Source organism: Sorex fumeus, unplaced genomic scaffold (assembly GCF_029834395.1).
Source record: "Sorex fumeus unplaced genomic scaffold, SorFum_2.1 ptg000019l, whole genome shotgun sequence".
NCBI classification, from domain to species: Eukaryota; Metazoa; Chordata; class Mammalia; order Eulipotyphla; family Soricidae; genus Sorex; species Sorex fumeus.
Genome location: NW_026606076.1, coordinates 41123507 through 41402326, shown reverse-complemented (window position 1 = coordinate 41402326; position 278820 = coordinate 41123507). Strand labels below are relative to the sequence as shown.

Here is a 278820-nt window from a genome sequence, read left to right as displayed (position 1 = left end):
ATTCCCTGGGACAAGCAGAAGCTCTTCCCCTTTCAGATCCTTTAAAAAAAAAAAAAGGTGGGTGGGTGAGCATTTTTTAATTTTGCTTCAACAGTGTGGGCCATTAAAAATGGGAGACTTGGGGCTGGAGAGATAGCACAGCAGGTAGGGCGTTTGCATTGCACGTGGCCGACCCGGGTTCGATTCCCAGCATCCCATATGGTCCCCTGAGCACCACCAGGAGTAACTCCTGAGTGCAGAGCCAGGAGTAACCCCTGAGCGTTGCTGGTGTGAGCCAAAAAGCAAAAAAAAAAAAAAAAAAAAAAAAAAAAAGAGACTTGGGGCTGGAGCCATAGCACAGCAGGGAGGGCACTCGGTTTACATGTAGCAGACCCGGGTTCGAGCCCTGGCATCCTGTAAGGGTCCCCTGCAGGGCCTGTTGTAAATCCTGAGCATTGCAGGGTCTGACCCAAAAAGAAAAAAAAAAGAGAGATTTCAGGTCAGAGCAATAGTCCAACAGGAAGGGCATTTGCCTTGCATGTACCTGACCCAGATTCAATTGCTGGCATCTCACAGGATCTCCCAAGTCCCACCGGGAGTGATCCCTGGGGACAGAGACAGGAGAAAGCCTTTAGTACAGCTTGGTCTAGCCCCCAAACAATACAACAACAACAAAAAATTGGGCCAGAGCGACAGAGGTGGGAAGGTGCTTGCTTTGCATGCGACTGGCCTGGGTTTGATCCCTGGCGCCTCCCATAAGGTTTCCCCCAAGCACCACCAGGAGTGATTCCCAAGTAGTGTACCCCCTGAGCATCAGCAGGTGTGGCCCAGACACAAAAAAACAAAAACACAATCTCTATGTCTGGCACCTGGAGTGGGGGATCCTTCCACGCCCACCCCCACTGGCCACGGTCGCTTCCTTGGGAAAGACGAGAGGAGGGGAAGCAGATACTCCTGTCCTCGGCTCCTACACCCAGACACGACACTAAAAAAAAATAAGTGCAGGGCTTGGTTAGAGCAATAGCACAGCCGGGAGGAGGCTTGTCTTGCCTGCAGCCGACCTAGGTTCAATCCCCAGTACCCCACAGAGTCCCCTAAGCACCGCCAGGAGTGATTCCTGGGTGCAGAGCCAGGAGTAACCCTTGGGTATTACTGGATATGGCCCCAGAACTGACAAAACAATTGAAAAAAAATAAATAATTAAATAAAAGAATAAGGGCAGACAGATGACTTGTCAACAAGGCTGGAAAACACTCAAGAATTCTGGAGGTGAGGCTGGAGCGATAGTACAGCAGGTAGGGCATTTGCCTTGCATGCGACCAACCCGGGTTTGATTTCCTGCATCCCATATGGTCCTCTGAGTACTGCCAGGACTAATTCCTGAGTACAAAGCCAGTAGTAACCCCTGTGCATCGCCAGGTGTGATCCCACCAAAAAAAATAATTCTGGGGGTGTCAGTCATGTAACCCTTGAGAAGTTCCAGGGAGAGAGGGGGCTTTAGAGAGAAGGACCAGAGCTGTCGGTGTAAGGAAGCTGAGAGGGAGAAAGAGAGAGAGACAGAGAGAGAGAGAGAGAGAGAGAGAGAGAGAAATCTCAAGACAGGTAGGCGAAGGCCATTTCAGCCAGTGGGGCAGATGGTCAAGAGCAAAGCAAGGGAAGGCATTCTACAGAAGATTCCAGGCTGTCCCACAGCAGGAGGATGGACAGAAGGCAAGGCCAGGAGCATCCCATGGAAAAACTGCTCAAGGCCATTCACTGTCAAGGACACTGGGTTGGGCTTTGGCTCTGAGAAGACTCAATACAATAACGAGCGTGACTGGGGACACAATTCTAACAAAGGCCTCTGTCTGGAAAAGAAAAATTCTCCAGGGGCTCAAGAGATAGAACAGTGGGCGAGATGCTTGCCTCGCACACAGCTGTGCCATATTCAGCACCCCAGAGGGTCCCCCTAGCCCCGCCAGGAGCGATCCCTAAATGTGGGGCCAGGTGTGGTCCACGCAGACACCCAGTAGCCCTGCAGTGGCAGGCAAATGTCCCCACGCAGGGGCAAAACCGTTCATACAAAGGTTGTTTTTTTTTAAGAGGGGTCCCAACACAAGCTGGGAAGGCTGTGGAGGGCGAGGGGGTCGAATGGGAAGGCTGCTGGGCGTGAAGGTCAAAGATAAGCCGTGGCACACACGGGAAGTCGGCTTGGACCACCCGGCCTGCTTCTCTGGTCTGGTCTGGGCAGGGAAGGGAAAATTCTTCCACCTCTGTGGCTCAAAACGCAACAGACAATGCACACCTGACACAGCCAGCAACGCACTCAGAGTGACACAGGATAGGAATTCGATTCCCGGGGATGTTAGCAGAAGGGAAGATGAGAGGATGGGGGCGGGGTGCTGGACGAGGGGGTGACGCCTGGGATGAGAAAGTCCAGATACTAGGGGCCCCTCATCCCGCTCATCTCCCTGACCAAGGGTGGGTGCTGAACTGTATCTCTATGGGCTGTGGATTTCCGTTTCTGGCCCCTGAAATCTCTCGACCTAGAGTCCCAGCAGTTAAGCAACCTGTGATACCTTTGGAGGTTTCCCCCACACACGCAGCGAAAATCCCAGAGTTGGGCGTCATTGGCTGGTTGGGGTCACGTGACCTTCCTTCCTCCACCAATCATAGTAGACAGAGACGGGGGGCCTGCTCTGATTGGCTCAACTCTTTGTCACATGCCCTCTAGGCAAACAGTTCTAACCAATAGGAGGCCCCCCAAAAGAAAGGCCGTTAGGAGGCAGAACGATAGCACAGCTGGGAGGGCGCTTGCTTGCCTTGCAAGCTGGCTGATTGGGTTCGATTCCCGGTACCCCATAGGGTCCCCCGAGTCTGCCAGGAGAGACTCCTGAGTTGAGTCCAGAGTCAGGAGGGTGTGACCCCAAAAATAATAAAAATAGGGAAATGGATGCTCAGGATGCAAGCCTCCCCCAAAGGAAAGTTGAGTATCAGGAATGGAACCAAGGAATGGAAGGCGAGCGCCCGACCGGCTGTACCATATTTCTGCGCCCCTCCCCTCCCCCCACGAAGCTGATTTTCCTTCCATCACAGCCAGCAAGTTACTCAGAATGCCCAGCCCGCATCCACGCATTTGGCATTCACATCACTGTCCCTGCTCCCCAACATTCCGGGAGGAGAGATGAATAAAACAGGGGGATGTGCCTGGTCTCAGAGGGATATGCCTGACCTTTGGTACATTCGAAATAACAAGCAACAGAAACGATTCATTCCTGCCCTTCTGCTTCCTCGGGCCCTGGCCAGCCCCGGCTGCTGGGGATGATGAAGACCCAGACTTTCCCCTACGGGGTTCAGAAAGCCAGAAGCATCTATTTTAGGCATAATTCTCAGATCATTAGCAAAGTCAGACTTGCTCCTACTTCCTCCACCCTACCTCACCCTCCGCCCCCCCAAAAAAAGAATAAGGGAAAGAAAAAAGACAACACAATATCCACTCCATTGCCTATTTTTCCTTCCTGGCACTTGGGTGCTTTTCATTTGCTGGTAGACAACTAAGCACACCGCCCGAGCAGATCCCGCGCTGCCGAAGGCTTTCCAATTCTCCCTTTCCCTTCTGAGTCAGTTTGGTCCTCACTGATAGGAAGGTCTAATTGTTGTTGGATTGATGAGTGTTCCCGTGTTGGGCATGCGACCAACTTCTTGGGAGCTCTGAGAACGTACACTGATTCCTTTTCCATTCAAAGTGAGGTGCACGGGAGGGCGGCAGGGGGTGTCCTGACAGACACGAGGGTCTGGTGGCATGTGGAGATCTTTCTTTGCCAAGTGTGGACATCAAACCTGGTGAGCGTGAGGGTCGAGGATGGAGGGACTGGAAAAAGATTTTTGAGCTTTCAGTGAAGGAGAAATAGCTCCGATGGCGAAAAAGAATGAATGAGTCGGGCCAGGGAGAGGACTGAGAGGTGATCGTGCTTTGTAGAAAGGACCTGCAGATTTGATACCTGGCACTTGGGGGACACCTAATGCCAATGGTTTCCCTATGCTCCTCTGGCCAGTGATGACACCCCCCACCCCCACCAAGCACTATGTGGAGAGGTGTGGTCCTCTCTCCATCAAAATTACAAACTGGGGATCGGGGCGATGGTACAGCAGGTAGGGCATTTGCCTTGCATGTGTCGGATTCAATCCCAAGCACATCATTAGGGTCCCTCAAGCCCACCAGCAGTGACCTCTGAGCACAGAGTCCAAAGTAAGCCCTGAGCATAGCTGGGTGTGGCCCCTCCCCGCCAAAAAAATTAAAAATAGAATTGGGGGGGAAGGGGGTGGGTAGATAGTACAGGAGTTAAGACACTCGTCTTGCACAAGGCCAGGCCCCAGTTTGATCCCTGGCACTGCATCTTGTCCCCCTGAGTACTGCCAAGAGTGATCCCTGAGCACAGTGTACACACATTGCCCATCCCCCCGCCAAAAAAATAGTTACTTATTATAATAAGCACTGTTGTAAACCCCAGGGCCACAATAAAAGTAGTTTTAAAAACAAAGAAGAAGCCATTTAAGGTAGTGAGCTCCCTGTCCCCGGAGGCATGTAAGCAGAAAACTGGACTGAAGGATCCCAAGCCTCTTGCAACCAAGAGATTTCTGGCCCATGGCTGAGTCTTCCCGCTGTCCTGAGGGAAGTCCTATCCCTCTAAGAGCCTGGGGGACCAAGCTAAACCTCCTTCCTCTGCTAAACGCCTCAGCATTCACACCTGCGTCTGCATGCTTGGCTGTGTCTGTCCCAGGCACCTCCGGAAGCTCCCTGGGGGTGGGGTAGGGGGGGTGAGGAGGAGGAACAGGTAAAGCAGGTGTGAGGCACCGTTTGTTCCTTGAGACGAGGATGATCAGTCACAGGATGCCTCCTCCATCTGACAGGTGGAGTCTAGACTAGGTCTGAGGAAGGAGGCATCCACCCACCTGAGGGAGGGAGGGTCTCACTGCATCAGCTCCCTGGCTCCTGATAGGCACCCGATCCACTGGCTTTGGGGTTTTATATTTTGTTTACTGGACCACATCTGGCAATGCTCAGGGCTGACTCCTGGCTCTGTGCTCAGGGATCACCCCTGGTGGGGCTCCAGGGACCCTATGGGGTGCCGGGGATTGAATCCAGGTTGCCTGCTTGCAGGCATACACCTCACCCACAGTACTATCGCTCCGGCTCCTGTGTTATTTCTTTAATTTTACTTTTTATTAAAGTGCTGTCATTTATAAGGTCACTCGTGATTGATTTGTATTAATTTTTTTTCGACGAACTACAAAACAATCTGTTGGATTTTCTTTTAAAAAAATTTGGGGGGGGGGGCTGGAGCAACAGCACAGCGGGTAGGGCGTTTGCCTTGCACGTGGCCGACCCGGGTTCGATTCCCGGCATCCCATAGGGTCCCCCAAGCACCACCAGGAGTGATTCCTGAGTGCAGAGCTAGGAGGAACCCCTGAGCATCGGCTGGGTGTGACCCAAAAAGCAAAAAAAGAATTGGGGGGTGGGGACACCAGAGTGATAGTACAGCAGGGAGGACGCTTGCCTTGCACGCGGCTGACCCAGGTTCAATCCCCGGCATCCCATAGGGTCCCCTGAGCACCTCCAGGAGTGACTCCTGAGTGCAGAGCCAGGAGCAGCCTCTGAGCATTGTCAGGTGTGACCCAAAAAGCCAAAGAAAATACTTTTTTTCTTGGATTAGCAGGAAAACTTTTCTAGGAAATTGTACTCCCGCCCATCTTTGCTCATTTATGCACATTTAGTTCAGAGGTTTCTTTGAAATTTACTGCCGACATGCTTTTTAGAAATTGTTCTAGTAGTGTTCTGAAAAAAAAAAAACTTTAAGAAATAGACTTTGTCTTAAAGTTATTGACCACCCACAAAAAATTCAAATATCTCCATCACCAGGTTTAGGAGACAGATTAATTTCAGTGTTAACTACTCCCAGATTGCAAATCTTGGTTTGTGGATAAAGAAAGTTTTGGCCAGAAAGAAGGGCCACTGGAGACCAGACAGATAGTAAGGGGGGAGGATGCTCGCCTTGCACAAGGCCAACCCGGGCTTGGTCCCTGGCATCCCAGAGGGTCCCCTAAGCACCGCCAGGACAACCCCTAAATATCATCAGGTGTGATTCCTCGCCCCGCCCCACCCCACCCCCCAAAAAGAAAAGAAAGACAGGTCACAGAGCTTACACACCTTTCGCTTATAAACATTCAACTACCTCTGGCTTATCAGTTGTATTTTCTTTAAGTAAAAAGAGAGCGACAAGCACAAAACTATGACACATATGTGGATGATAATGTTCCAGTTAGTTTCTCGAGCCTGGAACGGCCCCAAAGAAGAAGTCACTAAGTGTTGGGACGTAATTGAATCAGCTCTTAACACAGGAAAGGAGCAAAACAAACCACACGCCCACCATCCCTCCCTCCTTCCTTCCTTCCTTCTCCTCCCTCCCTCCTTTCCCTTCCTCCTTCTTTCCCTCTTTCTCTCTCTCTCTCACTTTCTCTCTAAGTAATTATAGCATCAAAACTCTGCAACAACCTTAGTAGCGAATTTTATCAAGCAGATAAGCCCTGGTACAGATTCGAAACAAAACCTTACCCATAACAAGGCAGCACAGTTTCCCAGCTCACTGCCACGGTTGGCACGGGCTTTCTCGGCCAACCGAAAAAGCCTGTCAGGATAACCAGCACACGGCAATACTGCCCGTGAGCACAGAGACAGAAAAACACTCACCAGAGCACAGCAAACTGGTCGCCAACAGCAGCTGAGCTCTGTCCTCACGTACCTGAGGCCAGAGCTGGGCCTGCAACCAAAATGAAAGATTGGTTTTAAGAATCAGGGGCCAGAGCAATAGTACAGACTGATAAGAATCAGGGAGGGGGCTGGAGTGATAGTCCAGCGGGGAGGGCATTTGCCTTGCACACGGGCAACCCAGATTCGATCCCTGGCATCCCATAGGGTCCCCTGAGTACCGCCAGGAGTAATTAATTCCTGAGTGCAGAGCATCACCAAGTATGACCCTAAAAGCCAAAAAAAAAAAAAAGAATGAGGGGAGGGCACTTGCCTTGCATGCAGCCAACCTGGGTTCGATCCCCGGCATGTGGTTCCCCAAGCATCACCTGGGAATAATTCCTGAGTGCAGAGCCAGCAGTAACCCCCGAGCATTGCCGGGTGTGGCCCAAGCTACCCTCCACCCCAAAATAAAAAGGCTGAAGAGACAGCACAGTAGGTAGGGTGTTTGCCTTGCATGCAGCTGACCCAGGTTCGATCACAGCATCCCGAAGGGTACCCTGAGCATCAGTAGGAGTGATTCTTGGGTGCAGAGCAGGAGGAAGTTCTGAACATCACCAGGTATAAATGACCCAAAAGAACCAGAAAGGGGCTAGAGTGATAGCTCAGCGGGTAGGGTGTTTGCTTGCATGTGGCTAGCCTGGATTCGATTCCCAGCATCCCATAGGGTCCTCCGAGCACCACCAGGAGAAATTCCTGAGTGCATGAGCCAGGAGTAACCCCTGGGCATCACTGGGTGTAACCCAAAAAAGCCCCCCCCCAATAAAGAACCAGAAAGAATTAAATTATTTACTCAGGCTGAGTTTAGTTTACAAAAATTCCAAGTAGGGGCCAGAGTGATAAGGGAGGGCACTTGCCTTGCACACCGCCAACCCAGATTTCATTTCCAGCAACCCTTAGGGTCCCCTGAGTCCACTAGGAATGATCCCTGAGCACTGTTGGGTATGCTCTCTTCCCCAAAAAAGTCTCCAAGTAGGGGCCAGAAAGACAGTACACAGGCTGGGCATGTGTGCCTGGCATGGTGGGGTCCCAAATTCAATCCCCAGCCCCGTATGGGCCCTGTGCCCAGACTGCGGTGACCCTGGTGGGATCCCCCACATCTCCTGGGCCCCAGCAAATGCTGCATTGCTTGAACCCAGCGTTGACACATGCGACCAGTTAACGAAGTATCAGTGGGAGAGACCCCCAGGCCCTGAGCGTGTCTGCCCGGGAGCTCCCACCCTCTAAATACAACGAGTCATAGGAGAGAGAGAGAGAGAGAGAGAGAGAGAGAGAACAAAGATGGTAGAGCACTTGCTTGTACATGGCAGACTCGGGTTCGATCCCCGGCATCCCATAGGGCCCCCCAAGGCCTGCCAGGAGTGATCCCTGAGCACAGAGCCAGGAGTTAGTCCTGAGTATTGCTGTGTGCACAAAACAAAAAACTCTTAAGTTAAAAAGTCTCATTTGCGGGGCTGGAGCGATAGCACAGCAGGTAGGGCGTTTGCTTTGCATGAGGCTGACCCAGATTTGATTCCCACCATCCCATAGGGTCCTCCGGGTACCACCAGGAGAAATTCCTGAGTGCAGAGCCAGGAGTAACCCCTGTGCATCGCTGGGTGTAACCCAAAAAAGCAAAAAAAAAAAAGTCTCATTTGCTGGGGCCAGAGTTTGTCTTGCATGTGGCCCACCAGATTTGATTCCCAGTATCCCATAGGGTCCCCCGAGCCCCGCCAAGAGTGATCGCTGAACACAGAGTCAGGAGTTATCCCTGAGCACCGCCCAAGACCCCAAAGAAATAAACAAGAGAAATATAAGTAAGAGGGAACGGAGTAACACCCTATTTGCCTTGCATGTGGCAGACCCTGGTTCGATTCCTGGCATCCCACCGGGTCCCCCAAGCACTGTGAGGAGTAATTCCTGAGCAGCTCTGGATGTGCCCCCACCATCCCTCACTAATAATAATGATAATTATAATAATAATAAGCAAAGCAAAAATAATAAAACAACTCCAGGAGACCTGAGCATGCAGGAGGTCAGGAACGGTGGCAAAGGGGTGAAAAGGGTCTGTAGCATCACACTCCTGCCCCCATGTTCCCTCTAGGAGGGCCCACTGCCGCCTCCTCAGGCAGATAATACAGAGCCGAGAGATGGGGCCAGAGTGCTAGCACAGCAGGGAGGGCGCTTGTCTTGCTCGTGGCCAACCCGGGTTCGATTCCCAGTACCCCACAGGGTCCCCCGAGCACCGTCAGGCGTGATCCCTGAGCACAGAGGCAGGAGGAAGCCCTGAGCATCACCAGATATGGCCCATAAACTAGCCAACAAAAGCCAACGGAGGTTGCGGGAGGAGTCTGAATTGGCCAAGGTCAGAGCGCGGTGGGAAGGGGCTGGTGCCCTCCAGCCATGCCTTCCAGGGCCAACTCGCAGCGGGCACAGGACCCAATTACCGCACTGGAGCTAGCGCAGGGCACAGACGGCTGATGGCGTGATGCTCCGGGTGCCCGGGCCCGCCTCCCGCCCTGCTCTCCACCTGGGGCCTCGGCCATCTGCTCTGGGTCTTTGGAGGGGCGGCCCAGGAGGGGTGGCGACTTGCATTTAAATACTAATAATCCGGAACATTTGTCTGGCAAGGCTTTGGCGCAGTAATTGCTGAGGACGCGGCTCCAGGCTCCCGAGACGACTGTGCTCTTCACGTCCCCCGCCCCCCGCCCCAGGCGGATGGACGCAACCCAGACCGGGCAGCCAGGAAGGGTGGACGTGGGGATGGACTGGACCCGAGCCTGGTCTGTCTCCCCCAACTCAGCGGGAAGACGAAATTCCTCCCAGGCCGGTGGCTGTGCCGTCTGCAGAGGCCCAAGCAGGCTGAAGGCTGCTGGTCCCTGGCTCTCTCTGGCAAGTGCTTCGTCACGGACGGGCCCTGGATCTCCCAGCCTCAGGGGCCGTCTCTGGGCAAGGGGGATCACGGGTCTACAGGGTTAGATCAGTCCGACATCCACACTGAGGGCGTGCCAGGTGTCAGCTTCGGGGAAGAAGGTTCAAGGGAGCCCCCCTGGAACCGCATAGATGAGGTTCTTTCTCTCTCAGTACTCAGTTCGAGTAGGGAAGCAGCTAACAGGATGGAAACAGGCAGAGCTAGGGGTACAGAGCTGGGAGAGCGGCAAAGGCGGGTGTTCTGCACGTGGCCGACCCCAGTTCAATCCCCTACATGGCATAAGGTCCCCCAAGCCCCACCAGGAGCGACCTCTGGGCACAGGCGAGTGTGGTATGAAAGCCAAATATATATATATATATATATATATATATATATTTTGCTTTTTTTTGGGTCACACCCGGCAATGCACAGCAGTTACTCCTGGCTCTGCACTCAGGAGTTACTCCTGGCGGTGCTCAGGGGACCATATGGGATGCTGGGAATCGCACCCGGGTTGGCTGCATGCAAGGCAAACATCCTACCCGCTGTGCTATCTCTCCAGCCCCCACCAAGACTATTTTAAAAAGTAAGTACCTGATAGTTTGAGAGAAAGAAGAAAGGAAGAAAGGAAGAATGGAAGGAAGAAAGAAAAGAGAAAGGAAGGAAGGAAGGAAGGAAGGAAGGAAGGGAGAGAGAAAGAAAGAAAGAAAAAGAAAGAGAGAAAGAAAGAAAGAAAGAAAGAAAGAAAGAAAAAGAGAGAGAGAGAGAAAGAAAGAAAGAAAGAAAGAAAGAAAGAAAGAAAGAAAGAAAGAAAGGAAAGAAAGAAAGAGAGAGATGGAGAGAGGGGGAAGAAGGGTGGGAGAGAGAAAGGGAGAGAAGGAGGAAGAGGAGAAGAAAGAGGGGGCTGGAATGATAGACAGCAGGGAGGGCAGTTGTCTTGCATGCAGCTGACCCAGGTCTGATCCCCGGAATCCCACATGGTCCCCTGAGTACCACCAGGAGTAATTCCTAGGCACAGAGCCAGGAGCAACCCCTGAGCACCACCTGGTGCGGCTCCCAAGTCAAAATAGAAAAAAAAAATACACAAAGCAGCAAAGATACACTTCCGTCCCCTGCTGATATGTGGAAGGCCACACGTGTGTCTGGTCATACATCTGTCACGGGCTCATCCCAGTGGGTAGGGTGCTCGCTAAAGCCCCACCCAGTGTATTATCCCTGGGGCCCAACAAGAGAATCTTTATCCAAATTTGCTTAGAAAGAGAGGAAATAGGTGCTCAGAGAACACGCGTTTCTCCAGAGGGGAGACAGGCAAGCAAAGCAACAGAGAGACAAGCCAGAGACACGCGTGTTCAGGGAGAGCAAACCTGGGTTCCACCATTCTGTTTTTATTATTTACTTCTGTTTCCTGGTGCTCAGGGGACCCTGTGGGATTCCAGGGATTGAACCTGGGTCAGCTGGTATTATCTCTCCAGCCCCATGAGACTCTGCTATTTTAGAGATGGAATAAATTGTTTTTGTTTTGTTCTGTTTGCTTTTGGGGGAGCCACACCCAGTGGTACTCAGAGATTGCTCCCAGCTCCGCATTCAGGAGTTACGCCTGGCTGTGCTTGGGGGACCCTATGGGATGCTGGGCATCAAACCTGGGTTGGCCACTAGCAAGGCAAACGCTCTACCTGTGGCACAATCTTTCCGCTCCTAAGACATCGCTCTTTTTTTTTTTTTTTTTTTTTGCTTTTTGGGTCACACCCGGCGATGCTCAGGGGTTACTCCTGGCTCATGCACTCAGGAATTGCCCCTGGCGGTGCTCAGGGGACCATATGGGGTGCTGGGAATTGAACCTGTGTCGGTCATGTTGGCTGCATGCAAGGCAAACGCCCTACCCGCTGTGCTATTGCTCCAGCCCCGACATCGCTCTTTTTAAGGAGATACTCTGGAGTTAGAAGCCGAGCATTATTTCAATTCTGACTCATCACTCTGTCAGGAGTGAGACTAAGGTGGGAAATGGGAGTTTACATCTGACCAGGGAAAATCAGACCACACACACAAAAAAACTCATTACACAGTGCCTAGCTCTCATTGTACGCACTTTAAAAAAAAAGTAATAAAATAGATAAATAAATAAATTCAATTTCAAGTTTTCCCACAACCCTGTGGAGCTGAGTTGAAATACTCAACTTCACCAACAGGTGGCGCCTACCCAAGCGAGCCCTAAAATGTGTGTCACTAACAAACACTGGCTTATCCAACCAATAGCGTCAGGAACTGTGTGTATCCCATTCATGGGGAAAGAGGACACAGCATCCCCCCACCAACACCTCCCTTGAAAAGCTTCCTATTTGTCCCACAAGGGGGGAATGTCAGTCAGCACATTCCAAGTTGCCCTCCCAAACCCCCCAGGGGACCACCAGCCATGGTGTGTGTGATTGCCAAAGTCCTACTTTGTCTGAGAGTCGAAGCCAGAGAAAAAGACAAGAACAAACAGAGCAAGGGGTCTGCCAGGCAGTGGCATCAAGCAAACACCCCCAGCCCCCAGGTGTGTGGCGGAGAAAGAGGGAGCGTTTGATAAGGCCTTATTGTGCTTTTTGAATTTGGGGGGCCACACCCAGTGATGCTCAGCACTTACTCCTGACTCGGCGCTCAGGGGTCACTCCTGGCAGGGGCTTTGGGGGGGTCCTATGGGGTGCAGGGGATTGAGCCTGGGTCAGCTGCATGCAAGGCAAGTGCCCTGCCCGCTGTTCTATCTCTCCAGCCCTCATCAGACCTTTTTGCCGCCACATTGGGCTCTATGAACCTCCTCAGTGCTTGGCACATGGCGGGGGGGGGGGGAGGGGGGAAGGGGCGGGTGTCATTTCCAGCCACCAGTGCTGACCGACAGTAGAAAACGGGGGCATGGGGAAAATGGGTCACACGCCCTCCCCCCCCTCCCCTTCCCACCACCAGCCATTTTCCCTATCTGTCTTGATGAAGCCGAGATGAGAATTTGCAATCCAGGCAGTGCCCAGGTCAGAAACGTTGTTTGCAGGAGAGGAAGGGGATGGCATTGCATTTCCGGGCACGGATGACGGAGCGGTCGGTCCGCGCCACTGCTGGAATACTGAGTGAGTCCAGAGGCAGAGACCATCTCCAGGTTCACAGATCGTGGGGTCCAACTGGACTCCCAAGGTCGCGAGCTTCTCCTCCAATCCCCCGCCCCCACCTCTCCCAGTTGCCATAACAAACACGCGACCCTGTGCCCCATCTCCGGTGCGTCCCTCTCTTGCTGTTTCACCGTGTACCACTGTGTACCACCGCATCCCAGACACCCATTCAGCGACCACGGCGCTTGCCGGGGTGGGGGCCACTTTCCTGGGTCTGTCCAACCGTCTGGGTGGTACCAACAAGTTCTACCCCTCTTGCAAGGTCTGTCCTCCACCTCCGATGATGCGGGGGCCCACCCGTTTCTCAGAGGAGGAAACGGAAGCCAGGAAGATCCGGGCGGGCAGAGAGGGACGGAGGAGCATGAGAGAGGCGGGTTGATGGGCACTATCTGTGACTGGAACCCAGAGTCACGCTTCCAAACAGCTAATGGCCCAGGAGCTGAGGGAGGCTGGAGTCCGGCTCTCTACTAGAGAGACGAGCTGGCGGATCCCTGAGTCACCTGGCTTAGCAAGGGGTCAGCCAGCTGGCGACAGGGAGGGTCAGCCGGGCAGACAGCAGCCGCCAGCCCAAGCCCGGCGGGCGGCCTGGCTCAGCCGGGCAAGGTCAGCTGGACCCAGCCCCGAGCACTGAGCCTCCTCCAGGTTCTCCCTGCCTTCTCAGTCTGGGAGGAACCTGGCCACGTTCGGTGGCATCCCTAAGCCGTACATCTCTGTCTGACCTTCTCTCACAGTCTGACGGGGCTTCGAAACAGCAGCAGGGAAGGCGCCCGAGCTGTCAGGTCAAGTTCCCAGGAGCTTGCATGGAGCTCTCTCTCTCTCTCTCTCTCTCTCTCTCTCTCTCTCTCTCTCCGCCCCCCCCCCGCATCTCTCTCCCTCTCCTTCACTCTCCTCTCTCTTTCCTCTCTCCTCTCTCCTTGGCAAAGTATGATAGAATAGTGCAGGACGGGGGGTGAGGAGGTGCGGACACACGGACACACACACACACACACACACACACACACACACACACCTGCACGCAGGTGCCACTGGGGTGTGTGCATGCGACCTTCCTGCCAAGCCCACTCCCTACCTCCTCGTTTTGTTGTCATTAAGGTATTCCGATATAGGAAGCGCAAGTGAGCAAGGGATCTATAGCACCCCCCGGCAACACACACACACACACACACACACACACACACACACACACACACACACACACACTGTCCCCTGAAGGGCCCAGCAAACAGGGAGGAAGGAAGTTATTATAAACATGTTACCCATCAGGACGGAGTTAAACCAGGGGCACGAGGCTAGCTCTGTAGGGTGAAAGTTTGGCCGGCTCCGGGCAGGTTTACTGGATATTTTTGTCGTTTGTTCTGTTTTTTTTTTTGGGGGGGGCACACCCGGCAATGCTTAGGGGTCCCTCCTGGCCATAATCCAGGGACCCTTTGGGATGCCGGGAAGGAACCCAGAACTGTCTTGTGCCAGGCAAGTGCCCTACTGGCTGTACTATTGCACTGGCTCCTGTTTGTTCGGTTTTGGGGGCCACACCCGGCAGTGCTCAGGGCTCTGTGCTCAGGGATCACTCCTGGCGGGGCTCAGAGGGGCTGAGGCAGTGCCAGGGATGGCACCATCAGCAGCCAAGTGCAAGGCATGGGTCTCAACCCCCATAAGCTATCTCCAGCCACTTTCCCGGTGTCTGGGAAGCCCTGGCACGGCCCGTCACCCCAGTTTACCCCCACCCATGACGACACCCCCCAGCACAAAAGGCCAGCAGCATGTCTGGGTCGAGGCAGAGCTGGGCCCAGGCCTCCCTGGTGCCCCCTGCTGGCCGTTCCAAGTTCTCCATCTGAAATGCCTGGCTGGGGTCCTGAATCCTTCCGGGCAGCCTGGCTGGTTTGCTATCGAATTTCAGATGCACCTGGCAGATTCATTTCTGCAGCCTGAGCCCCCCAAATTCTCTCACTTCTCCCCACCCCCCAACAGCCCAGGGTAGTTGGGCCCATAGGTGGATCTCTTTAGATCCACCTCATCTAGAACCCAAGGAGCTGAAGAGGGGGTGGGGGGTGTCTTTCTGTTCTGAGATGAATTGATGGGGTGGTGGGTCCCAGGCTGGAGTGAAGGCACAGCAGAGAGGGCGTTTGCCGTGCATGCAGCCGACGTGGGTTCGATCCCTGGGACCCCGTAAGCCCTCACCCCAAGGCCTCTCCATGCCGAGCCCTGCCAGCAGTGAACCCTGGGTGCAGAGTCAGGAGTATGCCTGTAGGTCTGAGAAGTGCTGGATATGTCCCCTTGACTAAAAAACAAGGTGGGGGGGCTGGAGCGATAGCACAGCGGGGAGGGCGTTTGCCTTGCAAGTGGCTGACCCAGGTTCGATTCCCGGCATCCCAAAGGGTCCCCGTGAGCATTGCCAGAAGTCATTCCTGAGTGCAGAGCCAGGAGTAACCCCTGTGCATCGCCAGGTGTGACCCAAAAAGAAAAAAAAAAGATAAATAAATAAATACATTTTAATAAGTGGGGGGGATTAAGGAGCTGACCCCGGAACATGGAAACAAGAGAGTGGGCTCGGTTGTGGGGTGAGGGGGAGGCGTCTGGGGGCGCGGTGAGGAGTCGGCCTCATCCCAGGCGCGGCGAGGGCTCTGGGAAGATTCCGCACAGGGGGGAGATGTGATGTGAGGTATTTTAGGAAGATGCCTCTGGGAACGCGGCACAGGTTGGGCCGGAGGAGCGGCGCGTGTGGAGGAGTGTGAGCGACATTCGTGCCTAGAAAACGCTCGCAAAGGAGGCTCCCGGCCCCCAGGGAGACAGGAGCGGGAGGGGCCCCCTTCTGCCAGGTCTCCGGTGGGGATGATGATCGGGGGGCCCTCAGAATGTGTCCCCTACAGCAGACTGGGTGGAGCTGTGTTGCCCCCCCTTGCAGCTATAACTGGCTCGATTGGCTCTGGCTTTTATTTATTTTTGTTTCGGGGGGAGGCACACCGGCAGTGCTCAGGGCTTTTACTTTTGGCTCTGTGCTCAGGGATCATTCCTGGCAGTGCCCAGGGACCCTATGGGGTGCTGGGGATCAAGCCCAGGTCGGTCACAAGCGAGGAAAGTGCTTTACTTGCTGTGCTCTCACTCCAGCCCCACGGCCCTAGATTTTCTTTCTTTCTTTCTTTCTTTCTTTCTTTTTTTCTTTCTTTCTTTCCTTTTAGCTTTCTTAGGTCACACCCAAAATGCACAGAGGTTACTCCTGGCTCTGCACTCAGGAATTACTCCTGGTGGTGCGAGGGGACCCTCTGGGATGCTGGGAATCGAACCTGGGTTGGCCACATGCAAGGCAAACGCCCTACCCACTGTACTATTGCTCCGGCCCCGGAAGGAGGCTTCTAGCACATACAAAGGCCAAAGCGTGTAGAGGGTCCTAGAGTCTGGAAAAGGCTTGCCCCGGGAGCTGTCCATAGCTTCGGTGGTGCTGAACTCCCCTAGGGCTGAACACTGTCCGCCGATCCCTCGTGCTGAAACTCAGCGCTGAGCCCAGCCAGCCCCTGGAGCCTCAGTTTCCTTCCCTGTAAACCGGGCAGCCAAGCGCCCATCAGGACCAGGGCTCGTCCCTGAACCCCAGACGGCCTGCGACAGCCACGCACTCACTTACCACTCACCCACCCAGCAGGTCCTGCCCTGGGGGACACCAACTGAGACAGGCGGTTCCATGCCTGGGTCCTACAGGGCTGGGGGTCCCCCCTCAACACACATGCTGCTTGATGCTCTCCGGATTCCAGCAGTGCTCAGTGGGTCATACGATGCCAGGGAATTGAACTCGGGGCCTGGTCCGTGCCCCAGAAACTCTCTCCTCCGGCCCCATATATATATGGGCTGGAGCAATAGCAGAGCGGAGCAGGTTGGGCATTTTCCTTGCATGCAGCCAACCCAGGTTCGATTCCCAGTATCCTATATGGCCCCCTGAGCACCGCCAGCAGTAATTCCTAAGTGCATAAACCAGGGGTAACCCCTGTGGAAAGCTGGGTGTGACCCAAAAAGAAAAAAAAAATATATATATATACTTTCCCCTTTTAGAATCCCAAAAGATACGACAACATGTCTATGTCACACGCCACATAATCGAATGTCAGCCAGATGTGGGGCCAGGAAGCAGCATGTAGGATGGTGGGGCTGGGGGGGTGGGTGTGGGAGGGGGGTGCAGGTAGAGGGGGTCTTTACTGTGGGCGCCCTCTTCTGGTGGGGGGTGGAGGGGCAGGTCTTGCGGGAAAGGCGGCCCCGGAGGTCCGGAAGGCAGAGGAGCCGCATCCGCAGGGTGAGTGGGCGGCAGACAGGCAGCGACAGCGGAGCAGGTGGGGGGCGGGGCAGCGGCGGCAGCTCGCCGGGGCTGGAAGTTTCCAGCGGCTCAGGGACAGAGAGGGGCGCCCGGGCCAGACGGGGCGGGGAAGGGCCGTGATGTGGCGCTTCTCCCTGGGCCGCCCCCGAGCGAGCGTATCAGTTCTGCAGACGCCCAGTCCCCGGCTCGCACACCTGCTCCAAGCACCTGAAGGGGAACTAAGTCCCTGCAGGAAAAGCTGGTCGGCGCCGGCCCGGGCCCGAGGCCAGCGAGGGAGGCCGCCAGGTGCCCGCGACTTAGAGCATCTCGGATCTGAGCGGCCAGAGAAGCTCTGAGGGGGTTCCACGTCCCTGCCCCGGAGGGGGGGCTGGAATGAAAACTGAAAACAGGGCCAAAGCCCAGAGCTTGGAGGACTGGGGAGACCCGAGGATGACCCGCCAAGGTGGACACCTCGGCTGACCAGAGCTTGGGTTTTTCCCTCCTTTGGGCCACACCCGGCAATGCTGAAGGTTGATTCCTGCCTCTGCGTTCAGGGGTCACTCCTAGCGGGGCGAGGGGTGGGGACCCTATGGGATGCTGGGGATCAAACGAACCCTGGTCAGCTGTGTACAAGGCAAGTGTCCTCCCCCCCCCCCCACATTCACTCTGGTTCCTGACCAGAGCTTTGAAGTTACCCAGGAGAAGGCAGAAGTGTCCCCTCGGGTGCTGAGCAGACCCCCGATTCGAGGTGTCCTGGGCGGGCAGGTGGCCGAGCCCCACTGCAGACACTACCCTGTTTTCTCGCTGTCCTGAAGCCACGCTGTCAGGGCTGATGGCAGTATAGCGGGGAGGGCGCTGGCCTTGCACGGGGTCGACCCAGGTTCGATTCCCAGCATCCCATAGGGAGTGCAGAGCCAGGTGTAACCCCGGAGCACTGACCAGTGAGGCCCAAAAACTGAAGAAAAAAAAAAGATGTGCTTTCAAGGGTGGGGAGATAGCTCAAAAGGCAGAGCACTGAGTCAGGAGTAGCCCCCCCACACACACAAGACCCCCAAGCATGAGTGTGGCCTCAAAATCAAACAAACAAGAAAGACGTCCTTTCAAGAAACCTCAGAGGGGTCAGAGCCGATAGCACAGCAGGGAGGGCATTTGCCTTGCATGCAGCCAAGCCAGGTTCGATCCCCAGCATCCCGCAGGGTCCCCCCCGCCAACCCCCCCCCCGAGCACTGCCAGGAGTGATTCCTGAGTGCAGAGCCGGGAATCTCCCTGATCTACCCCACCTCCCCCCCAAAAAATATCACAAAAAGCAAAAAGCAACCGCACCGAGACCCCAGAGGCTCTCACTCCTGCAGAACACGGAGTCAAGGCTTTGGAGTCGGGGGGCTGGGAGATACCCAATGCCAACTATAAGACAAGCAGTTGTGCCCACATCCCTAAGACGCAGGGACCAACGCTGCCCACCGGGGTGACAAATGTGCTGGAGGGTCACAGAACAGCCCCAGGAGGAGCGACGGCATCTCAGGCAAGAGCTCGGACACAGCAGAGGAGTCGCTTTGGGCCAAGAGAGGAGGCGCTGCCGGAAGTTCATGCCCCGGACCCAGCCTCGGTTTTCCCACCTGAAAAACGGGTACAAGATCTGTCCCAGCAACCCACCCACCAGGACTGCCACATCTCCAAGGATCACAGAGGAAAGGCCAGAGAAACTCCCTCCTTGTCCGCTCACCGGGTCCTGGGGCTGACACAGAGAAGCCTCAGAGCAGGCTGGGGTTCTGGGAGGGAGGGTTTGAGCACTGCAGGCAGGAAGCCAAGGTTTGATCCCCGGCAGGGCAAGATCCCTCCCTCCTGGGCCTGAGAGATAGAAACAGCGGCGAGGCTGTTTGCCTTGCATGTGGGAGACCCAGGTTCAATCCCCAACATCTCATAGCTCACCCATCCACCCCTGAGCACCGCCAGGAGTGATCCCTAAGTTCAGGGCGAGGAGTATCCCTGAGCACAGCTGGGTGTGACTCAAAAATCAAACAAACAATTTAAAAATATTACTTCCCTCCCACTTGTACTAAGAACCCCCCAAAAAGGGGAGGAAGCAAAAGACAAGGGGCCAAGACAAGAGATAAGAGTACAGTTGGGGGGCTGGAGTGATAGCACAGTGGGGAGGGTGTTTGCCTTGCACGCGGCCGACCTGGGTTCAATCCCTGGCATCCCATAGGGTCCCCCGAGCACAGCCTGGAGTAATTCCTGAGTGCAGAGCCAGGAGTCAGCCCTGAGCATCGCTGGGTGTGACCCCCCCCAAAAAAAAAAGAGTACAGTCAGTAGAGCACTCGCCTTGCACGAAGACAGGCAAGCCAGGTTCAAACCCCAGTATCCAATAGGACGGTCTCCTGAGCACCACGAGGAGTGACCCCTGAGCAGCACAGGGTATGCACCCCCCCAAAAAAAAACTGAAAAAAAAGAGAAAAAAAGAAAAGCAAAAGCCTCCATCTGGCCCCTGGCATCCGAGTCCCTGGGAGAGGAAGTTCTCTCTGGAATCAGGCCGGCTCCCCTGGGCTGGGGGGGGAAGGGGGGACTGGGGGGGGGGGGGCGCTTCCTTCCAGATGTGTGCATCTGCCAGCCCCACTCTGGGTCTGGCAAGGGAACGCAAATCCGTGGGCCGCGCAGGAAGACGCAGATGTATTTTGACACGGGCTGCCACAGCCTTGGCAGCATCCGGAGTCAAAATAAGCCCTTCTCCTGGGCAGCCCCTGGGACGGGCTATTTCTGCTCCGTGTTCCTTCCTCCCCACCCCCACCCCCCACCCCAGCCCCCACCGCCAGGGGGCTGAGCTGCAGCCACTCGGGCTAAAAGCAGCTGCGGCTGCCTGAACTCACACCAAGGGCCCCTCCGTGGCGGGGCCCTGAGCCCACAGCCTCGTGTGAACCCCCGGGGTCTTCTTGTGTGTGCAGGGCTCCACATCACCTCGAGCCCAGAGTGCGCCGGGGTCCTGCTGGCCCCAGGGACATACCCGACTACCCTCCCATCCCCCCCTTTTTTTTTTTGGTGAGGTGGGGCACACCCGGAGGTGCTCAGGGATCAAACCCAGATCAGTCCCAGAGAGGCAAGCGCCCTCCGGGCTGTACTATCTCTTCATCCCCATGAACTCCACATCCGGGTGTTTGCACAGCCCCCGCCCTGTGGCCCTGGCATGGGAGGGCCATATGCGGCGCCAGGACAGAATCTGGTTTGGCCAGAAGCAGCTGACTGCAAGGCAGTCAATTATTCCTATAATTCCTCTCCAGACCCGTGAACCCCAAAACTCCAACCCCCACCCCCCATACACACACCCGGTGAATCTTTTCTTGTTGGTTTTTGTTCAGGGGCCACACCCGGTGATGCTCAGGGCTGACTCCTGGCTCTGCACTCAGGAATTACTCCTGGCGGTGCTCAGGGGACCCTACGGGGTACAAGGGATCGAACTCAGGTCAGCCACGTGCAAGGCAAGCGCCCTACCCCACTGTACAGTCGCTTCAGCCCTTCTCAGAATCTTTGGAAAATGCCCTTTCCGGGAAGGTCCCTTTCTCCGCAACCACGTGTATTTCTGCCCACATCACAACTAGTTCAGATATAATTACCACCACCCTCCTTTTTTGGGGGTGGGGTGTGGAATAATAAATGGGGGTCTCCCAAACAGTGCTCAAGAGATCTAGGGTTTGATCCCTGGCACTGCGTAGGATCCCCCAAGCACCACCAGGAGTGATCCCTGAGCACAGAGCAAGGAGAAAGCCCTGAGCACCGCTGAGCGTGGCCCAAACTTCCCCCAAAGGTAATAAAAAAACGAGAAAGAGGGGAATCTCTGGGCCAGGGAGGAGACTGAAAGGACTCCCCGATAGACGGGAACGGAAAGGGCTGTGTGGTCAGGAGTGATTCTTCTGAGCACCAAGAGTGATCCCGGACCCTCTGGCAGAGCCAGGAGTAAGCCCCGAGCAGGACCCAGCGTGCCTCCGCCGCACCCCCCACCAAAAATACAAAAACTAGAAAGAAAGAAAGCAAAAAGCTGACAGGGCTAGAGCAAATGCCTTGTGTATGCAGCACTGGGCTTGCAAAACCTTCCCCTCCAAAAGAGAGATGTCAGAGAGCCTGATCAACCCCGCAAACGTCCAAATATCGAACCCCCAAACAAACGGGCAGGGAACTGGACAACTAAGATGAAGGAAGGAAGGAAAAGAGAGGAAAATTTTCGTCATTTTTTTTTTTTTTTTGGCTTTTGGGTCATACCCAGCGATGCACAGGGGTTACTCCTGGCTCATGCACTCAGGAATTACTCCTGGTGATGCTCGGGGGACCCTATGGGATGCTGGGAATCGAACCCGGGTGAGCCGCGTGCAAGGCAAACGCCCTCCCCACTGTGCTATCGCTCCAGCCCCACTTTTTTTTTTAAAGGGCGGTGGGGGACACCAGGTGCTTAAGACTTACTCCTGGCTCTGCACTGAAAGATCCTTCCTGGCGGTACTCGGGGGTCCCTATAGGGTGCCAGGGATCAAAAGCAGGTCTGCCGTGGGCAAGGAGATGCCCCTCCCCGCTGTACCATTGCCCCACCACTATAAGCAGGCTCTCTCTCTCTCTCTCTCTCTCTCTCTCTCTCTCTCTCTCTCTTTGTGAGCCCCAAGCCTCCCTGTCTTTGTACCCTGTGGACATGAGTCCTTGAGCCCTGTGGTTCCAGAGTAGAGGACACGGTTCAGAGAGGGTTCGCTACCTGCCCAGGGCAGCCCAGCTAGGGTGGGCGGGCGGCGGGCGTGCGCGGGGAGCTCCCAGCATGCTCCGCTCCACTGGGAGCCGAGCCGGGGAATCTCGGAGCCCCGCAGGCAGGGCTCAGCGAAGCGAGCAGGTTTCCAAGGAGAGGGAGGGGAGGTGTTGGGAACATTTATTTACAGGAGGACGTGTGGGCTGTGCCTGAGAGGGGGAGCGGCCGAGGTGAGCAGGGAGTGGGGGCCGCGGGGTCCCCTGCACAGCGGGGACGAGGGCACCAGCCTCTCTGGGAGATAGAGGCGAGGTAGCAGCACAGCTTCGGGGGTGGGGGGCAGAGGGGCGCTGGAGAGATCACACGTGGGGGGGGGGTAAGGCGCTTGCTGGTTCCGATGGCTAGCACCTCAAAGTGCTCCACGAGCCCCGCCAAGAGTGATCCCTGAGCACCGCGGGGTGTGGCCTCCCCCCAAACAAACAAACAAACTGGCGTCAGGATACAGCTCCAGAACCTGGGGTGTCAGCCTGGCATGCATAGGACCCCAAGTTTTTATCCTCAGCACCACATGCCCCTCCCCCCCACACACACCACTGTTGGGGTGGCCCAGCCTCAGGGAGGCCCAACCAGTACCCCATGGCCAGGCCAGAGCACTGACTCAGTTGGACGGTTCAGCCAAGTATCAGGGAGTAGTCCTGGGCACCCACCCTCCTCTAATGCTTGGGAGTCCCCCCAAAAAAATAAATAGGAAAAAAGTGGGTGCCAGTGAGATAAGGCAGTGGGCAGGGGGCTTGCCTTGCACTTGGCTGCCCGGGGTCTAATGACCAGAACAAAAGCAATCAATCCCTCAAGGCCCACCAGGGGTGATCCCTGAGCGCCACTGGGGCCGTGACCCCAAAACAATCAAGAGAAAACGGCACAGGGAGTGGGCGACAGTACAGTGGGGAGGGCGCACTGCCAGAGCTCCATCTGTGAGACCCCAAGTTGAATCAATCCATCAAAACGAACCGAAACAGGGGCTGGAGCGAGAGTACGGGGCGGGGGCATTGCCAGGTGTGAACTCTTCCCCAGTCCCACCTCCCCTCACCCCACCCCCCAAAAAAATGAGTCAAGAGATCTCTGTATGGCCAACATGGAGAAGACTGGCTGGTCCATCGCATGGGATTCAGAAGGCGGCTGGAGGTTTGACTATTAGGGCACCGGCAAAGAGCTCAAATGAAAACAAGCAGGGGTGAGAGTGTAGGCAGCCGCCTCGGCCTTTGATGGAGGGAGACCCGGGAGCGGGGGAAATTGCCGCGTCCAAATTGTCTCTTGTAAGCCGGGGGCACCAAAGGCTCTCGCTCTGGCAGGCGAAGGTTCCAACTCTGGCTGACAAACGAGATGCAGACAAATCACCAGGAACAGGATGGCACCCGCCCAGGGATGCTGATGGCACTCAAGGGTGAAATTGCAGCGCCGTGGGCCAAAAATATGTGCACTTTTGAGGGGATGTGGGTCTAGGAACTGAGATCTGTAGGAACTGAGCGGCAGCACTGGCGAAGGCTTGTGCCCGGACCCAGTGCCGAGAGCCTTGGCTCAAACGTTAAACCAACAAGGCAGTGGACACACGCTCGCTTAGATCCGGGGCCAGGATTAGCAGTTGCCTTGAAATGTGAGAATAGTAAACAGAGATCCTTCCTGGGGCAGGGTCCCGTGGGTGGACAAGTTTTCTGAAGCAGAGGACACACAGTCCCCAGATGACGGGGAGCACGGGGCTCCCTCCCCGCCACGGAGGCAAAAACCTCATCCAAAGCAGCATTAAGCAGAGAGGTGGCAATTACTGGTCGCATAATGGAAAAGTACATGAGCAGATGAGGGCTGGAAGGCACATCGGGATCTGGGCTCGCCAATACTGTCATCGAGAATTTGTCTTCGGCTTGGCTCAGTCTGGTTCTGGGTTGGCTCTCCCTGGCTGATGCCAAGTTGCAGGCTGGTGGTTCTTCGTCCAGTGCTGCAAACCCTCAACCCCCTTCAAAGTAGCGAGCCTCTTTGGGGGGAAGCTAAAGATCTCAGGACTAATTTTCATTGGCTTAGGCTGCATTCCTTGCCTGGCGCGAGCCAATCAGGGGGGCCAAGGGAAAATGCCGCTCCTGCCCTCAATTGGCTGGCTGGGACGCAGTGCCCACCCTCTCGGAGATGGGGCGGGGCAGCTGGCCCTTCCCAGGCCATAAAACCCCAGAATGGGGGCAGCTAGGGATGCCACAGAGGCATAAACTTGCATACCTCCCCATAAAATAAAGGGGAGTTGGACTGACAGGCCAGTGCTTGTTGACATGATCTGCAAGAAAGTGGTCCAGGCGCTCCGGGCCCTCAGGAGTGGGAGGAGTTGGGAGCACAGATAAACAGAGCAGGTTGGGACCGATTAAGGAACAGGAGCAGGTGTCCTGAGGCGGGTGGTGGCGGAGCTGGGAGGGCTGTGGGGGCGCAGGTCTGCACAAAGGCGGCAGAAGTCAGATTGGGGGAGCGGAGGGGGGGGAGAGGCGCCTTCTGTGGGTCTGGACAGGAAGCCCCAGGCAAGAGTGAGTCAGCCAAAAGGGTTTGAAGCTTGGGAGTGACAGACGCTGGATGAGGCTTCTACCTCTTAATGGAAACAGATAAAGCTCAACGGAGAGGCATAGGGATGATCAAAGGGCGCCAGGGGGTAGGGTGGGGTGGTGGTGGGAGGGAACGGAAGAGGAAGGACTGGGGAGATGAAGGCCAGGGGGACCCCTGATCAAAGTCAGGCAGCTGAGCACCGTTCTGCCCCCCCACCAAGCCCACATATGTGTATGTGTGTGTGTATATGTGTGTGTGTGTGTGTGTGGCATGCGCACTACACCCCAGAGCAGAGAAAGTTGTTTTTTCGGGTTCAATCCCTGGCATCCCATAGAGTCCCTTGAGCACCACCAGGACTGATCCTAGTACACAGCGCCAGGAATAACCCCTGAGCACTGTCGGGGATGGCCCAAAAATTGGAGGGAAAAAAAAAGCGGGTACGGGCAGAGTTCCAAATGGTGGTGATAAAAGTACCACCCACCCCACCCCAACCTGACCCATCAATAGACTGAGGCCACAAGGTAGGAATCCCCTACCCCCATCCCCACCCCCCACCCTGTCTGGAGCATTATCACCTCCAAAATGACCAACCCCTGTGTGCTGGGGGTGGGGGAGGGCACAGCTGGCCCTAGGAGACAACATTGGGGGTGTCTTTCCTCTGACTTAGCCCAGCATCAAGAAGACAACCAACACCCCTGCCCCTCCCCCACATAAGCGAAGGTTCAGTGCCCAGCCCCAGAGAAGAGGGGTGGAGCCCTCATCTGCCAGTCTTTCTCCAACTCCAAAATAGCTCAGAAGCCAGGAGGGAGTCAGACCAGAAATCCCACTTTAAGACCCACAGCTGCTTCGACGGGTGGCGGCAACCGGTCCTCTTGGTAGCACCGAGAAAATCCGGGTTCCGCCCGGCGGCCCAGGAGGGATTTCGTGAGGCTTTAGCTGAGCCGGGATGCTCAAAGGCAGAGCTGGCCCAGTGAATCGAGTGGACACGGGGCAAACAGCAAGGTCAAAGGCCCGGTGGGGCGCAGGGGTCTGCCGTGGAACTGGAAGTGGGGGGTGTGGGTAGGGCGCGGAGGTGGGCCCCCCGGAACGGCTTTGTCTCTTAATGGAAAGGCTCTGGAAAAGATGTTGGTTCGGGTTTGGATCCTTTGGGGGTGCAAACAAAAGAAAAACCCCGTTAAGCGGCTTTAGCCCGAAACAAAAGAGAAGGCGGGATTACTGGCTCCTAAAACAGACGGGGTCCTAGCGAAGAAAATTGGATCTGAGGTACCCACAGTGCCATCAGGCTGGGGGGTCGGGGCTCTCTCCTTCTCCGGGTTCCTCAGAGCCGGGTTCAATTCCCCGCATCCCATAGGGTCCCCCAACACCGCCAGGAGTGATCCCTGGGTGCAGAAAAAGTAAAACCCTGCAGGTCCCATTCTGGGAATCCCCTACATGGAACCCCTTAGAAGCCGCGCCGGCACCGCTAAATTCAACTTGAAACCCCGCCCCCTACCCCAGGGGTCAGGACACGTGACTGGCCTGGGCGCTGATTTGCTGGGTGCCGGTCAGGTGATCTGCCCCACCCTGAAATCCACAAGAGGCGGTTCGGGGGTTCTGAGTCGCCACCCCATGAGGGTGGCTTGGGTGCAAGTTGGCAAAAGAAGCTAAAGGGGCACGATGGGTTCGAACTGGTATTTCTGACTCCACGATTCTCCGGCAGGTCTGAGTTGATTGGGGAGGCGAGAACAGGGCCAGTGCCATGATCTGAAATCAGCCGGTGTTCTGGGCTTTCAGCTCCATCCTTCAAAGCCTAGCCTCTGGGGCCCTGACTGTTAAATACTTCTCTCTTGTTTCTGTCTGGGGCCACATCTGGGCGGTGCGTAAGGGCTTACTCCTAGCTCTGCACTCAGGCAATACTCCGGGTAGTGCCCAGGGGACCTTGTAGGGTCCCCTGCAGGCAAGGCAAGTATCCTACCCCCTTATACCATCGCTCCAGCTCCAACAGTTCCCATTGTTGATCCAGCCCCATAAAGAGAACCAGATCCTCTAGGAGGCTCTATCAGAGTTGAGGAGCAGGGTCCCTGAAGCTGGGCTCGCTTCTCCTCCCGGGTGAGCCCCCACCGGGAGCTGTGCTGCTCTGAGTCTGAACATTCCCTCTCTGCATTTAAAGTGGAGGTGATGACATTTAAGGTAACGGGGGAGGCGCTGGTGGGGATTATATCAGATCAAGATTATGAATCACCTACCACAGCGAGAAGCTCAGTAAATGAAAATTCCTTCCTCTTTAGCCCGTTCAGCCTCAAACTCCGACTCCCCTCCCTCCCCAGCCCTCTCTAACCCCTTGTTTGTTTGCCAAATAAGGTGGTTTGATTGTAATTTGCTTTTCTGCCAGAGAGAAACCACTGGAGGTTGGGGAGCAAAGACAGCCATTTTTAGATTTGGGGGTGGTAAACGTCTCTTGTTCTTAGACCTGAAATCCAGCCCACCCGCCAGCTCCCCCAACTTTGGTGTTTCGTGTGTGCATACACACACACACACACACACACACACACACACACCGCCCAAGGCTCTATGTGCTGAAGAGGTAAGGGGAAACCCAAAGGAGCAGTGTAGATATAGAAGAAACAACACCTTCCCCACCCACTCCAATTTTCTCTTTTCTATTTTGATCTCTCTCATTCCAACTTGACAGTACTGCAGGTAGGGCAACTTGCTTTGCACACAACTGACCTGGGTTCAATCCATGACACCCCATCTGGTCCCTAGAACCCTCCAGGAGTGATTCCTGAGGGCAGAGCCAGCAGTAAGCCCTGATGAAGTCGGATATGAGCCCAACTCCCCCCCTCCCCCCAAAAAATAGAACCGAACTGACCAACCTCTGGGAACTGTTCTGTCAAAGAAGGCCTAGAGGAGTTTTGTAGGATGGTCACACTGCCCCCCAGTCTCCAAAATTTAAGAAGAAAACCCCCATGGCTTGGGGCTCAGAGGAAACATGTCCTTGCTTCGGAAGCTTTTCTGCCTTATTTGATTCTGTTTGGGGGGCCACACCGGCAGTGTTGTGGGTGGGAAAGGGGGGTACACTGTGCAATGTGCGGGGGGGGGGAATGGAATGCTGGGCTCCCACATGCAAAGCCAGTACTCCAGCCCAAGGCACCAATCTCCAGAGCCCAGCAAGTTTTTCTTTGTTTTTTTTTGGGTCACCCCCAGCGATGCTCAGGGGTTACTCCTGGCTCTGCACTCAGGAATTACTTCTGGCGGTACTTGGGGGACCATATGGGATGCTGGGGATTGAACCCAGGTCGGCCGGGTTTGCAAGGCAAATGCCCTACCCTGCTGTGCTATCGCTCCCGCTCCGGGCCCCCAAGCCCGGTATGGTTTGATCTGTGCCGCCTTCATGATCCTGGACCCTTGCCACGCTTCTCCCATTTCACCCTTGAGGGAAACTGAGTCTCTGCACGACATCATGAGGATGTGGAAGAGGTGGGGGATGGGAGGGCTGCTGAGACTGAATCCACATCCTGTTGTGGCCATCTGACAGGACGCTTTCTTTGGGGGAAGTCGCCCCTCCCCCCAAATGAAAGCACCCCACCCCACCACTTTTCCTGGCGCCAGGCTCCCGATGCCATCTGGTGGACCAGCTGTGTGGACTGGAGTCACCTCCTCGGCGCCGCCTCTTCTCGAGGACCCCACGGAGCCTGTTGTATCACTGTCGCCGGTTTGCCAGACTCTCCCCTACCTCCGTTTGGGGTGTTTGCCATCCGTCTCCCCTGGGATACGACCCAGTGCAAGGTGGGGGCACTGACTGGTGGTGGCCTTATCCTTCGGCGAAGTAGCTACTCGCACGGAGCATGGTGGGATACAGGGAAACCCCAAAATCTCGCACAGCTTCCTCCGCCCGGCAAAGCACGGGGGGGGGGGAGGGGGCCCTCTGACCCCAGATTGATCAACCAATCAATGAGGGAAAGAGCCACGCCCATTTGGAAGGTAGCCACGCCCATGGATGGCAACCACGCCCACGGAGGGTAACCACACCCTCTGGGTAGCCACGCCCCCGTGGCAGATAACCACGCCCATTGATGATAACCATGCCCCTGTGGAGGGCAACCCCGCCCCTGTGGCTGATAGCCACACCCTATGGAGGATAGCCACGCCCCTACAGAGGGTCGTCACTTTGTACCCTGCTCTAGCACATGGAACCCAAAGATGACAGGCAGAATGGAGAGGTTGGATAGGAGAGAAGGATTCAGGGAGAAAGAAGGGTGGGAGGAGGTGGGAGGAACCATCTTGTCACGCTGGTAGTCTTTTCAGAAGCAGGGAGCTGCAGGCTGAGGGGGACAGAGTCCTTACCCGTGGGTTCAGGGACTGGAGCTACAGAAGCATGAAGAAGACGCTTGCCCTGCATGAGGCTGACTCAGGTTCAATCCCCAGCACCCCTGAGCTGGGCAGCTAAGAACCAGGCATTCAGCCTGAACACCGCTGGGTGTGGCCCATAGCAAACAAAAAGTCTGACCCCAGAGCTGAGGCTCACATAAGCACTCCCAGCGACAGTGCGGCACTGGACCGAGTTCATTCCTCTTTCTGAGCCTGCGTTTCCCCGTCTGTAAATGGACATCCCTGGCCTAGGTGACTGGACAGGCATCTCTCCAGTCTCTGGTCTGGAGGGTTAAGGTTTGTTTGTTTTCTGGGAGGTGTGAGGTTCTATCCTCAGGCACATGTTCACTCTAGCGCTAAGCCGCCACCCCTTTGATGACTTTGGGTTATTGTGTCTGTCTGGAAATCACACTGCGCAGTTGGTGCTAAGGGATCATTCCTGGAGCTGTTTGGGGGGGACTCACGATGTGGGGGGCAGACTCCAGGGCTCCTGCATGCAAAGCCTGGGCTCCAACCTTGGAGTTCTCTCCGCACACCCACCTGCCCACTCTTTTTGTGAGTTTGGGCAGAGAGGCACACCCAGCTGGGCTCAAGGGCTTACTCCTGGCTTTGTGCTCAGGGATCATTCCGGGTAGTGATCAGGGAGCCCTATGGGATACCGGGGATTAAACCTAGGTCAGTGGCATGAAAGGCAAGTGCCTTATCATTATACTATCCTCCCCAACACACGTTTTTTAATTGCACATTTATTGCACATTTCATTTCCTCCCTTACCCCAAATACACAGGCATGCGCGCGCGCGCGCACACACACACACACACACACACACACACACACACACACACACCCCACGTGCATGCACACACACAGGCATTCATCAATCTCCAAAACAGCCTTCTGCTGCGCCTAGCCTGCCTGTCTCTCTCTGTCTCTCTCTGTCTCTCTCTCTTTCATTTCCTCGACCCAAAGCTCTGTGCGCTTATTAACCTCTGTTGTCCATGCACCCGCCTGAGATAAGCCAGCTTTAGTAAAACAGCAATAATGTTCCCCGAGATTCATTTTTATCAGAGAGCAAGATCTGGCTTGCGGGCAGGGGGGGCTCTGTCTGGTCCTGAGCGGGAACGAGTCTCCGCTCCACGGAAGCAGGGGGCCCAGCCCGGCCAGCTGCCAGGCACCCCAATGTAAAGAGCATTTCTTTCTTTTCCAATGGGGGGGAGGAGCATGAGGGGCAGAGTAAGGGGGGGGGGGAGACAGAAGTATGCAGACAAAGATCAGGGAAGAAAGCAAACTTCCTCCCAGCACAGAGACAGAAAACCGCCCTTCACAAGCCCGCCCTCCTCTTGTCACCATTTTAAATGTTAAGATACTGAGAATTTCAGACTCAAAAGTTGAGAAGTGAATGTGGGGTAACTGCGTGGGGGGGGGCAGAGGGAGGGGGCTAAGTTTCTAGGAATGTTCAAAGGTTTTCGAATGCCCGGGTCAGGTTTGTTTTTTTTTTCTGCCGAGACGGACGTCTCCAAGATCATGGGGGATTCTTAGATTCTGGGACATTGGGGGGCTGAGGATCCATCCAAATCTCCCAGCTCCGGGGCCAGAGTGACGGTACAGTGCAGGAGGCGTCTGTCCTGCATGCTGCCAACCTGGGTTTGATCCCTGACATCCCATACGGTACCCCGAGCTCGTCAGGAGTGATCACTGAGCACAGAGCCTGGAGTAACCGCTGAGCATCGCCGGGTGTGGCCTCAAAACAAAACAAAAAAAGAAATCTCAGACAGAGCTCTCAGCTGGGGAGATGTTGGTTGTCACCGCAGAAGTTCCATGTTTATACCCACCACCACCACCACCACACCATCGCATGGCTCTGAGTGGGAGGCGCCCCTTCTTGGACTGGCATTCCAGGTCCTGTGAGTCTAACTGTGCTCCTAAAATGGTCTTCGGCTTCCCCGCAGAACATTCTAGAACTCTGCTCTTCCGCGCCCGGGTGCTTTAGGGGGAGGTTCCCCAGGTGGAAGGGCCACCGGTTTAGTAAGCTGGAACAGGCACACAGCAGAGTCTGAGAGACAGTTTGGGGAGGTCAGCTTAGGAGCCTTGCGTGGAGACTACGGCGGTGCTGACCAAGTTGCCAGTCTGCGCCACCGTGTCTATTCCCCGGGGCACCGCCAGGGGTCACTCCTGAGCACCCCTGCGCCCCCAGCCATCCCTGAGGGCAGAGCCAGGGCTAAGCCCCAAGCACCACTGGGAACCGAACCCCAAACCAGAAGTAAGGAAGCAGGGGCTGGAGTGATAGTACAGTGGGAAGGGCGTTTGCCTTGAATGCGCCCGGGTTCAATCGGCATATGGTGCCCTGAGCACTGAACGCAGAGCCTCCTTGAGCATTGAGAGATTCCTTGAGCATCGCAGGGTGTGACCTCCCCCAAACAAACAAACAAACAAACAAAAATTAGCAGCCAACTCAATCTTGGGAAGCTCAGAGGCTTGAAACCATGTGTGTGTGGGGGGGGGGGGGTCCGAGCCAACACAGGCACAAAGGGGGCTGCCACCCCAAAACTGCCTCCCGGAGTGGCCAGGAGAGGGGTAGGGAGAGTGGCAAACTGGTGCACAGACAGGAAAATGGAAGGTTTGGGGAGAGGAGAGACGAGCGGGGATACCCTGGGGCACGGTGTGTGGGCAGACAGAGGGCTGTGCTGACGTTCTAATGAGGGCCTGGAACTGGGGGGTGGGGGGGGAGCAGGGAGGGGAAATGCACAAGGGAACAAGAGGGCGGTGACAGAGGCGCCTGGCGGGGCTGGCAGGCAGAGTCGGGATGGGGCGCGGGGCTCACCAGGGCCCCCCGAGCTGTGTCATCCGATGAATCAGGGTTCAGCTGGGGCAACGAGGCAGGCATGGGGACGCAGAGGTCCTGTCACCTTGGCAGTGGGAGAGGAAGGGACAGGGAGGGGCAGGCGTTCCCTTGGGGGTCTGTCCTGCCCGTGTGCCCATTCCGCACACAGGGTCACCACACGGCTCCCAATGGTGGTCACAGCCCTCCGTGTTCTCTCCCGCTGATAGAGAACCCCAGAAATAGACCATCACCAGGACCATGGTACAGAATCTCTGAAACCGGGGTGGGGGGTAGGCGGGGGCGGGGGAGAGAGAGAAACACACACACACACACACACACACACACACACACACACACACACGGGAGAGTCCAGGCACCCGTCCCATGCACTCATGTGCCTCAGTCACAGGTGCAAGCCCCCTCCAGGCACAAGCTGCGTTCACTGGCCCCCGCAGCCCGTGAGCCTGGCCAGGCCTCCCCCTGGCACCGTGCACCCCCCCCCCCCCCGTGGTGGGGAGGAGCCCATAGGGGCCCCTGTGCGCTGCACGCAGAGCTCGGCCAGGGTTCCCCGCCTTCCAGACCACGCTGCCACTCAGCGAAGACCAGTTCCAGGCCCTGCCCACCAGGGTCACAGGCCTGAGCAAGGCCTGAGCAGAGGGGCAGGGCGAGTTCCTTGCACGCATGCCCGACCCCCGTTTCATTCTCTGCACCCCACAGGGTCCCCCGAGACCCCGCCTGAGTGATCCCTGAGTGTGGAGCCAAGAGCCAGCTCTGAGTATTGCGGGGTGTACTGTCCTCCCCCGGAAAGAAATCACTAAGAAACGTGTCTGTGGGGTCATCGCTCAAGAAGCTGGAATGAGCGCTTAGCTTTCTGGAGGCTCCAGTTTGATTCCAGGCACTGCTGTGTGTAATCCCTACACACACACACACACACACACACACACACACACACACACACACGCATGCACACACGCACACACAGCATGCTACAAATGAAGTAAATAGATTTTGGGGAGTCTGGGGTTGTAAGGTCTTCCATCCCTCCAAGCCCCTTTGAATCCCCCGCAGCACAGAGAGAGTTCCACGAGCACGGCCAAGGGTCACCCCTGAGGACAGAAACAGCCCCTGCACTGAGGGGTGTGGCCCCAGAGGGGCAGGGCAGGGGCCCCGGGGTGGGAGGAGGGGGACAGCAAATGCTGCTGGGTAGGAGTGATAACACAGCGGGGAGGGCATTTACTTAGTATACGGCCAAGCTGGGTTCGATCCCTGGCATCCCATATTGTCCCCTAAGCCAGGAGTGATCCCCGAGCATAGAGCCAGGAGTAAGCCCTGAGCACAGCTGGGTGTGGCCCCCAAACCAAGGCCGCCCACCCCAAAGAAAAGAAAAAAAAGAAATGCTTGTAGTATTTGCATGAGTTTGCCGCCCCTGCCACCAGGACCCCCAGGAAGCACATGCAGGCTGGCCAGGTGGTCGGGAAGCCTGTGTCGCCCTGCCCCGTCTCCCCCTCCCCATCTCCCCCTGCCCCGTCTGCCTCTCCCTCTCCTTCCCCAGGAAGCCTGGATGGCTTCAGCACCATGACGGACCCCTCATCACTCAACAGGAGGAAGCCGCCGCAACATAATTGAGCTGTCCTTTGCGTCCCCAGACATGATTCATAGAGCAGCTCGTGTGGGATTTTTATAGACTCGCCAGAGCCCGGGTTCAAAGGGGGCTTCGGCTGGTCCTGGCCGTCCAGCTGCTCGACTTCCGGAGACGGGAAACTGGCCAGGCCAAGCGGTTCAACGCTGGCGGCCACTGGACAGCGCCAACCCCCCTTAGGGTGGCGGGTCTTGATTCCTTTCAAGTTTAGTTTTTTTTTGGGGGGAGGGGGGCCACCACATCTGGCATTAGTGCTCAGGGCCTTCTCCTGGTCTGTGCTCAGGGATCACTCCTGGCTTGGAGGACCCTAAGGGTTGTCATCACTCAGGCTTCTCTTCATGCTTCTGTCTGCGTCCCGCAAATTCCCCTGATCCCACTCCCCACCCCCCACCCCATCCCCCTTTGCCCGGTGTTGCCTTCATTCATTCTCCCTTCAGCTCCTTTAAAGAGTAACGAGGGGTCCGGAGTTATAGCATAGTGGAGAGGGTGTTTGCCTTGCATGCAGCTGGCCCGGGTTTAATCTATGGAACCCCATTGGGTCCCCCAAGTCCTGCCAGGCGTGATCTCTGAGCACAGAGCCAAGAATCAGCCCTGAGCATGCCCAGGTGTGGCCTAAGGAATAGGAAAAATTATAAAGAGTAGTTAGTCACTTCTCTTGCACGGACTCTGTAGCCACCCACCAATCATTTCTTGGCCCGGCACCATGGAGAATGGCCAAGTCTTCCAAGGCGAACCTCTCCCATGCTCTCTCCTTCCGATGGAGTGCCCTCAACCCTCCATCTTCCGTTGCCTGTGCTGGGGCCCTTCTCCCTGCCCTTCGGACCACATTCAAGCCGATCTACACCCTCCTCATCCTACAAACACACACACACACACACACACACACACCTGGCAACTCAGTCCCGGGGCTTCTGGAGACTGGATTGGATTCTGCAGCCCAGCTTGGTCAACGTCCACATCCCAGGCAATGCCGGCTGTGGAAAAAAATCAACTGTACCGAGCATGTTGCCAGCCGGGTGCCATTCACGGCACCGTGGTTGTAGAAGAAGCCCCAGCAGAAAGGAGGAAGAAGGAGACAGAGGAGATGGCCTTTCCCTGGGTCTTAGGATGACGGGACAATGGCCCTTTCATCTTCCAGCCCAGAAACACACCCTCCCCCCCACCACCGCCCCCACTGGGCAGAAGGGGCCAGGCTGAGTCGTTCTAATCAAACCCCCCTGACCCCCCCCTCGCGCCCCACCCCCACTGCGAGCATCCCGGTTGGGAAAGGGAAGAAAAGTGCCAAAGGAAGAGTCAGTGAGGGCTCCCGTGTAGGCAGGAAGGGGCTTCCTCACCCGAGCCCCCAGTCCAGAGATGGGCTTCCCCAAGCAACTCCAGTCAGGAGGGTGTGGCCGCCCATGGCCTTCGAGGACTCCCACCCCGAGTCAGAGGCCTCAGCTGCGGAGCTACATGGAAAAGTCTCCCCCCGCCCCCAACACACGCATCACTGCCTCCTTGGAGCAAAACCGCTCTTTTCTCTCCCAGCTCCCGGCCTGGGGAAACCCCCACAGCTCTCCCTGGCAGCTCCCAGACCGGGGAGGAGACCAACCCCATCCAGAAGCTGCAGTCCTCTCCCTCTCCATCCTGGCTGAGCCGGGCACGCCCGCGCCACCAGGCCACGGAGCTGCCCATTGTCGCTGGGGCAAGGCCTCTTTCCTCCGAAGTCTTTTGGGCTGGAGGGAAGAAGGCCTTCTGCTTTTTTGTTTGTTTGTTTTTGCTTTTTGGGTCACACTCGGTGATGCACAAGGGTTACTCCTGGCTCTGCACTCAGGAATCACCCCTGGCCGTGCTCAGGGGCCCCTCTGGGATGCTGGGACTCGAACCCGGGTCAGCTATGTGCAAGGCAAATGCCCTGCCCGCTGTGTTACTGCTCCAGCCCCAGGAGAAGGCCTTCTGGAACCCAAAGGTGGGTGGGATTTGGGGTGGGGGCACAGCCGGCGGTGCTCAGGGCTTCCTCCTGGCTCTGCACTCAGGGATTTACTCCCAGCGAGGTTCAGGGGACCCTGTGGGATGACGGGAATCGAACCAGGGCCAGCCCCTGCCCGCTGGGCTATCACTCCAGTTCCTGGAACCCAAAGGTGGCAGGCAGAATGGAGAGGATGGTGAGGAGAGAAGGATGGAGGGAGGAAGGAGGATGGGACGAGGAGGAGGAGGAGGAGGAGGAGGAGGAGGAGGAAGAAAGGCTGGGGGTGGGAGCAGACAGGCCCCCAGTGGGGCTCCCCTTTCTCACCTCCCTGTCCCGAGAAGGAAATGTCTTTCCAGAATCAAGTTGGCTGATTTTCATAAGAGCTGGAGGGAGCTGGGGGACTATCCATGTCTCTCCCAATTATGGTGTGTGTGTGTGGGGGGGGCTCTGTACTGCAGTCGGGAGATTTCCCAGGGAGAGGCTCGAGGCTGCAGGGGCTGCCGGTCCAGTTCCTGTCACTGAAGAGCTCCCCAAAGGCAAGGACCTAAAGAAAGGAGAACTCGCCCTGGGCTGGGAGTGGGGAGGAACAGGGGTGCAGGGGGACAGGGAAGAGAACCAAGACCCACTGAGTGCAGAGGGAATTCTCAAAAGGAGACTTTTGCGGTGCTCAGGGCTGACTCCTGGCTCTGTGCTCAGGGATCACTCCTGGCGGGGCTTGGGGAACCCAGCGGGATGCCGGGGATCGTAAGGTCCTCCCCTCTGTCCTGTCTCTCCAGCCCCCAGAAGGGGCTCTTCTGAACTGGTGAGCTTTGAACCTTGTGGTGGGAGTGGGGAGGGGGTGGTTAAAGCTGTCAAGGACCCCTCCCCCCAATCTTCTCCCTACCTTGCCCAGCACTGCCCCGCCCTACCCTGCCCTGTCCTGCCCAGGGGCACTTCTGCAGAAGCTGCAATGTTGGGTTCTTACGAGCTGCAAAATGCAGCTGGGAGAAAGGGCTGGAGGGGTGGGAGAGAGAAAAGAAAGGGAGGAGAAGGAGAATTAGGGAGAAGAGACAGGGGGAAGGAGGCTGGGGAGAGGCGGGCAGGGGAGAAGGGAAAGGGAGGAAGGGGGAGAGGTGGGCAGGAGGGGAAGGAGGAAGAGAGAATGGGGGGAGAGAGAGAGAGAGAGAGAGAGAGAGAGAGAGAGAGAGAGAGAGAGAGAGAGAGAGAGAGAGATTTGAATTTCCCATCTGGAAGGGGAGCAGGAGCGCGTCAGGGCCTGGCAGAGGGGCGGGATTGGAGGGCGCCTCCCGCACAGCCGGGGCCCCAGCTCGCCCCGCGGAGTTGCACGCGGCGCTGGCGGCAGCAGCGAGCTCAGAGCCCGGGAGCCGCCTCGCCAGCCGCGCGGAGCCTGCAGCGGGCCGGACCCGGAGCGCCAGGTCGGTGCTGGCCGCGGGCCGGGAGGGCGGGGCCGAGCCGCGGGCAACAGGGTCCCGGCTCCGGCCCTGAGGACGCGGGGCGGTCCCGGGAAGCCGGGGGGGCATGGCTGGAGCTTGTGGGGAGGGGGTTGTGGGGTGCAGGGGACGGGGGGTGGTGCAGTGCCCCAGCCCGGGCCGGGCGGGCGGGCGCGCTCGCCGTGGTGTTGAAAGGACAGCTCCCCGCTGGGTGGGGGGAACAGTCGCGCGCGCCGGAGCGGGGGTTGGGGGGGCGCCGCGCCGGCCCGGGGGTCCCCCTCTCCCCTCTCCGGCCCCGGCCAGGAGCCCGAGACAAGCCCAGCTTCCCCGGCGCAGGACGGGGGGGCCCCCCGCGGAGGACGGGCGGCGGGAGACTCAAGTCAATCCAGAGAACAACTTGCAGCTCGCAGGGGGCAGAGGGCGGCCAGGGGGCAGAGGGCGGCCGGGCTGAGCTGGGGGTGGGGGCGGGGGTGAGGGGCGCTCCTGGCGTGGAGTGGGTAGGAGAGAGCCGCCCCCGAGGAGGGGTACAGTTTGTGCTCCCCGAGTGGTTCCGCGGGAGGCGGCGAGAGGAGGAGGAGGAGGAGGGCCGACAGACCCAAGGTGGAGGGGAGAACCCCAAATGTCGACTGTTGGGGTGCGCGCGGGCAACGGGACAATCTGTTCTCACAGAGCCCCGGTGAACCGTGCCCGTCTCCCGGACCCCCCTCCCCCAGCAAAGTTTGAGATCGGGGCTCAGGTTGGAGGGATGCGTGTTGGGGGTGGGGGGAGCTTTGGGAGGGACCAGGCTGGGAAGTCCAGGGCCGCGCTGACGGGGGGTGCAGTGGGCACCGGGGGCCAAGGGCGCCTGCTCTGCTGAAAGGGGAAGTGAGAAGCCCCCTCCTTGTCTTTCCCGTTTTTCTGCGGTTCTGCAAACCGGGTTCCCTTCCCTATCCCCAACAGCTCTGGCCCTTCATCTCCCCTCCCAAGCCCTCCCTTCCAGGGGGTGGGAGGTGAGGGGCAGGGACCCAAAGCCATGAGCAAAAATGAAAAAGAAAGAAAGAAAAAGAAAGAGCAAGTGGATGATCAGGAGTTGGGGAGGTGAGGGGAGTAGGAGAAGAAGAAAAAAGAAAAAGCCGGAGTGGGAGTCAGAAGGGGAAAAAGAAAAAAAAACACACAAGGACAAATACTGCAGGTGCCCGAATTGGCCTGTCAGATGGCGGCCCGGCCCGGAAACCTCCCTGGGGTTCAGACAACCAAGCCGGAGAAGACGCTTCCTCGGTAGCTTTCAGGCTAGGAAGGGGTTGAGGGAAGGGAGGGGGCCCCAAAAATGCACAATGGGGTCCCCGGCTCGCTGGACGCACAGTAAACGGGCGCAGCAACAACGCCCTTCCCCCGTCCTATCTCGGTCCCCCTCCCATGTCCCAGCCCCTCCCCCCTCCCCTGGACCCCCGTCACCTCCAACATCAAGACCACCAACCCCAACCCCATCCTTCCTGCCCAGGGACACACATCAAGGCTTCCCGCAGCAGCGCGAGGAGCGCCCCCTGGTGGTCCGGCCGTGTCCCTCCAGGGTCCGCAAAGCTGCAGGACCTCCGCGCACCTACCGGCAGAGCGGGCCAAAGGGCCCGCACACATCTCACACTCACATACACACACACGCGCGCGCGCGCGCGCACACATACACGCACACACACGCACACGCATACACCAGCACGCGCGCACACGCACACGCGCTCGCGCAGCCTCACTCCCGGCCCGGCGAGGCGTGCCGGAGCACACTTTGGACGGCTCCCCTCTCCCGTCCCCGGCGGGCGGACGCCCCGGCAACATGCAAATGCCGCAGGGACCCGGGGAGAGCACACACGCCGGGCTCAGAGAAAAAAATGAGTCCGAGGGGCCTCCGCAGCGTCCAGAGAGACCCTGAGGGGACGCAGTTGGCCAGAGAACAGGCACTGCGGGCCCAGAACAGGGCTACGGGAAGAAGGGGGAGGGGGAGGGGGGCCTGGAGACTCAAACGCACCGCGTTTCCCGGGAGAAATTTCCCCGGTACGATTAATGCTAGAACAGAGCCTTTGACAACCAAAGGCGGAACAGACACCCGCTCTGCGACCAGAGCTTCAGCTCAGCTCAGCAAGGACCACCGCCAATGAGCCTCAAACGCCCAGTCCTTACCAAACCTTGGGATGCGCACTTCGAGAGCTCATTCATTTATTTATTTATTTATTTATTTATGTGGGTTTTTTTTTTCTTTTTATTTTGGGGACTACACGCAGCAGGGCTCAGGGCTAACTCCTAGCTCTGTGCTCAGGGAACACTCCTGGCGGGGCTGGAGGGGACTCTATGGGATGCCGAGGATTGAACTGCAACCCTCCCCGCTGCTCTGTTGCTCTGGGCCCCTTTGCGGTTGTGTTTGGGGGTGGTCTGCTGTCAGTCAGCAGGGATCAGGGAGACCCTGCAAGTCCGGGGATGGAATCTAGGATCTGGGGTCTAGCAGATGTGCATGCCAGCCCTTGGAGGCATCTCTGCCCAGTCCTGCAGGAGCTTAATGGAATATCCACCACATCCCCCTGGGCGGCGCCGTGCCATGCCTCTGTTTCCCGGATGAGGCCCAAATTGGGAAAAAAAAAAAAAAATGAAGTCACAGGCTGAGTCCCCCCCACCTCGAACCCAAACCCACAGTGGTGCTGCGGCTCCAACCCAGCCCCAGGTGCAGGGTTGTGCTGGGGGGGCACGAAGGTCGTCTGGAGGACTCGTGTGTTGAACAAGGCCGTGGGGAGCTGTTCCAGGCTCTGTACACGGTAGCAAATCGTCTCTTTGGGAGATTAACCAGACAGCGGCCACGTGGAGGAGGGAGGTGCGGGTGCGGGTGCGGGTGCGGGTGTGGGTGTGGGTGCGGGCAGGGGTGCGGTGCGGGGAGCCAGGGGGATGCACCAACTCAGCACCTCACGGCCTTCAGCAGCTGCAGGAGAAGAGGCACCGGGAGGGGGGAGGGAGGTGATGTCTGCCCCCCAGCTTCTCCCTCAATACCCCCCTCCCCAAACTTGCAGGAGTACTGTCTCCGAGGACAGCTCCCTCTAGGGACAGCGACCAGGGACCGGAGGGGGAGGTGCGGGGAGGGGGGAACATTCTAGATTTTTAGGCAGGAATGGAAGGAGGGGTGGGTGAGGCGGCTGCACGCTGTGGAGGTTTCCACGCAGGGAGCCTGGTGGAGGGGGAGGGGGTCGGGGGGGGTGTGGGGAAGATGGAGCTTTCAGTGCCGGGAGATGGAGGGTGGGGGATGCAGGTTCGATCCCTGGTACCTTCAAAATGACTAAATCTTGATTTTGGGGGTGGGGCACAGCCGGTTGTGCTCAGGGGGTCCTCTTGGCTCTGCACTCAGGGATCACTCCTTGGAGGAGTGCGGGGGACCCTATGGGTGGTGTCGGGGGTCGAATCCGGGTGGGTCGCGTGCAAGGCCAGCACCTTACCTGTTGTACTCTCGCTCCCCCCAAAATGACTGCGTTTGAGATTAATCATGAGGCAGTTTGGGGGCAGAGAATTAAAGTGTGTCCATCTGGGTGGGGACAGCGAGACAGTGTACTATGCCACGGGGTGGGAGGTGGTCAATGTGACCCCAACGTGGGTGGAGAAAGGAAGGGACTGAAGCAAAGGGGAAGGGAAAAGATTGCTCAGATGGGCACGAAGAGCCAGGGCAGAGACAGACAGAGACACAGAGACAGAGAGATGACCCGTGGTTGAAGCAGCTTGGGGCTGGGTACAAGCACAAGAGAGCTGTGTTACAGAATTCAGGAGAAGATTCCAGAAAGGGGGGATCCTGGGGGGGCTGATGTGGAGGTGTCATGCTGCAGTGCAGTAAAAACATCCTGAGCTGAGCAGAGAGGGATCTCAGCTCTCCCAGGAAGCCCAAGGACTGGAGAGTTAGTGAGGAGTAGAAGGGATGGGAACCAAGTATATGTGCGCGTGCATGCGTGTGTGTGTGTGTGTGTGTGTGTGTGTGTGTGTGTGTGTGTGTGGTCTCCTGGGGAAAGAACTGAGGAGGGAGAAGCTCAGAAAGGGGAGGACAGGTGTGAGGAAGGGGGTTCAGGGGTGGAGCAGGAGGTGCTGCAGAATGGGCCCGTGGCAGGAAGGAGGGGAAGACATGGGGGGGGTGCTGCTCTAGGAGCCCACACTAGCTGGCATCAGTCACAGCCCCCCACAGTCTGAGCACCCTGCAGAGGCCATCTCTCATTCATCCGACTGCTCGCACGCCCAAGACTGGGCTGGGGTGGGTATGGGGGGGGGTTGGTCAGTACCACCTAGCTCCCCAATGTCCCTCCTCCTTTCAGGTCAGTTCCCAGAGCTCCACAGTCTTCCTCTGCACCCCAGGAAGGAACGGAGGTGTCACCGGGTTAAAGGGAAGGCCAAGAACACAGGGGATGCCTCAAGACCTGAGTTAAGAGGTTCTGGTGACCCAGAAATCACTGATCTGTGCATGAGCAACGGGACGACAGGGAGGGTGCCTGTCGTACATATGCCTGACCCAAGTTCAATACCCAGCACCCCACAGGGTTCCCGGAACCCCACCAGGAGTGATCCCTGAGTGCAGAGCCAGGAGGAAGCCCTGAGCACCACTGGACATGGTCCAAAATCAAAAACCTTTGGAAGGAAGGAAGGAAGGAAGGAAGGAAGGAAGGAAGGAAGGAAGGGCCTAAAGAGATAGTATAGCAGAAGTCACTTTTCCTTGCATGAGATCAACCCAGGTCTGATCCCTGGCACCACCGTAAGGTTCTTTGATCTCTGCTGGGCCGGCAGGAATAATCCCTGAGCGCAGAGCCAGGAGTAAGCCCTAAATACCACCCAAACAGACAGATGTTCTGGTGGGAGAGCTGGCACGTGGGGCTGGAGTGGCCTTTCAGGACATCTGAAAGGGGTGTGTGTGTGTGTGTGTGTGTGTGTGTGTGTGTGTGTGTGTAAAGGGAGCAAGAGGAAAGGTGGACTATTTCCTTTTTTTAGCAGGGGGAGTGGGTGGGAGATACCTCCTTAGCAGTTCTCAGGAGTCCTGGAAGCCACTTCTGGCCCACTGAGCTGACAGGTTCAATGTTAGGACACAGGAGGGGCGGGGGGGGGGGGGGGGGAGAGAGAGAGAGAGAGAGAGAATTGTGTGTGTGTGTGTGTGTATGGGTGGGGTTCCAGCCACACCCAACAGTGCTGAGGGCGGGGGGGGGGGGGGTAGGGAACCATGCAGTGCTGGGGATCAAACTCAGGGCCTGATGTGCTCTGGACCTTTGAGAATCTCCCACGTAGGTCCCTGAGTATTTCTTTTGGCTTATTCATTGCTTCTTTACACACACACACACACACACACACACACACACACACACACACACTTTTATTCCCAGTTCAAAACCTGCCTCCTCTCCACACCACTGCAGAACACAATCTGGAGAACCCCATTTTGTTTTTCTGGTCAGCAGTGCCTTAGCACACTGCCTGGGATACAGTGGGGTGGGTGGGTTTCCAATTCATGTCAGAACGGGGCATAGGGGGCAGGGGGGGTGGCACAGGGTATTCCTGAAGCCCAGCTAAGATGTATTCAGTGACGGGCCAAACACTAGTCAGCAGGGAGGGCACTTGCTTTGCACTTTGCTTTGAACCCAGGTTCAATCCCTGGCATCCAGTAGGGTCTCCCAAGTACCGCCAGGAGTAATTAATTCCTGAGTGAAGAGCTGGGAGAAATCCCTTACCACTGCCGGATGTGGCCCAAAAAGAGGAGAAAAAGTCCACAAAAACCATGTGTTCAGTATCATGGGCTGAAGGACATAGCCTCTCGGAAGAACGTGTGTCCCCCCAGAAAGGTCAGAGGAGGGGATGAAGTGATAGCACAGAGGTTAGGGCATTTGCCTTGCATGTGGCCAACCCGGGTTCGATTCCCAGCATCCCATAGGGTTCCCCGTGCACTGCCAGGAGTAACTCTTGAGTGCAGAACCCAGAGTAACCCCTGAGCATCGCTGGGTGTGACCCAAAAAGCAAAAAAAAAAAAAAAAAAAAAAAAAAAGTCAGAGGAGTCGGGGTCTGAGTTCTGCTCCGGTTTTTGGTTTTGGGGCCACAGCCAGCGGCGCTCAAGACTGACTCTTGGCTCTGCTCTCAGGGATCACTCCTGGTGTTCTCAGGGGATCCTCTAGGATGCCGAGGATCGAACCCGGGTTGGCCACGTGCAAAGCAAGTGCCCTGTCCACTGTACTACCTCTCTGGCCCCTGGGGTCTGAGTTCTGGGAAGCAAGTTGCCGTTGGAAGGAAACAGTATTGGTGGAGACAGTGACGGGGAGATGGAAGAAGTGAGTTAAGGGAGCAGGACGGTTCTGAGGATCCTGTGGGGTGGAGATCATTCAAAGCTGCAGAAACCCTGGGAGGTTGGGGGGCTGTGGTGGGGACACACACACAAAGGAACAAAGAAGCCTCAGGTGCCAGGGGGAAGGGGAAGGAGGCTGAAGGGCCAGTCGAGGTGCCCGGGGACCAAACTGTATGGTAGGGAGCCAGTTCCCTCCCACGGCCCCCTGGCAGTTACTGGGGCCACCAGGAAACAAAGGGGGACGACTCAGGACCCTGTTCTTTTACTTGGGGAGGGGGGCAGACCCCGGTGCTCAGGAATTACTCCTCGTGGTATGTGGAGGATCCTAGGGGATGCTAAGGCTCAAACCACGGTGGGCCATGTGCAAGCGCCCTCCCTGCTGGGCTATCGCTCTGGCCCCCGGGGGTCCATTCTGAAAATCAGCAGCTTTATTACACTTCCTGTCCTGGCCCAAGGGCAACCATTTCCCTCCATGCTCGGGGTCCCAGGAGGGGTTCTGGAGGGGCTGGGGAAGGGAGCTGTCTTCCTATTTAATTAGAGTGGGGACCCTCATCCCCCTCCCACCCCACTCCATGGCCTGAACATCCTGTCCCTTTGGGGCACCTACTTCCTAAACGAACCGAACCGTGATAGTCGACGTCAGTAAAGGTCGTCAGTGACACCAGCTCGACCTGACTATGTGCCGAGGTCACCTTCCCCATATGCGGGTTGTGCCACGGAATAAATGCCAGCAGCCTTCCCAGGGCGTCACAGGCACTAAATTTTAAGAGTCAGGATTTCAGCCCGAGTGTGTCTAATGCTAAAGTCGCTGGGGAGGCATTTCTCCCGGCCCTGCTTCTTCCCTCTCGCAAACAACTGATCGACTGCCCTGTAAGTGTTCAAGGAAACTGTGAGGCAAGCACCTTGCCCCCGTCCTACGTCTTTGGTCCCACAAAGAGCACTTGGGCTGCCCAGAGAGAATGAGACAGAGAGAATATGAGAGAGAGACAGAGAGAATATGAGAGAGAGAGAGAGAGAGAGAGAGAGAGAGAGAGAGAGAGAGAGAGACTGGAGCGACTGGAGCGATAGCACAGCGGGTAGGGAGTTTGCCTTGCACACGGCTGACCCAGGTTCGATTCCCAGCATCTCATATGGTCCCCTGAGCACTACCAGGAGTAATTCCTGAGTGCATGAGCCAGGAGTAATCCCTGTGCATCGCTGGGTGTGACCCAAAACGCAAAAAAAATAAACAAAAACAGAGAGAGAGAGAGAGAGAGAGAGAGAGAGAGAACAGCAAGAAAGTTGCCTGATCTGCCTGTGGCTGACCTGGGTTGATCTCTGGCGTCCCACACCCCCCACTCCCACCCCAGCACCCCCAGGAGTAATCGCTGAGCACAGAATCAAGAGTCAGCCCTGAGTGTCACCAGGTTTGGCCCCCCAAACAAATAAACCAGCCCAAATCCCCAGACGCCCATGAACATTTCCACTTTTATCGACTCCATATATTGACGTGGCCGTGAAGGCTGTATCTGGAGAACATCTCGGGAGGCCAAAGGAGAAATACAATAAAAGTAGGAGGAGGGGGGAGGCATTGTAAAAAAGAGGAGAGCTGGTGATTTAGGGAGCGGGAAAGGAGAGTTAGTTGACAGCCTGCAGGGCCTCGAGGTGGGGACGTGAAAGATCCCAGCCGAGAATGATGGCGCCAACCTCGGCCCTGACTGCAATGGGAAATCAATAGGAAGCTATAAAAGGCGCAACTTACATGCACGCCACATTGAAAGGGCTCATCTCTCCATGTGGCGCATTTCATAAGTCTGGGTCTGTTTATGCCATGGGTCTGCTCGCTAACCCCCTATCCACAGGCACCGGGGGTGGGGGGGTTCAGCTGGCACTCCCAGGGGCTGGGGCACTGTCCTCTCAGCTGCAAGAAGGTAAAGACGGGAGCCAACCTCCCAGCCAGTAACACAGTGGGGAGGGAGCTTGCCTTGCACACAGCCAACCCAGGTTCAAAACCCCATAGCATAGTGTCCTGAGCCCCACCAGGAGTGATCCCTGAGCACCACTGGGTGTGGGTATGGGTGTGGGTGTGACCGACCCCCCAAAAAAAGAGGTGAAGGCCTCAAGGCCCCATGGCAGTGGGTTATTGGTCTAGCCCTTGGATTACCGTGGGCTTAATTCTCACCTCCACCCCACCTGCACCCCTTGACTCCAACTTTCTGCTTCTTTGGAACATTCCAGGTATCTATTCTGGTCAAGGTAGGGGTTCAGGCCTTCTCTCTCTCTCTCTCTCTCTCTCTCTCTCTCTCTCTCTCTCTCTCTCTCTCCTCTCTCCCTCCCTCCCCCCGCCCTCTATCTCCCTTCCTCTGTCTCTCTCTCTCTCTGTCTCTCTCTCTCTCTCTCTCTCAGCTTTCTGCGGTCACACCCAGCGATGCTCAGGGCTTACTCCTGGCTCTACACTCAGGAAGTATTCCAGACGGTGCTCGGGGGACCCTATGAAATGCCAGGGATTGAACTTAGCTTGGCTGCATGCAAGGCAAACACCCTACCCGCTGTACTATTACTTCAGCCCCCTAGCCTCTCTTCTTCTCTTCCTCCCAGACGAGGATTTACTTTCTTTTACTTTCTCTACTCATTTTTGGTTTGGGGGAAGGCACAGTAACAATGCTGGTAGGGCGCTGTGTACCTGGGATCGGCCCCTGACCTGCATCTCTCGCGCCTGAGATGAGACATTTTGTTTGGTTTTGGTTTTAGGGGGCGGGCTGGGGCTCTGCACCCAGTGATGCTCAGTGGGCAAGTCCTTAGCTCTGTGCTCAGAAGAGCCTCTAGCAGTGGCCCAAGGTATTTCAACCAGGATGGCAGCCACTGCTGCCACCTGCAAGGCAAGCAGGGTTTTGGTCACAACTCGGTGGTGTTCAGGGTTTACTCCTGGTTCTGCACTCAGGAATCACTCCTGGAGGTGCTCGGGGGACCCTATGGGGTACTGGGGATCAAACCCGGGTCAGCCACCTGCAAGGCAAGCGCCCTGGATGCCACAGTATCACTTGAGCCCTCGATGAGCATTTTTCTATCGGCATTTGATCTCCACCTGCCAGCACAGAGGTGGCTGACACGGTACAGCAGGGGCCAGAGGGGGTCTGGGCCTCAGCAGCTGCCATCACCCCCACCCCCCATCTGAATCCTGCCCCCTCCTCTGTTCAGATTGCCACGTGACCCTGAAGCCAGCTTTCCCGGAGCACTGCACGCCAATCCAGCTGCCAGTGAGGCCACACTGTTAACAGAGCCGGAATCATGGACTTCGTTATGAAGCAGGCCCTGGGAGGTGAGAGTCCAGCTGGACCCAAGGCCCCGCCCACCACGCAGGCCCTGCCCACAATGCAATAAATCCGTGCACCACGCATTGAACTCTGCCCTGCATACCCTGGGACCTTCTCGCGAGAAGGTCCGTCAGCAAATCCGAGACCCTGCACACACAAGACTCCACCCATCACACGCTATGCTCTGCCCACTACACAAAACCCCGCCCACCACACAAAGCCCCGCCCACCACACACGAGCCCCCACCCATCACACTATACTCCGCCCACTACACAAAGCCCCGCCCACCACCCACTGGACCCCACCCACGACGCATTAGACTCCGCCCGCTATGCAAGGCTCCGCCCAGCACACCCTTGTCTCCGCCCCTGGGGCAGCAAGGAGGCGGGGCCAGGGCTTTGATCCCGCCCACCCCTCCCTTCACCTCCATAGGGGCCACCAAGGACATGGGAAAGATGCTGGGGGGCGAGGAGGAGAAGGACCCTGATGCGCAGAAGAAGGAGGAGGAGCGGCAGGAGGCACTGCGGCAGCAGGAGGAGGAGCGCAAGGCCAAGCACGCACGCATGGAGGCCGAGCGCGAGAAGGTCCGGCAGCAAATCCGAGACAAGGTGAGACCACCACGACCACGCCCCCCACCTCCCCAAAGGGCGTCGCGGGTTGCAGGGCCTACTTTGCAAGCAGGAGGTTCTCGTTACTGGATATTTATTTATTTGGGGGGATTTTTTTTGGGGGGGAGCTACATCCAGGGGCACGCAGGGCTTACTCCTCGCTCTGCACTCCGGGATCACTCCTGGCAGTGCTCGGGCGCCGTAAGGGGTGCAGGTGATCAAACTTGGGTCGCCCTGTGCCAGGCAAGTGCCCTGCACCCGCTGTACATTGGCTCTCCCCCCTTGTACCCCCAACCCCCCCCACCAGACATAGTCCCCAGACACCAAACACCAGCCCTTCCCAAACCAAACAATATGGAGACCCCCCCCAATGGGGCCCTCCCAATGCAAAGAGCTAAGACCGGTGGCTACTAATCCAGGCCCTGAGGCTCCCCTGAATCCCAGCACACCCCCTTGGGCTCACACCCTCTCCGAGCCTCAATTTCGTCAGAAAAATGGGTGTCACCAGACAAGAACTGGGAATTAATTCAGCGAATGCACCTGGTCGCCCCCCCCCCCCACGCTGGCTGCTCTAGCTCCCGAGACATCCCACCCCAAAGCCTAGGGACCCCTCAGCTGGAAGAGAGCTGGGAAAGCACCCCAGTGCCCTGAGCGCTTGGCACTGCCCCCCATCACTCCCAGTGAAGTTCCCACTGCTGTCCAATGCCACTGTGGTCCCTCCAGGGTGACCCGTCCAGGTTCCTTGATGTTTAAGTCCGGGCTTGTCACAAATTGGGCTCCATGGGGCCGGTGCGACGGTACAGCCAGTAGGCAGGGGGGACACTGGCCTCGCAAACGGTCTTACCCAGGTTTGATCCCCAGCATCCCATAGCACTGCCAAGAGTGATCCCTGAGTGGAGAGCCAGGAGTTAGCCCTCAGCATGGCTGGGGATGCCCACCCCCCCAAAAAAAAATAATAAAATGGGCTTCAAACTTAGTGCCGTAGTGTATGTTCTCAGAGGGTAGTGAGAGGGATCTGGAAGGGGCAGAGAAGTGAACCCGAGCAAGCATTCTTTACATGCTCAGAGTTCTCCCCTAGTGGGGGCTTTGGAGACCCCAGGGGATGTCGGGCGTCGAACCCGGGGTGGCCACATGCAAGGCAAGTGCCCTCCCCACTGGGCTATCGTTCCGTCTCCAGAAGGCTAAACTCTCACGGAGTCTTTGACTGCAAGCAGGGTCCCTTCCAAAGAAGGGAGCTTGGTGGGCCCTGCCCCCTGCCCCCCCCATGACAGTGACCCCCTTCTCTTTCCGTCCCCCACCCCCAGTATGGGCTGAAGAAGAAGGAGGAAAAGGAGGCGGAGGAGAAGGCGGCCCTGGAGCAGCCTTGCGAGGGAAGCTTGACCCGGCCCAAGAAGGCCATCCCGGCGGGCTGCGGGGACGAGGAGGAGGAGGAGGACGAGAGCATCCTGGACACGGTCCTCAAGTACCTGCCCGGCCCGCTGCAGGACATGTTCAAGAAGTAATGCGCCGCCAGGCCCCAGCCCTGCGCCACTTCATTATTTTTTGGGGGGGGCGGGGGGAGGGGTGTTTCTTTTCTTTCTTTCTTCAGTTCTGTCTCAACTCTGAAGGGGGGAAACATCAGTTGGCCTCTGCCCCCCCCCACCAACCCCTTCCCAGGGGCTCCTCCTCCTCAGCACCCCTTCCCCTGCATTCCCGGGGTCTGCAGCCCCCACCTCTTTCCCAAGCAGCCCGAAGAAGGGAAGTTTGCTTTTCCCCCAGCAGGGGTGCTGGTGGTGTGGATGGGGGGGGAGAAGCCGGTGCCCCCCCGGCACTGACAACCCCCCTCCCCACTCCAAGAAGCCGAAGCTGTAAGATGACGTGGTGACCCCCATACATTCCTTCATGCACCCCACTGCCAGGAGGGACCGCTGTCCCCAGCCAGCCAAAGCGATGGCACATTCCAGCCCTGCCCAGCATGCTGACCTCTGGCCTCGCCCCCAGGTCAGGGCGGGGTGCTGGTGGCCTGGCTCCCCGTGAGTCAGGGAAGGCCTGGCCTGGATTCTGGGCAGGAGGCTGGGGGGATCTCCTTCTCCCCTCCCCGTCTGGCACCCAGCCCTGAACCCGCACCCCACCCCCGCCCACCAAAGAGGCATAACTCCTGCCAAGCCAGTCCCTCCAAATGGATCCTCTTTGGACTTTATTTGGGGAAGGTGGGTGGGGGGCCCAGGGGAGGGCAGCCCCGAGTCTCCCTCCACCTCCCTCCCAACTTAGGCCCAGGGGCCCCACTGCCAGGCTAGGCCCTGCTTGCCCAGCCAAGGGGCTTCCCGAGCCAACCCCCCCGTCCCCCCAAGAAACTTGGAGCCATTGGGCAGCGAAGGCCTGTGCCATGGGACCCTCCCTCCATCGGCACAGCCAAACTGCCCCCATCCCCCCCACCCCCGTTCCTTCTTCCTGCCCTGTCCATGTGCTTCCAAGGCCCCGCGGTCCCAGGGGGACCCTTCCTGGCCACAGCCCCAAGCCTTTGGGGGAAGAAGCCAATTCCCATTGGACAGAGGGCATCCGTCTACTCATCGCACTGGCCAAGAACAAACTCTCCTCTGGGATGTGTGTGTGCGTGTGTGTGTGTGTGGGGGGGGTGTTCCTCTGACCCCCAGATTGTCAAGGCCTCCTGCTCAGATGGTGTGTGGGGTTGGGAGTGGGGAGGAGTGTGGCGGAGCCCAGAGCAGATGTGTGGCACAGACTGTGGTGGCAGCAAGCGTGGGGCCAGAGAAGAGCGTTGGTGAGGAAATACGTGCCACAGGATGGATCCCGTCCTGGGAAAGTGTGCGCGTTTGTGTGTGTGTGTGTGTGTGCGCGCGCGCATGCACGCGTTTGTGTGTGTGTGTGTAAGCATAATTCTGTCCTGGAGTGCGTGGGTGTGTGCATGCGTGCATGAGGGTGTGTCTGTGAGCCTAAACCTGTCCTGAGATTAGTCGCATGTGTGTTAGCCGTCGTCATCCTCGTTTGAGACTGTGTGTGTGTTTAGTCAACATAATTCTGTCCTGAGGTTGTATTTGTGTGTGTGTGTGCGTGTGTGTATTGGTCATGTAATCCTGTCTTGAGGTTTAACATGAGGCTGAGTGTACGTGTGCACACGTGTCTCTGTGTGTGTCAGTTATCACCCCCCAGCTGAGCCTGCACGTGTGGACCCCCCATGGCCCTGTGCTGGGGACTGTGGATCAGACTGTGAGGTCAGGCAGCCTTCCAGGCTTGCCGGTGGGGGTCTGCCGGCTGGAGGGGGGAGCCTGCTGCTGGAAGGGGTTTCTGTGGGGTCTGTCTGAGTGGACGGGGGTGCGGCTCACTGGCGGGGGTCTGTCTGCCAGACTGAAGGCTGAGTCCGAGGTATGTGATGTGTGACACCATGTCATCGGGGGCAGGGCTTGTCCATGTCGGCCTGTCTGTGTGAGTGTGTTCGGGTCCACCTGCGGGTCAGGAGCAAAGTGTGTGCCCAGGAGAAGCTTCGGGCGGCACCGTGTGTGTGTGTGTGTGTGTGTGTGTGTCTGTGTGTCCGTGTCTGTGTCTGTGTGTGGGTATGTGTGCACATGCGCACATGCAGTGGCCCTGCGTGTGAGAAAGAACATGGGTGAGATGCCCCTGTGGGCCCAGGACACTGGGCGGCCAGTTTGCCGCATCCCCCAGGAGACCTTGTCCTTGGCCTCACGTCCTCCCCGCCCGTGGGGGGTTCCTGCCTGAGGCCCACGAGACCCCCTGGGCCAGACCCAGGCAGTGCCCCAAGAAGCCATGCTGGGCCCGCACCCGGGCCTGCCCCCAAACACAGGGGCCAGGGGAGGGGGCGACTTGCCTGTCCCTGGCACCCCTGCCCCAGAGCCCCCCTCTCAACCCCACCCCCCGTGTGCATTCTGCAGGTTTTTTCCATGTTAGTGGATTTATGCTTTTATTTCAGAGACAGACGCGTGTCTTCTCTGTCCGTTTCCAATAGTTAAAGCCATATCAGTTAGACTGCAATACTTTCCAGACGAGACAAACAACCCACGTGTGTAGGGAACCAGAAAAAGTTCCTGGTCTGTCCCTTCTCCGGCACCCGGGCCCGCAGCGGCCCCCGTGCCCCGAACCTCCCCTTCCCCCCTGCGCTGCCCCCTCCCCAGTGCCCCCATGTTCTGCCCCCCTAGGGGACCCGTGTCTGTGATGGGGGGCCACGCACACCCCCCACCCCCGCTGTCTGCTTGTCTGTGTCTATTACCCCGGGTAGGATGGTCGTTCTCGGGAGCCCTGGGGTGTCACATCCGAGAAAGGCGGGGCCCGGTCCAGGGACCCCAGACCCTGCGGGAGCTCCCCACCACCCGCACCGAGGTCCAAGCATTCAGAACCCCCTTGGCCTGGGGCTCGTGGACCCCAGAGCTGATGCTGGGGTGGAGAGTGCCCGAGGGGCAGTGGGAGCTTCTGGCGCATTAGATCTCCCCAGTAGGCCTGAGGGGCTCTGGACCCTCAGAAGGCATTCCTGATACTCTCTGAGCACTCCCGCCCCTGTGACAGGGGCAGACCCCGATGCCTCCAGCATCCGGCTGGCACCCTAGCAGCAGGCCTGGAGGTCTTCCTGGAGGAGGCAGCGGGGCCAGGATGTCAGCGGGGAACACACCTGGCCCATCCCTCTTGGGTCAGGGAGGATATAAGAACTGTCACTCCTGACTGTGGAGAGACTCAGCGTGGGAGCGTGTGTGCGCCACGGACGTGGAGAGGGACAGGAGGCACCGGGGGCGGGAAGCCTGTGGGCCCACTGGCTGGGAGGGGGCTGAGCGGCAAACTCCGTGCCTGGGGCTACAGCGTCCCACAAGGAAGTCTTGTTACAGGGCCGCTGAGGAAAGGAGACTGGGGTGGGGATAGACACACGTGCGTATCACCACCACCCCCGAGCGCCTGGGCCTGGCCTGGGGGTCGTCCCGCCTCCCCGCCACACCCTGAAGCTGGCCGGGTGGGCCCAACCAAGCTAGGGTGGTGGGCGTCTCTCCTGCACACAGTGGGGACCCAGCTTCTCCGGGCTGAGGGTGCCAGAGAGAAGTGAGTGAACCCACGTCCAGGGGAGGAAGCGCCAGTCGGGGGTCAGAATCCCACCCAGCTGCCCCGGAGCTGGACCACACGGCCACCCGCCCCCACCCAACACGCCCCCCCAGCCTGGAGCCCTGGGGGTAGGACCGGACACACCCTCACCTCCAGAACCCTGGCACCCCGTGACTGGGGGCCGCTGTCCACTCCTCCTGCCAACCGGCTGGGTCACCCTCTTCCGGGGCAGACTGACGGGATGTGGGGGACAGGTCCCTCCCTCTCCCCCGCTCTTGGTGCCCCCCCCACTCCTGGCAGGGAGGTGAGGGGCGCCCTCGGGACAGCCCCTCGGCAGTGGCGGAGGACGACCATCCCGCTCCCCCGGACCCCTGTGCTGTGTTCCGTGTGTCCCACTGCTTCCTTTACATGTGTCAGTGCCTGGGGGGAGGGGAGGGACCCCCTCCACGCCCCCCCGAACCTGACCAAAAGCCATGGCTGTCGCTCCCCCACTCTGTATGACACAGATGCTAAAGACGTACCAAACCATGACAACAAAGAAAAGGCCGTGTACAGCAGCGCGCAGGTGTCTCGCCTCTTCTGTCCCCCGAAAACCCGCCGCCCTGGGTGGGGGGTCCCGGGGGAGGGCGCGCCTCACAGGGACCCAGCTCTCCCGAACCCGACCCCCTTCCTGATGGTCCTCGCTTCTGGCTTTATGATCATGGCTTCTGCGCTATTGAAATGCCCTGGGAATTTCCTGGGCGGGAAGGTCACTGAATCTGCCCTCCAAGGTCAGCTATGCAGACCCCCTTCCCTCTTTGCAAGAGATTCGAGCCTGGGGGTTGGAGTCATAGTACAGCGGGGAGGACGTTTGCCTAGCATGCGGCCGACTCGGGTTCGATTCCCAGTATCCCATAGGTCCCCCAAGCACCGCAAGGAGTAATTCCTGAGTGCAGAGCCAGGAGTGACCCCTGAGCATCACTGGGTGTGACCCAAATAGTCAAAAAAAAAAAAAACAGATTCAAGCCTGGTGGCCACACCCAGGCCCACTAGGGGCCTCTCTGCACCTAGGGTCTCTGTTTTTGGGGTTCCCCGCTGCAGGGTAGAGACACCGAGAGCAGAGACCCCGCAGGCTGCTCCAGGCACCGGCCCTCAGCCCTTCTCCGGCATGGAGGAGGACGCAGAACCGAGCTGAATGTCCCCATCGCCTCCAGACGCTGCCTCTTCTCCCTGCCTGGCTGGGTGCCTTCTGGTGCCACATTCTGGTCCGCCAGCTCTCCTGCCCTTCACACCCCATCCCTGCGGACTCATCTCAAATGACATGAACAGGGCTGGAGCGATAGCACAGCGAGTAGGGTGTTTGCCTTGCATGCAGCAGACCTGGGTTCGACTCCCAGCATCCCATACGGTTCCCTAAGCACCGCCAGGAGTAATTCCTGAGTGCAAAGCCAGGAGTAACCACTGAACATCATCGGGTGTGACCCAAAAAGCAAAAAAAAAAAAAAAAAAAAAAAAAAAAAAGACATGAACTTCCATCAGCCCCCAGTCCGCAGTTAGCTTCCCTCACTGGCTCTGGGATTCCATCCACACTCGGGGTGTGTGTGTGTGTGTGTGTGTGTGTGTGTGTGTGTGTAGGGGGAGGGAGGGTGCACATCCCAAGCTACCAGCTCAGCCCCGCATACATATAAGCCTGTGGGCTGAGCACCCCAGGGCCCCCGCAGGGACCCCACCGGCTTGTGCTTCTTGTGCTTGTGCGTGGAATGAATGAAGGTGCCCTTTGCCTGGTCTCCGCCGATCCCCCACGATCCAGCCCAGAGCACCGTGAAGCCGCCCCAGCTCCCTACCGGCAGAGCCTGCAATTTCCCTCCAGCTCCACAGAGCAGTGATCCGGAACAAGCCACTTAACCCCCAGCCCAGGCTCGCAGCCCACTAGGATAATCCTCGCCGCCCTGACCTCAACCGCACCCGCCAGGTGCAAATGGGATCTGGACAGACCCTCTCAGCCCGCCGCGGCCTACCTCCTCGCTCAAGGCCGGGCACGTGGCCACTAGCCCTGTAGTCTACCGCCGCACAAGGCTCCAGGGATTTGGAAGGTCAAGGCCAGTTGAGGTCCCAGCTCCTCAACATCTCTCCCACTCATCCGTGGGGGTCCCAGGATTAAGTGGGGGGTCCCAGCCACCCAGGCCTATTCCTCATCCATGTGGCGAGCACTGCCCACTACTGCCCCCTTCCCAAGAGTCTCTGCACCCAGACAGGGTGGAGGAGGAGGGGGCAATTTGTTCTGGTTCGGAGGCCCACAGCCGGCTGAGCTCAAGTCAGGGATCACTCTTTTTGTTTTTTGTTTTGTTTTTTTCTTTTTGTGTCACACCTGGCGGTGCTCAGGGGTTACTCCCGGCTTTGCACTCAGGAATTACTCCTGGTGGTGCTCAGGGGACCATATGGGATGCTGGAATTGAACCCTGGTCGATTGCATGCAAGGCAAACACTCTACCCGCTGTACTATTGCTCCAGCCCCCAGGGACCACTCCTGGAGGTGCTCTGGGGAATTATACATGGAGCCGGGGATCGAACCCTGGTTGGCAGTGTGTAAGGCAAACGACTTTCTGCTGTATTATTGCTCTGGCACCACATACCTTTCGTATGTTTGTTTTTGTTTGGGGGGTGTACATCCACCGGTGCTCAGAGCTTACCCCAGGCTCTGCACTCAGGGAGTACCCCTGTTGGTCTTGAGGAACTCTACTGGATGCCAGGATGGAACCTGGTCGGCCCCATGCAACGCCAGCACCTACCTGTTGTACTCTAGTGCCAGCCCCCGCAGTCCACCTTATTGAAGCAAACTAATGGCATAACAGGTTGCTACCGCCCCCCTGGATGGTCCCAGGGCCTCCCCAGAAGGGGTGGAAACATGAGGTTGAATCAGGAACCCCATGTCCACCCAGGTGAGCTCCTTCCCCCAGGTCTGGGCCGGCAGGCAGGAGAGAGGTTTGGAGGAGAGAACCAGTAAAGTTTGGGGTGTCTGGGGCGGCCAATCCAGGTGCTGTCGGCTCTCCTCAAGGGATAGAGACAAACGTGCACTCCAGAAGGCCCGTTCACATGGAGGGGTGGTGGCGGTAGGCTCCCCCCCCCCCCCAGAGGAAGCATGGTTTTGATAGGCTCATCCACCACACGGATCAAAGCACAAGGAACCCCAGAATCCGGGAGGGGAAGAGAATTAAGGTTCAATCTCGCTCGGGAGACCTTCCCGGATCGCCTTGGGGAGAGGGCTCTGGCTGTGTGGGGGCGCTCATTACTGCCCAGCAGGTCTGTGTGTGTGCGTGTGTGTGCATGCGTGCGTAAGGAGCCCCTTTTTCACTTCTGCTGTGCCAGCTGCCCCGCCAGGAGGCAGGGGTTAATGAAGCAGCTCAGCGAGCCCCAGTAATTGACTGCAAACCCGGCTTCCAGACCACTCACTTAGCACCGGTAATTAATTGGGGCTTTGCCAGGCTGATCTAAGAGAGGCGTCGATCCCCCTGAGGAGAGTGCTCTCTCAGCGGGATCCTCCCTCTGGCGGCGGGAGCAGGCTGGGGAGGGAGGGGCGGGGATGCAGGCGGTGCTCCTCAGCTCCAGCCCAGAGCCCAGGGCCGAAACAGGCTGGGCCCTGAGTGGGGAATTTGGCGGGGAGGGTGCTGCTGGCCTTGCACGCAGCCAAACCAGGTTCGATCCCTGGCACCCCAGAGGGTGCCCTGAGCCCTGCAAGGAGTGATCCCTGAGTGTGGGGCTGGGAGTCTGCCAGAGCTCAAAGGCAGGAGTGAGCCCTGAGCACCGCTGGGTGTGGCCCAGGTTAGATGCTCAGCACCCCACAAGCTACCCCAAGCCCCTTCAGGAGTGAGCCCTGAGCACTTTTAGGTTGGCTCAAACCCCACACACACGCCCCCCCACCCCCCAAAAAAATACACAGCCCTTGGACTGGAGCGGTAGCACAGCGGGGAGGGCATCTGCCTTGGCACACAGCTGTCCCGGGTTCAATCCCCGACATCCCACAGGGTCCCCCCAGAGCACCGCCACGTGTGATTCCGGAGCACAGAGGCAGGAGCAAGTCCAGAACACTGCTGGGTGTGGCCCCCAAACCCCAAATGCAAACAACACATCCTCACATCTGCAGCCTGTCTGGTGCCAGTTGGACCTTGGCAGGCCCCTGGATACATGGAACATCTGTTTTCCTCTGGTTTTATTGAAGAATATAGTGGGGGGGGGGGGCCGCAGGAAGGTAGAGAAAGCCGCTTGCCCTGCCCCCAGCTCATCCTGCATCCATCCCTGGTGTGACCCACCCACCCGGAGTGACCCCTGAGCTCGGAGCCAGGTGTTAAGCCCTGAGCACCACCGGGGGTACCAAACAATAGGAACAGTGGAAAGAGCCCAGTCGGGTCTATGAAGAATGTACAAAATATGCCTTCAAAATGCCTACGAAATATACCAGTGGCGGACATGATGGGAAACGACTCTGGAGAGTTGCGAGCTTGGAGCAGTTCACTTGTCCAGAGAAGGCAAAATGGTATGTGGGGGCGAGGCTGGAGAAATAGCACAGCGGGGAGGGCATTTGCCTTGCACACGGCCGACCCGGGTTCGATTCCCAGCATCCCATATGGTCACCTGAGCACCGCCAGGGGTAATTCCTGAGCGCAGAGCCAGGAGGAACCCCTGTGCATCGCCAGGTGTGACCCAAAAAGCCAAAAAAAAAAAAAAAAGGTATGTGGGTAACAGGGAGTCTGCAAACAGCCAGTGAGGGTGGAGAGGTGGTGAGAAAGGACCCCACATCCACTGCTGCTGGCGGGGTGGGGGTGGGGGGGTCCTCTAGTTCAGACTCTGGGGAGGGCAATATGGACATCACTCAGGAAATAGGAATAGAGGGGCCCAAGCGATAGGATAGCAGGGAGGGTGTTTGCCTTGCACGCGGCTGACCCAGGTTCGATCCCCGGCATCCCACAGGGTCCCTCAAGCACCGCCAGGAATAATTCCTGAGTGCAGAGCCAGGAATAATGCCTGAGCATCGCTGACTCTGCTCCCGCAAAAAAAAAAAAAAAGAAAAGAAAGGAAAGGAATAGAACTTCCACAAAACCCAGAAATATGTCTAGTGGCACCTGTCCTCCAACACAGAAACATTCCTTGGAAAGAACAGAGGTCCGCTTACGTTCATTCCGTACTTAGTACAAATGACAACGTATGAAAACAATCCCATGCCCAGTGACAGGTCAGTGGATGGAGAAGTTACATGATCTAGGGGCCAGAGAGACAGGACGGCGGCGAGGGCGTTTGCCTTGCTTGCCTTGTACGCGGCTGGCCCGGGGTTCCACCCCTCACATCCCAGAGGGTCCCCCGACCCCCGCCAGGAGTGATTGCTGAGCGCAGAGCCCAGAGTAACCCCTGATCATCATTTAGGTGTGGCCCCCAAACTGAAATGAAACAAGAAAGACAAGAGAATGGCTTCTTTCCACTCGACAGTTGTTCTGGTCCTGCACTGTCCAAGGTCAACTGGGTTCTGAGTGTGAGACACTCACACAGCCCCGCTCCCTCTGGGCGGGTCTCCCACGGGCAGGGACATGGCAGGGTCCCCGGGAAGGGCATCTTGGGGGCCACCTCCCTCCCGCAAATACCCTTTGGCCTTGAAGCAGAGTTGTTAGCCCTGTGCCTCAGCCAACACGCCCGTCCGTCCTGAACTGCCAGAAGCCTGCTCTGCGGGGAGGGATGCGGATGCGGGGGCTCTCTGTGGCCAAACACCCCCTCTCTGGGGCTGAAGCTGACAAGGGGGCGGCAACTGAGCGTGCAGACAAGCCCAGCACCGGGGAGTGAGCAGCAGGAGGGCCCATCTGGACGTTCCCGGGGGCCGGAGAGAGTCCGGCGGAGGGAGCGAGCATTGTGGGGAAGAGTCTTGCTCCAGAGAGGGGGACGGGGCGCGTCTTGGCTGATTTCGGTTTCCCGGCCATACAGTTCCTGAGCAGTGCTGTGTGTGGCTCAAAACCAAAAACAAAATAAATTTTAAAAAAATATATAGGGGCTGGAGCAATAGCACAGCGGGAAGGGCGTTTGCCTTGCACGCGGCCGACCCAGGTTCGATTCCCAGCATCCCAGAGGATCCCCCGAGCACCACCAGGAGTGATTCCTGAGTGCAGAGCCAGGTGTAACCTCTGTGCATCGGCTGGTTGTGACCCAAAAAGCAAAATATATATACATATACATATATATATATAAAAGTGGGGGACAGTCTGATAGTACAGCGGGGAAGGCATTTGCCTCGCACGCAACTGACCCGGGTTCGATCCCTGGCACCCCATAAGGGTCCTCTTGAGCACCACCAGAAGTAATTCCTGAGTGCAGAGACAGGTGGTAACCCTTGAGCTGAGCATTGCTGGGTGTGACCGAAAAAGCAAAAAAAAAAGTTTCCTCGGTCCTCCACCATGACCAGGCGGGCATTGGGCAGCCACCCTGGTCCTTTCTGGGGACAACCCCACCTCGTGAGAAGAGGCCGGGAGGGCTGAATTCTGCAGAAAATGCAAATGAGACATCAGAAACCAAGATACTCTCAACTTGGCCAGAGCAATATAATCCAGTGGGGAGGGCATTTGCCTAGCAATGTGGCTGACCACCGCTCGATCCCCCGGCATCCCATGTGGTCCCCGAGCACCTCTAGGAGTGATCTCTAAGTGCAGAGCCAGGAATAATCCCTGGGAATTGCTAGATGTGAGCATACTCCACCCCCCCCAAAAAAAAAAGACACTCTCAACTTGTCCACTGGGGTGCTTTGTGCTGGCTTCTGCCCCAGATCCTCAATTCCTGGGCCTGGTTCATCTCTGCATCCCTGTCCACTTCCCCTCGACCCGAGATACTCAGAAAGCCGCTCAACCTGCTCCCAACCCACCCTCTTCCCCCTACACCGGGAGCTTTTGCTTAGTGTCCCCAGGAGAGAAGGGGCAGAAGGTCAAATATCCCTTCCCTAGGAGCCCATCCCCCGGTCAGGCCCCAAATGAAAGCTACCAGCTTTCTAGGGGGACATCCTGAATGGGGGGAGCCGAGCCCCCTGTAAGTGGCTGCCTCTCTGCAGATCCAGAAATATCTCCCAGACACCTGACTGAGTGATCAAAGCAAAGGCAGAAGCTTTCATCAGAGCGGGAGTTAAAAGCCTGTTGTCTTCAAGTCTGTTTGCATCTGCATAAAAGGAACTGGAAGGACACCCAGACTGGAGTACAGGGGAGGGTGGAGACAGGTGTGGGACGCCAACGCCTGCCTTCCCTCCTGTTTTCCATTTATTGATTTGCCAGCCCAAAGGCTTGTATTCTCTTCTCAAAATAAACAAACAGGCTGGCTGGCTTTTTCAAGCCCAGATTCTCTCTCTTATTATTTCTTTTTTTTTGGGGGGGGAGGGGGGTCACACCTGGCAATGCACAGGGGTAACTACTGGCTCTGCACTCCTGGCGGTGCGCAGGGGACCATATGGGATGCCGGGGATTGAACCCGGGTCGGCTGCATGCAAGGCAAACGACCTACATGCTGTGTTCCAGCCCCCGATTCTCCCTTGAATTGGTCTCTTGCTGTCCTCCACTTTTTCCACCCCGGAGGAATCCATGTTCTCTCTTGGACGCATACTGCATTCTTCCTCTCCCCTCACATCCTAGTAAATTCATTTTTCTTTCTCGTTTATTATTTTTTTTTTAACACTCCTGGCTTTGTGCTCAGGGATCACCCTTAGCAGGCTCATGGTGCTGGGGGGGAGAAGGGAACTGAACTCGGAACACGCAAGGCAAGTACTCAACCCACTATGCTATCATTCTGGCCCATATGTAAATTTTTTTCAATAAAAACTTTTTTTTCCCCCCATGCGGGTAGGGACATACACTGGGGTGCTCAGGGCTTACTCCGGGCTCTGTGTTCAGGAGTCACTCCTGGTGGTGCTCAGAGGACCACATGGGATGCCGGGGGTTGAACCCCATCTGCCACGTGCAAAGCAAGGGCCTTACCCAGTATGCTATCTCTATTGCCCCACAACATGTGATTCTGCTTCACTATAAATAAAATAAATATACAGGAAGTCAGAATGGTAGTACAGCAGGGAGGGTGTTTGCCTTCCATGCAGTCCACCTGGATTCAATCCTCGGCATCCCATATGGCCCCCTGGGCACCGCCAGGAGTGACTCCTGAGTGCAGAGCTAGGAGTGAGCCCTGAGCATTGCTGGGTGTGACCCAAAAAGCTTATATACACACACATACACAGGAGCCGAGGTGCAGGAGTTGAGGGTGGGGGTGAGTGGATGGCAAGGCACAAAGGCCCAGAATCGGCCCAAAAGATAGTTCAGGGGTGTATAACGCATACATGCCTTATGCTTGCCAACTGGGCCAATCACCAGCACCCAGAAGGTCCCCCAAGGCTCCCAGGAGTGATCCCTGAGTATGGAACCCAGAGTAAGTCCTGAGCACTGCAAGGTGTGGCCCCCAACCTTAACTGAGACCCTCCCCAGAAACTCTGCACCTTCACCCAGCTAGTCACCCCCACATGCTGGGGGAGGAGATGTGTGGGGGGTGGGGAGCAGGGATTTCCAACAGCCAGTCACAGTAAGGTAACAGTGACCTTCCCAGAATCAAAGATCACCCTGTCCCAGCGCGGGAGACACCCTGTCACCACCCAGTCCCAGGGCTGGTGGCCCACCTGGACAGGAAATCCCCAGGCTGCATTCTGTGCCCAGCACAGCAGGCCCACTGGACTCGGGCCCCTTCTCCCCTTTCTCCCCGCCCAGGACAATTTAAAAGCCCCCTTAGTCCCTCCCAGGGCGCAGCTCTACCCCAGCCTCACCCGATGTTTGAGGTTCGAGAGCCCACCCGGGAGCGCACCCCCAAAATAAATTCCTATTTCCCTTCCCTTTATACGTCTCTGTCTCTCGGTCTGAGCTGTACGGATGGGGCTCCCAAATTTATCACCTCTTAATTTGACTCTTACCCTCTAACTCCCCCGCTGACCAGAGACAGGGTGCTGTGGGGGGGGGGGGTGAGGGAGGCCAGCAGTCCAGGTCCAGCCTGAGTGTTCCCCTGACTCACCAGCAGCACCCCCATCCCCAGCCAGGCAGCCCATTATCATTCAAGAAACCGGAGCTAATTAGCAGAGCTGAGGATGCCACGGGCCCTCCCAGCAAGGGGGACTGGGGCAGCGGGCTGGAACACCTCCTTCTGACAAATAGCTTTTGTTTACCCAAGGCTGGCGAGATGTGCCGCTAATCACCCCCCAAAGAACAGATGAAGGCCCCCAGTGGAGGGACTCCGTGCCCGCCAGCACAGCAGCAGTGGGGGACCCGGTGGGGGACGGGGTCTGTGCCCAGGCCCACAGCCCTAGGGGCCACCCAGAGGCACGGAGGCCCATCTGTCTTCCTGGGGCTCTTCCTGCCCCCCACTGCCGAGTGCCCCCACCGCAGGCCCTCTCCTGGGTGGAGGTGGGGCTGCCACCCTGCTTTAAACCCGGAATGGAGCTCCCATGGCACCTCACTGCCCTCCCCTCTGTGCTCGGTGCCCACAGGGACACTCCCAATCCTCTACTACGCTTCGGGCATCCCCTGCTTTAGTGCCCTTGGGCTCCCCAAGGTCATTGGGGCCAGAGTTAGAGTATGGGGGGGAGAGGGCGCTTCCCTTGCACAGGGTTGATCCCTGGCACCCCATGGGGTGCCCCAGCACTGCCAGGAGTAATTCGTAAGCAGAGTCAGGAGTAACCTCTGAGCACCATTGGGTGTGCCCCTCCCACCCTTCACCCCCGCACCAAAAAAAGAACAAACAAGATGAAGGCCACGAGTTGATCTTGGCAACACCACACTGACTTCCTCACTGCTAGCCTCTCCACGCGGCCTCAGCCAGGAGCAAATCACGGATAACTTCTGCATCAGAGAGGAGTGGGGGACGTTCCGCTAGGACTCTGGCACCTGTATGGGGGTGAGGGTCCCCCTCGTGTCAGCTCCTGCAGGTCCCGCAGCCTCTCAACAGATTATCCAAGACCAGGTTCACATACACGGGCACACACATACCCTTGGACCCCCTGGGATGTGGGCACGCGTGTGCACACACCGACAGACATCCATATGCACAAACATCCATGCTCGTTCATACATGCACACAGACTCAAGCAAGCCCACCTGTTCATATATGCACACAGGTCCATCCATGTGTGCTCACACACACACACACACACACATCCATCCATTCACATGCACGTACACAAACATGCATACCTGTTCATATATGTACACAAGCACACATGCCGACACATTCACAAGCTCAATCGTTCTTCCATGCCCACGAGACCATGCATACACGCAAACATTCACAAACACATGCACACAGATTCCAAGCACACACGTCTGCAAGTCGCCTGCACACGTGCGTGCGCACACACACACACACACACACACACACACACTCAGGTATCATCTCTCCTGAGTTCACTGCAATCATTTTTGGTGCCCGGGTCAGAAGCATGAGATGCCTTATGGGCATTTGCTCTGGTATCCAAAAGGCCCCGCCCAGTCACATCCCCATCACCCCCAATGGGAACCTTGGGTGCTCCGCTCCCCACAGCCACTGACAGGAGGACCTTTAACTGAGACCCAGTGGGCAAGGAAGGCGCCTGCTTGCTCTGGTTCAAATCCTGGCACCTGCCAAGAGCCCCCGAGCCAGGAATGACCCCTGAGCACCGCTGGGTTTGGCTCCAGACCCCAAAATCAAATAATAATAATAATAATAATAATAATAATAATAATAATAATCAAATAATAGCAGTTCCAAATCAAGCAACAGAAAGGTTGGGATGCCAAGCGCACCATCAGCACAGGGACTAGAAGGGCAGGAATCAGGGCTGCTAGGGCTGGGGAGAGTGCAGCTCCTAGCTAGGGTGAGGGCTGTGCAGAACAGAGGGAGCTTGGCGTTCACGCAGCTGACCCGGGTTCGATCCCCAGCACCCCATGCGACCCACCAGCCCCACCAAGAGGACTCCCCGAGCACCATTGGTGTGATCATGGGTGACAGGACAGCAGGGAGGGTACTTGCCATGCACACGGCTGAGCAGGGTTCGATCCCCGACACCCCATAGGGTCCCCAGAGCAACACCGGGAGTGATCCCTGGGCGCAGAGCCAGGAATCAGCCCTGAGCATCATGGGGCCTGGGGGGGTGGGTGGGAGGGGGGAGACACAAAAAGTAAATAAATAAAATAATAGAAGTTCACAACGGGAATGGGAATAAACTAATAAACGAACAAACAAATGGAATAAAAGCAGCCCCGCCCTGGTATTCGGGGAGACTCAGCTGAAATTTCCCAGAGGCGCATTTGTCAGATGAGGGCTGGCTGGCCCCTAAAGGTAAAAACGGGGCAGCTTCCGGGATGGAGAATGCAGTTGGGATCTGCGCCCGCACGCCCTGCCCCACACACACCTTTTGCCTTGGCCCAGCCCGGCTTCGGATTCGAGCCAGGCAGACACCACGGGCACCGGCCCTGAATCAGCGCATTTGTCTCTAATATTTTTTTTTATATTAATGTCATTCAGCACTAATGAGTCAGGCCCACTGGGTCCCAGCTGGAGTCCTGGGTGTCTGCTGATTAATAGGTACAGAAGAGCAGGAGGAGGAGGGAGCAGGGGTGGGGCGGGGCGGGGCGGGGTGGGGTGGGGAGCCCTCGGCCTATGCTGCTAGCCATCTGCCCGGGCCTTAAGCCTTCAGCTGCTTGGGGGGCAGAACCCCAAGCACCCCATCCCGACCCTGCCCCTCCTCAGCCACTTCCTGCCCCCAGCAGTTCAGGAGTGAGACATGGGGACCCAGGTCTGGGCAGCTGCGGGGGTGGGGGAACAGAGAATGGAAGGTCCTTCTGGCCCTGCCCACATTGGCTGGGATGAGCCATCAACAGCCTTCCGTGCCTCAGTTTCCTCATCCACCAAATGGGAACGGAACAGCAAGGTTGAGCTGTGTTTCCCAAAAGGTGGGGGGAAGCCACAAAGGAGCTCCTTTCCTTCCTTCCTTCCTTCCTTCCTTCCTTCCTTCCTTCCTTCCTCCCTCCCTCCCTCCCTCCCTCCCTCCCTCCCTATCACACCCAGTGATGCTCAGGGATCACTCCTGGTGGGGCTCCCGGGGAACCCTCTCGGGGGTCAGGGTTTGCCGCCTGCAGGACAAACGCCTGCCCTGCCCACAGCTGGTTCCCTTAAGGAAGGTCGATAAGGGACAGAACGACAGTTCAGCAGGGAAGGCCCTTGCTGGTTCGACCCCGGGCATCCCACAGGGTACCCCAAGCCCCACTAGGAGTGGATCCCTGAGTGCAGAGCCAGGAGTAAGCCCCTAGTACTTACCAGCGTGACCCCCAAAAAACTAAATAAATAAATAAATAAAAACAAGAGGTAGCGGCGAGAGAGGCAATGACTGTCCCTGGGTCCCTGGGGCAGGGGCACGGGCAGGGGCAGGAGTGGCATTTTTATGGGAGTTTCTTCCAGGGGGTGTGTGTGGAGCCGCCCTTGGGGGGCTGGAGAGAGAACCTGGGGCCTCAGCGTATCTGCCCTCACCCAGGAGGGTAGAGTTTAGCCCCAGACTTGCCGCAGGGCTGTGCTGGGAGGCACCCCGCCCCCTTGCTCCGCACCTGGCACCCCCCTCCCGGCTCCCGCCCAGGCCCTGAGCTGAGCAAACAAGCTGGCAGGCGTCCGCCCCGCCCGCCCATCCGACTGGCAGGTGGGTAAACAGGGCCGCCTGTGCCTCCCGCCTGCCTGCCCCTGCCCAGGGACAAATATTTGCCTAGAGATTTGCCATCTTATGGGTGTCTGGGCGGCCGCCAGGCGGGGTCTGGCTTCGGAGGGCCAGCCCGGCCTGACGCCTGCACCCTGGGGTTCTACCCAGGGCACAACCACCTCCCCTCCCCTCTATCAGGGCCTCTTCTCCCTCCTCCTCTCCCCGCACCATGTGCGCCAGCACTGCATAGGGTCTGGGGGAGCTGGGTGCTGGGAGGCCACAGGCAGAGAGACCCCTCGTAGGACACGCTAACCCCTCCTCTACCTGGCCACTGGGTAAGCACAGACAGTAGCCCGGGCCTTCCCCCTCCTCCCCACCTCCTTCCTGCCTCCTCCCCTCTTCCTCCTTCCCCCTCACCCTCCCTCTTTCCCTCCCTGCAGATTCTTCTCTTTAATTTTTTTTGGGGGGAGAGCACCCCCAAGGATGCTCAGGGCTGACTCCTGGCTCTGCGCTCCGGAATCACTCCTGATGGCGTTCAAGGGACCCTATGGGACGCCGGGGATCAAACCTGGGTACCCATCCGTGCACAAGGCAAACGCGCGACACACCCCCCCAGCCCCACAAGCTCCGTTTTAGTGTCAACACAGACACAGCACACAGCCTGTCCCCTGTGGCCCCAGGGAATTCAAGACGGTCCCCACCTCAGGCTGGGTCTACTGATGCTCCCCTCCCCAACCAAAAAAGAGAGAGAGAGAGAGAAATCACGGGCTCAGCCAGAGACACAAGCATTTGTGACTTAGTCGCTCACCTACCCCAGTTGACCCGAGAGAACACTCTGGAAAGAAACAGTCCAAGATGGCCAAGTACGGGGCTCTGCAGACAGGAGCCCAGCACGTCCCGGAACAAGAATGGGGGCGACCCTCATGCCAGGAGGAGCCACCCCAGCCCTGAGAAACAAACCCCCAACGGCCAAATAGAAGTCGCATGAACGAACAACTGCAAGGCCACACAAGGCTCCTCCCACTGTCTTGAGAACATGTTGGAAAAAATCTTTTGCGGTCGGGAGGGAACTCAGGGACCTTGGTGGAGCGTAGTGGGCCATCAGTGAGGGGACTGACTTTGGAACATTGCACGCCTGCAACTCCGTCACAAAATATCTTTCTAACTTTGTCATTCACAGTGATTCCACTCAAAACGAACTAATTTAAGAAGAAAAGCTTTTGCAATCATGTGTTAGGCAAGTCGCATCATGAAGGACAACTCAGAGATGGAAGAAAACGCTCATCAAATGGGAAGTCAGCAAAATTAAGAATTTCCTGCGGCTAGAGTGATAGTACAGTGGGGAGGACGTTTGCCTTATACGCAGCCAACTTGGGTTCGATCCCCAGCACCCCATATGGTACCCCAAACACCGCCAGGAGTAATTCCTGAGTGCAGAGCCAGGAGTAACCCTTGAACATCATCGGGTGTGACCCAAAAAGCCAAAAGAAAAAACATCTCGAAAGAAAAAGAGACAGTCCAGCGGGAAGGGTGTTTGCCTTGCGTGCAGCTGACCCGGGTTCCATCCCCAGCATCCCACAGGATCCCCCAAGCCCCACCAGGCGTGATCCCTCAGCGCAGAACCAGGAGTCAGTCCTGAGCACTGTCGGGTGTGGTTCCAAAAAAAGTCCACTGTGAGGGAAAAAAAAGCAAACTAGTGGGTTACGGTGAGTGGAGAGGGAGGGATTGGGGATGGGGGTTGTGATTGCTCAAGTGTTCCAGGGCTGCTTTGGAGGTGCCAGAAATATCTGAGGGGGGGACCGTGGGTGCCGGTTTTGCAACTATTGGAACAGGCTAAAAAATGGCTGAGCTGAACACTTTGCCGGAGTGGCCTGATAGCATACCATCTATAATTCATCACCGCCGCTACCCAAAGACATAAAATAAACCCTTCGAACGCTGTACCAAATCAACCCCCGCCCCCCGCTAAAAAAAAAAAAAAAGAAAGAAAAAAATAGTCCAAGTAAAAAAGTGAACAGACACTTCACTAAGGAGATGAGACAGACGGTCAGCCGGTGCGGGGAAAGATGCTCAGTGTAATGAGGCATGAGGAAATGCAAATGAACCCCCATACTATACTCCCATCTGAATGGCCTTTCCAAAAAACAATAAAAAATGACAACACCCAGCGCCCAAGAAAAAGATCCCCCTCTGAAAAAGAAATAACTCGGGCCAGAACCATAGTACAATAAAGATAAGAATTTCTTGGGGCCACAGCAGCAGTATGTATGGCATAGAGGACGCGTTTTTGTCCTTTCTTGTTTTGTTTCTTAATACATAGGATGTTTTCGCCTTGCACGAGGCCAAGCTCGCACACGTGGTGTCCAGAGTCAGGAATGATCCCTGAGCACAGAAGTCAGAAGTCCTGAGAACACAGCTAGTGGGATGACCCTCCTCAGAACCCCAAAAGATGTTAAGGAAAGGAGGGAGAAAAAATGTTTAAGGGGCTCTGAACAATAAACACTGCAAGAGCTTAGAAACGCTGCTTAAAAAAAAGAAAGGTTGGGGGCTGGAGCAATAGCACAGCGGGTAGGGCGTTTGCCTTGCATGCAGCCGACCTAGGTTCAATTCCCAGCATCCCATATGGTCCCCCGAGCACCGCCAGGAGTAATTCCTGAGTGCAGAGCCAGGAGTAACCCCTGTGCATCACCAGGTGTGACCCAAAAATAAAAAAAAAAAAAAGAAAGAAAGGCTGAGTTTGAACTTCCGGCCTCCCCCCTGCGCCCGGGGTGGCCACAAGCATTTCTAGGCCACTTTGCAGCCAGGTGTGTGTGCGTGAGTACCACGAGAAAGGGGTGCCACCTGGGGCGAACACCACTAAACTTCTGTACAAGCCCCACTGCCAGGAACAGATCCCACCTGCCCACCCCACCCCCCCAAAAAAAAACACCTTAGTTTGTCAACCTATTGCAGAGCGCCCCCGGGCGGGCGTGGGTGGAAGCACAGCAACTAGACAAAGACCAGCCTCAGTGAGCACCCCAGTCTGGGGGGCAGGGGGCAGGAGGGCAGCGGAAGGGAAGCCTCGGACAGCCTGAACACAACAACATGGACACCAGGTAGAGGTGCAGGGCAGAGGGTCGCAGAAAGACGCCCTTTCAGGCAGGATTCAATAGAACAGGCCTCTAGACTACAGGGTTTGGCTTCAGAGCCGGTGGCTGAGGCCGCCGGCCGCCTGCCGCCTGCCCATTCTGGAAGCACTGATTTCTGAGGCTCTGTTGCCCAGAGAAATAGCACAGACGTGGCCTGGTGGGTGGCTGGAGGGGGGTGGGGTTGGGGGTGGGGTGGAATGGGGAAGCACTTGCTTTGCATTGCAGGAGACTTGGGTCCTGTCCCCAGCACCACAGGGAACTGAATTCAACTGCATGGAAAACTTGCAAACGCAGGTAATGAAGGAAGTCAAGGCACTACCAGGGTTGGACCCTGGTTCCAACCCCCACCCCCATCCTGCACAACTGGCCGTGTTGGGGAGGGGGGGCCGGGGGTAACCCTGTGAGACGGTGGGGACTGAACCCGGGTCAGCTGTGTGTAAGGCAAGTGACCCCCTCCCGCTGCTGCACTGTCTCATTCCCAGATGCCAACATTTTTTTTTCTTTTTGGGTCACACCCAGCCGATGCTCAGGGGTTACTCCTGGTTTGGCACTCAGGAATTATTCTTGGCAGTGCTCAGGGGACCCTATGGGATGCTGGGGATCGAACCCGGGTCGGCTGTGTGCAAGGCAAACGCCCTCCCCACTGTGCTATCACTCCGGTCCCAGATGCCAACATTTAAAAGCTGAGGGGTCAGGGACTGGGAGCACAGCAAAGCGGGGAGGGCGCTGGCCTTGTACGCTGCCAACCCAAATCTGATCCCCGGCACCCCAAAGGGTCCCCGGAGCACTGCCAGGAGTGATCCTGGAGCACAGTCAGAAGTCAGCCCTGAGCACCACTGGGTGTAGCCCCCAAAAACAATCAAACAAATGCAATTGCAATTGTTCAACAAGGGTTTTTATAGTCAAGGCTTTCTTTTAGCCCCGCCCCCACCACACCCACAGGCCCTTGGCCTTGCTCTCCCAAAGGTCAAAGGTCGTGTGCCCTCCAGGAAACCTAGTCATCATCGTCCCCCCCCCCACCCCCCCCCCCCCCCCCCCGCCTCCCCCTCCACACATCCCAACTGGGCCTTGTCCAGCCAGAATCTGCAGAACTAGGCAGTTGGCTCCTAGACCGCCTTGTACTACACAGGCAGGGCTCTTGTCCCTTTGTCCCTTGCATGCGGCTGACCCGGGTTCGATCCTCGGCATCCCCACCTCCAGCACCGCCAAGAGTGATCCCTGAGAACCGCTGTGTGTGACTCCAAAAAAAAAAAAAAAAAAGAAAAATGTTGAACGTTGCATGCCGTTAACTCCCGTTTCATCCGTGATACCACACAGGTCCCCAAGCCCACAGAGCCAGGGGGAAGCCCTGAGCACCACCAGGTGTAGCGTAAAAAACCAAACTAAACCCCAGACTGCAATGAAGGAATCCTAGAGCAATCATTCAGTCACAAAATAGAGAGCTAATCACACGGTCTAGAATGATATCATTTTTAATTTTTTTTATTTTTAGTTTTATTTATTTATTTTTTGCTTTTTGGGTCACACCTGGTGATGCACAGGGGTTACTCCTGGCTCATGCACTCAGGAATTACTCCTGGCGGTGCTCAGGGGACCATATGGGATGCTGGGAATCGAACCTGGGTCAGCCGTGTGCAAGGCAAACGCCCTACCCGCTGTACTATCGCTCCAGCCCAAGAATGATATCATTTTTTTAAAAATTTCATACCAAGGGGCTGGAGCAATTAGTCGGAACGATAATACAGAGGGTAAGGAGTTTGTCTCACAGGCAGCCGATCTGGGTTCAATTCCTGGTATCCCATATGGTCCCCCCAGCCCACCAGGAGTAATTCCTGAGTGCTGAGCCAGAAGTAACCCCTGAGCACCACTGGGTTCGATTGGAAAAGTCAAAAAGGAAAAAAAAAAAGTTCAATTAGGGGGCAGAGAGATTTTCCAGTGGAGAGGGCTCTTGCCTTGTACAAGGCCCACTGGGGTTTGATCCCAGGCACGCCATAGGGTCCCCCGAGCCCTGCCAGGAATGATCCCTGAGCACAGAAACAGGAGGAAGCCCTGAGCATCACCAGATATGGCCCTAAAACTTAAAATAAAAGTCTAAAGGAAAAGCAGAACAATCAAGTCACCTACGAAAGAGTTAAAGCCTGGACCAGTTTGGAATAATCAATTTTCATTTCTAACTTCTTTGGAGAAAATTTAATTTATTCAACAACAACAAAAAAAAAAGGAGAGGAAGGAGGGAAGAAAGGACAGATGGGAGATAGAACGGCAAGAGCAAAATGCTGGCCTCGAAGGTAAACACGTTGATGATCTAAACACTCCCCGGCCAAAGTACAGCGATTACTAGGCTCCGGGGGTAGTCGAACAGCAGGACGGGTCTTCAAGCTGTCAGGAAATAAACCAGTTTTGCTGGTGAAGGCACCAGCCGTTCAAAGAGAGAGAGAGAGAACAGCAAGGAAAGTGCTGGTCTTGCACACAGGGGACCCAGGTTCAATTCCTGGCAGAGCCCCCAGGAGTGATACTGAGCACAGAACCAGGAGTAAGCCCTGAGCACCACCAGGAGAGGACCAACACCCCCCACCAAAAAAATTAAAAAAAGGATGATAAAAGCAGGGGGGTAACTAACACAGGTCAAATACTGCCAGGCATGGTTGCATCGGCAGGACACAAGAATTTCAAGGTAAGGACTTTGCAACAGAGGGGACTGAAGGAATAGCATAGCAGTAAAGCACTTGCCTAGAACCCACTGGGAGGAATTCCTGAGCACAGAGCCGGAAGGAAGTGCTGAGCGCGTCGGCTGTGCCTCTCCCCCCAAAAAAATGAGAACTTGGGGAAGAAACTGCTCATTTTATAATCAAGGGGTCAACTGTCACTGTCACTGTCCTCCCGCTGTTCATCGATTTGCTCGAGCGGGCCCAATAACATTGTGAGGCCTGTTGTTACTGTGTTCGGCATATCGAATACGTCACGGGTAGCTTGCCGGGCAGAATCGAAGGCAGAGGAATCGGCTGAGTCGGCAGCGTTCAAAGCAAACACCCAACCCACTGGCTGTCCTAAACACTTCCTTAGCTAACATCAGACTTTAAAACATCACCAGAGAGGCCTGGAGTGATAGATAGCACAGCGGGTAGGGTGTTTGCCTTGTACATGACCAACCCAGGTTTGATTCCCAGCATCCCATATGGTCCCCCGGGGCACCGCCAATAGTAATTCCTGAGTGCAAAGCCAGGAGTATCCCCTCTGCATCGCCGGGTGTGACCCAAAAAGTAAAAAAAAAAAAATCATAATTTTGCAGGAAAAACAGATAGAAAATGTGAGTCAGAAATTACATTAGCCCCACAAAAAGTAAAGGAACAACTTGAAAATCATCAAGATGAGGCTGGAAAGATAAGACCTGGCCCTATTCCCGGCACCCAATAGTATTCCCCCAACCTCTCCAGGAGTGATCCCTGAGCTCCGAGTCTGGGAAAGCCCCAGGGCAGTGCCAGGTGGGACTCCAAACTGCCAATCTCCACCCAACCCCCAGAGAAATGAATGGATCCAGAGCGGAGACTTGAACCACACCGTCGACCAACTTAAACCTGCTGATGGCCCCAGCACCTTCCCCGCCAGCCCTCCAAACAGCAGAACACAGAACATTTCAGAAGAGGACCCTTTGGGGTCACAATATGAACCTCAACAGAAAGGACGCAAGTCATCAAAAGTGCATTTTTCTGGGGCTGGAGGGACAGCACAGCAGGCAGGGCGTTTGCCTTGCACGCGACCAACCTGGGTCCGATCTCCACCATCCCAGATGGTCCCCCGAGCACCACCAGGAGTCATTCCTGAGTGGAAAGCCAGGAGTAACCCCTGAGCATAGCTGAGTGTGACCCAAAAATCAAAAAGCAAAAAAAAAAAAAAAAAAGGTGCATTTTTCTTCTTTTTTTTTTTGCTTTTTAGGTCACACCCAGCGATGCTCAGGGGTTACTCATGCACTCAGGAATTGCTCCTGGCAGTGCTCGGGGGACCATATGGGATGCTGGGAATCGAACCTGTGTTGGTCATGTTGGCTGTGTGAAAGGCAAATGCCCTACTCGCTGTGCTATCGCTCCAGCCCCCAAAAGTGCATTTTTCTGAGCAAATTAGAACGAAATCAAGTAACAAAAACACCCTGAATTTGTAAGTCTACAACTGTACCTCATGATGTCTCACTAATAAAAATATTAAAAAAAAACCCACCCTGAGATCAAACACACACACACACACACACACATTCACTCTCTCTCTCTCTCTCTCTCTCTCTCTCTCTCTCTCTCTCTCTCTCACATATTTAGAAACTAGGAGACATGAGAAATAGTACTACAAAAATTGGTGGGGGAGGTCACACCCAGTGGTGCTCAGGTCTCACTCGTAGCTATGGGCCAGGAATGACTCCTGGCAGTGGTGAGGGGATCCTATGGGGATCAAACCCTCAAACCCGGGTCAGCTCAGAACTTGCCCAGCCCACTGTACTATCGCTCCAGCACCACCAAAAAAAAAAATTAAATTAAAGAAACAACAAAAACTATCCTAAGGGGTGCATAATACAGTGGGTGAGCACTTGCTGACATGAGTTCGATCCCTGGCATGCCATTTGGCCCTCTGAGTCTGGCCAGCAATGATCCCTGAGCCAGGAATAAGCCCTGAGTACTGCCAGGTGTGGAACCAAAAAAAGAAATGGAAAAAAAATTTTTAAAATCTATAATAAAAGTAATTCAAGTCAAATAAGCAAAAATAAAGGAATGAAAAATCAATGGGCCACAAAAATAGGGGGGAGCGATAGAAAAAAATCAATAAAAGAAAAAGCTGTTTGAAACCATCGATAAAGACTGTTCATTTCGAGCCAGATGGATTGGGGTGGGTGGAGGGGAGAAGAGAAAAACATTATCAAAATAGATCAGGGACGAGAAGAGAAAAACTATATACAAGAAGGCTTCTAAGCACAGATTTGTTGTTTCATTCCGGGGCCACACCCGGCAGTGCTCAGGGTTTATTCCCCGCTCTGTGCTCTGGGGTCCCTCCTAGTGGGGCTGGGGGGAGCATACGGGAGGGATGAAACCAGGACTGACCGTGTACAAGAAAAGTGCCTTCGTCCCTTTTCTATCTTTCCAGCCCCACACAGATTTTTTAAGGATTAACACCATATCCTGGCTGGTGGAGCAGACGCTTTGTAAGCATGTGGCCTTGGGGTGAGCACCCCGGGACCACCCTTCAAAATTAGGATAAATTGGGGCTGGAGCAATAGCACAGCGGGTAGGGCGTTTGCCTTGCACTCGGCCAACCCGGGTTCGATTCCCAGCATCCCATATGGTTCCCTGAGCACCGCCAGGAGTAATACCTGAGTGCAGAGCCAAGAGTAACCCCTGAGCATTGCCGGGTGTGACCCAAAAAAGCAAAAAAAAAAAAAAATTAGGATAAAGAGAGGCCAGCGCGATAGTATAGTGTGGAAGGCACGTTGCTGACGGGGGTTCGATCCCGGCATCCTGCAGAGTCCCCTGAGCACAACTGGGAGTGATCCCTGAGTGCAGAGCCAGGAATAAACCCTGAGCACCGCCAGGTGTTCCCCCCCCAAAAAAAATAAATAAATAAAAGGAAAGGAAAAAGAGTAGTCAGAGCAAGAATGTTAGGGGGGATGGCATTTGTCTTATGGTGGCAATGTAGGCCACTTCTCAGATTCGACCCCTACACCAGATCGTCCCCAAGCACCACCAACAGTGACCCCTGATGGTGGAAAATGGGCACTGGTGGAGGGATGCGTGTTTGATCATTTTACAACTGAAACCCAATCACAGAAATTTGGGGGCTGGAGTAATAGCACAGTGGGCAGGGCGTTTGCCTTGCACGCGGCTGACCCGGGTTCGATTCTCAGCATCCCATAGGGTCCCCTGAGCACCGCCAGGGGTAATTCCTGAGTGCAGAGCCAGGAGGAACCCCTGTGCATTGCCGGGTGTGACCCAAAAAGAAAAAAAAAGAAATTTGTAAATCTACAACTGTACCTCATGGTGCTTCACCAACAAAAATTAAAAAAAAAAATGTAAATGATGGAGAATGAGCACTGATGGAGGGATGAGTACTGGATCATTGTATAACTGAAACCCAAGCACAAAAATTTGTAAGTCTACAACTGTACTTCATGGTGTTTCACTAATAAAATTTAAAAAAAAACCAAACACAAGTGAGGGGCTAGAGCAATAAATAGCACAGCAAGTAGAGACTTGCACATGGCCGACCCTGGTTCTATTCCCAGAAACTCATATGGTTCCCTGAGCATCGCCAGGAGTAATTCCTGAGTGCATGAGCCAGGAGTAACCCCTGTACAATGCTGGGTGTGACCCAAAAAGCAAAAAAAATTTTAAAAAAATGCAAGTGAGGGGACAGAGCAATAGTACAGCGAATAGGGTAAAAAAAAAAAAAGAGTGACCCTTGAGCACAGAACAAGGTATTTTTTTTCCCCTCCTGGGAAAAAACACAGAGGAAACTCTAAGAGAACAAAATCAGGGGGCCGGAGCAATAGTACAACAGGGAGGGCACTTGCCTTTCACGCAGTCAACAAAGGTTCAGTCACCCGCACCCTCAAAGATTCCTGAGCACTGCCAGGAATGATCCCCGAGCACTGCTGGTGCAATCCACCCAATGACCACTACCCCCCGGTCCCCCAAAAGAAACAAAAAATCGTCAGAAACCTTTTATAAAAATCAGGCAAATAAATACCACAATTGACAGGGAAATGCAGAGGAGCTAAGTCACATACAGCAGCAGACAGGAGCCCAGAGCCTCGGCCCGGGCAAGAGAATCACTCTGGAATTCGGTTCATCCAGATGGGGAGCTGGCGGCCTTGAGAAGCCCCAGCAATGGATGCTACGGAAACGAGCGACAGGAACGCGACTCACACGGGGATGGATTTTTGGGGGGAAAGGTGCGAAGGCAGGAGAAGGAAGCTGAACAAATGCTGCCCAACCACTCTCTCCGTGACAAACAAGCGAGCGCGATGCGGCCCTTGTTACCGTCTATAAAAAAAATTCCACTCCAAGGAGCCAGAGAGCCATAACACAGTGGGGAGGGCACTTCACGCGGGGGAGCCACCCCGGGTTCGATCCATCCCATTGGGTCCCCCGAGCACCGTCAGGGTGATCCCAGAGTGCAGAGCCAGGAGTCAGCCCTGAGTATCACTGGGTGTGGTTCAAAGAACCAAAAAAAAAAAATTTTTTTTTTTAATTTACTATTTGGTGGGTTATTTATTTATTTATTTTTTGGAATGGAGGCATAGGGCTCACTCCTGGCGGTGATGTTCGGGGGACCCTATGGGATGCGGGAGATCAAAGATCAAATTCAGGTCTGCCCTGTGCAAGGTCAAAGGCCCAGCCCACTATAGTCTCTCTCCAACTCCGCCCCCAAATTTAAATAATAAATCAGGTGCTCAGGGCACACCTGAAGGTTGCTTATCCCTCAGGTCTGGCCCTCTGAGGGTGCCCCCCACCCCCTCACAGCTGCAGCCACGGGGCCACGGTCCCCTCCCCCAGTTCGTGGGCTGGAATCTGGGCTAGCCTGCATCCCCCTCCCGCCCCACAGACATCTGTGCGGCCTACCGGGGCCAGCTGTCTCCCTAACACCTCATCTGCTCAAGGCTTCGCTCTGGAACCCCCCCCTTTCCCTAGGAGGAGCGGGAGGCAGAGATCAGCCCACTAGACAGGAGGTGGGGGGGGCGGGAAGTTTGCACAGAGGAGGCTGGAACTTGGCCCCTTTCTCCTGGGGTGCCCTGCCATGAGCAGCCAAGGCTCTCTTCTTCCTGCCCACCCCCCCACCCCCAAAGGTGCACCTGTCCCGGCCTGCCTGCACCCCCCTCTCCCCATCTCCCCTAGCCTCCTTCCTCAATGGCCCTGAAGGTGGGTGAAGTTCAAGACCCCTCCCACCTGGAACCAGAGCTCAGGCAAAAATGGGTGGAGGGAGGGTGCAGGAATCTGGAGGCAGACCCCCCGAGTCTGGGGGCGCCGGTGGTGGTGCTGGGGAATGCAGGTGGGTGCAGGAGCAGAAGCACCGGCGATGCCCTCACTGGCCCGCAAACCCTGAGCGCCGCTAGGTGTGGTTCAAAGACTCTGAAACCCGCTCTGAAGCCTTTTTCATTCCAGCTCCCAACCTCGGCCGGCTGCAAAAGTGACTTTTATTTATTTATTCATTCATTCATTCATTCATTTTGCTTTCTGGGTCACACCCGGCGATGCTCAGGGATTACTCCTGGCTCTGCACTCAGAAATCACTCCTGGCACTGCTGGGGACCCTATGGGACGCCGGGGATGGAACCCGAGTTGCCTGCGAGCAAGGCAAACACACCCACCCCGCTGAACTACCACTCTGGCCCCAGCAAAAGTGTACAACTCTGGGCGTGATCTCCAGAACTTCCACATGTGGCCTTGGTGGCCCTAAGCTGCTGGACCCAAGCAGGGTGTCTGGTGGTCTAGGTGGTTTGCTAGAGTGGGGGCTTTCCTGAGCCTCCTAAACACTGCTTGGGAGGTGCGGAGGGGACAGGGGGCCAATGTCCCCACACCCCACCATCTCTGTGTCTGCAGCTCTGGGCGTGAACAGCACGTCACGCCCCATGGTCACCCCAGCCCCCTGCTCCTAAGATCCAGATTCTGCAGCTGACCGTCCCCTTGCCCTCCAGGCCCCCAAGCCTGCCCCTCCTTTTTTTTTTTTTTTTGATGGAGGGCATGGCAAGGCTCAGGGCTTACTGCAGGGGATTCTTTGCTTCTGGCTTTTTGGGGGGGGAGGGGGTACATCTTTTGGTTCTTTTTGTTTTGTTTTGAGGTTCACACCCAGTCAATACTCAGGTTTACTCCTGGCTCTGCACTCAGAAATTAGTCCTCGGGCTGGAGTGATAGCACAGCGGGTAGGGCGTTTGCCTTGCATGCGGCTGACCCGAGTTCAATTCCCAGTATCCCATATGGTCCCCCGAGCAACGCCAGGTGTAATTCTTGAGTGCATGAGCCAGGAGTAGTCCCTGTGAATTGCCGGGTGTGACCCAAAAACCAAAAAAAAAAAAGAAATTAGTTCTGGCAGTGCTCTGGAGACACTATGGGGTGTCAGGGATCGAACCCGGGTCAGCAACGTGCAAGGCCAGCACCCTACCTGCTGTCCTAGAACTCCAGTCCCTGTTTTGTTTTTTGGGTTTTTTTTTGGGAGGGGGAGGGTGGTCACACCCGGAGGTGCTTAGAGGGCTAATGAGTCCTGCCTGGCTTTACGCCCGCTCAGGGCTCACTCCTGGCCTGAGCTAGGCCTCAGGGGGACCGCATGGGGTGTTGGGGATCAAACCTGGGTCAGCCACATGCAAGGAAAGCACCTTATCCACTGTCCTTATCACTGTCCTATCTGTCTGCCTGTTTCCTCCACGTGTAAGAGGGGAGAATCAACACCCCAGCCTCCAGCTGCACCCAAGGCTTAGAGACCCAGGGAGGTGGCCTGGTCTCAGGCAGGCCTGACCCCACGCGACACTCCCAGCTTGAGTCCCACCGGTGACGTCCTGCAAACCAAACACGCCACCATCCGCCGCGCCGTGCCACACACGCCTCGGCTGCGTTCCCAAGCGAGGAAAGCGGCTGGCTTATTTTTAGAAGGATTAAAATAGGAGGCAGCCGACTTAGGTACGACGCACCGTGTCTGCATCCAATTGGGGATGAATAGGCATTCACGGAGAGGGGGAGAAAAAAAAGGGGGGCAAGGGGTGGGCGGGGAAGGCAGGAAAATATCCCCAGAGTGAGGAGGAGAAGAATCCATCCCAAACGCAAGCAGAAGCGTTGGGATATTAGGACGAGCAAGGAGGAGGGGAAGTCATAATATATTTAAGAAACGGCAGGGTAATATTAAATATTCAAACTCAATATAGCTTTCAGTTCCCCACATTATTAAAAAAAAAAGAATGAAATTATGATCAGGGGAGAGAGCTACTTCGAATCCCGAGTTTTCAGGACGAAAATGACAATGGCTGAAATGAAAAGTATTTGGGGCAGGGATGAACAGCAGATGAGTCACTGCAGAAGAAAACAAATATGAACTTAAAGACACAGCCCGAGGAACGTCCACAGGGAACTACAGAGCGAGCACGGAGAAAAGAAGGGAAGAAAACCAGGAGGTGGAGTGATAGCGCAGCAGGGAGGGTGCTCGCCTCACACACGGCCAACCCAAATTCAATCCTCCGCATCCCCTAGGGTCCCCCCAGCCAGCCGGGAGCAATCCTGGAGCACGGACCCTTGAGTCGCGTGTGAGCATCATTGGGTATGACCTTCCCAAACAAACAACAAAAGGAAAACCAAACACTATTGAAAAAAAAAATTCAATTTGGGGGCCAGAGAGAGAGGACAGTGGGGAGGGCGCTTGCTGTCACCCAGCTACCCAGGTTCCGTTCCCAGCACCCCGTGAGGTCCCCCAGCCCCACCAAGAGTGATCCCTGAGCGCAGAGTTAGGAGTCAGCCCTGAGCACCGCTGGGTCTGGCCCTCAGACAGAACACACATAAAATTTCGTTTTGTAAATGTCAACGAGCTATAAGCACAGAAAGTGTGGTCGGAGGGAAGCGCAGGCCGAGTTCCCCTGAGGAGAGGGGGCAGGCAGAGGCAATATTTGAGAAGCTGCCTAACGAATGTTTCTATAAACACAAGAACTATAAACCCCCAGATTCGAGCAATATAGAAAACTGCAAGAAAAAGATCCAAGAAGGAAAAAAAAAAAAAACTAAAACAGAAAACTAGGACGCAGCGTATGGAAACTGCTCAAAACCAGTCCTCAGAGGGGCCAGAGAGAGAGGATGGCGGGGAGGGGCATGGCCCTGAACACGGGTGACCAGGAGTGACCCTTGAGTACAGAGCTAGGACGCAGCCTATGGAAACTGCTAAAAAAACAATCCTCATAGCGGGAAACGGTCACTCTGGACAAGAACTGAGCGATAAAAGGAAGAAAAAGGGACAAACATAATCACCTTTCAGTATCTGTATTACAAACCAGAATGCCCAAGTGTGTGTGTGTGTGAGAGAGAGAGAGAGAGAGAGAGAGAGAGAGAGAGAGAGAGAGAGAGAGAAGTGCCTGCCACAGAGGTAGGCTGGGGGGCGGTTGATGGGGGTCGGGAGGGAAACTGAGGACACCGAGGGTAGGAAATGTGTGACGGGACAGGTGTTGGAACACTGTATGACTAAAACCCAATCATGAACAACTTTGTAACTGTGTATCTCATGGTGATTCAATTAAAAAATATTTTTTAATTAAAAAAAATGTCTTAGAGGGGCCAGAGGGAGAGGACAGAGGGAGGGTGCTGGCCCTGCACATGGATGACCCGGGATTGATCCCCATTGATCCCCAGCACTGTACAGGGCCCCCACCTCCAAGAGTGATCCTTGAGCACAGCACCAGGAGTCAGCCCTGAGCACTACAGGGTGCCCCCAACCCCCCCCAAAAAAAAATTAAAAGAAGCCGCCACTGAAAACCCTTCACCTGGCTCTCGGCAATGCTGGTGACTTCTGCCACCCGTGTGATGTCACTCTGGTCCTGCTCTCCTGCCCCTGGCCACACGCAGCTCAGCAGAAACAGCCTGGGAGACAGGCGGGAGAGTGTCCAATGTCCCCACTCCGCCCCCTGCACCGTGTCCGTGGCTCCAGGTATTAGCAGCTGCACCCAGAGACACCTATGTCCACCCCAGTCCCCTGCTCCTTCAACCGACTGTCACCTCCCGCTCCTCTCCCAGAGGTCCCCAAGGATGCTTCTCTTCCTGCCTGACCCTTCTCCCCTCCTGAGACCTTTGTCCTTTGCAAGGGGTGGGCCTCACTCGGCTCTGCACTTGGGAATTCCTCCTAGCGGTGCTCAGGGGACTCTAGGGGATGCCAGGGATCGAACCCGGGTCGGCCGCATGCAAGGCCTCCCCTTTGGACTATCTCCCCGGCCCCAATTTCTGTGATTTCTGAGGCCTTTTCTTTGCCAGCTCCCTGTCGTTCCCTGGCTGGAAAGTGCTCGAACCTTCCAGCAGGCCTTGCGAGTAGGAGGCGTGCCCTGGCACCAGTGTCTGTTGACTTGACAGCTTGTCCCAGGGGGCCTGAACTGTCCCCAGACTTCTGCCAGCCCTGCAGGAGCGGAGGGGGCACTGCTGATGCAAAGCTGTCTGGCGGGCGAGCTGCCAGGCTGCTGGTGGGCATGAAAGACAGCTGATGGGAGTGCCCAAGGGGGAACAAAGAGAAACCAGGAAACGCACCCCCCCTGCTCCCCCAAACCAACCAGGCTTCACAGAGCCTGCCAGGGCCCTGGGCCACGGGCCAAATGTTCCCCAGGCCCGAAAGGAAATTGATCTGTCCAGTTCCTCCTGCTGAGAACTAAATTGGGGTCCGCTGAAGACAACTGTTTGGTTTTTCTTTGTTGGGGGTCATACCCGGCAATGCTCAGAGGTACTTCCTGGCTCTGAGCTCAGGGATCGTGGTGTTTTTTTATTTTTTTTGGGGGGGAGGGGTGCTCAGGGGACCATATGGAGTACTGAGGATTGAACCAAAGTCAGCGAGGTGCCAGGGCAAATGCCCTGCCTGCTGTATTATCTCTCTGGTCCCATTATTGGACTGGAGTTCTGTGGCTGTTGTAGTTTAGGGATTTGGGGGCCACACCCAGCAGTGCTCAAGGCTAACTCCTGGCTCTGAGCTCAGGGATCACTCAGGGGACGCTTTGGGGTGCCAGGAAAGAAATCTGGGTTGACTAGTGTGCAAAGCAAATGCTCCATCCTGCAGTAACTTGGGGCCCCTATTTTTTTAAAATGGCCACTCCCTCCAGAGCTCAGGCTTACTCCTGACTCTGAGCTCAGGGGTCACTCCTGGTGGGGCTTGGGAGACCCTTTGGGGTGCCAGGATTGAACACGGATCCTCTGCAGGCAAGGCCAGCAGTGTCCTGCCCCAAGAAACAACAGGACAGAGGGGAGGGCGCTTGCCTTGTACGTAGCCAACCTGGATTCGGTCTCCGGCATCCCCTAGGGTCCCCTGAGCCCCACCAGGAGTGATTCCCGAAGGAAGAGCCAGGAGTCAGCCCTGAGCATCACCAGGTGTGGCCACCTACTCCCAACTCCCCCCCCAAAAAATAATTAGCAGGTGCTAGGGTGAAAGGGGCTCCTCCCTGCCCTTCCCACATCCTGTGACCTTGGCGATCCACTGCCTGGACTCTGAACAGCCCAGCCAGCACAGTCTGACAGTGCCCCCCGCCCCCAGCATCCCCGACAGCCCAGTTTTCAACCAAAACGGAGCGCCTGGAATTTCCTGGGTTTCTCCGGAGGCTGATGGGAGAGGGTTGGGGTACAGGGGCACGGTCAGGACCACGACTGGCCAGGCTCTACCAGGGGGTGAGTGTGGGGGTATTGGTGGGGGATCAGCCAAGGGGGCTGTGAGACAAGCAGGACCTCAGAGGTGCCCTCCGAGGCAAAGTGTTCTCCCCAGATGCCAGCCGAGTGCCGGATCAAGGCTGGGTGCTGGTGGGTGCAAAGCCCCAATGATGCTGGAGATCAGGAAGAAAAAACGCTTCCCAGGGGCACCACCTGCCCCAGGTGGCCTTGCCTCTACTGCCCCCTCGTGGCCACACAGGGTACTGCTGGAGGTGGATGTTGGTGGGACAGAGGCCAGGAGCAGCAGTCTTTCACAGGCTTTTTTTCTTTTTTTTTTCTTTTTTTGGGAGGGTCACACCCAGCAATGCTCAGGGGTTGTACTCTATACTCTGGCTCTGTACTCAGGAATTACTCCTGGTGGCGGTCGGAGGACCCTATGGGATACTGGGAATCAAACCTGGGTCGGCCACATGCAAGGCAAACGCCCTACCTGCTATGCTACAGCTCCAGCCCCTTTCACAGACTTTCTGGTCCTGGTATGTTGGATAACATTGGGTTGTCCTTGCTCCTCCCCAGGGAGCTTAGGTTTACTGAGTTACTACCACAACAGTGCTCCTGAGGCAAACCCAATTCCATAAGCACGAATAATCCTATATTGCTTTTCTCTTTCCTTTATGTCACTTGCATAGTTCAGCAATGTCCTTTTGGCATAGACACAGCAAGACAGTTCATGCTATGCTTTGTAACGTCATTCCCCGGTCCTTCGTCCATCCATTGCTATTGCCATCCAAAATAATATTTACAGGGGCTGGAGAGAGAGCACAGCAGGTAGGGCGTTTGCCTTGCATGCGGCCGACCCGGATTTGATTCCCAGCATCCCATATGGTCCCCTGAGCACCACCAGGGGTTATTCCTGAGTGCAGAGTAACCCCTGTGCATCGCCGGGTGTGACCCCCCCAAAAAAAAAATATTTACTCCTGGGCATCCATATTTACTTAAGCCCCAGTTGCCCTTAGTTCATAGCACTCCAGAAGCAGGGTCCTGATGAAGGGGCTGAATGGACCCAGGACAAGCTGTAAGCTACCCTGGCATCGAAAGGAGACAAGCTAAACACCGTAAGTATAATAAGTTAAGAGCATGGTCATGGGACAAACTCTGTCATGCCCCAAAAAGAAGTAACTGAATAAGGACCCTGCTGCGGTTAGGAAAGATTAATCTGGCCTGCGGACTGAAGTCTGGGATATATAGCGAGATGTCCCCAGGAAGAGTCAACCTTTAAGCTTAATTTATATCTTACTGTGCTCATACAAAATGACCAGAAATACTATAAGAAGTAAACTTACTATGACTGTTTAAATGGATTACTAGCTGAGGAAAGGAGAAAGCAATACACCCTGGATGGAATCCCACCCTTGAGCGGATCTCCTAGTAATCTAGAGTGCTGGACCCTCAACTGAGATTTTGTTCTTGAGTTAATCCCCTAGAACTTCCCCTGAAGGAGTGGCTTTATTTCTGTTTGTTGTTATGAGATGTTCAACCCCACGATTTCCATATAACTATGCTGTAAGGGGGAGGGGGGAACTAGGAGAAAGAGAAGGACTAGACGAGAATCAGAATGGAACAAGGACTATGAGACAAGGATGAGGGAACTATGATGACTGGGACTATGACCAAAATTACGACTACAACTGTGTTGTAAGGAGAGAGATCGGACTACACTGGGGAGGAGAGAAAAATACACTGTCTATCAATAAGCTAGACCCGGGGCTGGAGCAATAGCACAGCGGGTAGGGTGTTTGCCTTGCACGCGGCCAACCCGGGCTCGATTCCCAGCGTCCCATATGGTCCCCTGAGCACCGCCAGGGATGATTCCTGAGTGCAGAGCCAGGAGTAACCCCTGTGCATCGCCAGGTGTGACCCAAAAAGCAAAAAAAATAAATAAAATAAATAAGCTAGACCCTGGGGCTGGAGCAATAGCCCAGCGGGTAGGGCATTTGCCTTGCACGCAGCTGACCCGGGTTCGATCCCCAGCATCCCATATGGTCCCCTGAGCACCACCAGGGGTAATTCCTGAGTGCAGAGCCAGGAGTAACTCCTGTGCATCGCCAGGTGTGACCCAAAAAGCAAAAGAAAAAAAAAAAAGCCGGGCCCTATCTTTTCATTTCCCGGTCCTTCGTCCATCCATTGCTATCATCCAGCCTGGGGAGGCAGCTCTCGGCCACCAGAACGCTCGCCCACGTGAGTCCCACGTGCGCCCCTGTCCTTTCTTTGGAAATTCCCACTGGTGTACCTGCAGCCTGCAAGCTCGGACCCCTCCCTCTCTTCTGCCCACACTCTGGGTCCATCTACAAGAATGCAAAAAATGCAAAGCCAAAAACCACCAGTATTTGGGGGCAGGGTGGGGATGGAGGGCTAGAGATAAGTTCCAGGATTGTTAAAAGCCGGGGTTTGATTCCCAGCACTGCATAGGGTACCCCACTTCCTCTGGGGTCCACCACGAATGAGCACTAAATGCAGAGCCAGAAGTAGGCCCTGCGCACCTCTCGGTGTGCGCCCAAACAAGAGAGAGAGAGAGACAGAGCTAGGAGAGAGAAGGAAAGGAAAGGAAAAGAAACAAAACTGTGGTCTCCTAAACATTTTTTGGGGGGATTGGGGGGAAGAAATGGTCATGGTCCTCCCGTTGTTCACCGATTTGCTCGAGCGGGCCCAGTAACATCTCCATCATGAGACTTGCTGTTACTGTGTTTGGCATATCGAATACGTCACGGGGAGCTTGCCAGGCTCTGCCGTGCGGGAGTGATCCTCTCGGTAGCTTGCCGGGCTCTCCGAGAGGGGCGGAGGAATCGAACTCGGGTCGGCCATGTTGGCTGCGTGCAAGGCAAACGCCCTACCCCTGTGCTATCACTCCAGCCGGGGTGCCTGTGTCGACCCATCCCTTCCGGCTTCCGGGCGTGTGGCCACACCCCCGTCTGAGCCCACCTATCCTGGGTGAGGCACAAAAAAAAAAAATCAGAAAGAAGGTAAGATTTCCAGAGTGGGCACTGGGTGATTTTTATGTCTCCCCAAACACGAGCTCAAAGGGGATGGAGCGACAGGACAGCAGGGAGGGTATTTGCCTTGCACGCAGCCAACCAGGTTCAATCCCCGCATCCCTAAGGGTTACTGAGCACCGCCAGGAGTCAGCCCTGAGCACAGAGTCAGGAGTCAGCCCTAAGCACTGCCAGGTGTGCCCCCTGCCAAAAGAAAAGAAAGAAAGAAAAAGGAATGGGGGAAGAAATAAAAAACAAACTATAAATAGGCCAGAGCGACAGTACAATGGGCAGAGTGCTTGCTTGGCATGTGGCCAACAACAGTTCAATAACCCGCACCCCATAGGATCCCCCAAGTCCCACCAGAAATGATCCCTGAGCACCGTCAGGAGTGGCCCAAAACCCAAAAAATAAATAGGACAAGACAGTGCAAGCCCTTTGCGTGTGCACGACCATACCCTCTTCAATCCCTGGCACCACACAGGGCACTACCAGGAGTGATCCCTGGAACAGAGCCTGAGCACTACCTGGCACCACCCTGAGCACTACCAGGAGTGATCCCTGGAACAGAGCCAAGAATATGGGGGGGAGGGAAGGAGAGAGGGGGGTAGGGAGGGGGAGAGAGAAAGGGAGAGGGGGAGAGTGAGAGAGAGAATAAAGCAGAGGGGCGGGGGGCTACACAGCACTAGGGTGTTTGCCTTGCACTCGGTCACCCTGGGTCCAGTCCACAGCATCCCACAATGTCCCCGAGCCCCGACTGCGGTGATCTCTGAGCACAGAGCCAGGAGTCAGCCCTGAGCATGGCTGGATGTTGAAAACAACAAAGCAGAAGAAACAGAGGAAGGAAAAGCCCAAGCAGGCCAAGGGGGCCTCCAGCAGCCTGGAAGCGCTGTCCAGCGCCAGGGTGGGAGACGCAGCCCACCCCAGAGCACCATGTCTGTCCCGGTGCCCCAGGGGGGCCCATGGCAGGAGGACCCCTTCTCTCTGACCCTCCTCCCCTCCCTGGACGGCCATACCAGGGCTCCTGGGGTCTCCCAGGGCACCCAAGGCATGATCACATTCCTGCTTTTCTGGCGCTGCTGGCGGACCTGCATCCTGGGAGCATAGACAAGGACCAAGGTGGAAAGGGGGTGAGTCGCCCCACTATTCTCGGGGCTCCAAGATAGCCCCAGGAAAGCGTGGCTGTGTGCCCAGGCCCAGGGACTGTGGACACCATCTGCCGGCGGCACCAATTGGAACCCACATGCACGTGGATGGAAGTTTCCAGACCTGGGTCCCTTGGTCCCTGTGCTGTGCTCGAGAATTGTCAGGAATGAGAGAGGGTCCAGGATCTCCAAATCCCACCCTATTCCCATCTTTTTCTGCAGGGTCATATGGTTTGACATCACGTTATTTTTGTTTTGGGGGCCATCCAGCAGTGCTGGATGGGGTGGCGGGGACGGGTCACTGGTCCTCGGCACAGAGCTATGCCTCCGGCCCGGGGTTCTCCCTCTCAATGTTGCTGAGACATCCCTGCTCCTAACTCTGGGCTGGGAACTTCGTGTGGTCTCCTGCATTCCCGAGGTCTGGGTTTCAGGATGTTCCTTGGGGTTTTCTCTGCCCGTGTGTGGGCACAGTGCCCTCCTGTGTGTGAGGACAGGCGTCCGGGCACTGGAACCACAGCCAGCCTGAAGGCCTCTTGCCTGTCACCTTGATGACATCCCTGAGCTGCTGACCACCTTCAAAAACCACACCTGGGGGGATTTTTTGAGTGTTTGGGACCACTCCCAGCAGTGCTCAGGGTTGACTCCTAGTTCTGTGCTGAGGGATCACTCCTGGTCCGGCTTGGGTGATGGGGATCAAACCCGGGTCAGCCACGCGCATGACAAGCACCCTACCCAATGTACTATCCTATTCTCTAGCCCATCCTTCAGGGGTCTTTTTTTCTTTTATTTTGTGGGGAGACTCCAAACTGGTGTCTTTTTGAGTCACACCTGGCAATGCTCAGGGATTACTCCTGGTGGTGCTCAGGGGACCCATGGGATGCCAGGGACTGAACCCAGGTCAGCCTCATGCAAGGCAAATGCCCTCCCCGCTGGACTATAGCTCCGGGCCCCTTTAGGGTTTTTGATAGGAAGCTGAGCCACAATCAACCCCACCACCAAGTACAGCCGTTATCCTCAGGAATGCCACCATTAAGAGGAGAAAAAAAGAAAAAGTCTATTTTATTAAAGGCTCAATTCTCAAAACATTCATTTGTGCATTGAAAACAGAAAAAAGAAATTGCTTCCTTCCCCGCGGTGCCCAGCCCGGCCTCCTCCTCCACACTGGGCAGGAATAGACCTCCAAGTCCATCCAAAGGGCATGCAGCAGAAACGACGGGGGGCTCCAGGGAGCCCTGAGAATGTGGGGGCTGAGGGGGGGCCACCACTGCCCCAGGTGCGACTGTAGCAAATACTCATGGATAAAGACTCGAGGGCCCACCACAAGACCGGGCGGGACGAGTCCGGGCAGGCAGATCCTGCGAGAAGAGGGGCCCCCTCAGGAGTCATTGGGGAGCCCGAAGAGCTTGACCGTGCCTGCTTCCCGACTACTGTCGTATTTGCCATCTTTGTCATCACAGGCAAAAGCCAGCAGGGGCCTTTTGGGGTGCCAGGCCACAGTGAAGGTCGGGGACTCACACTGCACCTCCCAGAGCTTGTCGCCTACGGAAAGCAACACAGAGAGTGGGTCAGGACACGCTCCATGGGCACCGGCCACCCACACACACGCACTCCCTGCCAGGGGAGAGGGGCCACGCCAGAAAGCAAGAGGGAAGGACCTGGCGCCCTAAATCCGGCGTGGGCCGGCCCGGTGTGGAAGCTGCCCCCCAGGAAGCAGCAGGAACAGGAAGCCCCTTCCCCAAGGCTCCTTCCATCTTGCTATGGAACCCACAACAAAAACACCCCTCCCCCAGTCTGTGACCCCTGCCCCTCCCCCCAAAAAAGTCCTGCCTTCTTCCTTGCTGGCATAAAGCAGGGTCTGGCTGGTAATGAGTCCTATGGTCTGACTGAACTGTCACTGCTTTTGGTTTTGGATTCTTTCCGGTTTGGGGATCACACTTGGTATTGCTCAGGGCTCACTCCTGGCCCTGCGCTCAGGGCTCACCCCTGGTTCTACACTAAAGGGTCACTCATGGCTAAGGCTCAGGGCCTGCCTCTCTTGGGTGCCGGGTATCGAACCCAGGTCGGCCGTAGGTAAAGCAAGTTGCCTGACCCACTGTCCAATCTCTCCAGCCCCTTGTTCCAGAACTGATGGATGTAGGAAATTGACATGGAGAGGTATGGGGCCAAGGGGGCCAGCAGAAAGGCTGGAGTACCCACTGCACCTGCAGGGGTCATGAGTCCTGTCGCTGGCACCAAGTGTGGCGCCAAAACAAAACAAAAAGCAAATAAACCTAATCAGAGGGCTGGAGCCATAGGAAGATGGGAAGGTGCTCACCATGCACGTAGCTCAACCCAGGTTTGATCCCTGGCACCCCATAGGCTCCCCCGAGCCCTGCCAGGAGAAATCCCTGAGCACAGAGCCAGGAGTCAGCCATGAGCACAGCAGATGTAGCTCCAAAAATTAAAACAGGGCCGGAACAATAGTACAGCAGGGAGGGCATTTGCCTTGCATGCGGCCAACCTGGGTTCACTCCCTGGCATCCCAAATGGTCCCCCCCAGCACCGCCAGGAGTAATTCCTGAGTGCAGAGCCAGGAATAACTCCTGAGCATCGTCGCTGGGTGTGACCCAAAAGGCAAAAAAGAAAAAAAAAATTAAAACAGACTGGGTTTAAGAGTGACACTCCAAGCCTGGAGCTTCCTTTCCTTCTCCTTTCCACACTTCCAAAATACCAGCATCCACCAGCCACTGAAATGCAGAACATCTTCCTCCAACATCTTCCCCCAGGGCTGCCCTCACTGCTTCTCTTTCCTGACCCAGGATCTTAATAAACAAGCCCGTGCATAGAAGACAAATTCATCTGTGAAATTGTAGGTGCAGAGGCGGTGGGGGGGGGGGGGGGGGGGGAGAGAGGGGACCTAGGCACAAGGGAGGGGCCAGCCCAAGACACAAAGGTGAAAGATTCCTATTAAGGCAGTCAGGTTGGGATCCAGAGGAATAGCACACAGGGGACAGAGCGCTGGCCTGGCCAGTGTCTGGTCCCGAGTCTGAATCCCTGACATCGCATGTGCACCCCGTCCCATCGAAGCGGCTATTTGTGCCGGGGCAGCTCTACAGTGTCATCCTTATGGCTACCAGGACTTTCTGGCCATAGCTCTGTGCAGTGGCAGTATCACAGCTAATGCGGTTTATCTGGGGCGCAATTACTGCTAATTGAAAACTTTTCCCAAGGACTTTCAGCTCAGTCAGGCACTACCAGAAAAGGAGGTGCAACCCCACCTGCCCCCAGCAAGCACTGCAAATGAAGAGGGGATGCAAGCCACAGCCAGGAAGGGCAACCCACACCCCCGAGCCCCACAAGAGCATCACAGCTGCCCACTGAGAAAGACTCCAGGAGAGCACCCCAGAGAGAGCCAGGAGCGTGAGCACCCCAACCCTCCTTTGCCCCCATGAGCCCCCCGAGCTGGGCGCGTGCAGGGCTGGGAAGGGGAGGGCTGGCAGAGAGCGCCCCTTTACCTGTCTCCACTTCAGCTATGTCAATGAAGTGGTCTTCGGACGCGGACGCCAGCATTTTCCCATCGTGGCTAAAGCTAAGGGTCCTCACAGGCCAATCTAGCCTGCGACAGAGGGGGGCAAAGGAGATATCAGGGCAGCCCCGGCGGCCAGGCGGGCCCTGGGGGGTGACGGCGGCACAGGGCTGCAGGCTGACCTGGAGAAGCAGCGCACACACACCAGCTCGTCCACGTCCCAGAGGCTGACCAGCGCGTCCGCGCTGCCCGTGGCAAAGTACTTGCCCATGGGGTCGAACTTGATGCAGATGCAGTTGGAAGGGTGGGCGTTGATGGACTGCACCGGCTTCAGCTCTGGGTAGCTGAGAAATGAGAGAGACACAGAGAGAGAGCGTGCAAATGCACGGTCAGGTGCTGGGGAGACAGAGCCAGTGTGCAGACTCAGGAAAAAGAAACTTTCCGGGTGTTTCAGAGTGACAAGATAGTGGGGAGAACTCTTACACTCCACCAACCTGGGTTCGATCCTCAGCATCCCATAGGGCCCCCTAAGCACCACCAGGAGTGATTCCTGAGTGCAGAACCAGGAGGAAGTCGTGAGCATCGCTGAATATAACCCCCCCCCCCCCAAGCCGAAGAGAAATATCCTCCAGTATACACTGAAAGAACACAGCCCACAATGAGAGTGAGAACTGAGACACCCTTCCTTCCACCCCCACCCCCACCCCATCAGACTGCCAGAAAAGAAACTGACAGTGATATGGACTTCACAGGGAACAATTGTAGGGACAGGAGAGAGGACATCGGACACGGCTTGCCTCCCTCAAGCCCGACCCCTGGCACCCCAAAGAGTCCCCAACACCCATCTGGAATGACCCTCAATACAGATCCAGGAGGAAGCCCTGAGCACCGCCGTGTGTGGCCCCAAACCACATCCCTCATGCCCCTCCAAAAAGGCAATAAAGTCAGGAATCTAGAAATCAAAGGTTTCTGCAGTCAGGACAACTATCCAACGTCTAGAACGCCCCAAATCAGGGGCCGGGGAGACAGTACAGCAGGAAGGGTACATACTTTGCATGTCGCTGACACAGGTTCGATCCCCCGCATCCCATAGGATCCACCCCAAGCCCCACCAAGAGTGATTCCTGGATCCAGAACCAGGAGGAAGCCCTGAACATCGCCAGGTATGCCCCAAAAAACAACGAACAGGGGAAAGCATTCCAATCATTAGCAGAGACACAGACGGTTAATGAGCATGTGCATTATGCCAAGTAGGAATGAGGCAGGAATTTTCTGGCCACCAACAGAGGAGAGACTTACAGGCACAAGGTTAGTGATGAGCTTATTAGGCAGAGGGACAGGCAGCCCCCGCTATCAGCTGCGTCCTGACAACAAACAGCACCAACGCAGGTGTGCACGGGACTGGTGCCACCACGCCCCCCCACCTCACCTGCATCTACTCTGGAGACAGTCTGTGCTCATCTTGGCTTCTGCACAAAAGCACTGCCCTCAGCCCTCTGTCACTCAGACCAGGAGATGCTTGGAGGGGTGGGGCGGCGAGGGCGAGGTGGGCACAACCTCACACACCTCAAGAATGACGACCTCTACGTCCTCAGCATAGTGGGAGCTTATTATTATTGTTGTTGTTATTGTTATTATTATATTTTTTTTCCCGGTGAAAGAACAAGGAATGTCAAACAAACGATTACCTGTCTTGGGTTCACACACAGTGACGGACGGTAAAAGCACAAAGTGGCAGATTCCGGCGTCTGGGTCACCTGGGCCCACCCAAAGCAGCAGTCCATTTCCAGGGCATCCATGCTCAGCAGACCCGATTCACCAAGGGTCCCCCACCTGAGCCAGGTGTCCCACACAGGTTCCCCAACTTGTATAATCCCCCCTATCATCTTGTCATCCACGGCAAGCTGCTTCCTCCAGTCTCCAAAACTTAGCCAGCCTCAGCAACGCCTTCCCTTGGCCTGCCCCCAGCAAATTCCCGGCCTTCTCCACATAGAAAAACCCAATCCACCCAATGCTCAGCCAGAAAGACACAAAAGAATTCAGTCGGGGTCCGAAGTGATAGCACGGGGGCCGGGGGAGCCATTTGCCCTGCACTGCAACTGATCCCCGGCATCCCACTGGGTCCTCTGAGACCTGCCAGGAGTGATTCCTGAGCACAGGGTCAGGAGTAACCCCTGAGCATCGCCAGGTGTGATCCAAAAACCAAAAGGAAAAAAGCAAAACAAGAATCCAGAGTACGTGTACACACACACACACACACACACACACACACACACACACCCCACCACCACCACCCTCCCCCACATAGGGTTCAAGAGGAAAGAAGTCAAGAAGCCACATGCTGACTGGGCCCTGGTGAAGGGCATTACTGAAGCAGGGGGGAGACGAACAAGCACGTCAGACACCACAGAACAAGCACCGCGTCTGCAGGATGTGCGTTAGGGAAACCTCTGAGGTTGGGCTGGGATGGAACAGATGGGGAAGGAGGGGAAGAAACACCCCACCGGCGCGAGAGGGAATCTGACAGAAGTCGGGACAGTGCCAGGTGGCCACTCAAAGGGGCTCCAAGGAGCGAGCGAGCTCCCTGGGCATGTCCATCTGCTTGGCAAGTGAAACTTCCTCGGGACAGACTCATTTCATCAGCACCATCAAGGCATCCCCCGCGGCGGCCCTCACCTGAGGATGTTGATGCAGCCGTTGCCGTTGGTCAGGAAGAACATGTTATTGTCATTGTTCCATGAGATCTCGTTGACCTCGAACTTGAACTGCTCCTCGGCCTTGGACCGGTGGGTCTTGGCGTCAATGAAAGTCACCACGTCGTCCTTGTTGCCCACGGCAATGGTCTGCCCATCGGGGCTCCAGCAAATGTTAATGTTCTCCCCTGTGGAACCCGGACAGAAACGACCTGTCACGTCGGGCCGGCGGAAGTTGGCACTGCTGACCCGGAGGTACGAAAGCTGACCTCAGAGTGCAAGCCCCCAGAGGGCAGCCCTCAGTGGAAGTGACTGATGCAGCTTGGTCACAGGGGAGGGGTCCCCCTCTGGAGTGCTTCACCCCGAGTCCTACCAGGCCCCCTGGGTTATCGTCATTTTCTAGCTGAGCCAACAGCATAGAGATGAAGCAAGCATCCGAGGGCTAAAGGCACCCCAGGATTCAAACACAGACTGGACTCTGAGTCCACTCGACATGGATTTTTCCCAAAGTTCAGACACTCACCCATCATGCACTATCACCATTTTTCTTTTTTTGTCTTTTTGAAAGGTCACACCTGGCGATGATCAGGGGTTACTCCTAGCTCTGCACTCGGGAATTATTCCTGGCAGTGCTCAGGGGACCCTATGGGATACTGGGGTCAAACCTGCGTCAGCCACTTGCAAGACAAATGCCCTCCCCTATTTACTATCGCTCTGACCCCAAGATCAGTCCTTCAAGCTATTAGCAGTTTCCCAGCCTCTCAGAGACTGGGAAAGAGACTTTCTTAATATTCCCACCAGGGGTTACTGCCTTGGCCCAAGCCTCTGCACCTAACCATTAAATCCCCAGAGGGACAGGGAGTGGGGGGGGAGGGGGAAGGACAACCATATATGGTGCCACATTACACCTAAACCCCATTCTCTCTCCCCGCCCTAAGACATGATTTTCTCTTTCTTTCTTTCTTTTTCTTTCTTTCACCTAAACCCTGTTCTCTCTCCCTGCCCTAAGACATGATGACATGATTTTCCTTCTTTCTCTCTTTCTTTTTTTCTTTCTCCTAAACCCCATTCTCTCTCCCTGCCCTAAAACATGATTTTCTTTCTTTCTTTCTTTCTTTCCTTTCTTATACCTAAACTCCGTTCTCTCCCCGCCCTAAGACATGATTTATTTTCTTTCTTCCTTCCTTCCTTCTTTTTTTTTATTGTTGTTTTGGGGGCATGCTCAGGGCTGACTCCTTGCTCTGAGCTCATGGCAGGCTCAGGGGACCCTATGGGGAGCCAGGGATGGAACACGGGTCAGCTGTGTGCAAGGCAAGGGCCTGCCCCGGTGGACTCTCGCTCAGCCCCCCTAGACTCGATTTTCTTCTGCCTCAGTCTGTCCCTACACAGATACATGCACTGCGGAAGCTGAGGATGGTCGGAAGTCAGCGCAGGATCAGCCTCCGCCGACAGCGGCTGGAAGGACCCAGGAACCCATGTCCCCGTGGCATCACCTTTGGTGTTCACCGTGGCGATGCACTTGGTGGTCCTCACGTCCCAGATGCGGATGGTCTTGTCCCCAGAGGCGGTGACAAAGAGGTCGGGATTGCTTGGGTGCCAACACAGCTGGTCCACGCTGTCTCCATGGCCCCTGTAATTGTTCTCTTTGACCTGCAGGATCAGAATTTGACCCCCAGGTCGTTTCACACGCCTCAGGACTAACTTCTCTGTGTGGTTTGGGGGCCACAGCTGGTAGGTGCTCGGGGCTTTGCCCCTGGGCATGCTCTAGGGGACCTGACACCTCACTGCTGTGCTACTGCTCTGGGCACACACACACACCCTCTCCAGGTCCACACACACGCCTCCTCACACACACATGCCTCCCCTCACACGTACACACACACCTCCCCAAACATACACCCTCACACACACACACACATACCCTCTCACAGACACACACGCCCCCTCTCACCACATACACACGCACACCACGCGCGCGCGCCCCCTCCCCAGGCTCCCGGCCGGCCGCCCCCGCGCGCACCAGCCGGTCCTTCTCCAGCACGAAGACGCTGGCCGTCTTGTCGAAGGAGCCCGACGCCAGGCGGCGGCCGTCGCAGCTCCAGGCCACCGAGTGCACCTTGGCGCTGTGCGCCGGGAACTCGCGCGTCTTGCTGTGCCCGCGGAACAGCTCCTGCATGCCCAGCACGTAGCGCGTCGGGCCGCTGTTGACGGAGCACCACGGAGCGAGGGAGCCCGGCCCGCCCGGGCCCATCGCCGAGGGCCCCATGGCCGCCGCGGGCGCTGCCATGGAAAGCTGTCGCGCGCGCTCGCGCGCCGGCGCCCCGCGCATGCGCCCGGATGCGCGCGCCGCTCCGCGCAGGCGCACGCGATGGGGGTGGAGGGGGAAAGGCCGAGCCAGGAAAGAACTACAAGTCCCGGCATGCCCCGCGCTCGCGCCATTGCCGTTTGAAATAAACGTTCTCTGTGGCTGATGTTGAAGTCAACCGAGACCTTATTTCCCCGCTCGCAGGGTTACTTACTAGTTGGCAGTGTATCCCCATTGAAAAGAAAGAAACCGAGACTCTCCTTTTTAAAAATAGTTTAAATTTATTTTTTTTGGAGACTATCCTTTTAAACCTCAGTTTCCCCTGTTAGGCCGGAAGGAGAGTACTGTGGTTCCATGTTTGTTCCCCTGCACACCGTATTGTCAATCTGTAGCATTGCCAGAGGTGATCCCTTAGTATTGCCAGTGTGACCCCCATACACAGTCTCGGTCACGGTCCTCCCGTTGTTCATCGATTTGCTCGAGCGGGCCCAGTAACGTCTCCATTGGAGACTTTGTTGTTACTGTGTTTGGCATATCGAATACCTCACGGGTAGCTTGCCAGGCTCTGCCCTACAGGCGAGATACTCTCTCGGTAGCTTGCCGGGCTCTCCGAGAGGGGCGAGGGAATCGAACTCGGGTCGGCCATATTGGCTGCGTGTAAGGCAAACGCCCTACCCGCTGTGCTATTGACCCCCCATACACACAATAAATAAATAATACTGTCAAACACTGTCCTCCTGTTGTTCATCGATTTTGCTTGAGCGGGCCCAGTAACATCTCCATTTTGAGACTTCTTGTTACTGTGTTTGGCATATCAAATACATCACAGGTAGCTTGCCAGGCTTTGCCCTGCGGGCGGGATACTCTCGGTAGCTTGCCGGGCTCTCCGAGAGGGGCGGAAGAATCAAACCTGGCTCGGCAGGGCTGGCTGCGCGCCCGCTGTGCTTTCGCTCCAGCCCAAACAAATAATAATAAAAAATAAATAGGGAACCAAAGAGACCAGCAGGTAGGACGTTTGCCTTGCACGCAGCCGACCTGGGGGCTCCATCTCCAACATCCCACAGGGTCCCCAGAGCCCTGCCAGGGTTGATCCCTGAGCACAGAGCCAGGAATAAGCCTTGAGCAAAGCCAGGTGTGGCCCCAAAACCAAAAAAAGTTTTACTTTGAAGGGCTTGGGGCCATACCAGCGGGGCTCAGGCCTCACTCCTGGCTCTTAGCTCGGGGAGTGCTTCTAGTAGAGCTAGGAGGACCATATTCGATGTCTGGGATAGAGCCGGGGTCAGCTGCGGGCAAGGCAAAAATGCTCTATCCTCCTTATTATCACCCCTGCCCCCAAGTTTTTCCTTTTAAAAGTGCTATTTTAGGACCCTGGGTTCGTTCCTCAGCACTGAAAAAAATAAAGAGAAGAAATAAATCCGAGCGAGGGGAAGGAAGAGTTGTTGAGAGTCTGTAATGAACAAATAAACAGGGTTTTGTGGTTCGGATTTTGGAGCATACCTTCAGGTGGGGAAGAGAAAACGGAAGCATCTGAGCGCCCAACCCCTAAATTCTTCAAATGCTACTACGACTTTTGGTTGGAAGAGGTTTGGACCACACAAGGTTATCCTTGGCTCTATGCTCAGGAGTGACTCTGGCATACTCCAGGTACTATGTGCTCAGGACTTACTCCTGGCAATGCTTGGGAAACATTTGCAGTGCCAGGGATAGAACCAGGTCGGCTGCCTGCCCTGAGCACCTTCGGGTTTAAAAACAAAACACAAAGGATGAACATCAATGGATGAAGGCAGAGGTGGAAAGTGGAAAGGGAGATAAACTGGAGAGATGGATGATTGGGTGGGCGGAAGGATAGAGGGATGGGTGGAGAGGTGAGAGGATGGATGGGTGGGTAGATGAATGGATGGGTGGATGGATGGATGGGTGGGTAGGTGGAGGGATGGATGGATGGATGGATGGATGGATGGATGGATGGATGGATAGATGAATGGTTGGATGGGTAAGGTAGTTGGGTGTATGAATGGGTGGGGTGGGTGGGTGGATGGAGTGAGTGATGGTGGGAAATATGATGGGAGGAATAAATGAGTGGGTGGATGGACAGATGGATAGATGGATGGGTGGGTGGATGGATAAGTAGAGGGAGTGAAGAAAGGAGGGGTGGGTGGATGAGTGGATGGATGGATGAAGTAGTGAAGGGATGAATGGATGGATGGATGGATGGATGGATGAGTAGATGGGTGGATAGAGAGAGGGATGGGTAAATAGGAGGGTGGAGGGAGGATGGAGGAAGGGGTGGATAAATGGGTATATGGACGATCACGATCACGATCATCCTGTTGTTCGTCAATTGCCTCGTGCAGGCCCCAGTAACGCCTCCTTCGTCCTAGCCCTGAGATTTTAAAAAGTGCCATATACAAGGCTCTTTCAGGGTTAGGAGAATGAGCCCCATCATTGTTACTGGTATTTGGCATATTGGGTATGTCACAGGGAGTTTGCCAGACTCTGCTGTGTAGGCAGGTTACATTCGGTAGCCTGCCAGGTTGTCCAAAGTAAAAATGAGATAATGAGATGTTGTGTGGCCACAAATGCTGTCACGCGCTTCCGGGAACTGGGTTTTATAGTCTCTGGGTCTTGGCCGTTGATGGGATTACATGGTGCCAGGGGGTCATTGGTGGGTGTGACCCCTGCCTACTGGAAGATGGAAGATCTGGGTGGAGGATGCTCAGCCCCGATCCGAGCAGGCTTGGAGGTCTCAGCCCCAGGACCCGCAAGCCTTTGTGCCTCTGCTGGTACCTTCATGTGTGTGGGTATATGGACAAATAGGTCAAAACTTCATAGCCTCTCAAGGGCAGGTTCTTATTTTCTCTGTCCCCAAAGAACTGCACCTGGGGAGAAAGAAGATGCTTAATACAATACACATCTTACTGTATTATTCTTGGTTTTTTTTTTCTTTTTGGGTCACACCCGGCAATGCACAGGGGTCACTCCTGGCTCTGCACTCAGGAATTACCCCTGGCAGTGCTCAGGGGACGATATGGGATGCTGGGAATTGAACCCGCGTCGTGCAAGGCAAACGCCCTACCCGCTGAGCTATCGCTCCAGCCCCAATTATTCTTGGTGTTTGGGGCCACACCCGGTGGTGCTCAGGGTTTACTCCTGACTCTGCGCTCAGAGATCACTCTTGGCAGGGCTCGGGGACCCTAGGGGTTGCCGGGGATTGAACTGGGGTCAGCTGCATGCAAGGCAAGCACTCTCCCCACCGTACTACTGCTCCAGCCCCCACATTTTATTTTTGAAACACTGAGCTATTGTGGAAAGTGTTCTGCTGGCGGTCGTTTTTCTGTTTGAGACCTCATCTGGCCATGCTCAGGGGCTACTGGGCTCTGTCGCCATGCTCAGGGAACTCTAAGGTGCTGAGACTGAATCCACAGGACCTCTTGGGGGCTCAGCCCGTGCCAGCTCTGCAGCCCAGTGCGCAACTGCTTTGGCTGAAGAACGACAATTCGTGATCTCTGGCGCTATCTGCATCCCTTCTCTCTCAACAACAGCTTCCTCACACGTTGTCCCCTCAGGCTTCTGCCATCCCGTGATTTCTGAGACCTGTGATTTCCGAGGCTCTTTCTTCACCAGTTCCCAGATGCTCCCAGGCTGCAAAGTGCTCAGATCTCCCAGCAGGCCCTGGGAGCAGAGTGGGGGGAAGGAGGCGTCCTGGAGCCAGCGTCTGTTGACTGACAATTTGTCCCTGGGGTCGAACTGCCCTCAGATTTCTGCCAGCCCTGCAGGAGAGGAGGGGGCACTGCTGATGCAAAACTGTCTGGCGGGCGGGCTGCCAGGCTGCTGGTGGGAATGAAAGACAGCTGATGGGAGCGCCTGAGGGGGAACAAAGAGAAATCAGGAAAAGCACCCCCTGCCCCCCTACTCCCTACAAACCCACCAGGCTTCAGGGAGCCTGCCAGGGCGCTGGCGGCTGGCCAAATTGCTCCCTCCCTTTGCCCAGAAGGAAAGTGGTCTGTCTTCAAAGCACGTGCTCTGTCGCGCCTGAGTCCCACCGGCTCTCCCCGAGGGACCCTGCAAATCCTGCAGAGATTGCTGCATCCTATCTGCGCCTCATGCCCGCCCTGTCGCTCCTTCCAGCACCCTTGGGCGGGAGACCGTGAACCCAGGCACCCTCCAGCCCCACCCCTGGGCGGTGAGAGCCTGTGAGCGTGCCCCCTGCCGGCAGCGGGCGATAGACTTTGCCATGGATTCAAAGGGACCTTAAGTGTCCCTGGCTTGTTTTGGGTTTTTTTTTCTTTTGAGGGGGTGACTGGGGTGGCGGGAGCAGGGGAGTGGGGAGGCTATGGGATGCCGGGATCGAACCCGGGTCAGCCACTCTACCCACGGTACTATTTTGCTCAGGTCCCAGTCCCTCACGCTTGTGGTAGGATGGGGGACACTGAGACCGACAGTGACAGGCCAGTGAGTGCCCCTGGCAGGCTGCAGAGACAGCCTTGACCGGAACTGGCAGGAATGACCTTGCCCACAAGCGGTTTTTTTTTTTAAATTAGTTTTGTTTTGGGGCGGCTGGAGAAATAGCACAGCAGGTAGGGCGTTTGCATTGCACGTGGCCGACCCAGGTTCGATTCCCAGCATCCCATAGGGTCCCCTGAACACTGCCAGGAGTAACTCCTGAGTGCAGAGCCAGGAGGAACCCCTGAGCATCGCTGGGTGTGACCCAAAAAGCAAAATAATTAATAATAATAATAATTAGTTTTGTTTTGGGGCCACTCCCAGTGGTGCTCAGGGCTGACTCCTGGCTCTGCACTCAGGAATCACTCCTGGCAGTGCTGAGGGACCCTACTGAGGCAGGCAGATAGCAGATAGATATGAAAGGGCCCAAGGCAATGGAATTCCTGGAAGATAATAAAACCAACAGCACTGAAGCTGCAAAAGGCCCACCCATAGCCCTGCAGCTGCAGAAAAACTCACCAGTGCTCACAGGACTTAAGGCCGAATAAGACATTCCTGGTTCCAGTAACAGACCCAGACCAGGCTGGACCCCCTCAAGAGAAGATGCTCCAGCAGGAACGAAAGCCAGGAAAGTAATTTCAAAGAAGACCATTAATCACTCTTCCCCTTGGCAACCGCCCTAGCAAAGGACCATTACCTAGGTAGAAGCCCCGCGTGAGGCAGGTTGGAAAAACTTATAAAAGCCACCTGTGGGGGGGAGGCTAGAGTGATAGCACAGAGGAGAGGGCGTTTACCTTGCCAACCCGGGTTTGATTCCCAGCATCCTGTAGGGTGCCCTGAGCACCGCTAGGAGTGAGTCCTGAGTGCAGAGCCAGGAGTAACCCCTGTGCATCGCTGGGTGTGACCCAAAAAGAAAAAAAAAAGTGCCCTTGAACAAAGGAAGGGCACCGCATATGCTGCCTGAGCCCATGTGCTGCTTGCACACACGTGCGCATATGTCACCTGCCTCTCTCCTCTAGAGATGTATACTGGGTCTCCCTCTGTCTCTGGAGAAGACTGCGTTCTTCTTTGAGCATGTTACTCTCTCTCCCTTCGCTCTCCTTTCTTCCCTTCCCTAAAAGCCTCCAAATAAAATGTTTCTCTTTCACTGCTGGTCTTCTCCTGAAATTTCTTTCCGTGACCCAGGACAAGTGTAATCGTCCGATTCAGGTTGTTAGTTAGGCATTCGAATGAATCAATGCTCATGGCCAAGTTTGTGTTGACAAGGACACCGACGCCTCCAACAGCTCTTTTGTCTCATGTTCTGAGGAACAGTTCCTCTCCAGTGTCAAAAATGGCAGTGATGCATTAACATACGCCTCAGAGACCTGGGCCCTACGAAAACAGGATGAGAACGCTATTCGGGTCTCCCAAAGAGAAATCAAAAGAGCTATGCTTGGAGTATCACGCTTCACTCAAATGAGAGAAAGAATCTGGAGTTCCGAGCTCCATCGATGGTCAAAAATCAGGGACGCTGTCTTGTTCGCCAAGGTGTCGAAAATCAGATGAGCTGAACACGTAATGAGATTTAGAGACGAACGCTGGACTAGAGCCGTTACCGACTGGATTCCACGGGACGTTAAAAGACCGTGTGGCCGCCCACCTACAAAATGGTCAGACTTCTTCGTCAAGACCCTGAACAATTGGTTTGAGGCTCTCTGTGTTCCTAGAATGAACAGACGCCATTGGGCTACACTAGCACGCGACAGGAACGGATGGAGACGTTACTGGCGCCCGCCCGAGCAACTCGACAATTAACGGGAAGTCAAATGATCAAGTGACACAGGACAAAGACCTGAAATCCCCGGGTGAGGTCTGGGACTGACTGTCCTTCCCTGCAAAGAGCAATTCCTCGCTCCAGCCTGATCCACAGCTCCCCGGGTGATGTGTTGGTGGGGATTGACTCCTGTGCCAAGAAGACCAAGGGACATCAGGTGTGGCTTGAAGGCCCCCTGGTGGGGCTGGCGGGGGGGGGGTGGAGGGGGAAGGAGGGACTCTGGCCTGTGCCGTGCAGGGGCTCATCACAGACTTTATCAATCCAGCCTTCCCTGACGGTCCTGGGGTAGCAGAGGCAGATTGGGGAAAAAGTGACCGTCTCTCTCCTCCCCACCTCACAATCATGGGGGCCCAATGACTTCACTATGGGATACCAAGGATCGAACCCGAGTCGGCTGTGTGCAAAGCAAGAGTCTCTCGAACCCGAGTCGGCTGTGTGCAAAGCAAGAGTCTCTCGAACCCGAGTCGGCTGTGTGCAAAGCAAGAGTCTCTCGAACCCGAGTCGGCTGTGTGCAAAGCAAGAGTCTCTCGAACCCGAGTCGGCTGTGTGCAAAGCAAGAGTCTCACCTGCTGTACTTATGCTCTGGCACTCACACTGTGCATTTTGCCTAAAACATCCATGCTGTTGCCGGCTAGCACAGTGGACAGAGCACATGTCACTTAAAACCTCCCTTCTTGGGGCTGGAGTGTTAGCACAGGGGGTTGGGCATTTGCTTTGCACATGGCCAACCCAGGTTCGATTCCCAGCATCCCATAGGGTCCCCTGAGCACTGCCAGGAGTCATTCCTGAGTGCAGAACCAGGAGTTAAACCCTGTGCATCGCCGGATGTGATAAAAAAAAAAACCTCCCCTCTTCCTTCCTATTGGCAACAGACCCCTTGACTTTGCTTTGGGAGCCCACACCCACCCCAGGCCACCAGCAGCCAAGGGATTGCTTTGGGTTTTTTTGTTTGTTTGTTTGTTTTAGGGAGAGGGAGGTTGGTTGGGGCATACCCAGCAGTGCTCAGGGCTGACTCCTGGCTCTGCACGCAGGCGCTTACTCAAGTGACCCTCCTGTGTCAGGGATCAAACCCAGGTCAGCGGGGTACAAGGATTACCCACTGTTCTATATCTCCAGTCCCCAATAAGACCATTTTCTAAGCCGGTGATGGAGGTCAGGGTAAAGCATTTGCCTTGCACGTGTGAGGTCCTGGATTCCCAGGACTGCCAAAACAAAACAAAATTAAAAAACAATTTAATATATATATCTTCAATGTTGACACCAGAATTTTCTCATCAAGCCTAAAATGGAGTCTCTATCGTCACTCACCAACAGAACCTAAAGTGTAATAACAAATAAGAAGCTGTATGAGGGGCCAGAGCGATAGTACAGCAGGGAGGGCGTTCGCCTTGCACATGGCCAACCCTGGCTTCAATCCCCGGCATCCCATATGGTCCCCCAAGCACCACCAGTAATGATTCCTGACTGCAGAGCTAGGAGTAATCCCTGAGCATCGCCGGACGTGACCCAAAAAAGAGCTGTATGTAATGAGAATTATGAAACGGTAATAAGAACTAAGAATGTAACGGGAACTGGGAAACTAAAACTGACCCCTAGGTTCAACAAGAGAAGGGAGGGAGAAGCATTCCTTTTATGACCCCAATTAACCGAGTTAAAGGCCCACCGGCCCACCAGATTTATGGGAGCACACTGGGCCCACCAGATTGATGGGGGCGTAGGGGAGACGGCACGTGAAGGCTGCACGAATAGGCAGGATAAACTGACACTGTTTTCCTTTCGGGCACCTGAAGGCCGTACCATGTGGGAACCATGCACTGATTGTTTTTCTTTTGCTCTGTCTCCCCTCTTCTCTGTAAGAATGTATGTAGACTGCAGCCCACCTTTATGTTGTGTTTTTTATTTTTGCTTTTTGGGTCACACCCAGCGATGCTCAGGGGTTCCTCCTGGCTCTGCACTCGGGAATGATTCCTAGCGGTGCTTGGGGGACCATATGGGATGCCGGGGCTCGAACTCAGGTCAGCTGTGTGCAAGGCAAACGCCTTACCCACTGTGCTATTGCTGCGGCACCAGCCCACCTTTAGAGGATAAAAGAGAGACTATCTCAGTGAACGGGGCTCCAAGTTTCTTTCTCTTCTGACTTGGAATCCTCAGCGCTGAGGGTCTAATAAACTCACTCTCTCTTTTTTTTTTTTTTTGCTTTTTGGGGTCACACCAAAGGTCAGACCTGAACACCTGAAGAACCTGCCGTCAATACTCATCAATACACTGGCTCGGCTCTTCACTCGCTACCTGTCTGAATGCAAGGTTCCGTCCCAATGGAAAACCAGCAGGACCGTACTACTGTTCAAGAAGGGAGACATCCATGACATTGGCAACTATCGCCCGATCTGCCTATTGTCTGTCATCTACAAGTTGTTCACTCGAGTCATCCTGAATAGGATTGGCAGAACATTAGATGAAGGACAACCATGCGAGCAAGCCGGGTTCCGCAAAGGATTCAGCACCATCGACCATATCCACACGATAACCAAGCTCATTGAGGTTTCTCGGGAGTTCAAGATGCCGCTCTGCTTAACGTTCATTGATTTAAAGAAGGCCTTTGATTCTGTTGAGACGGAAGCGGTCATTGAAGCCCTAGTCAATCAGGACATTCAAGCCCAATACATCAGGATCCTCCGTGAGCTCTATTGCGGATTCACTACCAGGATCTCACCATTCTACAAAGAAGTGATCGTTGATGTCAAGAGAGGGGTGCGGCAGGGTGATACCATTTCACCGAAACTCTTCAGTGCCACCCTCGAGAACATCATGCGACGACTGGAATGGGAAGGAATGGGAGTGAAGATAGATGGTCGGCAATTACACCACCTCCGCTTTGCTGATGACATTGTTTTAATAACACCAAACATCAGCCAAGCGGCACAAATGCTGGCCGACTTTGACCGTGAGTGTGGAAAGGTAGGACTACAGCTGAATCTTACGAAGACAATGTTTATGAGAAACAGCCTTGTTCCTGACGCCCCATTCGCTCTCAATGGAACGACCATCTCCGAATGCAACAGCTATGTGTACCTAGGTCGAGAGGTCAACATGACAAATGACCTGGCACCCGAGCTGCGCAGGAGGAAGAGAGCGGCTTGGAACGCCTTCAAGAACGTCGAAGAAATAGCTAAGAGGACGAAGAACCTCCGGCTCCGGGCACATCTCTTTGATTCCACTGTTCTTCCTGCATTAACATATGCCTCAGAGACCTGGGCCCTACGCAAACAAGATGAGAACGCTATTCAGGTCTCCCAAAGAAGAATAGAAAGAGCTATGCTTGGAATATCACGTTTCACTCAAATGAGAGAAAGAATCCGGAATTCTGACATCCGTCGACGATCAAGGATCAGGGACGCTGTCTCATTTGCCAAGGTGTCGAAAATCAGATGGGCTGGTCACGTAATGAGATTTAAAGACGACCGTTGGACTAGAGCTGTTACTGATTGGATTCCACGGGATGTCAAAAGACCGCGTGGCCGCCCACCTACCAGATGGTCAGACTTCTTCGTCAAGATCATGAACGATCGGTTTGAGGCCCTTCATGTTCCCGGAGCGAACAGATGCCATTGGGCTACACTAGCACGCGACAGGGACAAATGGAGACGTTACTGGCGCCCGCTCGAGCAAATCGACGACTAACGGGAAGTTAAGTGATTAAGTGATTAAGTGGGGTCACACCCAGTGATGCTCAGGGGTTCCTCCTGGCTCTGCACTCAGGAATTATTCCTGGCGGTGCTTGGGGGACCATATGGAAAGCCGGGAATTGAACTGGGGTCCGCCGCGGGCAAGGCAAACGCCTTACCCGCTGTACTATGGCTCTGGCCCCTAAACTCACTCTCTTCTCTCCTGAGCAGCCTCTCTCTCTGCTCATTCATGGCTCGTGCCAGCACAACAGAACCAGGGAGGGATCCAATGAGAAAGTGCAGTTTGCTAAATAGAAAAAGGAAGAAGGCCGGAGAGAGGGCCGGAGTGACAGTACAGTGAGTAGGACTCAGCCCACCCGGTTTGATCCTGGCATTCCATGCGGTCTCCCAAGCAGGAGTGATTCCTGAGGCGGAGCCAAGGGGAACTCCTGAGCATCGCCAGGTGTGACCCCCCAAGACAGAAGGGTTGGAGAGGCGGCCTCAGAGTGGAGCACTTGCCCCGTCTGTGTGAAGTCCTGGGTTCGCTCCCTTACACCACCCAATTAAGGGAAGTAAGAAGACAGGAGGGATTGAACCTGGGTTGGCCACATACAAGGTAAGTTGTATGTGAGCAACCCAGGTTCAATCCCCGGCATCCCCCACTGGGTCCCCAGTCCCCAGTTCATGTGATTCATGAACACAGAACATGAACACATGAACATGAACACATGAACACAGTCCCCAGTTCATGTGATTCATGAACACAGAGCCAGAAGTAAGCCATGAGAATTGCAAGGTGTGGCCTCCTTCTCAAAGAGAAGAAGGAGAAGGAGAAGGAGAAGGAGAAGGAGAAGAAGGAGGAGGAAGAGGAGAAGAAAAAGAAGAAGAAGAAGAAGAAGAAGAAGAAGAAGAAGAAGAAGAAGAGGAAGAAGAGGAGGAGGAGGAGGAGGAGGAGGAGGAAGAGGAAGAGGAGGAGGGAAAGAAGGAGGGGGAGGAGGAGGCAGCAGCAGTGATTCCCTCCAGATAAAGCCAATCTAAGGATCCAATAAGGGAAGCGCAGAGACAGCTGCTTATGGGGAAAGCACAGCACCATGTCAACTCATCCACATCACTTGATCACCTGACTTCTCGTTAATCGTCGATTTGCTCGAGCGGGCGCCAGTAATGTCTCCATTTGTCCCTGTCGCATGCTAGTGTAGCCCAATGGCGTCTGTTCGCTCTAGGAACATGAAGAGCCTCAAACCGATCGTTCATGGTCTTGATGAAGAAGTCTGACCATCTGGTAGGTGGGCGGCCATGCGGTCTTTTGACATCCCGTGGAATCTAGTCGGTAACAGCTCTAGTCCAGCGGTCGTCTTTAAATCTCATTACGTGACCAGCCCATCTGGTCACGTAATGACCGCTATTCGAGTCTCCCTCATCCACATCTCAACACTTTACTGACGCATACACGCTTCTGGTAGCAGGATCCTTCCAGGGCCAAGGGGACGGTGCCAAGAGCTGCCACAGGGTGCCATCCACCCCACCTCACTGATGGGCATAGCATTGGAATGAGGGGCTTTGATGGACTGTGCCAGTGTCAGCTCTGGGTAGCTGAGAAACAAAATAAATGGTGCCTTGTATGCAGCCCACCCAGGCTGGTTCCCAACATGGCATAGGGTCCCTTGAGTCCCACCAGGAATGACCCCTGAGCATAGAGCCAGGGGTATGGCGTAAGCACTGCTGGGTAGCACTGTAGCACTGTCCTCCCATTGTTCATAGATTTACTCGAACGGGCTCCAGTAACGTCTCCATTGTGAGACTTGTTACTGTGTTTGGCATATTAAATACGTCACGGGGAGCTTGCCAGTCTTTGCCGTGCAGGTGGGATACTCTCGGTAGCTTGCTGGGCTCTCTGAGAGGGACAGAGGAATCAAACCCGGGTCGGCCGCGTGCAAGGCAAATGCCCTACCCGCTGTGCTATAAAATCAAAATCAAGGAGGGGGGGGCGGAGAGAGAGAGAGAGAGAGAGAGAGAGAGAGAGAGAGAGAGAGCACTCGGCTGGAAAGGAGGCAAGGTGCTTGCCTTGCAGATGGTTGCATATGGCCGACTGGTCCCAGTTTAATCACTGGTGCTGCATAGGGTTCCCTGACTGAGGCCAGGAGTGATCCCTGAGCACTGGCAGGTGTGGCCCCAAGCTCTCCATCCTTCCACACAACAAGGGAGAGGAGAAGAGAGGAGAGATCAGGAGAGGAGGGGAGAGGAGTCGAGAGGAGAGAGGAGGGGAGGGGAGAAGAGAGGAGAGGAGAGGAGAGGAGAGGAGAGGAGAGGAGAGGAGAGGAGAGGAGAGGAGAGGAGAGGAGAGGAGAGGAGAGGAGAGGAGGGAGGAGGGGAGGTAAGAGAGGGAGAGAGGAGGGGAAGGGAGGGGTGAAAAGAGAAGAGGGGAGGACAGGAGAGGAGGGGTCCAGAGCCAGAGAGAAATGGCAGGAAAGGAGAGGAGAGGGGAAGGGAGGGAAGGGGAGGGGTGGGGAGGGGCGGGAAGGGGTGGAAAAAGAAGGGGAGATCATTGGAGGGGAGGGGAGGGGTGGGGAGAGGAGAGAATTGGAGGGGAGGGGAGGGACGCATTCCAGAGAGAGAGAGAGAGAGAGAGAGGGAGAGAGAGAGGGAGAGAGGACAGAGTAGAGGCGCTTGCCTGCAGATGACCGACCTGATTTGATGCCCAGCACCAAATACCAGAAGCCCCATACATTGCTGGACATGGGCCTAAAATTCTCTCCCCTCTTCCTCAAAAAAAAAAAAAAAAAACTAATGGGAAAGAAAGAAAGGAAAGCATTCCAACAAATAGATCTAGGAGAAACCGCAGAATGACATTATCGCCACTCTGCAGCCCAAATTCATGCGCGGCACAGCACAGCGACAGCTGCAGGCCTTCCACGTGGGAAAGAGTTGGGCAGGCCCCAGCACGCCACCAAGGAGGGGTTGCCAACGGGATTAAAACGCCATCTCTCACGGGGTCTCCAGATCCAGCTGCCCACGCACAGGAAGTGGGGGTCAGGGAGGGGGGATGGGGAAAGCCGATTTCACTAGAAGAATATAAATACCAGAATTTGTGTTGGGCGCTGGAACTGGGGTTCATCAGATAATGACTTGTGGGTTCCAACCACACCTCCACCCTGCACCACACAGCACACACACACACACACACACACACACACACACACACACACTCATGTTTACGAAAATTCTTTAGGGAACTGGAGTGATAGTAGAGTGGGCAGGGTGCTTGCCTTGCGTGCAGCCAACTCGAGTTTGAGTTTGATCCCCCGAGCACTGCCAGGAGTGATCCCTGAGTGCAGAATCAGGAGTAACCCCTGAGCATCACCGGGTGTGACCCCAAAACAAAAGCAGGAAAAAAAACCTGAAAACAATTTTTTTTTTTACTTTTTTGTGTTGCCCCCAGCGATGTTCAGGGGTTACTCCTGACTCTGCACTCAGGAACTACTCCTGGCGGTGCTCAGGGGCCATATGGGATGCTGTGAATCGAACCCGGATCAGCCGCATGTAAGGCAAATGTCCTACCCACTGTACTACCACTCTGGCCCACAAACAACTTCTTTTCCCCTCTTCCCTCTGAGAGTTACTTAAAGTCCTTTCATGACGAAGGGGTAATTAAGAGAATAAATAGGTTTCCTGAACTCTGTAACCTGTTCTGGTCAATTCAACAGTCCCCCAGGTGGGATGTAGGAACCCTGACCTGGAGCCCGTCGATCAGAAGCTGAAAAAGGATCTGGGCTCGTCACTGGTGTCGGGAGTGGAGGATAAGCTGGGGTGATGGAGGCTTTGACTAGCCACCACCTCTGGGCAAGACAATGTCAGAATGAAATTCACAGCAGGGAAATTGCTCTGATAGGGACACGCGTGCGCGCACGCGCGCGCACACACATACAGATGCACACACGCATCCATACAGACCCGTCCGAATCTGGTGGCATTCGCCATGCCTAATTCAATGTTGTTTCCCTGAGAAACCCGTGGAGATAGGAGCCGAGTTGACAGCACAGCAGAGAGGGCATTTGCCTTGCATGCAACCGACCCTGGTTCGATCCCCGGTGCCCCATAGGGTCCCTTGAGCACTGCCAGAAATGATTCCCTCATGCATAGTCAGAGGTAATTCCTGAGCACCACAAGATGTGACCCCAAAACCAAACCAAAAGCAAAAATGAATACAGGGCAGGAAGGAGATTCAATAAGCAGGTGGGAGGCCCAACTACGGTCCCCAGCACTGCCTGGTTCCCGGAGTACTGCTGGTGAGAACCCTCAAGCACTGGGCCAGAAGAAGCCCCCAGATGTTTTGCTGAGACAGGTGTGAGGGAGGGAGGGAGGGAAAGAGGGAGAGAGGAAGGGAAAAAAAGGAAGAAAGGAGAAAGAAAAAGAATGAGAGAAAGAAAGAAAGAAAGAAAGAAAAGAGAAAAAGAAAGGGAGAAAGAAAGAAAGAAAGAAAGAAAGAAAGAAAGAAAGAGAAAAAAGTAAGGGGGGCTGGAACGAGAGTACAGCAGGTAGGGTGTTTTGCCTTGCATGCAGCTGATCTGGGTTCGATTTCCAGTATCCCCTATGGTCCCCTGAGCACTGCCAGGAGTAATTCCTGAGTGCAGAACCCGGAGTAACCCCTGTGCATTGTGGGTGTGACCCAAAAAGTAAGTAAAAGTAAAAGTTAAGGCCCTCCCTTTGTTCATCGATTTGCTCGAGCGGGCCCAGTAAAGTCTCCATTGGAGATTTTGTTGTTACTGTGTTTGGCATATCGAATACTTCACGGGGAGCTTGCCAGGCTCTGCTGTTCTGGCGAGATACTCTTGGTAGCTTGCCGGGCTCTCCGAGAGGGGCGGAGGAATCGAACTCAGGTCGGCCATGTTGGCTGTGTGCAAGGCAAACGCCGTGCCGCTGTGCTATCGCTCTAGTCCAAAAAGTAAAAAATAAATAAAAAAGAAGGAAGGAAGGAAGGAAAGAAAGGAAGAAAGGAGAAAGAGAAAGAATGAGAGAAAGGGAGAAAGAAACAAAGAAACAAAAAAATGAAACAAAGAAACAAAGAAACAAAGAAAAAGAGGCGCAAGCAAGAATTACATTGAATGCTCAGAACACAGTCTGTTTCACTGCTATTCATCTGCTGATCAACACCTGGGTTATTCACCCCCTTGGGCTAATGGTCCTTACTGCTGCCTTTCAACCTGGGTCACGAGACTTTTCAGGAGCCGAGACCGTGGTCTTGATGGCCAGCACCAGTCAGAGCCGAGCCGGATCCTCTGGTAATTCGAGGTCCAATTTTTTTTAGAACTGCCGAAGCAGCTGCAACCTTTCCCTTTCTCACCAGCCAGTTCCTGGAGCTCCGATTTCCCCACATCCCTGCCCCAGCTGGAGCTCTGCCATCTTCTCCAAATTACCCCCGAATGGACGTGAAATCACATCTCACTGTGGCTTCCATGTCATAATGTCACATAGGATTCCCAAACACTCGCTCCCCGCTCCATATGTGTCTTTATTGTTTGTTTGGGGCCACACCCAGCGATGCTCAGGGATGACTCCTGGCTCTGCACTCAGGAATCACTCCTGCTGGTGCTCAGGGGACCCTATGGGATGCCGGGGATCAAATCCAGTCAGCCGTGTGCAGCCTCCTTCCCTCCCCGGCCCATATACATCCATCTTGAGTTAAAACTGAATTTTTTTCCCCCAAGAAAGGAAGGGATTCAGATTTCTTTTTTTTTTTGGGGGGGGGGGGGTCACACCCGGCAATGCACTCCTGGCTTTGCATTCAGGAATTACTCCTGGTGGTGCTCGGGGGAACCATATGGGATGCTGGGAATCGAACCCAGATTGCCTGCATGCAAGGCAAATGCCCTACCCGCTGTACTATCGCTCCAGCCCTGGGATTCAAATTTCTTTTCTTCCAATTGGAGGGATTTCATGGACAAAGCTCAGCAATGTGAAGTCAGAGGCTGGAAGGCAGAATAAACTTAAGCACTTTCTTTCTTTTTGTCTTGTTTTGTTCTTGGACAACACCCTAAGATGCTCAGGGCTTCTGGCTTCTGGCTCTGTGCTCAGGGATCACTCGTGGCAGGGCTCAAGGGTCTCTATGGGGTGCTGGGGATCGAACCCTGGTCAGTTGTATGCAAAGCAAGTATCCAGTATCCGCCTGTTGTGCTATCACTCCAGATCCCTCTTTTCCCTCCGTTGTACTTTTTTTTTTTTCCCCTCGTGGTTTCCAGCAGGCTCTAGGCAGACACAGGAACCATCTGACATAGAAATGACTTCATTCCTCTCTCAGGTTTCCAAGGGATTAACAAATGTTTTCAGAGAAAAAAAAATTTCCTTGAAGATCAATGACCTTAAGAAATCCACATTCACAGGGGCAGAAAGATAAATAGTACAGCCGGTAAGGCACTTGCCTTGCACACTGCCCACCTGGGTTCAACTCCTGCACCCCATAGGGTTCCCTGAACCCTGCCAGCAGCGATTCCTGAGCACAGAGCCAGGAATAAGGTCTGAGCATCGCCGGGTATGACTGGGAGATAGTACGGGGTTAAGGCGCTCGCCTTGAATGCGACGATTTCAGGTTCAATCCCAACCCCCACATAGGGTTCCCTGAGAACCCCAGGAGTGATCTCTGTGAATCACGGGATATAGCCTAACCCTCACCTCTCCCTGCCAAAATAAATAAATGTAGCACTGTAGCACTGTCCTCCCATTGTTCATCGATTTGCTCGAGCGGGCTCCAGTAACATCTCCATTGTGAGACTTGTTGTTACTGTTTTTGATATATCAAATATGCCATGGGGAGCTTGCCAGGCTCTGCCGTGTGGGCGGGATACACTTGGTAGCTTGCCAGGCTCTCCGAGAGCGCTGGTAGAGAGAAACAGAGAAATCGAACCCAGTTCGGCCGCATGCATGGCAAACGCCCTACCGGCTGTGCTAACACACCAGCCCAAAATAAATAAATAAAAGAGATAATAGTACTGGAGAGATAGCACTGTCAATAAATTACTTGCCTTGTAGGTGGCAACCCAGGTTCAATCCCCAGCACAACATCTCGTCCCCAGAGCACAGCCAGGAGTAATCCCTGAGCACAGAGCCCTGAGAACAGCTGGGTGTGGCCCCAAAGCCCCCAAATAAAACAAATCCATAAAAGACCTTCCTTGGGAAGTTTTGGGGCAAACCGTGACTTTCAGGCTAGACTGTAGATGGGCAAGGAAACGTGTGTGATGTGACTTACAGGTTTCTAGAAAAAAATACCAGGTGATGTTCCTCAAGCCAGGATGTGCCATCCGCAGTCCAAGGTACTTGTCACTGACCTCGGTGCCCTTATGTTCTGTACCCTGGGCCCCTGTGTTTCCTGAGCTTCAAGGAGGACGGCTAATGGGAGAGACGGAGACATTGGCAATTAGACATTGAAAATCATATCGCTGTTTGGATGCTTAAAAGCCACTTAATTTCCATTACGGCAGTGCAGATTGTACAATGTGATCAAGTCCTAAATGCAAGCTGGAGAGATGGTGCAGGGGATAAGGTTCTCTGTCTCGCACGCAGTTCCGTCTCTGGTACCCTATTAGGTCTCCTGATCACTGCCAGGGGTCACTCCTGATCATGGAGCATGGAATAGCCCCTGAGCACCACCAGGGGCTCTCAACTCTCTCCCCCAGAAGTGAATGAGTCTGATTTAATGGGAAAATCCTAAGTCACGGGCTGGAGCGATAGCACAACGGCTAGGGCGTTTGCCTTGTACGAGGCCAACCCAGGTTCGATTCCTCTGCCCCTCTCCGAGAGCCCGGTGTGCTACCAAGAGTATCTCGCCCACACGGCAAAGCCTTGCATGCTCCCTGTGACATAATCGATATGCCAAAAACAGTAACAACAAGTCTCACATTGGAGACGTTACTGGTGCTCGAGCAAATCCATGAACTATGGGAGGACAGTGCTACAGTGCTACCCTAAGTCATAATACTCAAGATAAATGAAGTTGGGGCTATAGAGCGGGACCTCACGGTTATGGAACCAAAGTGTGATTTTTTTTTTTTTTTTAGTTTCGGGGAGGAATCACACCCAGAGGAGCTCAAGGGTTACTCCTGGCTCTGCACTCAGGGATCACTCCTGCCAGAGCTTAGGGGGACCCTATGGGATGCTGAGAATTGAACCTGGGTTGGCTGTGTGCAAGGCAAACGTCATCCCTGCTACACTATTACTCCAGTCCCTCTGACTAAATCCTGCCCCAGAACTCTCTCTAGAGAGCACTAAGATTTCTAGAAAGTGGTAATGGTGATTCAGGATAGAAGGGAGGATGCAATTGTTTGGTACTTATTTCGAACAAGACCAGAATTCTCACACTGATTACCTGTTTCTCATGATTGATTCATGTGGTGTATCTGGCTTTCCTTAAAGGACTCCCATAGGCTAGCATGTGTGTGTCATCTATAACCCCACATGTCAGCGACAAACAGGCCAAGCTTTCAGTGCCATGCCCCAAAACAATTGGTTGAGTGAGGCTTAAGGACCTTTGAAAAGTTCAAAGCAGGGGCTGAAGTGATGGCACAGCGGATAGGGCGTCTGCCTTGCATGCGGCCGACCTGGGTTCAATTCCCAGCATCTCATATGGTCCTCTGAGCATATGGGATGCTGGGAATGGAACCAAAAAAAAAAAGCACAAAGCAAAATGAAACAATGTAAAGTCTGGCTTAATTTAATTTAATACAGGCAGGTGCAGTGGGGGGAGTAGAAGTGGTACTTAGGGTTCATTATAAATCATAATCTCCGGAGCTAGAGCAATAGCACAGCGGGGAGGGCATTTGTCTTGCACGCGGCCTAAATAAATAAATAAATAAAATTATAATCTCTCTCTCTCTCTTTCTCTCTCTAGTTTTTGGGCCACACTAGCTGTAATCAGGGCTTACTACTGGCTCTGTGCTCAGGAATCACTATGGCAGTACTTCTTCTGGGGAGCCAGAAATCGAGCCATAGTACAGTGGGGAGAGGGCACTTGCCTTGCATGTGGTAGAGCTGGGTTCAATCTCCAGCATGCCAGGGCTGGAGCAGTCATACATCGGGTAGGGCGTCTGCCTTGCATGCAGTCGCCCCGGGTTCAATCCACGGCATCCCATACGGTCCCTCAAGCACTGCCAGGAGTAATTCTTGAGTGTAGAGCCAGGGGTAACCCCTGAGCATCTCTGGGAGTGGCCAAAAAAAGGAAAAAAGAAAACAATCTCCAGCATCCCATATGGTCCCCCAAGTACCATCAGGAGTAATTCCTGACTCCAGAGTAACCCCTGAGCATTACTGAGGGAGGCCCAAAACAAACAGAAAAACACCCAGGTCAAGGTCAGCTGAATGTAAAGTAAGAGCCTTATCTGCTTCACTATCCCTCTGGCCCCTTTGCTCTTTTTTTTTTTTTCCCACGAGAAACTCAAGTTAAAACTTGGCCCAAGAGATAGCACAGTGGGGTAGGGCACATGCCTTGCTCACAGCTGATCTGAATTCGATCAATACTGTACAGGGGCTGCACTGTACAGGGTTGCCCAAGCCCTGCCAGGAGTGATCCCTGAGCGGTAGGAATAAGCCCTGAGCACTACTGGTATGGCCCTCCAAAGGAAAAAAAAGTGTCAAAGTAATAATAGCACTATAGTACTATCCTCCCATTGTTCATTGATTTGCTCAAGCAAATTGCTCACAATAACATCTCCATTGTGAGACTTGTTGTTACTGTTTTTGGCATATCAAATATGTCACGGGTAGCTTGCCATGCTTTGCCGTGCGGGTGGGATACTCTCGGTAGCTTGCCGGGCTCGCCGAGAGGGATGGAGGAATTGAACCTGGGTCGGCTGTGTGCAAGGCAAATGCCCTACCCGCTGCGCTATAAGTATTATTATTATTAAAAGAAACTTACTTCTCGGTTTGGGATATGGTACAGTGATATTCAGTGCATATTTAGCATTCCTGAGACCAGGTTCAATTCCAGGTACCACACAGTCCCTCAGTGTTGCTGGCTGTGGCCCTGGCGTCTTCAAGTACCACCAGGACAGTCTGTAATTCCTAGCACCTCAGGGCCTAAGAAGCACCACAATTTCAGATTTTTGAATCCAAATGGTCATACCACCCCAACTCCCCCCAAAAGAAACATCAGCCCCATCTTCTTTAACCAAGCTTTATCAACAGGGCCAATGGGTTTTCTGAAAACTTCTTGGGAGGGACTGTAGCGATAGCACAGCGGGTAGAGCATTTGCCTTGCACGTGGCCAACCCGGGTTCGATTCCCAGCATCCCATATGGTTCCCCAAGTACTGCCAGGAGTCCTGAGTGCAGAGCCAGGAGTAACCCCTGTGCATCGCCAGGTATGACTCAAAAAGAAAAAAAATAAGAAAAAAGAAAACTGCTTGGGAGTTCTCCCTAAACCTACAATCCTTTTTGTTGTTGTTTTGGGGTCCATAGCTGGCTGTATTCAGGGTTTACACCAGGGATCAATCCTGGTATGGCTCTAGGGGTCTGGTGGGTTGCAGGGGATCAAAACTGGTTTGGTCATATGCAAAGCAAGCAGCTTACACTGCTTTATTCAGTCCCCAAAATGTTATCTAGAGTTATCTTGATTTTATTTAATGTTTTTCAGACCATAGCACTGGTGCTCAGGCCTTAATTCTGGCTCCAAAATCAGGGATCACTCCTGGCGGGGCCCAGAGGTTCACATAAGAAGGTGGAGATCAAACCCAGGTCGGCAGCATGCAAGGCAAGCGCTCCTCCTTCTCACTATCATTCTGGCCCTTCTTGGTTTTATTTATTTTACTTTGGTTTCTGGCCCACACCTGGAGATGCTCAGGGGCTACTCCTGGCTTTGCTCTCAGGAATCACTCCAGGCGGTGCTTGGGTGATGGTGCGGGAGTCCCCTTAGGATGGGATCCCGGTTAGCCCTGAGCAAGGCAAGATTTCATCAATCTAGCTTTCAACATCATGCCTTCCAACTAACTTCCTCCTGCTCACTTCTCTACTAGCAGGTCTGGACTCATTTGACCATTTGCGCTGTTGCAGGGCCCCTTGGTACCTCGACTTTGCCTTCCTTCCCATTGGCATCCCTCCGACCTTCCACGAGAGGGGTGGGGGGGGGTGAGGTCCAGACTGACCCCCGGAGGCAGAGGCAGGAGTGGGACGCTCGGATCCTAAGTGGCACAGACTGCTAGTGATCCTGACATGTACGCACTCGAGGAATGCATACAACTCGGCATCATTATACCCAAACCCAGAAATGCCACGTTCAGGATTGCACCCCCCAGAAGCACTTGCACATCTCCCTCCGGCCCGGTTGAGGACCCTGTCAGTCCAAAACCAAGTCCCCCGCCCTGCAGACCCCTCCCGGAGACAAGTAGTTGAGTCCCCCTGCTGCGCTCACCCACCCTTCCCCGCGACCCCTCATTCAGGTTCACACCTCACTTCCCACCGACTGAGGAAGGTTGGGAACAGCCTGGAAGACCTCTTAACCCTCGCAGGGCCGCCTGCAGCACGGACCCCCCCACCCCCTCAACCCCAAGTAACTGTCCCCCGTTTTTCCTTTCCGCAGAGAGGCGACACCGAGCAGCCACCCCCACCAGGCGCCGCGCGACCCGGGTCGCGTGCCCTACGGCGCGGGGCGTGGAGCAGCGGGAGCCGCCAGGAGGCGTGGCCTGCGGCGCGAAGGGGCGGGTCCGGGGCGGGGCAAGGCAGAACCTGGGCCGCGAGGGGCGGGCTCTGCGCTCGGAGGGGCGTGGCTTGGGAGGGAAGGGGCGGGTCCGGGGCGGGGCAAGGCGGAACCTGGGCCGCGAGGGGCGGGCTCCGCGCTCGGAGGGGCGTGGCTTGGGCGGGAAGGGGCGGGGCCGGCGGGGTGATGGCCCCGGTTGTCGCTGCCGCCGCCGCTGCCGCCGCCTCAGCCGCCTCAGCCGCCTCAGCCGCCGCCTCAGCTGCCGGAACCGAAGTCGCCGCCGCCGCCGCCCCCCCCGGTCGCCGGCTGCCCGCGTGCTGACCCGGCCGGGGTGCGCGGCCATGGAGGACTTCATCGTGATCTCGGACGACAGCGGCTCCGAGAGCCCCGGGGGGCCCCGCTCGGGCAGGGCGCGGAGGCTCCGCCGGGCCCTGGCCCGGACCCCCGGCGCGCTGCCCCGCCGGACCGTGGTGAGTGGCCGGCGGGGATCCGGGGGTCGGCGGGGGCTCCCGGGGCTGCCCCCACCCCCCCTCAGCCTTCCCGCCTCGTCGCCTCGTCGCCGGCCCCTCCCGGGACCAAGAGCAGCGGCCGAGGGTCGGGTCGGGCCGGGCCGGGCGGGCGGGGGGGGGGCCGGGCCGCAGTCCATGTGCTCGGCCAGCGCGGCCGTCCGGCCCAGCCCGGGCCCCGGCGGGGCTGGGGGCTGAGGGGGTGGGGGGCGATGGGGGGGCCCGAGGTAACCCGAGCGCGGGCAGGCGGCGCCCAGACGGTGGCCGCGCTCCAGGACCCCCCGCGGCCGAGCGGGCCACCCCCCTCCGGTCCCCCAAGGGGCGCGGGGGGCTGCCGGCTCCCCCCTACCAGCCCCCACGCCGGCAGCGGGCGGGAAAGGCGTGCATCGCGCGCGACTCCCTAGCTCCCTCCAGCCCCTCCGGCCTTTGTCCTTTTGGGGGGTTCGGGGACCCCACCCCCGTTTCCTGAATATCTCGTCCCTAAGGACGCCCCCACCCCTCATTCCCCCGGCCTCCTCGGTGGGCTCCTCAGGGAACCCACATCCCCACCCCACCCCCCAAAAAATAAAAATGAAAAAAAAGACCGTCCTAGAAGGTGACAGCGCCCACCAGGGACTGTCTAGGAGGACTCCCAGGGGAGGTGGACAGGCTTGTCCTCAGAAGACTCTAGAAGGTCTCCGCCGCCTCCCTTCGCGGCGGCTCTGCAGCAAATCCCGCCCCCCTCCCCCCAGAAATGATAGGAAGGATCCCATCCTGGGGAGGGAACAGTGCATCCTGCCCCCTCGAGGCAGACCCAGTACCCCCACAGGTGCATACTCCCCCGGGACCACGCTGACACCTCCAATCCCCTTCCCAGCCTCTCGGCTGTTCCCCCACCTCTCAATGAGCCCCCTGGGGCCGCGAGGAGGTTTTTCCCAGGTAGAGAGCTAGAGAAGGTGGCATGCAAAACCAAAAGGAATGCGGCTGAGTTGTCCCAGTTCAAAAGGGGATAACCCAGGGCATCTACCCCAAGTTCATCTCAGGCGGGAATTTATTTTATTTTTTTCAATTTCCGGGGCCACACGCGCTCAGGGCTGACTCCTGGCTCGGTGCTCAGGGGTCCTCTCCTGGCAGGGCTTGGGGACCATATGGGATGCAGGGAATTGATCCCAGGTCCACTGCACGCAAGGCAGGAGTACTATTATCACTGCCCGCTGTACTATTATCACTTCATCCCTCCTGGTCCCGAGATTTCAGATGAGATCGATAGAGGAGAGATTTACAGGGGACTTGGTGACCACATAGATGCCGTGTGCAGGGAGTTAAAACAGTGGGCTAGAGAAATGACACAGGGGTGAGGTGCTTGCCTTGCATGTGGTGGACCCAGGTTCTGGAGTCAGAACAATAGTACAGTGGGAAGGGCGCTTGCCTTTCATGCATCAGGCCCAGGTTCAGTCCCCAACTTCCCATCTGGGCCCCTCAGCCCCACAGGAGTGACCCCTGAGCACAGAACCAGGAGTAAGCCCTGACCACCAATGAGTATGGCCTCAACCCCCTACCCCTGCACACATTTTTTCTTTCAAATAAATTCGTAATAAGTATGGGCTGGACAGTGTTTGGGTTGAGTTATGAGAGAGAACATGTTGGCCTGGGGGTTTGCCCAGTGACCCACCCAGTACTACAGTAGGATCCCACTCAGGGTGGAGCAATGCCCAGTTCAGTTTGGCACTTGAAAACGTGGAACACTGGAGAAAAGGCAGGACTGGAGCAACTTGGTGATCAGCAAGAAAGGTGCTTTGAGGGGCTGGAGTCGTAGTACAGAGGGGGGAATGTCTGCCCTGCAGACAGCTGATCCGGTTTGATCCCTGGCATCCCAGAGGGTCCCCCACTCATCACTAGGAATAATCCTTTCTGAGCAGAGTAACCCTGAGCATTACCGGGTGTGGCCCCCAAACCAAAAACAACAACAAAAAGTGGATCTTGGGTCTTTTGAGTTGAAGCTAAAAGAAGAATAAGAAGTTCCATGGAGGGGCTAGAGCGATAGCTCAGCAGGTAGGGCGTTTGCCTTGCATGCGGCCGACCTGGGTTTGATTCCCACATCCCATATGGTCCTTTGAGCACCGCCAGGAGTAATTCCTGAGTGCATGAGCCAGGAGTAACCCCTGAGCATCACCGGTTGTGACCCAAAAAGAAAAAAAAAAGAAGTTCCAGGGAGCACATTTAACTCTTTTACTCCAGCTTTGCAAAAAGCTCCAGCTGGATCTCCTTTGATTCTTCTGGCAAATCAGACAGGCTTGGTTCTAAAGCTAAAGGAGCTTGGTCCTGCTTTTTCTGCATACCTTGAGGTCTGCGAGCCATATACGGCTGGGTGTGGCTCGAAGACAGAAGAGAGATAGGGAAAGGGAAAGAAATGAGAAGGGAGAGGAGAGGGAAGTGAGAAAAGGAGAGAGGAAAAGAGAGAAAAGAAAGGAAGAGGGAGAGACGAGAGAAAACAGAGAGAGAAAGAATATCAGTACATAGCTCGAAGGCCACTAGAAGGCATTTTTGTTTCATTGTGTTTGAGCCACACCTGGACCATTCCTGGCTGTGCTTGGCGGGACCCGATTGGGTGCCAGGGATCGAACCTCCTTCAGCTGCAAGCAAAGCAAGTGCCGCATCTGCTGTGCTATCTCTTCATCCAGTATGATTATTATTTGGGGTGGAGGGCGGGGGAGGCAGTTATCTACCCAGCAATGCTCAGGGATTACGCTTGGGAACCATATGGGATGCCGAGGATCGAATCCGGGTTGGCTGCGTGCAAGGCAAATGCCCTATCCAGTACTGTCGCCCGGGCCCCCAGTACGAACATGTCAAAGTCTTGTCTGTCTGCTCCTTCAGGTATAAATGTGTATGTGTAACTCATACGTACCCATGTGCCCCGATAAGAGACTGTTCTCAGGTTCGTTTCTGTTTGAGGTGGGGTTTGGGCTCTCCCTGGTTGTTTCTTGGAGACAGGCTGTGCTATGCTTGCTCTGGAGTCAGCTGCATGAAAGGCAAGTGCTTTAGTTCCTGTAACCGCCTCTCCAGCCTCCACCTGCATACTTGGGTGGGGAAGGGCAACACCTGGCAGTGCTCAGGCTCCTGGCTCTGTGCTCAGCGGACTTAATCCTGGGGGGCTTAGCAGACAATGTGGGGTGCCAGGGATGGAACCCAAGTCAGCCGTGTGCATAGAAAGTACCCTACCTGCTGTACTGCCTCCTGCCCCATTACATGTTTTCTTCATTTCCCCCCGCAGCTTCCTTTTCTTTTAATACACTTTTTTTGGGGGGAGGGAGGCACACCTAGCATTGTACTTGGGGCTGGCTCATCTCTGGCCCTGCACTCAGGGATCACTTCTGGTGGGGCTTAGTGGACCACCTTGGGGTGCTAGAGATTGAACTCAGATTGGCCACGTGCAAGGCAAGTCCCTACCCTCTGTACTATTGCTCCAGTTCCAAGATTAAATTTATTTATTCTTTATCCTGTTTTTCTTTAAATGTTCTCTATTATAAACCCTGTGAGGAATTTCTTCGTAAGCAATCTTTCTAACTTTGCTCATTTGTTTGTTTAAAATAAATTCCTCTTAGAAGTTATGCTCACTTGAAGGGTTACTGCCAAATCTCCTAAGATACAAACCAATTTTCTTGTCACCACATTCCTTCTCTACTACCTAAATGTTGCCCATTTATTCAGGAAATATTTACTGAATATTACATTACAACACACATCTCTCTTTTTTTTTTTTTCCTTTTTGGGTCCCACCCGGAGATGCACAGGGGTTACTTCTGGCTCTGCACTCAGGTAACAGAGTTAAGTAACACAGTAACTCTGTTACTCCTGGCGGTGCTCAGGACACCATATGGGATGCTGGGAATCGAACCAGGGTCGGCTGTGTGCAACACAAATGCCCTCTCCGCTGTGCTATCGCTCCAGCCCCACTACACACATCTCAAACATACCATACATATTGTTTCCAGCTACCACCAGAAAATGGATATTACGGTCCTGGAGAGAGGACAGCAGGAGAGATGGGGTGCTGGGGATCAAACCTGGGTCAGCCACGTGCAAGGCAAACGCCCTCCCCACTATACTATCACTCTGGCCCCACCAGACACTTTTTTTTTTTTTGGTACTTTGCAATGTTGGGATTGAACCCAGGGCCTTTGCATGCAGGATCAGTACTTGTCCACAGAGCTCGATCCTACCCTTGGTACAGGCCTCAAACAGGCCCTGAGAGGGTTTTTTTTTGGGGGGGGGGTTGTTATTTGAACATACATACGCAGTGATGCTCAGGGGATATTTCTGGCTCTACGCTCAAGAATTACTCCTGGTGGTGCTGAGGTGACCCTATGGGATGCTGGGAATCGAACCCATGTTGGCCGCGTGCAAGGCAAACGCCCTACCCGCTGTGCTATTGCTTCAGCCCAGCCCTCAGACTATTACGGTGAATAAAAATACACCCCTGCTTGGTGGAAATGTCTTTTTGCTCAGGGAGAGATCTCAACCAGGAGTGACTGAGCGAATCAGTCCAATGTCAGTTACTGGGAAGAATTTTAGGAGGAAATCAAAGGTGATTTTCTCTGTGGAGGTGACGGGCTGAATCTCGGGGGGGGGGGGGGGGCGCTGGTTGTCTTGTTTCTGATCCTTTGCGCACTGTGATTCATTCTTTCAATACAAAACTTGCTCTGAGGCCGTGGACAAGTGAACAATGGAATTATGTTCTAGTGTGGTGAGATCAGCAAAATCCTTAGCAGTGGATAAGCCAACAGAAAAATGGGATATTTGCTTGGGCTGGGAACATTTGATTGTGTCTTCACCTAAGGCCACTCTGAAGAGTTCCTCTTCCTTCTGAGACTGCAGTGACAGTCCAGATTAGTTTGAGAAACTTTAGAGCAGTGTTTGCACCATACTATTACTCCTACCCTGAAGGACTCCCCCCCCACCTTTTTTTTTTTTTTTTTTGCTTTTTTGGTTTACACCTGGTGATGCTCAGGATTACTACTGCTCTGCATTCAGAAATTACTCCTGATGGTGCTCAGGGGACCCTATGGGATGCCTGGGGATGCAAGACAAACTCCCTCCTTTCTGTACTACGGCTCTAGACCCTGAAGAGCTTTTTTTTTTTTTCTTTTTGGGTTACACCCGCGATGCACAGGGGTTACTCCTGGCTTTGCACTCAGGAATTCCTCTTGGCCATGCTCGGGGGACCATATGGGATGCTGGGAATCAAACCTGGGCCTGCCACATGCACAAACGCCCTACCCACTGTACTATCACTCCTGCTCCCTGAAGGGCTTTTTTAGAAGAATGATTTGATTGTTTGGAGTTGGGGGGTTGTTTGTTTTTTTGGGTTACACCCGGCCATGCTCAGGGATCACTCCTGGTGGTGCTTGGGGGACCCTATGGGGTGCGGCGGATTGAACCCAGGTCAGCCACACGAAAGGCAGTTGCCCTCCCCGCTGTACTGCCCCTGTCCTGAGAATGATTTGATTGGACACAGGTTTGATTGGTCTGTTTGTTTGTTTGTTTTAGAGGGGGTGCCCCCAAACAGTGCTGGGGGACTGGAGTTTTCTGCCTTGATCTGTGATCATCTTGCCCTCCTCCAACAGGACTTCATCGACCTAACGCGAGAGGCCAGACCCAGGCCAAAGGACCGCAACGGACTCTGTGTCATCGACCTGACCAGGACTGAGGACGAACCCGGGCCCATTGCCACGCTCGACCTGACAGGAGAGGCTGTCACATCATCCCCCAAGGAGCCAGCCAGCCAGCAGCCCTGCCCCGGCCTCGCCGACAAGGAAGGGACCGCAGAGGGGCGGGCGGACAGGAGCTCGCGGCCTGCGGCTCGGAGAATCATTAACAGCGAGCCGGTGGACTTGGACCTTTTGGAAGAAGCCACATCGGAAGGTCCCCCAGGCCGGCCAGCCATGGGTGGGCATGCGGTGCATCCCACGGAGGCTAACTGCAGCGCCTCCGCCTCCCAAGGCGACCTCGGCCGTGTGCCCCACTTCACGCTCGCGCCCAGCGTCCTGCCCCTCTCCCCCACGAGCAATACCGGGCACGGCAGTCATCAGCGGGCACCCTTGCCATACCCACTGCAAGATGTGCCTTGCCCCCCGCCAGCCCTGCCGTGCCCACTGCACGCTGTGGCATGCCCGCGGCAGAACCTCTGCCCACCGCGCGCCTCCTCCTGCCCGCCGCGGGCCTTATCCTGCCCCTCCCAAACCGTGCAGTGCCCACTCCAGGCCGCACCTCACCGGCCTCTCGAAGTGCCATGCCCCTTTCAAGACATGCCATGTCTTCGGAAGGTGCCGGCCCCTTATCCCGGGCCACCCAGTGGGCCGACCCGACCCGGCCCCCTTCCAGACACCTCCTGGTACCCACCACGCTCTGCCAGCCCACCTCAGGACCCTGTCTGTCCCCGTCAGAACTCTTTGGTCCTCCCTCCAGAGATGGCAAGCCCCCCGCACACCTTAGCCCATCCCCCCGACAGGCCCCCGCAGCCAGATGCGCCTTTCTCTCTGGGCGACATACCACCGTCCCCAGGACGAGCATCCTATTCACTCAGAGACAGTTCCCTGTCACCAGCAGCCATGCCACCCTCGCCAAGAGATTCCCCACTGTCACCGGGGAGTGTGCCCCTGTCGCCGCGGGGCATGCCCTACTCTCCAGGAGACACGCCCCCGACCCCTGGAGAGGTGCCACCGACACCCGGAGACACGCCATCCTCACTGGGAGCCTCACCTCCTTTTCCCGCAGCCTCGTTCGACTCTCCCGCCAGCGACCTCCAGCACCTGGACATGCCGATGGACGTTGCCACCCCCTCGCCCTTCAGCTGCCCTTCCAGCTCCACCACGTCACCCCTGTCAGACATATCCCTAGAAAAGGTGCCCTGGCTGTCGGTGCCGGAAACACCCATCCGCAAAGACAGGTCCTGGTCAGAGCCGGGGACCCCTGTGTCCGCCCAGGTTCCGGCGCCAGTACCCCAGGGAGGCTTATACAACCGGCCGTGCCTGCACAGACTCAAATACTTTCTGCGCCCCCCCGTGCACCATCTCTTCTTCCAGACGCTTATCCCGGACAATGACAACAGAGAGGTGAGTTGGACACCCCCCTCCCAAGAGGAAATGACCATGGGAGGCATTGAACATTCTAGAAGGAGCTAGGCGAATGCAGAACAATATAGCAGTATAGATAGCAGTTAAGGTTTTTACACATTTGATCCCTGGCACGCCATATGGTCCCCTAAGTTCCTCCCTGAGTGATCCCTGAACACAGAGCCAGGAGTAAGCCCTGAGCACCGGCAGGTGTGCCCCCAAAACCCAAACAAAACATTTTTTTCTTGTTCAACAAAACGAAATATTTCGCCTAACTTAGAATCTCTCTCTTTGGTCCAGAGAGATAGGACAGTGTGTAAGACACTTGCCTTGCATGCAGTCACCCCGAGTTTGATCTCTGGGACCCCACAGTGTCCCTGATCTCCACCAGGGGTGAGTTCAGAGCCAGGAATCAGTCCTGAGCACAACCGGGTATAACTCAAAACAGAAAAGGCTTAAATAAAAATGATGAATCTGGGGCTGGAACGATAGCATAGCGGGCAGGGCGTTTGCCTTGCATGTGGCCGATCCAGGTTTGATCCCCAGCATCCCATGTGGTCCCCTGAGTACCGCCAGGTGTGATCCCCCCAAAAAAGAAGAAAAAATGATGAATCTTAGGGCTGGAGCAATAGTATAGCAGCTATTGCCCTGAATGTGGCTGGCCTCAGTGCTGGCCTCAGCATCCCAGAGGGTCCCCTGAGCACTGCCAGGTGTGAACCCTCCCATCCTCCCAAAGAAAAAGAATCTTGGGACCAGAGAGATAGATAGCACAGGGTTAAGGCATTTGCCTTTCTTGAGATCAGCCTCAGTTTGATCCTGAGCACTGCATATGACCCCTAGGAACCGCCAAGAGTGCTTCCCAATCCAGGAGTAAGCCTTAAACACTGTCAGTTTTAACCTCCCCAAAAAATGAATAGATCAAAATTTAAAAATTGAAACAGGGGCTGGAGCAATAGCACAGCGGGTAGGGCATTTGCCTTGCATGCGGCTGATCCGGGTTCAATTCCCAGCATCCTATATAGTCCCCTAAGCACCGCCAGGAGTAATTCCTGAGTGCAGAGCCAGGAGTAACCCCTGTGCATCGCCGGGTGTGACCCAAAAAGCAAAAAAAGAGAAAACAAACAAAAAAGTTAAAACAATGCCCTTTAGATAACAAATATGACTCAGTGAGCACATAATTTGCATATATGCAAGACCCTGAGTTCAATCCCTGAGACCTCGTGGCCTCCTTGGGTGGCGTAAGGGTGACCCCATATATATGTTTCTTTTGGAGGAGGGGACTCACCAGGCAGTGTTCAGGACTTACTCGTGGCTTTGTGCTCAGGGATCACTCTTTGGAGGGCTCAGGGGACCCTAGGGGGTGCTGGGAATAAAACCAGGGCCAACCACATGTAAGGTGAGCGCTCTACCCACTGTGCTATCACCCTCTTTGGGGGGGTCTTGCTCCATGTCCAGGAGTGCTCCAGGCTTATTCCTGGCAGGTTCAGGGGACCATACGTGCTGTCAGGGATCGAACCCGGGTTGGCTACAGGCAAGGTAGGCGTCCTCCCTGCTGCACTGTTGCTCTGCCCTGCCCTCCAGAACTGACTCTTGGTGCCAGAGAAATAGCTCAAAAGGCTGGAGCGCATGCGTGGCTGTCAAAGACCCTGTATTTCATAAGGCCCTGGAGGGTCCCCTGAGCACCACCAGGCGGCGCCCCCAGGTAATCAACAGGAAGCAGACCCCTAAGTAAACCTCACCCCCAAAGTTGAATCTTTCAAGTGCCTGGAAAACATGGCTCTCACTCCCAGTTCCTGAGCCTCTCCTTTCTTATTTGGTTTTGGGGCCACCTCCAGCTGTGCTCAGGCTTACTTCTGAGTCTGCTCAGGATCCTGGTGGAGGACAGGGCACCATATGGGGTGCCAGGGATCGAGCAGGGGCCCACTGCGTGCACGACGGGCACCGTCCCCACTGTCCTATCTCTTGGTTGGCAGGAACCCCCTCCTGACAGCTTTGGTGTTTGGGGGATCCCTTTGGGGGGGCATGTCATACCCAGAGATGCTCAGAGGTATGAGCACCAGCTCTGCACTCAGGAATTAACCCCTGTTGGTGCTTGGGGGACCCTTTGGGATGTTGGGGATTGAACCCGGGTCGGCCACGTGCCAGGCAAGTGCCCTCCTCGCTGTCCTATTGCTCTAGCCCATGATGGCTTCCCTTTTTTTTTCTCTCCCCAGAGCAAAGGTCACAAACTAGAACCCATCCCTCATCGCAGGCTCCGCATGGTCGCCAACACCATCGAGGAGAACTTCCCCCTGGGAACCGTGCAGTTTCTGATGGACTTCGTGTCACCCCAGCACTACCCACCCCGGGAGATCGTGGCACACATCATCCAGAAAATCTTGCTCAGCGGCTCCGAGACCTTGGACGTGCTGAAGGAGGCCTACATGCTGCTCATGAAGATTCAACAGTAGGGGCCTGTCCCTCGGGGGGACCTGCCCAGGGGCCCTGCTGTCTGTCCCCTAAACTTTCTTCAGCTCTCCTTTAGAGAGGCCGGCCCAGTAGACAGGCAAGTGATGGAAAGTTCCCCCCTCCAAACCAGCTTCCGCAGATATTCAGAGAGAGGGCAGGAAGCACAAGGGAACCCCGGGGTTCACACCCAGCACCACATGGTTTCCGAACACTGTGGAGTGCAGCCCCCCAAACTTCCATCCTCAAAATCATGATAATAATCACCTGTTTTTGACAGCAGGTAAGAAAGCATTTCATGGAAGGGCTGGATAGTCCGGTGGGGAGGGCATTTGCCTTGCACGCAGCTGACCTGGGTTCGATCCCTGGCATCCTATAGGTTCTCCCAAGCCTGCCAGGAGTGATACTTAGCATCACTGGGTGTGGCCCCAAACAAAAATAACTATGAGTTACTGAAATCAGAAAGCGAGGACAGCAGCCCAACCATCCCTGGAACCTCATGGTCCCCCTGAACCAACATGGACAGTAGCCCATGAGCACTGCCGGGCATGGCCCAGAAACAGAAAAAATATATAAAAGGAGACTGCTGTTTGTTTGTTTGTTTGGGGGCCCGGCTGTTCTCAGGGGTTACTCCTGACTCTGCACGCAGGGATCATTCCTGGTGGGGCTCAGGGGATCCTATGGGAAGCCGGGGATTGAACCCAGGTGGGTTGCGTGCAAGGCAAGTGCCCTCCCCACTGTCCTAGAGGCTTGTTTCTCTTCTGTTCCTCTCTCCTTCCCCTGCATGCTTCAGAATTCTCAGTTCCTGGCCTTGCATTTCAGACTCCATCCAGCCAATGCCAAGACCGTGGAGTGGGACTGGAAGCTGCTCGCCTACGTCATGGAGGAAGAGGTAACGCCACGCTTCAGAGCTGAGGGGTGCCTCTTTTCTTCGTCCTGGAAAGCTCAGAGCAGTTTGCAGTAGAAACGAAAGGGGGTGCAAATGGGGCTGTCTCACTTTGGCTGTTATTTGTCCCAGGACATGGCCAGACCCCACCAGAAACTTCCTCTTAAAGCCTGAGCAGTAGCACAGTGGACAGGGCGCTTGCCTTGCACACGGCCAATCGGTGTTCGATCCTCATCATCCCATAGGATGCTCCAAGCCCCGCCAGGAGTTATCCCCAAGTGCAGAGCCCCAGAGTCACCCCATGACCCAAAAAGCCAAAAAAAATAAAATAAATCCGGTAAATAAGTAAATAAACCTGGGTCAGCCACGTGCAGGGCCTGTCGCTCTCCCCGCTGTCCTATCTTCTTTCTAGCTGCAACTTGTAGAAGAGGCCAGACCAGCCTCTTCCTTCCTTGGGGCCTCTAGGCACAGCCACTTGGGCTGTGAGGATGGGGCATCCCCTTGCAATGTGTGAACCCCCACCCCGGTCCCCGGAGATTCTTCCCTGACAGAAGTGCAAAGAGGAATGACCTCTGCCTTCTCCCCACAGGGCCAGACTCTTCCCGGCCGCGTGCTCTTCCTGCGCTACGTCGTGCAGACCCTGGAGGATGACTTCCAGCAGACCCTGCGGCGCCAGCGGCAGCACCTGCAGCAGTCCATCGCCAGCACAGTGCTCTCCTGCGACAAGCAACCCCAGAACATTAGGTGAGCAGCGCCCCGCGCTCCACGGGGCTCCATGCGGGGATCCCCATTCAAGGGACGTGCAGGTCCAGGAGCCGGGCTTCAAAGACGGGAGTGTAGCCGTGGCAGGCAGGGGTCCCAGGTCTTATCCTTGGTCCCCTGAGAGCCACCGGGAACGACCTATTCAAATGATACTAAATATGGCCCCAAAGTAAAACAGCAAAATAGGGGCTGGAGCGATAGTCCAGCGGGTAGGGCATTTGCCTTGCACATGGCCAACCTGGGTTCGATTCCCAGCATCCCATAGGGTCCCCCAAGCACCGCCAGGAGTGGTTCCTGAGTGCAGAGTCAGGAGTAATTACCCTGAGCATTGCTGGGTGTGACCCAAAAAGCAAAAGCAAAACAAATAAAAAAACAGTAAATAAAAGGGGACAAAGAGAGACAGTAAGGCAGGGAGGGTGCTTGCCTTGCATGCTGCTGACCTAAGTTTAATCCCCGGTATCTCAGAACATCCCCAACCCCCGCCACGAGTGATCCCCAAGTGCAAAGCCAGGAGAAAGCCCTGAGCAATGCCAGGTCCACACCAAACCAAAAACCAAACCAAAACCAACAAAATGAACGGGATCCCCAAGGCTCCTTCTCTACCCTCAAATCTGAATCTCGGATGTGGATACTCAGCTTTCTGGAAGACGTACCTCTCTTTCTCTCCCCTTGCATGTCCTTAAAGAAATTCATTTCAATGAGACTATTTTTCATGAGGCACTAGGCAGACAGTAGAGCAGGTAGGGCGCTTGCTTTGCAGATGGCCGGCCCGGGTTTGATCGCCAACATCCCCACAGGGTCCCCTGAGCCCCTCCAGAGTGATCCCCAAGCACCGCCAGGTGTGGCCAGAAACCAAAACCCAAACCAACTAAAAAAGCCATCAAGAAAAATTGGGAGTTCAGGGTCAGGGTTAGGGAATGCCAACCTTGCATAGGGGTGTAGCCCTGGGATCGATTCCAGCACTACAGGGAAAGAGAAAGATGGGGTTGGAGTAAGAATCCAGTGGGGAGGTATGCGCCTTGCATGCAGCAGACCCTGGTTTGATCCGCCGGGAGTAATTTCTGAGTACAGAGGTAGGAGTGAACCCTGAGCATTGCTGGGTGTGTCCTCAAAACATTAATAAGTAAATAAATAAGAAACAGGAGCGAGAGAGGCAGGGGGTGGGGGATGGGTGGCCGGGAACCAGAAGTACTACCATATCTTCTCTGTTTTGTCTGTTCCAGGGACGTCATCAAGTGGCTGGTGAGAGCAGTCACGGAAGGTGGGTCGGAGGAGCAGATCTCGGGCGGGAGCAGCACCCCCAAGGCCGGCGGCCACTCTCCTCCCCAGCCTCCCGTGGCCAAGCACACCAGCCAGCTGTAAGGCGTCGCCCAGGGCTGTAGAGATGGGATGAGGGACACCCACACACACACACTGCACCGAGAGCACCTCTCTCTGTCTCTTTCTCTTTCTCTCTCTCTCTCGCTCTCTGTCTCTGTCTCTCACACACACACACACACACACACACACACACACACACACATACACGAGCCCTTGAAACAGAGGCAGACGGTTGTTAGATGCGTCCTTTGAAAGCTGCGTTTCTAATCCCGAAGGTAGGACGGGAGGGCTGGAGTGTCGGTCTAATGGGGAGGGCATATGCCTGGAACTAGGCCCTCCGGGTACCATCCCCGGCACCCCAGAAGAGTCCCCCTAGCCATGCCAGGCATGATCCCTGAGCACAGAGCCAGGTGTGAACCGGGTGTGGCCTAAAAATAAACAAATAGATAGGGCCCAGGTGGTAGTACAGCAGGGAGGCCTTTGCCTTGTATGCGGCCAACCCGGGTTCAATCCCAGGTATCCTATAGGGTCCCCTAGCACCACCAGAATTGATTCTTGGTACAGAGCCAGGAGTAACTAACCCTAACCACCGCCAAGTGTGATCCAAGGCGCAAAATCAGTAAATCAGTTTTGCAGCTGCACCCCCAGGTTCTAGGAGGGTCCAATAATATGATCTGGCGGAAGGGACTCAGGTAGGTGAATCCTGTCTCGGCTTGCCCAGTCCACAGGCTTGAGGAATCCCAGGTGGCGCTTCCCATGGGCCTTGAGCCCTGTCCGTCTCCGTACGCACCGCCAGGGGGCGCCGGGCCTCTGCGGTTCACTGGCCTCCGCTCTGCCCTCAGGCTTGTGTGCCAGCTGCAGCGGATGCTGTCCATCGCGGTGGAGGTGGACCGGACGCCCACCTGCAGCTCCAACAAAATCGCCGAGATGATGTTCGGCTTCGTGCTGGACATTCCTGAGAGGCGCCAGAGGTGGGCCTGCCTTGCGTCTCTGGGGGCGGGATTGAGAGAGAGAAAAGGCTCCGGAAGAGAGAAACTGGAGAGCAGTCAAGAAGGGGAGTGGGGGGCTGGAGCCATAGCACAGCGGGGAGGGCGTTGGCCTTGCACGCAGCCGATCCAGGTTCGATTCCCAGCATCCCATAGGGTCCCCTGAGCACCGCCAGAAGTAATTCCTGAGTGCAGAGCCAGGAGGAACCCCTGTGCAGTGCCAGGTGTGACCCAAAAAGAAAAAAAATGTCCTGGGGTTCGACCCCCAGCACTGCAAAAAAAAGGGGGAGGGTTGGCGGGGCGAGAGCTATGGTACAGCCGGGAGGGCGTTTGCCTTGCACGCAGCCGACCCAGGTTCCATCCCCGGCATCCCATATGGTTCCTTGAGCACCTCCAGGAGTAATTTCTGAGTGTAGAGCCAGGAGTAACCCCTGATTGTCGTCAGGTGTGACCCAAAAAGTAAAAAAAAAGGGGGGGGAAGGAAGGGTTGTGGGGCTGGAGCAACAGTACAGCAGGTGGGATGCTCGTCTTGCACCCAGGTGACCCAAGTTTGATCCTGGGACTCTCATAGGGTCCCCCAAGGCCCACCAGGATTGATCCCTGAGCACAGGCCCAGGAGTCACCAAAAACCAAAAAGTGAGGGGGGGTGGGAGAGAGAGGGAAAGAGAAAGGGAGGGAGAGAGGGAGGGAGAGGGAGGGAGAGATGGCCGTTGGAAGAGAGTGCGTGCTGACAACCCCCTCTCCGTCTTCCTCCCCCTGTGCAGGGAGATGTTCTTCACCACCATGGAGAGCCACCTTCTCCGCTGCAAAGTCTTAGAGATCATCTTCTTGCACAGCTGCGAGACGCCCACCCGCCTGCCGCTGTCTCTGGCCCAGGCGCTCTATTTCCTCAACAACTCCACGTCACTGCTCAAGTGCCAGGTGTGGGCCAGCCCTGCGCCCCGTCCTCCTCCTGCCCTCCTCCGCCAGGAGCCAGAACGGTCTGGGGGACTGGAGAGATGGGACTGCAGATAAGGCACTTGCCTTGTACGCAGCCCACCCTAGTTTGATCCCCGGCATCACCTAGGATTCTCCCTCCCCACCCCACCCCCACCAAGTACCACCAGGAGTCAGCCCGGAGCACCACCAGGTTGGGCCCAAACCCAAATAGAATGATTAAAATGGAGTTCAGGGGTTTATTCTACAACCTAGGTTGTAGATAATGGAGCATAGCGGGAAGGGTATTGGCCTCGCACATGGCCAGCCTGGGTTCAACTCCCCGCACCCTGCGTCTCCCCAGAGCCCAGCAGGAGAGATCTGACTGTAGAGCTGGCTTAAGGCCTGAGCACTCCGCCAGTCATGGCCCCAAAAGAGAAGAAAAGAAGGAAGATAGATCTGTTCTCATCATAAGAAAATTTTTACCTGTGAAGTGAGAGGGATAGATCACCAGTTTTGCATGTAGGACCTTTACCCTGCGTCCCCCAGCACTGCACATGGTCCTGTGAGCAACAAACTGGGGGTAACGCCTGTGCACTGCTAAGTGGTGGGCCAACATCTTAGCAGCAAAATGTATAGGGGCAGAGAGGGACTATAGTAGGGAGGGCGCTGGCCTTGCACACAGCCAGCCCTGGTTCAATCCCCGGTACCCCATCAAAGTGTTCTTTGAGCTCAGAGCCAGGAGTAACCCCTGAGCACCGCTGGGTGTGGCCCTCACCCCTCTGGCCCCAAAGAAACCCGAGCCTCTCCCGAAAGGGACCTCTCTGACCGGCTGCTTTCTGGTCTTTGCAGTCAGATAAGACACAGTGGCAGACTTGGGACGAGCTAGTTGAGCATCTCCAGTTTCTTCTCTCCAGTTACCAGCATGTGTTAAGAGGTAAGGAGTGTTTGCTTACAGATGAGCGGGGGAGATTGGAGACGGGTAGAAGTGAGTTTGGGAATTAGTGGGTGAGTTCCTGGCTTTTATCCCTGGCACTACCAAAAAAATTTTTTTTCCAAAAAAATTTTAAATCCACCAATCAGGGGCCATTAGTGATAGGCCCACAGACAGGGCATTTGCCTTGCACGTGGCCGATCCAGGTTCGGTCCCCAGCATCCCATAGGCTCCCCAGAGCACCACCAGGAGTAATTCCTGAGTGCAGAGCCAGGAGTAACTCCGAGCATCACCAGGCATGACCCAAAGAGCCAAAAAAATAAAATAAAAATCTATCAATCAGATGGGTAGGAGGAGATGTACCGATTTATAGGTTCTATTCAGCTGTTTTCCAACTATCTTCCTGGGTACAAGGGATGACCTAGCTTGAAATTTCACTCCGAAAGAGAAGAATGCCCATGTTTTCATCACTTGGGATCACACAGCAAGACTCACAGCTGTCGCATGCAGGGGAAAGAGAAACCAGAAGAATAGGACATAGGCCAGAGCCATAGTACAGTGGGGAGGGCACTTGCCTCGCACACAGCCAAACTGGGTGCATTCCCGGCATCCCATATCATCCCTTGAGCTTGCCAGGAGTGAGCTCTGAGCACAGAGCCAGGAGTAAGACCCAAGTGCTGCTGGGTGTGTGGTCCACAAACAAAAAATGAACCTCTAAGAATATTATTAGGACAATTGCTGCTATAGAGATAGATAACAGATAATAGATATTATATATTAAGTGAAAGAACAGTGTGTAAGGCACTTGCCTTGCATGGTGCCAACCCGGATTCAGTGTTCAGTATCCCTTAATGGTCCCCTGAGCTCCACCAGGAGTAATTTCTGAGTGCAGAGGCAGGAGTAAGCCCTGAGCACTGCTAGTATGGCCCAGAAACAAAAATATGTTTGTGTATGCGTGTATTAATTGGAGGCACCAGAGAGACAGCATGGGGGTTAGAGTGCTTGCCTTGCATGCAGCCAACCTGGGTTTGATCTTTAGTACAACCTGTGGTCTCCAAAGCACTGCCAGGAGTGATCCCTGAATTCAAAGCCAGGAAAATCCCTGAGCACTGTGGGGTATAGCCCCCAAACCAAAAATAAAAATAATAGTAATGGATATAATGGCTAGGAAAGAGATCACGTGCATGATGGGGTCCTGATTTAATCCCCAGCCCCACATAGTCCCCCGAGCACCACTGAGTATGGCCCCCGCAGAAACTCTCCATCAGGTGTGGCCTGAAAGCAACACCAGGAAATGATTGGTCCCGCAGGTAAGGTGGAGCATGCAGTGGAGCCGGGTTCCATCCCCAGCAGTCCCCGTCATGCCCTGAGCATGTGTCACCCTCTGAGCATCACCAGGAGTGATCCCTGAATGCAGAGAGGCCCTGAGCATCGCCACCGGGTGTGGCCCAGAAGTCCAAAACAGAAAAAAGAAAATCTCCATGTAAATCCAAAAAGCCTGCCACTTAGTCCCACATGAGGCAGTGGGCTTTTGTCTGTTTTTCCTTTTTTATTTTGTTTTGGAGCTACACCCAGCAATGCTTGGAAGTTACTCCTGGCAGTGCTCAGGGGACCTTATGGGATGCCAGGGATTGAACCCGGGTTGACTGCGTACCAGGCAAGCGCCCTCCCAGCTGTCTTATCACTGCGGCCCTTGTTGCTCCTTTTTTTTTTCTTTTTTGGTCACACCCAGCAATGCTCAGGGGTTACTCCTGGCTCATGCACTCAGGAATTACTCTTGTGGTGCTCAAGGGACCCTATGGGATGCTGGGAATCGAACCCAGATCGGCTGTGTGCAAGGCAGACGCCCTACCCACTGTGCTATCGCTCCAGCTCCGTTGCTCCTTTTTATAGAACGCGAATGTTTCTATGTCATGTGGCCCTCCCAGTGCCAAGGGCCAGGAGCATGTAGTGCTCGGAGCTCACTCCGGTCAGTGAAACCTTTGTGGGCCTGCTGATTGTGCCAGGTGTGGGGACTGTCCTCTGTCCTGGCCTCTTGGGCCTGGTCTCACTGAGGGCCTGGTCATAGCCACGCACAAGTGACGGAGGGCTGGCACACTTGGTGGCACCCTCGAGGAAAGGTACACGGCATTCTGAGAACAACCCCCAGAGGCAAATTCTCTTAGTGTACTTGTGTACTTAACCTCCCTGAGGTTTGCGCAACTGTTGATCTTGGAGACCTACCTGAAAGTTTAATATTAAAGCAGTTAGCTTTTGCTCAAGGTCCCCCCGTCCGCTTGGACACGGGACCTGCTTTCGCTGCAGAATATTCTTCTCTTGGGGGCAGGGGAGTTGTGGGGTGTTGAGGGGCCACACCTGGAGGTGCTCAGGACTTTACTCCTGGCTCTGTGCTCAGCGAACACACCTGCTGGGGCGTGAATTTCTACAGTGCTGGGATCCAGTTGGGCACAAAGCAAGGAGGCGTTCGCCGATGGCCTCCTTCTCCGGCTAGACAGCTGAGTGGGGACCCGTCGGCTTTGTCGTACCTGCCAGAAAGCAACCCATCCCCCCCACCTCCATGGGGTATCCATGGATCTGAGGACATGGGTGAAGGCAGTTTGAGGTCAGCCTGAGGTGTCCAGCTGCAAGAATTTGTTGGGGTAGGGAGAAGGCTGGGGAGCCCAGGACTGTCCCTTGTTTTAGAGGAACCTCAACAAACAAGCAGGCTAGCTGTCATGATGGGCGCTTCTACAGCCTGAGATCCCTGGGCAGGGGTAGCCTGCCCAGGGATAGCCCCATTGCACACCCAGGAGCACAAAAGCTGATGGAGAAAAAGATGGGGCTAAGAAATCAGCCTTCCAGGGGCCGGAGCGATAGGACAGCCGGGAGGGCGCTGGCCTTGCACACGACTGACCCGGGTTTGATTCCCCGGCATCCCAGAAGATCCCCCGAGCACTGCCAGGGGTCAGTCCTGAGCATTGCCGGGTGCGGCCCCCAAAACAAAACTAAACAAAACCATAAAAGAGAGCAAAGGCTGCGAGATCTTTTCTAAATGCATGCAGGCAACAGAGCTTCCCCGAAGGCCTGACCCTCTTGGCGGGCTGCGCAAACTTGAATAAACCAGCCCCATGCTGATGGATGGTCGCTACATCTAGGGGAAGGGAAGGACCCTAACCGGGAGACATAGAAGTAGCAGCAGCAAGTGAAAACAGGGGAAGCTGAGGCCAGAGATGGAGTACAGTGGGGGAGGTGCTTGCTTCACGTGTGTCTGACCTGGGTTCAATGCCTGGCACCCATGTGGTCCCCAAAACCCATCAGGAGTGATCCCCGAGCTCAGAGCCAGGAGTAAGCCCTGAGCAACACCATGTATGGTCCCAAAACAAAAACTAAACAAACGAGAAAGGATGCTCTGGGTCCAAAGTGATGACACAGCGGGTCAGCCACTTGCCTGGCACACAACCAACCCGGGCTCTATCCCTGGCACCCCATATGCTCCCCACTGAGAACCACCAGGAGTGATACCCGAGTGCAGAGCCTGGAGTCGGCCCTGTGCATGGCTGAGTATGTCCCCCCACCCTCCCAAACAGCAACAAGTAGATGGAAGAGGGGAGCTAGACAGATAGTCTGAGAGACTGAACATGTATTTTGCATGCTGGAGGCCTGGGTTTGACCCCTGGCATGCCCTGTCCCCTGTTTGCACGGGCCTCCCGGCGGAAGCAAAGGCTTGGATGAAATGCAGATTTCTTGCGTCAATCAGGCAAAGGAAGACGATGAGATTTTCCAAAAGAGGAAACAGAACAGCCTGGGGCCTTGCAGCACGACTGGTCCCAACAGTTTCAGGTCATTGAGCCAACAAACTGGGATTCGGGGCCACAGAGAGAGAGCCTCGAGGAGGGAAAAAGCAGGATGATGGGCCCAAATGATATTACAGCAGACTGGGCGTTTGCCTGCCACGTGGCGATCCGGGTTCAACCCCCGGCACCCCATAGCATGGAGCACCACCAGGAGTGAATCCTGAGATCCTGAGTGCAGAGCCAGGAAGAACTCCTTGAACATCACAGGGTGTGACCCAAAAAGCCAAAAGAGGGGGAAAAAAGGAAAGAAATAAACAGGAGAGGCTGGAGCAATAGTACAGCAGGTAGGGCGTTTGCCTTGCATGCGGCCAACCCAGGTTCAATTTCCATCATCCCACAGGGTCCCCTGAACACCGCCAGGACTAATTCGTGAGTGCATGAGCCAGGATTAATCCCTATGTGTCGCTGGGTGTGACCCCCCCCCCAAAAAAAAAAGACAGAAGAAGCAGGATATGAAGAAGGTCTTCGTTGCCAGGCTAATGAACTTCAGCTGCATTCTGTTGTTTGGTTTGGGGGCCATGCCCAGCTGTGTTGAGGGCTTTCCCCTGGCTCTGTGCCTAGGAATCTCTCAGCCGACTTGGGGTATCATAAGGGATGCTGGGAAGTGAACCTGGGTTGGCCGCACACAAGGCAAGTGCCCTCCCCACTGTGCTCTCTCTGGCCCCTCCACGGCATGGAAAGGCAGAGGGACACGCCAGCCAGGTGGTTCTGGCTGAGGCGACTCTGCCTGTGGCTGGCAGCAAAAGGGCAGAGGAGCAAGGCCGGGAGGGGTCTCAGCGACACAGCCCCGGGGAAGATGGTGGCCGATGCTTGAGATGGGCTCAAGGAAGGATGACCTACCCTGCCGTGGAGCCCAGAGGAGAGGAGGACCTCCAGGGAAGACCAGGAGCTCCCTGCAACAGTGAGGCCGTAGAGCAGCAAAAGAGAGGACGAGGGATGGGTCCGAGTTAACCACAGTGTCGATCTTGGCACGAAGAAAACTTGTCTGGGGCCAGAGTGATAGGACAGTGGGGAGGGAACTTGCCTGGGTTCGATTCCAGCATCCCATAGGGTCCCCCCCAAGCATTGCAGGAGTAATTCCTGAGTGCAAAGCCAGGACTGACCCCTGAGCATCGCGGGGTGTGGACGCCGCCCCCCCACCCCCCAAAAAGTAAACCTTCAGTCTGAACCAGGCATCAAGCCAGACCTTTTACATAAACCACCGCACATAGTGACCCCAACAACCTTTGACGTCAAAAGACGCCTCCCACTGAAGCAGAAAATCCAAATGGACCCAGTGGCCGAAGTCCACTGGCCAAGAACCTCCCGCTTCTCCCCGCCTTCCCCAGACTGAACTTCCCGGACACCTCCACCTTTTTGAGTTTTCTGTTATTTTCATCAACTCTGAAGCCCCATCCCAAGCCTTCTCAAGTCACACATGATTCAGTCCCCCTTGCCCTATTCTCAAAATCATTTATATATATATATATTTTTTTTTGCTTTTTGGGTCACACCCAGCAATGCTCAGGGGTTACTCCTGGCTTTGCATTCAAGAATTACTCCTGGCAGTGCTTGGGGTGCCATATGGGATACTGGGGATCGAACTTGGGGTCAGCTGCGTGCAAAGGAAATGCCCTACCTGTTGTGCTGTCACTCCAGCCCCCATTTTTATATATTTCAGAGCAGGACGTGTTCTGGGTTTGTTTTATTGTGAGGGCTACCCTCTGTGGTGCTTAACGATCACTCCTGGCTATGCTTGGGACCCTATAGGGTGCCGGGGATCGAACCCAGATAGGTTATGTTCAAGGCAAGCACCTTCCCCGCTGTCCTATTGCTCCGATCCCCAACTGAGCAGTCCTGATTCTATTTATTTCAGCCGACTAAGGCTGTTTACCTGGGTACCGATACTTATGCTCTCCAGAAACTCATCTTTCCTTTGGGGGGTTGGGGGGAGCACACCCAGTGATGCTCAGGGCTTGTTCCTGGCTCTGCACTCAGGAATCACTCCTGGCAGGGCTTGGGGGACCCTATCGGGTGCTGGGAATTGAACCCGGCTCAGCTGCATGCAAGGCCAGCGCCCTCCCCGCTGTGCTCTCCTTTAGCCCTACACACTTATCCTCTATCACTTGATGCCACCATGTCCCTGTCACGTCCTCTCCAGACCGGCTGTTTTTCAGAGCCAGGACACAGTCAAACATTACCCTGAACTCGCTCGTCCTGCCCTTCCGTCTCCTTGGGTTGGGGCCAGCCTCCTGCCTTGCTCTTTCATAACACAGAGCAGGGCGGCTCTTCTCCACAGTCCCCTAAGTGGGCTGTTGAATCTTTTTAAATGTTTTTCTTCTCTTTTTTTTTACTTTTTGGGTCACACCTGGAGATGTACAGGGGTTACTCCTGGCTCTGCGCTCAGGAATTATTCCTAGCAGTGATCAGGGGACCATATAGGATGTCGGGGATCAAACCTCGGTTGACCCTGTGCAAGGCAAGCACCCTCCCAGTTGGGCTTTTACTCTGGCCCCCTAGATGGATGTTTTTTGGTTTTTTTTTGGGGGGGGGGTCATACCCAGCAATGCACAGAAGTTACTTGGCTCATGCACTAAGGGATTACTCCTGGCAGTGCTTGGGGGACCTATGGGATGCTGGGAATCGAACCCTGGTCAGCGGCATGCAAGGCAAACGCCCTACCCACTGTGCTATCGTTCCAGCCCCAAGGGGCTTTTTGTCCCGGGATGGCCCGGGTGGGATTCTCTGGGCAAGAACTCGGACTAGCAGTGACATGAGTGCGGCCATTACTGAAGCTATTGACCTCGCAGAGCAACAGTACAGTGGGGAGGGCATTTGCCTCGCACACCGCCCACCCAACTCGGATTCGACCCCTGCCGTCCCAGGTACTCCCAGGTACCACGGGAAGTGATTCCTGAGTGTAGAGACAGGAATAACCCCTGAGCCTCGTCAGGTGTAGCCCCCTCCCACCCAAAAAAATAAAATAAAAAAAGACCCTGTCTGTGAGGTGTCTCCCTTCCAATGGTTATTAGTAACTAAGAGTGAGGGCATGTGGTGCCACAGACCGCATATTCCGTCTTGCACTCAGTGGCCAGGCCTCAGTTTGGGGATTGGTTTAACTTTGGTTTAGGGGCCACAGGTGGTATGGCCACAGCTGGTGGCACCAAGGAACATATTTTCAGCTTACTCCCAGCCGTCCTTGGGGGACCAGGAATTGAAACCAGGCCTCCTTCACATAGAGAAATGCGCAGCTGATTGAGTTCTCTCTCCGGGGCACCAGTCTTTAGTTTTTGGGCCACACGAGGGCTAGCTACTCCCTGTGTCATCTCTGGGGTCAGTCTTCGGTGATTTGGGGAGCCCCAGCAGTGCCAGGGATAGGGAACTCTGGGCTCATGCATAGTAATGCACTCCATTTCCCCCGAGGCATCTCCTTGCCACCCCCCCCCCCCACAAAGGCTGAAATGGTTCATATCTGAATTCTTAGTAGAATAAAGAATGATTCCTTTCTATATTTTTCCCACTTAGGGGGCCACACCCAGCTTGCTCAGGGCTGACTCCTGGTTCTGTGCTCAGGGTCACTCCTGCCAGGGCTTGGGGGACCCCATGGGGTGTCAGGGATCAAACCGGGTCGGCTACGTGCAAGGCCCAGTGCCCTCCCCATTGGATGAAAGCTCTGGTCCGACTACTTTCCTCTTTTTTTTTTTTTTTTTTTCAGTTTAGTTTTTGGATCATACCCAGCAATGCTCAGGGCTCACTCCTGACTCTGCTCAGGAATCCTGTGCTCAGGAATCACTCCTGGTGGTCCTTGGGGGACCATATGGGATGCTAGGGATCGAACCCACGAACCCAGGTCAGCTGTATGCAAGTCAAACGCCCTCCCCACTATGCTATTGCTCTTCCCTACCCCCCCAACCCCCACTTCTTTCTATTTGAAGGATGGTTCCTTCCCTTCTCCCTCGCTTCTGTATTTTTCCCTATGAGCTTGGGACACTCTTTTATTTATTTATTTATTTATTGCTTTTTGGATCATACCCCGCAATGCTCAGGGGTTACTCCTGGCTCTGCACTCAATCAGGAATTACTCCTGGCAGTGCTTGGGGGACCATGTGGGATGCTGGGAATCGAACCTGGATCGGCTGTGTGCAAGGCCAACGCCCTACCCGCTATACTATCGCTCCGGCCCCCGAGCTTGGGACACTTTCAAACCAAATTGTTGGGGCAGGGACCTGGTTTAAAGGGCTGGAGCACAGGATTTGTCTGTGGGAGTATTCAATTCAATCCCTGGCACATGTTCCCTGAACACTGCCGGGAGTGGCCCTGAGCACCCCTAGGTATGCCCTCCCCCATATACAAAAAGAAATGGAAAAGGGGCCAGAGAGATAGCATAGTGGGTAAGGCATTTGCCCTGCCCATGGCAAGACGCGGCTTTAATTCCTGGTACCCCAGATGGTCTCCTGAGCATCACTTGGAGGGAGTAAAGCTCTGAGCACTGCCAGGCACGGCCCCCAAAGCCATCAAAATAATCAAGAAATAAATAGGGGGCCGGAGAGATAGTGCAGCAGGCGGGGCGCCTGCCTTGCCTGTGACCGACCTGGGTTCGATCCCCAGCATCCCATAGTGTCCCCCCAGCAGCACCAGGAGTGATTCCTGAGACAGAGCCAGGTGCGACTCTCCCATACCATGGGGTGTGACCCCAAAATGGAAAAAAGAAAAGCGAATAGGCCATACCATGCGGAACAGTTCAACTGACGTCCCACCCCTGCTTTTGCAGAGCACCTGCGGAGCTCCGTGATCGACCGCAAGGACTTGATTATTAAGAGGGTGAAGCCCAAGCCGCAGCAAGGCGACGACATCACCGTGCTGGATGTGGAGAAGCAGATCGGCGCGTTCCGCCGGCGCCTGGTCCAGATCCTGGGCGAGCCCCTCGCGCCCCAGCTGCAGGACAAGGTCCACCTGCTGAAACTCCTGCTGTTCTACGCCGCCGACCTGAACCCGGACCCTGAGCCCGCAGCCCCCCGCACCCGTGGTGGCCTCCACACCACAGACGCCTCCTGAGTTCCTTCCAGCCCCACCGCCCCAAAGTTCGGATGCTTTGGAAAAAAGCAGCTCTGATGGGACCAAAGCGAGCGTACTCATCTGCAGCTTCCTACAGTAAAGACCTTTTGTTCTCTTTTTCTTTTCTTTCTTTTTTTATAATCCTATCCTAGTCTCTTCCGGAACATGTCTTAAAGACACCAGGTGTATATATATTTTTTATTAAATTATTTATCAATGCTTTTTTTTTTTTTGGAGGGGGGAACACTATGCACACTCTTTACCATTGCCATCCAGATGTAAAAAAAAAATAATTAAAAAGCCATCAACGTCACTGCAAAAGCGTCCAAGCTGCCTCAGAAAGATGGGGAGCACTGGATCTCCCTCATGGGGAGCAAAAGGGGGGGGGCCAGAGCGATAGCACAGCGGGTAGGGCATTTGCCTTGCACGCGGCTGACCCGGGTTCGATCCCCAGCATCCCATATGGTCCCCCAAGCACCGCCAGGAGTAATTCCTGAGTGCAGAGCCAGGAATAACCCCTGAGCATCGTTGGGTGTGACCCAAAAAGCAAAAAAAACAAAAACAAAAACAAAAAAAAGGCAAAGCCGCAGTATTTACAAATACCCATGGGCCCTGCGGCAAGCTTCTGACTCTCCTCTTATTTGGGGTTCAGGGACCACATCTCCGTGGTGCTGAGAGATCACTCCTGGCAATGCTTGGGGGACCCTATGGGATGCCAGGCACCTAACTCACATTGGCTGGATGCAAGGCAAATGCCCTCCCCGCTGGACTATCCCTCCCTCCGGCCCCACCAACCTGGAATTTTCACAGGAAGATTCCCAGCCAAACCAAACCAAACCAGACACAACCAGACCAGATTTTTTTTTTTGCTTTTTGGGTCACACGCGGCGATGCACAGGGGTTCCTCCTGGCTCTGCACTCAGGAATTACTCCTAGTGGATCAAAACCAGGTCGACCACGTGCAAGGCATATGCTCTACCCACTACACTATTGCTCCAGCCCCATGGACACACCAGACCAAACACCGTCTTTGAGAAAGTCATAAGGAACTTTATTGTGGCAACTGGAGCACGAAGCTCCCAGAATAATACAAATAAGTTAGTGGTTGTGATCACTCTCGACTTGGGGCTCTCCATGTTTAGTGACGCTGAGCCCCTCAGCCCTTCTGTCTGACAGAAGACAGCAGGAATGCGACAGGGGTGGTAGACGGAGCGAACCCGAGCCCCCCCAGGAAACCCCTCGGGGCTACGGCCGTCCTTCCCCGGACACACAGCCATGAGGGAGGGAAGAGGTAGGCCAAGACTCCAAGAGAAAAACGGTGCAGATCTCCCTCCCAAACAGAAAACAGGGTGCAGAAATAAGATCTTCAGGCCTGGGAATCGGGAGCCAGTGAGGACGGTTCTAGCCCCCTTCTCTAAGGGGGCCAAAATAATCCACAAATCACCGGACACGTTTCTCTCTCCGGCGCTCGGAGCCAGCCGGGGTTCGGGAAATAAAGTGCAGCAGGAGATGGAAGACTCAAGTGTTTGGATCGGGCTGTATCTCTCCACCAGCAATAGGGGTGCCTGCAGGCCCGGCGGTCCCCAATCTCACACACCTTCAGGGTCCCGGCCTGCTCCTGCCCCTCCCTACATGGAGGCGGAAATGGGGGTCCTGCAATTATCACCGATTTAGGTGGTGCCCCAAGCTGAATGATGCAAAAGAAGGTAGTGAGGGTGCCAACCCCCGGGCCCCAGCAACTGTTATCAACGCCCCCCACCAACTCTGCCTCTACTGGAGTCCAAAACGGCTTCTTCACCGCATCTCCAAAAACCAAAGGGTCTCCAGGTCTTGCCTCCATGCGGGGGTGGGGGGGGGTGTTCGAGACTGTCCGGTGGCCAGAGCTGAGGTGGAACTGGCAATACGGGCACAAGTCAACCCTCCCTGCCCAGCCTCAGGAATCCCTGGCTTAGAGAGCTCTAGAAGCCAGTGGGTGTGAACACATTCAAGTCCCGGGGTTTGATATTGTGGCTCCGTGCCCGTTGCTTCTTTGCTTCTGTGCCCGGGAGGTCCAGCTTGGGTGGCTTCAAGGTGGAGGTGTCTCCGGCCATGAAGGTAGCCGGGCCCTGGATCAGCTCCATGGGTGATGCCTTCTGACCTCCTTGGTAAGGCTGAGTGGTAAAAGCTCCCGCTGAAGGGAATCAGAGAACAGATGATTTCCCCAGTGAGGGGCAGCTCATGAGAGAAGGGCCAAATCCCATCTGCACTTCCTTTTTGTATTTTTTTTTGTTGGAGATGCCAGGGGTCCGACCCAGGACACCTCAAGCCTGCCAGGCCCATGCCTGACCACTGAGCCACCTTCCTGGCCCCCCGCCCACTTTCTTGATGGCACCACCACTCACCCGATTCGGACCTCTGGAGGGTTCTGGGTGCAAAGAGGCTCCATTTATCCTTCTCCCCACTTCCGCCATCCTGGGGGCTCGGATTGGGGCCTGGTAAAGCCGGGGAGACCCCGGAAGCAAACCAGCCTCTGGAAGGGGGAGAGAAAAACCGGATTCCAGTCCACCCTCTGCCTCTCTGCCTGGAGGTATCTCGGCCAAAGCCCAGCAACGAACCACCGGCTCCCCCCCTTTCCAGGAATCCTCGGGCTGAACCCCGACGTGGGCCGCGGCCCTAGCGACTTGCAGAGCTGCCGTTAGGGCTCACCTGGACTTGGGCCGCGGGGAAGAGGTGGGGGTGCTACTCGGCGTGGACTGGGCCGAGCCCGACTTCTCCTCGCTGCTGCTCTCTCCACTCTGAAGCTTCAGTTTCTGTGCAGATGGGGATGGGGGGGTGGTGGGAGATGAGGAGAACGGATGCTAGGGCCCAGGGGTCAGGCTCACAGGCCTGGGGAGGTAGGGGGGCAACCCCACGTGGGACCGCAGCCCCCGCCGCCGCTGCCACACCTTGGATCAAGCCCCTCTACAGCTTGCCCAATGGTCTGCGTGCATTCACTCGCCATCATCCCGTCTGCAGTCCCCAAAAAAACTTTTCCTCGAAGACATAGGGAGGAACTTGCCCACAATGACACCAAGCGGAGGAATCTGGATTCAACCCTTGGGCCTCCTGGCCTTTGTGGCTGCCTACGGGCCCTGCTGTTCCCGCCTCTCTCGTGCCATTCCAGTCTCTGAATACTGCACCTCTCAGGTGCTGTTCCAGCCTTTCTTGTGCTGTTCCACCCTCTAACATGCTGCAGCTCTCAGGTGCTATTCCAGCCTCTCATGCTGTTCCAGTCTCTAACTGCTGCACTTCTCATGTGCTGTTCCAGCCTCTCATGCTGTACCAGCCCATCCTGTCCATTCCTCAGAGCAACACCACGGCCGCCCTGCACCTCTGCCCCAGCTGCCCAATGTTGGGGACCCTAGGGTCCAAACAGACACACCACATGTGCCTTTTCTCATACCTCCCAGAAGTCGGTGGGTGTCAGCCGACCTGTCCCCCAGGCTCACATCCTGATCATGTGACCACCCAAAGTTGGGAGTTAGTTCCTAGTTCCTGCTGCGAATTTTCCTCTTTTTTTTTTGTGGTTTTTGGGTCATACCCAGCGGTGCTTGGGGATCACTTCTGGTGGGGCTTGGGGGACCCTCTGGGGTGCCCAGGATAAAACCAGGTTGGCCACCTGCAGGGCAAGCATCCTCCCACTATGCCGTGTCTCTGAGCCCTGGAAACTTCCTGAAGCATCTGTCAGATCAGAGAGCTTCAGCTGGCCCCAGCCCCACCCAGAGGTTCTGGAGCACTGTTTTCTAAACGAACTCTGGGCCAACCAGCACGTGTGTGTGTGTGTGTGGGGGGGTGCTTAGCAGATGATGAGTCCACAGTGAATCCATACCCAGGTCACTCATGCCTGTGACCTGCGCTTTGTCTGAAATTACGTGCAGGGCTGGACAGACAGACCACAAGGAAAGCCCTCGCCTTGTGACAGGGCCCAGTTGGTCCCCAGGTTCAATTCCCAGCTCCATACTGGGTCCCCTAAACACCACCAGGAGTGCTCCCTGAGCACAGAGCCAGGAGCAAGCCCTGAGCAGTACCAGATATGGCCCCAAACCCTCCACCATCAGCCCCCCCCAAAAAAAATGGGGGAAGGCACTTGACCTAGCAAGTAGCAGACCAGAGTTTGATCCCCAAGCCTTGCCACGAATGATCCTGGGGCACAGAGCCAGGAGGAAGCGCTGAGCTCTGCGGGGTGTGTGGTCCCCAAAACCAAAACACCAAACAAGATTTGGGCTGGAGATAGCCAGGTTAGAGTCCCAGCACCATGTAGGGTTCCCCCAAGTTCTGCCAAGAGTGATCCCTAAGCACAGAGCCAGGAGTGATCCATAAGCACTGCCGAGGGGGTGCCCCCCCCAAACCAAATAGAAGCTGGAGTGATGGTTCAGTGGGGAGGGCGCTTGCCTTGAAGGTGGCCAACCCTGGCTCCTTCCCCGGCAGTCCCTGAGCACTACCCAGAGTAATTCCTGGGCACAGAACCAGGACTAACCCCTGAGCACTTCCGGGTGCAGCCATAAATAAATAAATCAACGATGCATTAATTCAAATGAAAGAGGTATGAGGCGGGACTCTCAGTAATAATGCACATCGCATCAGTGAGAGCAGGGTTCAATGCTCAGCGCCACACACACACACACACACACACACACACCCCACAATCAGGGGCTGGAGACAGGGTTCACAGACAAGATCAGGCCCCAGGTTAGATCCTGGCTGCCATAGGGCCCCTCAGCACCACTGTGGGGTGCTTCCCTGAGAAACGAGGAAGAGAAAAATCAAAACTGGTGGTCGGAGACGTACTACGATGGACTACAACGTACAACAACAAACCGTGTGGAAGGCACGTGCCTTGCACGTGGTCACCCGGATTTGTTCCTGGGCACCCCAGACTGTTTTCCGAGCCCCACCTGGAGTGACCCTTGAGCACTGAGTTCAGCGGGGAGGGCACTTGCCTTGAGCGCCGAGCCAGGAGTCACCCCTGAGCACCGCAGGTGTGGCCCGGAACCAAAGCCCGAAGCCCAGCCCAATTCCCGTACGAGCCTGGCTTACCCGCAGCGCCTCGGCCATGCGCAGGTACTTGGTCTCCTCGGTGGTGAGGCCTTTGTGTGGCGTGTACCCGGCTTCCCGCAGGCCCGCCTGCTGCTCGAACCGCTGGATGTTCTCCTGCGTCTGCTCTGGGGACGGGGTGGAGGAGGGAGGAAGTGTCAAGTCCCTCCCCACTGTCACCCCCACTCAAGAAGAATGCAGCCTGGGCTGGTGATAGTTCAGCGGGGAGGGCGTTTGCCTTGCATGTGCCGGACCCAGGTGCAATCCCCGACATCCCATAGGGTCCCCCGAGCACTGCCAGGAGTAACTCCTGAGTGCAGAGCCAGGAGTGACCCCTGTGCATCGTCGGGTGTGACCCAAAAAGAAAAAAAAAACACTCAATAAACAAATAAACAATAAGCAAATACATAAATAAGGAGCTTGCGCGTGGAGTTATGTGCCTGGATGAAATGTCACGGAAGTGTGGCCACCAAGCCACTGGCCAGGCACAGGAGCTTGGCTGCAGCATCTCTGACTTCCGGGGCTGCCCCTCACGATCGCTGCTGCAGGGCCGCTGACGGGGACTGTCCCTCAGACTCTGGGAGGACCACTAGAACGCGCAGGTGCAGCACACTCCAGAGCAAGTCACCTTGTTCCGGGTGACAACGCCCCAACCAGGGACTGGAGCCAACAGGCCCGCGGGGAGGGTGCTACTGGTTCAATCCCCGGCACCCCATAGAGTCCTCTCTGAGTCCCAGCGGGAGTGATCCCTGAGCGCAGAGCCAGGAGTCAAGGGCCCAAGTAAAAGCACAGCAGGGAGGGCGTTTGCCTTGCACACAACCAACCTAGGTTCGATCCCTGGCACCCCACAGGGTCCCTGAGCACCGCCAGGAGTGATCCCTGCGTGCAGAGCCAGGAGCCAGCCCTGAGCACCGCCGGGTGTGACCCCGAAACAAATAAGTACATAAATAAAAGACACTGGTGCTGGGGCTAGAGTGATAGCACAGCAAATAGGGCGTCTGCCTTGCACATGGCCGACCCGAGTTCGATTCCCAGCATCCAATAGGGTCCCCCGAGCACCGCCAGGAGTGATCCCCTGAGTGCAGAGCCAGGAGTCAGCCCTGAACATCACTGGGTCTGACCCCCCCCCCAAAAAAAAAACACTGGTGGGACGTGGTAATGGGAATTGAGAGTGACTGTGAGCTGGTTTTGGGGTGTGTGCTAGGTGCAGTCAAGCCAAGCTCCAAGGGGTGTGTCTGCAGGAAGCCCCCCTCCCACCCGGCCTGACCCTCCTTCTTGGGGCTTACTTGTGATCAGAGAGTTCATGATGACGTGCGTGGCCTTGGCTTTCACCACAGGCGCCGGATCAGGACCATCGGTGGCTGAAGACACGGTGATGGTGGGGGACGAGACCCTGGTGCCGCCCACCTCCACCTGTGCGAGAGGAAAGGAGGCGCTGGGCGGGGAGGGGCACCCCCACAACCAAGCTGCTGCCTTCAGGGAGGAACTAAAAGCCCTTTGGGGAGAGATGGTCCCACAGACAGGTAGGGCACACACCATCCGGGCTCAATCTCTGGCACCACAGAGGGTCACAAAAGCAGGGCCAGGAGTAACCCCTGAGCACTGGGCTAGAAGTCACTCCTGAGCACTGGGCCAGGAGGCAGCCATGAGCACTGAGCCAGGAATCAGCCGTGAGCACTGGGCCAGGAGTCAGCCCTGAGCACGGAGCCAAGAATCAGCCCTTAGCATGGAGCCAGGAGTCAGCCCTGAGCACTGAACCAGGAGTCAGCCCTGAGCATCGCTGGGTGTGACCCAAAAACTAAAAAAATAAAAATAAAACTGCAGAGGGTGGGGGTGGAAAGATAGCACAGCTGGAAGGCACTTGCGGGGCAGACACCTGACCACAGAGGGTCCCCTAAGCAATGACAGGGGAAAGGTGGCTGTGGTCCCCAAATCAGATAAAATAATAAGGAAAAGAGGGCTGCAGAGATGGTCCAGCAGGCTGGGTGCCTTGCCTTGCACGCGGCTGACGGGAATTAAACCCTGGCGAGGAAGAGGAAGCAGGAAGAGGAAGAGGAACAAATGAAGAAAAGAGGAAGAAGGGGAAAAGGAAGGGGGATGAGTAAAGGAGGAAGAGGAAGAACGGGAGGAAGAAGAAGCAGGGGGAAGAGAAAGAGAAGGATAAAGGAATGAAAGGAGAAGAAAAAGGACGGAGGGAGGAGAAGGAAGATGGAAGAAGAAAGGAAAGAGGAGAAGAAAAAGGAAGGAGGGTTAATGCAGAAGGAAAAGGAAGAAGAGAACAAAGGAAGGAGCAGTAGAAGAAGGAGAAAGAAGGAGGAGGAAGAAAGAAGAAAAAGAAGGGGAACTAATAGAAGAGAACAAAGGAAAAGGGAAGGAACGAGAAGGAAGGAAGAAGGAAGAAAGGAAAAGCAGGAAACAGGAAGGAGAAAAGAGGAAGCAAGAATGGAGCAATAGCAGAGCAGGTAGGGCGTCTGCGTTGCACGCGGTCGACCCGGGTTCGATTCCCGGCATCCCATAGGGTCCCCCAGGCACTGCCAGGAGTAATTTCTGAGTGCAAAGCCAGAAGTAACCCCTGTGCATTGCCAAGTGTGACCCAAAAAGCAAAAAAAAAAAGAGGAAGCAAGAAGTAGAAAGGAGAAAAGTCTCACAGTGATTCAATAAAACAGCAAAATAAAATATATCAACAGATTTATGACTTATCACTAATATCTTCAGAAAGATATTAGAAAATAAATGTCTATAAAAGTATAAGAGAGGGGCTGGAGCGATAGCACAGCAGGGAGGGCATTTGCCTTGCACACGGCCAACCCGGGTACGATCCCCAGCATCCCAGAGGGTCCCCCGAGCACTGCCAGGAGTAATTCCTGAGTGCAGAGCCAGGAGTGAGCCCTGAGCATCGCTGAGTGTGACCCAAAAAGCCAATCAATAAATAAATAAATGGAGGGGCCAGAGCAATAGCACAGCGGGTAGGGCGTTTGCCTTGCATGTGGCCAACCCAGGTTCGATTCCCAGCATCCCATATAGTCCCCGGAGCACCTCCAGGAGCAACTCCTGAGTGCAGAGCCAGGAGGAACCCCTGAGCATCGCTGAGTGTGACCCAAAAAAGAAAAATAAATAAATAAATAGACTTCTTTAATAAATAAATAAATGGAAAAATAAATAAATAAAAGTATAAGAATAAAAGGAAGAAGGAAAAAGAGAAACCAATCAAGAAGAGGAGGAAGAATGAAGAGGAAAGGAAGGAGGAAGAGGGAAGGAAGGAAGGAGGAAGACGGAGGAAGAAGCAGGAAGCAGGAAGAGGCATGCGCGGCCGGCCGGCTACCTGGTAGTGGTCGCGCTCCTGCCGCTGGGGAACCGTGGGCTTCCAGGGCAGCTTGCCCATGTCGGCTGGCGGCGGCGGCATGGGGTTCTCGAGGGCGTCGTCATAGCTGAAGGCCCTGCGGTGCATCCCGATGGGCAGGGACATGGTGTCTAGAGGCACGGGGCCCGCGGGCTGGGGACAGAGACAGAGCCGGGTGAGGCCAGGAAGCCCCGCCAACTCGCCCCAACTCAACAGACTGTTGGTGTTTCTGGCTTGAGGTGGCAGGGACCAAACCTGGCGGCGCTCAGGGCGGCCCCCAGTAGAGCGGGGCATGGGGGTTGGGCATGTGAGGCCATGGCTAGGAACCCAGGGCTCCCCCGTGCAAGGAATGTGAAACCCAGGGCCCGAGTGACAGTCTGGGGAAGGGTACTTGTCACCCAGTCCCCCGAGCACTATCAGAAGTGAGTGCTGAGCACAGAGCCAGGAGTCAGCCCTGAGTATCACTGGGCATGGCCCCAATAAACAAACCAAAAAAAAGGAATGAGAAATTCTCCATGCCGGCCCCTGACCTACTTTGTAGGACCAAGAAAACCCAAAATCAACTGAAACTGGTCAGAGATAGAGCTCAGAGCTTTAAAAGTACCCCTTCAGGGGCTGGAGCGATAGCACAGCGGGTAGGGCGTTTGCCTTGCATGCGGCCAACCCAGGTTCGATTCCCAGCATCCCATATGGTCCCCTGAGCACCACCAGGAGTGATTCCTGAGTGCATGAGCCAAGAGGAACCCCTGTGCATCGTCAGGTACCAAAGTACCTCTTCAGTGGGCTGGGGAGGGCTGGCCTTGCAGGTGGTGGAATCAGTTTCGATCCCAGCACCCATCGAGCCCCTGTGCCCCGCCAGGACTGACCCCTGAGCAAGACGTCACCAATACAACTCCTGCAAGGCCGGAATGTCAGTACAGCAGGAGGGTGCTTGCCTTACATGCGGCTGACCCTGGTTCAATCCCCGGCATGCCACAGGGTCCCCCAAGCATCACCGGGAGTGATCTCTGAGCACAGACCCAGGAGTCAGCACTGAGTATTGCCAGCTTTGTTCCCAAAACCAAAACCAGGGCTGGAGAGATAGTCCAGCGGGGACGGCGTTTGTCTTGTAAGCAGCCGACCCAGGTTGGATTCCCAGCATCCCCTATGGTCCTCTGAGCACTGCCAGGAGTAATTCCTGAGTGCAGAGTGTGATCCAAAAGCCAAATAAATAAATCTAAAAAAAAAAAAAAATCAAAAACACCCGAAACCAAAAGGAAAAAGAAAAACCCCTCATGCCTCCCAGATGGCTGTCTGGGTTCTACCCTCACCACCACACAGTCCCCCCAAGCAGTGCCAGGGACAGCCTGAGAGTCACCCCACACCCATCCCAAGTACCACAGGCCCTAAGCCAGCGCCAAAGCTGCAAATCCGCGCACTGGCCCATCCAGCCCCAGAAACCAAGATCCACCAGGATCCTGCACCCCACGTGGGCCCCAGAGACGCAGTAAACAAAGCACAGCTCAGGAGGAACACCCGATCTCCAGGCCTGCCTGGTCCTTAGGAAGACACAGGGGTGGGGCCAGGGGCCGTGGGGACTTGCCGGGGCACCCGAGGCACGTTTCTGGGGGGTATGTGGGGAGAGGATGGCCACACCCGGCGGTGCTCGGGGCTGACTCCTGGCTTGACACCAGGGAATAACTTCTAGTGGTGCTTGGAATAACCCTATGGGAGGCCTGTGATTGAACCCGGGTCCGACGCATGCAAGGCAAGTGTCCCCCCTCCCTGTCCTTCCTCTCTGAACCCCCACCGAGGCACTTCTTTACTTTTTGGCTTTTGGGGGCCACACCCGGCGATGTTCAGGGGTTTATGCCTGGCTCTGCACTCAGGAATCACCCCTGGGGGAGCTCCAGGGACCTTATGGGATGCCAGGGATCGAACCCGGGTCGGCCGCGTGCAAGGCAAAAACGCCCTCCCAGCTGTGCTATCACTCCAGCCCAGCCTGTAGGAAATGAGGGAACTAGGCACCCCACTCCCCATAGCTGAGGGGATGGTCCAGACAGGAAGGGGACACCTGGGGACCTGCCATCCCCCCTCCCCCACTTCCCCTGGCATGGGATGCCTCCCCCCACGGGTTAGAGAAAGCATTTAAGACATCAGAGCCCATGGGGCTGGAGCAATAGCACAGTGGGGAGGGCATTTGCCTTGCAAGCAGCTGATGCAGGTTCGATTCCCAGCATCCCATATGGTCCCCCGAGCACCGCCAGGAGCAATTCCTGAGTGCAGAGCCAGGAGGAACCCCTGTGCATCGCCGGCTGTGACCAAAAAGAAAGAAAAGAAAAAAAAGACATTGGAGCCCCGGTGGCCTGGCTCATTTCGGGGGCCCGGGGGCAGCAGCGACCACACGCAGCCCTGCCACCCGCTGGGGCCAGCTGGCTCAGGCCAGGGAATGAGCCGCCAGTGACGCAAGCACCCCGCTCTGAAGGGCACCCTCGGAGCTCCCCCACTGGCCAAGTCGAGTTGTTTATTTGCTTGGCTAATCCCTGCCCAGGAGAGCCAGAGTCCCCGGCCTGGGGTGACATTCTCCCGGGGCTAAAATTATCCTATCACACGCCTGCCCCAGTGGAAAGGTCCAGAGACGCCAAGCCACTTGGCTCCCCACGCCCAGGCTGGCTTCCGTCCTGAACTTGAGGCTCCGGGGCTCAGCGGGGAGCAGAGCCGCTGCTGGGGGGGCGGGGGACGCTACTGCCATGGGCAGGTGCAGGGGGGTGACCTTGGGAATGTGCTGAAAACACAGTTTATCTCAAGCCCAGCAAACACACAGGGGCTGGCGAGAGAGGGCGAGGGGGAAGGCCCTGACCCCCGGCGACACACTGGGTCCCCTGAGCACCATCTACAGGTTGCCCAAAAACAAAACCAAAAAGGGGACTGGAGCGATAGTCCAGCGGGGCGGGCGTCTGCTTTGCCCAGGGCTGGTCTCCCATAGGGTCCCCCGAGCCCCGCCACGAGGAGTTCCTGAGAGCAGAGCCAGGAGTCAGTCCTGAGCATCTCAGGGTATGGCCCCAAACTAGACCCAAACAGGACAAACAGGGATGCCCCTAGCGATAAAAACAGATGCCAAGCAGGGGAGGGCATTTGCCTTGCACGCGGCCAACCTGGGTTCGATCTCCGGCATCCCATCGGGTCCCCTGAGCACTACCAGGAGTGATTCCTGAGTGCAGAGCTAGGAGTCACCCCTGAGCGTTGCTGGGTGTGACCCAAAAAGGAAAAAAAAAGAAGGAAGGGAGGGTAGGAAAGAAGGAAGGAAGGAAGGGAGGGAGGGAGGGAGGGAGGGAGGAAGGGAGGGAGGGAGGGAGGGAGGGAAGAAGGATAGGAGAAAGGAAAGAGAGGAAAGGGGGAAGGGAAGGAAGAAGGGGAAGGAAGGGAGGGAGGATGGGAGAGAAGAAAGAGAAGGGAAGAAGGATGGAAGGAAGGAAGGAAGGAAGAAAGGAAGGAAGGAAGGAGGGAAGGAGGGAGGGAGGGAGAGAAGGAGGGAGGGAAGGAAGAAAGGAGGGAGAGAGGGAAGGAGGGAGGGAAGGAAGGAAAGAAGGAAGGAAAGAAGGAAGGAAGGAAGGAAGGAAGGAAGGAAGGAAGGAAGGAAGGAAGGAGAGAGGCGGGCAGGGGCAGATTCGGGCCCCTGGGGGAAGCACACCCTTCTGGTACGGCTATCCGAGCCCCTTTCCATCTCAAGTCCCAAGGCCGAGCCAACCCACAGAGCCCGAGGCTGCAAGGAACCCCAGACTCGCAGATGTCACCTCGGGGCCTCCGTCGTCGGGCCAAGGCGTGCTGGCTTCCCCGCACACACATCTCACATGAGGGACCAGCCAGCCCACACCTGGGCTGCACCGTGCGGGCCTCTGGGGACCAGCCTGGAACACGCAGTTCCCTGGACAGAAAACTTCCCGTACGGCAGAATTCCCCCCCCCACCCCCTACGCCCTCAGCCAACTGTTCCCTGGCTGGCCAAAGCACCCCAGAATGAATGAACCCCACTGACTGGTCCGGGGCACATGGGGGTGCAATCCCACAAGGAGAGGGCTCGCGGCAGGGGGGTAGGGGTAGGGGCATTCCTCCCAATCCTTTGCTTGGGAGAACAATTTGAACGTTTTGGGGGGGTACGTTTTGGTTTCCTTTTCTTTTTGGGGGGAGGAGTCACACACCCTGCCATGTTCAGGGGTTACTCCTGGCCTCTGCTTGGGGGACTCTGTGGGATGCTGGGGATCAAACCTGGGCCGGCTGTGTGCAAGGCAAATGCCCTCCCCACTCGCTCCCGCACTCTCTGGCTCCCCACCCCCCACCTCACCCCCTCCCACACACACCCCTCCCCCGCCTTTCTCACCATCAGGTGCTCAGGCTCTGCACTCAGGGATCACTCCTGGCGGTCTCTATGAGGTGGGGGACCCTATGAGGTGATGGGGATGGAACCCGGCTGGCCACGTGCAAGGCAAGCGCCCGACCCACTGCTGGAATATCTCTCCGGCTTCATCTTTAATTCTTGCTCTCTCTCTCTCTCTCTCTCTCTGTTTTTTAGGTCACACCTGGTGATGCTCAGGCGTTCCTCCTGGCTCTGCACTCAGGAATGACTCCCGACGGTGCTGGGGGGACCCTATGGGATGCTGGGGATTGAACCTGGGTCTGCCGCGTGCAAGGCAAACGCCCTCCCCACTGTCCTATCACTCCGGACCCTTGCTTTCTCTTTTGTTCTTGTTTTGTAGCTTCACCTGGCAGTGCTCAGGGGTGAATCCTGGATTAGTGCCCAGGGATCAAACCCAGGACAGTCAGCACCTTAACCCCTGTACTCCCTCTAAGCTCAAATTTGCGCAAAAGGGCGTTTTCTAAATAATAATAAAGGCAGCTAGTATTGACCAGAAAATTAAGTATCCTATAAACAGATGAAAAATTTTTTCCTGGGGGCCTGAGCAATAGTACAGCATCCCACAGGGTCCCTTGAACACCACCAGGAGTAATTCCTGGCTAGGAGTAATTCCTGAATGCAGAGCCAGGTACTCCTGACCCCTAACCATCACCAGGTATGACCCAAATAGCAAAAAAAAAAAAAAAAAACCCTGCAGGTAGGAAAAGGGGTCATCAATAAGAGCATGGGGGGCAAACCCGCTAGCTGTGGTGAGCGGCAACCCGGGTGATACTTAGGGAGACCCTCTACAGTGCCAGAGTAGAATCAGGGCTGACCACAGGTCAGGCAAGTGTCTTAACCCCTCTCCAATCTCTCTGGGCCAAGAGACTATTTAAAATGATCCGAATCTGGGGCTGGAGCAATAGCACAGCAGGTAGGGCGTTTGCCTTGCAAGTGGCCGACCCAAGTTCAATTCCCAGCATCCCATAGGGTCCCCCGAGCACCGCCAGGAGTAATTTCTGAGTGCATGAGCCAGGAGTAACCCCTGTGCATCGCCGGGTGTGACCCAAAAATAAATAAATAAATTAAATAAAATGATCCGAATCTATTGGAAGTGGTTCTGGTTGAGATCCTCACAGTCAGGGCAAAAGCTGATTATAGCCAAGAAGAGAATTTCACTCAGGGCCTGGGGCAATGGTGAAGTGAGAAGGTGCTTGCCCGACACGCACCAGGAGCGATCCCTGAGCACCACGGGATGTGGCCCCAAAAACCAGACAGGGAAAAAAAGGGAAAGAGAAGGGAAGGGAAAAGGAAAGGAGGAAGAGGGAAGGGAGGGGAAAAGACGGGAGGAGAGGGGAGAAGAGGAAAGGAAAGGGGGGCCTGGAGCGGGGAGGGCACTTGCTTTGCACATTGGGGTTCGATCCCCAACATCCCATATGGTTCCCCAAACCCCCGCCAGGAGTAATGGAGTAATTCCTGCGTGCAGAGCCAGGAGTCAGCCCTGAGGACTGACAGGTGTGACCCAGGCTGTGGGCCCCACCCCAGAGTAAAACAACAAAGGGCTTTTGCTGACAGAGAAAACAAGCAAACTACCCCCCCCCCCCAACAGACAAAGACACACACACACACACACCCAACACAAAGATAAAGGCCAAGGTCTCCCCCAGTTGGGCTGGAGAGCTAGCACAGTGGGTAGGGCATTTGCCTTGTACGCAGCCAACTTGGGTTCGATTCCCTGCATCTCATATGGTCCCCCGAGCACCACCAGGGGTAATTCCTGAGTGCAGAGCCAGGAGTAACCCCTGTGCATCGCCCGGTGTGACCCAAAAAGCAAAAACAAAACAAGGTCTCCCCCAGTGGTGCTGACCTTCGACCTGAGAGGTGGGGGCTGACTTAGCAGCAGGAGAGACGAGGATTCTGGTCCCGACAGAGCTTAAGAGGCGCAGATCCAGCTGCTGTCAAGTCACAAGGGCCTCTGGCGGGGGATCCATCCCAGAGCTTTAAAGGCAACAACAAATAACCAAGGATCTTAGTTCGGCTTGTTTTTCACAGAGGGGTCCACAGTGCTTAAGGGCAGTTCCTGCCTCTCTGTGGAGGGGGTTGGGAGTCACTCCTGGAAAGGGGACAGCCTCCCCCTGCCCACCGCCCACCAACATCCCTGCTGAACCCCCGGCATTTACTGTGGGGATTTTTTTGTAGTTTTATTTATTTACTTATTTTTTTTTTTTGGAGGGTAGTAGCCACACTCGGCAGGGCTCAAGGCTTACTCTTGGCTCTGCACCCAAAGTAAGGTGGGACTTGGGGGTCCGATCGGGGCCCCCTGTGTGCAAGGAAAGTGCCCATCTCTCCAGCTTCTTTCCAAACCTCTCAAGTGTGCCCACCTGGGGTCCTCAAAAGTTACCAGACAGACCATGCAAAAGGCACCCCCCACGGATTCGTTAAGCTGGGGTTCAGGACACAATGGCTACTCAATACCTCTATTGCAAACTACAACACCCTAAAGGAAAGAGAGAGCAAAAGGGAATGCCCTGCCACAGAGGAGGGGTAGGGGGGATGGGGCGGGGGGGGGGGGGGGGGATGGGAGGGCTACTGGGATCATTGGTGGTGGAGAATGGGCACTGGTGGAGGGATGGGTACTCGATCATTGTATAATTGAAACCCAAGCATGAAAGTTTGTAAGTCTACAACTGTACCTCACGGCGTTTCACAAAAAAAAAAAAGTTAGGGTTCAGGGTCCAAATGAGCCGACCCACAATCAGGGGTGACACTTGCCTTGCAAGTAGTTCTATTCCCAGCACCCCACAGTCCGCCAAGACTGCCAGGAGTGATCCCTGAGCACAGAGCCCGGAGGAAGTCCTGGGCACTGCCAGGTGTGGCGCAAAAAAAAAAGTCAAAATAAAAATAAAATGGGATTCAAGAGCCAAAGATAAGAAGACAGCGGGGATGGCGCTTGCCGTGCATACAGCCGACCCAAGTTCAGTCTCTGGCATCCCATAGGATCCTCTGAGCCCACAAAGATTGACCTGGGAGCACAAAGTCAGGAGTAAGCCCCATGCAACGCCATGTGTGGACGCAAAAACAAAACAAAACAAAACAAAAAACAAGAGGCTGGAGAGATCATCCAGTGGGTAGGGTGTTTGCAGACCCGGGTTCCAAGCCCAGCACCCCAAAGTGTCCTCCAAGCCCAGCCAGGAGTGATCCCTGAGTGCAGAGCCAGGAGTCAGCCCTGAGCACAGCTGGGTGTCGCCCCCTCCCCAAACCAAAAGACTAAAACAAGGGCTGCAAGCCATTCCACAGCAGCATTTGCATGCAGCTGACCTGAGTTCTATCCCTGGCTAGGTTGTAACTGCTGAGTGCAGAGCCAGGAGGAACCCGTGAGCTTCGCCGGGTCTGACCCAAAAAAGACAAACGGAAGGGCGGGGAAGGGAGGGGGGGTGCATTCAAGCCAAACATCAGGCACAAAACAAAATCAGGAGCTAGGTCTACCCCAAGGTCACAGGTCGGGAAGGAGACCCGTTTCTCAGCCCCGTTTTTCCAAGGGTGCTCACGACGCAAAAGCCCCGGGGACACCACGTTCTCTGCCTGTCCACTTACGGGGGCTTGCACCCGCAGCCGTCATCCTTAAAGGGGGGACCCAGAGAGTCCGTAGTTCCTTCCAGGAGACCCAAAGTCCCGCCACTCTCTGCCACCCAAATGCAAGGGGAAGACGAAGGGGTCGGGGGGCTGCAAAGGAGGTTGCAAAGGGGGTTCCCCCAAACACAGGGCAAGCGGACGCAGAGAAGAGGGGGTCGGAGCACGGGGAGAAAGCGAGATATGGCGGGCGAGAAGTCCCCCCCAGGATTCGGGGGTGCTCCAGCAGGCGGGGCGAGCCCAGGAGGCGGAGAGGGGGCGGCGCGGGGGTCCCGGGGTCTCGGTGGCAGGAGCGAGGGGGTAGACCGAAGGCCCAGCCCACCTCGGCCGCCGCCACGGAGCCGGCTGCAGCACAAACCTTGGCACCCCAGGCGCTCCGCGCTCCACCGAGGCTCCCGAGTCGCGGCAGCGGCGTGCAAGCCCAGGAAGCAGCAGAGCCCCAGACGCCGGCAGGGAGCTCGGCGGCCCGCGGCCCGCAGCGCGCCCGCAGATAAAGGCTTCCCAGCTCACGCGGCTTCCCGCGAGACTTGGAGGGGGCGGAGCTTGCGAGGCATGCTGGGAGTTGTAGTTCGTAACCTGCAAAGCCTGGCTGGGAATGAATGCAGCTCTCCTTCAAGGGGGCTGAGCTCAGGAGCCTGAGTGATAGTACACGGGCAGGGCGTTTGCCTTGCACGCAGCTGACTCGAGTTCGATCCCCAGCAGTAGCCCATATGAGTCACGTGTGGCAGTGCTCACGGTTGACTCCTGGCTCTGTGCTCAGGGATCACACTTGGCGGGATTTCGGAGAGGGACCGTATGGGGTACCAGGAATGGCACCTCTGTAGGCCGCGTGCAACGCAACTGCCCTCCCCGCTTGGGTTACCACTCCAGCCCTGAAAGCAACTCCCTGAACACGGAACCCGGGGTGGCTCCCAGGCACCACCAGATGTGACCCCAAAACTGAGCAATTGGGAAGGTAGCTTAGAGGGCTTGCGTGTATGCTTTGCATGTTGGAGACCCAGGTTTTTTTGTTTTGATTTTGCCATCCCGGCTGCACTCAGGGATCACTCCTGACAGGCTTGGAGGTCCATCTGGGATGCTGGGAATCGAACCTGATTTTCCCACGTTGCAAGTCAAGTGCTCTCCCTGCTGTACTATCGTTCTAGCCCCAAAATTTACTTTTTGGTTTGGGTGCCACTCCCAGTGATGCTTAGGACTTTCTCCTAGCTCTACGCCCAGGAATCATCACTCCTGGCCAGGCGTGGACTGCCATATAGGGTATTGGGAATCGAACCTGGGTCAGCTGCCTGCAAGGCAAGTAAGTGCCCTACCTGCTGTATTATCTCTCCAGCTCCCCAGGTTTCATCCATAGCACCTTGTGGTCCCACCCTAAGTACACCATGAGCAATGCATAGGAGATTCCCTGAGCACTGTCAGGCAGGTGCGGCCCCCACAAAATAATTAACCAGGTTTCTGGGGGCCTGATGTGATAGTACAGCAGGTAGGGCATTTACCTTGCATGTGCCGACCCGGGTTCGATCCCTGGCATCCCATATGTTCCCTGAGCACCTCCAGGAGTAATTCCTGAGTGCAGAGCCAGGAGTAACCCCTGAGCATTGCCGGGTGTGACCCAAAAAGGAAAAAGTAAATAAATAAATTAGCCAGATCATTCCATGCCTTCTTACCCAAATCGTCCCATCCCTTCCGTCGAGAGAAGCAAACTGCATTTCTGCACACCTGCTCTTCACTAAACACTCACAAATTTTCACTCCTTGAATTCCCTAGACAAACCTGCTAATATTCACACCAAGGAAGCAGAGAAGATCTTGGACACCGGGAAGGTCTGCCATGCAAACAGGGGCTTGGGGCCATCTCCACTGTCCCTCAACCAATGCCTCTGGCATTTCTCCACTTAAAGTTATCGTCAGACCTGAGGATTGAACTCATTTCCCAGGAAGAAAGAATAAGGAGAAAAGCGACCTCTAGTGGTAATATGGAAAGATGCCACTGAAGAAATTCAGGCTATGGTTGAGCTGTCAAACCAGACGGACAGCCTTAGCAGCGTGGCAAAGGCAGAGGAGAGGAACCCAATGTCACGAAGCTAGTCTGGGATCGTTTTAACAGGAAGTGCGCTCAGGCTCCGGGAAGGTGGAGAGGTGTTTTTTTTTTTGCTTTTTTTTTTGAGGGGGTTCACACCCGGTGGTGCACAGGGGTTACTCCTGGCTCTGCACTCAGGAGTTACTCCTGGCGGTGCTCAGGGGACCCTATGGGTTGCTGGGAATTGAACCCGAGTTGGCCGCGTGCAAGGCAAACGCCCTACCTACTGTTCTATCTCTCCAGCCCCAAGGTGGAGAGTCTTAAGGATCAGAAGCACCTAGCCAGAGATTCTGGGCATCTTGCCAGGTGGGAGGGGAGGGGAGACACTCAGTGATGCTCAGGGATGATCAGGACCTTACCCAGAACTGACGGGAGGGCCAGGAGGTACCAGGGATGAAGCTAGAACTTCCCAAATGCAGGGCAAATTATTCTATCCTTTGAGCTGGTATAGTGGGCACTAGATCAACTAGGTAATCTAAAATGCATCTAGGCTAGAGTGATAGTACAGCAAGTAGGGCGCTTGCCTTGCATTTGGTCAACCCAGGTTCAATCTTTGCCACCCCTGATGGTCCCCCGAATACTTTTATTCATAAAGTATTCATAACGCCCGCCTGTCCTTCGCCAACTACAAGACCAAGATGACTGCCCTCCGACGTCCTGATGGATCCATCACATCCTCCAGAACGGCAATGGAGAAGATTATCCATGACTTCTACTCAAATCTCTTCGATAGCCATGTCCACTTGCCGACATACCAAATTCCACAGGATGGATATGTCGTTCCCAACGTTCTCCCTTCCGAAATCCGACACGCCATTTCGTCGGTAAAGAAACAAATAGCACCCAGCCCAGGCAAGGTCAGACCTGAACACCTGAAGAACCTGCCGTCAGTACTCATCAATACACTGGCTCGGCTCTTCACTCGCTACCTGTCTGAATGCAAGGTTCCGTCCCAATGGAAAACCAGCAGGACCGTACTACTGTTCAAGAAGGGAGACATCCATGACATTGGCAACTATCGCCCGATCTGCCTATTGTCTGTCATCTACAAGTTGTTCACTCGCGTCATCCTAAATAGGATTGGCAGAACACTAGATGAAGGACAACCATGCGAGCAAGCCGGGTTCCGCAAAGGATTCAGCACCATCGACCATATCCACACAATAACCAAGCTCATTGAGGTTTCTCAGGAGTTCAAGATGCCGCTCTGTTTAACGTTCATTGATTTAAAGAAGGCCTTTGATTCTGTTGAGACAGAAGCGGTCATTGAAGCCCTAGCCAATCAGGGCATTCAAGCCCAATACATCAGGATCCTCCGTGAGCTGTATTGCGGATTCACTACCAGGATCTCACCATTCTACAAAGAAGTGATCGTTGATGTCAAGAGAGGGGTGCGGCAGGGTGATACCATTTCACCGAAACTCTTCAGTGCCACCCTCGAGAACATCATGCGACGACTAGAATGGGAAGGAATGGGAGTGAAGATAGATGGTCGGCAACTACACCACCTCCGCTTTGCTGATGACATTGTTTTAATAACACCAAACATCAGCCAAGCGGCACAAATGCTGGCCGACTTTGACCGTGAGTGTGGAAAGGTAGGACTACAGCTGAATCTTACGAAGACAATGTTTATGAGAAACAGCCTCGTTCCTGACGCCCCATTCGCTCTCAATGGAACGACCATCTCCGAATGCAACAGCTATGTGTACCTAGGTCGAGAGGTCAACATGACAAATGACCTGGCACCCGAGCTGCGCAGGAGGAAGAGAGCGGCTTGGAATGCCTTCAAGAACGTCGAAGAAATAGCTAAGAGGATGAAGAACCTCCGGCTCTGGGCACATCTCTTTGATTCCACTATTCTTCCTACATTAACATATGCCTCAGAGACCTGGGCCCTATGCAAACAAGATGAGAACGCTATTCAGGTCTCCCAAAGAAGAATAGAAAGAGCTATGCTTGGAATATCACGTTTCACTCAAATGAGAGAAAGAATCCGGAGTTCTGACATCCGTCGACGATCAAGAATCAGGGACGCTGTCTCATTTGCCAAGGTGTCGAAAATCAGATGGGCTGGTCACATAATGAGATTTAAAGATGACCGCTGGACTAGAGCTGTTACCGACTGGATTCCACGAGATGTCAAAAGACCGCGTGGCCGCCCACCTACCAGATGGTCAGACTTCTTTGTCAAGATCATGAACCATCAGTTTGAGGCCCTTCATGTTCCTGGAGCGAACAGATGCCATTGGGCTACACTAGCACGCGACAGGGACAAATGGAGACGTTACTGGTGCCCGCTCGAGCAAATCGACGACTAACGGGAAGTTAAGTGATTAAGTGATGGTCCCCCGAGCCCACCAGGATTGTCACTTGAGCACAGAGCCAGGAATAAGCCCCGAGTTCCACTATGTCCCAAAGTTAAAGTAAAGCAAATAGAGTTAATCTAATCCAATTACTTTTCTATTTTGATTTTTGGGGCTCAGGGATCACTCCTGGCAAGCTCAGGGGACCCCAGTTGGCCATGTGCAAGGTAAACTGCCTACCCACTATACTATCCTCTGACCTCTAATCCCATCTTTTTCTTTACTTTTTAAAAAATTTTTGTTTGTTCGGGGGCTGAAGAGATAGCACAGCGGGTAGGGCGTTTGCTTTGCATGCGGCCAACCCAGGTTCGATTCCCAGCATCCCATAGGGTCCCCTGAGCACCGCCAGGAGTAACTCCTGAGTGCAGAGCCAGGAGTAACCCCTGTGCATCGCCAGGTGTGAACCTAAAAACAAAACAAAAAAGTTTTGTTCTTGGACCACACCCAGCGATGCTCAGGGGTTACTCCTGGCTCTTTGCTCAGGGATCACTCCTGGCAGGGGACCATATGGGATGCCGCTGATGATCAAATGCAGGTCGGCAGCGTGCAAGGCAAATGCCCTCCCCGCTGTACGGTCACTCTGGTCCCTAATCCGATCGTTTTCATCTCACCCTACCAAAAAGTTATCCAGAACAAGAGAAAATCCATTTTCGCGTTACCAGAGTCGAGTCCCTCATCCTGGGGTTCGAGATCTTTTGTTACTGCACTGTTACTGCAGTGCTCAGGGGTTACTCCTGGCCATGCTGGGGGGACCCGATGGGGTGCCGGTGCCGGGCACCGAACCTGGGTTAGGGGCATGCAAGGCAATTATCCTGCCCACTGTACTATGGTCCGATCCCTGGCCGAACCGTTTTAGGAGGGCACCGGGAGAAAAGACGCGTGCTCCACCGAGAGCCCCGGCAGACGCACCCCCTCGCGGCTTGCCGCCCCCCACACGGGAGGAGCCGGAGGTCCCCGCGCCCACTCCCCGCGCCCTGTCGCGACAGCGGCGAGGCATTGTGGGGCTTGTAGTGCGCGGCCGTGGTCGGGTGGGTGGGCGCGGCAGTCGGCGCAGCGGGGCCATCTTCGGCGGCCGGGTTGGGCCAGCGCTGTCCGGCCCCGCGCCCGGCGCCCCGCTCCGATGGCACCGCGGCCCCTCGGCCCCTTGGTGCTGGCGCTGGGCGGCGCCGCGGCCGTGCTGGGCTCGGTGCTCTTCGTCCTCTGGAAGGTCTATTGCGGCCGAGGACGGGAGCGCCGCTGCGACAGCGCCGAGGCCTGGTGGGGCGCCGAGCCCGGCCGCCTCCCCGAGTGGGACGAGTGGGACGTGAGTGCGGGGCAAAGCGGGCTGTGCAGCGACCCCCTCCACGGGGGGAGGGGGCGCCCCGGGAGCTCCGAGGACAGCGGGCTCTGCAGCGGGGGTGGGGCACCGAGCGGCCGCTGCAAGCACGCACGCATGGGCCGGCGCGGGTGGGCGCGCCTAGCGGACATGCGGAGTCCCGGCGCCGAGTGGGCATTTGTCCGTGGGGGGGTAGCGGCAGCCCAGTTGAGACGCGATCGGACTCGCCCGGGCAAGGGGCGTGGCAAGGGGGCGTGTTTGTGGGCGTGGATTTATAGGGCGTGGTTTCGTGGGTGTGGTTTGATTGGGCGTGACCCATGGGGGTGTGGTTTGATTGGGCGTCACTTCATAAGGGGCGTGGTTTTGACTGGGCGTGACTTGTAGGCGTGGCTTGTCTGGGCGTGACTCTATGGGTGTGGCCTTACTTGTGGGCGTGGCTTTATATATGGGCGTGGTTAGCGCTTGCGCAGTGCACGCGGGGGCCGGCGCGTGGTGAGAGGTCCTGGCGCTAGCGACCTCGTTCTCTCCAGGGGTAGCCACAGTGGGGGGAGAGGGACCCTGGGGCGACGCCGCGGACTGGCTTATGAGTCACGCGAGGTCACACAGGCGAAGGCAGAGGACGGCATGGCAAAGGGTCAGGACTCCCCAGATCGCGCTTGGGTCCTGGTCCCCCACACCGGACCCCCCCTCCCGGCCCTGCAGGGGTGGATCGAGGGCGGTGATGTTGGGGCTGCGGGGCGCGCTCCGGGAGGGGGCCGGCTGCAGCCAGCCTCCCCTGTGCCCCGCAGCCCGAGGACGAGGAGGATGAGGAGCCGGCGCTGGAGGAACTGGAGCAACGCGAGGTGCTGGTGCTGGGGCTGGACGGTTCGGGCAAGACCACGTTCCTGCGCGTGCTGGCCGGGAAACCCCCGCTGGAAGGCCACGTCCCCACCTGGGGTTTCAACTCCGTGCGGCTGCCCACCAAGGACTTCGAGGTGGACCTGCTAGAGAGTGAGCAGAACCGAACCCTCCTCCCCGAAACACACACACACACACACACACACACACACACACACACACACACACACACACCACGAGTCCCCTGCACGCATGCGGATTGGAGCTAAACAGGATTCATCTAGTTTGGGTTTGGTTTGATTTGGGGGCGGGGAGGCACACTCTGCAGTGCTCAGGGCTTACTCCAGGTTCTGTGCATAGGAATCACTCCTGGTAGTGCTCGGGGGACCATACAGGATGCCGGGGAAGACAGCATCCAAGGCATGCAAGGCAAGAACGCCCTCCCCAACATTCTGTAGCTCTTGTCCTTCAGGTCTTTGAGCAATTCCCACGCCAGTCTGGGAGGCTAGAGGCAAATCCAGCCTAGAAGCTCCTTCCTGAGCCCGGATCTCTAACTCAGACCCCTGTCCCTCATCCTGCAGGTTTATCAATGGTCGCCTCGCCAACTGCTAAAGTTGTCCCCATACTGAGCAGTTGCTTGCGTGGGGTTTCTTGATAAACTCCTCCTGACGATTTCATAAAGCTAGAAGCAGTATTCTGTACAAGAGAGAGTCCAACAGCCCACACTTTGCTTAATCCTATCTAAATTCCCAGGGAGTTTCTTGCTTTTCAGCTTTTCAACAAACTTTTCTATCTGTTTTTCTTTTGTTTGTTTTGTTTAGGAGCCACACTCGGCTGTGCAGGGTGAGGCAAGGGGGTGGGGGGGAGTAGCCTTATGGGGTGCTGGAGATAGAACTCAGGTCTGCCATGTACAAGGCAAACGCCCGACCTGCTGTACTATCACACTAGTTCAAACTTTTCTGTCTTAAGAAAAAAAAAAAAATCCAGCAAGTTACCGTATTTCACTGTGTAATCGCGCAGTTCTATACCCAATATGTTGTTTTGTTTTTCTCTCCCCAAAATGGTAGGGAGGGTGACAATTTTGGGGAGATTGTAACAGGGTTATAGGGCTGGAGAGACAGTAAATGGTCTAAGACTCTGGCATTGCACGTTTCTGACCTGGGTTCAATCCCCAGTTCCACATATAGTCATTTCAAACACCGCCAGGAGTGATCCCCGAGCACCAAGCTAGGAAGAAACCTTGAACACAGCTGGGTGTGGGCCAAAAACTGGAAAAAAATTTAATACAGATGAGAAGGTCAGAAGCCAAGCGTTGAACTGAAAAAAAGAAAACACAGGGCACAGATTACGCACTGGGCAACAATGACACGGTGAAATACGGTAAATCATTGATCGCTTTGCTTCGGTTTGCCCGCGGTGGCCCAGGTGTCCCCCTAAGCTGCTGTGTGACACTTTCTGCCTTGTTCTCTATCCTCTGCATCTTTGCTTATACTTTTGCATCCTTCTGGAAAGCCCTTCTTTACTGAAAAGGATAGTCTCTCTATAAACACCCCCCCCCCCCCCCCCGCGCCTTTTTTTTCATCACAGCAGGTAGGGCATTTGCCTTGCATGCCCCAGACCCGGCTGACCCGAGTTCAATACTTCTGCTTCTCTTGCAGAGCCCGGCAAGCTACCGAGAGTGTCTCACGGGCACAGCAAAGCCTGGCAAGCTACCTGTGACATATTCGGTATGCCAAACACAGTAACAAGTCTCACAATGGAGACGTTACTGGGCCTGCTGGAGTAAATCGGTGAACAACGCGAGGACAGTTGTTGTTGTAAATAGTTTTTGGGCTACACCTGAGGATGCTCAGGGCTCCCTCCTGGCTCAGGAATCACTTCTGGTGGTATTGGGGGATGGTGGTGGGACGCTATAGGATGCTGGGGATTGAGCAGTCTGGCTCATGAAGGGCAAGCACCCTCCCTGCTGTGCTCTCTCTCCGGTCTCCCCACTACCACCCGTGAGCCTTTCTCTACCCACCCCTCTTGCTCCCGCCCCTCACCAGGCTAGGTTCTGAGGACCCTCTGCTGTATTGGGGACTGTCACTCGGCCCACAGACTGGCCTGTGTCAATGCTGGCACCCATGTACGTAGGCTCTGGGAGGACTTTCTGAGCCCGTGATCGAAAGATCTGGTCCCAGGTTCTCAGGGATCCCTGGAGAGGTCTTAAGGATCCGGGTGAGAGGTCGGTCCTGGGATTCAAACCACAAAGCCTCAGGGAGGTCAATGGAAGTCAAAGGCTTAATGCCAGGGAGACGGCTCAGAGGGCAGAAGTAAATTATTTATTCATTTTTTTGCTTTTTTGGGTCACACCCAGTGATGCTCAGGGGTCACTCGTGGCTCTGCACTCAGGAATTACTCCTGGCAGTGCTTGGGGGACCATATGGGATGCCGAGGATTGAACCCAGGTCGGCCGCATGCAAGGCAAACACCCTACCCACTGTGCTATCGCTCCGGCCCCAGAAGTGCATGTCTTTGCAGCCTGGAGCCCCGGGTTCGATCCCCAGCCCACTAGTTTCCCTCAGCACTGCTAGGAGAAATTCCAGAGTCAGGAGCTGCTCAAAGCACTGCTGGGTATTTGCGCTGCCTCACCCTCTTCCCCCCCAAAAAAAAGTTAATTTTTTTTTAAACCCTAGTGCCCAGTTAAACGCTCACTGGTGAGTCAGACTGGGGCTCTCACTCTTGACCCCCCTGGGGACCCAGCTTCTCTAGTCTCAGGGATTGCTTCATACCAGCTAACCCTGGTGACATCTGTCCTTCCCTGTGGCAAATGTTTAGCGGTTGCCTAGGATCTGGTCTTTCAACAGACTTTCCTCGGGCCCCTGTCTTGCCAGGGACACGGAGGTCAAAGAGGGTTGCCGAGGGTGAGTGGAGGGCGCTGGGGGTCCGAGCAGCCCCAGTCCAGGCTTTTTAGCACAGGAGCAACACCCAGCTTGGGGGACTTCGGTGCTGAAGTCTGGCCCTGCTGCAGGATGGGACAGACACAGATCAAAGGCTCATCTGTTACAGGACCAGAAGGATGCTGGCCCTTGCAGGTGGCCCTGAGCCCCTGGTGTCGAAGATGCTTCTGCTTTCCTGCCAGCTTTGATTTTTGTTTCTTTTTTGGGTCACACACGGCAATGCACAGATGTTACTCCTGGCTCCTGCACTCAGAAATTACCCCTGGCGGTACTCAGGGGACCATATGGGATGCTGGGAATCGAACCCAGGTTGGCCACGCGCAAGGCAAATGCCCTACCCACTGTGCTATTACTCCAGGCCCTCCCTGCCAGCTTTGATCTCCCCACCACAGCCTCCCCCACCCCGCAGTGGTCTCCCACAAAGCCTGGCAGACAGACCCACCAGGAAAGGGCCCTTTACTCTTTTCTTTTGTGCTGGGGTGGGGAAGGGGGCGGTCTCAGGGCTGACTCCTGGCTGTGGGCTCAGGCATCACTCCTGGCAGTGTTCAGGGCACCCTGTGGGATGTTGGGGATCAAACCCAGGTTGGCCGTGTGCAAGGCAAGTGCCTTTTCTGCTGTCCTATCACTCTAGCCCCAAAGATTTCTTCTCTTTTTTTCTTTTCCTTTTTGGGTCACACCCAGCTCAGGTTCCTCCTGGCTCTGCACTCAGGAATTACTCCTGGCGCGGTGCTTGGGGGACCCTATGGGATGCTGGGGATCGAACCTGGGTTGGCCTCATGCAAGGCAAATGCCCTACCCACTGTACTATCGCTCCAGCCCCAAAGACTTCTTTTTTTTTTTCCTTTTTTTTGAGGGGGGTTTACTCCTGGCTCTGCACTTAGGGATCACTCCTGGCGGGTTCAGGGGACCCTATGGGATGCCAGGGATCGAGCTCCAGCAGGTTGCTTTCAAGGCAAGTGCCTTCCCCGTTGTCCTATTGCTCTGCCCATCCCCCCCCACACTCTTTATGTGTCTTTCCTGCTTTTTGGGCCACACCTGGTGGTGCTGGAGGCTTCCTCCTGGCTCGGCTCAGGGATGAATCCTGGCGCTGCCAGGAATCCCACCTGGGTTGGCTGCAAGGGAGACAACTGCCCTGTTGGCTGTTCTCTCTCTCTCTGACCCCTCAGTCTGGGATTTCCCTTTCATTCGGCCATGGGTTGATGGATCCCCCCAGGGGGTCCTGGTTAGCAGGGGCGGTGTGGGGGGAAGTGGGGGTCCTGCCTGCCTGGCTCGCCTCTGCATCCCCAGCACCCAGCTCAGCGCTTGGCACCTTGTAAGCACTCAGTGAGTACTTGGTGAGTGCCTGCTACGTGCCAAGCATTGTGCTGAGGGCAGAGGTCAGCGGCTCTCTCTCTGAAAGAACACTGAGGTCGAACCCGAGATGCTGGCATTTGGGGTGTTCCGCGGGGCACTGCAAAACCCAGGTTTTTTGGGGGAGGTAGGTAGGGTGGTCTGTGCCATTCCAAGGAGGGTACGTGACTGAAGGGACAGTGAGTCCCTGGCAGGTCCCCTGGCTTCTGGCTGTATCTCATTTTGTCTCCAGAAAGCAATCCAGGAGGAGGCTTAACTGAGCACCTACTACACCCCAGGAAGAGGCTTAACTAAGCACCTCCTACACCCGAATCCTGTAAAATGCTTTGTTTGCTACTACATGGTGCTGAAGGTGCTACTCCCAGCTCTGTACGCACTTTTTTTTTTCTTTGCTGCGGGGAGGGGGGGAACGGGGGTGTTGGCCCATTCTCCGCAGTGCTCAGGGGTGATGCCTGATTCTGCACTCAGGAATCACTCCTGGCAGGGATCAGGACCATATGGGATGCATTGCAAGGCAAGTGCCCTCCCCAGTATACTATCGTCCGGTCCATCTGTGCTCACTTCTGGGGTCAGAGAGGAACCGGGCTCATTTGCACACAAGGCAAGTGCCCTTCCCCCTTCCCCCATCCTCTGTCTCTTGACTCCTGTGAAAGGTTGTTTTTTTTTGGGGGGGGAAGGGGTTGGAGCTTAGAGGAACCCCACAGGACACTAGAATTGAACCTAAGCCCTATGGGAGAAAGACAAAGGGCTCTTTCCCCTCAGGACTCTTGCCCAGTCCCTCCAACTGCCCCCCACCACTGTGAAATGTTTCTGTCACCTAGTTCCTGCATTATTGTTTTTGATGTTGTGGTGTCGGTGATCGAACCCAGAGCCTCATCTTTGCAAGGCAAGTCCTCAGGCCCTGCCGACCAGCGCGGCCCCACCACCAAGTGCCCGGCCCCGCCCACGAACGATGACCACGCCCACCCGCGATGTGACCACGCCCACTTGGGCTCTGGCTCCGCCCACCCACGAGAAACACCTTGGGAATGGCTGTGGGGTGGGGGCGATTCTGGGCAGCTCTGAGTGGGGGGGCTCCTGCCTCTCCTCAGTCGGTGGCAGCGAGAACCTGCGCTTCTACTGGAAGGAGTTTGTGAACGAGGTGGACGTGCTGGTGTTCGTGGTGGATTCGGCCGATCGCCCGCGGCTTCCCTGGGCCCGGCAGGAGCTTCACAGGCTGCTGGACAAGGACCCCGACCTGCCCGTGGTTGTGGTGGCTAATAAGCAGGTGAGGGGGCGAGGCGTTGGGGGCCCAGGTCGGGTGGGAGTCTGGAAGCAGGGGCTGAGCTCTGGAGAAAAAACCTCAGCCCAGGAGCCTTGCTCTAAATTAGAGCCACCCAGAGGTCAGTCAAGGGATGCCCTGCAGAGACGGCCCAAGCCAGGAGCCGGGTCAAGGCGCTGGCCGTGCACATTAGGGTCCCTGTTTGCACACAGATGGTGCCATTTGGGTCCCTGAAACTCCATAGAGTTTGCCAAGCCCGGCCGGGAGGGGATCCTGAGCAGTGCTGGGTGTGGCCCCCAAGCCCAAAGAAACAGAGATAGATAATAGAAAGGTTAAGGTGCTTGGGGTGAGAGTGATGATACAATGGGCAGGGCGTTTGGTTCCATCCCCAGCATCCCATGCACTACCCTGAGCACCACCAGGCGTAAGCCCCAAGCAACGCAAGGTATGACCCCTTCCCCTCCACAAACAAACCCCTAAAATAGCGGGTGCTGATTATGGAGACCCTGCACCCAAGCAGCCCCTGCTAGGAGCCGGGACTTGGGTGTTCTGGCTGGAGTAAAATCACCGCCTCCCAGGTGAGCAGTGCAGCGAGCAGTCCCTGCAGGTCGGGATCGGAAATGCGCCCGTCCCCGTAGACTGCCCCCTGCTGGCGGCCTGGTGCTCTGTGCCTTCCCACCTGGTTCTGAGGTCTCTCCTGCTGCACTTGCCTTTCTGGCCTGACCTTGCCTCTGTGCAGGGACATGATTGTTATGTTTTTCCACCTGGATGGTGGGCAGCAGAGGGTGTTGGGGGAGGGGCTGGCTTCCAGTGGGGTCCCCGCTCAGCGGCTCTCCACGGCCCTCCCCGCCCCCCACCACAGGACCTGAGCGAGGCGGTCAGCATGGTGCAGCTGCAGCAGGAACTGGGTTTGCAGACTCTCGACAGCCAGCGCGAGGTCTTCCTGCTCGCCGCCAGCGTGGCCCCCGAGGGACCCGGCTTCGAGAACCCTGGCACCGTGCACATCTGGCGGCTGCTGCTGGAGCTGCTCTCCTAGGCTGCAACCAACCAGGGGCTGGAGCTACCACCACCACCAGACCAAGCCTCTCCGGGAGTCGGCTTTGCACGCAGAGCAGGGGTGGTGGTGCAAGCGCGCTGCCTCATTCCAGGCTGGCACTGGATGCAGCGTTCGGGGCAGGCCACCGCCTCCCCGGCTATCTGTGCAGCGAGCGCCCCCTGCAGGTCGGGATCGGAAACGCGCCCCCAAGACTGTCCCCTGCTGGCGACTTGGTGCTCTGCGCCTTCCCACCTTGATCTGCGGTCTCTCTTGCTGCACTGCCTTTCTGGCCTGACCTTGCCGCTGTGCGGGGATAGGATGATTGTCATGTTTTCCCATGCTGGAGCTGCAGTTCCCAGCCCCAAAGATCCTAAGTGCTGGGGCAACCCCAGGAGATGGGTTCGGGAGCTCCGTGAAGAAGTGCCACTAACCCCTGAACCTGGCTTCTCCGCTCCAGAATTGATTCACCTCCCCTCATCAGAAAGGCCCGCCCTGCCCGGCCGGGACCAGACAGGGCCGGTGTTCACCTTGGGGAAGCAGGGAGCCCAGGTACCCAAGATCACCACCCCGGTGGGTGTGAGATGGCTTGGAACTTTTTCTTTCATTCATCCAAGAACGGCGTTTGCAGCTCAACCTCTAAATCCCAGGACATTGAGAATGTCAGGATGTTCAGACGTTAAACATGGTCTGTGAAGGGTGGTTGCTGGCACCCCAAAGAGTCGTGTGCTCACCGAGCTCTATCTGTGGAGCCCTGCCCCCGGTGTAAGGAATTCTGAGCCTTCACCTGGAACCAGCTGGACCCGATGCTGTCTCTCTAGCAATCCTATTCCGAGAGAACGGCTACCCAGTCAAGAAATCCCCTGGCAGTGCTGCAACTGGATCAGCTGATGGGGCAGCCTGGGCCCATCCCCCTCTGCGCCAACATAATGGGACAGGATCTCTGGGGTCCCCTGGAGTCTTTCATCTACCCCCCCAAAAAGTTTATTGCTGTATCTACTTATTTATTTGAAAGATCCTCCCACCCACCCACTTTGGGCTTGTCTTTTTGTTGGACACATCCAGTGGTGCTCAGAGATCACTCCTGGTGGAGTTCGGGAAACCCTATGGAATGCCGGGCATAAAACCTGGATCAGCCACGTGCAAGGAAGGGCCCTCCCCGCTGTCCACTCTTTCCAGCTCCCCCTCCCTCTTTTTTTTTTTTTTTTGGTGATGCCAGGGGTGGATCCCAGGAACCTCTCCCACAGCATTTTGGGCCTGGAATTCATTCCCCAGTCGCTGGGTCCCTAGACATGCAGGGGCTGTAGACCAAGTCCTTCTTCTTGGAACTCCTGAGCTTCCACAGGAAGGAGGAATCTTTCTTTGGTTTGCTTTTGGCTCTTCAGTCAAAAAGAGATAATCCCGATGGCTGAACTTGGCTGCCACCTTTTTTCCTTTTTCAGCCCTAAGAAGTTCCAGAAACTTCTTTGGTTCCTAGGTATGAGAGATGGTCTAGTGGAGAAGCGGTCTGCTTTGCAAGTGGCTGACCCAGGCTCAGTCTCAGGTCCCCCCTTAGGGTCCCTTGGAGCCACTCCATGTGACCTTTGAGCACCGAGCCAGGAGTCTATTCGGGGTACCGATAGTGTGGCCTCAAAACCAAAGAGTCAAAAAGAAACTTCTTTGGTTTCTGTGTTTTGGGCTCCCACCTGATGCTCTAGGGAGCCACGTGGTATTGGGGATCAGACCTGACTGCTGAGGTCCTCCTAGCCCCAGAGTCCTGTCTTGTTCTCCAGTGTTGACTTTAGCAATCAGTTAAGTAGAAGGGGGAAAAGAATGCAAACCTATTCAGAAGCAGTGGTGCCAGGGACCCCCAAACCCGGCACATTTCCCAGCCTGGGACCCCACATGGGGCAGCCAGTCAGGGTGACATTGGCCAAGGGTGGCCCAGGCCGGTCTTGGAACAGCCCAAAGGCCCAGTGATCTTTTCCAGTTGCCCCGAATAGGGGTTCAGGAGCCCAGCAGACCCCCTGCACTTCTTTTCCAGCCTCAGGACTGGAAATGGGGGTCCTTTTCCAAGCGAGGCCCCTGAGCTCACCTAGGGGAAGTGGGGTGCTGTGCTCCCTGCCAGTGGCCATGCCCTCCCTGCTACCCAGGGCCTCCGAGGATGGCCGTGACCTTGACACTAGTGATAGTCCTTCCAGAATCGGCAACTTCTGCTCCCCACCTTCTCTGAGCCACTTCCGGTCCTGGGAGAGGCCAAGACAACCCACATGGTATGGATGGAGCAGGCAAGAGTATTTCTAGAGGCTACTGGCCCCGCCTCCCCAGAAGCCACTGGGTGCCCTTCTCCAGCAGGCAGGCTCCGAGCAGGGCTGGTTCAGTCCAGCCCCCAGAGGTGCTTAAGAAAATCTCAACTCCGTGTGCTGGAGTGATGCACAGACGGGAGGGCACTTGCTTTGCACTAGACCAACCTGAGTTCGATCCCCAACAACCCATACGATCCCCGGAGCACCACCTAGAGGAATTCTGAGCACAGCCGGGTGTAGCCCGAAAACCAAAACACAAAAAAGAATCTCAACTCCATGGTGCTGCTGAGAAACACCAGCTGCTCCCCCAAATGTTGCTCCCCACCTTTGTAAAACTGCCATTTGCCCAGGAGTCCTGTTCTCAGAGCCGGGGGACTTCGGGGGACAAGCCCGCCAAGGATCTGGAAGGAATGGGGGTTTGCAGCTCTGGGAGCACCTCCCCCGGGGAATATGGGGAGGGCTTCGACACGGAGAGTGGGCAGCTTCTCAGGCCACAAATAAACACATGAACTGGCTGTGGTGTCGCTGTGTGGAATGTGGGATGTCGGGGTGTGGCTAGAATGGGTCTTTTTTCTTTTTTTTTTTTTTTGCTTTTTGGGTCACACCTGGCGATACTCAGGGGTTACTCCGGGCTTTGCACTCAGGAATCACTCCTGGCGGTGCTCGGGGGACCATATGGGATGCTGGGAATCGAACCCGGGTCGGCCGCATGCAAGGCAAACACCCTACCTGCTGTGCTATTGCTCCAGACCCTAGAATGGGTGCTCTTTTAACAGCCCCGCAGCCCAGGGCAGTGGGGTCAGGGTGGGGTGGGATCAGTGCAGGAAATAAGCATGAGGAGTGGCCAGAGCACTAGTCCAGCGGGGAGGACGCCGGCCCTGCACGCAGCCGACCTGGGTTCAATTCCTGGCATCCCTGAGCACTTCCAGGAGTGATTCCTGAGCATTGCCAAGTGTGGCTTTAAATATAAAAAAGCGGGGGCTGGAGTGATAGCAAGGCGGGTAGGGAGTTTGCCTTGCACGTGTCCGACCTGGGTTCGATTCCCAGCATCCCAAAGGGTCCCCCAAGCACTTCTAGGAGTGATTCCTGAGTGCAGAGCCAGGAGTAACCCCTGAGCATTGCTGGGTGTTACCCAAAAAGAAAAAAATAAATAAATAAATAAATAAGCGGGCTGGAGCAATAGCACACTTGCCTTGCATGCGGCTGACCCGGGTTCGATTCCTGGCATCCCATAGGGTCCCCTGAGCAACACCAGGAGCAATGCTGAGTGGAGAAACAGCACTGCCAGGTGTAAGCCAAAAAAGACTAAATAAGATTTAAAAACAAAAAATAAAAAGGCTTTTTTTTTTTTTAGTGGGGGGTGAGGATAGGCGCCTAGTAGGGCCCACTCTTCAAAGCCACATTCCCAGCTTGGGTGGAGACTCTGGGATCCCAGGCAGGGCTCCTCTGACTGCAGCAATGCCAAGCCCAGAGCTGCTGAGGATCGGGGATGGGACTCGCTGTTAGACTCTGCCATAAGTGAGGCCCTGGGTTCGAACCCCAGCCAAGCAGAGAGAAAAAAAAAGTCCAAGGACCTAAAATAAAGCCTTGTTTTATTCTGTACATACAATCTTCAAAGCGTCCCTCCTTCCCTGCACCCCGCCCCCATGAGAACAAAAGGAGTCTCTGGGCCCCCAGAAAGGAGCTTTGTGGGTGGCAGCTAAGGTCCGACCGGGTGTGGCCCACCTCATCTGCTGCCACACCTCCTCCAGGATGCAAATCCTGGCTTATGACTGCTGGTGAGGCTGCTGCTGCTGCTTGGGTCGAGGGAGTGGTCTGAAGCAGGGAGTGAGGGGTGGGGCTTGGGGGTGAAGGCACTCCCCCCCCCTCAACCCCTCAACTCACTCCACCTCCATCTTCGTGTTCTGCAAGGACTCCTGGAAAGCCCGCCACTCGTCAGGGTAGAAACGCTTGTAGACATTGATCTTACTCCGAATCTGTTTGGGGGTGTCCTGGTAGTAATTCTTCTCATCGCGGGCCATGGCCTGGGAAAGGGAAGGCGGCAGATGAGCTCTGAATGAAATGGGGCAAGCACCTGCGGAGGACGCCTCACCAACCCCCCTCCGCCCCGATCTGCTCCCCAAAGAATCTCTGATCTCGGAAGGGATGCTGGCAGCTGAGTTATCCCAGGAAGGAGGCCCAGCTGGAGGCCCGGCCCCACCCACCCTGCCCACCCACATGCAGGCCCCAGGGCCCCGCCCACTCACATGCAGCTCCAGAGCCCCGCCCATCCACATCCAGCTCCCACCACCGCCCCAGTAAACATCCCAGCTTCAGGACTGATCTCAGAGAGGCTGGGGAGTTGCCAGCAGCTGCTCTTCCCAGCTCTGAAGCCCCCAAAACGAGCAGCCACATACGTGGCACCCCCAAAACCTCACTGAACTGATGACAGCCCAGGAGGAAGAACTTAGACGCGAACACTGAGTAGATGCTCAGAAGCCCAGCTTGCACCTAAGCGCACCTAAGCGCTCAGGAAATTCTCAGGCCACGGCTCTAGCAACGTCATTTACGAGAGCGTGTTGGAATAAGCAATATAAAGTAAATTAATTAGTGCCTGCTAAGGGAGCTGGCTGGGGGGTGGGTGGGAAACTAGGGATACTGATGGAGGGAAGGTCACACGGGTGCTGGAATATAGAATACCTGAAACAACTGTGCTGTGAACAACTTTGTAAATCGTGATGCTTAAAGAAAATTTTTGGTTTTTAAGAAAAAGGAAATATGGGGGCTGGAGAATAGTGCAATGCAGAAGGCGTTTGTCTTGCACATGGCCGACCCAGGCTCGATCCCCGTCATCCCATATGGTCACTCAAGTGATTCTTGAGTGCAGAGCCAGGAGTACTCCTGAGCATCGGCTACTTTGGGGCCAGAGAGACAGTACAGCAGGAAGGCCACTTGACTTGCACATGGCTGACGCTAGGTTCAATCCCCAACAACCTCACAGAGTCCCCGAAGTCCCGCCAGGAGTGACTCCTGAGTGCAGAGTCCAAAGTAAGCCCAGTGTGCCGCCGGGTGTGAAACTCGCAGCTAGGGTAGGGGAACTTTCACCAGGCTGAACTCTGCAGATTTGCAAGCAGGAGGTTTGTTTTTGTTTTTGTTTTTTGCAAGCAAGTTCCATCCACAACAGCACATGGTCCTCTGAGCACTGTCTGAGCCCTGGGCGCAGAAGCCTGCAGGGAAAGCCCTTGAGCATGGCCGGGCTATGATCTCATGAACCCAAACAAAAATCCCGAGGACGGAAAATCCTAATCAAGGAACACAGAAACATACAAGAATGGGTCTGGAGAGAGAGGCCAGCGGGGTGGGCGCTTGCCTTGCACGCAGCCCACCCGGGTTCGATCCTCGGTGATCTAGAGCACCGCCAGGTAAGCCGCCTCCCCCACCCCGCCCCCTAAAACCATACAATTAGCTCCAGTCTTATTCCAGACGCAGGTCAGGTCCCAGCATGGAAGTCAAATCACCCACAGCCAGGGCTCGGCTTTGGGGAGAACCCCCCCCCCCCGTGCCCGCCCCTCGAACTCCGGCTTCCTCCCGCATTTCCCTCAGGCCCTGCCCCTCACCTTGTAGTTCTCGCCGTGGTTCTCCACCATGTAGCGGACGTAGTCGATGAGGTCCCGAGACAGCGTGTCTCCTCTTTTCTCGGGAAGGCTGGCTTCAGCCTCCAGGTCTGGGGGAGAAGCCAGGGAGGGAGGCTTTATAAAGGGCTCAGTGGTCCTGTGCGACCAGCCCTGGCCCCGCCCCCAAAGCGGGAATGGGTGGGGCAGAAAGCCCAGTGATTGGCTGAGCTCGCGGGCCTCCACCAATCCAAAGCCAGAACCTTTTTCTCTCGCTTCCTGGAACACGCTCATCTGGGCAGTTATTGGCTATTGGAAAGGCTAGCACAGCAGGGCGGGCACTTGCCTTGCAAGTTTCAATCTCTTAGGGGCCTTGGGTCCCATCTCCGGCATCCTATAGGGTGCCTCAAGCCCGCTAGAAGAGTCCCCTGAGTGCAAAACCAGATCTAATGCCTGACCATCGCCTGCTGTGGCCCCAAATCAAAAACCAACAAAAAGGTTTCTGGTCCCTGGGGGCCCCAGATCTGCTCACAGCCCTCTGGCGCCTGTCTTGCCTTGCACCCCGGCGGATGGAGAGAGAGAACAGGGGCCCACAGGGTCCCAGCGCCTACCATTGAGAACATAGGGCTTCCGCACCAGCACCGCACTCTTCTCCACGCTGTCCACATCCATGGGCTTCACCTGCACAGATCCGAGTCCATGAGCAAGAGGAGGCCAAGGCAGGCCAGTTGGGGTAGAAGGAAAGTTCTAGAAGCTCCTGCCCACCCCAACACAACTGCATTTCTCAGAAGAATCCTGGCCCAACGTCGGTCACAGGGAAGAGACACAAAGAATTCAGGGCCTGTCCATGTCCTGGTTCCCAAGACAGCCACAGAAATCCTTTCTGTGCTCATCTGTCAAACAGGCACAACGAGGGTCAGAGAGGATGGACAGCGGCTAAGAAAGGACAGCTTGCCTTCCAGACAACTGACTGGGTACAACTACCGGCACAATCATAGCCTCTCTCGAGGCATGGCTGGGCAGAGCCAGGAGTAAATGCTGTGCCCAGCCGGGGTGGCCCCCCAAAACAAAAATAAACAAAAAAAGACACCGTGCTCCTGATGCTTCACTTTGCTGGGCCACACCCTAAATGAGAGCGCTCTCCATCTCACTCCCAGGCACTGTCAGTGCTGACTTTGTAGATGTCAGATCTTAATTCTGTGTCGATTTGTGCCAGGGCACCAGCAGGAAGGAATAGGCAATGTGAAAGAGGGCAGGGGAGTCACAAAACCCACTGCTCAGATTTCAAAGCACCCCACAGCACACTGGCACCACGGGGGTGTTTAGGAAGGAGCTAAACCCGATCCTGGCCTCCAATGAGACAGTCAGACAAAAAAGTGATAAATTGATCACCAGGCCCAGTGAGGGCAGGGATAGGACAGGGGAAGGAGTGATTCCTGAGTGGAGAGTCCCGAGTAAATCTAGGTATGGCCCCCAAAACAAAAACCCAAAATACAAACTAACAGATCAATCAGATAAAATAGATTGAGGAAGAAAGCAGATACCTGACTTGAGACTATGCTTTCTGATATTAGTGGTCCAGACAGAAGGTAGTCATGGAAAAGCCTCCGACCATTGGAACAGGATGTAAAGGAACATAAAGCGCGTGCGTGCCTGCATGTGTGCGTGCGTGCGCGTGTGTGTCCCACCAGATAAATATCTTAAACTCCATCCTAATTAGATAAATCAAGGGCAGAAAAAATTAAAAACTCAAAACACCAATGAGCAGGTAAGGATCCCCATCGGGTTCATTTCGCAGCAGACAAGTCAAGTGGAGCAAGCCGGGGTGGAGGAGGGGGTAGTTTGAACCCAGGTTCCGGGGACGGGAAAGGCTGGTTGAACCCAGGAACCGAGCCCACCCCGGGGCACCCCCATCCCGGTCATTTGCAGACTAGTGGGCGGAAGGGGGTGCAAACCCAGAAGGGCGCGAGGGAGGTCAGGGACTGATCAGTCGGGGGGGGTCCAGGCTGCGGATGGGATGCGGGGCGGGGTCCAAAGTCGGGGCGCCACCACGTCTGTTACCTTTCGCTTCAGGAGGGGAACAGCTTTATTGGGGTCCATGGCCAAACCCATCTCGGCCAGGTTCTGCCGCACCGATTTTCCGTGGTCCCAGGCATGTCGGATGTGGGAGCTACGGCAGGAGCGAGAGATGACACCAGCGTCACCCACCGTCGGGCCAGGGGCGCCGGAACCCCACAGACTCCCGAACCCCGGGCTCCCTCACCACTCGATCCGCGGCGCCGCCTTCCGTTTCGCATTCCGGTGCAGGCGCTTTCGATTGACATTGTAACCGAACTTCTGCCTCCGAGTTTTTCCCTTGGCCTTGGGCATCGCGCGGTGCAACACACAGACAGCTCAAGATAGCCCTCCGCGGGTCCGGGTACCGCGTGGAGTCAGCGACTTCCGCCCGGGGAGGGGGGCGGTGCTGGAGAGAGGAGCGGGATTTCTGGGAAATGCAGTCTCCTTCCGAAGGAACACGGGCTTAAGGCCTACAACTCCCAGAATGCAACGTGCTCCTGCGCCTGCGTGAACCGCGCCTCAAAGTTCTTTCTCCCCGCCCCTTTTCATGACCTCATCAGGGGGCGGGGCGCCGCGACCGGCTCGCTGAGCAGTGGCTTGGGGACATGGCGACGCCCGGTCGTGTGGCCCCGGCGGCCCCCTTTGACCCTTCGCAGCCCCCCGTCATCGAAGGCTTTAGCCCCACCGTCTTCGAGCCGACAGAAAGCGTCAAGGACAAGTTCATTCGCAAAACCCGCGAGAACCCGTTGGTGCCCATAGGTAAGCGGGGAGGCTTGCAAGGAACTGCAGGGGCGGAGAGGACAGTGATGTCGGGGGGAAGCAAATAGGTGCGGACCGGGGAAGTCAGGTGGGGGGACCCGGTTGGAGAGCGGACTAGAAGTGAGGCGGAAGCGGCGGGGAAGGTGGCGGTGATCGGGGTGTCGGGCTTGCGGGGACTGAACTGGGAGGACCTCCGCCTCCTCGCGTGACCCCGTCACCCCCTTCTTTTTGGCCCGTTGTCCCGAGAGTTTGACCTTAGGGACAAAGAGGCTGGAAGCGGCAAAGTGGAGCGGGGGGGGGCTCCCCGGGACTGGATCGATCACTGTCCCCCTCCTCCCAACTCCCCGACTCTGTCCCCTCCCTAGGCTGCCTGGGCACGGCCACCGCCCTCCTGTACGGCCTCTACTGCTTCCACCGCGGCCAGAGCCAACGTTCGCAGCTCATGATGCGCACCCGGATCGCCGCGCAGGGCTTGACGGTCGCGGCCATCCTGCTGGGCCTGGCCTCCTCCGCGATGAAGTCGCGAGCCTGATGAAGTCGAGCCCTGAACCTTGCCCCTGCCCCCCCCTCCACTCCTGTGAACGTCTACCGAAGGCCAGGACTCCGGTGGCCAGTTGTGTAACTGACCATTTTTTTTTAAATTCAGGAATCGCAGATCGGTTCCGTTGGCATGTGGCACATTTCTCTAGGTGCCTCCCTTTCTCTGTTTATTATTAATAAACACTGATACCTTCTCCTCCATGCACACACACACACAATCTGTATTTTGGTGTATTCTTTCTCATTCTCATCTCTATGGTTTTCCATCACGGATTTTAGCAGGAAAACACTTAAGGATTTGCCAAACTTTGTTCAAAAGAAAGATTCTTGAGGGGCTGGAGCGATAGCACAGTGGGTAGGGTGTTTACCTTGCACGCAGCCAACCTAAGTTCCATTCCCAACATCCCATATGGTACCCTGAGCACCGCCAGGAGTAACTCCTGAGTGCAGAGCCAGGAGTAACCCCTGTGCATCGCCAGGCGTGACCCCCCCCCAAAAAAAAAAGAAGAAGAAAAGGAAGATTCTTGGGACTGAGACTGGAGAGATAGTACAGGGTAATGCATTAATTGCTCTTGCATGTGGAGATCCTGGGTTTTTTTCTGTTTTTTTTTTGATTGTTTGTTGATTTTATTTTGTTCTGTTTTACTTTTGGGTCACACCCAGAGATGCTCAATGGTTACTCCTGGCTCTGCACTCAGGAATTACTCCTGGAAGTGCTTGGGGGACCATACAGGGTGCTGAGAATTGAACCTGCCCTACCCACTACTTATGTTCTGGCTCTGACTCTGGTTTTAGATGGTGTCCAGGAGGAACCCCTGGGTCGCCCAAGAAAGAGTGATTCCTGGGTGAGATGTAGTCTCTGCTCAATGCATGCGGTTCCCAGGCTGATGCATGGTGGTTTTTGTTTGTATTTCTTTTTTTGTTTGTTTTTTGTTTTTTAGGTCATGCCCAGCAATGCACAGGGGTTACTCCTGGCTCTGCACTCAGGAATCACTCCTAGTGGTACTTGGTGGACTGTGTGGGATGCTGGGAATCGAACCCGGGTGGGCCACGTGCAAGGCAAATGCTCTACCCGTTGTACTATCCTCCAGCCCCCTGAAGGGAGCCAGAACAGTAGCACAGCAGGGAAGGTGCTTGCACATGGCCAATTCAGGTTTAATCCCCCAGCATCCCTTAAGGTCTCTGGAGCCCACCAAGAGTAATTCCTGAGTGTAGAGCCAGGAGTAATCCCTGAGCAATGCCAGGTGTGAGCAAAAGAAAAAAAAAATTAGGGTTGGTGTGATCCTTGGAGTTCCAGAAAAATGATTTCTTTTTACCTAGCTACTCGTTGGGTGTTGAGTTTAGTGATGTTGTAGCGTGGGCTGGGGAGGCTGACTGCCCCGTAAAGAATTTCCTGACCTTCAGCTGGGAATGCCTGCTGCTGAGGCTTGAGGCTTTGTCCCCACCCTGGGGTCCCAGCACCACCCACTGATAACAGTTATCAGTTAACAGTTCTGGCCAGTGGCTTGTCCGGAGAGGTCCCAGGGGCACTTAATACAATGCGGTTTTTGGCAGTGACTCAAATATTTGGGGCAGGGTTGGAGGCAGGAGTAGGGCCTGTGCTAGGGACTTGCTCTAGGTGGTACCCTGGGTACCACACAGTACGGGGGACCAAAGCCTGGGACCAAATCCAGTGGGAAGGGCTCCTGCCTTGCACGCGGCTTGCCCAGGTGTAATTTCTGGCTGTGGTCTCCTGAGCACCACCAGTAGTAATTCCTGAGAGCAGAGCCAGGAGTAACCTCTGCACATGGTTGGCTCTTCCACCACGCCACCCCCGCCTCCCCCACCCCGCCAAAAATAAGAAAATCTAAAAAATCAAATGAGATGGGGCTGGAGCGATAGCACAGCGTGTAGGGCATTTGCCTTGCACGAGGCCGACCCGGGTTCCATTCCCAGCATCCCATATGGTTCCCCGAGCACCGCCAGGAGCAATTCCTGAGTGCAGAGCCAGGAGTAACCCCTGTGCATCGCCGGGTGTGATCCCCGTCCCCCAAAAAATGAGAGGGTCAGGAGATAAAGTACAGGGATCTAAGAGTCAAGCAGCCAACCTAAGGTCCTTCCTGAGCACTGTTAAGTGTGTCCCCAAACCCCCCTAATCCCACTCCCCCGAAATCAATCAAGAGTGAGGGCTGAGAATGCAGCTCAGAGACAGCACATCCGTCCTTAAATTTGTTCTCAGCACTAGCTGGCCGTGAGAGTGCAAAAGGATCCTGAGTCTTATGTGGGGTGCAGATGGGCCAACTCAAACAGGGAACCCCTCCCCCACTTCCAGCCGGGAGCAGCTGGATTCCCCCACCCCCACCCCAGACAGATCCTCACTTGCCCTGAAGCCATCAAAATCCAGAGAAACGAGAATGATGATAACTCAGTGTAAAAAGAGTTAATAATACACCCTTTAAGCTAAGAAGAAAAAAAAATACATCAGGAGGATGGACTGGAAAGAGCCTAGTGGGGGTTGAGCCGCGGGCCTTGGGGAAGGATTGGGGGGCTTGGTGAAGGTCCCCTTCCCAGCCCACCGAGGCGGGAGAAATCAGGCTGGAGGCAGCTGGCGCGCTGGCCCCGCCCCGCGCCGGCCCGGGCCCCCCGCTCCGACCATGCTTGGGGCGCCCCCTAGCGGGACAGAGGCGTCTGCTTCAGGGACAGGAGCACCGAGCGCAGCCGGGACACGTCTTTGCAGTGCTTGCTGCTTTTGGGATTGAAGTCACACAGCTGGGCCACCTTCTCCCACTCAGTGCCGGGGGTCTCCTCCTTGGATTCCTTGACGAACGCCTCCTCGGAGGCCCTGTGGGTACGGGTGAAGGAATTGGGTTACAGACATCAGTGACTGCAAACTTCAGGCCTCCAGAAACAGCTGCCATCAAGGGACCCTCACTTGTACCAACAACCTCAGGGCCTTTGCACCTGCCGAAGCCACTTTCTGAGAGCACCGGGTCCAGATCAGCGTGATTTTATACTTCCTGGTCTGGTGCCTTTTGGGTCATATTTTGCAGATTTTCTGTGTCTCCCCAGCAGGGGTGCCCATCCGCCTTCCCCATGCTCCTGTGTCAAGCCTCCCGGCTGTCTTTGGGATGAATTCTGAGCATCCCAGCTGGGCACTATCCAGCATCCACTGACCCACTCCCGTCTCAGCATCCTCGTGCAGATACTCGAAGACCAGTCAAGTGCTTGAGGTCCCAGGGTCCCAGGACCTTTGTCTCCAGCTTCTCCATCCCCCCGACCCCACATTGCTTATCACTTTGGTTCCATTTGCATATGCCCCCCTCCCCAAGTCTCAGGACTAATTGTTACTAGATCCCCAAACGCCGGGAGGAGGCAGGCTGGGGGTGGGGCACACGGCCAAATCCGGGTCCCAATTTGGGGAGGGGTGTGCATGCAGCCACCTCTCTTTCCTCGGAACGCCATCAGCTTCCCGCTCTCGGGTTGGTTTTGTACCTTTCTGGGGGAGGCCTCTGCACCCCCTTTCTCTGCCCCCACCCCCACCCAGCAAAGGTGCTGGCAAGCGGAGAAGACGCTCGATCGCCGCAAAGTGGAAGGATGAGGCGAAGTGTGGTGGGTGTGGAAGGCTCTCACCTCCAGTTCCCTCATTGTCCCCAGCTGGGTCCCTAATTCAATGGACCCAGCAGCGGCGTCCACCCTGCGCCGGCGCTCCGCCCCCATCGCGAAACCACGCCCCATCCCCGGAGCCCCGCCTCCACAGCAGAAACCCCGCCTACATCGTAGGAGCTCCGCCCCCATCCCCGGAGCCCCACCCCGAGACCGAGGTGCCTGGAGCACGTACACGTAGCCGATGACGTCAGCATCGGGCTGCTCGTAGAAGGCTTTGTCAGCGATCCTAGCAAGAGGCGGGTTAGGGGGGGCGAGGTTAGGTGGAGTGGGCGGAGTCAGGTGGAGGGACAGACGGACGGACAGACAGGCCGATGGTTAGAGAGAGGGAGAGAGAGAGAGACAGCGTTAGTACCTCCCGGCGGGAGATGTTAGGAAGCACAGTTCCAGAGAGGAGGAGAGGTGGTATGCCCCCCACCAGACTGCCCCTTCAGAAACGCAGCCCTGATGCTCCCATCTATGCTCAGGCATCACTCCCGGCAGGGCGCAGAAGAATCGAACCCGGGTAGGTCGCGGGCAAGGCAAATGCCCTAGCCACAGTACCATTGCTCCGGCCCCCTGATGCTCTGATCTGATCGGATCAATTCTTCCTCCTTGCTCGCAAACCTGCTTTTGGGACTACCCACCCCGCACTCAAGGGCCCCTTGCAAGTGACCGCTCTCCAGCCATACCCGGACGTCCACAGTCCCGGACCTTGCCTGCTTATCACGCTGGTCCCTAATCTTAGATTCTCTCCCCCATGCGTCCACATTCTTGCTGAGCTATTACGCTGGACCTCAGCTTCGAAACTCTCAGAATCTTTACTGAATCCTTCTCAGTTTTCCCAATCCCCTGCGCAGACCTTGCCCGGCACACAGCATCATCACTTCCCTCGCCTTCCAGGAAAACCTTAACTATTTCAGGGCTCAGCGTCAAAGCTCAGGGCTGCTAGGCAGGGTGTCATTTGAGCACATTTCCTGAATGGTGGTCATTCTCTAATGAGCAGATACTGTCACCTGCCACTTCCTCCAGGAAGGATTCCATGATTATCTGTGCAGGATCAGGTTCCCCCAATGCCAGTAAGGTTCCAGTAAAGGTGGGTCAGCCCCCCCATTCATAGCCCAAGAGTCCCTGAACTTGGGACAGTTATGAGGCCCAAGATAGGTACGCACCAATAAGGACTTTAGCTGTTAGCTCAACAGGCTGTTTTCCCTAAAGCTGCTGAGAGAAAGCAGAAGCCCATGTGCCAGGGACAGGTGAGAAAGGCCATGCTGAAAGGCAGTGATGGAGAGAGAGAGAGAGAGAGAGAGAGAGAGAGAGAGAGAGAGAGAAACTCCTTGGCTGTGGTGGCACCCTGAGCACACTGAACCTGCAGTCCACCTCTGGACTTCCTGTCATTCCTGGTCCCTCTGCACTGAAGTGGTATATGCCCTCAAGAAGCCATCAAATCCACAGCCCAGGTTGGCCCTTCACACCCACACATAGGGTCTGCTGTCCTCTCTGACCGTGATGGGACCAGGGTTTGGATGCTGACACCTTTGACCCCACTGAACCACGCAGGCCACTGGGATGCAGACATTCCTTCCTGGGTTCCTGCCTCAGTCATTCATCCTCTCCACTGTCCCCATGAAAGAGTTCCATGTCCTAGAATCCTCACATCACCCCCGGCCCCAGGACCCCCACGCCGCCAGCTCACCGGTTGCTGATCTTATTCTTCTCCACCTGCTCACTCTGTCGCTGGCTCCACTCCTCCAGGTCCTTCTTGGCCTTCTCCCTCCACTCCTGCTCAGTCACCTTGGAGGCGGCATCTGGTCACCACAGACCAGACGGCAGAGTGAGTGCATCTGGTTCTAACAGTGGATGCAAGAGGCTCCCCCCAACATCCTTAATCCCTCATCCCACCCTGTCCCCACCAGTCCGGAGCTCCCCAGAGAAACCCTGCCTGCCACCTTTTTTTTCCCCTGCTTTTTGAGTCACACCCAGCGATGCACAGGGGTTACTCCTGGCTCTGCACTCAGGAATTACTCCTGGCAGTGCTCAGGGGACCATATGGAATGCTGAGAATCGAACCCAGGTCGACCGCGTGCAAGGCAAACGCCCTGCCCGCTGTGCTACCGCTCCAGCCCCTGACCAGCTCTTTTTGGCTTTGTTTTGTTTTTATTTTTATTTTTTGAGCCACACCCAGCGGTTCTGCACTCGGGGACAGTTATGAGATGCCACAGTTTAAACCTGGCTTGGCCGCGTGCCCGGCAAGCGCCTCTCACCCAGTTCCTGCAGACGCTTCCTCTGCTCCTCCCGCCACTTGCGGATGCTCTCGGGTTCCTGCGTCAGCCGATCCGCCTGCGCCACCGCCGCGTAGCCATCAGCTGGACCATTGGCCTCCTGCAACATATACACTGCATGCATCTCGCTCCGCTGTTTCCAGAACCAGGGCCCAGGGCAGAATACCCCAGAAACTCCCACCCCCGTCTTCTCCTGGGACTGCACCTTCCCCACTTGGGCCTCCATCCACGACTCTCCTCCTACCTTGAAAAAGTTACTCAACCTCTCTGGCTTTCCCCTCCCTCATCCCCAAATGGACAAAATGTGACCGTCAAGGTCACAGAGGATGATACAAAGGGACAGGGATGATAGGGCTGGAGAGATTGTACGGCGGGTCGGGCGCTTGCCTTGCCAGGAGGTGGACTGGGTTTGATCTCTGGCATCTCAGAGAATCCCCCAAGCGGTGCCAGGAATGATCCCTGAGTGCATAACTAGGAGTCACCCCTGCACGTGGTGGCACCGAGACAGAGAAACCTTTCCCTAGCCAGGTCCAGGTCTGGCCACGCCCCTCAGGCCACGCCCCAACCCGAATTCTTAAGCCACGCCCTCAAGGCCCACATCCTGTCACTTCCCTCTGTACCTATCCTTAGACCACGCCCCTTCCCTGACCACGCCCCATTGCATCCTTAGGCCGTGCCCCCTCCAGAGGACTCCCACACTCCATACATTCCAGTCCGCACCCCATACCCACGCTCTCTGGCTGCCTGGCCTTAATCTCCCGTTCAAGAGTCTCCAACTGATGACATTTTGTCCATCCCACGAGCTTCCAGCTCCAAAGCCACAAATTTCAGGCTCCTGCCAAGGCCCACGCAGATTCCACACCCATCCCCTCTGGGCTGGCCGGCCACAGGCATCATCTAATAGGGACAACACAGGCTCCCAAAGGGCAAGGAATGTCCCGGCCTCCACCTTCTGGATTCCTGTTCCCTTCTTTCCCGGGGCCCCAGGCGCCTCCCTCAGACACTGATCTAGAGCCCGAGAGTTAGATCGGGAGTTAAGGCACTTGCCTTGCCAGTGGTCAACGGGGTTCAATTCCTGAGCGCAGAGCCAGGAGTAAGTCCTGAGTGTGGCCGGGTGTGGCCCCAAAAACAACTAATAGAATTTTAAAATAGATGCCAGAGAGATAGTACAGTGGGCAGGGCAGTTGCCTTGCACGTAGCCAACCCGGCTTCAATCCTCAGCACCTCATTAGGTCCTCCAGCCCCGCCAGGGGTGATTGCTGAGCACAGGATCCGGAGCAAGCCCTGACCCAAGAGCACTTCCAGGTGTGGCCCCCCACCATCAAAAGAAAAAGAATTATTTTATTTACTCCCCAGCACTCCATATGCTTGCCCTAAGCACCCGCGGGGAGCGATCCCTGAGCATAGTTGGACGTGGCCCCGAAACAAAATGAAATTTTCTTCGTTTGGCGCCACCTTGTGTTCGAGGCTTACTCCTGACTCCCTGCGCTCCTGGTGGTGGGTGCTTGGGGGACCCTATGTGATGCTGGGGGTAAAACCCATGTGCAGAGGGGCTGTCTCATCTCGCCAGCCCCTTAGGAATCTGCTTGTTTATTGTTAGGGCTGTTGCTTCAGGTGGTGTTAGGCGTGGGAGCCGAGGGGGCGGTCTCGGCCCACTGAGCTATCTCGCTGGCCTAGGTCAGAATTTTTTTGTTTTTTTGCTTACACCAGTGGTGCAAAAAAATTATTCCTAGTGATGGCAGAGGCCAAGTGTCCAAGGTAAGCGCCCTACCGCTATACTATCTCTCTAGCCTTCCGAATTTCTTCTGATGATTCAATATGCCAAACACAGTAACAAGTCTCACAATGTTACTGGGCCCCTTCGAGCAAATCGATGAACTAGGGGAGGACAGTGACAGTGATTTTTTGGGGTGGGGGGAGTGGAAAGAGGTTGAACCACACCTGCAGTGCTCAGAGACCGTATTTTGTGCCAGAATGTCTAAGTTTCAGAAGGACCAACAGAATCCGTTTTAACCAGAGTCCTGTGGAGACAGGAGAGAGGCCTCGCAACCCCTTTTGTAAATATGAACTCTGCCTGGGAGCAGATAAGGGAGGAGTCCAAGGTCCTGGGGTGGAGGTGAGCGGGTGGATAAGGATTGGTTATAGGAGTGCTCCGTCAGGGGCGGGGCGAGTTGTGGGCGGGGCTTGGTAGTGGACGGGTGAGTTGTGGGCGGGGCCTGGCTGTGGGCGGGGCTAATGTGCACACCATCTATTGCTTCCAACTAGCAGGTGTGTAATCAGCCTGGAGGTACCCACCCGCCCACCCACCCACCTTCTCACCAGCCCCAGCAGCTGCGTGGCACGCCCAGTAACATCTCATGTTTGTTCCAAGAACACAATACCCAGAAATGGCCTGGGATGCAAAACCTGGTCAAGGTGGGGAAGATCTCCTTCCCTCTCTGAGAACCCCAAACTCCCACTTCATGCTCAGCGCCCAACCAGGATCACCCTCAGCTCCTGAGCAGCCTGACCACCCTCTTCTAGCATCCTTTCGCCTTGGTACCTCCTGAATTCAGAGCACACCATGGTCTAGACACCATCTGTAGGAAACTCATACCTCAGCTACAGACCAACATCAGTTCTTTATTTATATTTATTTTTGTTTGTTTTGGGGGGGGACAGTCAGCGATGCTCAGGGCTATTCCTGGTTCTGCACTCAGAAATTATTCCTAGTGATGCTCAGGGGATCATATGGGGTGCCAGGGATCAAGCCTGGATGGTGTATGCAAGGCAAGCACCTTACCCTCTTACTATCTCTCCAGCCCCTATTTTTGCCCTTTTTTGGGGGGGGCGGTGTTGGGGGACACAGCTGATGTGCTCAAGAAAGCTCCCAGTCGGGCTGTGCTCAGGACCAAGACTTGAACCTTGCACTCCCGCCAGCAAAACATGCACTCCAGCCCCTAGAACTATTTCCTCTGCCTCTGTTTCCCCCACTTTTTTTTCTTTTTGGGTCACACCCAGCGATGCTCAGGGATTATTCCTGGCTCTGCACTCAGGAATTACTCCTGGCGGTGCTCAGGGGACCATATGGGATGCTGGGAATCAAAGCTCAGACGGCCGCGCGCAAGGCAAAAACGCCTTACCCGCTGTGCTATCGCTCCAGCCCGTTTCTCCCACTTTTGCCTAAATGCGGACGTTCACAAGCCATACTCTAATCTCTGCCCCATCTGCCCGGGTTCTGGCCCCCTAGAGGGCGGGCCAAAGGGAACGTGGGCGGGGCTTTTGGACTTGGCGCCTGCTCCTCAGGCTTGGACTCTTGCCCATCAGGATTCTAGGACATCAAGGAAGTGAAACAACCTATAAACATAGCTGGAGTCATTCATTATTAGAGGCTGTGAGAATAATGCCTCCCCTGACGGACCGCAGGGGTAATTCAGGGGTTAAGGCTCTTGCTTTTTATTTTCTTTTTTAAATTTTTAAATATATATATATATATTTTGCTTTTTGGGTCACACCCAGCGATGCTCAAGGGTTATTCCTGGCTCTGCACTCAGGAATTACTCCTGGCGATGCTTGGGTGAACCATATGGGATGCCGGGGATCGAACCCAGGTCCGGCCACGTGCAAGGCAAACGCCCTACCCGCTGTGCTATCGCTCCGGCCCCAAATTTATATATATATATATTTATTTTTTGCGTCGCACAAGGCGATGCACCTGGTGGTGCTCAGGATATCATATGGGATACGGAGGATTGAATCCGGATCCACCGTGTGCAAGGTAAACACCCTTCCCATTGTACTATAGCTCTGCAAGGCTCTTGTTTTGAACGCAGCAGGACCCCGTTTCCATTCCCCTAACCTGCATAGGCACCCTGAGTACAGAGGCAGAAATAGTCACATTGAGCATCGCCAGATAGGCCCCCCACATATACCCCCCAAAAAAAGCAAAAACAGAGTGCAAGCATGGTTAAAGGGGAGAGAGAAATTGGCTTCAAGACCCTAACTTCATTTTTTTGTTTTGTTTTGGGGTCGAACTCAGCGATGTTCAAGGTTTGCTCCTGGCTCTGAACTCAGGAATTCCTCCGGGCCACACTTTGGGGACCCTATGGAATGCTGGGCATGGCACCTTAATCGCCAAAAGCAAGGCAAACGCCTTACATGCTGTATTATCACTCCAGCACAATTTTATTATATTGTGCTGTGGAAGTAAGCACTTTTTTTGTTTGTTTTTGGGCAACACCCAGCAGTGTTTGGGGCTTACTCCTGGTTCCTGATGGGGGTCTGGAAACTCTTACTAGGGATGCTGGAAATAAAACCCAGGTTGGTCATGTGCAAGGCAAGTGCCCACCCTGCTGTACTGTCCCTGTCCCTGCACAGCCCCCTGTGACCTAGCTTCTAGAAATCAGATGCTTTCCCACGCAGAGAGATCACAAACTTCTGACGTTCTGACAGTTAAATGGAGTCATTGAGGCCAAGCCCTGCCAAGATGGAATTGCCCAAGTTAATTGCAGTCCCAGCCTCTCCCCAAAGTGGAATTTGATTTATGGTTCATTGCCTGTACCACACCCGACCATTGGCTAGAGTGCACAGGGATGAAACTCACTGGAAACTCATTTCCGCATCCCAGGGTGCCAAAAGCAAAATATTTTTGTTTGTAATAGTTTGTTGTTGCTCATTTTTGTTGTTGTTGTTGTTTTGTTTTATTTTTCTTCTTTTGTTTTTGGACCACACCTGGCAGCACTCAGGGGTTATATCTGGCTCTGCACTCAGGGATCACTCCTGGCGAGGCTTGGAGGACCCTATGGGATGCTGGGGATCGAACCCATGTCAGCAACTCACAAGGCAAACTCCCTGCCTGCTGTACTATCACTCCAGTCCCCCATAGTAAAGTTTTTTAGTTTTGGGTTTGTTTTTAATTTTTTAATTTTAATTTATTTTTCCTTTCTGGGTCACACCCGGCGATGCACAGGGGTTACTCCTGGCTCATACACTCAGGGATTACTCCTGGTGGTGCTCAGGGGACCCTATGAGATGCTAGGAATCGAATCCGGGTCGGCCGCGTGCAAGGCAAATTAATGCCCTCCCCACTGTGCTATAGCTCTAGCCCAGTTTTAGGTTTGTTCTTTGGTTTCCATTCCCTGGTTCCCTGCTCCTCCCCCACTTTGACTTTGGGCCACACCCAGCAAGTGTTTTAATCAATGTCCGATCTCCCTAGCCCAGAATTCTGGGCCAAAAGCGGAGCTCCTGCACATGAGACTCTTCCCATCCAATAGGATGGAGGGATTAATGCTTCAGTTCAGGGCTATGGTCCTACTGATTGCCAGGAGTGATCCCTAAACATTTAGCTGGGAGTAGTCCCTGCAAATTCCCTAACACAGAGGTGAGATACAACTGCAGTCAGCACTTGCCTTGCAGAAGGCTGACCTGGTTGAACGGTTTTCCACCAATTCTATTTGCCTTTTCTAAGTGTTTGGTTTGGGGGTCACATCACGTGGTGCCCAGGGCATACTCCTGGCTCTGCTCTCAAGGACCACTCCAGGGCTTGGGGACCTAATGATGCTTATGTGCCCCTGTAATCTCTCTCTTTTTTTTGGGGGGGGGAGGCAACACCCACCATTGTTCCTGCATGGCAGACAAGTGCCCTCCCAGCTGGGCTAGCTCTCTGATCTCTCAATCTCCCTCTCTGCTTTTTTTTTTTTTTTGCTTTTTGGGTCACACCCCAGCGATGCTCTGGGGTTCCTCCTGGCTCTGCACTTAGGAATTACTCCTGGCAGTGCTTGGGGGACCATATGGGATGCCGGGGATTGAACCCGGGTTGGCCATGTGCAAGACAAATGCCCTATCCGCTGCTCCGGCCCCTCTTTGGCATTTTTGAGTTCATCCCCAGCAATGCTCAGGGGTTACTCCTGGCTCGGCACTCAGGGATCACTCCTGGCGGTGCTCGGGTCAGCTGCGTGCAAGGCAAACACCCTCCCCCCCCCCCTCCCCTGCCAATCTCTTTTGAAACAAGTTTAGGCACCAAAGCTTTCTTTGCCACTGCTCTATGTGCCCAAAGGAATTTAGCTCAAAGGCTGGTTTCCTGGTGGGAAGGATCTGGAGCCCTGACATCCAAGGACAGTATCTGAGCCCGGGAGGCCAAGAGCAGAGAACAGTAAATTTTGTAGGTTCAAAGTCCCCTTGTTAGTTCGTTGGTCCCAGCAGGAAGGCAAACACATGTTGCCCAAACGTTCGCTTTTTCCATCTTCCTCCTGTGATTTCACTTTTTTTTTCTTTTTTGGGTCACACCCGGCGATGCACTGGGGTTACTCCTGGTTCTTCACTCAGGAATTACTCCTGGCAGTGCTCAGGGGACCATATGGGATGCTGGGAATCGAACCCGGTTTCGCCGCATGCAAAGCAAACACCCTACCTGCTGAGCTATCGCTCCAGCCCCCTGTGATTTCACTTTGAAGTCCAGACCTGTCCCCTATTTCCCACTCAGGATACCCAGAAACCCCAAGTGGTCTGACTCACATGGAAACTCGGGGAGGGGTAAGGAAAAGGCACATCCGGTAATTCTCAGGGCTTACTCCCGGCTCTGTGCTCGGGGATCACTCCTGGTGAACTCAAGGGACCGTATGGGATGCCGGGGATTGAACCCAGGTTGGCCATGTGCAAAGCAAGTGCCTTCCCCTCTGTAGATCACTCTGACCCCTGGTCATTTTTCATTTGTCTATTTATGTATTTTATTTGTTTTTTAGGTCACACCTAGAGACGCTCAGGGTTTATTTCTGGCTCTGTGCTCAGGGACCACTCCTGGTGAACCCAGGGGACTCTATGGGGTGCCAAGGATTGAACCTGGGTTGGCCACATGCTAGGAAAATTCCCGCTCCTGGACATTTTTTTTTATGCCTACACCCTGGAGCCTGAGCAATAGGACAACGGGGAGTGTGTTAGCCATGCACTTGGCTGACCTGGGTTTAATCCCTGAGCACCACCAGGAGTAATTCCTGAGTGCAAAGCTAAGAATAACCCCTGAGCACCACCACGTGTGCCATCCCACCTCCCCAAAAATAAAAAAAGTGGGGCTGGAGCGAGAGCACAGCAGGTAGGGCGTTTGCCTTGCATGCGGCCAACCTGGGTTTGATCCCCAGCATCCCATATGGTCCCCCGAGCACCGCCAGGAGTAATTCCTGAGTGCATGAGCCAGGAGTAACCCCTGTGCATCGCCAGGTGTGACCCAAAAAGCAAAAATAAATAAATAAATTTCTTCCTTACAAAGTCAAATAACATTCTGCGGGAAGAAATGCCTCCTCCAAAGGCTGGAGAGATTCAAGATAGGGATGAAGGTGCTTGTCTTGCCCAACGCTGACCTGGGTCCGATCCCCCTGAGTCCACCCGGAGTGATTCCGGAGTGCAGAGCCAGGAGAAAACCCTGAGCACTGCTGGGTGTACATCCAGCCCTCTCCCAAATTCCACTTCCTCGAGAGGGGGGCGCTCTCAAGTCCCAGGTGGAGAATCCCGGCCTTTGAAGTGCTGGGAAGGCTGCTATTTGGAATTGGCTGCTTGGAGTCAAGTTCATGTTCTAGAAAGAACCTTGGCCAGCTGCCCTGGGCAAGGCGGCAGCCCTTCCTTCTTACATAAGCAAGCATTGTTTATTCCCCAGGAGGACTGAGGGGAGCCAGACAGGGTGGGGTCCCCCACACGATCTCCCCTCCACCCCTCCACCCTCCCTCGTCTGTCGTCTGTCCTGTCGGGCAGACTGGGAAGGGAATAAAGTTTTTTTCCCTCCCAGGCATCTGGGGAGGGAAATGGCAGTGAGGACCAGGGGGCCTGGAAGACATTTATTTAATTAATTAATTTATTTACTTAGTGCACCTGGTAATGCTGGTGAACTGGGGGTGCTGCCTTGCCCAGGGGAGCTGGCCAAGGTCTGGAGCGATAGCACAGCGGGTAGGGTGTTGGCCTTGCACACGCCAAACCCGGATTCCTCCGCCCCTCTCGGAGAGCCCAGCAAGCTACCGAGAGTATCCCGCCTGTACGGCAGAGCCTGGCAAGCTCCCTATGGCATATTCAATATGCCAAATACAGTAACAACAAGTCTCACAATGGAGACTTTACTGGTGCCCGCTCGAGCAAATCGATGAACAACGGGGACGACAGTGCTACAGTGCTGGTGATGCTGAGGGCTTATTCCTGGCCCTCTGCTCAGGAATTACTCCTGGAGGCATTCAGGGGATGCTATGGGATGCTGGGGATTGACCCCTGATTGGCTGCGTGCAAGGCAAGCCCCTTCCCTGCTGTACTATCGCTCCCACCCACCTAGGACAATTCTTGGTGATCTGGGCCAGAGAGTTCCATGCTAAGGCCCAAAGATGGGATGTGGTGTTTCTTGGGCCCCTTGGTGCTAGGGACCATCAGGGTCACCTTGGAAATACTCTGGGGGGTAGGATGGGGGGGCTTCCAGGGTACCCCCATGGTACTGAGGGAGTCAAGTGAAGCCTATTAGGGGAAAAGGCAGCTCAGATAGAGAAGAAAGCAACAAATAAAGGGTGTTGGGAGGGTCCTCCCAGGATGGGAGTTGCATGCTGAAAGTAGGCTATAGACCAAACATGATTGCCCTCAATGCTTCTTTTGAAAACCACAACACCCAAAAGAGAGAGAGAGAGAGAGAGAGAGAGAGAGAGAGAGAGAGAGAGACAGAGACAGAGAGAGAGACAGAGAGAGAGACAGAGAGACAGAGACAGAGAGAGAACAAAGGGAATGCCCTGCCACAGAGGCAGGGTGGGGGTGGGACGGGGGGATGAGGGGGTGGGAGGGATACTGGGATCATTAGTGGTGGAGAATGGGCACTGGTGGAGGGAGGGATGGATACTCGATCATTGTATAACTGAAACCCAAACACAAAAATTTGTAAGTCTACAACTGTACCTCATGGTGTTTCACTAATAAAAATTAAAAAAAAAAAAAGAAAAAAAGTGAAGCCTACTAGAACAGGGTCCCGCCCCCAGGTTGTCTCTTCCATCTTCCCCAAAGGTCTGTACTATCTTGCCCCTTTCTCGGTGTGACAAGAAAAGGCAAGTCTGAGAGAAGCAATAGCAGAGATAACACGAGGGACTTGTGCAGGGGTTTTGCCTGCAGAAACCCTGATTCCGGCTGAGCAATGAGTCAAGAGTAACCCTTGGCACGGCCAGGGATAGCTGCAAAAACACGGAACAAAAAAACAGGAGTGGGGCTGGAGCAATAGCACAGCAGGTAGGGCGTTTGCCTTGCATGCTGCTGACCCGGTTCGATTCCCAGCATCCCATGGGATCCCCCAAGCACCGTCAGCAGTAATTCCTGAGTGCAGAGCCAGGAGTAACCCCTGTGCATTGCATTCAAAAAGAAAAAACAAAACAAAGCAAAACAGGGGTGAGTGATGGAGAGCAGGGTGAGTGCTTGCCTTGCACGCGGTTGACCTGGGTTCGATTCTCGGCTTCCATCCCTGAGTGTGAAGTCAGGAGTGAGGCCTGAGCACCCCCTTGGTGTATCGCCCCAAGTAAAAGAACAAAAGACCCCAAACCAATGATCCCCCCCACCCTGCCCCAGCCGGGACAAGTCCAAGCTCTGGGTCCCTGTGAACCACAAGGACAGAAAGGGTCTTACCTGAAACACGTCTCCATTGACGGTTGCCCCCAAGTCCTCCGAGACAGCTAGAAGGAGAAGAAGGAGAGGGATTACTTAGGGCTCAGCTGATAGTGCTCACAGCTTTCCTCGAGCTCCCAGGGTAAAGGTAAATGAATCCAGCCAAACTCAGGATGGGCGGTAGTGGGGGAGGAGAGGGATGCTGGGGACATTGGTGGTGGAAAATGTGCACTGGTGAAGGGATGGGTGTTTGATCATTGTAGGACTGAAACTCAAACATGAAAGTTCTGTAACTGTAGCTCATGGTGATTCGATTAAAAAAAATTAAAAGAAAAAAAGAAAAACTCAGGAGGGGGCCAGAGTGATAGCCCAGCGGGGAGGGCACTTGGCTTACATGTGACCAACGGAGCACCCCATAGGGTTCCCTGAGCATTCCATACCATACCATCCCAGCATCCCATAGGGTCCTCGAGCAAGCGCCAGGAGTGATCCCTGAGTGCAGAGCCAGGAGTAACTCCTGAGCATCACTGGGTGTGACCCAAAAAGCAAAATAAATAAAAATAAAATCCAAACAAACAAACAAAAACCAGTTGTGACATACAGATGGTATGCCCCCCATTTGTCCCCCACATTTGAAGGGTTGGAGTTCCACTTAACAGGGCTCAGGGCATAGTCCTGGCTCTGATCGCAGGGGTCACACCTGCCAGTGCTCAGGGCACTCTGTGGAGTCCTGGGGATTGAACCCGAGTTGGCTGCAAGCCTTGGGGCTGGAGTGATAGTACAGCAGGTGTGTGTGTGTGTGTGGGGGGGTGCTTGCCTCGATCCCCAGCATCCCAAATAATCCCCTGAACACTGTCAGGTGTAACCCTTGAGCATCACCAGGTATATACCCAAAACAAAACAAAAGAAGAGATTTCTATACTGTCCTATCTCTCTGGTCACTCCCAGGAGCACTTTAGGAACGTTTATGTGGCCCTAGGATGAAGTTATCAATACTTTATATTTTGGGGGTGCCACATTGCGCAATTTTGCAAAACTCTGCATAGAGGAATTACTCCTGGCAGTGTTCAGGGGACCGTGTGGGATGCTGGGGATCGAACCTGGGTCTGCCACGTGCAAGGCAAGTGCCGTCCCAGCTGTACCATCTCTCTGGCCCCAGGCATCAACCCATTTTACAGATTCTCCAACAGAGACTCACAGGGTGCTGCATGATGGTGCAAAGTAGTCACCCAACCAGCCACACCAGCTCCTCCCTTCTGCACAGGGCTCCACAGTAGGGTGGGGTGTATGGGGGCTAAAGGAAGAACGAGTAACCCATCTGGCATATGTCAAGAGCTCCACCTGGACGAACAGGACCAGCAGCAGAAACTCGCCTCTTCCTCTTCCAGGGCCTCCGGGCTCTTCCCTTTCTCTCTTTTTGTTTTATTTTTTTCTGCTTTTTGGGTCACACCCGACGATGCTCAGGAGTTACTCCTGGCTCTGCACTCAGGAATCACTCCTGGTGGTGCTCGGGGGACCCTATGGGATGCTGGGAATCGAACCCGGGTCGGCCACGTGAAAAGCAAACACCCTACCCGCTGTACTATAGCTCTGACCCTCTTCCCTTTGTTCTTAACAAGACATCTCTTGGGGCTGGAGAGATAGCTCAGCGGGTAGGGCGTTTGCCTTGCACGCGGCCAACCCGGGTTCGATTCCCAGCATCCCATAGGGTCCCCTGAGCACCACCAGGAGTGATTCCTGAGTGCAGTTCCAGGAGGAACCTTTGAGCATTGCTGGGTGTGACCCAAATAAAGCCAAAAAAAAAAAAAGTGGAAATAAGACATCTCCCCTTCCCCTGTTTCCTTGGCTGGTACAAAATTTCAGCAGCTTCTGCTGCAACCCTATCCCCCAAGGTCCCTCCTCTTCCTGCCCCACTCGCCTTTGGCCTGTCTGTCTTGCGAAGGGTCAGCATCTGGCACAGACAGGTGCATCCCTGGCTCCTTGCATGATACCTGGGATTTCCCAAGAGCTCAGACACTGCTGGGATGGGACCTGAGCCATAGGACAGTGGGGAGGGCACTTGGCCTTGCAAGCCTCTGGTCCGCAGTGGATCCCGGTGCCCTCAGCAGCACCAGGAGTGAGTTCTGTGCACCACTGGGTGTGGCCCCCAAACAAAAGAGAGACAGAGAAAGAGAGAGAGAGAGAGAGAGAGAGAGAGAGAGAGAGAGAGAGAGAGAGAGAGAGAGAGAGGAGACTGGGAAAAAAATCTGTGCTAGGGCTCACAAACTTGCATGTGTGAGGCCCCAGATTTTTTGTTTTTGTTTTTGTTTTTTTTCTTTTTGGGTCACACCCGGCGATGCTCAGGAGTTACTCCTGGCTCTGCACTCAGGAATTACTCCTGGCAGTGCTCAGGGGACCATATGGGATGCTGGGAATCGAACCCGGGTTGGCCGCGTGCAAGGCAAATGCCCTACCCGCTGTGCTATCGCTCCAGCCCCGAGGCCCCAGGTTTGATCCCTCCACAGAACCGAGGGAGGGAAGAAAGAAGAAAGATGGAGAGAGAGAGAGAGAGATAGAGAGAGAGAGAGAGAGAGAGAGATGAAGGAAGAAAAAAGGAGAATGGGGGAGGGGGAGAGAGGGAAAGAGGGCTGGAGAGGTTCAGGGGGGACAGGTGCTTGCCTTACATGCAGCCCATTCCCGTTTGATCCCCACAGGGTCCCCTGAACCCTGCCAGGAATGATCCCTGAGCATAGATACAGGAGCAATGCCTGAGCACAGCTGGGTGTGGGCCAAAAATCAAATTAATTAATAGTAATAAAATGAACAGATGTAGGAATTGTGCCTCTGAACCACCCCAGGAGGAAAAAAAAATTTTGTGCAAAGCCTCAGTGATTTCTCAGTGTTGTTTGGACAATGGTCTAACTTTTTGTTTGTTTGTTTGTTTGTTTGTTTGTTTTGGGGTCACATTTGGCAGTGTTCAGGGCTTACTCTTGAGTCTGGGGTCAGAAATTATTCCTGGTGGGTCTCAGAGGACCCTTTGGGATGCTGGAAGCTGACACCAGTTCGGTCAGTGCAAAACAAGTACCCTCCTCACTGAACTATTGCTCTGGCCCCAATACTCTAACTTTTTTTTGTTTGTTTTTGGGTCACACCCAGCGATGCACAGGGGTTCCTCCTGGCTCTGCACTCAGGAATTACTCCTGGTGGTGCTCGGGGGAACCCTATGGGATGCTGGGAATCGAACCCGGGTCAGTCGCGTGCAAGGCAAACGCCCTACCCGCTGTGCTATCGCTCCAACCCCTCCTCTAACTTTTGTTCTGTTTTTTGGGTCACACCCGGCGGTGCTCAGCGCTCCCTCCTGGCTCCGCACTCAGGGATCACTCCGGCGGGGGTCACGGGACCCTGCTCCGCACCAAGGATGGGGCCTGGGTCTGTTGCCTGCAGGACAAAAACCTTCCCTGCTGTGCTATCTCTCTGGCCCTGGCTGTGGCACCCAAACAAAACTTCTTTCAGCTTGTACTCAGTCTCATGAAGGTTATCTATTTTTAGATTTCTGGTGAAACAAAGAGCAATGAAAAAATATATATAAATTAGGAGTGGGGAAATGGGGCATGACTCAGCCGTGGAGAATGCTCGCCTCGGGGCTGAAATGATAGTATTTTGCCTGCTGTCAACACGGGTTTGATCCCTGGCACCCCATAGGGTACCGGGGAGCCCCACCAGGAGTGATCCCTGAGCACGGAGCCAGGAGCACAACCAGGTGTGGTAAAAAAAATAATAAAATAAAAATAGATATATAAAATGCGGGCTGGAGCAATAGCACAGCGGGTAGGATATTTGCCGTGCACGCGGCTGACCCAGGTTCGATTCCCAGCATCCCATAGGGTCCCCAGACCATGGCCAGGAGGGATGCCTGAGCACAGAGCCAGGAGTAACCCCTGAGTACTGCCAGGTGTGGCCCAAAACCAAACCTAAGGGGCTGGAGCAATAGTACAGTGGGGAAGGCGTTTGCCTTGCACGCGGCGGGCCCAGGTTCGATTCCCAGCATCCCATAGGATCCTGCCAGGAGTAATTCCCGAGTGCAGAGCCAGGAATAACACCTGTGCATCGCCAGGTGTGACCCAAAAAGAAAAAAAAAAAGTTCCTTCTCTGGCTGGGTCAGCCCTCAGAACAGTGCCTAACACACAGTAGGGAAACAGGTTTCGAAACACAAGCCAGGAATTTACCAAGTTCCAGAACGTCCCTCCCACACTTACGTGGGGCCCTTTCCCTAGACACACCTCTGTAGCCCCACCCAGCTCTTTCTTCTTCCTGCTTCCCTCTCTGAAGAATCCCCTTTCAGGTCCCTTGGGACTGGAATCTCAGGTTCCTTGGGCCACATCCTCCAGGGAGCCCCCCAGGCATGCCCTCCTTTTCCAGACACCCAAAGAGGAAAGAGGTCTCACCTCTCTCCCTCCCAGATGAGTCAACAGCACCCTCTAACCCCCACTCCTGTTCCCACTAGTTAACACATCCTTAAGGCCTCCTCCTGGGACCTCAGGCACCCCCTTTGGCTCTAAGAGTTGCCACACAGAATTAGTCAGAGGAAAAGTACTGGTTGAGGGCCAAAGAGATAGTACAGTGGGTAGGGCGCTTGCCTTGCCTGAAGCTCACTGGAGTTCAATCCCCAGCTTCCCCTAGGATCCCCCAAGCCAGGAGTAATTTCTGAGGCGCAGAGCCAGGAGTTGGCCCTCAGCAGGGACAGGTGTGGCCCAAAAAAGGAAGGAGGGAGGGAAGGAGAGAGGGAGAGAGAAAGGGAGAGAAGAAAGGAGAGAGGGTGGGAGGGAGGAAGGCAGGCAGGCAGGCAGGCCTGCCTCAAGTTCTCATGTGTTCTGTTCTTTTCTGGGTCACACCGCCACGCTCAAGGGCTACTTTGGGCTCTGTGTTGGAGGCTTGGGGCCTTGGTCAGGGTAACCTTCCTGGCAGCTCTTGACAACCTGCAGTTCCAGGGATTAAACCTGAGGCTCTCGGGCCTCAGCGATAGTCCAGCAGGAGGGTGTTTGCCTTGCACGCTGCCAACTGGGGTTCGATCCCCGGCATCCCATAGGGTCCCCTGAGTACCACCAGGAGTGATTCCTGAGTGCAGAGCCAGACTAACCCCCTGAGCATCATCAGGTGTGACCCCAAAAGCCAAAAAAAGTTTTTTTAAAAAAAATTGTAACAAAATTCCCACAAAACCTGAGGCCCTCCTGGGTCAGAGAGTCCAGCAGCAGGGCATCTGCCTGCAGGCGGCCCATCCAGGATCACCCTGGCATCCCAGACGGTCCCTGAATCCACCCAAGTTTTATTTATTTTTTTTCTTTTTCCCTGGGGAGCCACACCCAGCTGTGCTCAGAGCTTACTCCTGGCTCTGTGCTCAGGGTTCATTCCTGGCGAGTTCAGGGATGCCAGGATTGAACTGGGGCTCAGACAGGAATGAGTCCTGAGCACAGCCAGGTGTGCACTACCCCCTCCAAATAAAGAACAAATAAATAAAAGATCCTGGGCTGGAGCGATAGCATAGCGAGTAGGGCGTTTGCCTTACATGTGGCCGACCCGGGTTCGATTCCCAGCAACCTATATGGTTCTCCGAGCAGCACCGCCAGGAGTAATTTCTGAGTGCAGAGCCAAGAGTAATCTCTGTGCATTGCCGGGTGTGACCCAAAAAGCTAAAAAAAAAAAAATCCTGGGACGTTAATACAACATGCCTGGCATACGGCCAACGTGGGTTCAATCCCTGACATCCCATAGAGTCCCCCGAGCACCATCCGGAGTAACCCCTGAGCATTGCTGGGTGTGACCCCTCCAAACACACACACACACACACACACACACACACACACACACACAAGGACCTGGGGCTCCCTCATGCCAAGCTGGCGTTCCGGCCCTCGGAACCCTTTCTCCAGTTCTCTGTGGGTGTCTCCTGCCCCCGATGCCCGTCTCCTCTGGGAACAGGAGCCGACAGGCTCCAGAACATTCCTGGGAGCTTAGTAAGGCCTGGCAGAGTCCATGGCTTTGGCGCAGAACCGACTGGGCAAGGCAGGGGCAGGGCCAGCCGGAGCCCCGCGGCCACTGACCCCGGCCAGGGGACTGGAAACTGGGTGTCTGTCCCCGAGCCTGGCGGCCGCCCCAGTCCACAACACTCCACACCGCTCAGGTTCAACCTTCACATCACCAGACACCGTTCGGGGGACTGGCGGGGGGGTCTGGGGAGCCCAGCCGCAGAGGTGTGAGCTGAGAGCAGCTGCTTCCTGCAGAACTTTCCTTTTTGGTTTGATATTTTGGGTCACACCCAGCAGTGATCTGTGGGGGTGTTGGGGGTTGAGCCCAGAGCTGCTGCGAACGTAGTGCCCCAGACGTTAAGCCCTTCAAGCCCCCATTGAAACAAAAAAAAATTGGGGGTGGGGGCGTCACACCTATGGGTGCTCAGGGCCTTCTCCTGATAGTGCTCGGGGGATCCAATCGAATGCCGGGGATCGAACCCGGGTTGGCCGCATGCAAGGCTACACGTCTTCCCCGCTGTCCTAGCGCTCCGGCCCCTAAAACCCCATTTTTTTGGATGGAGGCATGTTTGGGTCACGCCTGGCTGTGCTCAGGGCTGACTCCTGGCTCTGTGCTCAGGGATCACTCCTGGTGGTGATCAGGGGACCCTATGGGGTGCTGGGGCTGGAACCCCTTTAGCTACATACAAGGCAAGCCTCTTAACACCTGAACTCTGTTTGTTTGGGGAGGCCACACCGGGTGATACTCAGGGGTTACTTCTGGCTCTGTGCTCAGGAATCACTCCTAAGGATGCTCACGGGACTATTTGGGATGCCAAGGATTGCATCCGGGTCAGCTATGTGCAAGGCAGGCACCCTCCTCGTCGCACTATCTCTCTGTCCCTTCGTTGTTTTATTTTGTTTTGGGGCCCCATCCAGCAGTGCTCAGGGCTCACTCTTTTGTGCTCAGGAATCACTCCTGGAGGTGCTGGGGATGGAATTAATGTCAGCTGCATACAAGAGTCTTTTCCACTTTTTTTTTTTTTCTTTTCGGGTCACACCGGCGATGCTCAGGGATTACTCCTGGCTCTGCACTCAGGAATCACTCCTGGCAGTGCTTGGGGGGACATATGTGATGCTGGGAATCGAACCCGGGTCAGTTGCATGCAAGGCAAAAACCCTGCCCGCTGTGCTATCTCTCCAGTCGCCCTGAGAGTATTCCTTTTGCCCTCCCTCCTCCGTGTACCTGGCATACAACAAGCGTTCAGTGAATGCCGAATGCTTGAGGAACCTGTGAGAGATATCGCTGGTCTGGATTCAATCCTTGGAGCTGCTTGCTGCCCTGAGCACTGAGCCAGGAGTAGCCCCCAAGCACTGCTGGGTGACCCCATAACAATACAAACAGAGTCAATGCATATATACAGAACTGTCAGGAACCCTACTTATAAACTTTTCCTTATTTTTCCTATTATTATCATTAGCCATTCTGAAATCAAACACCCAGGCTTTAACTCCCTCTGTGGTACTTTACCACTGAACCATCTCTCCATCCCTATGGAAAATTAATTAATAATTAATTAATTTTAGTTTGGGGGCCACATCCGTCAGTGCTCAGGACTTACTCCCGGCTCTGGGCTCAGGGATCTTTCCTGGTGTGCTCAGGACACCCTTTATGATGGTAGGGACTGAACCAGGTCAGCTGAGAGCAAGGCAAGCACCTTCAGGGCTGGACTATCACTCCTGACATGGAAACATTTTCTGCCCAGGAAGTAGTGGTTTACAGTAGCTTTTGTGTCATTGTTCCATACTTGCAGTTCTCCTGTATCAGCCCCCCCCAGGCACAGCAGCGTGTCACTCACCCCCATCACTGGGCCAAGATCCTTTTCTTCCATCTGCCTCTGTAACCCCACATTACTCTTGTATAGACCTTTGGGGACCACAGTGAGCAGTGCTCAGAGCCTACTCCTGGCTCTGTGCTCAAGAGTGACCCCTGGCAGCTGCTTAGGGAACTGCAAATATAGGGATTTGAACCAGGGTCCTCTGCGTAACCAGCATCTTAACCTCAGTACTATCTTTCTGGCCCATCTGTAGACAGTTTGACAAAATAAGTAAGATACTAAATAGCCCAACAAACACCTAACCTCCCCCCCAACACACACACATGTGCGTGTCAATAGTCAATATGACAGCATTCAGGGAAAACAAGGGGCCAGGGAGATGGCTCAAAGGCTGAGCCCAGAATATGCACACAAGGGCCAGAGCTATACAGAACAGCGGGGAAGGGTGCTTGCCTCGCATGCGGCTGACCTGGGTTCCATCCCCCAGCACCCCATAGGGTACCCTGAGCACCACCAGGAGTAATTCCTGAGTGCAGAGCCAGAGGAAGCCCTGAGCATTGCCTGGTGTGGTCCAAAAATCAAAAGGAAGGAGGGAAGGAAGGAGGGAGGGAGGCAGGAGGGAGAGAGGGAGGGAGGGAAGGAAGGAAGGAAGGAGGGAAGGAGGGAAGGAAGGAAGGAAAGAAGGAAGGAAAGAAGGAAGGAAGGAAGGAAGGAAGGAAGGAAGGAAGGAAGGAAGGAAGGAAGGAGGCAGTACGACTGTGTTCCCTCAAGCACCACCAGGTATAGACCAGCTATAGACCACCTCTAACCTTTTTTTTTTTTAAAAAAAAAAGGAAGCAAGAGTGTCTGAAGATCCACTCATTTAGGTGATTGCTACATTTGTGCTAAAGACTTTAAGAAATGGGGCCAGAGCCATAGTACAGTGGGGAGGGCGCTTGCCTTGCACATAGCCTAGCAGGGTTCAATCCCCAGCATCCCATAGAGTCCCCCGAGCACCACCAGAAGTAATTCCTGAGCACAGAGCCACGAGGAACCCCTGAGTACTGCTGGGTGTGACCTGCTCAAAAAAAATTTTTTTTTCAAAAAATAAGAAAAAGACTTTAAGAAACATTTTTTTTCCAGCCAGCCCCGGAGGGCGAACACCACTGATAAGCTCTGCTATCTCAGGGACCAGGCCTTGAACCCCAAGTCTGAAGCTCACTACAATAGTTCAGGTCTTCACTTTGGAGACATATTGGGTATCTGCCACCAACCCAGGTCTGGCCCCATATGGAAACCCAGGGTGCTCCTTCATCCACCCTGGGGACTAAACTTCCATCCAAGTTTGGACCTAAACAAATTGGCGTCTCTGAGCCTAGGTTTGCAGGGTTCTAGAATGGGTTTCACAGTGAACTAGTAAAACACATTATTATGTGGAAGAATAGCACAAGCAGTTAAGGTGCTTGCCTTACAAGCACCAGACCTGGGCTCCCACAGGGTCCCCTGAGCTCCGCCAGGAGACATTCCCGAACGCAGAGCCAAGAATTGCCCTGAGGTGTTTTTTTTTTTTTTTTTGCTTTGCACCGGGGATGCACAGGGCTGACTCCTGGCTCTTCACTCAGGAATTACTCCCGGCGGTGCTCGGGGGACCCTATGGGATGCTGGATGCTGGGAATCGAACCCTGGTCGGCGGCGTGCAAGGCAAACGCCCTACGCGCTGTGCTATCACTCCAGCCCCTTGCCCTGGGTTCTGAGCATTACCAGTGTGGTGCTGAAACTTAAAATAAAATAAAATAATATTCAAGAGTATAATAGTATCTGAGTGTCCAGCTCAGGGGCTGCGGGAGGCAGGCGGTTCCCAGCCAAGACGGGTGAGTGTCTGCGGCCCCTTCGAGTCCCTGATGCAGGGGGCAGGAAGGATGGAACTCCCGCTACCTTGGCCACCTCAGGGCCATCTGTCAGCACCAGGCTGGGGCTGGAACCGGGCCGGGGCGGATGACATGTCACCCAGCCTGCCTGTCCCAGGAGCCACGCGCTCCCTCGCTGCCCCACACGGCGGACACTCTCCCGGACAGCCCACTCCCGTCCCCTGGGGTGTCCCTTACTTGGCCCCAAGGTGCCTGGACCACCCCCCCCCCCCCGCCCCAAACCCCCCACCCCTCACCAAGCGTCCAGATGGGACACTGTAGGCTGGTCCCAAGCTCGCAGGGGGACAGATGGGTGCGCAGGGGGGCCCCCGGGGCCCAGGCCCTGCGCTGACTCACCTCCCCCCGGGGGTCCCGGCGGCCCCCCGAAACCCTCGTCGTTCTCGATGCCCGCGATCTCGCTCTCCTGCTGGGCCAGGAAGGCGGCGGCCGGGTCCTCCTCGGCGCCCTGGGCCCCGCCGCCCTCGGACGCCGCGAAGAAGCCGAAGTCATCAGCCATGACGAGGCTCGGCCCCTCGGGAACGGGGTGCTGCGGCCCCAGTACCCGCGCCGCGCCCCGCCGCCCGAGGTCTGGCCCCCCACGCCCCGGTCCCCTGCGCGCGCGCGCCCCGGAGCTGTGCAGTCGCGGCGGCCGCCCCGCAACTTCCTCCCGGGCCCGGCCCGCCCGGCCTGTCACTGCGGCGGGAGGGGCCGGCCCGGGAATGCGGTGATGTCACCGCCTGGGAGGGGACGCCCAGGATGGCCGGAGGTCGCCTCGCAGCGGCCACCGGAGCGCAGCGCAGCCCCGAGGCTGGGTTCTGTGGCTTGATATTTTTTTGGAGGGGGGAGGAGGGAGGTCACACCGGGTGATGCTCAGGGGTGACTCCTGGATCTGCTAGGAGGAGGGGACCCTATGGGATGCTGGGGATCGAACCCTGGTCGGCCGCTGTGTAAGGTGAAAGCGACCTCCCTGCAAGCACTCTGGCACAGGCCCTAGGGTTCCATGTCTTTTTTTTTTTTTTTGCTTTTTGGGTCACACCGGCGATGCTAAGGGGTTACTCCTGGCTCTGTGCTCAGGAATTACTCCTGGCGGTGCTGGGGGGACCTTATGGGATACCCGGGATCGAACCCCAATCGGCTGCTGTGCAAGGTGCAAGCGACCTCCCCGCAAGCATTATGGCTCAGGCCCTAGAGTTCCATGTCTTTTTTTTGGGGGGGGGGTCACTCCCAGCGATGCTCAGGGGTGACTCCTGGCTCTGCACTCAGAAATTACTCCTGGTGGTGCTGGGATGCTGGGGATTGAACCCTGCTTGGCTGCTGTGCAAGGCGCAAGCGACCTCCCTGCAAGGGTTCCATGTCTCTTTTTCTGGGGGCATCACACTCAGCGATGCTCAGGGGTTACTCCTGGCAGTGCTTGGGGGATCATATGGGATGTCGGGAATTGAACCCAGGTTGGCTGCAAGGTGAACAAACACCCTATCCGCTGTACTACCATTCAGACCGTAAGGTTCCATGTATTATTTTTTTGCTTTTTGGGTCACACCTGGTGATGCTCAGGGCTTCCTCCTGGCTCTGCACTCAGGAATTACTCCTGGTGATGCTGGGGGGACCTTATGGGATGCCCGGGATCGAACCCTGGTTGGCCGCAGTGCAAGGTGCAAGCGACCTCCCCACAAGCACTATGGCCCAGGCTCTAGGGTTCCATGCCTTTTTTTTTTCTTTTGGCTTTTTGGGTCACACCCAGCGACGTTCAAGAATTACTCCTGGCTTGGGGGACCGGATGTCGGGAATTGAACCCAGGTTGGCCTGGCGCAAGGCAAATGCCCTCCCCGCTGTACTATCGCTCTAGCCCTAGGGTTCTATGTTTTGATGGCCCCACGCCCTTCCATTAGCACACAGGGACCCCGCTATTCCCCCAAGATAGCCAAGCAACTGTCCCGGTTTGGTGTGCATGTTTTGAGCTCACACCAGGGCCAGTGGGGATGGAGGCCCAGACCGAGTGATTCTGCAAACATTCCTCTAACTGGAGATTTCGGTTCCATCCTTGAGCACTGAGTCAGGAGAACCCCCTGAGCATTACAGACATGGCAGGTGAAGCCCAAAGGAAATTAAAAAAAAAAAAAAAAGAAAGAAAGAAAAAGAAAAAAATATTTCCAGGGGGCTGGAGTGATAGCACAGAGGGTAGGACATTTGCCTTGCACACAGTCGACCCAGGTTCGATTCCCAGTATCCGATATGGTCCTCTGAGCACCACCAGGAGTAATTCCTGAGCGCATGAGCCAGGAGTAACCCCCGAGCATCTCCAGCTGTGACCCAAAAAGAAAACAAAAAAGAAAAATATTTTCACTTGCACTGAGTCATCAGAAAGGGTTGGAGGTAGATTTGCATGGCGGAGGATCGGGGGTGATGGGGAGCCCTGGATTCAATCCCTGGCACTCCATAGGGCCCTTGAATCCCCTCCAGGAGTGATTCCTGAGCACAAAGCCTGGAGGAAGCCCTCAGGATTGCTGGGTGTGGCCTGAAAAGAAGGTAAAGGTAAAGGTAAAGGCCCTCCCGCTGATCGTCGATTTGCTCGAGCGGGGGCCCAGTAACGTCTCCATTGGAGACTTTGTTATTACTGTGTCTGGCATATCGAATACTCTCGGTAGCTTGCCGGGCTCTCCGAGAGGGGCGGAGGAATCGAAGGGGGGCTGTCGGGGGTCCCTGGTTCCCGGGAGAGCTCTCGAGTTCTGTCCTTTGCCTCTTGAAAAGAAGAATGAAAATAAAATGCTGATTCAGGAGCCAGAGTGACAGTATAGTGCGGAGGGTGTTTGCCTTGAATGCGGTCTGCCAGGGTTCGATCCTGGCATCACATATGATTCCCAGCACTATTAGCAGTAATTCCTGAGCATCGCCCAATGTGACCCAAAAAACCAACTGTCACTGTCACTGTCCTCCCGTTGTTCATCAATTTGCTCGAACGGGCCCGGTAACGTCTCCATTGTGACAGTTGTTACTGTGTTTGGCATATCGAATAACGTCATGGGTAATTTGCCAGGCTTTGCCGTGCGGGCGAGATACTCTCGGTAACTTGCCGGGCTCTCCGGGCAGGGGGGTGGGGAACAAGAAAAAGAAAAGAATGAAAATGAAATACTGATTCAGGGACCAGAGTGATAGTACAGAGGGGGGTGCGCTGGCCCTGCTTGGGTTGACTCAGGTTTGGTCCCCAAGCATCCCTTAGGGGCCCGGAGCTCTGTTGAAAGTTATCCCTGAGCTTAGAGCCAGAAGTAAACTTTGAGGACTGCGCATGTGGCGGAGGGTGGAGGGAGAGAGACTTTCGATCATCTGATGTTCATTTACTCTGTCTACAGACCCCAATGGCTTTACCATCCCTCCACTCCTTTTTTTGTGTGTATCTGTGTTTTTTGGGCCATACCTGGTGATATTCAGGGGTTACTCCTGGTTCTGCACTCAGAAATTACTCCTGGAGGTGCTCAGGGGGACCATATGGGATGCTGGGAATCAAACTTGGGTCAGCCACATGCAAGGCAAACGTCCTGCCTGCTATACTGTTGCCCCAGCCACCCTACCCACTGTATTATCTCTCCAGTCCTTCCCCTCACTCCTTGTAAAAGCTGTAAACCAAGTTCAATCTGGGGGCCCGAAGTAAAAGTCCGCCTTGCACGCGGTCGACCCAGGTTCGATCCCTGGCATCCCATAAGGTCTACTGAGCGCAGAGCCTGGAATCAGCTCTGGGCACCGCTGGGTGTCACTAAACGAACGAGTAAAGTAAAATGAGCCCCCTGCTCCCCCCACCCCACCCCAGACACACACCCAGCTACGCAGCCTTGGTGAACTCCTTCCTAGGGTCATTTAAATGCATCTGGGTCACTTCAGCCCAAGTCGCTCTCCGGCTCGTCCTTCCTCTCACCGAAGCGGGTGTTGCTCGCACTTATTCACATTTCGCAAAGCGTGTCACGGTGCGTGAGCTTGTTATTTTGGGTGAAGTATGCTGAAATATCTCTGCTTTCCTGCTTTCCCTCCCCCTCCTCCTGTCCTCTGTGGCTACTGCAGTGGCCAAGGTGCACATACCTGGTTGTGACCCGGGGGGATTCCAGAGGATGCTGCTGGGATTATACTCGGCACAAGGTTGGGCCTGGGGTCGAACTCTGGGCCTTGAGTGTGAAAGTCTATTACCTCTACTGCACAGCCGTCCCCAGGCCCTTGAATATTTAAATATCTGCTCTTTTTCTTTTTGAAATATATGAATATACGGTCTTTTCCTTCTTTCCTTCTCTTTTTTTTTTTTTTTTTTTTTTTTTGCTTTTTGGGTCACACCTAGCAATACTCAGGGGTTCCTCCTGGCTCTGCACTCAGGAATTACTCCTGGTGGTGCTCAGGGGACTGTATGAGATTCCAGGGATCGAACCCAGGTTTGGCAAGTGCAAGGCAAACACCCTACCTGTTGTACTATCTCTCCAGCCTCACTCTCTTTCTCCTTCCTTCTCTCCATTCATTACTTTTTTTCTCTCTTTCTCTTTCCCTCTCTCTTTCTGACTTTGAGTCTACTGGCAGCACTCCAGGGCCACTCTGGGCTCAGTGCTCAAGAGTCACTCCTGGTGACATACGCAGAACTGAGGAATCAAACCTGGGTCAGATGCATGCCAGCACCACCTTACCTGAGGTACGATCCCCAAATCTTTTCTTTTTCATTTGTTTGTTTGTTTTGTTTGATTTTGGTTCACACCTGGTGGTGCTCAAGGCTGACTCCTGGCTCTGCACTTCTGGATCATTCCTGGTGGTGCTTTGGGGACCATATGGATGCTGGGGATCAAAGCAGGCTCAGCCTTATGCAAGGCAAGCACCCGACTGGGTATTCTATTACTCAGTCCCCTCTGGCCCTTTTATTTATTTATTTATTTGGCTTTTTTGGGGGATCACACCCTGCAATGTACAGGGGTTGCTCCTGGCTCTGCACTCAGGAATCACTCCTGGCGGTGCTCAGGGGACCAAATGGGATGCTGGGGATTGGACCCGGGTCGGCCACATGCAAGGCAAACACCCTACCCGCTGTACTATTGCTCCAACCCCTCTGGGCCTTTCTTTATCCATGATTTTAGCCTGGTTTCTCAGCACATCTTCAAAGTCATCTGATTAGATCAGACATTTCACATCCCCGCATCCCTTAGGGTCTGGGAGAGTCCCGGAGCACCTAATTTCTGAGTGCAGAGTCAGGAGTAAGCCCTGAGCACTGCTGAGTGTGGCCCCAAACCAAAATAAAACAACAAGAACAGCAACAGAAAGGTGAATTTACAAGGAAGGTGAAATTTACAGGTCTCTTCTGTCCCTTGCTCCAATCCCCATCTCTAGAGTTCTGAGGTTTTAGTCAACAGAGGCAGATAATTCCTCTTATTTTGGTAAAACTAATGAAATCAGTTCCACTTGATCTCTAAAGAGAAATATGAAGCTTCGGGAAGCCCAAAGAACCAAGAGATGGGGCTGGAGTGATAGCACAGCGGGTAGGGTGTTTGCCTTGCACACGGCAGACCCCAGTTCGATTCCCAGCATCCCATATGGTCCCCTGAGCCTAGCCAGGAGTAATTCCTGAGTGCATGCATGAGCCAATGAGCCAAGAGTAACCCCTGTGCATCACCAGGTGTGATCCAAAAAGAAAAAAAAAAAGAACCAAGAGTCTATGACTGCATCTCTTGGGGTGGGCAATCTAGACGCTTTGGTTCAGCTAGGGGCTAGAGAAATAATACAGCAGGTAAGGCGCTTGCCTTGCACACAGCCAGCCCCGGTTCATTCCCTGGCACCATCTTGAGCAACAGCAGGAATTATCCCTGAGCACAGAGCTGGGAGCAAGGCCTGAGCACCACCAGGTGGGTCAGCAAAACAAAGAAAGACAAAACCACCAAAAAGAAGCCTTGTCCCTTACAGATTGCAATGCTGGGAGGTTCTTCTGGTTACTGAGATGCAGGGTTTGGTCTGCAATGTCAGTTGCTCAGCAGTTCAGAATTGATCCAGTACTTATTACCTCCTGACCGCAGATTCAGAATATTACAGAAATAAAACTACAAAATCAAGATGGGACGGATAGTTAAAGAGATAAAATTACAAACCAGCACAGCAGGGAGGGCTCTTGCTTTGCATGCAGCCAACTGTGGTTTGATCCCCATTATCCCATATGGTCCCATGAGCATTGGCAGGAGTCATCCCTGAGCTCAGGCCAGGAAGCCCTGAGCACTGCCAGGTGTGGCCCAAACACACCACACAACACACACACACACACACACACACACACACACACACACACACACACTCCCCAAAGGGGAAAAAACACTCCCAAAATCAGAAAATCAGAACTTGGTTTCCCTCTTTCTCGTCCTTGAGGATAGCAATGAAATTCATTCCACTTCCCCTTGAACTGTTCTCTGAGACGTGTTAAATAGTAATCCCATTTCTTTGGAGCTTTGACTGGTAATGAAATCAATCATTAAAGTTGCAGCTGTCAGTTTCCAATTTTACACGAAGAGTTTAAGGAAAGTTCACTAACAGTGTGAGATTAAGACGTATGTGCGGGGCTGGAGCACAGCAGGTAGGGCGTTTGGGCTGACCCTGGTTCGATTCCCAGCATCCCATATGGTCCTCCGAGCACCGCCAGGAGTGCATGATTCCTGAGTGCATGAGCCAGGAGTAACCCCTGTGCATCCCCGGGTGTGACCCAAAGGAGTAAAAAAAATAAAGATAAAAATTTAAGACATATGTGCTTGCCTAAGAAGATGCATCACGGGCCTGCAAGAAGGCAAACCGGAGTCCTCCCACTTCTTCCCCTTCTCTTCCCAAAGATGTGTTCTCAAGGTGCTTCCTGTGCAGTTCACGGCACCCCCACACGTTTACCCCAGAATCTGGGCTGGGGTTCCTTGATCAGGCACTTGCATTGCAGTGCTGGAAAGTGTACCCACCAGGGGGCGCTGTGCGACGCGCACGTGTGTGTTTCCTGGGGACTCCCTCAGACACCCTTTTATTTCTTTGTTTTTGTGCCACACCTAGCTGTGCTCAGGGCTTGTTCCTGGCACAGAGATCAATTCTGGCGGGGCTGGGGGTGGGGGGGACCCTATGAGATGAGGGTGATCGAACCCGGGTCAGCCACGTGCAAGGCAAACTCCCTACTTGCCGTATTAGCCCCGCAAAGTCCTCCTTGCCTTGCATGTGTGATTAATCCCGGACAGATCCCGAGTGATCCTTGAGCATAGGCTCCGGAGTAAGCTCTGTGCGACACCAGGAGTGACCAAAAAGCCAAAGAGCCGAAAGAAAGAAAGAGAGAGATAGAGAGAGAGAGAGAGAGAGAGAGAGAGAGAGAGAGAGAGAGAGAAAGAAAGAAAGAAAGAAAGAAAGAAAGAAAGAAAGAAAGATCAGTGGTGGTGGAAAATGGGCACTGGTGGAGGGAGGGATGGGTACTTGATCATTGTATAATTGAAACACAAACACAAAAATTTGTAAGTCTACAACTGTACCTCATGGTGTCTCACCAATAAAAATTAAAAATAAAAAGAAAGAAATCCCTTCCAGAGGCTGTAGCGATACTACAGCGGGTAAGGCATTTGCCTTGCACAGGAACGACCCAAGTTCGATCCTCCGCATCCGATAGGGTCCACTGTGCATTGTTAATAGAAGCTTAGAGCCAAAAATAACCCTAAGAATCGCTGGGTGTGAACCCAACCGAAAGAAAAAAAATATATAAAATTCCTCCAGGGGGGCTGGAGCAATAGCACAGAGGGTAGGGCGTTTGCCTTGCATGCGGCCGACCCGGGTTCGATTCCCAGCATCCCATATGGTTCTCCTGAGCACCGCCAGGGATAATTCCTGAGTGCAGAGCCAGGAGTAACCCCTGTGCATCGCCAAGGTGTGACCCAATAAGCAATAAATAAATAAATAAATAAATAAAATTCCTCCAGGAATATGGGATTCTAAATGTTTCAGGGTCAGGGCAGCAAGGCGTCGTTTTTCGGGAGCTTCCACGAAGGCAGGGTGCGGCACCGCGGGCTCCCACTCACCTTCGGGCCCTTTCCGGAAGTGTTCGCGACGCCACACACACCCGCGTCTGCCCTTCCTGGGCGGGGCCAGCGCGCGCAGGAGCCGTGGCGCCCGAGGAAAGGGGCGGCCGTTCGGGACCGGAAGTGGCGGTGTTCCGAGGTCACTTCCGGCGGGTGACGGTGCGGACGGGTCAGAGGCGTAGAGGCGGCGGCAAAATGGCGGCGCCTGAGGAGCGGGATCTCACCCAGGAGCAGACCGAGAAGCTGCTGCAGTTTCAGGTAGCAGCGACTCGTCGGTGCAGCGGAGGCCGCCGCGGGCAGGAGCCGGGGGCCCCTTGGAGGAGCCCCGAACTCGGCCGGCCAGCGGGGCCGGCTCCGGCCAGCGGGCGGCCCCCTCCCCCCCAGACGCCAACTGCCCCGCCGGGGCCCCCCCCTCACCCCTCCGGCCCGGCAGCCGCGTCCCCCGCCCCGGCCGCCGCCTCCCTCGCGGACTCTGCAGCCCCCCCGACCCCCGCCACCTGCTCCATCCCCGCCTCGGAGTCCGGCTGGCTTCGTCGTCCCGGTCCGCTGCCGCCACCAACGTTTGCGACGGCCGCCGGGGGTCGTCGGGGCGCAGGGGAGGGGGGCGGGGAGGGGACCGGCCTCATTGTCTCTCCCCCTCCCCAGCAGCAAAGGGGGTCCCTCTCCACCCACCCACTACCACTATCACCCACCACTACTACCTCGACCATCCTGGCCACGCTCTAGGTGGCATCGGTGCCGAGTGATGGGGCTGGTTCCGAGGAGCCGAGCACCCCTCACCCTCTCGGAGGAGGCCGCCCCACTTTTCATTTTCCTAAGGGGGAGCTTTTGGGCTTCAAGCATTTAGCGTCTGTTTGAGAAGACCCCCCCTCCCCGCCCTCAACACCCCCACCCAGTTGGAAATCAGCCCGGCGCCCGATTTCCTACAAATACTAGCGCACAAGTGACTGTCTCCCCAGGGCCCCGCCCCCCTTCAGCCCCCAAGTCGCAGGGGGCCGTGGGGGGAGGGGAGAATCAAAGGAGCTTTTGGGTATTTTTGGGGAGCCCCATCGGCTCTTTTCCTGCCCCCCGTGGTCTGTGCACGCTGGCGACCCCACTATTTGCTGATCTGAAACCGGATGCAGTGTTCATTCACTCACATCACCCAGCTCACCCAACCCAATTGCTTTGCAGACAGTTTTTTTTTTTTGAGGGCGGGGTGGGTAGTGTGGCCTGTCCAGGATCGGGTGCGGGGGATTGGGTTCAGTGGCCCCGCACCCCACTGCCCGCTTTGACTGATTTCCCTCAGACCCCTGAGTTCCATTCTCAGCTCCACTGTATAAATCCTAGGCCCCTTTCTGGAAGGTGTAGGATGCCGTAAGGAAAACACACAGGCACACAATAGCCAGGTGAACTATGACAGCCCGGTGGGTTTTGTCAGAATCCCTGTTTGAGCAGGGAGTCCGCCCAGAGTTGGAGCCCCAGCACAGAAAGTAACCAAATGGTAGTAACCAAATGACTGGTCAGATTTCTCTGTCTGTGTGTGTGTACGTACATGTTGGGGGGTGTGGTCACAAGTTGATGTTCGGGGATCACTCCTGGTGGGGCTTGGGGGACCCTCTGGGATGCCAGGGATCAAACCCAAGTGAGAGGCAGATGACCGCCCGCTGTAGTGTGGCTCCGGCCCCAGTATGGCCAGATTTCTTTGTTTCCAGTATTTGGGGGCCACCCCAAGTTCTGCTCAGGACTTCCTCCTAGCTGTGCACTCAGGGATCCCGCCTGGTTCGGGTTCAGGAGATGCCATGGGGTGCCAGGGCCTGAGCCAGTCTGGCTGTGTTTACGGGCAAGTGCTGTAACCCCTGTAAATGTGTCTGATCTCTCCAGCTCTCGTTATTGTTACTTCAGTTTTGGGGGCCACACGGGGTAGTGCTTGGGATTACTCCGACTTGGGGCTCCAAGAGTGGCTCAGGGAACCATGTGGTGCCGGGATTCACATTGAAGCGTCCCACTTGGCAATGCCTGAGCTTCTGGCCCTTTGACCTATCGCCCTGACCGTTTCTTTGAAGTGGAGTTTGGAAAAATGCCATCATTAGTAGTAGTTGGCTTGCATTGGGAGTTTGGGTGACTTTTTGTTGTTGGTTTTTTTGCAGGGGGAGGGATGGTGGAGGGGACACGCCTGGTGGTGCTCAAGGGTCACTGATGCTGGGGACCGAGCTGGGGTCTCCTACCGCAAAGCCCGCACTCAGCCCGTGCGCACAGTTCTTGGCCCATTTGATGAACCAGCCCGTTGGAATCGGAACCCCTGAGGCCCAAAAGGTGTCCAGATTTTGAGGAACCATCATTTCTGAGTTGTGTGTGACTCCAGGACCCCATTCCTCCTTTTCCCGTGCTTCAGGGGTCGAGTCCCAGGTGGTCGAGCAGCTTTAGGACAAGACAAGAGAACTGATGGGGGGACAAAGTGGACCCCTCGATTGACTGTGGCTAAGACTGAATGACTCATTGATTGGTTTGGTCGAAGTACCACATTTCGACCTTAGCACCCAGGGATTTTTGCTGTGTCTCCATGCATAGGCGTTTATAGCTGACTCTTGGCTCTGTGCTCAGGGCTCACTCTAGATGGGCTTAAGGGGAACCCTGTAGGGTGCTGGGGATCGAACCCGGGTCAGCCACCTTTCCAGGCAGGCGTCCTCCCCATCGGACTATGGCTCCGGCCATATGGGATTTTTGCATAGGAGCTTAAGAGTTTACTCCTGTTTCTGTGCTCTGGGCTCCCTCCTGGTGGGGTGTTTTGGGAGCCTGTGGAATGTCAGAGTCAAACCCTGGTCCGCTGCTTGTAAGCCAGCCCCCTCCCTGATGAAGAAACATCTGTTCAGGCAGGACGTCAAGGTGATCAGCTAGTCTGGTGGCCAGTGGGGGGGGGGGGGTCAGAAACCCAGGGTCAGTGACAGGCCTGCGACCCAGGCGCTTGCCCTGCACACTTTCCCAGCACCCCACAGGGTCCCCTGAGCCTGCCAGGAGTGATCCCTGAGCTCTGAGCCAACCCAGGGGATCACATAAGCCGTGAGCACCCTGTCTGGGTCCCTCTAACAGACGCCCAAGGACCCGATATTTTTGTCGCTGGATTTCCTTGTGGTTTCCACATGTGGTGCCTTGGCAGGCAGCGGGGTCCTGTCTGGGCAGGAGTCAGCCCCCCAGCAGTGGCAGGGCCCATGGGGAGACAGTTCTCGAACCTGCTGTGGACGTGAGCCTCCGCCCATGGCTGCGTCACGGGGGGGTGGGGGGGTGACGCGACTCGGGTGTTTCCGCATGGCCCCGAGCCCAGCCCGAGTGAGGGCTAGACCGGGGCCCCAGCGCGGCCATGGGCATGTTGCGTCCCGGCGTGCTGACCTGAGCCCCGGGAAGATCAACGGAATCGCAGATTTCTTCTGCGTCGCGCACATGCCTGGCTCCGACTCTTGCTTATCAGGCAGCGCGCATGCGCAGGGCTAGTGGCGATGAAGATTTTTATCCGGGTTCTTCTTTTTGCCTTTTTTTTTTTTTTTTTTGCTTTTTGGGTCACACCTGGCGATGCACAGGGGTTACTCCTGGCTCAGCATTCAGGAGTTTCTCCTGGCGGTGCTCAGGGGAGACCATATGGGATGCTGGGAATTGAACCCGGGTCGGCCGCGTGCGAAGCAAACGCCCTACCCACTGTGCTCTCTCTCTAGCCCCTTCTTTCTGCTTTGATTTGGGACCCTCTGGAGTGTGTGGCTGCTGAAATTTCTTTTCATTTGGGGTTTTCACTGGTTTAAGGCTGCTGCATTACCATCATTGTCGTCATTATGACTATTTTAGCGCTTGGGGGGCAGTCCCGTCCAGCTCTACTGGGGATAGAATGTATGGAGGCGGAGGACACTCCTCAACAGACAGAATGAGCTCAGGCCCTTTGCTTCCTCGGCCTTTTTAGGGGGGCAGGAAGGAATGGTGTCGGGCCATACACCTCGTGGTGCTCAGGGCTTGCTCTTGGCTCCATGCTCAGGGATCACCCCTGGGGGCTCAGGAGGAGGATGTCTGTGTTGGCTGGTGTGCGTGGCCAGTGCTTGGATTTTTTGCCACACCCAGCTTGGCTCGGGGAATCCTGTGGGATGTGGGGGATCAAACCCCAGCTGCATGCATGCAAGGCTAGCGCCCTCCCCCCTGCGCTGTGGCTCTGATCTCTCTCCTTTTTTTTTCCTTTTTGGGTCACACCTGGCGATGCACAGGGATTACTCCTGGCTCTGCACTCAGGTGTTCAGGGGATCATATGGGATGCTGGGAATCGAACCTGGGTCAGCCGCGTGCAAGGCAAATGCCCTACCCACTGTGCTATCTCTCCAGCCCACCGACCTCTCTTAAGAGACTTTCTGGTACGTGTCGGGTGTGTAGATTTGGTCTGGGGGCAGCACCCGGCAGTGCTCGGGGCTTCCTCCTGGCTCTGCACTCGGGATCACTCCTAGAGCATCCGGGGGACCCTGTGTGGTGCCTGGGATTGAACCTGGGTCTGCTGTGTGTGCTTGGGACACTCCTCTCCTACATAAGGCTGTGCCAGGCTGCCTCGGGTTGCAGTTTTTTCTCTCTGTTTTTTTTTTGGCTTATTGAGTCACACCCAGTGATGCTCAGGGATTACTCCTGCCTCTGCACCCAGGAATTGCTCCTAGTGGTGCCTGGGTGACCCTATGGGATGCCAGGGATCGAACCCAGGTGAGCCAGATGCAAGGCAGCCGCCCTCCCCCCTGTACTATCACTCCAGCTCTTCTTCAGGTGGCATCTTTTTTTCTGTTTCTCTGTTTCAGTACATCTGACGAAGGGAAAGAAATTGTGGAATTTTCTGTCTCGGTGTGGTGGTGCTGGTCGTTTGGGTATTTTTTTATTAATTTAAAAAAATTCTTTTCATTTGGGGTTTTCACTTTGTTTCTTTGTTTTGGGACACTCCTGGTGATGCTCAGGGGACCCTATGGAATGCCGGGGACCGAACCTGGGTCAGCCACGTGCAAGTGCCTGCTCCCTCCCTGCTGTTTGGCGGCTTTCCCTCCGTCTCTGGAGGTGGTGGTGTGTTGCTTGTGCACTAGTTGAGGGGTTCAGTGGGCCCAACCCACCTGCTTGCGAGGGTGGTTGTCACACATGGCGCCCAGGAAATGGCACTGCCACGGCACCCTGGTGTGTGTTGGAAGCACTGGACATCAGTGGTTTGTTTTGACCCGTCGAACCGTTTCGAGGCCCCCCCCGAGCCTTGAGTTTTAAGTCACTGCCAACAGCTGCTGTATGGTTTTGGGGTCACACCAGCTGTGCTCAGGCCACGCTCCTGACTCTGTGCCCAAGGGTTCCACCTGCAGGGGTTTAGGATTCTCTGGCGTGCCGGGGATCGAACCTGGGTTGGCTGCATGCAAGGCAGACACCCTTCTGGCTGGGCTATCTCTTGGCTCCTGCTTGAACTCTTAGAAGCAGAACTGTTGTTGATAAAATTCTGGCTCTGCAGTGAAGCGGTGATACAAAAGAAATGTCTTGTAGCAATGACATTGCCCTTCCCAAGTATTCGCCTCAGAGGGTTCAGGTCTATGTACAGACTCTTACAGCCACCACCTGATTCCTTCCAGAACATGCTTATCATCTCAGAAAGGACCCAGACTCAACAGTAACTACCCACATCTTTTGCTAATCCCCAGTGACTGGTGATTCACTCTCCTGATTTGCCTGTCTTGGGCAACATGTATACAATACACCCACACCCCTCACAGCCCGGGGTGTTCTTTTGGTTTGGGGCCCACACCTGGCAGTGCTTAGGACTTACTCCTGGCCCCGCACTCAGGGACCTCTCCTGGAAGTGATCTGGGCAGTGCTTCCAGGGGACCCTATGGGATGTGGGGCATCTCACCTGGGTTTGTCGCTTTGGCAAGGCAAACACTCTCCCCACTGTAGGGTTTTGATGCTCGAGGCTTGCTCCTGACTCTGCGCACAGGAATCCCTCCTGCCAGTGCTCAGGGAACCCCACGGGATGCTGGGGATCGAACCTGGGTTGGCTGCGCACAAGACAAGCGCCCTCCCCGCTGTCACCCCTCTGGCCCTGTTGGTTCCCTTTTTTAATTGCTGAATAATGTTCTGTGGACGCGAAGCCATCTTTGCTTTAGCCGTTTTTCCTTGGTGGCTGTCGAGAGCCCTTGCCCCTGTTGACTGCCCCCCAGCACGCAGTTCTCTGAGTGCTTTGCCGGTGGCTCCTGCTCTGTGTGACGCTGTCTCCATTCCTCTGGGTCCCCTGGGTATTGAGCTTTGCGGGTGTATTGCCAGCCTGGTGAGAAATCGCCAAAAGGCTTTGCCAGTTTTCTGGTTCTTCTGGTTCTCCACGCCTGCCTTGTTGGTGGAGCTTCCGGCCGCCGCCTCTGCCGTCCTCGCTGATGTTTGTCATGGCCCGCGTCTGGCTGGGTGTTGCTTGGTTTCCACGGGCCGTTCCCTAATGGCAATGGTGTTGAAAGGGTGGTTGTCCCTGTGGCATTTCTTGGGACAGATACTATCACATCCTCAGCCTACTTTTTGATTTTTGTTTTGGGGGTCACACTTGGTGGTGCTCAGGGCTGACAGCTGGCTCTGTGCTCTGAATTGCGCCTGCTGGGGCTGGGGGACCCTGTGGAGTAAAGGGGATTGAACATGGATGGGGCACAGGCAAGGCAAGCTTTGGTGAGAAGTTCCCCCCAAAACAAAGGGTCCCAGCCTTTGCTGTGTGTGTATATGTGTGTGTGTGTGTGTGTGTGTGTGTGTGTGTGTGTGTCTGGAATCGATTTCCCTTAAGTTGAATATAACTTTTTCGTTGGTTTTTGGACCACACCTAGTGATGCTCAGGGGTTACTCCTGGTTCTGCTTTCAGGGATCATTCCTGGTGGTGCTTGGGAGACCCTGTGGGATGCCAGGAATTGAATTTCGGTCTGCCACATGGAAGGCAAATTCCCCCCGCCCTGGACTATTGCCTTGGCCCCGAGAATCCATTCTGAAAGGGCTGTGTATGTCTAGTCCTGCTTAGAAGTAAATCAGTCCATGTCAAAAGGGGCAGGAGTGATAGTACAGCAGGGTAGGAACTTGCCTGGCACACAGCTGACCCGGGTTCGATCCCCGGCATCCCATTGGGTCTCCCGAGTCCTGCCAGTAGGAAGCCCTGAGCACTGCCAAGGGTGGCCCCAAAACAACAGCAACAGCAACAAAAAGGCAGAGTCAGCAGATTCTCAGCTCCTGCCTGACATCCTGAACTACTAGAAAATTCTGTGTATTTGTCCTGCGGACAAGCAGCCTTGCATTTAATCGGGAAAATGTGGATTTGAAACATCCTGCTGTGTCCTTGAGATGTATGGAAGTGTCTCTAGGGGCTTTCCTCTGAGAACTCGGTTATCACAGTTGATAGAGGTGTTTTTATGGGTTTATTTTGGCTTGGGAGCCATCTCTGGCAGTGCTCAGGGCTTACTCCTGACTTTGTGCTCAGAGAGCACTCAGGGACCCCTGCGCAATGCTGGGGGTCGAACCCACGTGGGCTGCACCAGGGCAGAATCCGAAGCCCTGTAGTATCTCTCCAGTGCCAAGAAATCAGTTTTCTTTTTGATTTGGACTCTTACTGCAACTTGGAAGAAGCACTGACTTTTTTTTTTTTTTAATTTTTATTAGTGAAACACCATGAGGTACAGTTGTAAAGTAAAGTAAAGTAAAGGCCCTCCCGTTGATCGTCGATTTGCTCGAGCGGGCCCAGTAATGTCTCCATTGGAGACTTTGTTGTTACTGTGTCTGGCATATCGAATACTCTCGGTAGCTTGCTGGGCTCTCCGAGAGGGGCGGAGGAATCGAACTCGGGTCGGCCATGTTGGCTGCGTGCAAGGCAGACGCCCTACCCGCTGTGCTATCGCTCCAGCTGTAGATTTACAATTTTTTGTGCTTGGGTTTCGATTATACAATGATCAAATACCCATCCCTCCACCAGTGCCCATTTTCCACCACCATGGATAATATCCCTCCCACCCCTCTCCCCTCCATCCCACCCTGCCTCTGTGGCAGGGCATTCCCTTTTGTTCTCTCTCTCCTTTTAGAAGCACTGACTTTTACACGATCCTCAGCACGTGCCCTGCCCACTGCAGTCTCTCTCTGGTCCCCCATTTTTATTGTTTAAATACAGAATGATCACTGGCCTTCCACGTGGTTGGCCTGGGTTCAGTCCCCAGCACCCTGGAGAATCCCCCAATCCCTACCAGATGTGACCCCTGAGCACCCCCTAGGTGTGGTCCGCAAACCCCCAAACAGAGTGATCATTCAGACTCCGGGTAGAGGCAAGTACTGTCCAGTTCCTTTTTGGTGAGGATGTGCTGTGCTGAGAATTGAGCCCTGGGCCTTATCTGTACAAAGCTTACGTTCTCCTTTTCTTGGGGCTGGGGGAGGTTGGGGCCACATCCGGTAGCACTCAGTAATTACTCCTGACGGGCTCAGGACACCATGCTGGGGATGAAACCCTGTTCAGCCATGTGCGTGAAAAGCGCTCTGGCCTCTGTCCCCAGCATTGCCATTGTTCGAGTCCACTCTTGCTACTTCTGCCTCCTAGCTTAGGGGACCAGATGGATCCCAGGCTCCCACGGCGTCCTTTGAACTCGGCCTCGGGCCTCCAGGATATCTGGCCAGGGGAGGCGAAAGCCCGGACTTCCCCGGCCCCTGTAGGCACTGCTGGGTCACGGGAAGGAGACCAGGGCCTCTCAGCCAAAGGCAGTAGTTATTCCTGGAAACGGGCAGCCGGCAGGGAAGGTCCTTGCTGGGCATGCGTCCGACTTGAGTTCAATCCCCAGCACCCCCCCCCCCCCCCCCGGAGCCCGCCAAACCCCACCTAGAGTGATCCCTGACCACAGAGCCGGGAGGAAGCATGGAACACCATCGGGTAAGGCCCCAAAACGAAAGGACAAAACTCAAACTTGTCAGGCCTGTGCCAGTTAGGGTCTCCTGGTCTGGACTGTCCGAGGCCTCACGCTGAACCCTCCAGTTTTTGTTTTGTTTTTTTCTTTTTGGGTCACACCCAGCAATGCTCAAAGGTTACTCCTGGCTCTGCACTCAGGAATTACTCCCGTCAGTGCTAGGGGGACCCTGTGGGATGCTGGGGATTGAACCCAAGTCGGCTGCATGCAAGGCAAACACCCTACCTGCTGTACTATCGCTCCAGCACTATGAACACTCCAGTTCTTAATGAAGAACTTTTTGATTTCCAGTTTTTTGTTTTTTTAAAAAAAAACTCTATTCTCTGGGCCCTTGAGTCTCACCCAGCAGTTCTCAGGACTCCTAGCTCAGTGCTCAGGGATCACTCCTGGCAGACTCAGAGAACAGTCTTAATGTGCCGGGGATCGGACCTGGGTCAGCTGCAGGCAAGGCAAATGCCTTACTCACTGTGCTGTCTTTCCGGCCCCTAGTCTCTCTATCTTGAGTATTAGAACAGGAATGGGGGCCGGGAACAAGCTCTGTCAGCTGGGTTCAGGCTTTGCCTGCGAGAAGCCCAGGTTTGATCCCGGCCTGTAATTGGGTCCCCAAGGACTCCAAACCATCCCCTGATCGCCGTTTTTGGCTGGGGTTCCTAAAACCCTTCAAAAAAGATGTATTTTTTCCCTCCCACGGAAAAATTGCTTTTTCTTTAATGTATTTGATGTTTCTCCTCCTTTCAGGACCTGACGGGCATCGAGTCGATGGATCAGTGTCGCCATACCTTGGAACAACATAACTGGAACATTGAGGTACCGTCAGCCCTAGCGTCACATTTACCTTACTTTGGTAAAGGGAGGGGAGGGAGGCAGTTGTGAGCACTGTGTGTAAGACCACAGGAAGAGGGTGATTGAGCCTCTCCCCCTGGGACCCTTTTGTTTCCCTCAGTGACCTTTGGCAAAATGATGCTTTTTTCTGGAATGGAGAGATGGTACAGCGGGAGGGTGTTTGCCTTGTACACAGCCAACTCAGGTTCGCTCCTCAGCACCCCTTGGGTCCCCTGAGCACCACCACAAGTAATTCCTGAGTGCAGAGTCAGGAATGACCCCTGGGTATCATCTGGTATGACCCAAAAAGCAAAAAAAAAAAGTATTTTTTCTTTCTTTGATTTTGGGGACACCCAGCAGTGCTCAGGGACTTACTCATGGCTCTGTTCAGGGATTACTCCTAGTGGGGCATTTAGGGACCTTCGGGGGGTGCCAGGGCTCGAATCCGGGCCAGCCATGTGCCAGGCAAGTTCTTTTCAGCCTCTCGTTGCCCTTTTTTGTTTGGCTTGGGTTTTGAGCTGCATCTGGCGGTGCTCAGGGATCTGGGGTGCCGGGGATTGAACTGGGGTGAGCTGCATACAAAACATGTGTCTTCCTGCTCTACATTGCTCCCCCCTTTTTATTTTATTTTTTTCCCCTGTTTATTTTTAATTTAATTAATTAATTTGCTTTTTGGGTCACACCCGGCGATGCACAGGGGTTCCTCCTGGCTCTGCGCTCAAGGACCACTCCTGGCGATGGTGGGGTGGGACCCTCCGGGATGCCGGGATCGAACTCGGGTCGGGCGCGTGCAAGGCCAACGCCCTGCCCGCTGTGCTCCAGCTTCAGCCCCGACCCTGGCTCCTTCATTCGCAGGCTGCTGTGCAGGACCGACTGAATGAGCAGGAGGGCGTCCCGAGCGTGTTCAACCCCCCACCAGCTCGGCCACTGCAGGTCAACACGGCCGACCACAGGATCTACAGCTACGTGGTCTCCAGACCGCAGCCGCGGGTGAGTGCTTCCCCGCCGGGGACTCCGCGAGCCCAGACCTCCCTCCCTGCAGTTGCGCGTGGCTCCAAGAGGGATTGGTCGGCCCCAACTTTCCCCCTGGATTCCGGAAGGCCTGGAGTGGGCGGAGCCATAGCCCAGTGGATCAAGTGCTTAGCCTTGCTTGTGGTCATCCTGGGTCCAGTCCCCGCTGCGCCCCAGAGGCTCCCCTGAACCTTAACAACTGCAGGGAGTTCTCTTTGGATTGGTTATGGGGAACACCGTAGATTTTCTTTTTTTTTTCTGCTTTTTGGGGTCACACCTGGCGATGCACAGGGGCTCCTCCTGACTCTGCATTCAGGAATTACCCCTGGCGGTGCTCAGGGGACCCTATGGGATGCTGGAAATCGAACCTGGGTCGGCCGTGTGCAAGGCAAATGCCCTCCCCGCTGTGCTATTGCTCCAGCCCCACCATGGATTTTCTTTACAGGTCCCCAAATTGTGTACCCCTCGTTTGATTTGGTCTCCTGCTAGGCAGACCCAGGGGGTGTGTCTGTTTACTGCGTTCCTTTGGGGCTTCCTTGGAGTTCATGAGAGGCTACTCTTATTTTTTTGTTGTTGTTTGCTTCGTTGGTTTTGTTTTGGGGCCACGCCAGGCGGTACTGAGGGCTGACTCCTGGCACTGCGCTCAGGGATCCCTCCTGGTGGGCTTGGGGGACCCTGTGTGGTGCCAGGGATGGTATCCAGGTTGGCCGCGTGCAAGGAAAGCACTTTATTTAATAAATTTGTTTGTTTGCTTTATATTTATTTTGGTTTGGGGGCCATACCTAGCGATGCTCTGCAGTTAACTCCTGGCTCTGCTCTCAGGAATTACTTCTGGTGGTGCTTGGGGGACCATATGGGATGCCAGGAATCGAACCCAGGTTGGCCGTGTGTGAGGCAAGCACTCTACCCATTAGACTGTCGCTCGGGCCCCAAGGCAAGCACTTTAACACCCCCTCCCCGTACTTTACTTTCTCTTTGGCCCCTGGAAGCAGATGGAATGCGGCAACTATGTCATCAGGAAGTACAGTGGGGTGAGAGGAGGCGGGAGGTTCTAGAGCTGCTGTCAGTGGCTCCGAAGGGCGAGGTAGCCAGGGAAAGGACACAGACAGCAGCTGGCCAAGGAAGGGGTGGATGAGACTAAAACGATGGAACCTGGGGCTGGCATCCAGCGGGGAGGGCGTTGGCCTTGCACGTGGCTGACCCGGATTCGATCCCCGGAGTCCCATAGATTCCACTGAGCATCAGTGGTAATTTCTGAGTGCAGGGCTAGGAGTAAGCTCTGAGCATCGCTGGGTGTGAATTCCCTTTCACTCCCCCCAGCCCCCCCCCCCCCCCCAAATAATAAAAAACAAAAACCAGAACTTGAGTCTCCCTCGGGTCAGGGGAGAGTGTGGCGTGGCTGCTAATTGTGGGGGTTTTTTTTGTTTGTTTGTTTTTTGTTTTTTTGTTTTTTTCAGGGACTGCTCGGCTGGGGCTACTATTTGATCATGCTTCCATTCCGGTTTACCTACTACACGATACTTGACATATTTCGGTAGGTGCCCTGGCGTTGTTCTCACAGGTGGCCGGGGGCGGTGTGGTGTTGGCCAGAGCGCCCTGGCCTTGTGTGGCGAGCAGAGTGCTAATCCGTGTGGGGGTACCCTGGTGGTCCTTCGAGACTTCTGAATCCTTGCCCTCTGCCATTTTAATTTTTATTGTTTTATTTTTTTTGCTTTTGGGGTTACACCTGGCGATGTTCAGGGGCCACTCCTGGCTCTGCGCTCAGGAATTACCTCAGGCAGTGCTCGGGGGACCATATGGGATGCCGGTGACTGAACCTGGGTTGGCTGCATGCAAGGCAAAACCACCAGCCCACTGTCCCATCGCTCCAGCCCCGTCCCTCGGACGTTTTTAGATCAGGATAAAAATGATTCAGGGGCCAGAGGACATGGGGAGGCTGTTTGCTGTGCATGCGGCTGACCTGGATTCTGAATTCTATCCCCAACACCCTCTAGAGATCCCTGAGTGCTACCAGATGTGGCCCCAACACCAAAATAAAAGTGAAATGTTTGAGCGAGACTCTCATTGTGTGTGGGGGAGTGGCCAGTCATCGGGCGCTTGCCTTGCACACAGCTGTCCCTGGCACCACCTTAGAGCACCATTCAGAGAGAACCCTGAACACTGAGCCCTGGCCGCCACCATATGTGGCCCTAGACCCCCCTACCCCCTCCAAAAAAAAGTACTTGAAACATTTTTATTTTTTGGTTTTTGGGTCACACCCGGCGATGCACAGGGGTTACTCCTGGCTCTGCACTCAGAAATCACTCCTGGCGGTGCTTGGGGGACCATATGGGGTGCTGGGAATCGAACCCGGGTCGGCCACGTGCAAAGCAAACACCCTCCCTGCTGTGCTATTGCTCCAGCCCTGGCCCCTAAAACGTTTTAAATATACTTGGCATTCTTCCGGTTGGGGCTCATGATGTCCTAAGTGGAGCCGGAGATTGAGTGGAGCCATCCCCATCAAAGCCTTAGTGCTCCCCCATCTCTTGGGCTTCAGGACCACTTTTTTTCGGTAGTGAGTCTGTCCCCGTGGGTTCTTCTTCCCCCCGCCCCGTGTTTTGTCCCCCGCACCTGCATTCCCTGGGTGATCCCCCCCTTTCTCACCACCGCCCTCTCCGAGGTGGCCCACGTGTATCTGGGCTTCTCCCCACACTTGCCCTCCCCTCGCTGTTCCTCGTTCGTGAGCAGTCAGCCAGCCCTCTTTCCATCCCTGTGTGGTTTCACAGTGAACGCTCAGGGCTCGGAGAGATAGCTCAGTTGTGCTCGCCTTGCACGTAGCTGACCCGGGTTCCATCTCGGGCACCCCCATGGGGTCCCCTGAGCTATGCCAGGAGTGATCCCTGAGCACAGGACCAAGAGTCACCCCTGAGTATCGCCAAGAAACCCAAAAGGGGCTGAATGCTCAGGGACCCGGAGAGAGAGGGCAGCGGGTATGTCTCTTGCATTACTTGTGGCCAACCCGGGTTCCATTGCTGGCACCCCTTCAGGTACCCCAGGCCATTCCAGGAGTGATCCCTGAGCACAAAGCCAGGAGTCAGCCGTGCCCACAACCAGGCGTAGCCCAGAAGCCAACATTAAACAAGAGTAATCATGGAAGGCCTCGAAAGCCTTTTAAGGGGACTTAGTTGGGGACTAGGGAGGTAAGGACCACGGGCAAAGTTGGTCCTGTATCCGGCCAACCCAGGTTCAGTTCCCATATGGTCCTGAGTCCCGCCAGGACCGAGCCCTGAGCACCGCCAGGTCTGGCCCCCAAATGTAAAGAAAAGGCCAAGCTGTGGTCTTGCCCCACCCCTTGCCCACGCACCCCACGTTTCTTTAGGTTGGCCTTGAGTGTCTGTGGCTGTGTCCTTGTCCACACGGAGTTTCCGGTGACGTTGTTGTGGCGTATTTGTTGAGATGCCTCTGTGTTGGGCTGAGGGTGCCGTCCATCTGTCCGTCTGTCCGCCCATCCACTCAGGGAGGCCTGCCCTTTGCCCTCCTGGCCTGGGGTGGCCGGGCAGCTGGGGAGCAGACCCCGCTGGCCCCGTGTTGGGCTGTCCTGGCCTCCCACCCAGGAAGGGACGATGCCCTCCAGAGCGGACAGACAGCGTCAGCCCGCCCTGTCCCCCAGACCTTGGCACACTGATGGAAACAGGGCACACGAGCTTGTCTTTGCTGCCTCACATGTGGATCCCCCCCAGCCCAGGCTTGCGAGCAGGGCCATTCCGAGTGGGGGGCTCTTGGGTGTCCCGGCCCGTGTTGTCCCACCCTCCCACCCCCACCCTGAGGATCTCGGGACCCTGAGTGGGGGCTGGTTCCCCCACGGAACCAGCCCCCCAGAACCAGCTATGTTACAGGAATCGCCCACTTGTGGGCACAAGCCACCTGACCGCGGGATGGGGGTTGGGGTGAGGGCGCCCAGTGGACTCCCGGGCTGATGCCCCTCGCTGCCCCTGGCTCTGCCCCAGCCCTGGCCGGAAGCCGATTTCACGCGCTCATTATTCCTCCCTCCCCAGGTTCGCTCTGCGTTTTATACGGCCAGACCCTCGCAGCCGGGTCACGGATCCCGTTGGGGACATTGTTTCCTTTATGCACTCTTTCGAAGAGAAATACGGCCGGGCACACCCTGTCTTCTACCAGGGCACCTACAGCCAGGTCAGTGCCAGCCGCCCTGCAGGCTGCCCATTGGCCTTGCAGCGCCAGCGCCAGGAAGCCATGTCCCTCCCTGCAACGGGGCCCAGAGCCCTGTGTACCCTAAAAGTGCCCATGACCGCCTCTGTCCCCTCCCTGACAAGACGTTCTCCCATCACTGCCCTCTGACCCGTCCGCTGGTGGCCGACTATTCTGCCGCCTCCTTTGCATGCTGCAGTAGCCATTTTGCTGGGCCTGGGTACTTGGTCGGTGGGGGGGGGGGGGGGGGGGGGCGGGGGGTTTGGTTTGGTTTCCGCTAAGAGCAGATTCCCTTTCCCCTGACGGTCTAGTGGTTCCGTCCAGTCTCTCTGTGGGCTGGAAGCGCCTACTGTGAGTTTTGGGGGTCTTATTTTTGGGGGAGGTATACCCGGTGGTTCCCAGGTATTGTTTCTGACTCTGTGCTCAGGGATCACTCCGCATGGGGATTCTCACCCAATCCCTATGGGATGCTGGGGAGCGAACCCAGGTTAGCCGTGCAAGGCAAACAACCCTTCCCCCTGGATTGTTGCTCCGGCCCCTCCTGCTGTGAGCTTCGCTGCCTCCCTTACAGATCTGAGGAGGGTCAGGCCTCTCTTGCTGTGCGCACTCTCCCCCTGCCCCCCCCAGCCCCAGAGGGGCGGCATGTGCGGAAATTAGGAGTTGGCAGAGGGGGAAGCTTCATCTCGACTCAGCCCCGAGAACGTTCTAGACTGACCACTGAGGGTACCAGAAGTCAAAGTGTGTCTCCGTTCTGTAGCCAGTCCAGGGTTTCTTGGGAAGAACAGCCTGGCTTGGGGCCCGAGTGATGACACAGAAGGGAGGGCACTTTCCTTGCACACGGCTGACCTGGGCTCCATCCCCATAGGGTCCCCCAAGCACCTCCAGGAGTGATCCCTGTGCGCAGAGCCAGGAGTCAGCCCTGAGCATCGCGGGGTGTGCCCCAGAACAAACAGACAAATGAAAACCAGTCACACTTGCTCTTGTTTCTTGCGGCCCTCCCACCCCACACACACCTGCTGTCCCATTCTCTGCTCCCACCATGCACAACCCCCGCTCCCTCATGGGGTCTAGAGCAGGTCTGGAGAGGGGAGGAGAGCCCCAGGCCTGTCCCTGCTGGGCTGGCTGGAGAAATGGAGTTGAAGGGGGTTGGCTTGGAAACTGAGAAACTGCCCCTAGGAACGTGCCATCAGCACAGACCCATGAAGCACCTCGATCTTTCCACGCCCCCCCCCCCCCCCCACACACACACCGGGTGCCTCCTGCCCCACGTTGAGTGGTGTGGCCTTCTCCTCTCCTCCCCGGGTTTGTAGGTCGGTCCTTGGTGCCCACCTGTGCTGTTCTCCTGTTCTCGGGGGCAGAGAACTGTGTGTGGGAGGGGACTGGGCAGGGAAGTGCGGCCTGGTGGTTGGCGCACTCACCCCGTTTCCCTCGCTTCTCTTTCGGTTCGCAAACACGTGGCCAAACCCGTCGCTGTCAGGACCCTGAGCCTGATGGATGGCGCCGGCCTGGGCCAGGGCCAGCCGCGGTCAGCGGGCGTGTCCTGTTTCTCCTAGGCTCTCAACGACGCCAAGCGGGAGCTGCGCTTCCTCCTGGTCTACCTGCACGGGGACGACCACCAGGACTCGGACGAGTTCTGCCGGTAGGTGGCGCCGTCGCCCGCTGGGGCTTGGCAGGGTGAGGGGAGGAGAGTCGTGGCACGGCAGGGCCAGGGGAGGTCAGAGGCCCCCCTGCTCATCTGCCCGTTCCTCCCTCCCCACAGAAACACGCTCTGCGCCCCCGAAGTCATCTCCCTCATCAACAGCAGGATGCTCTTCTGGGCCTGCTCCACCAACAAGCCCGAGGGCTACCGGGGTAAGGCAGCTTCAGAGCGAGCTGGAGGGGGCTGGACAGAGAGTGCCTGCCTTGGCACTAGAGAGACCCGGGTTCGATCCCCGGCATCCCTGAGTTCCGCCAATAGTACCCCTGGGCACAGCGAGGCCTGGGAGTCTGCAGGGTAAAGCTTCATACCTAGTGCCCTTCCAGCTACCTGTATTGTGACCACGCCTCTCCGGAGTCCTGGCCACGCCCACCAGGAGTCCTGGTCTTGCCCCTCTGGGAGTCCTGGCCACGCCCCTCTGTGACTCCTGGCCACGCCCCCGGCACCTCCTCCCCCTCCGCTGCTGATGGACCCCTACTTGCTCTCCCGCACCCCGTAGTCTCCCAGGCCTTGCGAGAAAACACCTATCCGTTCCTGGCCATGATCATGCTGAAGGACCGGAGGATGACCGTTGTGGGCCGGCTGGAGGGCCTCATCCAGCCCGATGACCTCACCAACCAGCTGACGTTCATCATGGACGCCAACCAGACGTACCTGGTGTCCGAGCGCCTGGAGAGGTACCTGGAACCGCCTTGGCTGGCTGGCTTTTGGCGTCTGAGTGTGGGGAGGGGCCTGACCCTGTGCTCTCCCAAACCTAAGCTTCTGTGCAGTGTCAGGCCACTGGAAAGGCCCCTGGCTCATGGGAGGAACGGTCCCGAACTGTGTCTTTTGGCTCTTAATGCCCTGTCCTCGGGATCGCTCCCTCACCGATTCCAGAGAATTGGGTCAAAAGGGACACAAGGGAATGGAGAGATAGTCCAGCAGGGAGGGCGTTTGCCTTGCATGTAACCAACCCAGGTTCAATCCCTGACATTCCATAGGTTTCCCCAAACATGACCAGGAGTGGTTACTGAGTACAGAGCCAGGTGTAAACCCTGAGCAATGATGAGTGTGGCCCCAAAAACAGAAAAGAACAAAAAAAAGCACAACCCAAGCTTCTATGGATAGCTCGTCTGTCATTTAGAACCTGGTGTGAAAAGCCACAAAGCAGCAGAAAAAAGCGATTCTCACTTCTCCCAGCAGAGTTTTGACATTCTTGTATGAAAAGTTGGAAAACTGCAGAGAAGTTAGTTTTTCTGTTTACTGTTTGAGGGGGGTCGGGGTGTAGTACCGTACACAGGTGTGCTGCGGGGGTATTTGTCTGTGGTCTCCCAGGGGGACCCCTAGTGTCGCTCAGTGTCACAGCTGATAGTGCTTGAGAGAGGCTGGGAAGCACGTACTTCCACATGCAGAGCCCGAGTGGCAGCCCCCTTGCAACCATCTCCCCTGCACTTTCCTTTACATTTTCTAGAGGCGGGGCTGGAGTGATAGCACAGTGGGTAGGGTGTTTGCCTCGCACGCAGCCAACACGGGTTCGATTCCCAGCACCCCATATGGTCCCCTGAGCACCGCCAGGAGTAATTTCTGAGTGCAGAGCCAGGAGGAACCCCTGTGCATTGCAGGGTATAACCCCCCAAGAATTTTTTTTCTAAAGGCATACACACGTATGGAGAAATTTCATTTCATTTCATCATCCTGTTATTCGTCAATTGCCTCGAGCAGGCCCCAGTAACGTCTCTTTCATCCTAGCCCTGAGATTATATTCAAGGCTCTTTAGGAGAATGAGACCCATCATTGTTACTGGTATTTGGCATATTTGGTAGGCCACGGGGAGTTTGCCAGACTCTGCCCTGTGGGCAGGCTACATTCGATAGCCTGCAAGTTTGTCCAAAGTAGGAATAAGACAATAAGATGTCATAAAAAAAGTTCTGATAAGATGTTGCGCGGCCGCAAATGCGGCCGCGCGGTTCCGGGATCTGGATTTTATAGTCTCTGTGTCTTGGCCGCTGATGGGATTACACGGCGCCAGGGGGCCAGGTGGTGGGTGTGACCCCCGCCTACTGGAATTTGGAGGATCTGGGTGGAAGATGCTCGACTCCAATTCGAGTAGGCTTGGAGGTCTCGGCCCCGGAACCCGCGTGGCTTTGTCCTTCTGCCAGTCTCTGCCCCCGCGCCTGGGTGTTCCTTCCCGGAGTTCCTTGGAGGGGAGCGGGTTGAGCTTTCCTCCCCGCCCCGACCAGGGCTACGGCAGCCGAAGACCTCCAGGACCAGCCACCACCATGCTGAGACCACTCTCCGCACACATGAAGGTACTGGCAGAGGGACAAAGCCACGCGGGTTCCGGGGCCGAGACCTCCAAGCCTACTCGAATTGGAGTCGAGCATCTTCCACCCAGATCCTCCAAATTCCAGTAGGCGGGGGTCACACCCACCACCTGGCCCCCTGGCACCGTGTAATCCCATCAGCGGCCAAGACTCAGAGACTATAAAATCCAGATCCCGGACGAGAACAGTGCAGTCTCTGCCCCCGCGCCTGGGTGTTCCTTCCCGGAGTCCCTTGGAGGGGAGCGGGTTGAGCTTTCCTCCCCGCCCCGACCAGGGCTACGGCAGCCGAAGACCTTCAGGACCAGCCACCACCGTATGGAGAAAAAGCATAGAAAATAGGCCAGAATGTTCAGTTTCCTCCGTAGGTTAAAGCTGGGAAGAAGAGTGAAAAAGTGTTTGACTTTTTTTTTTCCCCGTTTTTGTTTGGGCCACACCTGGCTAACTCATGGCCCTGTGCTCAGGGATCACTCCTGGTGGTGCTCGGCACCCTGTGGGATGCCGGGGATCGAACCCGGGTCATCCATGGCCAAGGCTGCACCCTCCCCACTGCACTGTGTCTCCGGCCACCCCTCTGCGATGTGAGGTTTGCAGACTGCAGCTTGGCTGGAATTGGGAAGGGAGCGTGTTAGTTTGAATTGAAGGGGCAAGAGAAAGTTTGAGGGCCAGAGCGATAGCCCAGCGGGTAGGTCATTTGCTTTGCACACGGCCGACCCGGGTTCAATCCCTGGCATCCCGTATGAGCACCACCAGGAGTAATTTCTGAGCTCAGAGCCAGGAGTAACCCCTGAGCATCGCCGGGTGTGACCTAAAAAGTAAATTTAAAAAAAAAGCTGAGAGGTGAAGGTTTACCCTGTCCCCTGACTGACTCTCTAGGGGCCCCCAAAAGGTGTGAGCTCTAATTGTCTGCCCAGGTCAGCACTTTGCTTACTTACTCCCGCAAGCATTGTTTTGAAGAAAACAAACGGGGCTGGGGGTGGAGGGGGACATGGAAGTGGACGCGGGGATCGCTCACAGGCAGGGTGGGGGACAGCGCCCAGTCTGGTGGCCCGGGCTGCCCCACCAAGAAGGCGCTTGTGCGTGTGCCCTTGCCCCGGCGGGCTCTGCAGGGAAGAGCGGAACCAGACCCAGGTGCTGCGGCAGCAGCAGGATGAAGCCTACCTGGCGTCGCTGCGGGCCGACCAGGAGAAGGAGCGCAAGAAGCGGGAGGAACGAGAACGCAAGCGGCGGAAGGAGGAGGAGCTGCAGCAGCAGAAGCTGGCAGAGGAGCGGCGGCGGCGGGTGAGGGTTCCCCCCACCCCCACCCTTCCCGCCGGGACCCCCGGGGCGCGGCACACAGCCCCACCTTGGCCCCGTGTCTCCGTAGGACTTGCAAGAGGAGAAGGAGCGGAAGTTGGAGTGCCTGCCCCCCGAGCCCTCCCCCGACGACCCCGAAAGCGTCAAGATCATTTTCAAATTACCCAACGACTCGCGCGTGGAGAGACGGTTCCACTTCTCACAGTCTCTCACGGTAAGGAGGCGCCTGTCTGTCGCGGGGGTCGGAGCCCCGACAGCATCAGCTTGGGCGGGGGGATCTCAGGGTTCCTGGGAGGGGGGTGTGTTGAGGGGGGGAAATGTTGTGATGAGAGTGGAAAGGCAGGAAATGGGTTCGGGGGCGATGCGGGCACGGCCTCCCGTCCCAGCTGCTAGTTTGCTTTGCCCATCGTGGCCTCTGCTCAGTTCTGGGCTCTGCGCAGAAACTGGCCTGAGCATTACCCTCCCCTCCCCTCCCCTCCCCTCCCCTCCCCCATGACTAGGAGGCGGGGATTGAACCTGGGCTGACCGCTTGCACGGCAAACGTCCTACCCGCTGTCCTGTCACCTGGGCCCCAAGGATCGGGCCATCCTGGCCGTTCGCTCACGCCCTCTGCAGTCCCTGGTTAGGGTTTCCTCTGGCTTGGGGCCCACGGGGGCACGAGGTTCTTCCCCAGCAAGATCAGAGGGCTCAGCCAGTGGGGCTATGGTTCCCGGCAAGGCCCAAGAAGGCTGTGCGCTTGTGGGGGCCGACCTGATGATTTCCCCCCCCCCCCCCCAACCCCCAGGGTCCCAGGGCTGTCCATGTGTCTCTGGTGGCCGAAGCTGTTCATGTGGAAGTAAGAGACTCAGGGTGTCGTGGCCACGCTTGGCACCACGCTTAGATGTAGTCCCAGCCCTCCAGTGCTAGCGGGCACCTTGGGCATTCATTGGTGGCCAAGTCAAATTGTCTGTGCCCATTGAGAGTGGGAATGCCATCCCCAAGCATAGACCAGGCCTGCCACGGAGGTAGTGCAGGCCTGGTGAGAGGTAGCGTGGGCCCCATCGGACATACTGTGGGCCCGGTTGAGGTAGTGCAGGCTGGTGTCAGCCACGAAGACTTGGTTTTCCTAGGCATTGTGTCCACATAGTGCTCACCCGGTACCTGTGGCCTGCCAAACGCAGCAACACCAGGTCACAGACCCAAGTGTAGCGTCACCCTGGTTTCAGGGATACAGACAGGAGGTGAAAGTGGGGGGGCAGGGGGGGCGCTGGAGAGAGAGCACAGCGGGTAGGGCGTTTGCCTTGCACGCGGCCAACCCGGGTTCGATTCCCAACATCCCATAGGGTCCCCTGAGCACCGCCAGGAGTAACCCCTGTGCATCGCCAGGTGTGACCCAAAAAGCAAAGAAAAATTGTGCAGGGGGGAGAGCATCGGTGCCCACCCAGCCGGCTGGAAGCGGCATTGGCCCTGCCCTGCTCTTGCTAAGTGCGGCCCCTGGGAGGTTTCCAGGCGGGACAGGACCAACCACGGCCCTGCCCAGGTGGCCCGGAAGCCCAGGGCCTCGGGGTCCCTTTAGAACCGGGCTAAAGAGAGAATGAAACTCTGCACACAAACCGCCCTTGGGTGGGTCTCGGTGCTGCATTGGGAGTGGCAGGTCCCAGGCAGGTCTCTCCCTCACAGCTGCCCTTGTCCGTCTTTCTTTTGCCGTCTGCAGGTCATTCACGACTTCTTGTTTTCCTTGAAAGAAAGCCCCGAGAAGTTTCAGATCGAAGCCAACTTCCCCCGCCGGGTGCTGCCCTGCACCCCCTCGGAGGAGTGGCCCAACCCCCCCACGCTGCAGGAGGCGGGACTCAGCCACACAGAAGTGCTCTTTGTTCAGGACCTCACAGACGAATGACACTGTCTGCCTTGCCCCTCCAGCCCCTGTCCCTCCAAGAAACGGAAAACATACACACACACACAACACACAAGCACCAAAAACTAAAAACAAAAAAAAGAAAGAGAAATTCCTATTATTATTATTATTATAATACGATATTTTTTTTAAAAGACTGCTGCATTCTAAGGAAGGATCGGAAACTGTCTGCCACAGCCACCACCTGCGTGTGCAAGAGGTGAGCCCTGAGCGCGCCTGCCTGCTCTTCCCTGCCGCTGATGCACCTCGAACCTTCCAGAACCTTCCAGCACCTTTCGGCTGTTGTTCCGAACGGGAGGGGGCATCCCACCGGCGCGTGTTCGTTGTGGCTTTTCTGGAAACGAGAAGCGAAGGATTTCAGGGGTGACACCCCACCCCGGGACACACCCCTCCAGCTTCCACGGAGCCACGCGTGCGTGGGTCGGGCGGGGAGGAGACAGCAAGCGGAGCCCGGCCTCGAACTTCCGGCGCGATTCATGAAGAATTTGCCTTTTTATTTTATTATTTTTTTTTCTGGTTGCTTTGTAAATGACCAAAGGAATGAGGCTGACCGTAGGTGTATTTTTTCTCCCCCTCCCTCTCTTCCCTGTATTTGATAAAAGAGCCAATTTTTCCAATCCACGAGTTCGGGCCCGGGGTCTCCCGCCACCTACCCCCCGAGTGTGATGAAGGTACCCCGGGCTGGCTGGGGACCGGTGTTGGCAGGCGTCCCCGTCGGCTTCCCGGGGAAAGTCGTTCTAGTGGGTCCAGCACTTTGCCGGCCTTTCCCGTGTGGGGCCCTGGGGGGATGCAGGGGTGGGGTGTGGCGAGGTGATCCCCCCAGCCCCCAGGCTCTGTCTGCCTAGGCATCCCCCTGGCTTTACCGCCACCCTTGGGGTGCGCCATGTCCCCCAATGCCCTCTGCTTGGTGCCTTTCTAGAGGATTCCCAGGGCCAGACACTCGGGGCTTCCCCCTCCCCTCAGTGGGAGTGGGGGACAGGGTTGGAAAGATACGGAAATGTTGTGGGGACCCACCTTGTGATCATTTCCCCCACCTGTGGGGGGGTGTTACGTGGCCTTTATGATGGAGACACTCTCCAGTGTGAACCTCCCTTCTCTGAGGCGTGGGTTTCTGTTGGGGGTGGTGATGGGCCATGTTGGGTACTGGCAGACACTGCTGCTCAAGCTCACGGCTGTCCCCGCGTTGCCTGCTCCGGTGTGACGGCTGTGCATGTGCCCTAATGGGGCAGCTTTGGGGACGTGGCCATTGGTGGGCTGAGCAGCAGGCAGTGGGTCTGAGTGGAGGTGGGGAGGGGTCCCACCACCCAGAGCAGAACTCGCCCAGCTCTAGCGGCAGTGACCCTAAAGGGGCGCTCTGGCGGCAGTGCTTGGGGGCCTTGGGGTGACCTCTGGGAAGTGCCAGGAGAACCCCAGCAATAGTACAGGTGGTCTGGCGCCCCGTCCGTTCTGCCAGACGTGGCCAAAAACCCCAACCCAGTTCCATCTCCTTCCTGCTCAGCCCCAACCCCCGCGTCCCCCAGGACAGCTGCGCCTGTCCGCTGGCCCCCAGAGGGTCCAAAAAACCACCTCCAGGAGCAAAAGCTATTTCCCCCCACCCCTGTCACTCCCCTGCCTGCTTCCCTTGCCCCTCTCCTGGGCTCCAGGGAACCGGGCCTGACCACCACGCTTTCGGATGTGGCCAGCGTCATTCCGGAACCATTCTGTCCTCATCCGTTTCCGTCCATGCACTTTATGCCTCTAACCCCACTGGGCCGCGGGGAGCTCAAAGGGCCAGGAATGTCCAGCTGGCCTTCCTCGGACACCCCCCAAACTTGGCCCGCTGCCCTGGGGTCAACTCTTCCCGCTGCAGTTTTCCGAGGGAGCATCTTGGGACCATCCCAGGGGCCCAGCCTGGGAGCTCCAACTTTGCATTTCCAAGTTCACGCGGCGGTACCCTCCCCAGTCTGAGGGGGTCCCTGCCGCCACATCACAGGGAGAGAGGCCCAAGCAGAGACCCCCCCCCCCCGAGACCCCTCTCTGCATTGGAGATTGTTGGGTTCCTGTAGTCACCCCTCCCTACACACACACACACACACACAGAGTTGGGCTTCTGTCTCACAGCCAATATTCCTCTTTGCTGGCCTCGTCTTTGTGAGTCTGGCTGAGCAAGGACATGGCCAGAGCAGAGTATCTGTTTCAACCAAGACAGCAAAACTAAACCAACTAAAAAGAACCTAGAATCTTCCACCTGAGCAGTCATTATGAGAATCACTAAGTGTGCCAAGCCCAAGGGAAGAGGAGCTTCAGTGAACCTGGGGGGGGGGGGGGCAAACGTGTGTTGGGGGGGGGGCGACAGGCCGGGCTGACACCCCCTTCCCCAGAAGGCAAAAATCAGGGGAGTCTTCTGGTGCTGGAGCAAGGAGTCCCCCCTGCCCTTGCCCCAGAGCTGGTGTTGGGAGATTAAAAGCGTAGGCGGCCGCCCCCCAACCCCCCGACACATACTTACTGCCCCCTCATAGTTCTGTGATCAACTTCCTGAGGAAATCTAGTGTACTTCAAAAAAATTTTTTTTTCATAAAAGTTTACATTGTATTGTAGGTTAACATTAAATGTTTTATAACAAACTTTTCATAGCAAGGTGTGGGCTTTCTGTGGAGAGAGGGCTGGGTCTTGTGGGGTAGGGAAGGGGAAGGGAGGAGGGGGCGTCATGCTGGAGGGGGGGTGTTGGGGGGCATCAGGCCCGGGTTGTCCGTTGTTTTCTTTTGCTCAGGGCTTAATCCCAGCTCTGCATTTAGGGGACGCTTTGGGATGGCAGGTATTGAACCCGGGTTGGACACCTGCAGAATGAGTGAAGCACTCGGCCCCAGGTTTGTAGATTGAAGTGGGATAAACAAGTCCACATGAAGCATTTCCCTTGTCCTTCAAGGAAAGCCCCTTGAGCTTCATTGGTTTGATTTTGGGGTTGACACCCTGCAGGGCTCAGGGGTCACTCTTGGCGGGGCTGAAGGGACCGTGTGGTATAACAGGGATCGAACTCCAGTCGACTGTGTGCCAGGCAAATGCCCTACCCGCTGTACTACCATTCGGGCCCATGGGCAGTTTGGAAGGGAACCAGTTAATAACAAATTTCCTAAATTTATTACCAGGAAACCTGGGAATGACTAAATTTTCTAAGAATTTTTGTTGCCATAGTTCGGGTCACATGTGTCAGTGCTCAGGGCTCAGCGGCAGGGCTCAGGACACCCTGTGGGAGGGTTGTCAGGATCAAACCCAGGGCCAGGCAAGCCCTACCTGTTGTCCTGTCTTCCCAGCCTTAGGAATGGAATTTTTTTAAAAATTTTTTTTTGCTTTTTGGGTCACACCTGGCGAAGCGTAGGGATTCCTCCTGGCTCATGCACTCAGGAATTACTTATGGCGGTGCTTGGGGGACCCTATGGGATGCTGGGAATCGAACCAGGTTCGGCCGTGTGCAAGGCAAACGTCCTCCCCGCTGTGCTATTGCTCCAGCCCCAGGAATGGAATTTTTTACTAGTTCAATATTTGTGATCATCTGAGAAGCTATTTATACTTTCCCCAACAGCCCCTGTTCTCTGTCCCATCTGTGATCAGCACCATTACCAATAACCGATTGTCTTTGGGTTACCAGTGAGGTAACCAGGGTAACCTGGCTCTGTGCTCAGGAATGACTTCTGGCAGTGTTCAGGGAACTCTGTGTTGGCCACGTGCAAGACAAGCGCCTTACTGGCAGTGTATCTCTCTGGTCCCCTCTTGGGTCACACATGGCAGTACTCCGGGGTAATTACTCCTGGCTCTCAGCTCATAAACCACCCGTGGCGGTGCGCAGGGGACCATATGGGATGCAGGGGGTGAGGTGGGGGATTAAGCCCAGATCGGAAGCAGGGAAGCAGGCAAGGCAACCGCCCTTTCCGCTGGACCTGTTTTTCTTGTCGGTTTGGAGGACTAGAGGTACTCGGGAGCGACCCCTGGAGGGGGATCGATGTCAGGTCATGGCCAAAAGCCTTTTTCTCCTGCACTGTGGCCTCTGGCCAATGTTTTTTTTTTTTTGCTTTTTGGGTCACACCCGGCAATGCAGAGGGGTTACTCCTGACTCATGCACTCAGGAATTTCTCCTGGGTGTGCTCAGGGACCATATGGGATGCTGGAAATCGAACCCGGGTCGGCTGTGTGCAAGGCAAACGCCCTACCCGCTGTACTATCGCTCCAGTCCTGGCCAATGCTTTTTTTTAGTTTTTGGGTCACACCGGGTGATGCTCAGGGGTTACTCCTGGCTCTGCACTAAGCAGACCACATCAGATGCCAGGAATCGAATCTGGGTCCGCTGCGTGTAAGGCAAGCGTCCTATCCACTGTACTATCATTCTGACCCCTGGACAATTATATTCCAAACCCTCTCCTCCCCCCCACCCCAGCCCAGCTCCTACCTCAGACTCCTACCCCCACCCCGTCCGATCCCCAACAACAAAGGCAGCCGAAATCAGCTTGATAATACATACTTAATAATACATCATACATTTATTAGTGAATATCCCTCTGAAATCAGCAACAATATTAAAAAAAATAATGATTGCACTACTTGGTCAAGCAGAACTAGCAACTTTTCCATTTTAAAAAAAGTACAAATCTGTTAAAAATTTCAATCAGTATACACATATATATATAATACAACATACTAGTTCGGTTAAATGCTACAAACCTATCGGAATCAAGAAAACGGAGGAAAAAACCACACATTTAAGCTTTAAGAACCATTTTTTTCTCTATATATTAGCATTTTCTCAAATACATACATGGGAAAAAATGAGGTAACTGTAAAATGTGCAAGGAACAGGCCCCCCCATCGCTTATATATATATACATACATATATACACACACATATATGTAATTATATATACGTACATATACACACATGTAATTCTATATATACGTACATATGCATACACATATATATGTAATTATATATATATAAAAAACCTCTCGAACACACAACGCAGATGCTGGATCCCCCCACCCCCCGTGGGGCTGGGTGGCCCATGCCACGGCCGGAAGTTGCGCAGAGTAAACAATGACAAGCCCCGACGGCAGAGATAGTGTCACAGGTAACATCACCTCTAGAGCAAGATTGGCAAATCACGGACATCCTACGGAATTGTTTTGAGCAATCGGAGTTTTTAATGATTTTTTTTCTTGCAAAGGTTCCGTTACCCCCCGGGCCCCCCCCCCCCCGCTCCCCCTCCTTTGGACCCCTTTGCTGGCGTCCTGGTTGTAGCTGCTGCGTGCTGCTATGGGTTGTCCGTGGGACCCCCCCGCCTGTCCCCCAGAACTGCTGAGCTGGGGGTGGGTTGGTCTTGGTGTAAAACTCGGGAAGGGCGGGGGGAGGGGGTTTCAACACTGCTATAAATATAGAAAGTCACCTGGAGTTATATACAGTATAAGACTCTGTGTTCTCCACAGGGGGAATGTGGCCAGGTGGATAAACCCCTCCCTGTGGCAGGCTGGGGGGGGGGTCGGCGGTGGGAGAACGGGTGGTCAGCCAGGGTGGCTCTGGGGAAGAACGACGGTGGTTGGAGCATCCCTGAGGCAGCAGGAGCCAGGAAGGGGGTTGGGGGGGGAGAGGAATGATGGGCTCCTTGCTAGGATGTGCCGGCCCCACACGCGGTTCGTTCTAAGGGTGTGGGGTGGGATGGGGTGAACCCCAGTTTGGGGTAGAGAAGGCGGACAACAGGGCCCGGGGGAGGAGGGAGATGGAAGCCAGTCGGACCCACTGGGCAGGTGTGTGTGTGGGGGTGTCCCTCTGGATCCAGGAGGGTTGGGATCTGGGGGGTGGGGCCGGGGCCCCCATCTCCCCAGTCTTGTAGGAGGAGCCTCGCCTGGGCAGGGCAAAGTGCCCTGATGAGCCGCCAGTGGGCTCAGGGGGGGCCCTGGAGGCCGTGTGCTGTGAGGCGTGGCAGTTATCAGCTGAGCAGACCCCCCAGAGCCCCTCTGCCTGGCCCCAGTGGTGCACACAGGCCCGTTGACACCCCGCTCGTGGGGTACTTGGTCCCGGGTATGTTCCTAAGAGTGACCCCGCGTCCCCTTCAGAAGAAGAAGGAAAAAAAAAGCCTAAAAAAAAATGCCGCCTCTACCCCCCAAATCCTGCAAGTGATTTCAGGCCAAAGGAAATCAAACAAAAAACAGCTTTCATGCAAAATAACAATAGTGGGGGGGGGGGGGCTCAGCTGGGGGACCCTCCCTAGTAAACCGGAAGTCATGCTCCTCCCTGCGACTCCCTCCACCCCACGTGCACAGTGGCTCAGCAGCAGAGCTGGAATGTGGCGCTGGGGGGAGTGGGGGGGGCTGAATGCTCCCCCCTCCTAGGCAGCCCTGCGAGTGTGGGGGTCCCGCGGGCGGGCGGGCGGGCAGGCTATGGCGTGTGCGTGCCTGCCCCGTGCCTCACCAGTTTCGCCAAGACAGCCGGCAGCCGGGGCACGGGGCCCACCCCCCAAATCTCTGCCCATCCTGGACCCCACCGGGGGCCAGGGCTTCCGTGGGGAGGTACACGGATCCTGGGCTCCCCATGAGCGTGCGTGAGTGCGTGCACGCCAGGAAGGCGGAGCTACAGGCTTGGGGGAGGGGGCGTGGGGGGTGCCGCACGCCTCCCACCGCAGCTCTAGCAGGGGGCGACAGGGCAGACAGGCAGGCCGACAGGAAGGAGTCTTTGGAGCTTGGCAAATGGAGGGGCTTATTGCAAAGGAGGCGCCAACCTAGCCGTCAGCGGAGAAGATGCAGGTGGGGCGGACGGGGCAGGCCTGAGCCGACCCCCCCCCTCCCGGGTCCCCACACCCCAGAGCTTTGGGGGCGGGTGCTCCCGGGAAGCTGGGGGGCCTGGGGAGGGGGGCTCACTCGGCCTCCCTGGGCACCTCGGAGGCGTCGGCCCGGCAAATGGGGCATGTCCGGTTGGCCTGGCAGGGGAGGGGAGGGAAGGGAAGGGGTCATGAGTCAGAATCTCTCCCTCAGAACCCCAGTCCCGGGTCCGAGCCTCTGACACGACCCAGCGGGGCGGTGAGCACTTTACCCGGTCTGTGGCTGCAACCCCAGGTCCCCAGTTCAATCTCTCTGTCCCTGTTGGCACCACATCCAATTCCTCCCGCCCCTCTCCACCCCCCCCACCCCCGCCATGCCAACAGGGGTCACTCCTGAGCACAGAGGCAAAAGGTGGGTCAGGGTACGCGCAGTCACGCGGCTTCCTTACCTTCAGCCACTTGTCCACACACTTGGCGTGGAACTCGTGGTTGCACGGGAGAACCCGGAGCAGCTGCCGCGCCTCGAAGTCACTGAAGCAGACGACACACCTGTGCAAGGGGGGCAGTGGAGTGTCACCCCCAGGGCCCCCCCATCATGCCACCACGACCCTGCCCCACCTCCCCCCGCTGCTCACAGCGTCTGCTCCGACTGGTGGCTGTCGGGGTTGAAGCGGTACGATGGGAGTTGCTCAATGTCTGCTTTGGTGAGGCCCCGGGGCTTGGCATCTCCCAGCCGCTCTGCCAGGTTCAAGAGGGCCTGCAGGCAGCAGAAGGAAGGGGCTTGAGCCAACTGGAGGACCCCCCCACGCTGTTCAGCAATCCCCCTTCCCCCGGCAGACGAGACTTCCCGGGCACCTCATAATTTTCCATCTCCACGTCGTCCACATCCAGGTCCAGGCTGATGGTGGGCCCCATGGCTGTGGGGGACATTGGCAGCATCGAGCTGCGGGGAGAGAAGGCGAGAAGGGGCCCAAGTCAATGAGCACCTGGGCCAGGGGGCGTGGCTCAGGTGGCGGGCGTGGCCACACACGGGGCGTGGCTTCTAGTTGGGGGCATGGCCAAGCCAGCTGAGGGTACTTACAGGAAGTAGGGCAGGAAGCTGGGGTAATAAGGTGGTGGGGGCGGCGGCGGGGGCGGTGGGGGCAGCGGCTGCTGCAGGCGGTATCTCTGAGTGCTCAGCCTCCGGGGCACCATGTGGGGGTACGGCTGCAAGAAAGGGGGGGGTTTGGGAGCCAGGTCAGACCGGGCCCATCCCCAATTCCACTCCCTGAGCCCCCGCCCCGCCCCCCACCTCCCGGGCTGTAAGTGGGCACTCACCACGCCGAACGGCAGCTCCGGGTGCAGTGCATCGTGAGGCAGGTAATGCAGGGGCATGGACGGCGACAGGGCCGGGCCGGGGGCTGAGGTGGGGTAGGGGAAACCCCCCAGCGGGTGCTGGTCGCCCCGCAGGTCGACCTCACTGTCCAGACGCTGTAGGGGCCCGGAGTCAGTGACGTGGGATCAGCCTACCAATTCCCCGCCTCCCCCATCCCATCTTGTGGGGACCGCCGCTGCCCCGTGTGTGTCTCACCATCCGCGGGTGCTGAGCCTGCAACGACACGAACTGCCCCAGGGGTGCCATGTGGGCCGGCTGTGGGTGTGGGGCGGGCGGTGGGGGGTGCAGGATGTAGTGGTCACTGGAGATGAGATGGGGGTACGCCTGGTAGGGTACTGGGAGCTGCTGGACCGTGCAGGTCTGGATCAGCTGCTGAGGAAGTGTGTGGGGGACGGAGAGACAAGCAGGGGTCTGCACATGGCCCATTCCACCCTGTCAAGCTTCTCCCCTCTCCGTGCTCCCAGGGCACCCCCCAACTCCCCTCAAGGCCACCCCCCAGTTCCCAACCCCAAATCATCCAGGATAGATCCAGAGGTTCCCGGGTGGCCCAGATTGTTCAAACGAGGAACCCACTTCCCTAGACAGGGTTGGGGCTTTCAGTGGGGCAGGCATGGGAGCGGCATCGGTGCTCTTACCGGGGGTGGGAGACAGCAAAGTGGGTACTGCTGCCCACTGAACATCACGGAGCATGCTGGCAACTGCTGGGTACTGCAGCCAGGGATGTGCTGGCTGGCAGGCAAGGGAAAGCCCTGGGTGGTCACCGTGGTGACCGTGTAGGACAGAGGGACGGGGCCCTGGTGCACCTGTGCAGGGAGAGACCCGTGCACGAAGCTGTGGGAGGGCTGCCCTCCCCCCAACAATTGGCTCTAGACAATCCACATCTAGAACCAGACAGATCCTGCCTCCGCGCCCCCAACACATCTGGTTCAGACCAACCTCAAGCAGCTCAGGCTCCAGGGCCCTCCCCGAGGCTCTCCCGTCCAGCCAGGTGGGGCTCTGGGGGACCCCAGGAGCTGCAGGAGAGCCGCCCGTTCCCCATCCCCCATCCCCCATCCGCAGACTCCACTTGCCCGTCTGGGAAATGGGTCCAAAAGCACCACCATCCCTGCCTACCTGTTCGTGGAGATCAACCATGAACGGGCTCTGCTGGGAGGCTGGGTGCAGCATTCGCGGGCTCCCGCCGGCAGGAGCCAAAGCTCGGCGCTCCTCTAGGACACGGACTGGCCGAGGCGGCACCTGCTGGAGGGACAAAAGTGCTCATCTTGGGCAGGCGGAGGCCCCAGGAGGATGGAGGGGGCTGGGGGTCGCTCGGCTCAGAGGCCACCAAGCCCCTGAACGCCTACCTTTCCCAAGGCCGGCTTCTGCAGGGAATCGTGGCTGACCCACCGGCGCAGACGGGGACCACCTAGTCACTGTCAGTGCCCATGGTCTCATCAGGGGCGACAGGGCGGTGGAGGGGCGGGGCTGGGGCTCGCAAGCCTAGAAGGAAAAGAGGGGGTCAGTGAGTTCTGGCCACGGACACAGGCCACGGCGGGGTCCAGGCCCCGGGCAGAATCCCCAACAATGCAAGGTGCCTCAGGACCACTGGGAGTGACCTTCCCCTGAAAGGAGAAGACGAGGGTAAGGTGCTCACCGTGTATGTGGCTGATCCCAGTGGGATTCCCAGGACCTCATGGTCCCCAACTACCACCAGGAGTGACCTCCCAGCATCCCTGGTGTGGCCCAAATCTGATTCCATTAAAAAAAAAAAGAGGCTGGTGCAATAGTACAGTTAGGGAGGATGCTAACCTTGCTTGTGGCTAACTCGGGTTCGATCCCAGCACCCCAGATGGTCGCCGAGCCAGCCGGGAGTAACCCCTGGAGCCCAGAGCCAGGAATCAGCCCTGAGCATCGTCAGGTGTGACCTGTCCCATCCCCCCAAAAAAATAATCAAATGAAAAAGGATCATGATAAAGGAGAGGTTCGGTTCCTTGCCCTCTTAGGGGTGGGGCTCTGGGAGACCCCAGGATCCCTCCCTTCCATGTGGCTGACGGCAGCTAAGCAGGCTGACCCGGGTCTCCTGACCTGGTGGTGGTTCCAAACCAAGGCCAGCCAGAACTCCCGAGAGCTGGAGCGATAGTACGGCGGGGAGGGCGTTTGCCTTGCACGCGGCCAACCCAGGTTCGATTCCCAGCATCCCACAGGGTCCCCCAAGCACTGCCAAGAGTTATTCCTGAGTGCATGAGCCAGGAGTAACCCCATCGCTGGGTGTGACCCAGAAAGAAAAAAAAGAAAAAAACAGAACCCTCTCCAGAGCACACCCCCAAGCCCCAAGCATCACTCAGCTCCTCTTCAAGGTGGGGGGCAGCCCAGCTGCTCCCTAGAGGCCTAAGGGGAACCCCAGGGCGCCTGGCTCTGGGCCCGATTCCCCCACCATGAGGCCCTTGAAGAAAAAAGGGAAGGGAGGGTGGGGGGGCTTATTGGGTTTCTTCGTGGTGAAAAATAAGTATTGGTAAAGGGAAATGTGATTGATATTTGCATGACCGAGACCTAAACCTGAAAGCTTTGTAACTTTTCCCACAGCAATTCAATAAATAAATAAAGAATGTTAAAAAAAAAAAAAGGGAAGCGAAAAAGGCCGGAAGGAAGCGTTGGAGGAACGGGGTGCAGAGGCGAGGCTCCTGCGGGCAGGGAGGTGCTGGGGCCCAGGTAGGGGAGCCGCAGCTCTTGTGAGAAGGCCCTGGAGACACAGAGTCTGGAACCTTCCAGATTTTGAACATTCCTGGGAAGGACCACTCCGCCCTGGAGGCCCCTCCAAGTGTCCCTCAGTGGAAAACGGCAGAACAGCCACCTGGGCCCTCAAGAGGGGGCCGCCGTGCTGGGTTGGCTGCATGTACCGAAGTCCCGTCCTTAGTATGATGTCTTTTTTTTTTTTTCTTTTTGGGTTACACCCAGCGATGCTCAGGGCTTACTCCTGGCTCATGCACTCAGGAATTACTCCTGGCGGTGCTCAGGGGATCCTATGGGATGCTGGGAATCAAACCCGGGTCAGTTGCATGCAAGGCAAATGCCCTACCCGCTGTGCTATGGCTCCAGCCCCAGAATGATGTCTTCTTATTCTGTGCTAATGGGGTACCCAAAACCAGAGTCTCACACATTCAAAATGGTTCTCTTCGCTGAACCTCCTTCGTGGTCGCAGGTTATTTTACACCAATTTCCCAGCCACTGCTCTGAACTCCACTTCCTTCCTGCCATAAGGGGTCCAGAAACATGCCAGAAGGCCCCATTCCCAGCAAGGCTCTGGCAGCTAGGAGAGCAGGCCTGGACCCTGGGCCCAGGAAGTGAATCTGACAAGGACTTGGACCCACGCATCACCCACCCCCAGGACCAAGCATTCAAGGACAGACCTTCAAGTTTCAGCTTGCTGCAAGTGGCATCTATCCTGACCCCAACATCGGGACACCTGCGTCTTTACATTACAGGCCCAGCCACTGAGGCAGAGAGAGGAAACCTCTTCCACCAAAACAGCAGCTGCCGGCTACCCCAGATCTTAGGATGGGGGTCTCTAAGAACTGGCAAACAAGGGTAGCTAGATTTGTTTCTCCGTGGTGGGTATTTTTGGGTTTTGTTTTGAGGCCAAATCCGGCAATGCTCAGAACATTTTTTTGTTTGTTTTTGGGTCACATCCAGGGATGCACAGGGGTTATTCCTGGCTCATGCACTCAGGAATGACTCCTGGCTGGTGCTCGGGGGACCCTATGGGATGCTGAGAATCGAACCCGGGTCAGCCGCGTGCAAGGCAAATGCCCTCCCCGCTGTGCTATCACTCCAGTCCCCAGTGCTCAGAACTTATTCCTAGCTTTGTAACTCAGGGATCATCCTGGCAGAGCCGAGGGGGGTACCAAGAATCGAACCTGGGTTGGCTGCGTGTATGGCGGTAGCCTTAAGCCCGGTCAGCCAGGTTCCATCTCCCTCACGTGATCTGTCTTTTTATTTTGCTGTGCTGGGAAATCCAAACCGGAATCTCACACATTCAAAATGGTTCTCTTTCCTGAATCTCCTTCCTGGTCTTGAGCGCTCCAGGTTTTTCCCCCCCAACTTCCCAGTCACTGCCTCAGACATCCCAGGCACCCCAGATCCCGAAGGTTGCTTCCTGCAACCAGAGTCCCAGCTGCATTCCTGCAGGCACCCCCCCAGAGCACCCCTCAGGTGGGGAAACTGGGGCCCAGAAAGAACAGATCAAAGTTCCCAGGCCCATGGGGGAATGAGGGGGCCTGCCCGAAGCCACCTTCAAGGACAGCTAATCCCCCCAAAAAAGGGAAATAGCACTGAAGTCAGACACCAGGACCCGAGCAGGGTCTGGCAGTGTGTTTTATTATTTAATTGCTTTTTTGGTCACACCCAGTGATGCACTGGGGTTACTTCTGGCTCTGCACTTAGGAATCACTCTCCTGGCGGTGCTCGAGGGACTCTATGGGATGCTGGGAATTGAACCCAAGTTCGGCTGCGTGCAAGGCAAACCGCCCTACCCACTGTGCTTTGGCTCCAGCCCCTGGCAGCGTGTTTTAGCACTCCACCTGGCTCTCTCTGGAGCTCAGGCTCAACTCCTGGCTGTGCTCACGGGGCCATATGGGGTAACAAACATCAAATCCGGGTCAGCCATGTGCCAGACAAGTGCCCTAGACACTGCTGGACCATCTCTCCCAGAGCAGGCTTTCTTCAAGGCATGCCGAGTCCCCTCTCCACAAGGGGCTGGGGAGGAGGTTCAGTGTGAGGAAGCTGACAGGCTGCTTCCTGGCCCCAGCCACAAGCAGAGATCAGAAGTCCCAGCTTGAGCAGGCTAGGGAGGGGCCCCTGGTTTGGGGAAGTGAAAATCCTCTGTGGGACCAGAGGTGGCACGCAGGGACACACCCACTTCCAAGGAAGGGGGGGGAACACCCCACACACAGTGATAGGAGAGCAGGTAGGAGTTGTTTGCCTAGCAGGTAGCAGACGGGGGCTCCATCCGAGCTTCACTAAGGACTAATTCCTGCGTGCAAAGCCAGGAGTAACTCGTGAGCATTAGCCAGGTAGGGCCCCCAAAACAAACAAATAAAACACAAAGGAAGGAGCCCGAGATCCAGAGAAGCAGAAACAGGTCCGGGCACGTGGTTGGGGAGATGGCCCCAACCATCAGCACCGATACCCCCTCCCCACCAAACACCTAAATTCCAACTCCAGTCCAGGCTTTGCAGGCGATTCGGAGCACCCTCTTGGGGGAGTGGGGGGGGCGCACACCTCCGTGTAGACACGCAAGGAGTAAAAGCAACAACGTGCTCAAGGTCAAGACCATTCCAGGTGGCACCCGCGCCCGCATTCCCCCTCTCCAGATATGGACCGGGAGGTGTGCAACCACACCTCCCCCGCCGAGGTCCGGAAGGGCCGGGGTTAAAGGGGACTCAGTGACTGCGGGATCCCCTAGACCTAAATCCAATCTGGCCTGCAAACTAGCATCCGCCCCAAACCTTGGCTCTAGGGAGCACCTGCTTTGCCGCATGGCGGGGGGGGGGGGGCGGGGGGCAGGTTAGGGGGACCGGGACGCGGGAAGAGGGTGGGTGGCTGTTTGCAGAAACAAGGAACCCTTTTGATCTGGGCAAGGCAGAGAGCCCTGGGGAACTTCGGCAGATTCGGGCAGAAGAGGAGCTTCCTTCCAACCACTCCTGCCCTGGGGGGGGGGTGTTCTCAAGCACGCGACCCCCACCCCACCCCACCCCGGGAGCGAGAGACGCTCCCCAAGAGAGACGCTCCCCAAGTGGCCGGTGGCCCCGGGAGACGTTTGAGGGCTGGACCACTGGCCCGGGTCGGAGAATCCTTTAACCTGCCCCAACTCCCAGGATGACCTTGGCCATAGGAAATCGCTCCTGGGCGCCTCAGTTAGCATAACCATACAATGGGGGTGACCATCCCTCCTTCCGGGTGCGCCGAAATCAAAGTAGCAGCTAGAAGACCGTGGGGGGTGGGGGGGTGAGAAGAAGGGGGTGTGTGGTGTGTGTGTGGGGGTGGGGACCCGCTGCCTCCAGGTGTCCACAGGAACCAGGGAAGACAAACTGGGTTTCCCGCGCCCACCCCCCCAGGGCCAGGTGCAAGCTGGAGGTGCGTGGGGGAGCAAAGGGGCGAGGCGCGACCCCCGCTCCTCTCCCTCTCCTTCTCCCCTCCTTTGTGCGGGGCTCCTGGGGCCGCGGGAGGCGCACGGCCCGACTGCGGCGGGCGCGCTGTGACTTTAAGAGCCCGGGCTCCGGGACCATGTGCTCGGCGTGAGACAAAAGCAACAACAAAGGAAGTGGCGGCGCAGGGGGAGGGGGCGGCTCCTTCCTCTGCACCCAGAGTTCTCAGCCTCGGGAGACCCAGACCCCGGCCCCGGCCCTGCCTGGCGCCGAAGGCACCCCCCACCCCGAGTCTAGAGGTATCGCCCTCGACCCCCTCCCTCCCCAAGCCACCCCACCGATTAACCCCTGCGGGGCCCAACTCGACCCAGGCGCCCCCCGCCCGCCCACTCCAAGTCAAAGGGGAAGGGGAACCCGAGTTTCCGCAGACGGAAAGACTTGGGGAGACTCTGGCTCAGACTCACCTTCACACGTTGAGTCCTTTGTTTCCGACCTTAGGAGCCGCCAAAGCGGGGCAGGAGGGCAGGGGGGCGGGGGGGGCCAGCCAGGACCCTTTAAGAGCCCCCCGCCCTGCGGAACAAAGTGTTCCCCTCCCCACCCCCCGGTCCGGGGGCGGTCCGGCTCCTTCCGGGGCCCTCTCTCTTTGTTGTCCGTCCGACGGCGGCGTCCGCCTCGCGAGGCCCACGCGCGATCCGCCTCTCTCGGCCCGGCCCTCGGGGGAGCGGGAGGGGGCGCCGGACGCGGCCGAGCCGGTGCGCAGCTGCCGGCGGCTGGCCCTTTAAGAACTGTCCGCGGCGGCGGCGGAATGTAACAAACCCCACATTTGATTCACAACATTCGAAGCGGCGGGGTCGCGCGCCGGGCGGGAGGGGGGACCTCGCGGGGGCGCGCCGGGAGGTTTCGGCAAACAGGAGCCGCTGGCGGCCCCGCCCCCCGAGGGGCCCGGGGAGCCAATCACGCGCCGCGGTGGGGCACGTGACCGGCGAGCAGCCATCTTGCCAAGCATTCCACCCCCCCTTGTTCAAAACCCTCCTCGCCCCCACCTTCGCACTTAAAGGGACCGCAGCCCGAGCGGTAGGCGAGAGGCGGGGCCACGTGGCCCGACCTAAAGACGGGAGACCCCGGGAAGGGCAGCGCGCGCTCGGCTGCAGCTCGGACTCGCTCTGCAAACCCGCGAGCCTGAAGCTCAAAGTTTCCCTGCCCGAGAAATGGGTCGCGGCGGCGGAACCGCATCTCGAGACTTACTGTGTCATGGTCGCGGACGCCGCACCATCTGAACTGCAAAAAGGGCTGACTTTCGACGGGACAGGGGCGGCTTCTGACGCCAGCCCGAGTGGTTAAGACGATTCCCACAGCCTTAGCCCGGCAAGCTCCCTGGAGATGACGTCAGCCCCAAGAGCCGCTGAGCCGCGATGACATCATGGCCCGACCGCGCCGCGGCTCCCTGTTTATACTACGCGGCAGCTTTAAAAAGCGGGGACCGCCCGGATTGCTCGGCCGCCCAATCGCGGACGGCCCATGCAAATGAGCTAACGCCTGCCGCGCACTTGGATTGGCCAGCTCGTGCTGACGTCACAGAGATGTTTTTAGCGCCTCGCCCCCAGCGTGGCTAGGAAAAGGGGCGGGGAACAGTCGCCAGCTCCGGCTGGTTAGGAAACTGGCTGGGATGGGCTGGCCAGGACCTAGGGGCGCCTTTGGAGTGCTCGGTAGCTCAGGGGGACTGGGGAACCAAATGCAATGAAGTTTTTAATTTTGAACTGTGCTCCCAAGCAGCTCTGAGACATAGGAATTACTACTACACCCTTCGCAGTTTAACAGATAGGTAAAGAGGATAAATCGGGACTCTGCTAACCCAGGTCACAGAACTAGGAAACATAGCGCTGCAGGTATTTGAACCAAAGCCCCAAACCTAGGCTTGCTTGGTTGTCTGCCCGTTGCAGCCCTGAGCAGACACGCTACAAAATAAGAACTACCTCCAAATTCAATTGTATAGGTCAAAAAAGAAAAAAAAATCAGCAATATTCTAAATAACCCAGGAGTTGGGTACGGATCCAGAAAAGAAAGATGCATGCAGGGAATCAGAAACTTGGCTTCTCTGGATGAACCTGGAGTGCCATCGTTGTGATGGTGAGCCTCTAACAAAAGACAAAATGTGAATGGGGCAAGCTGTTGGGGGTGGGGGGGTGAGGTGTGTCCGCGTGTTCAGAGAGATGCTTTGATATATTTCATAAACCCAGATCAAAAACATTCCCTGGGGGCCAGAAAGACAGTACAGAGGGTAAGGCTCGAGCGCACATGGTGGACCAAGTTTGATTTCCAGCATCCCAGGAGTTATCCCTGAGTACAGAACCAGAAGGAAGCCCTAAGCACCCGCGACGAGTAACTTACCCCCCCCCCCATTTTTTTTTTTTTTTGAGAACAACAATTTTTTTTTTTTGGCTTTTTTTGGTTTCACCAGCAATGCTCAGGGATTATTCCAGGCAGAAAGCACTGGTTGTTGCTATTCCAGTTAGATCACGTCACCCAATACAGCTGGGTGTGACCAAAAAAAAAAAAAACACATTAAATAAGAGTGTTAACTATGTACCCATCTTTACAGTCTAGAATATACAGTATCTTTGAGAGTGAGTAGGATGTCCATACAGGAAATTTACAGCAGGAAGCAGGGAACCCTGGGAAAGAGAACTGGGTTAGGAGAGAGATTTGATTTATTGTCTTTTGTTTGTTTGTTTTGGTTTCTGGGCCATACCCCAGCAATGCTCAGGGTTTACTACTGGTTCTGAGCTCAGGAATTACTCCTGGCGATGCTGGGAAGACCCTCTGGGATGCTTATTTGATAATCCAGGATCAGCTGCATTGCAAAGTGGGAGCCTTATAGTATATTCTCTCTCCAGCCCTATTGTCTGCTTTTTGACATTCACCTTGTTTGTTTGGGGCCATACCCAGGGGATTCTATGAGGAGCCAGGGACTGAACCTGGGTTAGCCATGCGCAAGGTCACCTGTGCTATTCTCTAGCCCTGGACTTTGGTTTTAAAAACCAATAACGGGGCTTTTGCTGCAAGCCCATGTGCTCCCTTGAACGCCTACCTCGCTTGGTTGTCTGATTCTTTGTGTGCCTTTTTCCACTCTGGAGAAGACTGTGTTCTGTCTTGAACACGTACTTCTCTGTACTTCTCTCTTTCTCTCCCCTCACACCTTTTTAAATAAGTTACGATAAAAATGTTCTCGCTTTACACACACACACACACACACTCTCTCTCTCTCTCTCTCTCTCTCTCTGTCTCTTACACACACACTCTCACAATAATGGGAGCAGACAAGAGTCCAGCAGGGAGGGTGCTTGCCTTGCATGTGGCCAACCAGGGTTCCATCCTGGCATCCCATAGAGTCCCCTAGGCCCACCAGGAGTGACCCCTGAGCACGGAGCCAACATTACTCCTGGAGACCTCAGGACCCTGTGTGTAAGGCAGATTGGCTGTACTACCTTTAGTCCCTCCCCTCCCTCCTATAGTCCTTGCCACCTTTCATTATCCCTGACTATATAAAAGCCATCTGAGCCATAACAGCAGGTAGGACACTCGGCTGACACAGACCAACTCTGATTCAATCCCCAGCACCCTAAGTGGTCCCCCAATCCCCCAGCAGGAATAATCCCTGAGCAGAGCCTGGAGTTAGCCCGGCCTGCCCCGGTGGGGCCCCAAACAAAACACAAAAGCCTGCCCATATTTGACCTTTTTTTTTTAAATTTTGCTTTTTGTGTCACACCCAGCGATACTTAGGGGTTACTCCTGGCTCTGCGCTCAGGAATTACTCCTGGCGGTGCTTGGGGGACCCTATGAGATGCCAGGGATCGAACCCAGGTCAGCCAAGTGAAAGGCAAACGCCCTACCCGCTGTGCTATCGCTCCGCCCCCCCCCCATATTTGAAAGGGAGATAACTTAATCCCAAGTCACGGTTCCCCCCAACAGCACCCAGCTCTCGGCTTCTCGGACTCCTGCTCCCCAACACCCCCAGGGCCCCAAGAAGCAGCTCTGACTTTCCTTCCTGCCACCTTCCTGTCTTGGGCACAGCCGGCCAGCTGGCCGGGCTTGCCGTTCCCTCCCTTCCTTGCCTGCTCTCTTCCGGTGTTTTATTTCCTTATTTTTGGCTTTTTGGGTCACACCCAGCAGTGCTCGGGGCTTACTGCTCGCTCTGCACTGAGGAATTACTCCTGGGACACACGGGATGGGGCGGGGGGCGGGGGGTAACTTTATGGGATAGGGGGGATCGAACCCGGGTTGGCCGCCTGCAAGGCAAAGGCACTACCCGCTGTGCTATCATAGCGCTGGGTCCCTCTTCCTTCCCGGTGTTTACAAGCTTTCCCCAGTTTGTAAGGAAACCAGGCCTGCGTCTGTGAACTCCAGACTACATGTGCCCAACATTCCAGATTTCACCCGAGAACGGATATCACAGGAGATGCATTGCACTCATTGTTCTGGTTGTTTTTATACTCAGTTGATACTTTTTTTTTTTTTTGGCTTTTTGGGTCACACCTGGTGATGCACTGGGGTTACTCCTGGCTCTTCACTCAGGAATTACTCCTGGCAGTATTCTGGGGGACCATATGGGATGCTGGGAATCAAACCCAGGTCAGCCGCATGCAATGCAAACACCCTACCCACTGTGCCATCACTCCAGCCCGGATACTTTTTTTTTTTAAAGGCTTTTGGAGGGGGCAGAGAGAAAAGGCGGCAGGAGAGGAGCTTGCCTTGTATGCTCCACCAGCAATGCTCAGCGGCTCAGGCATTACCTGGGAGACCCCTGCAGTACATGGAAACTTTTTCTTTTTAGTTAAAATTTTAAAATGTTATTGGGGGGGGGGCTGGAGAGATAGCACAGCGGGTAGGGTGTTTGCTTGCACACGGCCGACCCAGGTTCGATTCCCAGCATCCCATAGGGTCCCCTGAGCACCACCAGGAGTAACACCTGTGCATCGTCAGGTTTGACCCAAGAAAAGCAAAAAAAAAAAAAAAAAGTGATTTAGTTATTTGGTTTTGGGCTCTGTGCTCAGGAATCACTTCTGGTGGGACCATATGGGATGCCAGGGATCGAACTTGGGTCAGCCAGAGTCACATCCCTGGCACCCCATCTCATCCCCCATGCCTGCCGGGAGAGATGCCTGACTGCTGAGCCAGGAGTAAGCCCTGAGCACTGCTGGATGAGGCCCCCAAATCAACAACAACAACCTGAGTAGTACTGGAAAGGTGCCTCCAAGAAATAAAAATTTAAAAGGATTCACATAATGACTGCACCCCACTTTTTTGCAAAAAAAGAAAAAAGTCTCAACATAAAATCTACACTGGGCTACAGAGAGTTCAAGGCTTTGCCTATAGGAGATCCTGGGTTAGATCCCCAAAACTGCATAGGGTCCCCTGAGCACCCCATCAACCACACCCTGGCACTGAGTTGATAAGGAGTTGCTGAGCGCTGCTAGGAATGGCCCCAAATCTCAAAATTAGCTACAAGAGGGCAGTGAAAAATCGTTCCTGTCATGTCTGGGGATGGAGCCCAATATGAGTGGATATCAATATCTTTTTTGGGGGGAGTGTCACACCTGGCAATGCACAGGGGTTACTCCTGGCTCTGAACTCAGGAATTACTCCTGGCGGTGCGCGGGGGACCCTATGGGATGCTGGGAATCGAACCCGGGTTGGTTGCATGCAAGGCAAACGCCCTACCCGCTGTGCTATCGCCCCAGCTCCATGAGTGGAGATCAATATCCAGCACATCACAATCAAGTACAACCACATTCATATTCAAGACTTTTTTTTCCTCTTCCCCTGCCCGGGCTCATAAGGGGATTTTTGTAGCGTACGTGCACTTCCCCCAGCGTCCACTAGGGTGCAGGGATGCTCAGTATGAATCAGCCTCACGCCATCGCGCGAGGCTCAGAGAGGCGCAGGGACCAGCCCAGCAACACACAGCGAGATGACCTGACTTCCTTTCGCCTTCCAATATCGACTCCTCTGGTCCGATGACTTGCCATTTGTTAGGGAGCACACCCCCTGAGGCTCACGGGCTCTTTGCGTTAAGGGGCTGCTCCTGGGGGGTGCTGGGGATCTTACAAGGGTATCCTCCATGCCCAGCTTGTTCAAGAACCCTCCCTGGCCCTCATGATGACATGCCCAGAGGCCACCAAGACTTGAACTCTCGGCCAACCAGAATCGCATCCCCGGAACCCCATCTCATCCCTCAAGCCTGCCAGGAGTAATGCCTAAGTGCAGAGCCAGGAGAAAGTCCTGAGCACTGCTGGGTGAGGCTCCCAAATCACAACAAATCTCTAGTCCCTCTGCTAAAGGAAAAAACTTTTCATGTCAATTTTCAAGCTTCTACCCCAAAGCTATCAATGGTAGGGATTGAGAGGGCATCCCAGGGGCTGGGGGCTTGTCCCGTCCCCCTCCTCAGCCAATAACCAACATTTGGACTCAAAAGATGCCATTGCTTCCTAGACCCCTCAAACCTTCCTCCCCAGAGGCAGCCTTCTGGGCTGAACAGAGAGATTTCCTGAGCCACCCTAGGACACACAGCACAGCCTGTGCTAACTTCACCCCTCACCGTGGAGGGTGAGGTGCCCTGTCAAGGCAGGTCTGGGGGGGCTGAAGTGATTTAGTACAGCGGGTTTGCCTTGTACGCCGCCGACCCAGGTTCAATTCCCAGCATCCCATATGGTCCCCTGAGCTCCGCCAGGAGTATTTCCTGAGTGCATGAGCCAGGAATAACCCCTGTGCACCACCAGGTGTGACCCAAAAAATAAATAAAAGTAGGTCCGAATGCATGCCCTTCACCCTTGAGCACCACTCATGGGTGCCTCCGAAAAAGAGCAGCAGGGACTGAATCACAAGTTCATTGGGTAGGATGCTTGCTTTGCACAAGGCTGAACTAGGTTCCATCCCCAGCATCCTATATGGTCCCAAGTCCACTCAGGGTAATTCCTGAGTGCAGAGCCAGGAATAAGCACTGATTACTGCCAGGTGTGCCGCCCCGGCCCTTCCCTGCAAAAAAAGAAAAAGAAAGAAAGAAAAGAAAAAGGAAACAAAAGAAAAGAATGCATGCAAGCTGGTGCAGATGGAAATCAAGGGTTAAGAGGTCCCCTACAGCATCGTCCCTCCATCGTCCACAGCTTTAAGACTGTGGGGCAGTCGCCGGGTCTGCTGAGCTGGGATAGTAACAGCGGTGGCCCATGGCAACTGCAGTGACCAATGGCATTGCCTAAACTGCTGTCCCGTTCCTCTGTCAGCTGCCGAGGGAACAGGGGACAGGCCACGCGGAAGGATTAACGCCGTCTGACGCCAGTTTCCAGGGCCAGCCCAGGCTCTCTGCCTGTCACTAACTTCAAGGGAAGGGGGTGGGCTTGGGGCGGGAAATCAAGGTGGCAAGTGGGGCTGAAACCCCCAGCACCCAGTAAAGTGCACCTGCAAGGCTCACTGTGTGGGCACCGACGGTACCACCTACCAGCAACCGCCCCGCTACCCCCGTCCAAACGCACATCCCAGTTTGGACTCGGCTTGGTTCCTTCCCGCCTGCAGCCCTGTAACCCCTTAGGGGCTGCAGAGCAGGAAGCAGAAACCCCACCGTGCAGATGCAAAAGGGGGTTCTGTACAAGGGATGACCCAGAATGATGAGTACCACCGACTCCTCCATCCCTCTCCCTCTCTCCACTATCTCCTCTACTCGGATCCCCCTCACAGCCTTTCCAGGCTCCCAGCCTCAACCCCACGGCGGCTTCCTCGCCCTCCGGCAACGGAAGCTGGGTGACCTTGGACAAGGCACAGACCCTCTCTGGACCCCCGACATCCTGCAAGCAGTAACGATTGCTCTGGAAAGACGCGATCGGTTCCCCAACTCGCAATCGCTGCAAGGCTGGGGGGGGGCAATCTAAGATACTCTCATTTTCCGGAGGCTGGCACCTGGACTGGTTGGTAAAATGTTTGGAGACGGAGGGCCGAGTAACTGCGCGGACCCCGTTTCGGAGTCATCCCAGCGACTGGGCCGGACCTGTAAGCCAGGCGACATCGGGCGTGACGATCTGCGCATGCGCGGGGCGCGGGCATGCTGGGACTTGTAGTTCCCAGGCGCTTTCCCAAGTACGACGCTTGGACCCACCAGACGGAGCGATGCGCAGAGCGGCTCTGGCTCCGCGTCCCGGGGCAGCGAGCTCCGGGCCCTGCGGGCCGAAAGCCCTCGGCTGCTCTCCGATCTGGGGGCGGCAGCCGCCCTTTGGCGCTCCGTCCTTACTGCTACCGCACCTGCGGTGTGCACAGAGCCCGGCGTTACCTGGGGCCGCGGCGGGGCTCCACCCTCACCGGGCGGCCGGCGCGTCGCTCCGGCTGCAGCCCGGAGTCTCGGTCCCGCTGCGGCCCCGGCGCTGCTCCCTGCAGTGGAGGCCTCCGCGGCTATCAGCCCCGGGTGGACATGCGCGCAAGCGGCGCCCACGCCGGCGGCTCCGCTGCACCCCAGATCCCGCTCCCGCCCGCTCCGTGCAATTCAGGTGGATCCCGGCGCGGGCGGAGCGACCGGCACCGAGTGGGGGTGTGGCCAGGATGGGCGTGGGCGTGGCCAGGACGGGGAGTGGGCGTGGCCGGAACGGCGCTGCGGGGCCGTGCAGGCCACGCCCACACACCGGCCGGCGGCGAAGGGCGTGCAAGGGCGCAGCGCCCCCGAGCTGGGCACCCCGCGGTGCGCTTGTAGGCGCGTGACCTTGGACCAGACTCCGGACTCCCACTCCGAACCAGTGAAATTGGGGAAGAAGATACGAGCCGCTCCTTGGAAGCTCAAAGAATCTTAGTTTGGGGGTCGGAGCGAAAGAGCTGTATCCCTGGCACCCCACCTCCCCTCACAGGGTCCCCTGAGCACAGCCAGAAGTGATGCAGAACCAGGAGTAAGCTCTGTGCTTCGCCTTGTAAGATCCCTCCCCCCCCACACACACACACACAAAAGAATCTTACTTTGTTCTCCCTCCCAGGTTTAGATTAGAGTATTGGGGTGTGGGGCCCGGAATTTAATACATAAAATAGAGACTCAAAAGTCAGTTCAGTTTGGTTCTCCCTTTGGACCACGCGCTGGAAGCCTCACTTTGCCTCACAAAGAAATGCAATGCAAATTCTTTCCGGAGGTTGGGAATCGCCGGAGACAAGGGGGCGTGTATGTCCAGCGCTAGTGTCAGCTTGGACTAGAGAGCGGCTGATACTGGCTCAGGTCCCGCACCCCCAGTCCCAGAGGGGACCCCCAGCCGCTCTTCCTCCTTGAGCAAGTCAGACCCGCGAGGACTACTGCTCCCAGCGTGCCGCGGTCCAGCTGGAGCATGCCGGGAGTTGTAGTCTTTCCAGCCCTCGCCTCGAACCTCCCGCTCAAGACTCCGTTTTCTCAGCTTGGAGTTTGGTTTCCTCCAAGAGTCCTCTGCTGCGTTTTGGTGAATTTATTTATTAAGTTATTTGATTAGCTTTTTAAAGAATTTTTTTGGGGTGACACCCTATGGTGTTCAGGAACTATTCCTAGCCCCCTACTCCTGGTTGCTCCCAGCCAGCCTGGGGAACCACATGTGGGGCAAGTAACCCACGTGTTTTTTTTTTTTTAATCCACAAGCTATTTCCTGGGCCCTGATTGGTTGATTTAAATTTCAGTTTCTGGTGGTGAGAAGATATAATGGTGATGGGATTGGTGTTGGAATATTGTCACAGTAACTGTCACTGTCCTCCCGTTGTTCATCGATTTGTGGGCCCAGTAATGTCTCCATTGTGAGAATGGAGTCTTGTTACTGTGTTTGGCATATCGAATACATCATGGGTAGCTTGCCAGGCTTTGCCCTGCGGGCGAGAGACTCTCGGTAACTTGCCGGGCTCTCCAAGAGGGGCGGAGGAATCGAACTCGGGTGGGCCAGGTTGGCTGCATGCAAGGCAAACGCCCTACCTGCTGTGCAATTAATGTGATCAACTCTATAAAAAGAAAGAAATTTTCCATTTGTTGAGCTCTTAACATACTTCAAGCAAGACAGGTTTTAGAAGAAACAGTATCTTTTAAAAATTAATTTAATTAATTCATTTTGGGTTTTGGACCACACCCGGTGGTGGTACTCAGGATTTACTCCTGGCTCTGTGCTCAGTACTCTATACTCACTTCCTGTGGTTTCCAGGAACCATATGGGATGCAGAGGATTGAAGCCAGGTCGGTGGTGTGCAAAGCAAACACCCTACCCGCTGTACTAGCTCTGACTTGAATAGTATTCTCTTTAAAGTCTAACCACCCAGTGACAGAAAATTATTATTTCACGTGACACCTGCTTTTATTTTTTTATTATTTTTAATAGCACTGTAGCACTGTCCTCCCGTTGTTCATCCATTTGCTCGAGCGGGCACCAGTAACGTCTCCATTGTGAGACTTGTTACTGTTTTTGGCATATCGAATATGTCACGATTAGCTTGCCAGGCTTTTGCCATGTGGGCACGATACTCTTGGTAGCTTGCCAGGATCTCCGAGAGGAGCGGAGGAATCGAACCGGGGTTGGCCCAGGTGGGCTGCGTGCAAGGCAAGCGCCCTACCCGCTGTGCTATCGCTCCAGCCCATTTTTTAATATAAATTATGTATTTATTGTTTTTTGGGGGACCACACCAATAATTCTACTGGCTCTGCGCTCAGGAACAGTGCTTGTGGAACCATATGCTGTGCTGGTGATTCAACTCTGGTCAAAGTCATGTGCAAGGTAAGCCTTACCTTGGTGACATCTGCTTTACAACTAATTGTAGCTTTTATTTTATTATTTCCCTTTTGCCACAACCAGCAGTGCTCATGACTGACTCCTGGCTCTGTGCTCAGGCATCACTCTTGCTTAGGGTATCCTGTGAGGTACTTGGGATGATCCCGGCATCTGCTATGTGCAAGCCAAGCCCCATATCTGCATATATATATATATATATATATATATATATATATATTCTCTCCCATCCCTGTCACTTACTTTTCAACAAAATTTTCCTCCCATCACAATTATATTACAGTCTAATTTAGGCACAGAGCCTGGAGTAAAACCTGAGCACTGCCAGGCGCAGCCTCCAAATCAAAGTAAAATAAAGATAAGGTCTACTTACTGGTATAATTTACAGATGTACGATTAAAAGAACAAAGCTTATGTATAAAGTGCAATGAAGTTCTTTTGTACTCACTTTAATGTAATCATGACCTTTGGGGCCAGAGAGATAGTACAGTGGGTAAGAGGCTTGCCTTACGCTTCGTTGCCCGGGGTTCAATCCCCAGCATCACACTTGAAGCCCTGAGCCCCATCAGAAGTGATCCCTCAGTACAGAACCAGGAGAAAATCCTAAGCACCACTGGGTGTGTCCCCCGTCCTCTCTCTTCAAAAAAGCATCCTAAAACCCTAATCTAGAACTAGAACACCTTTATCACTCCAGAAAGCTCTTGCATCTGCCAATCATAACTATCCATCAATTCCTGTCACTCCAGAATGAACCTTAGCCATTGGATGCAAAGCATAAGTCCATCCCAGTTCCAACCAGTTTAATTTGTTTTTGTTTTACTTTGAGGGGGGCCCTGGTGGGGGGCGAGCTTGGGACCACACCAGCAGCGCTCAGCCCCTAATTCCTGACTCTGGACTCGGGAGTGCCCCCTGGCGGTATTTCGCGGTACTATATGCCGCACTGGGGATTGAACAGGGAACAATAGATCTGATGCAAGGCAAACACGCCTTATTATTTATTTATTTATTTATTTATTTTGCTTTTTGGGTCACACCCAGCAATGCACAGGGGTTAATCCTGGCTCTGCGCTCAGGAATTACCCCTGGCGGCGCTCAGGGGACCATATGGGACGCTGGGAATCGAACCGCGGGCGGCCGCGTGCAAGGCAAACGCCCTACCCACTGTGCTCTTGCTCCATACCCACAAACACGACTTATATTCTCCCTCCAGCCCCCAACAGATTCGTTTTCTGTTTTCAAAACTTCATTTAAGCGGACTGACTGTAGAAATGCCACAGCTTTGCGGCAGCCTTACCCTTCATATGTGTTTGAGGTCCAGTCTGTAACCTTTTTTTTTTTTTTTTTTTTTGCTTTTTGGTTTTGGGGTTGCAAACCAGAGATGCTCAGGGCTTACTCCTGGCTCTGCACTCAGGAATCAACACTGGTGGTGCTCCAGAGACCGTATGGTGCTCGTGGGACCTTAGCGGATGCTGGAGATCAAACTCAGGTGGGCTGCGTCTAGGGCAAAGGCCCTGCCGGCTGTCTCTCTCTGGCATCTCAGTCTGTTACTTTTTATGTATACTGTCTTCACCGGGATAGGTCTTGGGATACAATTAACATCACTTAAAGAGGCTTGAAGCATATTGAAACATACACCTTAAAAAATATTTCCCAGGATGAAACTAGGGAACACATCCCCTGTGCTAGCGTTCATACATACATACATGGTTGGGATGACACCATGGAAACTCGACTCAGGGGCCAGAGCGATAATGCAGCTAGCAGGATCCTTGTCTTGCACTCAGAGATCGCTTCTGCTGGGGCTCAAGGGGACCCTATGGGGTGCTGGGGATCAAAGACAGGTCAGCTGTGTGCAAGGCAAGCATCTACTTGCTGTACTCTCTCCAGCTCCAAAGGACAAATAAATTTTTATGATTTATTTGCTTAACCAGGGATCAACCCCAAAATCTCATACATGCAAGGTATTAACCACTAAGCCACCACCTTCTCTGGAAGTTTATTTTTTGTTTTGTTTTGTTTTATTAGGCCATAACCTATAATGCTCAGTGGTTACTCCTGGATCTGCTCAGGAATCACTCCTGGTAGTGCTCAGGGGATCTTGTAGGATGCCCGGGATGGAACCCAGGTTGGCCACGTGCAAGGCAAACGCCCTCCCCACGGTACCATCACTCTGGCTCTACTCTCGAAGTTTTTAGGATCAAATTTTTCATTTTGGTTTGCTTTTTGAGCCACCCTTGAAGGTGCTCAGTTCTTACTTCGGGCTCTGTGCTCAGGAGTCACTCCTGGGGGTGCTCAGAGGACAGACGGAGTGTCAGGGAATGTAACCTGGGCCAGTCACATGCAAAGCAAAGTGACCTACCGGCTGTACTATCGCTCTAGTCATTAGATATGGGATTTTTTTTGTTTGGTTGTTTTTTGGGCCACCCTGACCCTGCTCAGGGCTTAATTCTGGGTCTGTGCTTAGAGATCATTCCTGGTGGGCTCGGGGGACCCTATGAGGTGGCTGGGCATCAAACCCGGTAGGCCACGTGCAAGGCAAACGCCCTGCCTACAGCACTATCGCTCCCGCTCTGAAAACGGTCCATTTAAAAAGCATAACATTAGGAACTGAAAAAATAAAGCGGCTGTTTTCTGTTCTTGCCCTTTGTTACTCTTGTTAATTTCACGCCTTAGTGGCTTACCGGGTAAATGACCTCCCCAAATGGCCAGATGTTTCTAAGAGCTGTCCATAAATAACATTCCTACAGAAGGAGCACAAACAGAATTTCATTAGGCTCCAGGACAGGATTCAGCTGAATTTGCTGAAGGGCTGGAATTTGCACACAAGCTACTCATTACAATACTAAATGCTTACTCCACCTCCCTCGCTTTAAGTCTCCGCCCCTAATCCGACAAGGAAGCCGCCGGGAGTGCTGAATGTCTGAGCATGCTCAGTTGACCTTTTCCTGAAATCTAGTACTCCTAGGCTACAGTTTTCAGGAATAGAAATAACTTCCTGCAAACACCATCGTCTCTCATGAATATGCATGTTCTCGTGAATATGTATGTGCCACCTGCAAACAAATACGCCGGTAGTTCAACAATTGCATGTGTGGGTAGTCCTGGGATTGACCTTTCAGCATCACCAAAATCCCGACCAATAAAACCACCCACCATCTGTCAGGGAGACTGTTTTAGGGGTTCACAGAAACCTTCTTGTTCTTGGCTCATGCAATTGAACAATACGCTCAAAACTGATCGCCGACATGGGGAGGGGTGGGAGTGAGGGCCAGAGAGATAGTACAGCAGGTAAGGTCCTTGCCTTGCAGGCGGCCTAGCCGGGTTCGATCCCCGGTACTCCCTATAGTGCCCCCGAGTCCCACCATGAATGAGCCCTCAGGGCAGAGCCAGGAGGGAGCCCTCCCAAATGACAGCAAAGCGCTGGGTCTAAAGTGATCCTAGGACACCTGTCTCGCACTAGGTCGACAGGGTTCGATCCCCAATACTCTATAGCGTTCCTGGAAGCCACAGGAGTGATCCCTGAGCTCAGAGCCAAGAGTTAAGGCCTGAGAACTGAGGGCCCCTCATACGAAGAACAAGGTCTGACTGTCTTTCTGTCTTCATGGCTGTTCACAAAATATAGCAACTGCTCCCTGCCACCTTGGAGGTAGGGAGCTGGCAGGGGGGTGCAATACTTCACCCAAGATGCCCCAGGGTAAATGATGGAGCCACCCCCCCTTTTCTTTCTTTCTTTCTTTCTTTCTTTTTTTTTAAAGTTTTTTTTTTTTTGTCTTTTGGGGTCAGATCCAGCAATGCTCAGGGATTACCTGGCATTGCTCAGGGGACCATATGGGATGCCAGGGATTGAACCCGGGTCGGCCGCATGCAAGGCAGATGCCTTACCTGCTATACTGTTGCTCTTCTTCTCCTTCTCCTTCTCCTTCTCCTTCTCCTCCTCCTCCTCCTCCTCCTCCTCCTCCTCCTTCTCCTCCTTCTCCTTCCCCTTCTTCCTTCTTTTTTTTTCTTTTTGGGTCACATCTGGTAATACTCAGGAATGACTCCTGCTAGTGCTCAGGGGACCCTATGGGATGCCAAAGATCAACCCCCAGGTGGCTGCCTGCAAGGCAAGCACCCTACCTGCTGTACTATGGGTCCAGCCCTGGGGTCCACCCTCCTTTCTGCCTCACCACCAGGCCCCACTCCCTGGAGACACCCTCGAGCCTCTTACTCAGACCTGGATCATCAGGGTCCAACCTGGGAGGTGTTTGGGGTCACCTGGGGATCAGCAGACAGGTGCCCTGGTGACAGACAGGGACTCACAGACCAAAACTGGGATAGGCAGATACAGAGCAAAGGTCTGGGAAGGACAAGAAAGATAACATGGTGTGTGTGTGTGGGGGGGGGGGGGGCAGGGGAAGGTGCTTGCCTTGAGTGTTGCTACCCTGGTTTGATCCCCAGTACGACATATGTTCCCCAAACCCCCACCAGGACTGATTCCTGAGCACAGAGCCAGGAGGAAGCCCCGTGTTTAAATACACATAATCAAAAATACACGTTTTAAAAATGTTCGTGTTTGGGCCTCACCCTGTGGTGATCGGGGATGATTCTTTATTTATTTATTTATTTATTTATTTATTTATTGCTTTTTGGGTCACACCTGGCGATGCACAGGGGTTACGCCTGGCTCTGCACTCAGGAGTTACTCCTGTCGGTGCTCAGGGGACCACATGGGATGCTGGGAATTGAAGCCGGGTTGACCGTGTGCAAGGCAAAGGCCCTACCCTCTATGCTATCTCTCCAGCCCCCCTTCTTTTTTGGGTCCCACCCAGCGATGCTCAGGGCTTCCTCCTGACTTTGCAGTCAGGAAGTGCTCCTGGCAGTGCCCGGGGCACCCTACAGAAAGTGGGGCCAGGGTGGGGATGGGGGAATCGAACCAGGGTCAGTCACAAGCAAGGCAAACACCCTCCCCACTGTGCTATAGCTCTGGCCCTCAGGGCCTACTCATGACTCTGTGTTCAGAGATCACTCTTGGCGGTGCTCAGGGCAGCTTATGGGAAACCGGGGATCAAACCTGGGTCAGCTGTGTGGAAGGCAAGTGCTCTCCTCGCTGCGCTATCCCTTCGGCCCCCAACAATATAGTCTTTTTTGTGTGTGTGTGGGCCACACTTAGCGATGCTCAGGGGTTACTCCTGGCTCTGCACTCGGGAATTATATCTGCTATACTTTCTCTCCAATAAAAGACAATATGGTCTTTTAGCCGTGGGGCAATGTACAATACATTATCAAGTACATCCTCTCCAGCATTTATCCCATCTTGCAAATCTGAAACTCATTAACTATCTAACAATAACTCTTTTTCTCTCCTTCCTTAGCTCTTGGCAGTCCCCATTTATTATTGGAATCAATAGTTAGCCCCCCCTTTTTTTTTGCTTTTTGGGTCACACCTGGCGATGCTCAGGGGTTACTCCTGGCTCTGCACTCAGGAATTACACCTGGCGGTGCTCAGGGGAGCATACAGGATTCTGGGAATTGAACCCGGGTCGGCGGCGTGCAAGGCAAATGCCCTACCCACTGTGCTATCTCTCCAGCCCCAATAGTTAATCTCTTGTGTTGGCTTATTTCCTTCAACATCACACTTGCTTTTTCATTTCCTTTTCTTGGGTTCAGGGCGATAGCACAGCGGGTAGGGTACTTGCCTTGCACATGGCCAATGGGAATGGAACTTTCACATCCCATAAGATCCCCCAAGCATCACCGGGAGTAATTCCTGAGTGTAGAGCCAGAAGTAATCCCTGAGTATCATCGGGTAGGACCCAAGAAGCCAAAAAAAAAAAAAACCCATAAAACATTTTTCTTTTCTGTTTTTTGACCCACACCCATCAGTGCTCAGAGCTTACTCCAGGCTCTGTACTCAGGGATCACTCCTGGCAGTGCTCGGGGACCTTGTGTGCTAGGAATTGAATATAGGTCTACAGTGTGCAAAGCAAGTGCCTTATCTGCTGTGCTATCTTTTCTTTTTTTTTTTTTGGCTTCTTTTGGGTTATACCCAGTGATGCTCAGGAGTCACTCCTGACTCTGCACTCAGGAATTACTCCTGGTGGTGCTGGGGGATTGTATGGGATGTGGCGGTTCCCATATGCTATGGCCGTGCTATCACTCCAGCCCCCGCTGTGCCTCATCATCCAGTCACATGCAAGGGAAGGGCCCTAACCACTGTACTCTCTCTCTGGCCCCTGAGCATCCTTCCTTGGCGCGCACCAGGTCTCATTCTCTGCACTTGGCATTGCTTCCCTGGAATCGATCTCATGAAGTCTATGACTGGGAACAGGACTGAGTCCACGTAGTGTGTGGACTCGATGACCAGGATTATATCTGGGAGTGGAGCGGGGGGGGGGGGGGGGGGGTGCGGCTGGAGTGTCCCCATGCCCGTTAGACAGTCACTGCATTGTAATCTAACCCGATGGGAGAAATAGATAAGATGTTAATGGTGGTGAGTCAGGCGTGGACACTCCCAGGGGGAGTCACCCTGGGGTGACAAGGCACGGGCCGGGCTGTGTGCCCTGAGAGAACATTGACCTTGATGCCCTCCCAGCCAGGCCAGAACTGGGTGGGGCTGTGATCAGCTTCAGCGCTGCCGGGAATAGACTCTGTGACTTCATCCACCCAAGAATCCTGGACGCTAAGTCATAAGTATCTCATCCTGATTCAAGGCAACTTGGAGGGGCAAGAACTCGGGGAGGTTTAAGAGCTGGGAAGGGCCCAAGCAGGGCTGACTCACTCCAGACTTTCTTTGCTTTTTGGTTTCTGGGCTATTGGCTAATGCTCAGGACTTACTTCAAGGGGGTTTGCACACCGCAGGCCTGCGTTTGATCCCCAGCACACAGGGTACCCTGAGCACCGCCAGGATCATCCCTGAGTACTAAGCCAGGAGTAAGTGCTGAGCACTGATGAGTGTGGCTCAAAAAAAAAAAAGAAAAGAAAGTGATGTGTTGTGGGTTTGGACATTTTTTTTGCTTTTTAGATCATTTGGGGCTGGACCGATAGCACAGTGGGTAGGACGTCTACCTTGCGTGCAGCTGACACCGCCGACCGACCCGAGTTCGATTCCTCCGCCCCTCTTGGAGAGCCCGGCAAGCTACCGAGAGTATCTTGCCCGCACGGCAAAGCCTGGCAAGCTACCGGTGAAGTATTCAATATGCCAAACACAGTAACAACAAGTCTCAAAAAAAAAGAAAATGGAGATGTTACTGGGCCCGCTCGAGCAAAATTGATGAACAACGGGGAGGACAGTGTTTGTTTTTAGATCATTCGTGGCAGACTTGGGGGACCCTGAGGAATTCTGGGAATGGAACCCCGTGGCCATGTACAAGGCAAACACCCTCCCTCTGGGCTATCTTTCCAGCCTCTTTCTTTCTTTCTTTCTTTCTTTCTTTCTTTCTTTCTTTCTTTCTTTCTTGTTAAATATAGGAGTCCTGCTATTTATTCAGCCACTGATTAAGCTGACTGAAGCAGGCATGAACGCCGCATTATTTTTTTTTAATTTTTTATTGAATATCCATGAGATAGACCATTACTACTCTATGATTGGGTTTCAGTTATACAATGATCCAACATCCATTTCTCCATCAGTGTACATTTCCCACCACCAGTGTCCCCCATTTCCCTCCACCATCCCTCACCCCTCACCCCCCTACCTTCAGCCTTCCTCCATTTTTTGTGCATTGTGGTTTGTAATACAGATACTAAGAGGTCCAACGTGTTTGTTTAGGGAATTCAGTATTTTTTTCAGGATGATAAGTCCAGCCCCTTTCTTGCCTCCTTCTCAGCCTGTACTCCTTCCGGGTCATCTGGGTGGGGGGTGTAGGGATGGGGCTTGGAATGACAGGAATTGTAGTCCAGACAGAACAGGTTCGCCAAGGATGGAACAGAAAAGAAATGTTTGGGGTTTTGTTTGTTTTTCTTGTTCTTTTCTTGGATATGCAAATCCAATCTTTATTTTGCTATAAGGCTACTCAGATTTTCTATTTCTTCTTGAGTTGCTTTCAGCACTTTGTGTTGGTAGAAGTTTACCCATTCCTTCTAATTTATCTAATTTTGGGGCATCTTGTTTATAGTATTTCCTTATAATATTTCAATTGGTATAGCCGAGCAGGTAGGGTGTTTGCCTTGCATGAGGCCAACATGGCCAACCAGAGTTCGATTCCTCCGCCCCTCTCAGAGAGCCCGGCAAGCTACCGAGAGTATCTTGCTCACACGGCAAAGCCTGGCAAGTTACCCGTGACGTATTCGATATGCCAAACACAGTAACAACAAGTCTCACAATGTTACTGGGCCCGCTCGAGCAAATCGATGAACAATGGGAGGACAGTGACAGTGGTTTCAATTGGTCTAAGTTTTTTACTAATTTGGGATATCTGTCCTTATCTAGTTATTACTATCTTTTATAATTAGTTATCTTTTTAGATAATAAAAGATACTATTTTATTATTATTATTACCTTTTTAATTTAGTTATTATTATCTTTTATTTACTTATTATCTTTTTTCATTAAATCACCATGAGACACAGAGTTACAAAGCTGTAAAGCTGTTCATGGTTGGGTTTCAGTCATACAATGTCCTTCACCAGCATAAATTTCCCGCCACCAGTGTCCCCAGTTTCCCTCCCATCTCTGCTCCTCCCCGCAACCAGCCTCTATGGCAGCTGTTTTCTTCACTTTCTCACGCCTTTTAGGCATTTTTAAAAATGTTTTGGCTTTTTGGGTCACACAGAGTGATGCTCAGGGGTTACACCTGGCAGTGCACTCAGGTTTACCCCTGGCAGTGGTCGGGGGATCCTATAAGATGCCGGGGATCAAACCCGGGTCAGCCGCATGCAAAGCAAACGCCCTCCCTGCTGGATTATCACTCCCGTCCCTCCTTTTGGGCATTATGGTTTGCAACACAGGTACTGGGAGGTTATCAAGTTTGGTCCTTTCCCTACTTTCAGCACGCAGTTCTTCTCCAGAGTGATGTTTGCTTGTTTGGGGGCCACACTGGTGTGGCTCAGGGCTTACTCCTGGCTCTGTGCTCAGGGGACCCTATGGGATGCTGGGGCTCAAACCAAGGTCATCCTTGTGCAAGCAAGAGCCCTACCCGCTGCCCTGCTGTCCTGTGGCTCCCAGTGTTGGTTTGTCTGGGTTTGGGATTTTTATTTTGGTCTGGCCCACTAATTAATTTATTCTTTGGGGGAGGGCACACCCTGTGATGCTCAGAGCCGACTCCTGACTCTGTGGTACTCAGGGGACCCTATGGGATGCTGGGGACCACACTGAAGTCGACCATGGACAAGGTCCGCACCTTACTGACCCCACCTTAAGTTTGCTTTGAGACCCTCACCCAGCAGAGCTCGAGGCGTCATCCTGACTGTGTCTGGGAAATTCTCTGCCATTCAGGAATCTAACCTGGGGTCAGTCACCTGTCCGGCAGGCAAGAGCCTTTTGGGGGTGGGGGGCGGGAACTGGCTTTTTGGGTCATACTCAGCAATGCTCAGGGGTTACTCCTGGCTCTCTGAACTCAGGAATTGCTTCTGGTGGTGTTCGGGGGACCCTATGGGATGCCAGGGATCAAACCCAGGTCGGCTGTGTGCAAGACAAACGCCCTCCCCGCTGTGCTATCGCTCTACAAGCAGGAGCCTTAACTGCAGTAGTGTAGGATAACATTGCTGTATACCTTTCAGATCCTTTCTGGCACCTTCTCTGTCCCAGGGGCCCTGGTCTTGGGTGCCCTTCAAGCTATGGTGGGGGGGGGGTTCTGAGGCTCTGGTGTCACCCCTAAGTGCTCACTGAGGTTTTCCCATCCTCCTGCCTGCCTGGGTACCCCGAGATGGGGCTTTTGCAGTGGTCTCTGGCCTGGATGTCCAAGTCCTGGGGCACTAACCCTTGGCTGTCTCTTCTTCCCCCACCCCCGAAGCCAGAAGGTGCGGTCCTAGGAGGGTTAATGATTGCCCAGGTGAGGTGGAGACAGTGCTAAAGTCTGCCAGCTGCGAAGCCACAGGCCCAGACTGTGCCCATCTCTGATCGCTGGTGCCCGCCTGCCACGCCGCGGCCCCTTGGGGGCACAGGTAGGGAAGGACAAGGGTCCGAGCAGTGGTGGAAAGGGCTGACCTCGAGCCCAGGAGAGCTTGCCACCACCGCGAGCTTGGGACTGGCACCATTGCTGGGGAAAGCAAGCAACAGGGCTGGGTTTGGGTGTGTGTGTGCGGGGGGGGGGGGGGGTGCCTGGAGGTGAGTCCCGGCCTGGCTGTCAGGACCCTGGTTCCCGGGAGTGAGAGGTGACTCTATGCTTCTTTGGGGCAGGATTTGGTGGATCTTAAACCTGCACAAAATAGGGTGATTTCATCTCTGCCAGGGACCAAAGACAGGATGGAAAGGAGGGAAATAGAGTCATCAATCCCCAGTTCTGAAGTAGTTCAAGAGGGTGGGGGGTTCGACCTGGGGTCACCCCACAACTCAGGGAACAGCGAACTGGGCTCCAACTCCCAGTGTCCATCAGATCTGACGGCGGAGTCTGGGTGCTCTGGGGTGGGGTTCGGGAGCACTTCTGGATTTCACTTTCTCTTTTGTTGGGGGATCTGGGCTGCTTCTGCCTGTGCTCAGGGCTCCCTCCTGGCTCTGTGCTCAGGAATCATTCCTGGAGCACTCGGGGGACCCTATGGGATGCCGGGTCAGCTATGTGCGAGGCAAGCATCCTCCCCGCTGTACCATTGCTCTGGCCCCCCCAAACTGGGGCACGTTTTAATTGATGGGTTTGATATCTGGCACCCTGTAGGGTTCCCCGAGCCCCACCGGGAAAGTGATCCCTGAGCCCAGAGCCAAGAAGAAACCGTGAGCATGATGGGGTGTGGCCCGGAAAAAAGAAAATAACTTAAAGTCAACCAGGAAGTCCAGTGCTCTCTGCAGCCAGGGTTGGGTGATGGGGGTGAGGGGAATTCTGAGTAGGCCACCCCTACATTGGGTGGACTTTTATCCTGGGGATTCAGGCTGAACCCCCACAAGTTGGGGGAGCTCAGAGCAGGGCTGGCCCCAGGCTTTGGGCTGGGGAGTAACCTGGTTTTTGCCCCTGGTTGGTAGAATAGCTTTGTGTTTCTTAAAAACTGTCACTGTCGGGGCTGGAGAGATAGCACAGCGGACAGGGCATTTGCCTTGCATGTGGCCGACCCAGTTTCGATTCCCAGCATCCCATAGGGTTCCCTGAGCACTGCCAGGAGTAACTCCTGAGTGCAGAGCCAGGAGTAACCCCTGTACATCGCCAGGTGTGACCCAAAAAGAAAAAAAAAACTGTCACTGTCACTGTCCTCCCGTTATTCATCAATTTGCTTGAGCGGGCCCAGTAACGTCTCCATTCTCCATCATGAGACTTGTTGTTATTGTGTTTGGCATGTTGAATACGTCACGGGGAGCTTGCCAGGCTTTGCCGTGTGGGCGAGATACTCTCAGTAGCTTGCTGGACTCTCCGAGAGGGGCGGAGGAATCAAACCTGGCTTGGCCAGGCTGGCTGCGCTCAAGGCAAACGCCCTACTGCTCTGATATATATATATATATATATATATATATATATATATATATATATAGGCTGGAGAGATAGTCCAGTGGGTAGGGTGTTTGCCTTGCATGCGGCTGATCTGGGTTCAATTCCTGGCATCCCATAGGGTCCCCCTGAGCACCACCAGGTATAATTCCTGAGTGCAGAGCCAGGAGTGACCCCTGAGCATCTCTGGGTGTGACCCAAAAAGAAAAGAAAAAATTTTTAAATATTGGGAGGGGGCCATCCCCAGCGGGTGCTCAGGGCTGACTCCTGGCTCTGCCCTCAGGGGTCACTCCTGGTGCTGCTCAGGGGATCCTATGGGGTGCAGGGATCCAAAATAACTACTTCCCTGCTGTGCTATCACTCAACCCCACTCTATCTTTTCTTTTTGTGTGTGTGTGATAATATATGGCAGTAAATTTTCTACACTGTACTGTACTGCACTGTCCTCCCATTGTTCATCTGTTTGCTCGAGCAGGCCCCGTAATGTCTCCATCGTGAGACTTGTTACTGTGTTTGGCATATTGCATGTGTCACGGGTAGCTTGCCAGGCTTTGCCTTGAGGGCAAGATACTCTCGGGAGCTTGCCGGGTTCTCCGAGAGGGGCGGAGGAATCGAACCCGGCTTGGCCGGCTGGCTTTGCACAAGCAAGGCAAATGCCCTGCCACTGTGCTATCGCCCCAGCCCAGTAAATTTTCTATCTTCTCTTATTGATTTGTGTGTGTGTGTTTGTGTGTGTGTGTGTGTGTTTGTTTTGGTTTGGTTCCGGGACCGTACCTGGCCGTGCTCCGGGGTTATTCTTCAGCTATGAGCACAGGAATCATTCCTGGTGGCACTCAGGGCTATGAGATGCCAGGAATCAGACCCGGGTCAGCGGCATGCGAGGCAAGCACCCATACAAGGCAAGCTGTGCTATCTCTTTTTTTTTATTATTGATTTTTGTGTATTTTGGGACCACACCTGGAGGAGGCGATGCTCAGGGATCACTCTTGATCTGTACTCAGGGATCATTCCTGGTGAGCTCGGGGGACCCTAGGGGATGCCGAACATCAAACCTGGTTTGGCCCCCTTCAGAGCAGCAAGCCCTCCCCACTGTACTGTCACCCCGGCCTCCAATACCCCACACTCTGAGAGTTAGAAAAAGGGAGGATATGGGGGAATGGAAGGTGTTGTTTCTAGAATGTTCCATAATCTCATTTTTGGAAAGGGGAGATTGCCTCCCCAGCTCTGTTGAGTGGGCAGGATGATTGAGTGCTACTTAAACACTGCAGTTGGCGAGGGTGGGGAGCGGGGCTATACTCTACAACAGTGCTCGGGGGGCCAGGTAAGGCCAGGGATCAAACTTGGGGCCTTGAGCTTGCCAGCTCTGTGCTCCAGGCTTTAATCTCTCTCTTTCTCTCTCTCTCTCTCTCTCTCTCTCTCTCTCCTCTCTCCCCCCTCTAAAATGCTTTAGCCCTTTAGCCTCCTCTCTGAACTGCACTTTTCTTCTGGGGGAGGATTCGACCCCCCCCCCAGCAGTGCTCAGGACTGACTTCTGTCTCTGTGCTCAGGGATCACTCCTGGCAGGGCCCAGGGTCTCCTCTGCAGTGCTGGGCATCAAATCCGGGTCAGCTGCGTGCAAAAAGCCTACACTCCAGTCCGTTTGGTTATCTCTCACTTCTCATATCGTCCCATTTCTTGGAAGACAAACTGAGGCAGAGGAAGAACGATTCCCCTCCCCTGAGGCTGCCCAGGGCAGTGAGAAATGGACAGCGGAGGGACCGCATCTGGGCTACTCAGCGTTCCCTCGCACGGCCCAGCTGTTAGCAGTCCCACTTTCCACTTGCACCAGCTTTGCCCCCCTGCCCTGGCTGTAGACCAACCAGGAGTTCGGGGGTGGTGGGGAGGGGGAAGGGGGAAGAGGAGGGACCACCAAGCCCTGCAGCGCCGGGCGGGAGAATCAGGAGCGGTCACGCATGTGCACAAGGCCAAGGTGCGCGGGACCGCAACTACCTGGAAAAAATAGCTGAGATGCAAACCCAGACGCAGTGCTCTGGGCCGCACCTGAGCAGAAGAATGGCCTCCTCTGTGTCCACTGGGCTCTTGACTTCGATGTCAGGTGACCGAAGGCAGAAGATGAGTCTCTGGACTGTAGAACTTTGGCCTTGGGCCGAGCTCATTTGCAAAATGACTTTGTGACCGAAAGGTCAGATTGTGGGAGAACAGGGCCACGTTGGAAGGAGGAGAGGAGGGAGCACAGCCCGTGGCCGAGCATCGCAGTTGGGCATGGGTCTTGGTCGCTGGGACTCGGGTGGGAAGGACCCCGCCCCCCTTTTCATACATCGCTTCCGTGGGGGGGGGGGCTGGTGAGAGGATGGTGGGTGCGTGGGATTTAATGCCAAGCGTATTTATTGTTGTCTGCACCGCGACTGGTGTCACCGGCTCTTTGAGGTCCCCTGAGGAAGGGAGAGGATTGGGAGTGGGTGGGGAAGTCCAGGAAGTGCCTTGGGAGATGAGTGGAGCTGGGTGGGGGAGGGGATATTGGAGATGGGGGCCCCAGGACCCTGCTGAGATTCCCCTTTAGAAGGACTCAGGGCTGGAACGACAGAACAGTGGGGAGGGCGCTTGCCTGGCTCACAGCCCACCCGGGTTCAGTCCTGGCACCTCACATGGCCCCCCATGCCCTACCAGGAGTGATCCCTGAGTACAGAGCCAGGAGGAACCCCTGGTGTGCCCTTTCCTCCAAAAATAAGATGATTTGGGGGGATGGAGAGATTGTACAGGGGTTAAGGCACTTGCCTAGCACACAGCTGTCCCGGGTTTCATCCCCTACACCCTATAGGGTCCCCTGAGCACTGCTAGGAGTGATCCCTGAGCACAGCGGGGCTGAGCCCAAAACGGCAAACACGCAAAATAGTAAGGGGAGGGGCTGGAGTGGGAGTCCAGCGGGTAGGGTAGGGCTTTTGCTTTACATGGGACCTACCAGGGTTCGATTCCCAGCACTGCCAGGAGTAATTTGTGAATGCAGAGCCAGGAATACAGGTGTGACCCCCAAAAACAAAAATCCCAACCAAACAAACCAAATAATAGTAAGGAGTTTCGCATGACAATGAGGAAGAGAAAATCAGAAGCCTCAGGAGAGCTTTGGACTCTGCTTCCTGCGGTTCTGGTGTCGCTCTGATGGTACCCACTCTCTTCTCTGTGATGATAGATGGCCGAGGAGTGGACCTGGGGACAAAGTTCCAGTCGTCACACAGCTCCCGACCATCTGGCGACTGGGTGGGGGAAATTTCTGAGGGCGGATTCCCAGCTCCCTGAGAACTTTGCCAAGCCGAGTTCACCTGGTGGCACTGTGGAGTCCAGGGGGAGGTCGCTGCCTGGGGTCGCCGAATCCCCTTGCTGAGCTTGGATCACCCCTGGCGCTGCTCTGGGATCATCCCCTGACAGTGTTCATGGGACTCTAGGCAGGGATCAAACCCAAGGTCCTCCATATATAGACAAGTACCTTAACCCACTGGACTCTCTCTCCCACCCCTCCCTTCCTACTTTTTATTTGGGGGGGAAGGGTGCTGGGACACACCCGGCAGTGCTCAGGGCTTACTCCTGGCTTTGTGCTCAGGGATTCCTTCTGGCAGGATTCACGGAACCGTATGTGTTGCTGGGAATCGAACTCACATCAGCAGCTTGCAAAACCAGAGCCTGACCTGCCCCACCAGCCCGTTTTTTTTTCTTTTTCTTTTGACCCAGAAGTGCTCGGGGTTTACTCCCAGCTCTGCACTCAGGGATCATTTTTCACCCCACTTTGAAACTGAGTATTAAATGGGGTACACCCCCAGGAAGAATAGCGTGCCCAGAATGCTTAAGGATGGGTGCACGGGTGGGGGAGGGACAGGGGAGGGAAGCGGGGCACCCCTGTCCCTTTAGCACCCAGAGAGCAGAGAGGGACTTTTGTCTTTGATTGTGGGGAGACTCCCTGGAAGGCTGGTCTAGGTCCCGGAGGAAGAGGAAGGACTGGGGGGAGAGCCGTGGGGTGTCTCCCACCTCTGTCTCCTCTTTAGTGGGAACTTGAGGGGAGCAGGGCAGGGTGGGATCCCTCATGAAGAACGGGAGAGGGGCCAGCGTGATAGCACAGCAGGTAGGGTGTTTGCCTTGCATGCGGCCGACCCGGGTTCGATCCCTGGTATTCCATAGAGTCCCCCAAGCAAGGCTAGGAATGATTCCTGAGTGCAGGGTCAGGAATAACCCCTGTGTATCACTGGGTATGACCCAAAAAGCAAAAAGGAAAACAGGAGTTGTCTCACCCAGCCTTCACGCCATGTCCTCAACTTCAGGGGTTCAACTGACACGTCACTTCTACTCTGTTCCCGTTACCCCATCACCCCAGGCTTCTGGGAACCACAGTAATTACTGTCACCCATTAATTACAGTCTGGGCACTGCCTCAGGGATAACTCACGGGGAAGCAGAAAGTCTGAGCCTTCCTTCAGGGCGCCTCTTAAGCTGGGGAGTTGGCTGCCAACTGAGCAGTCTGCTGACCCCTGCGCCAGGGAGCTTGCTTTGGGTCTGGGAAGCCCTAGGTGGGTGGGGGGTGCTGGGGGCCCGAGGGGAAAGCTCCCAGAAGCCCTAGTGGCTGTCTACCAGAGACACCCCATGTCTTACTTGCACAACTGCAAGATTTTATTTCTTTATTTTTATTTTCGGAGAGCCCGGCAAGCTACCGAGAGTATCTCGCCCGCACAGCAGAGCCTGGCAAGCTCCCCATGGCATATGCGATATGCCAAACACAGTAACAACAAGTCTCACAATGGAGACGTTACTAGTGCCTGCTCGAGCAAATCGATAAATAATAGGAGGATAGTGCTACTTTTGTTTTGGGGACCACATCCGGTGGCATTCAGGTTTTACTCCTGACCCTGGGCTCAGAAGGGGTCACATCTGTCAGGCAGACCCTATGGGATGCCGTGGATCAAACCTGGGTGGGCTCTCTCAGGCAAGCGTCCTCCTTGTTCTCTTATCACTCAGGCCCTTATTTATTTTACTTATTTATTTATTTTGGGACCACACCTAGCGATGCTCAGGGATGACGCCCGACTCTGCATTTCAAGAGTCATTCCTGGGGGTCCTCAGAGGACCCTATGGGATGCCGAGGATTGGACTCAAGTCAGCTGTGTGCAAGGCAAACACCCTCCCCACTGTACTCTTGCTCTTATTTATTATTCTTTTTGTTCCTCCCCTTATTATTATTTAAAATTAAGATGGATCTGTTTTATAGAGTTTAGTTTATTTCTTAAACTGGGGGATTTAAAAAAATTATATTTTATTTATTTATTTGGCTTTTTGGGTCATGCCCGGCGATGCTCACGTTACTCCTGACTCTGCACTCAGGAATTACTCCTGGCGGTGCTTGGGGAACTATATGGGATGCCAGGATCGATTCCAAGTTGGACGCATGAAAGACAAACATCCTACCCACTGTACTATCACTTTGGCCTATATATGTATATATATATATATATATGTAATTTTTATTTTTACTTTCTTGGCTTGGGGCCTTAACTGGTGGTGCTCAGGACTTTTTCCAGTCTCTGAGCTCAGGAATCACTCCTGGTAGGACTCAGGGAGACCCTGAGGGGTGGCTGGGGATCAAAGCCAGGTTGGCTGTTTAGAAATGGAAGTGCCTGAGCAATAGTACAGCAGGGAGGGCATTTGCCTTGCATGGGGTTGACCCGGGTTCGATCTCCGGCATCCTATAAGGTCCCCGAAGCACTGCCACTAGTAATTCCTGAGTGCAGAGTCAGGAGTTAGCCCTGAGCCAATTGTTGGCTATGACTCAAAAGTCAAGAAAAAAAGAAAAGAAAGAAAGAAAAGCAAGGTCTGATCCACTGTGCTATCTCCAACCCCAAGACAACCTTTATTTTTTGGGGGGTCACACTCAGCGATGCACAGGGGTTACTCCTGGCTCATGCACTCCAGTTACTCCTGGCAGTGCTCAGGGGACCATATAGGATGCTGGAGATTGAATCTGGGTCGGCTGCATGAAAGGCAAATGCCCTACCTGCTGTACTATCACTCCAGCCCCAAGACAAACCCTTTGATCCACCCTAATTGGGGGAGAATGCTCAAGTAGAGGATGTATGTGAGCCCCAGGTTCAATCCCTGGTACCGTGATCAGAAATAAAAACAAAGGACCATGGGGCCGGAATGATAGTACAGCAGGTAGGGCATTTGCCTTGCATGTAGCCAACCTGGGTTCGATCCCTGATGCCCCATATGGTCCCCTGAGCACCACCAGAAGTGATCCCTGAGCACAGAGCCAGGAATCAAACCTGAGCACCACCAGGTGTGGCCTCCAAACAAAAACTACTAAAAAAAAATATTTTATTTATTTATTTTAGGGGTTTTTTTTGCTTTTTGGGTCACACCCAGCGATGTACAGGGGTTACTCCTGGCTCTGCACTCAGGAATCACTCCTGGCGGTGCTCAGGGATGCTGGGAATTGAACCCAGGTCAGCCACATGCTAGGCAAATGCCTACCCTCTGTGCTATCGCTCCAGTCCCTAAAAAAATATTTTAAAATGGCTAATGCTCATTCAACTTCCTGTGAGCCAGGCTCTACTTCAGCATCACTCAAATCCTGTGCATCTGCCGTTACTGATTTGTAAATGGGGAAAATTGAGGTTCAGCGACTACTTGAGCTACTTGCCCACAAATGAAGCGATTTGCCCACAAATATGGTGGACTTGCACAAAGGCCCTCTGGCCCATACAAGGCGCCGTCACCCTCTGCCCCGGCTTCAGAGTGCCTGCAAGGGGCCCCATGGTGGCCCCATGGCTGATTCACCAGCTCTTTCATTCCATCATTCCAGCATGGCTCACCCTGGGACTTTGCCCCAAGTCTCCCCTCGTCCACTGGGAGAGGCTGACACACAGGGAGAGATAGTGCTAAGCTACTTCCTCCAGTGGGTGCTTTAAAAGGGTCACCCAAAGAGGAAGCTTGAGGGCCTGAGCGATAGTACAGCAGGTAGAGCATTTGCCTTGTACACGACCGGTCTGGGTTTGATCCCCGCACCCCAGGAGTAATTCCTGAGTGCAGAACCCGGAGTAACTAGCCTTTGAGCATCGCCGTATGTGACGCAAAACGCAGTAATAAAATAATAATAATAATAATAATAATAGTAATAAAAACACCGCACAAAAAGAGGCAGCTTGCAGATCGGAGCCACTGTACAGAGAGGAGGGCTGTACAATGCAACGGCTGTACCTTGCAAGCAGCCGACCCGGGTCGATGGCCAACATCCCATAGGGTCCCCCGTGCACGGTCAGGAGTGATCCCTGCTCACAGAGCCAGGAATAAGCCCTGAGCACCGCCGGATATATGGTGCCTCCCCCACCCACCTCGGGTGGAAAAAAAAAGAGAGAGAGAAAGACGGAGTCTGCAGGGCCTGGAAGAGCAATATAGAAAGAAGGAGGCTCCCAGGGAAACGCGAGGATTAGAGGGTTTAAAGGACCGGCGTGGGGGCGTGGCTAGAAGGGCGGGGCATGAGAGTCTTGGGAAGCCCTCTTGGGTGGAGCCCGGGAATGGATTGGGAGGGAGGGAGGTGATTGGCTGAGGCTGGCAGGGTGATTTGCATATAAGTGAGCCGAACTTGAGGATGCTGGTCAGGGAAGATGCTTGCGTGTGGATTGGCTGGGGAGCAATGAGGGGTTGGAGCGGGCTGGACATGGACATTGTGTGTGTGTGTGTTTTGATTTTTAAAATTTTTTTTTATTTTTTGCTTTTTGGGATCACACCCGGCGATGCACAGGGGTGACTCCTGGCTCTGCACTCAGGAATCACTCCTGGCGGTGCTCGGAGGACCCTATAGGATGCTGGGAATCGAACCCGGGTGTGCCGCGTACAAGGCAAACGCCCTCCCCTCTGTGCTATCGCTCCAGTCCCTTGTGGTGTGGCTCTGTGCTCAGGGGCCCTATGCAGTAGCACGGGGGTGGAGTGGGAGGGGTGCTTAGGTGCAAGGCAAGTCTTCAGCCCTGGATGTGAGCGTTCTGAAGAGGCGTTGGTTCTGGGGGACAAGAAGTGGATCCTTGGGGTGGGAACTAAGAGGGTAGCTGGTGCCAGAGAGGGGAATTATTTTTTTTCTGTTTCTGTTTGTTTTGTGGGGTGCTGTCAGAATTCGGTCCTTGGGCCGGGATCCAGGGGTACCTCAC

At 55.3% G+C, this 278820-nt stretch overlaps 10 protein-coding genes across 12 annotated transcripts; 5 read left to right on the top strand and 5 right to left on the bottom strand.

The window, feature by feature from the left end:
* Positions 1-36265: 36265 nt before the first annotated feature.
* On the top strand, positions 36266-48439 carry CPLX2 (complexin 2). The gene is made up of 4 exons (XM_056113141.1): positions 36266-36518; positions 46018-46138; positions 46567-46742; positions 48047-48439. The coding sequence occupies exons 2-4, from the start codon at positions 46108-46110 to the stop codon at positions 48242-48244; spliced, it is 405 nt and encodes a 134-aa protein (XP_055969116.1). The 5' UTR covers positions 36266-36518; positions 46018-46107; the 3' UTR covers positions 48245-48439.
* Positions 48440-86175: 37736 nt separating this feature from the next.
* On the bottom strand, positions 86176-93634 carry THOC3 (THO complex subunit 3). The gene is made up of 6 exons (XM_056113130.1): positions 93319-93634; positions 92792-92948; positions 91282-91486; positions 88788-88949; positions 88595-88695; positions 86176-86639 (listed from the first exon to the last, which is right to left on the bottom strand). The coding sequence occupies exons 1-6, from the start codon at positions 93625-93627 to the stop codon at positions 86476-86478; spliced, it is 1098 nt and encodes a 365-aa protein (XP_055969105.1). The 5' UTR covers positions 93628-93634; the 3' UTR covers positions 86176-86475.
* Positions 93635-115418: 21784 nt separating this feature from the next.
* Positions 115419-140066, top strand: SIMC1 (SUMO interacting motifs containing 1). Its single transcript, XM_056113122.1, has 10 exons — positions 115419-115673; positions 121316-122803; positions 125017-125249; positions 126071-126140; positions 126724-126878; positions 128120-128254; positions 129059-129187; positions 129967-130123; positions 130970-131054; positions 139635-140066. Exons 1-10 carry the CDS (start codon positions 115545-115547, stop codon positions 139916-139918), a joined length of 2865 nt encoding a protein of 954 aa, XP_055969097.1. The 5' UTR covers positions 115419-115544; the 3' UTR covers positions 139919-140066.
* Positions 140067-140947: 881 nt separating this feature from the next.
* On the bottom strand, positions 140948-156774 carry KIAA1191 (KIAA1191 ortholog). 2 transcript variants are annotated; one of them, XM_056113132.1, is made up of 8 exons: positions 156670-156774; positions 154549-154679; positions 148293-148463; positions 146257-146383; positions 144974-145098; positions 142604-142707; positions 142300-142427; positions 140948-142088 (listed from the first exon to the last, which is right to left on the bottom strand). In XM_056113132.1, the coding sequence occupies exons 3-8, from the start codon at positions 148434-148436 to the stop codon at positions 141877-141879; spliced, it is 840 nt and encodes a 279-aa protein (XP_055969107.1). In that variant the 5' UTR covers positions 148437-148463; positions 154549-154679; positions 156670-156774; the 3' UTR covers positions 140948-141876. The 2 variants fall into 2 exon arrangements, with proteins under 2 accessions (XP_055969107.1, XP_055969108.1); XM_056113133.1 differs by lacking the exon at positions 154549-154679 and having other exon boundaries at positions 156670-156766.
* Positions 156775-161782: 5008 nt separating this feature from the next.
* ARL10 (ADP ribosylation factor like GTPase 10) lies at positions 161783-169497 on the top strand. Its single transcript, XM_056113134.1, has 4 exons — positions 161783-162056; positions 162857-163058; positions 168286-168461; positions 169318-169497. The coding sequence occupies exons 1-4, from the start codon at positions 161874-161876 to the stop codon at positions 169489-169491; spliced, it is 735 nt and encodes a 244-aa protein (XP_055969109.1). The 5' UTR covers positions 161783-161873; the 3' UTR covers positions 169492-169497.
* A 3901-nt stretch (positions 169498-173398) lies between these two features.
* NOP16 (NOP16 nucleolar protein) lies at positions 173399-177774 on the bottom strand. Its single transcript, XM_056113137.1, has 5 exons — positions 177627-177774; positions 177425-177533; positions 175975-176044; positions 175370-175476; positions 173399-173797 (listed from the first exon to the last, which is right to left on the bottom strand). Exons 1-5 carry the CDS (start codon positions 177731-177733, stop codon positions 173654-173656), a joined length of 537 nt encoding a protein of 178 aa, XP_055969112.1. The 5' UTR covers positions 177734-177774; the 3' UTR covers positions 173399-173653.
* Positions 177775-177988: 214 nt separating this feature from the next.
* HIGD2A (HIG1 hypoxia inducible domain family member 2A) lies at positions 177989-178921 on the top strand. Its single transcript, XM_056113142.1, has 2 exons — positions 177989-178180; positions 178546-178921. The coding sequence occupies exons 1-2, from the start codon at positions 178027-178029 to the stop codon at positions 178710-178712; spliced, it is 321 nt and encodes a 106-aa protein (XP_055969117.1). The 5' UTR covers positions 177989-178026; the 3' UTR covers positions 178713-178921.
* A 2213-nt stretch (positions 178922-181134) lies between these two features.
* On the bottom strand, positions 181135-204476 carry CLTB (clathrin light chain B). Of its 2 annotated transcripts, XM_056113135.1 has the most exons (6): positions 204268-204476; positions 194227-194273; positions 184606-184723; positions 184038-184149; positions 182538-182591; positions 181135-181541 (listed from the first exon to the last, which is right to left on the bottom strand). In XM_056113135.1, exons 1-6 carry the CDS (start codon positions 204425-204427, stop codon positions 181370-181372), a joined length of 663 nt encoding a protein of 220 aa, XP_055969110.1. In that variant the 5' UTR covers positions 204428-204476; the 3' UTR covers positions 181135-181369. The 2 variants fall into 2 exon arrangements, with proteins under 2 accessions (XP_055969110.1, XP_055969111.1); XM_056113136.1 differs by lacking the exon at positions 182538-182591.
* Positions 204477-212083: 7607 nt separating this feature from the next.
* Positions 212084-234621, top strand: FAF2 (Fas associated factor family member 2). Its single transcript, XM_056113127.1, has 11 exons — positions 212084-212201; positions 221603-221671; positions 222542-222676; positions 224155-224231; positions 226732-226870; positions 228439-228524; positions 228645-228736; positions 229081-229258; positions 231991-232162; positions 232248-232391; positions 233871-234621. Exons 1-11 carry the CDS (start codon positions 212139-212141, stop codon positions 234051-234053), a joined length of 1338 nt encoding a protein of 445 aa, XP_055969102.1. The 5' UTR covers positions 212084-212138; the 3' UTR covers positions 234054-234621.
* A 6233-nt stretch (positions 234622-240854) lies between these two features.
* Positions 240855-256911, bottom strand: RNF44 (ring finger protein 44). The gene is given in 10 exon segments (XM_056113128.1): positions 240855-241009; positions 241300-241399; positions 241486-241607; positions 241706-241793; positions 241932-242056; positions 242168-242320; positions 242421-242594; positions 242861-243028; positions 243339-243704; positions 256662-256911. Coding segments are annotated over 9 exon segments (1314 nt in total). The 5' UTR covers positions 243660-243704; positions 256662-256911; the 3' UTR covers positions 240855-240946.
* Between the last annotated feature and the right edge of the window lie 21909 nt (positions 256912-278820).

What these genes read in the sequence shown, in the direction of transcription:
- CPLX2 (XM_056113141.1), top strand. Translation starts at nt 46,108, where the DNA reads ATGGACTTCGTTATGAAGCAGGCCCTGGGAG. An exon ending in TATGAAGCAGGCCCTGGGAG is followed by an intron (nt 46,139 to 46,566) that starts GTGAGAGTCCAG and finishes TCACCTCCATAG; the next exon opens with GGGCCACCAAGGACATGGGA. An exon ending in GGCAGCAAATCCGAGACAAG is followed by an intron (nt 46,743 to 48,046) that starts GTGAGACCACCA and finishes CCCCACCCCCAG; the next exon opens with TATGGGCTGAAGAAGAAGGA.
- THOC3 (XM_056113130.1), bottom strand. Translation starts at nt 93,627, where the DNA reads ATGCGCGGGGCGCCGGCGCGCGAGCGCGCGCGACAGCTTTCCATGGCA. An exon ending in TGCTGGAGAAGGACCGGCTG is followed by an intron (nt 92,949 to 93,318) that starts GTGCGCGCGGGG and finishes CTGATCCTGCAG; the next exon opens with GTCAAAGAGAACAATTACAG. An exon ending in CGCCACGGTGAACACCAAAG is followed by an intron (nt 91,487 to 92,791) that starts GTGATGCCACGG and finishes CGGGTTCCACAG; the next exon opens with GGGAGAACATTAACATTTGC.
- SIMC1 (XM_056113122.1), top strand. Translation starts at nt 115,545, where the DNA reads ATGGAGGACTTCATCGTGATCTCGGACGACAGCGGCTCCGAGAGCCCC. An exon ending in AAGCAACCCCAGAACATTAG is followed by an intron (nt 126,879 to 128,119) that starts GTGAGCAGCGCC and finishes TGTCTGTTCCAG; the next exon opens with GGACGTCATCAAGTGGCTGG. An exon ending in ATTCCTGAGAGGCGCCAGAG is followed by an intron (nt 129,188 to 129,966) that starts GTGGGCCTGCCT and finishes CCCCCTGTGCAG; the next exon opens with GGAGATGTTCTTCACCACCA.
- KIAA1191 (XM_056113132.1), bottom strand. Translation starts at nt 148,436, where the DNA reads ATGTCCCTGCCCATCGGGATGCACCGCAGGGCCTTCAGCTATGACGAC. An exon ending in CATGAACTCTCTGATCACAA is followed by an intron (nt 145,099 to 146,256) that starts GTAAGCCCCAAG and finishes CCCCGTCCCCAG; the next exon opens with AGCAGACGCAGGAGAACATC. An exon ending in TCCCCGCGGCCCAAGTCCAG is followed by an intron (nt 142,428 to 142,603) that starts GTGAGCCCTAAC and finishes TCCCCCTTCCAG; the next exon opens with AGGCTGGTTTGCTTCCGGGG.
- ARL10 (XM_056113134.1), top strand. Translation starts at nt 161,874, where the DNA reads ATGGCACCGCGGCCCCTCGGCCCCTTGGTGCTGGCGCTGGGCGGCGCC. An exon ending in CCGAGTGGGACGAGTGGGAC is followed by an intron (nt 162,057 to 162,856) that starts GTGAGTGCGGGG and finishes TGTGCCCCGCAG; the next exon opens with CCCGAGGACGAGGAGGATGA. An exon ending in TTGTGGTGGCTAATAAGCAG is followed by an intron (nt 168,462 to 169,317) that starts GTGAGGGGGCGA and finishes CCCCCACCACAG; the next exon opens with GACCTGAGCGAGGCGGTCAG.
- NOP16 (XM_056113137.1), bottom strand. Translation starts at nt 177,733, where the DNA reads ATGCCCAAGGCCAAGGGAAAAACTCGGAGGCAGAAGTTCGGTTACAAT. An exon ending in GCGGCGCCGCGGATCGAGTG is followed by an intron (nt 177,534 to 177,626) that starts GTGAGGGAGCCC and finishes CTCCTGCCGTAG; the next exon opens with CTCCCACATCCGACATGCCT. An exon ending in GAAGCCCTATGTTCTCAATG is followed by an intron (nt 175,477 to 175,974) that starts GTAGGCGCTGGG and finishes CTTCTCCCCCAG; the next exon opens with ACCTGGAGGCTGAAGCCAGC.
- HIGD2A (XM_056113142.1), top strand. Translation starts at nt 178,027, where the DNA reads ATGGCGACGCCCGGTCGTGTGGCCCCGGCGGCCCCCTTTGACCCTTCG. An exon ending in GAACCCGTTGGTGCCCATAG is followed by an intron (nt 178,181 to 178,545) that starts GTAAGCGGGGAG and finishes TCCCCTCCCTAG; the next exon opens with GCTGCCTGGGCACGGCCACC.
- CLTB (XM_056113135.1), bottom strand. Translation starts at nt 204,427, where the DNA reads ATGGCTGATGACTTCGGCTTCTTCGCGGCGTCCGAGGGCGGCGGGGCC. An exon ending in AAGAATAAGATCAGCAACCG is followed by an intron (nt 182,592 to 184,037) that starts GTGAGCTGGCGG and finishes GCCTCTTGCTAG; the next exon opens with GATCGCTGACAAAGCCTTCT. An exon ending in GCTGACGTCATCGGCTACGT is followed by an intron (nt 181,542 to 182,537) that starts GTACGTGCTCCA and finishes CCGTACCCACAG; the next exon opens with GGCCTCCGAGGAGGCGTTCG.
- FAF2 (XM_056113127.1), top strand. Translation starts at nt 212,139, where the DNA reads ATGGCGGCGCCTGAGGAGCGGGATCTCACCCAGGAGCAGACCGAGAAG. An exon ending in CAGAGGAGCGGCGGCGGCGG is followed by an intron (nt 232,163 to 232,247) that starts GTGAGGGTTCCC and finishes GTGTCTCCGTAG; the next exon opens with GACTTGCAAGAGGAGAAGGA. An exon ending in ACTTCTCACAGTCTCTCACG is followed by an intron (nt 232,392 to 233,870) that starts GTAAGGAGGCGC and finishes TGCCGTCTGCAG; the next exon opens with GTCATTCACGACTTCTTGTT.